The sequence below is a fragment of the Lissotriton helveticus genome, chromosome 12 (genome assembly GCF_964261635.1).
Source record: "Lissotriton helveticus chromosome 12, aLisHel1.1, whole genome shotgun sequence".
NCBI lineage: Eukaryota > Metazoa > Chordata > Amphibia > Caudata > Salamandridae > Lissotriton > Lissotriton helveticus.
In genome coordinates, this window is record NC_136073.1 from 271,254,319 (window position 1) to 271,542,676 (window position 288,358).

The 288,358-nt window shown below is 46.3% G+C and overlaps 1 protein-coding gene across 3 annotated transcripts; it reads right to left on the bottom strand.

Annotated features, from left to right (window-relative positions):
- Positions 1–54,919: 54,919 nt before the first annotated feature.
- DHODH (dihydroorotate dehydrogenase (quinone)) lies at positions 54,920–215,200 on the bottom strand. Of its 3 annotated transcripts, XM_078669254.1 has the most exons (9): positions 215,023–215,200; positions 202,830–203,042; positions 170,372–170,571; positions 157,377–157,459; positions 157,027–157,214; positions 156,580–156,693; positions 138,153–138,306; positions 108,517–108,676; positions 54,920–55,303 (listed from the first exon to the last, which is right to left on the bottom strand). In XM_078669254.1, exons 1-9 carry the CDS (start codon positions 215,059–215,061, stop codon positions 55,249–55,251), a joined length of 1,206 nt encoding a protein of 401 aa, XP_078525380.1. In that variant the 5' UTR covers positions 215,062–215,200; the 3' UTR covers positions 54,920–55,248. The 3 variants fall into 3 exon arrangements, with proteins under 3 accessions (XP_078525380.1, XP_078525382.1, XP_078525381.1); XM_078669255.1 differs by lacking the exon at positions 54,920–55,303 and having other exon boundaries at positions 108,513–108,676; positions 215,023–215,176; XM_078669256.1 differs by lacking the exons at positions 157,027–157,214; positions 157,377–157,459 and having other exon boundaries at positions 156,580–156,757; positions 215,023–215,176.
- Positions 215,201–288,358: the final 73,158 nt, after the last annotated feature.

The following is a 288,358-nucleotide window of genomic DNA, read 5'->3' on the forward strand; positions in this document are numbered from 1 at the left end:
AGACACTGAGCAATGGTACACTCCCGGCTGTAACCCATACTGGACGTCCGACATGATCTTATGCTCATCTGCCCAAGTTGATAGTCTCTTTAGGAGAATACGACCTATCACTTTAACCACAGAATCAATAAGCGAGATCGGTCTATAACAATGGGTACTATTTCTATTACCCTTCTTAAAAACAGGGACTATGGTTGAAGATGCCCAAGACTTCGGGCAACCACTCTTTGCTGCTGCATTAATAACTTTTTCCAGTATTGGTGCCCAGAATGGAGGGTCTGCCTTGAATAGGTCTGGGGGGATCCCGCCTGACCCAACTGAGTCAAAGTAACAACAGTAAACCAGGGGAAGAAGGGAAAACAGGGAAGGAAGAACGTGTCCCACGACGTTCCCCACTCTGGGACAGGACCAGACAGCCAGGAGAAAGCTCGGTCAAACAAAGACAGAAAGTGAAAGGAATGTTAACAATATGCAAAATCTACAAAGATAAAGGAAAGTATGTGTGACTCTAAGATACCTGAAAAGGGTCCCTTCTTCCACTTAATATTGACTGGTTGTCCGTGTGGGGTGTAAGTCTTTGTCTGTAGCATGTGAAAAGAAGGGTGTCAATAAGGAGTACCGTAAAGTAATGCAACAAAAAGAGAGCCCTCTAAAGCCCATCCAATCCATTCTTGTTTCAGTGTTGTCGAGGTTTTGATTGGTGCACTTCCACCCAAGCCATTGAAATGAGCTCTTGTACTTGGACTTCTGCAGCACAATTCTCCTGCAGAAATCTTACAATGGGGTGTGGGTATGGTGTCAAGGGCTCTGGCAACGCAGGCGAGGGGTCAGCAGGTGAGAAAGGGTCTGAAGATAGGGATGGAGTTAGTGAACGAGTAGCTGGCCTGGTAGATCTGATCATATTCTTTTGAGAAACAATGCAGTGATTGGTGCCCTCAGTCTGAGGGAAGCTGCTCTCACTCGATTTAAGGGTGAGCGAAGAGGGAGATGTTATTTGTACAAATTTCTAAGAAAACTGCCGGCTGGATCTTCCAGCTCGTCCTCAAGATTGGAGGAGTATTTCAAAGATGGTGCGCGGACATTTGCAGCTGTGTGGGCAGAGAGGAGTCAGTGTGAGAATGACTGCACAGCGGCAGGCATGCATGTGAGTCTCTACACGTACGTGGGCAGGCATGGCAGGACCGGAGTCTAAGAACCCAGAAAGACAGAGAGGGACCCCTTAAGAACTAAGGAATGGGGTTCAACTCACCAATTAAAAACAAAGCTACCTTTGGTTTACTGAATTCAATATAAGAATCGAAACAGACACCAAACCAATTATTCTCACACCAATTATACAGAAGGGAGTCTAGTTGTGTACCCAAGGCCAAAACACAAGAAATGGAAAATATGTTTTTTTTTTTTTTTAAAGTATACAAAATATATCAAAATCAATTACACATTAAAAACAACATCATAAGAAATTACATGAATTTCAAGTTCATATATCAATTAAACAGGATTTGGCTAGTTGTGGCTAAGGAGAAACAACAAATCTATCTATAAACAATTCATTAAGCTAATGACCCATACAACAATAAACATAGATTGTGTAATCAAGGATCTTGAGTACACAGGACAGCTTAGGAAAGCTGAGTGAAGGGTGATATTTGAGAATATCTGCATGTATAGGCACCTGTGGGTTAAAAAAAGGGAGCAATGTTTCAGGAATGTTTTATACAGTGAAAAACCACCAGGTCTTAGCTGTAGAAAGGTTCTTCCCGCACTCTTCGCGCACGTCTTCCGGGGTGAGCACTTCACTGTTTGTTTTTAGATTCCGCTGGCTGCTCAGCCTTGAATCATTCTTTCCTGTGTCGTGTTCTTAGTCCTGAGAGCTCTCCTGCATTAACAGATTCATTAGTGAATTGGCCTTTTATCTTCCTTTGTCTTCCAGAGAGACCAAAACAGTGCTAATCCTCTGGTGAAGCAATGACTCCGATGGAGCAGGGAGAGACAAAAAATGTGTGTACCCCCTGTGAAATTAATTTCGTATAACAATAACTGAATTAATAGTGTGATGCATGAAAATGAAATAACAAAACACACTTAGACATTTTATATTACACAGGGGAAACTAATTGCCATTTGCAAAATTAACCTACTAACAATTTTGAACGAATCATATTAATATAGTGCTATAATACGGAAAAAGCAGGCATGTTTTGCTTCATTAGAGAGTATGTATTTATCGTGGCAAGAGAAAAATAAATGCATTTGGTAAGTAAAATAAAGCTATATGTCACGCTTTTGCTAGGTAATTACTAATAAGGAATATTAGAATGATGGGAGGTTAACAGAAAAACTATAATTCTAAATCTAACGTCTATTGTGTTTGTTTTCGCACTAGTTCTCATTGAGGCCTATGTGGCCTGGTTGTTGAAAATGGCTGCTGACTGCGGCGTTGACATTGGCCTAAGAGAAAGAGCCTCTACGCATGCGCATAAATGAAAAGCAGAGTAAATAGAATGGCTGGTACACAGAGCAAAGTGATGTCAAGGTCAGCTTGGCCTAGGCCGAGGAAGTATGCCAAAGGATGTTTGCATCTAAGACTGTGGGAAAGGAACTATTGAATGGAAGAGAATTGCTAAACATGTAACAAAAAGTGAATGACAAGCATAAACGGAGATGACTACCATGAGAACCTGTTAAGGATGACTACACATTTTGGAAAACTGGTTTGGGCGAGGAAGGGATGAGGTGATCATAGCCACCCCTATAATGGACCAATCAGAATGAACTGTGGACCCTAAAAGTTTCAATTTTAAGTTACATAGTTAGAGAAAAAGGATATAAAAGAGCTTCTTCACAGGGTGAAAAAAGCTTGCTCCTTAGATTTATATTGCACCACGACATGCTGTCGGTTTGAACTATTTTATGGTTCTAGAGACTGAAATATTTTGGACTTTAATTTTTGGAGCAATGAAGATGATCGAAGGCAAAGATTTTGTTTTGGAAAAGAGGCGTTGAGGAGAATAGAGAGGCAGATTGAGACTCATGCAACTCTGTTATTTTCTTATAACAGACTTGGTAATATGATTTATAAATTTCATTTTCTTTTCACATATACTAAATAAAATGCTCAATTCGTGCTTGTCTAAATAAACTACAGCACCGTTTCCTTAAATGAAGTAGATAAATTCAAATTTTAAAATTTCAAACGAGTTGTGTTTTTATTTTATTAAAATGCTATGATACATTAAAATGCTAAAGTTACAGGATTACTATGATTAAGCTGGTCTTAGTCTCCATCAACTAACTTCTACTAGATGATTCGATTGACCAAATAGTGGAGTACCTTGGTGTAGGGTTATTCAAGTAACAGATTAGCATGAGTAATGAATCTCTATAAATGTATATATGAGCCTAGGTACCCCGCTAACCAGCAGCACGCCTTTTTTGTCACTGATTCGGGAGTAGAAGTATGTGTGTATGTGTGACAGTGTATGACTCGCAGTGTTATGGGCCCCACTGATGAGTAATAGTGATTGCTCCTGATTAAATGAGATGAGTATTGAGGGTTGTTGCAGAGCCGCACTGAATCAACTCATATAATTATGAAACCCTGAAGTAGAAATGAAGAGAGTTCGCCCTTGAGGCAGAAAAGTGGTCTCTGTATTACTGGTAACTGTGGGAGATTCAAAAGTCCTGCAATCTTTTGTCGTAGAGCACCAGTGTTTGCTTGGGTGTGGTTCAAGCAGATGCTTCAAGAGCCTTGTCAACGCAAGAGTTCCCAACTCTGGTGAGAGGTCGCCATCTTTGGAAATTAGGACATGTCAGCCTGTAGTCTAGGATGGCAATCCAGGCTGCATCCTTTATGGGGTCCAAACCCTGGAGTGTTCTTCCGGGTATAGTCTGGCCTCTTCGCTCTCTTGCTACTAAGCTCAGATGCCTGACAATGGATGCCTCCACCGATACCTTCTTTCTTCAGTACCTAAAACCTCATCGGTCCTTCTGAATGAGGCAACTAGTTATAGGGCAGCACAGCACTCAGAGGGAGGTAGGGCAGTTGTAGGACTGAAGGGCTGTACCATTAGGTAAACAGTGGCCCTCACTTGAGCAACTGTGGTACCCTGCATGATTTTATTATGGCAGGCTTCGGGGGTTTGTAATGTAATGGAGTTCCACTCCTCACTGATTGGATGCTCATTTGTTCTCTATTGGAATCCTATTGTTAGCTTGGGCCCCAGTGTCAGATGGCTCTGCCTGGGCTCCTTGGCTGTAGTTGACTTCTATCTGTGCACTGTTAAACTGCTATTTACAATCTAAAGATGCTTGTGTTGCCTGACTTTACATTTGTCAACGAGCTGTTGAAGGATTTTATGGACCTATAAGGATGGAAGTAAAGAAGGTAAAGTCCAGGTACTGCGTTTAAATATTTTGTTGCGGTAGAACCTTGGAAGTATATTCTAAAGGTGTTGTAGAAGCTCAGGAATCTGATTTATAGCTACTTTCAAAGAATAATCTTTGTTCTGTAATTGTGTGGAAAGGTCAGCTTCACTCCGGTCTCTTAAGACTTTACTGAGTGAGACACGAGTTGTTGTCCTTCAAGCATCTTGACTATGGCCCTTGTCTCACTCTCACACGCACCACAGACCTTGCGCTTGCACGCGCACATCATGGAAACTGCTGGGCCTCAATGAGAGGTGAGCTGGCCAACAAATAGGGAGAGCCGAGCAAGGGTCTGGCTGAACTATAGGAGCACATGCAGTAGACGAGTCCTGAAAAGGTTTGCCATGTAAACTGCAACACACACCATCCAAAAATTCACGAAAGAGCATTCCTTTAACATAACCACGTTTCAACTTAGAACATCAGATTATATCACTGCATTGAGTGAAGTGAGGCACTTGTTAAAAGTGACCGCTTTCAAATATGAACTTAAAAATATCCCTGTCCACCCACCCCCTGCCATGCCATTAGTGAATTAAGAGGCAAGGTACTTGTCATGTGCACACTGATGTAGCCTAGATTCATACATGGAACCATATTATAGTCAGTTTAAAGAGAGGTGATTGTATACATTCTGAACTCACTTATTTCAAAGTGCTCTCACATGCAATAAGGAGAAAGGAAGCATGCTGAAATAAAATATTTGCCTACAATCACCCAGTTTAGTCAAGCAGGGAAGCCGTGAAAATTCCTAGGTTTTCTGATTTCACATTGGGCCGTTCATCCATCAAATGGGCATCCGTTTCTCTCTCCTTTTTTACATCAAAGGTGTTAGACCTGTCTGCCTTTGGGAAGTCCCTCCAATTTATTATTTATTTTTATCCCCTTTCTGCCCCTCATACCTCTTAATTTTTATGTCCACTGGTTATTTTTGTGGTGATGGTCTGGGGGTTAGATGCTCTTTTTGCCCCCATAGTCTTTTACCAAAGGCCCAGGAGCCTGATCTGACTAAAATTTACCCAGACCTACAAAATGGAGGACAACAACTGCCATTCCTGAGACCTGACCCATAGGATAGAATAGGGCATTCCAGAACCTTCTGGTCCCTTCTGGACCTCTGAAGGGCAGCCTATAAAAGACAGAATACTGGGCAGCCATTTTGGAAGGTACCCGGTGATTTCACGGGGTGGGACTGGTGAGGAGAGAGGCAATTCTGAGGAGGAGGATAGTGCTTACTGGGAGTAGGATTGACCTGCGGGCCAGCCGGTCTCCTGTATTGACCCATCCCCACCTAGTGCTGACCGAACCCTGCCGTAAAAGTCCCCATCTGTAAACTCTTGAACAACCCCTGAGAACTCCTAAGGAAATGGGCCCAGGTGTTTGTGTCTGAGGAGTCCCTATTGTGGACAAGAAACCCCCAATTCGGCCGGACTATTCTTGGAGGCGGCGGAGCTCAAATCATCCTCACCGTTCTGTGAGAAGCTGACTGGTCACTCGTTGAAGTCTCCCTGTGCCGGGATCCAGTGAGCCCGTGAGCGCCTTGCTTGGTGCTGAGTTCCCCTGTGGGTAACAAAGGAAGGCGGAGCGACGTTAGAGGAAGCTGATCGGAGGAGGCGGGATCGTCGGCGAGTGTGGACAGCGAGGAGGGAGCCGCCTGGAGAAGAGCGCCCGGAGCAGTGTCTCCTCAACGTGCAGAATGCAGGCCCAGTAGCTGTGTGTGAGCGCCAGGAGCAGTGTCTCATCGACGGGGCGTGCGCAGGTTCGTTGGTGCTGATCTGAGAGGAGTGCATCGGACGGCGCCAAGCGGCCTTTGACCCCGTGGGAGCGCTGCGGAGAGAAGTGCGGGGTGTTCCCCGCATCGGCAGCTACTCTGTGGGCCCACCCCAGGTTAGAAAGCCCGTCAGAAGCGAAGTGCTGCGGTGAGTGTCTAGCGGAGCTTGGTGAGGGAGAGCCTGGCTCCATTCCAGCTTACAGCGCTGACCCCAGAAAGTATAGAGTGCTGAAGTGATCTGGAAAGGTGCCGGGGGGAGTAAACGGTTGGCAGTATTTTGGAGCTGGAAAGAGGAAGAGAAGTAGGGAACGAGATATCCCTATCAAAACAAGGGCACATCTGCCAGACACTAACTGGGCACTTGACTGAAACTAACAGGGTGAGCCTTGGGCAGAATTGAGCAGGCGTCCTGAAGGGGGAAATGTACAGGTGAAAACTAAACCTTCTCATGCCGAGTTTCTACTAAGAGAAGTGAATATATGGTTCAATCTGGATGACAGAGAGAATGATATTTGTTAGCTTCTAGGAATTTCAAGGTCGGTTTCATTTGTTTAAGGAAAAGGTGGTAGAGAACCTTTTCGTCAAGGTGAAAGTCTTTTGGAAAATTCCAGTAGCATAATATCTGCCATGAAGCCTGTCTAGTTGTACCTTCTTTTAGGCTTGGTAAAAGTATATGCTGAACTTTTATGTAAGTGATGAAGAAAGTATAGAATGACCTTGCAATGTGATCTCAAACCTTAAAAGTGGAAAGAAGTATAATGGTGTGAAAAGATAAAGTGAAACAATTCTATTTTTATAAACCAGTTCATATTTTTCCAAAACATTGGTGTAGTGTCATTTTTGTGTGGAAGTGCATTAAGTTACTGCATGGTGGTGTGCAACCTTTACACATGTGCTTCTGGAAATTGATTGTCTTACCCTAGGCCAGGCTACCCTAGGTGACCTGACCACTCTAGGTCCAACATATAGGTGTCTAGCGGTGGGATGAGAGCTGTGGTTGCGACTACTCTTCAGTAACTAAGTGTAATCCACTAACCTACACCTGGAGTTTTCTCCTGGCGGACTTCCTAATTTTTTTACTTTTGCTTTTTCCAAATTTATTCCTGGTGGTGGGGTGGAGGTAGCTTCAGGTTGCCCTTGAACTCTATTCTTTTTGTGTGCTTGACCTTGAATTGCCTTTAGCAAAATGGAATTTGCACTGGAAGAACTGGACACTTATTCTGTGGCCCAGCTAAAAGACTTCTGTCAACAAATGGGAGTGTTCTTTAAGCGTGGTGCCAAGAAGGGGGAACTCCAGACCAGTTTGAGGGCTTGGGTGGAAGCGCGCAGAGAAGGGAAGGAGGAGGATGAGGGGACGGACCGGGACACGGTCATAGAGGTAGAGGGATTATTCCACCCTGAGGTGGGAAACCTACTTCCAGGACCAATGACCTACTCAAGGGGGGGCAGTAGTGTCTCCGGAGGAAGCTTGACCGAAGCTGAACTAACAGACAGGAGGGAAAAAAGGAAGCTGAAGTGGGAGTTAGCCAGGTTAGAACAGGGGAGGACAGAGGATGACTCATGAGCTTAGACTAAAAGAGCTAGAACTCAAGGCTCTACAGTTAGGACTCGCCAACTCTCCAAATGGTGGCAGCGCAACCAAAGAACCAACCAGGGAGTCCAGACCCTACTTGCCTAAGGATATAGTTGCCAGCTATAGTCAGGGGAATGACATAGCCAAGTGGCTGGCTGCCTATGAGGTCTCCTTAAGAGCCCATGGGATCCAGGAAAAGCACTGGGGGGGTGGGTTGTATAAGTATATGCCTCCTACTGGTCGGGACACCTTGTTAGCCTTAGAACCGAAGGAGCAGACCAACTACCCCACCATGAAGTTAGCATTGATTAGAAAGTTTGGGCTAACCCCGGAAAAGTATCGCCAAAAGTTCAGGGGGAGCCACAAGTTAAGCACCCAGAACTGGGTGGATTTCCTGGATTATGCGAGGAAGGCATTGGAGGGCTGGGTATAGGGCAGTGAGGTGAAGGACTATGAGGGTTTGTATGACCTTTTTCTTAAAGAGCATCTACTCGAGAAATGTTTTCCCGAGCTGCGCCAGCACCTGGTGGACAGCAAGCTGACCAACCCCCTGAAGCTTGCAGAGGAGGCGGACATCTGGGCAAGTACCCGGGTGTCCTCAAAGGGGACTGGAGGGGATTCCCAAAAGGCCGGACAGGGCGCCCCTCAGAAGAAGGAGGGGGGAGATAAAAAGCGGGAGTTCTCTAAAGGTCCCCAAAACAGTTTCCAGGGAAAGGGAACAGGTTTCACCCCTAAGGCTAACCCGCCCAGAAACCCTCATCCTGGCCAAAGCCAGCAGCCAAGGGTTGTCCACTGCTTCGAGTGTGGTGGTGTTGGACATTATAAGGGAGATGTCAGATGTCCAAAGAGACCACCCCCTCCCACCGGAGAAAAAGCCCCGGGAGTAGCTAGTGTAGCGCTCGGGGAGGAGTTGCCCTTAGATAAGGGGGGTGAGTGGGCGGGTGTCACCTTAGTGTCCCTAGGAGAACGGGAGATGGTTCCTAAGATCCAGGTGCCCCCAAATACTACCAAGTATGGGCAATGGATCACCATCAATGGCCAGAGAGGGGAGGCTCTGAGAGATACAGGAGCCAGTATGACTATGGTGAGAAGTCAACTGGTGTCTCCAGAGCAGGTGATTCCCAATGTACTCCACCCCGCCGCGATGGCTGACGGCAGAATGGGCCACTACCCTGTGGCCGAGGTTCCCTTTGAGTGGGAAGGGGTTGCAGGTTCACTTCGTATTGCCGTAAGCCCTGCCGTGCCAGTTGATTGTCTGCTGGGGAATGACATGGAGCACAATGCTTGGAGAGAGGTAGAATACCGGACGCATTCAGAGATGCTGGGTACACCTGACTGGGCCTGTGTAAGCACAAGGTCTGCGACTGCCCGGAGAGGGAGTTCGCCTGGGTTGGAGCCTGGAACAATGGCCCAACCCGCTGCCAAAAAGGGACAGACCCGAAGACAGGAGAAGCCTGCTTTGGCTTCCACACCTCATGTGACAGATCGGCAACCTGCGGTGGTGGACCAGAAGTCCGTGGAGGGGGAAGTAGTTTCTATGGAGGACCTGCCCATCCCTGCTGAGTGGCATGTGGAGGGAGGGCCTACCAGGGAAGAGTTCTGTAAGGGCCAGAAGGAGTGCCCTACCCTTGAGGGACTGAGGCGACAGGCTGAAGCCCAGGCAGCAGGGGACGTTGCGGGACACTACCACATTTACTGGGAGGGTGGACTCCTCTACAGTGAACCCAAGGTACCCTTACCTGGTCCATCAAGGGCCTTGGTAGTCCCGCAACGGTACCGAGCCTTTCTGCTGGAATTGGCTCATGCAATACCCTTGGCAGGACACTTAGGCCAGGACAAGACCTTTGCTCGGCTTGTCCCCCACTTTTACTGGCCTCAAATGAAAGTGGCGTCTAACACCTACTGTCGGACATGTGTATCCTGCCAAGCCAGTGGGAAAACAGGGGTGAAGCTGAAAGCTCCCCTGGAACCACTTCCTGTCGTTAGCACCCCCTTTGAAAGGGTGGGCATCGACATTGTAGGGCCATTGGATCCACCAACAACAACTGGTCACAGGTTTATCCTGGTTCTGGTGGATCATGCCACACGGTACCCAGAGGCAATTCCTCTGAGGACTGTCACTGCACCTGTGGTGGCTAGGGCCCTAATGGGGATCTTTACCCGAGTGGGTTTCCCCAAAGAGGTTGTGTCCGACAGGGGGACCAACTTTATGTCAGCGTACATGCGGGCAATGTGGAAGGAGTGTGGAGTGACCTACCGGTTCACCACTCCCTATCACCCCCAGTCCAATGGACTGGTAGAAAGGTTCAACAAGATCTTGAAGGGTATGATCAGAAGTCTGCCTGAAAGCCTGCGGAGGAAGTGGGACGTCCTCCTACCCTGTTTGCTATTTTCCTACAGGGAAGTGCCACAGAAGGGAGTGGGCTTCAGCCCCTTTGAGCTTCTGTATGGGCACCCTGTACGCGGACCTCTCAGCCTGGTGAAGGATGGATGGGAAAAGTCTCCCAGGAAACCCCCCCAGGATGTGGTGAACTACATGCTGGCCTTCAGGAGCCAAATGGCGAAGTTGTGGAAGCAAGCTTCTGACAACTTGGAGGCCAGCCAGGCAGTAATGAAGGAGTGGTATGACCACAACGCTCACCCTGTGGAGTTGGAGCCTGGCCAGAAAGTGTGGGTGATGGAGCCTGGAGAGCTAAGTGCCCTCCAGGATCGCTGGACAGGACCCTTTGAGGTGTTGGAAAAGAAGGGTAAGGCCACATACCTGGTGGACCTTAAGACCCCTCGACAGCCCCTACGGGTGCTACATGCTAACCGACTCAAACCCCACCATGAGAGGCCCGAGGTCATCTTAATGATGGTGACTGATGGAGGAGAGAAAGCATAAAGCGAACCTCTCCCAGACTTGTTCTCGTCTCAGGAAAAGGATGGATCGGTGGAGGGAGTGATTCTCTCCCCAACCCTAACTCCTGAACAGCGGAAGGACTGCCGCCAGATACTGGAGCAGTACTCTACGTTGTTCTCCCTTGTCCCGGGAAGGACTCACCTGTGTACCCATGATGTGGACACAGGGGACAGCCCACCAGTGAAGTCAAAGACCTACCGGCTGTCCGACAAGGTGAAGGCTAGCATCCATGGTGAGGTTACCAAGATGCTGGAGCTAGGAGTTTTAGAACCTTCCAGCAGCCCCTGGTCCAGTCCGGTGGTTCTAGTGCCAAAAGCCGCTCCACCAGGCACCACTCCAGAACTGAGGTTCTGTGTGGATTACCGGGGACTGAACTCAGTTACCAAAACTGATGCTCATCCGATCCCTAGGGCGGATGAATTAATTGACCGGCTGGGAGCTGTCCAATATCTAAGTACCTTTGACCTCACTTCAGGGTACTGGCAGATCTCCCTGACAGATGGAGCGAAGGAAAGGTCAGCCTTCTCCACGCCTGAGGGACACTTCCAATTTTGTGTGATGCCCTTTGGGCTCAAAAATGCCCCTGCCACTTTTCAGCGGCTGGTGAATCAGGTCCTCTCCGGAATGGAGAGTTTCTCCGCTGCCTACCTGGATGACATTGCTGTCTTCAGCAGCAGTTGGGAGGACCATTTGCAACATTTGCAAGCAGTTCTCCAGGCCCTGAAACAAGCTGGCTTGACAATCAAGGCCAGCAAATGTCAGATTGGGCAGGGGTCGGTTGTGTACCTTGGCCACTTGGTGGGTAGGGGAACAGTGCAGCCCCTCCAGGCAAAGATTGAGGCAATCATGGCCTGGGAACCCCCCAAGAACCAGACTGAGGTCCGAGCTTTCCTGGGCCTCACAGGTTACTACCGTCGCTTTGTGAAGGGGTATGGCACTATTGTAGCGCCCCTCACAGAGCTTACCTCAAAGAAACAACCTCGACGGGTAGTTTGGACAGAGGCTTGTCAGCAAGCCTTTGAAAAGTTGAAGCAGGCAATGTGTGCAGCACCGGTCCTGAGGGCCCCAGACTTCTCCAAGGAGTTCATTGTCCAGACGCATGCATCAGAACATGGCATTGGGGCAGTGTTATCGCAACTAAATGAAGAGGGTCTGGATTAGCCTGTAGTTTTCCTATCCAGGAGACTGCTTCCCCGGGAACGGAAGTGGAGTGCAATTGAGAGGGAAGCTTTTGCAGTGGTGTGGGCTCTGAAGAAGTTGCGGCCATACCTGTTTGGCTCGCACTTCCTGGTTCAGACTGACCACCGACCCCTTCGTTGGCTGATGCAAATGGAGGGGGAAAATCCCAAGTTGTTGAGATGGTCCATCTCCCTACAGGGAATGGACTTCCGGGTGGAACATCGGCCTGGAGTGGACCACGCCAATGCAGACGGTCTCTCCCGGTATTTCCGCCTTAGTGATGAGGACTCCCAAGAGGTTGGGTAGCTCTCCCCACTTTCAGCTGGGGGGGGACGCGTGTTAGACCTGTCTGCCTTTGGGAAGTCCCTCCAATTTATTATTTATTTTTATCCCCTTTCTGCCCCTCATACCTCTTAATTTTTATGTCCACTGGTTATTTTTGTGGTGATGGTCTGGGGGTTAGATGCTCTTTTTGCCCCCATAGTCTTTTACCAAAGGCCCAGGAGCCTGATCTGACTAAAATTTACTCAGACCTACAAAATGGAGGACAACAACTGCCATTCCTGAGACCTGACCCATAGGATAGAATAGGGCATTCCAGAACCTTCTGGACCTCTGAAGGCAGCCTATAAAAGACAGAATACTGGGCAGCCATTTTGGAAGGTACCCAGTGATTTCACGGGGTGGGACTGGTGAGGAGAGAGGCAATTCTGAGGAGGAGGATAGTGCTTACTGGGAGTAGGATTGACCTGCGGGCCAGCCGGTCTCCTGTATTGACCCATCCCCACCTAGTGCTGACCGAACCCTGCCGTAAAAGTCCCCATCTGGAAACTCTTGAACAACCCCTGAGAAATCCTAAGGAAATGGGCCCAGGTGTTTGTGTCTGAGGAGTCGCTATTGTGGACAAGAAACCCCCAATTCGGCAGGACTATTCTTGGAGGCGGCGGAGCTCAAATCATCCTCACCGTTCTGTGAGAAGCTGACTGGTCACTCGTTGAAATCTCCCTGTGCCGGGATCCAGTGAGCCCGTGAGCGCCTTGCTTGGCGCTGAGTTCCCCTGTGGGTAACAAAGGAAGGAGGAGCGACGTCAGAGGAAGCTGATCGGAGGAGGCGGGATCGTCGGCGAGTGTGGACAGCGAGGAGGGAGCCGTCTGGAGAAGAGTGCCCGGAGCAGTGTCTCCTCAACGTGCAGAACGCAGGCCCAGTAGCTGTGTGTGAGCGCCAGGAGCAGAGTCTCATCGACGGGGCGTGCGCAGGTTCGTTGGTGCTGATCTGAGAGGAGTGCATCGGACGGCGCCGAGCGGCCTTTGACCCCGTGGGACCGCTGCGGAGAGAAGTGCGGGGTGTTCCCCGCATCGGCAGCTGCTCCGTGGGCCCACCCCAGGTTAGAAAGCCCGTCAGAAGCGAAGTGCTGCGGTGAGTGTCTAGCGGAGCTTGGTGAGGGAGAGCCTGGCTCCATTCCAGCTTACAGCGCTGACCCCAGAAAGTATAGAGTGCTGAAGTGATCTGGAAAGGCGCCGGGGGGAGTAAACGGTTGGCAGTATTTTGGAGCTGGAAAGAGGAAGAGAAGTAGGGAACGAGATATCCCTATCAAAACAAGGGCACATCTGCCAGACACTAACTGGGCACTTGACTGAAACTAACAGGGTGAGCCTTGGGCAGAATTGAGCAGGCGTCCTGAAGGGGGAAATGTACAGGTGAAAACTGAACCTTCTCATGCCGAGTTTCTACTAAGAGAAGTGAATATATGGTTCAATCTGGATGACAGAGAGAATGATATTTGTTAGCTTCTAGGAATTTCAAGGTCTGTTTCATTTGTTTAAGGAAAAGGTGGTAGAGAACCTTTTCGTCACTGTGAAAGTCTTTTGGAAAATTCCAGTAGCATATTATCTGCCATGAAGCCTGTCTAGTTGTACCTTCTTTTAGGCTTGGTAAAAGTATATGCTGAACTTTTATGTAAGTGATGAAGAAAGTATAGAATGACCTTGCAATGTGATCTCAAACCTTAAAAGTGGAAAGAAGTATAAGGAGAAATAATGGTGTGAAAAGATAAAGTGAAACAATTCTATTTTTATAAACCAGTCCATATTTTTCCAAAACATTGGTGTAGTGTCATTTTTGTGTGGAAGTGCATTAAGTTACTGCATGGTGGTGTGCAACCTTTACACATGTGCTTCTGGAAATTGATTGTCTTACCCTAGGCCAGGCTACCCTAGGTGACCTGACAACTCTAGGTCCAACAAAAGGTAAATGTTTTTTCTTTAATTCTTGGCGGGTTAGTTTAAAGCGTGGGTGGCAGGCAGATGCCATATTGAAGCTTGGCTCGTTCTGGGTTAGAGAGTCCCCAAGCTGAGCACCTGCATACATGCCAAAAGTCCGTGTGACAAGAACAATCTTCTCACTGAGGCGTGCGCTCATTTAACTGGAAACAGAAAACGTTTCTCCACAACAATGGTTGTTAATAATCACAATTTAGTCGAATTCTTATTCCATGGTAAGTAAAACTTTATTTTCAAGATGATCCTTCCATGTTTCAAATCATAAATCATTCGTAAACAACTTCATCAGTATTTAATCTTTGAATTACGATACCCAATGCATTTCGGTTCTAATGAAGTGACCCTTCTTCAGGGGTCTGTAAAAGGATATAATACAGGACCAGTCACTCATTAAAACTGTAGTCATAATCACAGGTACATGTTACATAACAAGAGAGTTAATGGAGTGTTCTGAAATCTGTCGTATAGTGTATTAGTAACGAGGGAAAAACAGTGTGGGGCTGATATGTACTGAAGTGAAAAATGTCGTGGTGTCTCCCTTAATACATACATGCCAACAGAACCAATTCAGGTGGGACACTACCGATTTTTAAGCCAAAAAGGGCTTTATTTTGGCTACCTCTCACCTGAAACTGCCTCTGCCCCAATGGAAATCAATGGGGGAAAGTACATTTCCTGATCTAAAATATTGGAATATATGCGGCTGTCCGAGGACCCGGCAGGGGGCCACTAAAGAGGGCAGCCTTCTAGTACCATCGGGGCCCCCACACCCCCTTAGGGGGATGGACTCAGGGAGGAGTTCCCCCCCCCCCAGCCTTATGGTGGCGCGCTCGGCGAGTGTCACTTCCTGGGCGCAAGGACTGGGGGAGGGGTATATAGTCCTCCCCCCCCCATCTTGTCATCCTATCTCGCGCGCCGGACACACCGTCTTTGAGCACACTTTCGATGTGCTCCTTTGGACACACTCTGATTAGCAAAAAAATATGTCATCTCGATCTTACTCATTACCTCATGAAATTCCAGAAAGATCAAGATTAAAAAATGTTTTGCTAATCAGAATGTTGACCCACCTTCGTTGTTTTCAACTAATCTACATCGACCCTCCCAGTTTTGTCCACCGAGTTTGTCAGTAGGACCATAGGTGCTGGTGTTTGAGAAGCGGGTGCTTGATAATATTACTACATTAGAACAATCAGAGAGACAACACGTTTTTAATAACATGAGCCATGATGATTGGCAGGCAATCAAAAATTTGCAGGATGAGGCCATACGATAAAAAGTGCAGATAAAGGTGGGGCAGTTGTGGTCATGAATACTAGTGACTATGAAACTGAGGTCTTGAGACTCCTGGGGGTGCGTGAGAACTATCAACCGCTCCCCTGAGATCCAGTTGGTCAGCTCCTACAGTTGATTAAAACTATGGTTGGGTAGGCGAAAGAAAGAAAATGGATTACTGCTAAGGCAGACTTTTTAATAGACATCAAACCCAGGACACCAGCGTTTTATATCTTGCTGAAAATTCACAAGGCTAAACGACTGGCGCCGCCCCCCCTCCCTCCCCCCTCCCCCCCTCACGGACACCCGATAGTGTCGACATACAGTCCGTCCTCGAGCCTTTGTCTCAATTTGCAGAATTTTTTCTGAGGGCGACAGTGTTAAGACAGCCTTCTTATGTTCAGGACACGACTGATGTTTTAAATATTCTTGATGGAATAGAATTTGACTCTACACAGCAGTTTCTTGTGACTATAGATATTGAGTCACTTTATACTAGCATACCCCAAGATGCCATGCTGGAGGCAGCAGTGCGTGCTCTTGGGATGCAGGAGTGGTTTTATGATACCCTTCAGTCATTTGTGTTGCAGTGTATAGAGTTGGCTTTGACACTGAACTATTTCAGCCATAAGACCAAGCTGTTCTTACAAGTATCTGGAAGATCCATGGGCGTAACGTTTGCACCCAGTCTGGCCTACATTTATGTGGGCCAGTTTGAGCAGAACTACATTCACCATCCATCAAACCCCTTCCAGAGGAATATCTGCCTCTGGAAGAGGTATATTGATGATGTGCTGTGTATATGGTCAGGATCAGAAAATTGTCTCCTTGAGTTCCTGAATTGGCTCAATGGCCTGCATGTATGTCTTAAATGTACTTGGACTATCAGTAATCAGCAAGGAGTAGTTTCTGTCCTGTAACTCCAGTTCTGTAGTAGGGGTATCTCTGTTATAGTAATAATCTAGTGAATAGTCCCGCCCACGCGCGTGGACCCCGGAGCATTCAAAAATAATCTCTTAAATCGTCAAAAAATGCAGACCTGCACAGACACTTAAGAGAGAATTTAAAGAAAGATAATGCAGCCTATATCCACAGGCTACACTGTCCAGTACTTCAACTAGAAATTCCACCAAACCCACAAACAGCACAGCCTGTCAAGTTTTCTCCACAGAGAAAAACTTTCTTTTACCATCAAAAGCCTCTGGAATGATAGAGAGGAAGGAGTGGACAGACAAGCCCCCATAGGCTGCCATTATGTGGCTCAAAACAGGATACTGTGCCTTTAAGAGAACTTTCCAGAACTCTCTCAGTATCCCAGAATGCACAGCAGGTCCCTTTTACTTTCAGTTCTTTTTGAAGGCGTAACACGCCAGACCTGTAGCATTCCTTACATGAATATCTTTCTCCACCGGGGAGGAGGGCGGGCGCTTATGACTATAACAGGCGGGCGCTTATGACTATAACAGAGATACCCCAACTACAGAACTGGAGTTACAGGACAGAAACTACTCCTTCTGTAGTAGGGGATCTCTGTGTATAGTCATAATCTAGTGAATAGAATGGCAAGCCCATCCCCACACCAAAGCGGCGGTGGAGAGAAGAAAAATATCACCACTAATGTGCGAACAGATTTCGCAGCGAAGCCTGCCCAACCTGAGCGTCTGTCCTGGCATCAGTGTCCAGACAGTAATGCTTAGCAAAGGTATGGACCGACTTCCAAGTGGCCGCCTTGCAGATTTCTGCAATTGGAACATTATGTAGCAAAGCAGTCGTGGCAGCTTTGCCCCTGGTGGAATGAGCCTAGGTTTACCCCCTAAGGTCTTATTAGCCTTCTGGTAACACAATTGTATACAGGACACAATCCACCTCGAGATGGCCTGTTTTGAGGTAGCAAGACCGGTCTTGACTGATCCATAATTGATAAACAATTGGTCTGACCTATGAATATCTTTGGTTTTATCCAGATAACATTTCAACACCCTCCTAACATCCAGGGAATGCAGAGACCTTTCCGCTGGAGATGAAGGATTCTGAAAAAACGTAGGTAAAGTTATGGTCTGGTTAACATGAAAATCAGATATAACCTTTGAAAGAAATTTAGGGTGAGTGTGCATAACAACCTTAGCAGCATGAAATACAGTATAAGGTTCTTGGCAACATAACGCCTGAATTTCACTCACCCTGTGGGCCGATGTAATGGCCACAAGGAACGCCGCCTTCCAGGACAGGTGCTGCAACGAAGCCTTATGAATAGGTTCAAAAGGCTCCTTCATCAATCTGGACAGCACCACATTCAATTCCCATGAAGGCGAAGGAAGCCGGACAGGAGGGAACACTTTCTTCAAGCCTTCCAAAAAGTCCTTGATCACAGGGATCTGGAAGAAGGAAGTCTGTGAAGGGCATTTCCTGTAGGCAGTCAGCGCAGCGAGATGAACCTTAATGGAATGGACATTAAGGCCAGACTGCGCCAAATGTAGAAGATACGGAAGGATGACATCTTCCTTACATGTCGTTGGGTCATAGTTCTTGGACTTGCACCAGATGCAAAATCTCTTCCACTTGTAAGCATAGGAAGTCCTAGTGGAAGGTCGCTTAGCCTCCTTCAGTATGTCCATACAATCTTCGGGTAGAATAAAATGGCCATATTGCACTATCTCAGGAGCCATGCCGCCAAACTCAAAGACGAGAGGTTGGGGTGCACCATCTGCCCCCCGAACTTCGTGAGAAGGTCCGGCCGGCACGGCAGCCATATGTGAGGAAGGAGAGACCGGTGAAGCAGGTCCGTGAACCACCTCTGCCTGGGCCATTCCAGGGCAATCAGGATCATCCGCGCCCTGGACTGGGACAGCTTGATGAGCACCGCTGGAATCAGGGGAATGGGTGGAAAAGCGTACAGAAAGCTGTTCGACCAGTTGATCTATAGCGCATTCCCCAGTGTCCCCTGCTGGTAGTACCTGGAGGCGAAGTCTCGGCATTTGCTGTTTTTGGCGGTGGCGAACAGATCTACGTCTGGAGTCCCCCGCCTTGCGAAGACTTCTCCTAGTACTTCGTCGTTTATGCCCCATTCATGGTATTCCTGAATCAGTCTGCTCAGTGCGTCCGCCTGAGCATTCTGCACACCTGGTAGATGGGTAGCCGTTATCGTTAGTCCTCTGGCTAGAAGCCAGCGCCAGATCGCCTGCGCCTCCTGTGACAGAGTGCGCGATCTCGAGCCCCCCTGCTTGTTGAGGTAATACATTGTGGTCGTATTGTCCGTCTGTACAAGCAGAGAGTTGGTCTGGAAGGGCGGATGAAAGGCCTTCAGTGCCAAGTGAACAGCTCTGAGTTCCAGGAAATTGATGTGATACGTGGACTTTGTCGGGGACCACGTGCCTTGTATCTGTAAGTCTCCGGAGTGCGCCCCCCAGCCGTGGAGAGACGCATCCGTCACGATAGTCTGTGTGGGAATGTCCTTGTGGAAGGGACCCCCTCGCAGGAGATTCTCCGCTGAACACCACCACTTCAGAGTGAAGAGCATGCAGAGACAGTCGTATCTTGTCGTCCCAAGACCCCTTCCTCTGATCCTCCAAGCACTCCTGCAATGGTCTCATGTGCAGCCGTGCGTGTGGCGTGAGGAAGATACAAGAGGCCATCGTCCCCAGTAGAGAAGACACCGTCCTCACTGTTGTAGATGGAGCGGTGATAAGAGCCTGAGCCTTTCGAAGGAGTGATAATCGTCTCACCTCCGAAGTTGACACACTTGCTGACAGCGTATTGATGGAGGTTCCCAAGTTCTGTATGAACTGGACCGGAGTCGGGACAGACTTGGACATGTTGATGTGCAACCCCAGCTTGTTCAAGAGAACGCACGCCTTCTGGAAGTGCGCTTGAGCTTCCGAGAAGGAGGATGCCTTGATCAACCAATCGTCCAGGTACGGGTAGACAAACACCTTGTTCTTCCTCAGGTGTGCAGCTACCACTGCCATGCACTTCGAGAATGTCCTGGGCTCAGACTTCAGCCCGAATGGCAGTACTGTGTACTGATATGATTGGCGCCGACTTGGAATCACAGGAACTTCCTGTGTTTGTGTGCAATGGGCACATGGAAGTACGCATCCTGTAGGTCTATAGCACATAGCCAGTCTCCCTGTTGCAGTTGAGGATAAATCTGATGCAACGACAGCATGCAAAATTTCTCTCTGCGAATCCTCTTGGTTGCTTGTCGCAAATCCAGAATGGGCCTGAACTCGTTCTTGTCCTTCTTGCGAACCAGAAAGAACCGTGAGTACAGACCTCTTCCCCTTTGAGACAGAGGTACGTCTTCTATCGCCCTTTTCCTTAACAGGATATCGGCCTCCGCCTGGAGCTCGCGCAGCTGAAACTACGAGCTGACCAGTGGAATTGCTGGAGGCGGGCTGGTGAACCAAAGACTGTATCCATTGCAAACAATATTCAGCACCCACTTGTCCTGAGTAATTTTTCTCCACTCTGCCAGAAAAAATTGAATGCTTCCCCCCACCGGAGTGGGTAACGGATGCAGGGGAAGTAACCGCTCAGGGCCTAGACCCAGCCGGGCCTTTGTTCGCCGCCGCGGACTGCTGCCCGCCTCTGCCCTTCTGGCGCTTCTGGAAGGGCCTCCGGAACTGCTGCTGCTGTTGTTGCTGCTGTCCCGAAGCCTGCCCTCGCCCCCTGCCTTGTGTCCCGAACCGTCTCTGGAACGGGCGGTAGGTCTTCTTCTCCTTGGGCTTCTCCAACCCGACAGCCGTCAGGGTCTCGGCCTCCGCTTTCATGCGGACCATCTCGTCGTCCGCATGCTTGCCAAACAGGGTTTCTCCCGAGAAAGGCAGGTTGGCCACCCGTTGTTGAGCCTCTGGCTTGAGGGATGTAAGGCGAAGCCAAGCGTGGCGCCGTTGGTTGACACCATGGCAGTACCCTGGCGCCGCCAGAAGAGACACATCAGCAGCCGCGCTGATGACTTGGTTCGACACCAACAGCCCCTCATTTAGAATCTCCTGAAAGTCCTTTTTCTTCTCTCGAGGAAGGAGCTCAGCGAATTGCTGGAGGTACTCCCACAGGGCTCGATCGGATCGCCCTAGCAAAGCAGCGGCACTTGCAGCCTTCATTGCAGTAGACGCCGTCCCACAGACCGTTCTACCAGCCGAGTCTAACCAGTGGCTCTCCTTATCAGGAGATACCGTGGACGATGGGGTGGTGGCATGCTGCTTCCTAGCGGCCGTCACTATGACCGAGTCCGGTGTCCATCCTGAGAAAGGCCGGGTCAGAATCCGGCGCCCGGTACTTCTTGAGGAGCCTGGAGGTAGCCGCCTTCATCACCGTCGGAGTGAGAAACAACTCCTTAGCGGGCTCTACCAATCCTGGTACCAGGGGTAGCAACGGCCGAGACAGGTTCTTTTTATGTAGCGTCTCGAAAATCACGGACGTCGTGGGCACCGTCACCGTGATGCCCAACTTCGCCGCACCCCTCAGCAGAACATCTTGGAATGAGACAATGTCGTCTACTGGCGACACCCTCGTCCCAGGGGATTCCAACAAAGTCGGCGAATAGTCCCTGGTCCCAGAAGAGTCCGTGCGGGATCTCTATCTGCGCTTCCTGTGGCGTCGTCTTGATCTTGTCGACGACCGCGACGACTCCGCGACCTCTCCCTCCGGCCGGGACGAGAGCGCGATCTCCTTGGCTTCGGACGCTCCGCAGGTCTCAAAGGAGCAGGACACTGCGGCCTGACCGGGACCCTCGGCTGAGGAGTCCCCTTAGGAGGCGTCGGGTACCGTATTAGCGAAGCCGTCCTCGGCGGAACTGGAGCCAGTCCATGAGGGGGTAGCAGAGGATGAGCATGAGGAGGAATCTGCGGTGGAAGCGGAGGCAGAGTGGGATTCCGTGGCGGAGGTTCCTTGGGTAAGGAGGAGTAGACGACCTTGGCTTGGAAGATGTATATACCTCGGAGTACACCGAGCCCGGTGACTCCTTAGGCGGAGGCGATGGAGCGGCAGTGTCTCCTATTGGAGAACGTCTCCGACGCGCCCCAGCGGACCCAGAGGGACTCCTGGCGCCAGAACTCCTCCTGCGCTCTTTGACTTCGAAGAACGCCGTCTCGACGTCGAGGAACGCCGTCTCGACCTCGACCGGCGAACTCGTCTCGACGTTGAGCCACGTCTGGATGGCGAACGTCTTCTCCTCGACGTCAATCGTCGTCCCCTCCTTGACGGCGAACGCCTTCTCAATGGCGAGCGCCATCTGGACGTCGAACGCCTGCGAGGCTTCGACGTCCTCCTCGACGTCGAGGATCCCCTTGACAAAGACTTTCTTCTCTTGCCGACGGCGAATGGCAGTGTCGCCTCGACGGCGAGCGCCTATGCCGGGCCGAACTCCCACGACGTCGATGACTTGTCGACGACGCCGATGACACCGTCGACGGCGATCTCGACGGCGGCCTAGTCAGTCCCCTTGACGTCGAATGTCGACACAGCTTCAACCCAGAGCCCTGGGGAGACGGGGAACAGACTGCTGTCATCCCTCTCGACACAGCCGTTGATGCTGTCGACGTCGGCGGAGAAATAGGACGTTTGCTGGTCTTCCTGCCTCTGGGGAGCCCCCCAGAGACCTCAGCATGGGCAGATGAACCATGCCCAGACCCACCTTGTGCCTGCAGCCTTCTATCTTCCAGGCCTTGGAGCCTGATCTTCATCCTCACTGTCAGGGCCCTGGTGGATAATGTCTGGCAGATGCCACACTCCTCTGGGACATGAGATGAGGGAAGGCAGACGATGCACACCTTATGTGGGTCCGACTTGGCCTTCTTCCTCGGACACTCTGGGCATTTGTTAAACAAAGCAGGCATTTTGACAAATAAGAGAGTGCACAAAGACACACAAGGAAGAAAACACCAAAGTACTTCAATAAAAGCACTCAAATACTTGAAAAAGTGAAAATCACCAAATACACCCTTGAAAGGGAGAGCTCAATGCTCCAGGGTCCTGCTTGCAGGAGCCGGAAAAAAGAACTGAAAGTAAAAGGGACCTGCTGTGCATTCTGGGATACTGAGAGAGTTCTGGAAAGTTTTCTTAAAGGGCACAGTATCCTGTTCTGAGCCACATAATGGCAGCCTATGGGGACTTGTCTGTCCACTCCTTCCTCTCTATCATTCCAGAGGCTTTTGCTGGTAAAGGAAAGTTTTTCTCTGTGGAGAAAACTGGACAGGCTGTGCTGTTTGTGGGTTTGGTGGAATTTCTAGTTGAAGTACTGGACAGTGTAGCCTGTGGAGATAGGCTGCATTATCTGTCTTTAAATTCTCTCTTAAGTGTCTGTGCAGGTCTGCATTTTTTGACGATTTAAGAGATTATTTTTGATTGCTCCGGGGTCCACGCACATGGGCGGGACTATTCACTAGATTATGACTATACACAGAGATCCCCTACTCCAGAAGCAGTATATCTCAGTTTGGATATTTCAGTGTGTGAAAAGAAACTTTATACCACTGTACATCAGAAGTACACAGATAAGAACTCGTTGCTCCATTATCAGTCTTTCCACCCTAGGGCTCTGCATGACAACCTTCCTGTGGGCCAGTTTTTATGCAGGAATTGCTAAATTACAAGTGCATATATGCATCAGTCTGAAGATTTAGCTCACAAACTGGTTCAGAGAACCTATCCTAAGAAGGTAGTCAAACAAGCTCGAAAACGAGCCTTAAATACACCTTGCAAGGCTCTACTTGAACGTAATGTAAAACAGCTTAGTGATTGCCTGCCAGTGGTCATGACTTTTGACCCCTTATCAACTAAAATAAGTCAAGCTATAAGGAGACATTGGTCATTATTGTCTACAGCTGAGTTTAAGATGCCACAACCTCGGTTCGAGTTTAAACGTGCATGTAACCTAAAGGATAAACTAGTATTTTTAATGTGCTTTACAGGCTGTGTATGTACATCTATTCCACCTGGAAACTACCCCTGTGGTACTCATGAGTGAAGTGGGAACTGCTGTTGTGGCATCAGTGGTGGTTGTGCCCTGGAGGTTCTGAAGATACTGATGATAATGGACTAACTCATAGTCCTCCCTGATTCACAAGCGGACCGTTTCATTAATATTTGAAGAAGCAGAGCTATATGTGTCAGTTCTCACACCGGTATGGACAACACTTTTTGATAAGTCGAGATGTCAGTCTGAAGATTGATAAGTGATAGTGAATAGCTAAAAAAATTGTAGTGAGTGATTAGAAAACACAAGTCAAGCACATGTTATGTTATGTTATGTTAAGGGATGCTTATAAAGCGCTCTGTCACCGTGGGTTTCCTGGCGCTAGTCTGATACTGACAGAAGGGAAAAGAAAATTAACCAGATTGTGGGAAAAGCCAAGTTTTTAAAGATTTACAGAATTGAATGAGCGAATCAGAGAATTTAAGTGAGGGAGGAAGAGAATTCCAGAATTTGGGGGCTAGGAGTGCAAATCTCCGGCCACCGATTCTGCAGAGTTTAAAAGAAGGAACAACCAGCAGACGGAGGTGAGAAGATCTGAGGTTGCGTGAGGGGCAGTAAGGGCTGATAAGGGATTTCAAGAAGGCAGGACAGGGGCCGGTAAGAGATTTAAAAGTGAGACAGCCGATCTTGAAGGCTGCCCTCGAAGATACAGAGAACTGATAACTAAAGTTTTAAAATAATGTGAATCAGCAAAGGAAGGCTGATGATGAATAAATGTGGGCACTGTCGTATGGAACACACATGACAATATCAAGTAGGGGATACTATGTGTGGAACATGATGAAGAACCAGTGTCCACTAGTAATTTCTGTATAAGAAATAGTTTCGATTATGCAGTATGATAAAAGTAGAGGCGTCTTTATTGCAATATCGTGATTAGCTGTTGAGAGAGAAACAGCATAACGGGTTCAATACCGTTACAAGATGATGCCCATGGTTTTTACACGCTGTACATGGTTGCATGGTAACAAGTGGAGAGACGATTTGAGTGGTTCCGGTACATGCATTTTAAAAAGAGGAGGCATTTTCGCCATAGCACGCCGTAACGAGACAAAGCTCAGGACGTAAATGTAAGCGGTAAGAGTAGGTGTGCGCGGTTGACGAGCAGGGAGTTATCATTGAAACTCCACTTGCTCGTGGATGTGGATGACAGTTTTCGTTAAAAATCTTTCCTAGATGGATGGTATTAGTCAGTGGGGCAGATTTACAAGCCTCTTGTGCCACTTTTGCGACACTTTTCCCATGTTAAAAGTGACGCTAAAGTGGCGCAAGGGGCTAGTAAATCTGCCCCAGTATATTTAAGCGAAGCGCGTAGGCTTGCAATGACTATATAATTGAGGGGTGAAATCTGAGTTTGACCCGCGCTATGAGATAGTGAGCTGGCAATATACTTATGACTTGAAGCAGCGAGAAGAAAAATGAATAAATAGTGGCAATATGTTTTTACAGGTACATTCATGGTAACAAATTGTGCTGTAGGGGAATGATGATATAAAAGATTAATATCCCTTGATACGGTGGGAAGCTGGTACAAGGGCCCTTGGCAACCACCTGGTAAATATAAATCACAGTGCATGATATTCAGGACAATATTTGATCTGGTTAATCAGTACTCACTATGTGGGATGTCTTAACTGGTTGGCGGTTTTAATTGATACAAGTTTATGTTTGTTTGTTTTTGTCATTCACTCTGTGTACAAACTCAGAAGTCCAGTGAGGTGACTCTTGACCTCGAGCACTGACGAAATCGCCACGAAATAGGGAAGGCGATGAAACATGTTGGCCCATCCTGAATTGGTCTGCAACATGCAGTTTGTTTTGAAGTTTGAGTGAACTCACAGATCTGAATAAAATTGCACCGTTATCTGTGAGAATTTGAACTCCGTTTTAATTGAAGATAAATCTTTTATCTTCTGCACATTACGGGGTCCTCTGTTGCTTTTATTTAGATACACAACACGATTTTCACCTCTATTCTTTTTACTGGACACTTCTTTTTCTTTTCTAATAGGTGAGAAATTTGCCAATGATGAAAAACATGGGCAAGATGGTGAGCACCTACCAGTAGCTCCTCCGGTGTAGCACACGGGAGGGACTTTCTCACCTTCAGTCATTTTTAGTGTTTTCTGTATGCACCTTTCTTAGTTGAGGGTATATTGGCTATGAGTTGACTGACAAACCAACATACTATAAAACTGCGGGCTTTGAGAAATGGATAAAGATTGGTAAAATGTATAGACCAGCTATTGGGTAGAGGTGGATAACCCCCAATACCAGTCCTATTATTAAAAGAGTGTATGATGTCCCGCACAATCAGGTCTGATGCTGCTGATAATAAGTCAGGTAAGAAGCACATTAAAAAGCACAAAAAATCAAAGCGTGCTTCGACTTCACCCCATCAGTCTCGCGACCAGACGGTGCGGCCTCAGTGTTCGAGGCCTCGCACCGTGGAGCGGGGGGTCTGCATTTCCCACCATTTCCGGGGTAGGGAGCGACCCCCGCCCAACTAAAATAATTTTAGGACGGCATGTGTGCCGCATTTGGGTGGCTCGACTCTGCCGGGGCGCCTTTGGGCCCCACAGGCGCGACTGAAGATCCAGTGGGTTCCACGCGTACAGCTTCGGCCAGATACCACGGCCTCCTACTGGATCCATTCCTGGATCCAGACCAGCATCAGTCGTAACCCTGCAGCCTTCCCCAGTACTGCGTACGATGTCACTACCAGATATTCAAAGTACCTACATAGGCACCACCCAGGCGGGTGACGACAGTTAATTTTCCAGACTTTCCATGTCAGAAGCGCAGAGCCATGAAGTTCACGGACTGGTGTGGAAAACTAGAGCCCTAAAAGGGGAAACTCCTGTCCCTCAAAATCCATTCGCAGAGCGGGGAGGATCGGTAAGAAATCTGAGGCTCAATAGATTCTCTACCAGATAAAGAGTTACCAAAGGTAAGTAACTTGTTCATCTGATAGAGACTAGCCCTAGAGTCCTTTCCATAGAATAGACACTCAAGCAGTACCTCACCGGAGGTGGGTCTGCGGACCAATTTCACAGGAGAAAGTCATGCAGGAAAGAACGGGCAAACTGCCCATACCACCAGACCAGACTGTCCAGACAGTAGTGTTTGGTAAACATGTGTAAGGAAACCGGCCTGGCAGATGTCTAGGACCGGAACTCCATGAGCTAAAGCAATGGCAGCAGTTTTAGCTCTGGTGAAATGAGCATGTAAACCCTCACGGGGTTGCTTCTTAGCCAATGTGTAGTAGATTTTGATACCAGGGTATGATCCATCATGACATGTTTCTCTTCTGGACTGCCTGTCTTTTTTTCATTCCGAAATATCCCACAAAGAGTTGATCGTCCACCCAGAACTCTTTCATGCGGTCTGGGTAGAATAACAATGCTTTTTTTGGGTTCAGACTGTGAAGTTGCTCCTCTTTCTTGGAGGTTCAGGCAGAGCATTAAAAGTAGGCAAAGTGATGGTTTGGCCTTTGTGAAATGAAGTGACCACTTTTGGAAGAAAGGAAGCTCTCGCACAAAGCACAGTGTTGGGTAGATGTTAAGATACGGAGGCTTGGAAGACAAAGCCCGAAGCTTACTGACCCCACCCTTCCCCCTAGGCAGATGTTATAGCCATGAGAAAGGAATTCTTGCTGGTAAGGAACCTGAGTGGACAACTGTGCATAGGCTCAAAGGGAGCGCTCATATGTGAAGTGAGGGCGAAACTGAGGTCCCACTGGGGCATAACGAAAGGAGTGGGAGGAAACATATGTTGCAAACCTTTCAAATACCTATGTACAATAGGGGATTGGAAAAGGGAAGGTTGGTCAGACAACTGAAGTAAAGCAGAGATTTCAAAAAGATATCCCTTAACAGGGCCCAGGTCAGAGCCCTGCTGGGCAAAGGAAAGAACAAACAGGAGAACCTGAGAAAGGGGGCAGAAAGGGGATCAATGTGTTTCTGTACACCATGCCACAAAGTTGGTCCAACTGCAGACGCAAACTGTCTTGGTAGAGGGACACCTGGCTGCCAAGATAACATTACAGACTTCGGGAGGAAGTACGAAAGCGGTCAACTGTTGCCGCTCAATCTCCACGCAAGAAGGCGTACGTTGACAGGTTTGGGTGGAGAACCCACACCTGCTGCTGCGACAGAAGAAATGAAGGAGCAGCCTGATTGGAGGACCGATGGCCATGCTCAACAGCTTGGGGCACCAGACACACTGTGCCCATTCAGGCACTACAAGGATGACTTGGGCCTGGTCAATCCTGATCTTCTTGAGAACTCTGTGCAAAAGTGGTACGAGCAGAAAGGCGTACAGGAGGCCTGAGCAGTACTCAATACAAAAAGCGTTTCCGAGACAGAGCCGCCTTGGAAACTCCAGCATACAAAACTGCTGACATAGTGCGTTCTCGTCCGCAGTGAACAGATCTAACCAAGGCTCCCCAACAGCTGAAAGAGATCTTGTACCACCTCTGGATGGAGACCGCATCGGTGACCTGCTAGGCAACTTTAACTAAGTTTTTCTGCTCTGATGTTCAGGAAACCTCCCAGATGTTGAACCACCTTAAGCCTGGGCATTGGTGGCGTAGTAGCGCAACCCGTAGCAAAGCGAAGTACACTTCGCACTATGCAAGCTGCGGGTAGCTACGCGAACTGCGTAGTGCGGTAGGGAAAATTCTGTTTGCACTGATTGCACAGCGCCGGATACATGTCCGCACGGTGCAATCATTGCAAACGGCATCTTGCACAGTGCAAGTGGTCGTTTTCTGCTGCTACAGTAGATTTGTACTCGAGCTGCAGGTTTCTCAACGCGGACTGGTGGTTTCTCAACGCGGACTGGTAGTTTCTCGCCGCGAGCATACGTGACCACTCGCAATGAGAAACCTGACCTCCCCGCGTTGAGAATCTCGGCGGGAGGTTTATTTTCCACGCTCACGATCGGCAACTTGATGTTGCTGATCGCGAAAGAAGAAAAAGTCTCGCCGGGCTGTTGATTTTGCTCGCTCGCGGTTGCCAACTTGACGTTGAGGACCACGAGCAAGCAAAAAATGCCCGCTACGTGTTTTTGCGCTGTGCTACGTGCTATTTGCTTAGTGCGTAGTAGCGCAAACTACGCACGCTCCGCGAGCCTAGCGTAGTACTACGCCCAGAGTTACCAGGGATATCCCCAGCTGCTTTTTCAGCCATGTCCAGAGATGCAGGCCTCTCGCTTGTTGCACTACCACATGTCAGTGGTATTGTCTGAACATCTGCACTAGCCTTCCCTGGATGGAGGGTTGAAAGGCTTTCAATGCCAATCAGAATGCTGAGCTCAGCGCTCCTACAGGTTAATTCCGCAGGAGAAGAGAGTCCAGAGTCCTTTGATCTCCACCTCTCCCAGATGGCCGCCCTATCCCAGGAGTGAAGTATCTATCACTACAGTCCAATCTGGTTGGGGAAGGGTGAGGGGTCTACCACTGACCGCATTGCAGTTCGTAAGCCACCATTGCAGGCTCTTTGCAGTACCCTCCGAGATCTGGACCATGTCTGAGAGATTCCCATCACGCTGCGCCAACTGAAACTTCAGGTCCCACTGCAGAGCCATGTGTCACAAGCAGGATACAGGAGGCCAAGAGACCCAGCAGCCAGTTTCACCGAAATCCAGGACAGAGACTAAAACATTGATATCATAGCCTGAATATCCTGGACTCGCCATTCGGGAGGATAGGCCTGAAACTACACCATGTCCAGAACAGCTCCAATGAAAAGAAGCATCTAGAGAGGGAGTGACTTCGGCATATTGATAATGATAGTGAACCCCCAGCAAATGCAGGAGGTCCGCTGTAGTCTGGAGGTGGTAAGATGACAGCCTGGACAAGCCAGCCTTCAACAGTTAGTCAGGGTGATAGGCGAAGACTGGCACCCCTGATCTCTGCAGATGAGCTGCAACCACCACCATCACCTTAGTGAACACCCGAGGGGCGCTGGCATGGCCAAAAGGGAGCACAGTGAACTGAAATTGCTCGTGGCTCACTGTGAACGGCAAGTAAATCCTGTGCTCAGGCTGGAAGGAAATGTAGAAATATGCATTCTGCAAGTCCAACGCTACCATCCAGTCTCCTGGATACAGGGCAGAGAGGACCCGAGCAAGAGCGAACATCTTGAATTTTTCCCTCTTGAGGAAGAAATTGAGAGAGCACATGTTGAGGACAGGATGATGGTCTCCTTCCTTCTTGTGCACCAGAAAGTAGCAGGAATATCAACCACGACCTACTTCTGACATTGGCACTCTCTCTTCTCTGCCAGGAAGTGACAGCTTTTTTGGCCAAATGAGACAGACAAGGTGGTGCTCCATCATCCTGTCATAGGGGAGGGAGTAGCCCCTTCAGAGAGTCTGCAAAACCCACCTGTCCGATATTATGGACTGCCAGTGAGACAGGTGACAGCGAATCCTGCCACCCACTGAATGCCCATGGTGGTAAACGGGCATAGGAGGGTTTGGAGGTGGCAGCTGCTGGGGAAATGGTGGACTGACCCGACCAATGGCCACCTGACCACGGGGCTGGTAGGCGCTGCCTCCACGGCAATGCAGTGGCTGGAAAGCTCCTGCGCTGCAGTGGCTGGGCGGGTAAGAACATGGCTGTATGTGGATGACAAGGGGCCATAGAAAGGCCTAAAGACCTAACTGTAGCCCAGTCCTTAGAGCACTCCAGCGCCAAATCCACCTCATTTTAGAAGAGAGGGGAGCCATACAAGGGCATGTCCATGAGTGAGGACTGGACATCTCCAGAAAAACCAGTAGTCCACAACCAGGCGTTGCATCATAGGGCCACTGTCAACGAAACAGCTCTGCCTAGTGAGTCAGTGGTGTCTAGTCCACTGCGAATGGTGAACTTCGCTGCATCCCTCCCATTGGCAACAACCTGAGAGAGCACGGCCTGGGCCGACTCCGGGTCCATTGGCAGCACCTGTGCAACCATATCCCACAGGGTGTGAACATAGCAGCCCAAAAGGCACAAGGTATTCATAGACTGTAGTGCCAGGCTGGCGAGAGAAAAAAAACATGTTTCCCAAACTGTCCAGTCTCTTGGATTCTCTATCCGGGGTATGGTAGGGAATGCACCAGAAATTACATGGGATGTTGAGGCTTGGACCACCAAGCTCTCCAGAGTGGGGAGAGGAAGTTTGGGTCCCTTGGAGTGGGGTGGTGGTAGCGGGTTATCATCCTATTCATAGAAGCCCCTATGTTGGGCTTGGACCAGGTCCCAAGTAGGATGACTGAGAGGACTTTGTTGAATTGAAGTAGTGGTTCAGAGAAAGACACTTCCAATTGTAGTACCCCAGTCAAGACATATGTCCAATGAGGGTGGACTAAGGACAAGGATGCTCCCTCATCCATAGCCGAGGTAAAGGGGGGAAGCATGTCAGTATCTGAAGAAATGTCCAGTCCACTGGCTTCACCCAGAGCCTCACACCAGTCCATATTTCCTTCTTCATAAGGCTGGTATTCCTCATGATCCAGTGATCCTTCCAATTCCTGGCCTGTAAGAATAGGGCCCAGGTACAGGCTCCTGTTGGCGCCCCTCCAGCTCCATGTCAGGGATGAGGATGGGGCAGACCGTGGCGCCAAGAGCGTTGGCCTCAGGACCAGCACCATAGAAGGTCGGGATGATACAACTAGTGCCGGTCCAGATCCATCAATGAAGTGACTTCAGAAAGGGTGCTTACCAATCCTGTGGATCACGAAGGCACGCCGGTGGCAATGGGCCACCCAAATATGAGGTGTTTGGCCTCATATAATTCTGAGTTGGCCAGGGGTCGCTTGGCTCCCAGAAACTCGGGGGGAGTGGAGCTGGCCCAGGCAAATTGTCAAAAAACCTAGTTAAAAAATGACTGAGAGTTAGTTCTTCCCGAATCTGCGCTGGCTGGCGTGGAAAGAAAAGACCTGAAGTCAGCAAATCTGGGTGCCGCCTATATAGGCACTGCGGACGTCACTTCCATTACGGATGACGTAAAGCAGAGCCGAACGACATATACTGGCAGGGGTACTACTCACAAAGAACATTCTGCATCCAGTCTAATGCCTGGAGATAATTCTAAGGTAAGGAATCTGCGGTTAGAAGTCTCTATCAGATATGTCTTCTTCTTACAAACTTGAAAGTTTGTCAAACATGTGTTATATGGGATGATTTATCTCTCTGCTCAGTCTTCTTTAATGGCTTGTGGGCAGCATTACTGACCTAAAATCCAAACCTTGGTGAAGATTGGGTGGGTAGTGTTAAATTACCTTCTGCAATGGAGTGGGGAAGGTATTATGGTTTGTAACCTCCACAAGCATTTCCCAAGGACAGAAACGACCCTATTCAAGGTAGCGACACAGGGGAGTGCACTAACATTGGCATTGGGCAGGACCTACTTCATTCTTTCAGCCACCTGCTAAAGCAAGGGTATATTTGTCATTATTCCTCCCACTAACACTGATCCAATTTAGGTCAGATGCCCTCTGTATGAGACAGGAGAAGGAGCTTGGCATGTTTATCTGGTGATCATGTATAATTACAGATATATATATATATATATATATGGAATATGTTACTTACCCTACTTGTAGTCTGTAGTGCTCTATATACAACTGCTTTGCATGATCAAGCCATATAGTGTTGGACTCAGACATTACACGTTGGTTTTTTTTTCAAAGAAGCTTTGAGGCAAAGAATGTTGTGGGATTCTCCCTGTAGTGCACAATGCGTATGGCCACCAACCGCACCGTCAATAGTTTTTTAGGATGAGCCTTAGCGCAGCACGCATGCGCTGCTCTAAGGAGAGGGCCTCTTGGAGCTGACCAGCACTTTTCTCAAGCTCATGCTTGTGGCTGTTTTTCCTGCAATATTTTGATTGGTGTTTGCGTGCGTCTTTCTTAAAGGCAGCACGCAATTGGGTAAAGGCGGGTGCATGTCCCACCTTTCCCAGCAAATTTAACCGCCTAGGGCTTGCAGTTACGCGCAGAGCGGCATCGGTTTCCAATTATCGCAATAGGAAACAGATGTCCTGCTGCTCGCTCTTGTGCACAACACTCGTTCTGTTTCTACTTTTCAAAGCTCCTGCAAGTGCTCCCTGGAGCAGGCTAGGGTCTGACCTAGGCCCAGAGGCATTGATGGTGCAGGAGAGATCGGGGAGGTATAGCTGGCCTCCCTGGAGTTTCTTTACGTGACTTTAATTTTTGCATATTCGGCTGATGTAAAATTCCTCCTAGGACAGGTATGATCACAGAGTCTTCTTTGCGGTGTGCTCGGCTGGTCGGTGCGTTGCCAGTGTCTTCGGTCCCCAATTGAGTTTAGGGGTCCCTTAACCTACCCACGTCAGTCTCCCCTATGCCAGTGCACAGCTCCCTCGGCTGGCAGCAGAGGCGGCGCTCTTACCCCTCCAGCATATCACAGGTTAATCCTGCCTCGGAGGGGTGTGTTCAGCACTGCCCCCTGCTCCTCTCGCAGTGCACAGTGTGGCACAGCGCGCTCAGGGCTGCTGAATGAGAGGTCCCAGCAGTGCCAGCAGCCCCAGACTTCAGCAGCCTACACGGGCATGGTAGAGGAAAAATGAAGGTGTCTGCGTACAACATGACCCTCTGCCCCCTCCTCAACACCCTCCGGGAGCTCCCGACCAGGGAAGCCACTGGCCCGGAGACAGCGCAAGGTATGCATCAGCCACTTAGAAACCGAGGTGTTTGACTTTGTGTGTGGATAGCGCTCCGTGGGGTGGAAGATGCTTTAAGGCACTTGTTTGTGTAAAAACAATGGCAAATCCAATAGCTCTGGCTAAACACTTATAAGGTCCAAAGGCAAGACCTATTGGCTATGCCAATGCTTGCTTGTTCAGAGGGTGAAAGATAAGAGTGCATTGTAGAGTCAAAGTAAATATGTGCACCCTGTGCGTTATTTAGTACTTAATAAAATAACAAAACGTGCTAGGACTGCTGGCTCTCAGGAAGGATGGTGGGTCTATGTGAATCTACAGCACTACATGCTTACAAGGTAACATTTTCCAATTGTGGCAGGTGTGGGTGTAAACATGCTTTGCACAGACTGTAAAGTTTTGTTCCAGCTGTGGTTAGCAGGCAGATGAATGAAACAAACCTCTTAATAGAGTATGGCCAACCATAGCTTGTTGACAAGCCAGTGTGTCCACACAGTAGTGCTTTGAAATGTGTGGTGTTGACAAAGTAGCTACTTTTCAGATACCAGGTAACAGGATGTTATCAAGGAAAGCCATAGGGGTCCATTTGTATGTATAGTGTGCGCCCTTGGAAGTGCGAAGAGTACACGTTTAACCTTGGTGAAGCAAGTCTGAAAGCATCTGACAATCCACCTTGCAATGGCTGCTTTAGAAATAGGGTGAACCTTACTAGCCTATTGTAATAAGCTATCTCTGGATATACTAGACCAAAATGAGGTATAGTGTGCACAAAGTCCAGGGAGTCGCCAGAGGTACAGCATAGGCTAAATTAAATAAGTACTAACAGCTCTCTTTGCAGCAGTGTGGGGGAGCAGTTAGGCTTATCCAGAGGGTTTTTATTAAGCATTTATTGTATTCAATTAAGGTCTGGTTACACACGCACTCAGACAGAATCCAGACCAATTAGGTAAGTATGAAAAAATTTATATTTATGTTTTATTTTAGAACCACACAGGAATTAGCACAGGTAAGTAAAATACTCTCAAATTCAAGACTGCTCAAGGGGGCGTGGCTTGACGCCGATTTAGGGAGCAGCGGACCTCGGAGCACCTCCGTGGCCTCCCTCCACCGCAATTACTCCTGATAAGCTGGGGTGGCCCCTGGCACCTTAACTTGTGGCAGAATACCTGGTGCCCCTCTGGGTACACTGCTGAGGCGCTGGGGAGCCGTAGTGCGGAGAAAACGGCGAGTTTCCTCCTTGCTCGCACTCCGGCTGGATTGCGGACAAAATGGCAGCCATGACTCGCACCAGAAACCCCCGCTGGTGAAGGAGGCCAGTGTGTTGGGTGCGCCTACTGACTGGCAGAGCGGTGGGCGGAGCTCAGCCAACGGCAGGAACCCACCCGCGAGACAGCTGAACGGTGTGAGTAGCAGCTAGGTGAGGCTTTAAGCGCACCCAGCAGAAGACGCCCGACTTTAAGATGGTGGCGCGAGGAGCTCCTGGTGGGACGCCGTACTGCTATCAACCGCGATCGGAAGAAGCGTTTGAGAAGAGCATGCTCCCCCTGAACAGATTGGCGCCTTAGGGACGGATCTCCCCTGTTAAAAGACAATCACCTCAAAATTAAGGAGAGAGCGACTGCCAATGAGAACACCATGAAGGACATTCCGGAAACGGCCGTCACCCTACAGCATGCCCTGAAGGCGGTGAAAACCAGGATCAAAGTGAGGGCTGAGGACAATGAGGGGCGCTCATGAAGAAATAATCTGCGCATAGTAGGGGTTACGGAACGTGAGGAGGGGGCAGATGCTGTCCAGTTCTTGGAGGCTTGGCTGAAAGCGGAGGTGGCCCCAGAGGGTCTCTCCCCCTTCTATGCCCGAGAACATGCCCATAGGGTCCCAGCCAGGCCACCTAAACCTGGTGCTCCGCCCCACTCGCTAGTGCTGTGGTTGTTACATTATCGGGATCAAGATTTCCTCCTACAGCGAGCCTGCAAGAAGCAATTTCTACAGATCGGAAACAGCAAGATGATGATCTTCCCGGACTACACTAGGGAGGTGCAACTGCAGAGATCTTCCTTCCTGGCTGTTAAGCGGAAGCTGCGCCAGCTTCATCTCCCCTATGCCATGCTGTTCCCGGCTCGCCTTAGAGTGACTGCGGATGCGGAGACACATTTCTATTGCGAGTAGCATTCTAAAAACGCGACCTGCAATGCACTGATGTGTACTCGTGTGTTGTGTGCTATTTACGAGCCACTTTGCTTGTTTTTACTGTGATTTTAAAAATTGCTTTTTTTCATACTGTGTTGCAGACAGCATTCTCTCAGCCTACCTGCACTCATTTTCGCCGCATTTGCACGGCTCTATCGGCCGTTTTGGGGCTTTTTAAGGGCTAGGAAGTTACTTTCACGGCGGCCATCTTTGTGAGGGCAAGAGCGGTGGGAGCGCTCTAGTGTCCCCATAAAAGGAGCCCTTTGACCGTGCTCGCGAGATTCTTGGCGAGTAGCATTCTAAAAACGCGACCTGCAATGCACTGATGTGTACTAGTGTGTTGTGTGCTATTTACGAGCCACTTTGCTCGTTTTTACTGTGATTTTAAAAATTGCTTTTTTTCATACTGTGTTGCAGACAGCATTCTCTCAGCCTACCTGCACTCATTTTCGCCGCATTTGCACGGCTCTATCGGCCGTTTTGGGGCTTTTTAAGGGCTAGGAAGTTACTTTCACGGCGGCCATCTTTGTGAGGGCAAGAGCGGTGGGAGCGCTCTAGTGTCCCCATAAAAGGAAACAGCAGTCTCCCGCGCTAGCGGTCGCGATTGCGGGAGCGCCGTCCCTAGCGCCGGAGTCTGGCCAGAGTCAGCCCGTCTGCGCCCGTCCGCGCTCAGGCCGCGCCAGGCGCCAGACCCCCTGCTAATTTGGGGCTGCAAATCTGCAAGGTAAGATGTGCTACTCTAAGCAAGAGTTATGGAATCTACATCATCAGACGTGCACCTGTACCAGGCGGAACCCTGCTCACATCTTGCACCCACTGCCCCACCCTTCCAAGTTATGTATATCTACTAAACCAAACTTAAAACCCCCTCATTCCACATATACTACCCTTAGGATGGGTCACCTCAATGTCAGATCGATGCAGAAGCATCATCTTGACATACATGACCTTTTAACGGATTATTCCCTTGACGCCTTGTTCATGACCGAGACATGGCTCCATGATGACATGGACTCGGTCATCAACCTGGCCACCCCTATTGGGTTCACTACATATACTGTTAATAGAAATTCTAGAGGGGGCGGACTTGCACTTATAGCTAAAGCGCACCTCGCCTGTCAATTAACCAAAGCCGACATTAGGGGCAGCGAAAGTGCTAGGTTCTCCATTAAAGCCAACCCTCAATTTTGCGCTACTGGCCTCTTGATCTATAGACCCCCTGGCGCGGATACTCCTTTCACCAACTCGCTCCTACATCACCTGGGCACTAACATCACTAAATCTTCCAATTTTACGATCATAGGTGACCTTAACCTACATTTCGACCGGGACACTGAACCTAAAATTTCCACCTTCTTGGCGGATCTTTCCGCCCTCCAGCTTAACCAACTCGTGAATGGCCCCACCCATAGAGCAGGACACCTCCTTGATCCCATTTTCTCTAACATTGAGAATGGGATCGTCGATGCACCTATCCCTATGGTGTGGACTGACCACCACTTGGTGATCATGACAGTCCCTTGTAAATCCGCCCCTGCATTGGCACGTACCCCGCAAGTCCAGAAGCGTCCGTGGAGAAAACTCCGCCTGGAGGAGCTTTATGAGCTCTTAAAGATTAATCCTCCTCCTCTTAGTGACGACAGTGACCTAGGATACGATCAGTTTTGCCAATGGATAATTCAAGCTCTGGACTCCTTGGTCCCTGCTAAGTGGGTTAAAGCCCGCGCCCACGGGGCTAACCCCTGGTATAACTCAGACTTAGCCACTCTGAAAAAGGAGTGTAAAAAGGCGGAAAGAGGATGGAGAAAAAATTACGATGCCAACCTCAAGCATGCCTATGCTCAATTGCTGAAAACTTATCATCGCCAGGTCTGTAGAACGAGGGCGGCTTATTACGCCACTGAAATCAATAACAGCACTAATGTCTCTAAAACTGTTTTCAAAATTGTAAAAGATCTTACTGCAAAGAAACCATTACTGCTGTCACCTCTCCAGACCTATGTAACAACATGGCCAATTTTTTTACGGACAAAATAAAGAAAATTTACGAGACCTTCCCCCATTCCCCTCAGCCTTCCGTTACGTTAGACCCTAGCAGACCTTGTCTGTCCTCCCTTCCCGCACTAGAACGTGTGAGTTTTGATAAAATCTGTAAAAAAATAAAATCTGGCTCCCCGGCCGATCCTTTAAAACCTGAGACCTTCTGTGTAGCCAATGAGCTTATCACGGAACCAATACGAAATATTATCAATCAGTCTTTTTCTATGGCCAAAATTCCTCCTAAATGGAAGCAGGCATGGGTATCTCCCATTTTGAAAAAGCCCACTCTGGATCCTACCCTTCCTGAAAATCTTCGGCCCATCTCCCTTCTTCCTTGGCCAGCTAAAATCATGGAAGCACATGTTAACACCATCCTCACCAACTTCCTCCTAACCAATAACATTCTGGATGACTCCCAACACGGGTTTAGGGCGGGTCACAGCACCGAGACAGCCTTGCTTAGTGTCACAGAGGACCTCCGTACCATTCTTGACACCGGCGGAACGGCAGCACTGATCCTGTTGGATCTCAGTGCTGCCTTCGATACGGTGTCACACGAGGTCCTCTTAATGAGATTGGAGGAAGTTGGAATCATAGGTACGGCCTTGGGATGGTTTAAAGACTTCCTTGCCAACAGATCCTTTAAAGTGTCTACCCCCCTTACATCTCAGAAGAACATAACATTGGACAGGGGGTGCCTCAGGGGTCATCTCTAAGCCCCACCCTGTTCAATGTTTACGTCCGACCACTGGCAGAAGTTGCCAAACAGAGTGGTCTGACGTTAGTATCGTACGCAGACGACACCCAGTTGGTGGTGGCTCTTAATGGTAACAACGGTCTGGAGGCCCATCACTTCAAGCAGACCCTTACTGACATCACCAACTGGATGACGGCGAATTTCCTCCAACTAAATGCTGGGAAGACGGAAATACTGCTCTTGGGGAAAAACACCGCAGCCTGGGGCGGTAACTGGTGGCCTGACAGTCTAGGCCAACCGCCTAAGCCTAAGGACTGTGTAAAAAATCTGGGAGTCTGGGTCGACTCTGCATTGAAATTTACTCATCATACAAAAAAAGTTGCAGCCATCTGCTTTGGCATCCTGCGCAACCTAAGACCTACACTGAAGTTCTTCAACTGTCACACCCACCAGGTTATTGTCCAAGCTATTATCCTCTCTAGGCTGGATTATGCCAGCTCCCTTTTACTGGGCGCTAATCAGGCGGAAGTTGTTAGACTTCAGAGAGTGCAGAATGCTGCTGCCAGAGCGTTGGTAGGTCTTCCCCGCCACTCTTCAGTGGCGGAAGTTCGGAAAAAACTGCACTGGCTCCCGGTAGGAAAAAGGATTCAGTTTAAGGCACTTTGTCTCGCCTTCAAAATCCTTAAAACCGCCTCCCCCCGATGTTGTGCCCCCTCCTGACTAAGTATATCCCTGGGAGGCGACTGCGTTCAGCAGGACAACATCTGGTGGTAATTCCCCGTATCAATCTAGCCAGAATGGGCGGTCGTTCCTTCAGCTCGCTCGCCGCCAAGCTCTGGAACAGCCTTCCGGAAAATATTCGTGGCATTCAGGATTTGTTGGCTTTTAGAAAAGCCATCAAAACCCATCTTTTTCAGTAACTGTATCTTTTCTCTTCTGGTATTCCCCTTCTGTTTTTAGTTCTGCTCGCAGCGCCGGGACGCCCCTTTGCTGGGGCAGCCGAGCGCTATATAAGTTCCCAATACAATACAATACAATATTACCCCGCATGAAGCTTGGGACTGGCTAGAAACTCGACGCAGCTATGGATCACGCTCTCCACACTTAGATTCACCCCGACGGCAATCAACCTCTTCTACACCTCCTCAGAGGGCCCGTTCGCCTGCTGGAAGGCGCCAAGAACGAGTTGGGACGGTGCAAGCAGTGGCAGAAATTAGTCATGGAGATGCAAGCCCAACCCGCAATACCACGGACCCTGAACGGGACAGATCTGGGAGCTCAAGATCAAGCAGTGTACATGGGCTCTCAGACACTAAACTCCCAGACTTTACACCACAAGTAGCAGATGGCGTGTTCGGCTGTCCGGACAACAGATCTTATGTGTAGAGGATTGCTTGTTGATGACCTTTGGTTCTAGAGGTTCAGGCTGAGAACTGCCGGAGGACAAACTTGCACTATTGGAGCTTACCGAGTGTTCTATGTCTGTGGGGGGAGGGAGGGGTCTGCGGGGGTTCTGGGTCCAATGGTATTGGAACACGTTCAGCCACCTCCATGATTCACTGTTTGAGTGCCTTAGTTTGGATGGGGACCCGTTTGTGTAAGCGTGTCCGGGGAACAGGAGTTGGGTTGTTTTTATTGTTGGGGGAAATTGGTTCGGGCCAGAAATGTTGCTGTGGGAGAGTTACACCGAGAGGGACTTGGGATTGTACTATGGGTTCCACCCTAGGTATCAAATGCATAACCTGGAATGTTAGGGGGATGCACGCCATGAGCCGAAGGCACAAAATCCATGCTTATCTGGTAAGGAGAGGGGTGCGAAATGCATTATTACAAGAAACCCACCTGACGCAGAAGGAAGGAACAGCACTACAGTGCTGCTGGAGGGGGCAGGTGCTTCACACCACATACTCAGCATTTGCTAGTGGGACCCTAATATGGGTGCGGGCGGGAGTCCCCTTTCAATGAGTCAGACAAATAATAGACCCAGAGGGCAGTTTTGTGGTGGTGTTGGGGTGCCTAGATGGCCGGATTATAGCTTTAGGGAGTATATACGTCCCTAACATTGATCAACCCGCATTCTTGGCCCAGCTTTCACAGACACTAGCGCAGGTTCTGACTGGATCAGTACTCTTGGGAGGGGATTTCAATAGCATTGTTGATGTCAATCTGAACCATTTACACCCACCACTCCCTGATGCTATTACACAGAGGGTTGCAGAATCCCCGCGGGATTGGCAACCGCATTGGGGGCTGACAGGCACTTGGAGAGCCAATCATTAGATGGAGAGGGACTACTCTTATTTTTTGGCTCTACATGAGCTACATGTTCGATTGGACTCCATTCTTTGCTCCCCGGACGTACATGTAGGGATAACTTTGAGTGAGTACTTAACTAGGACGATATCTGATCACAACCCCCTACTGGTATCCTTGAACTGGGTACGGACTAGGCCTACAATTTCTAGCTGGCGTCTCCGACAAGAGGGGTTAGAGGATCAGGTATTCCGGACCACAATAGGCACTGCTATAGAGGAGTATTTCCAGAATAATACTAACATGGCTACCAGCCCCCACATTGAATGGAATGCTTTCAAAGTAGTCTTATTTATTTATTTATTTATAGAGCGCGAACCAGACCCGTGAGTGTATCAGATCGCTTCACAGGATTAAGGGGGAGGAATACAAAGCATAAGGATGGGAGGGATCACATTAGGAAAGTTAGGGATACATTGTACGGGAGGAGCACGCAGTATATAGTTCAAGCTACATGTGGGAAATATTAGAACAAGTAGATAAAAAATACAAGGGGCTGCATTATACAGGAGGTGCGTGCCCTCAACGGTCCAAGCTACGTGTGGGATCAATATGAAAGTAGTTAAAAATTAAAGCAGGAAGGTATAATATACATGCAGTCTCAGCTCTTGAGGGGATGCCCCGGAGTGCAGGAAAAGGTTTAATCCGTGGAGGCCTTGGATAATGCCGAGGGGGAGGGTGGAACATATCGATGAGGAGATTGAAAGGTATTCATTAGATGAGGTATTATGCCATTAAGAACGTTTTGGTCTCCTTTTTAAAGTGTGCCAAGGACGGAAGTCTTCTAATGGAGGGTGGGAGAGAGCAGTGGGTGTATGGAAGGTCCTCCTAAGCGATGTACAGAAAGCGGAACAACGGCTCCGGGTTGTGGAAAGGGATAGACCGGAAAGAGTGGACAGGCAAGCAGATCTACTGGAAGCCTGTGAAACGCTAGCGGTACAGGTGGAACGGTTGAGATGCTTTGACCACAGGGCCTATGCGGACAGGGCCCACACAGAGAGACAAGTCTGGGGCGTTGCTGGCTTGGCTGGCCAATCCAGCGCGCAGAGGGACGGCAATCCTAGAGTTACAGGGAGGGATGGCATGATCCACTATGGACAACAGGATATCAATGCACAGTTTTTGGAATACTATACTACCCTGTACCAGATTCACCTAGACCCAATGGTGTTAGAAGGGGAGGGATTTTTAGATAAAATTGAACCTCCTCAAATTGATGCAGACGCAGCGGAAACCCTAGGCCGGGCTATAGAACTAGGCGAGATTAGGGGGGCCATAAAACCCATGGCCAGAAAGAAAAGCCCTGGTACAGACAGGCTCCCGGTCGAGTTCAACTCCACATATGTAGATGCCTTGGCTTCCCGCTTGATGGCGATTTTCAATAGATCGAAGCGAGATGGGTGTTTGCCCGTATCAACTAGGGAAGCGGTAATTATGCTGCTCCTAAAACCGGATAAACCAGCCTGGGATCGCACTGCGTACCGTCCCCTCGCTGTGCTCAGCCTGGACTATAAGATTTCAAGCTGCATCTTAGCTAGCCGCCTGATGACTCACATGACGGCGCTTGTTCACATGGATCAGGCGGGTTTTATTCCATCCCGGAACCCAGCCATGAATATACGACAACTACTCCATCTGTTGAACGCCACCCATGACAACGATGAGGTATGCATCTTATCAATTGACATTGAGAAGGCCTTCAACAGACCTGAATGGCCACATCTTTTTAGAGTTCTGAGGGCCTCTGGGCTAGGAGAGGAATTTGTGGCCTGGACAGCAAAACTATACAAGAGCTCCACTGCAAGAGTGCGCACGGGAGGTGTGATCTTAGAGGCCTGCGCTGTGGGCAGAGGAACGAGGCAGGGATGTCCACTGTCTCCCCTCCGGTTCACGCTGGCAGTGAAACCTCTGGCTGTTCATGCACGATCTTGGCGGTATTACCGGGGGCGAGGTGGGCCAATCCCAATTTATTGCATTATATGCAGATGATCTTCTAATGTTCCTCGCCAACTCTGCAGACGATCTGCAAGGTGCTAAGGACCTACTGGCCAGACTGGGAAGAGTGGCAGGCCTCAAGGTCAACTGGAACTAGACGTGCCCTTTCCCTGTTTTAAGTGGAAGGAATTACCCCCCGAATGCGTTAGATGTAGTATGGGAAAGTAGATGTCGGACCTATCTGGGAGTATGCATTTATCACACAGCCGCCAACTATTTGGAAGGTAATGTCGAACGAGAGATACGAGCCACCAAGAGTAACTTTTAACTCTGGGGAACTCTCCCGCTCTCAGTGGCAGGACGGGTGGCACTGCTAAAGATGGTCACACTATCGCGCTTGCTCTATTATTTTGGTTCGTTATCACTACGGATCCCGCGAAAACTCTTTACCCAACTTAACACCATGATTACAGGATTTTTATGGGGCTCTGGAAGACGCAGAGTAGCGCTCGCCACTATGATGAGACCTAGACAGGAGTGGGGCTTTGCAGTGCTTAATTTTGAGGGCTACAACCATGTAGCTCAAAACTGCGCCCATGTGCTGCTGCGGCTCCCCTTGAGCAAAAGAGAAGCTCCAGGGGACCTGTGAGCGATGCGCCAATGCTGTAACCGGACTAGTAAAAGAACCCAGCAGGGGCCCCCGTTGCGCCTGACATTATGCTGCTGGTTTGCGAGGCACTACGCCATGGGGGAGACTGGCAGGGACTACGGACATGGGAAGATGCAGGGATCTCCACTATTGGACACCTCTACAAGGACAATATCCTGCTAACCTTTAATGATTTATTAGAGCAGAGCGTTACGAGCTTCCCAGGAGGGACTTTCTCTTGCATGCCGCTCTGATGGCAGCCATCCGTAAGCATTGGAAGAAGGGGATGGTGGAACCGCCGATCTCTTTACCATGCCAGAATGTAGTATTGGCGGCCGGGACGATCAAGGCAGTCACTTGAATTTATAGGCGGCTCACCCAGGAGATAAGACGTCCCTTGGAGAGCCTACGTCTTAAATGGGAGACAGATCTCGGGATGGCTATAGATGAGAAGCCGTGGGAGGCACTAGTAGAACGAGCATGGAAAAGTTCCAGAAATGATTGATTCCAGAGAATCCATTTTTTTGTCCTCGCCAGAGCATCTCTCACCCCGCACAACATTAATGAGTATTTTGGGCCCGATCAGCCTGTCCGCGATGTAAACTAGAAAATGCAGAATTCTTACATATGCTCTGGGAGTGCCCATTACTAGAGGGGTTCTGGAGGGAGGTATCGACTAAACTAGGCGACATAACGGAAAGAGACAACACAATGACCCTGGGATATTGCCTACTACACTGGTTTCCTCACACTGCCTGGAATAAAGTTTCCAGCAAATTCATAGACCTGGGGTTAGTCCTGGCTAAACGAGAAATTACCAGTCACTGGAAGGTGACCAGTGCCCCTAGTGTCTTGAGGTGGCTGCAGGAATTTATAAAATTGGGCAGATTGTGAAGGGATTCTTAGACTGGAAATGGCCCAAAGAATAGGCAATGAAAAAAAGCTAGACACGGCGAGAGCAAGGGTGGCATTAGTAGAGCTGCTCAAACACCCGACTGATGATAACGAACACCCCTTGCGCGAGTAGAACTGTGTGTGAGGGTTGAAACATTGCCCTATCTGGGCACATAGTCTGGGAGATTGAAAGCATGTATTGCATAGCGACTTCCCCTTTTGGATCCCTTCCTACTGGAATTATAGTGCCTGATGCCTTACATGACTGGATACTATTCGCCAGAGACATAGATGATTGAGCGACATGCTTGGTGGGGGGTGGGGGGTGGGGAGGGTTTCATTGTTTTGTTTGTAGTGATTCTTGCGAGTTTGTACTGGAAAGGACTGCCGAGATGTCGATCTCCCACCACAGGGATGTAGAGCATAGCTCCCCTGAGAACTCTGATTTGACCGACAAATACTATTACCACTTTGCGAAAAGGACCACACATGATGAGAATCTGCAACTGGTACTGTGCAATAATCAGATATGATTATTTAGGATTATTCATAATTGTTGTCTAAAGCACGATGTAAACTCTAAAATCCCACTGTATTGCTCCTACATGACTGGATATTACTGAATAAAATGTTTTTAAAAAAAATGCAAGACTGCTCAAGGAAATGCAGTTGTGATTGAAGTTGCAAACGTTACAGGTTTGTATATGCTTTGGAAACATTTTTAATTACAAAGTAATTACTTTTAGATTACTTTTTTGTTACTTTTGGATTACTGGAGTGCTGGGGTTGCATGCCTGGATACCACAACTTAGGATCTCACAATACAAGGTAAGTAAGATTTTTCATACATTTACTGTTTTGTTCTCTCTTTCTCCATACAAACATCAGTTCAACATTTCAAACATTTTAGGCCAAAAATCTCTTAACATGGGTTCCTATGGGAGTAAAAGTGTTAGCTGTTTCTCAGGTAAGTATGCGACTTACGAGCAGGAGTTTAGAGGTTTAGGACTAAAGTTCCCCAAGGTCTAGATGGGCACTCAAGTTGCACAACCAACGGCACTGGGGAGGCCAGGTGCAGAGTGCAGGGGCCCAATGTTAGCCAATGAGGCTAAAGGGGCCTTCGGTTAGGGACTGCGGACAAGCAGGCCACTCGGTAGTGGAATCAAAGCACCTGAAGTTATGGTCCGCACTGCAGGGGCCAATGACCAGCACAGGAGCTGCACCACCAACGGCACTGGGGCAGCCAGGTGAAGGCTGCAAAAAGGACGTCGGGGACCCTGTGCGTTTGTAAGAAGACGCTGCAGGCTCGAGCAGGGAGACTTCCTGAAGGTGACCACTGGCTGGAGAGGTAAGTTGGGTTCTTGGTGGATTCCTGGGCATCATCAGTTGGGCCACCCAAGGCCGTGTGGCGTTGGTAGCAGGGGTGTAGGGGTGTCTTTTGGCATCAGGTTTTCTTACCAGCTCTGGTCATGGTCGATGGGCCACTTCAGCTAGAGGCTGCAGGCGTCCGCTTAAAGCTTGAGGGAGGTCCGAAATCACCAGATCGCAGGATCGGATCGCTGGGGAGACCTCCTTGTGGTGTTGGGACACTCAAACATGGGCCTTCGGCATCGGGTACAGAATGATGCAGGAACGCGGAGTTGCCGGAATCTGGATTCTGAGGGTGAGTCTTTGCTTGAGCAAATCCGGTGCTCACGGGAGACAGTCTATAAGAGGGTTGCAGGGCAGGTCCTAGGGCTCTGGGGGTTGCTGCCTGCTGGACTCTCTGGGGTTCTTGCTGTAGGCAGGTCATATATCAGGCTGGGGCCAAAGCAGTTGGTGTACTCTTTTTCCTGGGTCAGCACGGCTCTTCGGTCCTTCTTTCTTCCTCGAATCTGAGATGGCAAGGTTCAGTGTTGTCCGAAAATATTACATTTAGGGGCGTTAAAGGAGTATGCCGGTCAGGACCAATGGGTCCCTTCCTTGGGGTGGGAACACCCCCCATTATGCCACCCTCCAGTGGGAGTGGGCATGAGCCTCTTCCTAATTGGCAGAATTCCGCCATCTTCAAGATGTAGGGGACGGAGATGTGTGCTTCACCTTGCCTCCCCCACCTGAGTGATGGGGTTGGCAAAGGTGGGCGCACCTCTTCATAGTTTGGTTTTCCCACCGCTTCTCCCATCCAAAGTGGGGACCAGAACCGGTGGGAGCCAGTTGCTGGGGATAGCAAAAGGCAGGCACAGCTTCTCAAGGGAGTAAGCCTTTGAAGCTTCCCCTTTCGTGGACACAGCCCATCCTGGGGGAGGAGACATGACACCTATGCCCAGGATGGTGTTTGTTTCTGGACCCAGAGAGCAGAGGGTCTCTACCCAGGGATCCAGAAAACTCTCTAGTGGTGGCAAATGACGGCCAGTCATTCAGGAATCACACTAGGGCTGGCCAATTTTCATTTTATTTTTTATTTTACATCTCTAAGATGCCCTCCCAGTGCATTTTATATTAAATCCAACGCTGGCATCAGTGTGGGTTCAATGTGCTGAGAGGTTTTCTCCCAAACTTCCCAGTTTTTAGTAAAGCCATTATGAAGCTGTGGAGTTCTTAATGACCAACTCTTAGTCCATATACTCTTTATGGCTTTACTACACTTACAATGTCTAAGAAGGAGCTCAGGCACTGTAGAGGGGTGACAAACCTAGGCCTTAGGCAGTGGGTTGCAGGCATGGGACATAGGGATGTGTGCCATGTGGACTCCAATTTTCTCTGTACCAAAACACGCAGCCTGCAATGGCTGTGTGTGGGCGTACAGGGCCTCTGTGGGTGGAATAATAGGTGCTGCAGCCCTTAGAGGCCTTCCCTGGTCACATTGCCGTTGGGACCCATGGTACCTTTTACAAGGGGCTTACCTGTGGCCAGAGACGTGCCAATTGTGGATAAAAGGGTATAGTCTTGGGAAAGAACACAGGTCCTGGGAACCTGATTGGCAGGGACCCAGGGCACATCAAGTCAGGTTGCATCAGATGACGGGCAAAAAGTGGGGGGTAACCATGCAAAAAGGGGCACTTTCCTACACCTATCATTGCCAGTTTTATTGGCTTATGGTTCAGGTAATGTTTCACCCTTATAGGGTTAAGCAAAAGCAACAAAAACGGTGGTTAGTCTTACGAAAAGGCTTAGTCCTGTCAAAACGATATGTGAGCCATTTTTCATCAAAAGTGTTTAATGCCCTGTCCACTACAGAATCAGGTTGCAGAAAGACTATGAGCAGCTCAATAGGCTGGTTAAAGTGGATAGGTGAGACCACCTTATGTGAGAATTGGTTCTAAGAACTACTCTGTCCTTGTGTACCGTAATCAATTGTTCTTTTATAGTAAAAGCTTGTAACTCTCCAATGCGCCTAAGTGAATTTATAGCTAAAAGAAGGCCACCTTCCAGGCAAGGAACTCGAAGTTGCATGAATGGAGAAACTTAGAAGGTGGCCCCATTGAGCCTTTTGAGAACCACATTGGAGGTGTTCTTGGGGGTATCACCCTTTTGAAGCTCTTCATGAACAACCTGACAACAGGAATTCTGAAAAGGAATGAGCATTCCCTGTTGGATTTGGCTACAGCTACTAAATGGAGGTGTAGAAAGGCGCAAGCTAGACTTACCTTTTGAAGAAGTTAAAGGTAGGAAATGACGCCCTGCGCCTTAACCTCGAAGGGATACAATTGCTTGGATACAGTAGTAGTGGACACATCTTTTCCACTTCACTGCATAAATGCATGAGTTATAGGCCTACATGCCTCTTGGAGGATAATCATACACTCCGCTGAGAGGTGTAGGTATTCAAACACATAAAACGTCATGAGGCAGATCACTAGGTTGAAATGCTTAGGGACTGGGTAACTGATGTTGCCGTGTGAGATGGTCCTGTCTGATCAGAAGCTCCTTGTGTGGCTGATGGACGTTACTAGTGGTATTACTACCAGTGCTGTCTGGCCCACATTGGTGCCACTATTATAAGGTGTGGTGTACATCACTGACCAGTTCATCCACTGTTCAATGCCCATGGACTGTGGGTACCTGGAAGTGGAGGCTTGGGCATTTTGCCTTTTTGCTGGAGGCAAAAATGTTGATAGCTAGGCTCTCCCAGTGCTGAAAGTACCTTATGCGTACTTGTGAATTGAGGGTCTCTCTCATGGACTTGTTGAGGAGTCCTGCTTAATGGGCTGCAAAGTCATTGTCCACCCCTGGAAGGTGTTCTGCCAGGAGAGGACTGTTCCGGCAGCTTGGCCAGTGCCAGATTTGTTGTGCTCAGGCAGACAGCAGAGGGGTGGGGGGTGAGTGCTGCCAATTTTGGTATGCAATATATCGCTGTCTTGTTGTTGGTCTTTACAAGACACTTTGAGGGCTAAGAGAATAGCCATCATCTTTAAGTCAAGTAGTTGTTGTGCCTCCCCTGGTGAAGAGGGGTCCAGAAGCCTTCAACCGCCATGTTGCCAAAATGTGCATCCCATCAAATGAGCAATGCATCGGGGTAATGGTCAGATGCAGAAAAGGGTCCAAGAAAGTCCTACCAAGCAATAGGTTGTTGCTGTTTCACCACTGCAGATAGGGGCGAATGCTGGCCTTTATCAGAACTAGATCTTCATACTTACCCTCTGCTTCTGACCACTCGCCAGGGAGGCACTGATAGAGTGGGCGCATGTGTAATCTGGTGTACAATACAATTGCTATGAAAGAGGCCATCATAACCAGTAGCTTCATTACAGTTCTAACAATTAACATGAAAAAAGAAGCAGCAGCTATTGAAATGCCATCACCCTTTTCTGTTTGGGGTATGAAGCCCCCATGATAATGTTTAAGATGGAGCATAAGAATGTTGGATTTGTTGAGATTCGAGGTGGGCTTACTTTGTATTTATGTTAAACTCTAAGCTGTGAAAAAGGGTTATAGTCATCTGTGTGTTAGACATTGCTGCCTGCTGCTACTCTTGAGAAGCCAGTCATCAGTGTAAGAGAACATTTGGATGCAGCATAGATGAGACTCCACAACCACCAAGCCTTTAGTAAAGATCCTTGAAGATGTGGTGACTCCAAAGGATAGTACTCTGAAGGGGTAGGAATGACCACTTACCACAAATCAGAGGTACTGGTGATGGGAAATAGGAATCATGGAGGTCCAACATGATCATGAGGTACATTTATCAGAGCAGTGGGCTGATGATGTACTGCAAGACTGTCACAGGAAATACCAACTGAGCAGCCTGAGATTAAGGATGGGCCGGAGGGTACCACCTTTTTTGGGATTTTGAAGTAAGTATGTACATTGAGTAAAAGCCCTACCCCTGTTGGTGATGAGGCACTGGCTAAAAGGTGTCCTTTTAAAAGAGTGCTTTGACCTACTTTTTCAAGAGAGTAAGGTGATGATGACTGAAGGCACACTGGAGTGGTGGTATGTTGGGCAGGGTGGTGTGGAATTCTCAGTAGTAACCCTGTAGGACTACCGCTAGCGCCCACTGATTGGAGGCAATTTCCCTCCAACAAAAGCGAAAACCCCTTAGTCTTTCCCCAACAGGTGTTGTGTGACTGGTGAGGTAGCATGGGCGAGTCATTTAAAAAAAAAAATAATAATTTTAAGAGAAGAGCCTCCCTTCCCGGAACCACTGCTACCACTTCCATTGCCAATGTTGCCCCTGTAATTTCCTCTTGGGTACCATGATACTGGACTAGGAGTCATGAAACACCTGCTACTGCCTATAGTATGTTTGGGGCCGACTATCTTGTGCTCACTCCCCAGACAGTTGCCAATACGAATTGCCCCTTGAGGTGTTAGACTGGAAGGCATGCATAGACTTAGCAATTTTGGTGTCTTTTTTTAATCTTCTCCAATATTGCATTCACTTGGGGTTTAAAAAGATGATCCTCATCAAATCGGTTTTGAAGGTGTTGTTCATTGACCTCTGGTTTAAAGTCAGAGATGCGAAGTCATGCACATCTATGAAGGACATATTTATGCTGCAGAGGCGGTGCCCTCTGCGTCCATGGCACGTTGGATGTTTGCACTGGAGATTAATCAGAACCCCCCCCCCCTCCTCCCCCACCTCCCTGCAGCCAGCTCTGCACTCCTTTTCTATTTTCTAGAAGGCATCAGGGAGGGGTTGTATGAGTGCATCAATCTCCTCCCAGAGAAACCTGCCACTGCTCAAATGCAACCCCACCAAATTAACAATGTGTCATTGAGTAGTTGTCTTGGCTGCTACTAGCTTGCTTGTGGCGTTGAGACGTTTACTATCTTTGTCCGGGGATGGGGAGTCTCCTGTTGCTTATGCTGAGGCTCTCTTCATGTCAATATGTACAGGGGAATCTGGGGGGGAATCGGACATCTAATGTAGAGTGTAGTTGAGAGAAGCCTTATACTTCTCCACGCGTAGGGTGAGGACTCTGAATGGATCTATAAAATTACCTGGGTCGAACTGGAGCATAGGTAAGAATTGCACACCGCAATCTGCCCTAGAAAGAGTCTCCCCCGGGAAGTTTTCTTCGTCCTCTACAACGTGCATGGCCCCTTTATAGTGGTGAGTCTCTCTCTGAATGACAGTATGGTACACCTTATTATCATATATTAAAAAGATGATGAGACTTTTAGGATTGTGTGACATTTGGAGAATAAGGGTGGGAAGTTCTGTGGATATACATTTCACAATAAAAAGTATGGCCACTCATCTAGGATTGACTACTTTTAGTCGATCAGGCTTTATGTGGAGATATTAAGGAGATTAAGCATGTAACTGCACACCTATTTAATCATGCATGTTATTTTAGAAATGAAACTCGTTAACAGGCAAGAGTTAAGGATGTGGACCTTAGATCATACTCTTATGTTAGACCAGGAGACAGTTGACAGCTTGAAGTCAGAGGAGTCAATGGAATTACATGTCAGTTCAACTCCTTTAAATATAGTTTGGGATGCCTTTAAGGCGGTTATGATCGAGAAGCCAATTAGTATATCTTCTCAGTATTGTAAGGCATTTTGAGGGGAACTGAGGGATTAAGAGCTTGAGATGAATCACCTGGAAACGCAACAACTAGATCAGAGATTGTCAGCTAACAACAAAATATTTCAAGAGAGTGAGTAACAAGAGTGGAGTGATGGGCTTATTTCAATATATAAGAATAGAGTTAGGCCCAGGTGGGAGGAGAGCAAGATGGCTAATTTTGAATATGGCGAGTACTCCGGTAAGTTGCTGACATAGAAAACTAAAACAGAAAAAGCCTGGAACGTTGTGAGAGAGATAAAGTGTAAGGGGACGGAATTCTTACCTAACAAGTAGCCTCCGTGTTGAAAATACTTTTCTCAAATTTGTGGGAGATTTGTATACAGAAAACCTGGTAACCACAGAAGAGAAGGTTAATGAATGTTTATAGGCTGACCAATTAGACAAACTCTCAAATACTAAAAAGGAATGTTTAGATCAGGATAATGTGCAAAGTGAAGTTTGGCAGGCAGTTAGTTCCAGCAAGAGAGGGAAAGCAGCAGTCCCGGATGGCCTTCGCAATGAATTTTTGAAAATGTTGGGGGATTCAATTATACCTTTCTTGATTAGGTTGTTTGGGGAAATCTTTAGAGAAAAGGGCCCCTTTACCACACTCAGTGGGATTCTACGGCCACTCTAATCTTGAAACCAGATGAAGACCCCACCTACTGCGAGTCATATAGGCCTATATTATTTTTGAATAGTCATTCTAAAATCTTTGCTAATGGTCTAGCTAAGAGGTTGAGGAAGGTGCTGGGAGATCTAATACATAAGGATCAAAAAGGTCTCATGAGAGGTAGATACTTGCATGAGCCAACCCCTGAGTTACTAAATTTAACAGACCTAGCCACCAACTTTAAAGTTCCACTTGTCATCCTGAAGCAGGATGCTTGTAAAGCCTTCAATAGGGTCAACTGGTCGCACTTGAAGACAGTTTTAAAACCTTATAATTTAGGGGATACATTTCAGAAGGTGTAATTCAGTTGATCTGTAAGAACCTCTCAGCTAAAAAAAAATTAAATGGCAGGTTAACATCAGCGTTTCAAATAAGGGGCACGAGGCAGGGTTGCCCATTATCTCCTCTTGTTTAATTTATATATTTAACCTCTGGCACATAAGCTTAGAAAGGAGAGAGCAATAAGCTCCTTTAGATATAATGTTAGGCAAAAAAAGTCTCTCTATGCAGATTACTTGATGATCTATACTACAAACTTATGATCTGCTCTCTCTGTAATTGAGCGGCTGACTGCAGATTTCGGTGAAGTGTTGTGCTACGCAGCAAATCCCTCAAAAACCAAAATAATGGTGTGGAATGTCGAGTGGGAGAATAGACTAATAAAAAAGGAGATGAAATAGTTTAGAATTAAAATTACACAAGATTTAGACAGGATTGCAGAATCGAATTTCCAAAGCGTATTGAGGGAAACAAGCAAATTATTAACGAGTTGGTCTCATTAACAATATTTGAAGAACTAGCATGATAAAAATGACCGCCCAGCCAAAATGTACCTTTCTTTTTAACACAATGCCCTACACATTAAAAACAGTGTTTGGAGAAGCTGCAAGTGAAAGTCAACTACTTAATTTGGGAGTAAAAGGGAGCAAGGATCTCCTGGAAGAAACTTTATAGAAGACGAGACAAGGGAGGGGTTTCAGTGCTAGATTTCCAGCTTTACAGATAAAAAATTATAGGTGTTTACTTATTAATATAGAGGGTCCAGGAATCAGTTCCTAGCTCAAAGTCATGTTGAAGGGAGAAAGAAGGGGTGAATCCCATTTCCTGTAAAAGTTTGGGGGCATGACATTTTACAAGAAGATGAGGGGAAAAGTCTTGCAGCTCCCAGAGGAACATTTCCAGCTTCAAGTTTCTTCAACTAAAATAGTGGTCACAAACCTTTAGGCCTAATGATAGAAACACCAACAAGTTGGGAGAACAATTGTTGAAAATGCATCCAGGGAAGAAAGAGGTCTCACTATGTAACTTGCTGATGTTAGATATTATGGCCTACCATCCTGAGGAGTTATGGAGAGGATGCTTGCATAGGCTGCAGATCCAAGACTTATGGCAATTTTCAATGCATACACTTTATAGCATGGTAAAACCCGCCTATTGAGAAGGTACCATATTTTCTCCCTTCTCAGAGCATTCTGGACACACACAAAATTTCTGAAACTGGGGAAAACGGATTTGCCATACTGTATGAAGTGTGGTTTAGAAAATGATGACAACATTTACATGTTGGTGGAATGCCCCAGGGTTCAGGAATATTGGGATGCTGTGGGTAAGACTATAAGTAACATTCTCCAAGTAGACAGCAAGGTAAGCCTTGGATGGATTACTTTTGGAAGCATGGCTGACTCTGTGAAGCTCAGCAAGGACAACAGTAAAATTTTGCATCGGATATCTTTTGTCAAGAAGAGAAATCTGTAGAAAATGAATATCTAAGGTACCCCCTACTAAATCTGAGTGGTTGGATTCTGTAATGCATACTTTAAAAATGGATGCACATTTCACTTCTGCAAGAAGATCTAAGATATGGCTCACTTTGGTCGCATGGAATGGGGTAGAACACCAGAGAGAAACAACTAAGAGAATTATGACAAGGTTAAGGGCCACAATGGATTGATGTCTAATGTTCCCAAGATTACAGCTGACTGCATCTTGGAAACTCAGCTTGGTATTGGTTAGATCTGAAAGGGTCGCTATAATCTTCCCAGGTTTGGTAAACTTATGGCTAACCTAACGAGATAAGAGGATGGAACAATGGGACCAGAGGTTGGCAGCCAGTGGTGAACGAGTACTCCAAAAAAACAAAAAACACAACAACACCTGTACTACAGTCTATGCCACTCTACGAGACTCTACTCCAGTTTAGCCAAAGACACTCCATTGTACAACACTCTACGAGACTTTCCAACACTTCACATAACTGTGTTCTCAGAAAGTATGGGATTGGAGAAAATGTGCTGTGATAAATACAATGATGTCAGTTGGTATAAGTGATGTAATATGAAAGGGTATAAGCAGCGCATGATAGAGTGGAGAGTTCCAATTATTGTTGTGTGGTTAGTGAACTGGAAACACTTTATATGGCGGAGAGCTAGTTATATTTTAAAGGTGGTGCTTAAATTAATACATTTATGGTATGATGGTAACTTTTATATTTTTTATGTTTGTGTATTTTGACTTTGGTTTGTGTAGAAAAAACAAATGAAGTTATAGTAATTTAAATGTGGTGCATACATTAGAAATTTAAGGTACAACTAGAACTTTAGAATTTCTAATATTTGTGCAGTTGAAGTTTGGTTTCTATAGGAAGAATAAATTAAGTTTTCCTAACTAGAATTAACTTTTAACCTTTATTATATATATAATACACACGCACACACATATATAAAATTCACACACATCTAATCGGTACATGTACTCCTAATAGTCACATTTTCGCTTCTATCTCCAAAACAGCTGAAAAAGAATTAATTGCAACAAAAAGAGGCATTGGATGACGAAAAGGCTGCTGTGCCATTAAACTTTCGCGTATTTCTGTTCAATGGTTTCAGGGTTGAGTGTAGAGAATGTTTATTTTGGGAAAACCCATGTCAATTGCAAATTCCATACATTTTCGGACACCTCTCCTAACTTTTGATCCATCTGAACAATGTGCGCCAAATAATGTGATCATTGATTTCCTACTCAACAGTGCTTAACTGAGTTTGGTGCAAACTGCTAAAGAGACAAAATTATTAAGGGAGGGAATGTGATTTCTTATCATGTGAAGTGTCAACCATAACAGAAAAGGGGCAACTGTGCCTCTGTAATATAAACATACACCCAAACAGGGTGGCAGGAATCCGCAAAAACGAGGGGTCAGCATAGAAATCTAAATTATACATACAGAGAGGTGGGTTAGGTACAGAGGTAAGTAGCCAAAGAGGTGTGTCTGACTGAACCAGTACTGACAATGGAGGAGGTGGGGAGGGACATACAATAAAGAACCCTAAGTTATTGCACCTGTAGCTGGTAAAGGTGAGGAGTAAAAACTAGGTCATTCCTTTCATTAGGGTGCCGTGTACAAACTGTTAAGAGATGCCCTTGGCAAAGTTACAAAGTATTTCACCCCCATGTATAACAAAAAATACACCTTAATTCCTTTTCATAGATTTATGTATTAGTATATTTTTGGTCCATCATTAAAATGACAAGAAACCTGCTACTGACAATTTCATACAATCAATTCTCTGGAGCTCCACTTAAATGGACATGATTATTGCAATGCTCAGTTCCCAAGGCTTCGTCTTTGAGCCACTGCTTGGCCGGATGTGGTCACCGAGGTAGTAGTACAAGCAGCATTACCAAACCTGCTTGAAATGATGAGAAGAAAAAAAAAAGGAGGACGCGGAATAAGCAAAGGCTCCCACAGAACACACCACAACAAATGGCTGGTTGAACATGAAGGCTCTCCTCAGCAGAATAAAGTGGTCATCTTCGGTGATCTGCTCCAATGGCTTCAGTCACATTACTAAAGCCTTGCTCCCTGCAAACAGAGAAGGAGAGAATCTCAGCATTCAACTGCCAGCTCTTTCAAAGTCAAAATCACTCAACAATGACAAGAAAGCAGTCACAAAATATTTGTATCCAAGGTCAATCAACAAGATTGAGACATTGTATAAAAGATGTGTGTAGCCAGAGAAGTCTACATCATACTAGGTGAATTTTCTAGGGATCAGAACCTAAGCTGAACTTAAACTGAAATGCCCTTAAAACCTTGGGAAGAGAAAGGATAGAAATTGAACCTCAACATGACCTGGCCATTTATATTAACACCAAAAAAGAAGATATAGCATTTGATATACATCATTAGGAGCTTCACTGTCACAAGCAAAGTACAGATTAGACCCAAGTTAGTTGTATGGTAGTTGCATTTATATACACTTTATAACCCTGATGAAGTGCCAAAGTATGCTTGTAGATGGATATCAATCTACTGTGGGAAGTACGTATGTGTAAGAGAGTTTGTAAGGTGGTCTACGTAAGCGGTGTCACTGTTGGACATACAGATCAGAGTTGTGAAGTTATCATATTTTGTCAGTGCACCTTGTCGTGTAGGAAACAGGATACTTAAGCTTATAAACTGCTGGATTATGGATAAAGAAAATGGTGAGCAGTGCAGGGTATGTGGAAAGCATTTTGGTGTTGTGGGAGTAAGCAGACTAATAAATACAGTATCACTGTAAACATATACGTGTGCTTATGTATGGAGTGGAGCAAAGGAGAGAAAAATACCTAGGCATATGGTTAGACCTACCCTCCTTAGGGCTGTCTGTCCAATTTGTGTCAGGAATCATCCTCACCTCTGTAGTGTCCATTCCCTCCTACTGATGTCACTGTAGAATCATCTCGGAAAGAGCTAACTAAGTCTTCACTATCCAGGTCGTTTCAGATGTTTCTTTTTTTTTCAGGGAAAGAATCCCAACATTTTTTGGCTTGTATATAGAAAGAGATTACAAAGATCCATTTTTCTTGCAAGGAGGGATAGTCATGCAGAATGCTAGTCTAGAGAAGAGGTTTATTTATTAAGAACATCTTTGCAGCTTTCCTTGGATGAAGGATGAGCCTTTAAAATTGATGTCCTTGTGTGTGATCCAGTGTCTACCAAGCACTGGCAATGCCAACAGGTCTTGTGTCTCTAAACTTACTGATGAGGTTATGCCTGCTTTAAGTCATCATATGTTCACTCCATCACCCATTCCTGCACTCATACCTCCCTTCATCCAGCCACGGGCTCTTTCTTGCATTCACCCACTTACGCATCTACAATAAAACAAACAAAAACTCCTAACACCTTAGCTGCGATGGAACGTCCAGCTCCAGTGCTGGACCTTCCATTGCGCAGGTGCAGTTGGAACGTTCAACGGCCGACGGCAGCACTACGGAGGTAGTGGTGCTGTCGGCCGTTGGTCGTGCGCAGCACTTATGAGGTTAAAAGCATATGGAAGATAAATTAAAGAATACAAGTAGAAAAAAGAAAACGTGCTGCCACCTAAACTAAAGACGGGCATATGCATAAACATATTTGTGAGCAGCTGTTTTGCAGTGGTCTTGGTCATAGTGTATTCTTGCTTTAAAGTTCCAACCAAGCTGCTACGTTCAGAAGCAGCCATCTTGGAACAGTAATACAATAACACTATGGACCATACCATACTCAGATAGCCACCCAGTTTCGAATTAGTGGAAACGCAGGGTGCAGCAAACTACAGATGAAATGAGCCACAAGCGAAAGACCCAGTAGGAGTGTCATGGGAACTGCAGAACTCGCTCTCAAAAAAACAAAGAAATCAGAGTGGGCTTAAAAAACAAAAACATTGAAAACTAGAAGACTAGCCACCAGTCCAGACACTGAAACACACTCCTTTTAGGAATATGTGCACATGTGATTAGGTCAAATTCATGTCTTAAGCTGTTCAAGAAAGGGAGAATTGTTTTTTAAAAAGAGGCAGTCATAGAATTTAAGCTACTTATGTCTGCTTTCTTCATAACCTAATTTTGTCACAAGTAAAAGAGTTGATATTTATTATTTTAATACATTCCATGTCTCAGACAACAGAAATGTATTTTTATCAAGCACTCTAAATGCACAGAAAAGTACATCCGTGGATTTTCCTATTGTTTCCCTCAAGAAAGTCTCATTAACTAGGACTGCCTCACCTACCTTGATCCTGCTAAAAAAAATATCTAAATAATTTGCTATTTTTGTTGTTGATATTGAAGAGCTATTTACCGCATTATGCTTGGCTGGATCTGATGTCACTTGACAAGACTGCCTACTAAAACAATAAGGAAAATGCTACTAACCAGTATGCATCTGTTCTTGGCATATACAGCTGCAGAATTGTACACTATGCATAGATGGCCACCTAGTGTTGGGCCCGGATGTTTGCAGTTTGTTTTTCTTGTAGAAAGTCTTTGGAAGTCACGAGATAGGAGACTCCTCCGTTGGATGATACTGCGCATGGGCATCGGCTCCATCCCCAGATTGTTTTTCGCCATTAGGGAAGTGATGGAGCTAAGAGATTGTGATGACCACGTGTGTTTGTATCTAATGACGATAACACTGGAACAGATAAAGGTAGCCGGGCAGGCGGGTGCAATTCTGCAGCTGTGTATGCCAAGAACAGATGCATACTGGTAAGTAGCATTTTCCGTTCAAGGCATATGAGCTGCAGATTGCACACTATGCATATATTGTATAGCAATACCCACGTTAGCGGCGACCACCCGTATCTGTTGCAGTTGTTTGAAATAGTGTTTTAAGTACAGCTTGGCCTACAGTGGCTTGTTGCTTCGTTTGCACATCTACACAATAGTATTTTGTGAATGTGTGCGGTGTGGACCATGTAGCTGCTTTGCAGATGTCTTCTAAGGGAATGTTCCCTAAGAATGTCATGGAATTCCCTATTTTCCTTGTAGAATGGGCTTTTGGAGGAATTGTTAGTGTACGCTTAGCTTTATGATAACATATTTGGATACACTTAACGATCCACCTAGCAATACCAGATTTTGATATTGGGTGAAAAAGATACAAAAAGCGGTTTTGTTTTTCTAAAGCTTTGTGTTCTCTCTTTTGACATCTACGGTGTGCAGAGCTCTTTCTGCTACGGTTTGTGGCTGCGAGACGAAGACTGGCAGTTCCACAGATTGGTTTAGATGGAATGGCGAAATGACTTTTGGAAGGAATTTAGGGTTTGTACGAAGCACAACCTTACTGTGATGCATTTGCAGAAAAGGTTCTTGAATGGTAAATGCTTGCATTTCACTAACTCTTCTTAAAGAAGTAATGGCTACTAGGAAAGCCACTTTCCATGTGAGAAATTGCAATTCGCATTTATGTAAAGGTTCAAATGGAGGTCCCATTAGACGTGTGAGCACTATGTTTAAGTTCCACACAGGCGAAGGTGGTATTCTTGGAGGTATTATTCTTTTGAGACCCTCCATGAAAGCTTTAATGGCTGGTACTCACAAAATAGACAACATCTGTCTCTTTTTAAAGTAAGCTGCAATGGCAGCTAGGTGCAACCTGATAGATGTGTAGGCTAAATTACACTTTTAAAGGTGTAGTAAATGGCCTATAATGTGTTGGATGGACACATCTAGGGGATTTATGTTGTTGTTTTGACAGTATATTACAAAACGTTTCCACTTAGCAGCATCACATGCTCTAGTGGTGGGACGCCTTGCTTCCTTGATAACATTCATGCACTCTTGAGGGAGTTTGAGATAACCAAACTCTATGACTTCAGGAGCCAGTTCGCAAGGTTGAGCTGAGCTGGGTCCGGGTGCCTGATCTCTCCATGGTTCTGAGTTAGAAGATATGGAGATAGGTTTAGTTTTTGATGTGGTACCATAGATAGCTGTAGCAGTGTGGTGTACCACGGTTGTCTGGCCCACGTTGGAGCTACTAGTATAAGTGTTAGCGAGTGTTGTTGCATCTTGCGTACTAGTAAAGGAATCATTGGTAGAGGAGGAAAAGGGTACGCAAATAGTCCTGACCAGTTCATCCATATCGCATTGCCTTTGGCCAATGGGTGTGGGTATCTGGCGGCAAAGTGTGGGCATTTTGCGTTGTCGTGGGTGGCGAAGAGGTCTATCTGAGGTTGTCCCCACATTTGAAAGAACGGATGAAGAACTTGTGGATTAAGTTCCCACTCGTGCATCTACTGAGTCTGCCGACTTAGCAGATCTGCCATGGTGTTTTGAACCGATGGGACGTGTTGGGCTATTAAGAAGATGTTCTGAGGTATAGCCCACCTCCATATCTGCTGAGCTAGCTGTGAGCTGCAGAGAGTGTGTCCCTCCTTGTTGGTTTATGTAATACATGGCTGTCATATTGTCTGTGCGGACTAAGACAGTTTTGTTTGCAATTTGTTTTTGGAATGCTTTTAGAGCTAGAAACACAGCTAACAACTCCAGATGGTTGATGTGGAGTAGTTTTTGCATTGGTGTCCACCTTCCCTGCATGGTGTGATGCAGTAGGTGGGCTCCCCAGCCAGAGAGCCATGCGTCTGCTGTTAGTACTATTTGTGGAATAGGCTCTAGGAATAGTCGGCCTTTTGACAGGTTTTTTCTGTTCCACCATTGCAGAGAGCGATGAGTCCGACTGTCTACCAACATTAGGTCTGTTAACTGACCCTGATTCCATTGACGTGCTAGACATTCTTGAAGTGGACGCATTTGCAGTCTTGCGTGAGGTACTATGATTATGCAAGATGCCATCATCCCAATGAGTTGCATAAACACTCGAGCTGGAAGCGAGTGTTGTGATTTGAATTTTGTTAGGAGCGTTTGCACACTTGTTATCCTTGCTGGAGAGGGATAAGCTAGTGTTAGTTGAGTATTGATTGTAGCTCCTAGGTACTGTTGCGTGTGCGATGGTAGCAGATGTGACTTGGTGTAATTTACTGTGAATCACAAGTTGTGAAGTAACATTATTGTATTGTGAGTGTGTTGTACACACTGGCTGTACGACTGTGCTTTTATGAGCCAGTCGTCTAAATATGGGAAGACGTGGATGTGCGGTCTTCTTAAGTGTGCTGCTACCACTGCTAGATATTTGGTGAACACTCTTGGCGCTGTTGTTACTCCGAATGGGAGTACTTTGAATTGGTAGTGCTGTCCTTCTAGCACAAATCTTAGGTACTTTCTGTGCGCCTGGTGAATTGGGATGTGAAAGTAGGTGTCTGAGATCTAGTGTGACAAGAAAGTCGTTCTGCAACAGGAGTGGAAGGACTTGTTGAAGTGTGACCATATGGAAATGATCCGACTGTATGTAAGCGTTTAGAGGCCTGAGGTCTAGAATAGGTCTCAGAGATCCGTCCTTCTTTGGAATTAAGAAGTATAGGGAATATACTCCTTTGTTCCTTTGATGTTTTGGAACTATTTCTATTGCATTTTTCTGCAGGAGAGAAAGTACTTCTTGTCTGAGCAGCGTTAAATGATCTTGTGACATTGGACGCTGTTTGGGTGGTATATTTGGGAGGGGTAGATGTTCGTTCTAGACAGCAACCTGACTGAATTATTTGAAGCACCCACCTGTCTGATGTGATGTCTTCCCAGGCTGGTAGGTATTGCGGTGTCCTTCCCCCGACAGGAGTGGAATGGGGCGGGGGAAGGGGAGGGGAGTCATTGGGTAGGGGTGGAGGCAGAGCGTGAGTTGTTGTTCTTGCCTCTGCCTTTGTTGTTGTTACCGCGGTAACCTCCCCTTTGGTAGCCCTTACTGTAGGTAGACTGAGTGGGGCTTTTGTATGTTGTGGAAGGTGTGTCTGATGAGTACCCTCTTTTTGCACCTCTATATGTGGAGCGACTAAATGGACGTCTGGGAGCCTGCGACTGCAGGGCTCCTATAGATTTTGCTGTGTCGGTGTCTTTTTTCATTTTTTCGAGGGAGACATCCACCACGGGCCCAAATAGGTGTTGCTCATCGAATGGTTGATTGGTAGCGCGCTTTATAAGTGTCACTGATTGATTATAAGTGTCACTGATTGAGTATAGCGCTTTGGACCTCTGGCTTGAAGCCAGATATACATAGCCAAGCATGCCTGCGCAGCAGGACGCTAGTATTGACAGCTCTGGAGGCTGTGTCTGCTGCATCTAGTGCACAGCGGATAGATGTGTTAGTGATCATTTTTCCTTCTTGAATTAGCTCACTAGCTCTATCCTTAAATTGATCAGGGAGATGTTGCATTATGTTTTCGAGCTCATCATAATGTGCCCTATCGTAGCGTGCTAGTAAGGCTTGTGTGTTGGCAATGCGCCGCATGTTTGCTGCTTGTAAGGCAGTTCTTTTCCCGGACGCGTCAAGGAGTTTAGATTCCTTGTCTGGTGGGGGAGCTTCGCCTGATGTTTGAGAGTTAGCTCTTTTACGTGCGTTAGACACGACTAGAGAGTCTAGGGGAACTGGTCCCTTTATATTTGCTGGGTCAGATGGTGCAGCTTTATACTTTTTCTCAACTCTTGGATTTATGACCCGAGTCTTTAAAGACCTCAGAGGCATGTTTAACCACGCCTTTGAGCATTGGCAAAGTCGCTGACGACCTTTGTGCAGTGTCAAATGTATCTAGCAGGAAGTCCTCCTCTACTGCATCGGAGTGCATATCTACCCCGTGGTATTGTGCTGCTCTAATCAGTAACTGGTTAAACCCCATAGTGTCTTCTGGCGGTGAAGGCCTAGAGGGGTATATGTCATCTTGGGGTACATTTGGGACGTCTGGTGTATTATAGTTGTCCCATGGGTCTGGCGAGGTTGGGTGATAATATGGCTCCTCTGGGTTAGCCCCTGTATCTGATATGTCATCCCCATTATCATCATGTGTGCTAGATGGTGTAGGGGAGCGATGTGGTGAAATATGGGGGGAGGGATTGGGTGCAGGAGGCGGGGAAGGCACATGCATAGGTGAGGTAGCAATGTCTTTCTTCTTTGGAGCAGGAGCTGGGGCTGGTGCCTCTGATGGTAGTTTCTTTGATAATGTCAATCGACCAGTCTTAGGATCTTTTATGAGAGTCTTTTGCCTTGGGTCTGGAGTAAACAAGTCTTTCAGGAGTGTGACCTTTCGGCATGGAAGCTTGTTTTGGCGCCGTAGCGGCTTCTTTCGACCTTTTGTCTTTAATGAGGGAAACCGGGGTCTTTTTCGGTTCCGAAGTCTTTTTCGGTTCCAAGGGTTTTTCGAGTCCGATACTTTTTTCGGCTCCGACGTGTGCTTCGGCACCGATGTCTTCTTGGGGCCGGAAGCTTTGTGTGGCTCCGAAGTTGTTTTGGGTGCCGAAGGAACGGAGTGTTTCGGCGCCGATGGCTTTGGTGCAGTACTAGATGGTTTCTTCGGTGCCGGTGAGTGTGGGCTGGCACCGAGTGGGGTCGACTCGAGCCAGAGTCACTGGAAGGCTTTATTGACTTCTTGGCCGAGCCCGAAGGTGGGGCCGTCGAAGTAGTGTCTCGGTGTGCACCTGAGCCTGAGGGCGAGAGTGTGACCGTAGCCTTATTTGTGTGTGTCGAGGGAGGGTCGGGGTCGACGGTCTTACTTACGACCCGCTGCGCTGGAGTCACGTCCTCAACATCAGAATCTGCTGCCTCTGAGTTGCTGTCGACGTCGTGCTGTTCTGGGACATCGACGCCTTCCTGGAAGATGTCGTCCGGAATCGATGCTGAAGATCGAGCCATTGTTCTTCTGGCTCTCCGGTCCCGGATAGTCTTTTTGGAGCGGAAGGAGGCACAGGCTGAACAGTCCTTGGCCTCGTGCTCCGGAGAGAGGCAGAGGTTACAGACCTCGTGGAGGTCCGTGTGGGGAAACTTCGACCCACATTGAGGACACTTTTTAAATGGCGTCCTTTCAAAAAGCTGGAGTCGAGTCCTAGTTGGGCCCGAAGGTCGTAGTCGACGACCGGAATCAACGTTCTTGGTCTTGAAGAGTAGTGTCGACTGGAAAACGCTTTCGAGAGTAGTTTCTTGAAGCCGGTGAGGATTGCGCACCGACGCCCGAGCCCGGTGGCGGAAAAAAACAATCTGGGGATGGAGCCGATGCCCATGTGGAGTATAATCCAAAGGAGGAGACACCTATCTCGTGACTTCCAAAGACTTTCTACAAGAAAAACAAACTGCAAACATCCGGGCCCAACACTAGGTTGCCATCTATGCATAGTGTGCAATCTGCAGCTCATATGCCTCGAACTTATATTTTGAAAGCACACATGACATCCTTCTTAATAAGAACTGCCTTAACCACCTTGTGCCCCCAATACCAGAAAACTTAGAGATTGGCAACTAACTCCTGGTGTTACTCTGCAGCAATCTTGATTGTGCTCAACTGCCGGAGCACAGCCGACACTCGCATCACTCGACTGTTGTAATGGCCACCAGGCATCCCTTGTCAGGCATCAAAGAAGTGGTGCTGGAACAAATTTCAGAGTGGGGGTGCTGCCCTTAATGTTATATCCCATAAGTCATAGGGATTTTGAAAGATCCAAGAGTCATACAAAAAGCACAAGTGTAGAATATGTGATATGTCCATTCAGTAGGAGAGTGGCAAGGGTGTGGTATGTGTATGGTGGTCCATTTTGGATAGGGTGACTGACCGTCTTATATCTCACGGTCTGTGCGTGATTTGGCCCACACGTTCATTGTCTGTGACAATCCCTTTTACAGACGCCTTTTGTCCATCATTTTTGGCATTAGGGAACAGTGCTGTTCCCCTGCAAGAAACCTCAGCTTCCTGATGGGGCCGCCTTAGTATCTTCATCTAAGCACTGAAGAAGCGCCACCCGCCCATTGCCATTCTGTATGCAGCACATTGTCGCATACAGAATGACAATGGGCAAGTCTAGGCTGTGGTGGGCCTCCTCCCGCCTCAGTCTAGGGCAGGGCATTCTGTCAGATGGAAGAAATATACAAAACAGATGTACAAAAACGCCCATGCTGCTATGTGTCAGTTCATGAAAAGAAGCTGGTGAAAGAAGTTAAAAAGAAGAGGTGATAGCTCTTTCACAGTCTCATCATTTAAGAGCTGAAGCATTTTCACTATTATATACAACAAAGCCATAGTTGCTGATTTTTATGTTTCGCAGACCTAGCGCTGGAGCGCACATGCGCTCCTCGCTCTGCGAGGCTTATTGTCATCAGTACATTTTCAGAAGGGGACTTAAAGCCCCACCGATCTTTTTGATTCGCTGTCTTCATCCTCCAGGCTGAACACTGGCTCACGATTGAAAAGGAGGCTTCTTAGTCCCTCCTCATTACCGCCCGGTCTCCTTTTGGCCCCGCCCACCCGAACTGGATCTTTTACACGCGGCATTAGACGGCGTTTTTTAATTTCTGAGTGAGCACTTCTTTTTTGTTCATATGCGCAATGGCGTGGAGACAGCTTGTCTAGGTTGTGCCCGGGCCTAATTGTGATCCCACTCCGACCCTGAACAAGACCATTGAATGTGGAATAGGGTGCTGGCATTACCGCAACCGCTCCAGCATGCCGTCGAGTGGGCTGCATTAATGTTGGGCAGTAGATGGGGAGTTAGGTGCCACAGATACAAGATTTTATAGGCTTTTTTTCACTTCACATTTCCTAAATTCTCAAACAGTATTCATACCCTATCACACAGTCTGTAGCACAGGGCCCAAAAAATCCAGCGCGTAAAGTAAGGAGCTTTATCCTCAGCTCCAGAATCCCCCTAAACCCTAGACTACGCAGTCCAGCACTTTAGTGATTTGCCCAAAAAAAACAACTTCAGCCGCCACAATTGCTTGGACTGCATCACAAAATACTACACACAACCTAAAGCGTGACGTTTTATCACGTGATATTACGTCGTCGCTCATGTTTTTTCCTCTAATGCAATATAGTTACCATCTTCTAATGAAGCATGCTGATTTCCGCTGTGAATAGGACAGCGCGCATGCGCATTGCCTTGTACTCGAAGTTTGGGGAGATTGAGCTTCGACACGCCTATCGGGAGTAACATACATGGGTTTACGGTAAGGATTTGGATTGCCTGTATCCAGGTTGTTAAATGTGGGTGGATTTCAGGGAGTGGGGAAGTGGGAGCTTCCTGGAGCTTGAGGGTTTGCCTTTCAGGCAAAAGGCAGGTAGGGTGGGTCTAACTGCAGGCACAGCCATCCCTGCTGTCCTGCACACCAGATAGGGCATGTCTCTACCCTTAGGTTGATAAATTCATTGCTATGGTAACATCTGCGTGCACCATGACCCTTCTTGCTGCACACTGGGGAGAAACCAGGGTGCCGCTATGTAGGAAAAGGGATGCTTATTCACAGAAGGACTGGGTAGGACTGCATATTTCATCGTGCAGTGCAAGGCCAATTACCCCTGGTCTTCTCCCAAAATCTTAGGCAAGGGTTCGCCCTATACATAGCATAGGAAGTAGCCTGGGCAGGGAATGCCAGGCAGGGGCTGGCCGCGGTCACAGCCCTTCCTGCCGTCCAAGGAATAACCAGCACTGTCTTACAGATTTGAGATCATGGCACGCTGGTGTTAGATACCTGCCCTGCCTTTGCCACACCACTCAAGCAAGCGAAAGGTGAAAACAGGGAAACTTTCCCCCCCGGTTTTCTTTCAGGTCTCAGACTTTTACCACACTGGAATAGGACATTGTAAGATAAACATTCTTGAGTTTTGATAGTGGGCTGTGATGCAGACCGGATCTGCACCTCAGTGTAGCAGTAGTTGTCGCGGTTTAGATCCGACAGTGGTTGGAGTACAGAAAGCAAATACTCAATGTCCTTCGTCATGCAATTAATACCTACAGCGTTCTCAGCAGCAGATATTTGGGATTGTTGGTACCTGCATGATGCATTTTATTCCCTGCTCTTTCGTGCGCACTTTACAGCCCTGCTGATTTCGCCAACAGTACAGATGTGTGGGCTTTTAGCCCAGTGCAAATATTAGGCTGTACACAACACCCACAGACTGATATATACTGCTCTGTATTACCCACCGCAGATCGAGTACTTTCCCAGGAACACACAGCAGCAATATAACCTACCCTCAATACTTCCCTATATGCATTGGTTGAAATGTAACAATAAAACTGCAGGTACTTACTGTCCCTGGCTGTTATTGAGTACTGGCAGTGCTTAATTTGCGAACGGAAGAGTGCCGGTGCCCGAAACTGTGGTCACAAATAGGCGATCGATGCTCTTAAATGTCAATGCCTACGAAGGCCGTTAATCTTAAATATGCTACCAGATGTCCACTGCTCTCTTTCTCGCTCTTGTAGGTACCGGCTTTCAACCTAATAGTTTTGGATATGGATTGGCACACAGATGGAAGGACACAATCAATGGTGAAAGACTGAATGATGATGAAAGAATTAATGGATGACTGAATGTAAATGTGAAATTGTGGATATCCGGGGTTTGATGGAAGGATGTATGGCTAGATCCTTGGATAAGAGAGCTCTTCTGGGGAGGGTTTGATGACTTACTTTGCTTTCTTGGTGCCATAAGAGCTTAAGCTCAAAGTGGGAGGTATTTTAATTTTCTGGCTACTCCCTTGCCTATGTGTGACTATTCTGTATTTGCCTTGTGCTTATGTGTGGGATCTATACCTCATGCATGTGAGATTTTGAGTGACACCCAACTGCTACTTGAATGTTACACTAGTAAATTGTAAATGTGTGCATGTTTTAAGTTTAAGTTTTTAGGAAGAGCCTCATAGTGCCATGACCTGTGCTTGAGATGTATATTGTGTTTGTAACAATAGGCAAGGCGTGCATAAATGAACTATGTAATAGTGTATCGACAGTGCATTATTAAAGAAAACTGCAGGGTAAAGCACTTTTGTGACTTGGGTCAACTAGTGCAGCTCTGTGTGAAGCCCCATAAGAAAAGTCAGATCCCATACTTTAAGTTCCACTTGCTGAAACACCTATAAAGCGTTCCCTAGTGGGTTTGTCACAGCAATCCTCCCTTTAGTTCACCTAAGCGTACCGCCTTACATCTCACAATGGCACTCGTATCTGAATTTCTAGTATCAAAGTCTATCTAAGCAGATCTTCCGGACCACTTCTCTCAACAAGCATGCCTGCTCAGGACCACGAATTGTAGACAAAATATCAGAATAGACAACCCAGTGCAGCAACAATATAAATAGATTATCATATGAAATACCACAAAATGACCTGCACAGTTGCTCAAGGCTGCACGCATACCGAAAAACCATGAAGTGCACGATTGTCTCAACCCAATATAAACTTATTTTGACTTGTACTCAAGTGGTTGTCTATTTACTTACTTATATACTACCACGTAACCTCCTCTGATGTGTCTGTAAAACGTACCTTTTGTGCCAAAATTTTGTCCTGAATTTTTGTCCTGCATTTTGACCCTTTGTCCAGATTTTTTACACTTACCGCCCTAAATTTGCATTCATGCCAGTTGGTCACCCCAATTTTGGAGCACTGGTGACGTAGCACATTGTCATTTACAGATAGCAGATCTTCTGATATGGCCACTAAATATGAATAGCAAAACACACAAGATGATGGACGGAATGTTGCACAATGGCAAAACATTCACCCCCCTCACAGATCTGGGTTTAATCCATCGTTATTTTGCTCACCAAGCCACCCCAGTTCAGACATGGCCATAAGCAAATCAGTCTTGACCCTGTGCCTCATGGGAACAGTCCAGACCGAACTGCCAAGCCATGTCTTCCCTGGACCGGAATCAAGCATCCTAGGACCGGTTTCTGGCTATCAGCCGTCTTCAGCCAGGATAGCTTGACTCCAGTGGCGTAGTGAGCACGAGACCCACGTCTGGGCATACCCTTCCACATAGGGTGAACAGCAAAACACACAAGATGATGGACGGAATGTTGCACTAAATATGAATAGACATGCAGTTATACTGTCAAAAATATATAGCGGAAAAACAAATGTGCGGAAATCGGGTTTTAGTGAATATTTATCACTTGCGTATCACCAAGTAAAGTGTCTTTATTTCTTACTCCTAGTAAATCTTGTTTCCATCACACTTCTTAGTGACAATACGTGCTTAATTTGTGGTTTCTCAATTGCTGATGTAATTTGAAATATGTGTATTGTCCATGTTGAGGTACTTAAATGTGTGTTAGAAAAAACTGAAATACTATTTTCCGCAGGACTGTCGCCTATATCACTTTTACAAAATCCCCTTGCTTTGTAGTGAGAGAAATAACGTACACTCCAGTTTCTTAATAAGCAGCAATATTTTCTTTGAACGTGCAGTAAGTGTGACAGGTTATACCCAAAATTTAAAGGCATCTTTATTGCTCACTCACCTTCTGAACGCTTGCATGATTATTTTCCACCTGCACCCTTACTACGCATCAAAGATAGTGCAAGACAGATGAATCCCTCCCTTTCTTTCCATTTAGTCATCCAGTGCCTTTTATTGGGCAATCTGTCTCACATCCCAAATAAGGATTAATAATGTGTCTAAAACCATCGATAGACTATATTCCACTCTCATTATCACTCACAAATAAACCCTTCAGTCCCTCCCCACACATACTCAACACATCTAGCTAGCAAACACAATCTGACTCACAAGAAACAAGAGTTAAGGTATTGGGTTCAGTAGATGTCGCCCCACGATCAAGAGCTGGAGAAACTATATAACATGATCTATGTTATATCTGAGTTGCAAGGAAGTACCCTGGGACTCAGAAGGAATGTATCGATAAGCACATGTGTCTGTAGGCAGGGATTCTATGTCAGGACCGGAGGCTTCAGATTATGCTTTTCCTTCTTCGCTGTTTATTACAAATACAAAACACAGCAGCCCAGAAAAGCACTGAAGATTAGAAAAATGACTGTATAATCTCCAACACGGAGATTTAAGAACATGTATCAATCAAATCCAAGAAAAAACTACATTTCCCATCAAGTCCGTGAATAACCACACAACAATAGTCCTTTCACAGTGTCCATCGCACGAAGATAGGGCGTCTCTCTTGTGTCCCCTTCCTCTTTCTTCGCTGCTTCGCAGCCAGTTAAGTCCCTTGCTTTTTTCTCTTTCCTTGTAGCCTGGGTTAAGAGTTTAAATTGCATGTTTTGGGCTTATTCTATTGTACAACGCTTGCGTGGCTGTTTTGGGGGACTCTGTTATTGTACTTTTGCAATTTTTATCTCCACAGAGCCCCTGTTAACATCGCGGGGACGCTTTCGCCCCTCACGCGATGTTCCCGACTTGGACGCGGCACTGATTCGGCCGCTAGAGGGAGCCGTCGCGTCTCGTTCTCCCCGGCGCGGTTCCTCTCACGGAAGGGGGCCGCGCTGAGGAGAGGGAGCCGCGCCGGAGCCTCGCCTTTTGCCGCCTCAACCCAGACGCCCGTTTTCGGGCTGTATTTGCCACAGATTCCATTACTGACGCCCCAGACGGGGTCTGTATTGCGGGTTCCCGCTTTGAACGCCTGCGGGCTGTAATTACGGCACCATAGCGGTTTTCACTGCGTTAACGCTCAGCGTCCCCTAGTTAAGGGCCTGCTCTAGCGAGCCTTACTGCAAGCGCGCAGGGGGGGCGGCATAGACCCGGTCCTTGAGAGGGTCGGCGCGCTTAGAGGCGGGTGCTGCCTCGATAGGTCTGGTCCCCAGCCCACCTTACCTGCTAGCCTCTGGCTGCTCCACATCCGGGTACTGCGATTACCTGCGAGCCCCTAGCCCCTAGCCTATCACCCTTTGTCCTTTATCCTTGGCAGGGTGGGTAATCATGGCAGAAGGGTACTATGTAGAGGAGGAGGAATCTCATCAATATCTTAATGATGATGAGTTCTATGATGCTGTTGACAGCTCCATTTATAGGTGCGTGCAGGAGATAGTAGGTCCCATGGAGGACAGGCTCTCGGCGCGCATTGTGGAAGAGTGTGCGAAGCTAGGACAGGCGCACTTGGGGACCTCTGGAGGCAACACTGCGTCCTCGGAGGGGGTGCCCCCTGCTCCTAAAAAAGTTTGTAGGGAGGCTACTGGGGCCCCGCAGGGTGTGGATAGGGGTGCCTTTGAACGCCTGCGGGACGCTTTTCTAGCAAAGGCGACAGATCCTACCCCTACGCCGGCCCCGACTCCGGGTCCTTCAGGCCAGACTGAGACGGCCCCTTCCTCCCCGGGAGGGATCTCTCCGGTAGACACGGACGACGACGACGAGTCGGTGAGATCGTGGCGACCATCCGGCTCTGCGGCGGAGTTACCACAGGATAGCTCAGGCATGCTGGATCCAGATGAGATTGTTCATCCGCGATCAGCTGCTTAGGTGCCTGGGGACAAGGTCGCAAAGTTTGTGGCGGCGCGCCTACGCAAACCACTCGAGAAAGAGGCACGGAGTTGTCTGAGGGGTGAATGTCCCCGTCCTACCCTGGAAGGGAAGGTCGCCATGACACCAGAATTAGATGGCAAGATGGCCACATTCATGGCGAAATTTGTCAAAGACCCCCGTAAGGGAATAGACCGTTCCTGGCGTTCCTGTCAGGATAAACTGCTTGACGCCATAGGCCCCATTACAAAGATACTGGATATGGCCGAGGAGGCCAAGGTTTCTGGCACTCCCATTTCCCCAGATGTGCTATCGAGTTGGGCGCAGAGGGTGGTCATATTCCTGGGGAACGCCAACTGCGCCCTCTCGACGGAACGTCGCCGATCCCTACTGATTAAGCTTGACCCCAAGTTAGGAGACCTGGCCTCTTCAGAGGCGGGCGCGGTGGCGCAGGGTGGCTTGTTTGGGGACCCTTTTATCAAGGAGCTGGGCAAGTTCGTCAATACGTTTACCTCCCTGGACAGGGCCCAGTCCAGCATAAAGAGGGTGTTTCACCAGCGGTTTTCCCGAGGGGCCAGTCGCGGTAGGGGCCACGCGACCGGCCGTGGCGGCCAAAATTTACCCAACAAAGGGCAAGGCTCCGGCAGAGGCCAGTACAACACGTCGGCGAACTACACCAACTTTTACCCGACGAGAGGCCAGCGCTTCAGGGGGCGCGGAGGCGGTTTCCGGAACGACGCCGGTGGTAACAGTTCCCATGGTGAGTGTGATACCTGCGAGTCAGGTGCAAATTGGGGGACGCCTGGCGGGTTTTCTGGACGCTTGGGCAGCGATTACAGCAGATGCGTGGGTGCTGCGGACAGTGCAGGGTTTCCGCATAGAGTTCTACGATCAGCCCTATCAGCTAAGGGCGCCGCACCCTATCGTGTTTTCGCAGGCGGATGCAACCTTGATCGACGAGGAAGTCTCGGCGTTATTACGCAAAGGGGCCATCTGCCGTACAGTCCGGCATCCCTACGGTTTCCTCAGCAACGTCTTCCTAGTGGAAAAGACGGACGGAGGACAGAGACCTGTGATCAACCTCAGAGATTTCAACGGGTGGTTAGTATACCACCATTTCAAGATGGAGGGAATCCATCTGCTCCGGGACGTTCTGCTCCCGAACGACTGGATGGTCCGGTTGGACCTCAAAGATGCATATCTGGTCGTACCCATTCACCCTCCCCATCGGCGGTTCCTTCAATTTCTCTGGAGGGACAAAGTCTTCGAATTCAAAGCCCTTCCGTTCGGGCTTTCGTCGGCCCCTTGGTGCTTCACCAAGCTGCTGCACCCGGCGATAGAGACCCTGCGGTGTCAGGGGATCCGAATGGTATTCTATTTGGACGACATCCTGCTGATGGACCAGTGCCCAAACAAACTGCTTCTCCAGCTCAATCGAACAATTTCCTTGTTGCAAGGACTGGGGTTCGTCATCAACGAGGACAAGTCGGTTTTTTCACCTTCACAGACGATGACATTCTTAGGTTTCGTGGTGAACTCAGTACAGGCCTCGCTCAGCCTTCCCTCGCGGAAGATAGCCAAGATCCGTCATGTACTGAAGCAAACGATTTCAAAGTCTCACACCTCCCTGCGGCAGATTGCCAGAGTGGTAGGACTCCTGTCCTCCTTCATTCAGGCAATCTTCCCGGGACCCCTACCTTATCGTGCCCTTCAACGTCTCAAGGCGCACCATCTCAGGAAGGGTCTGTCCTACGACCAGCTGGTCCCGCTCTCACGAGAGGTAAAAGGAGAGATGGCTTGGTGGCTCTCCCATATGGAAGCATGGAACGGGCGAGCAATTTTTGGCTCCGTTCCGGATCTGGTCATCGAATCGGACGCCAGCAGATCCGGTTGGGGCGCCCGCTGTGGGGATTTCTCTACAGGCGGCGTTTGGTCGTCCGAGGAACAAGGGCTCCACATCAATTGTTTGGAGCTGCTGGCGGGATCCTTCACGATCCGCTGTTGGACCAGGGACATGGCGAAATCATGCGTCCTTTTGCGGATGGACAATGTCTCAGCGGTTCGTTATGTGAACCATCTGGGCGGTCCTCGGTCCCGAGCTCTAGCGGATCTAGCAACGGATTTTGGGGATTATTGTCTATCCCATCGAGTCTCGGTGACGGCGGAATACCTTCCGGGCCGGGACAATCAAGTAGCAGACTGGCACTCAAGGTATCTGCGGGATTCCAGTCTGTGGAAGTTGGACGCCACAGTTTTCCAATGGCTGAACAACCTGTGGGGTCCGCTCTCGGTGGACCCGTTTGCGTCCCGTCTGGATTTCCAGTTACAACGATTCTACAGTTGGAGGCCGGATCCGCTGGCGGAAGCCACGGATGCGTTCCTCCAGGATTGGAGTCGGGGGAAGCCATACGCGTTTCCCCCTTTCTCGATGGTACTGAGGGCGGCGGCTCAGCTCCGCCGCCAGAAAGCAGAGGTGATCTTGGTGACACTGTTTTGGAGGTCTCAAGTCTGGTTTCCGGTTCTTCTGGAACTTTCCTGGGATTCTCCAATCCTACTACCCCGTCTCCCTCATCTCCTTCTCAATCCGAACGGGGAGCCTCACCACCTCATACTGCGAGACTCTCTCCGCCTCATGGCATGGCGGCTTTCCGGAGACGTTGGTCGCTCCCGGGCCTTTCGGAATCGGCTCAGAACCTTTTGTCTAAAGCCTGGGCCGGGAGTACTGCAAAGAGGTACCGTTCCGCTTGGACCAGGTGGGTTTGTTGGTGTCTTCGACGAAACCTGGATCCCTTGGTCGCAGGAGTTGTTCCCATCTTGAATTTCTTGGCAGACCTAGCGGCGGAAGGTTTAGCATACCGCACCATTAATGCGATGCGGTCGGCAATTTCAGCGGCTCACGAGCCGGTAGACGGAGCTCCTGTGGGGGAGCATCCTTTTGTTTGTAAGCTCCTAAGAGGAGTGAGGCTGTCTCTGCCCCCGGAGCCGCGTTATTCGGTGCTGTGGGACGTGAACGTGGTTCTGAATCTTTTTCTTTCCTGGCAGCACAACAGGTATCTTTCCCTGAAGGAGTTGTCCGCAAAATTGGCTATGCTCCTGTGTTTGGTATCGTGCCGCAGAGTTTCGGATGTAAGGGCCCTAGACGTTTCCGGGAGAATTTTTTCACCGGAAGGGGTGACTTTTACAGTGGGTCGTCGTACAAAGTCTGCGACAAGATCGATTTCCTACCCAGCATTCGAGGATGTACCTAAACTCTGCGTGGTTCAATGCCTTAAGACATATGAGGATGTCACCCTTGAACTTCGTCCTCCGGGCGAAAGGCAGTTGCTCATAGCCCTGCGTAAGCCACACAAGGCAGTATCTTCCCCCACCATAGCCAGATGGGTGTGGTGGGTGTTGCAGGAAGCTGGCATTAACACTAAGATGTTTGGCGCTCATTCGGCTAGGGGGGCCATGGCCTCGAAGGCTTTCTCGTTGGGTGCGCGCTTGGAGGACTTGATGCGTGCTGCGGATTGGTCCTCGGATTCCACCTTTAAACGGTTTTATTTTAAGCCAGTGGTGGATGTTGCGCATTTGGTGGTCAGTAAGCTTTGAACGAGCATAATCTGAAGCCTCCGGTCCTGACATAGAATCGAAATTTGCCTAGCATTGTAACTGTAAGTTTCAATTCTATTAAGGACACAGAGGCGAGGATTATCCCTCCCAGTCCTTCGGAGGAGATCCCACCCGTATGGCTGTAAGTAAACACTTTATTATTTCATGGTATGAATGGTATTACTGCATTCTTTTGCGGGTACTTGACCATTGTTGTTGCTAATTGTCCTATTTGGCTTTGCAACGCTTACACTGGTGTTGTTGTTTACTCCGCTAGGTAATGAGGGTTCGAAGCAGGACCGTTGATGTGTCGGCGTGACTCGCGCGAAGGAAGGGGACACAAGAGAGACGCCCTATCTTCGTGCGATGGACACTGTGAAAGGACTATTGTTGTGTGGTTATTCACGGACTTGATGGGAAATGTAGTTTTTTCTTGGATTTGATTGATACATGTTCTTAAATCTCCGTGTTGGAGATTATACAGTCATTTTTCTAATCTTCAGTGCTTTTCTGGGCTGCTGTGTTTTGTATTTGTAATAAACAGCGAAGAAGGAAAAGCATAATCCTCGCCTCCGTGTCCTTAATAGAATTGAAACTTACCGTTACAATGCTAGGCAAATTTCGATTCACAGTGTCTCCTAACATTTAGGAGACAAAGGTTTTGAGAGTTCTGCTTAACCCCAAACACACACCATTGATGCAGCACATAGACCAAGACAACCAGGGACCTTATTTTTTTTTTTAAAAAGGTGTAACTTGCTCCTGGAAATTTAAGAGACAGGCGGAAGGAAGTCACACCTGGAACTGAAGAAAGGTTGAATCAGCCTATAGATTTACCGCTTAGCCTAGCTAATTTCTCTGTATTTTTCTGTTCTGAAATACCATGATATCTACTTCATCTCCAGCTCAGTCTTTGCTCTTAGATTAAGATCACTCTAGTTTGTCTGCCCTGTACAACAGGAAGCTGTACAATTAAGACCGATAGGAGCATTACTTGTTAAGGAATTAAATACTCTTCTACCCTTGCAAGAACAATTGAAGTTAATTTGGAAGAGATCTTATCCAAAGTTAAAAGTATGGCTGACAGATGGTCTCCTCTCTTCTTGTCATGGTGGGGCAGATTAGATACCATCAAAATGATGTTCCTCCCAGTTATACATTTTTACTTATCTATGCTACCTATTAAAATACCTTTGAAATTTTTTAAAAACCTCAATACCATTTTGAGTAAATTTCTTTAGAATGGCCAGAAAGCTTGCATCTCTTTGGCCCTCCTCTCTGCTCCCATAGATTGGGGAGGTGTTCAATTCCCTAACTTTCGACAATATCACTCTTCTTTCTTACTCCGCCAAATGCTACCTTATATATCAGCGGTTGAAGCACCTACCACTTCAATTTGGCACAGATTAGAGAACTCTCCGATTTCTCCTTTCCTCTTTTTCCTTCTAGCACGTTTCACTCATCCTCTTCGATCTTTTAATTGTCCAACGATCTCAAAATGTATTTCAACCTTTCATTCTATATATTGTAATTCCCAAAGTCCTTTACAGATATTTCTGGAGTCAGCTCTTTGGCATTACAAAAGAATGAAATTGTCTAATCGTACTATCTTTTGGAAGACATGGCCCGCCAAAGGGAACCTTTCAGGTTAAACAACTAATATGGGATTCTCGGTGTTTAACTTTACAAGAAGTTCAATCTACTTTCGGCTTATCTGCATCCTCTTTATTAAGTTATGAATCGCTACGTTTGTTCTTGACGGAACAGCTTTCCCTACTTTCTGATGCGTTTCCTCCCTCTCAAAATCCCCTGGGAGAACCTTTACCCACTTCTTATAATAAAGCGTCCCAAATTTACAAGTATTTACACTTTTACCGCCCTCCTCGTCCTAAAAGTAAAATTGAACTCATACGGGAATCTGAACTACAATGTACCCTCTCTGTTCATACTTGGAATTCCATCTGGGCACGCATACATCACACCTCATGCAATTCCAGTACCACTCAGACCCTTTATTATTTTTATCATAGATAATTTTTAACCCCTTTATCAATCTCCAAATATGACCCTAATTTATCCCCAAATTGTTGGGTATGCCCTTCTAGTCCCAGCTCCTTCATGCATTCCTTTTTCTTATGCCCCAATATTGCTCGATTTTGGATTAAGATTTGTGAATCAATTTCCTCTATTTGTAACACTAATTTTCCGTTTGATATATTTTCAAATTTTTGGGGAAGTAACTCTGTAGTTTGGTTTGAATCACGTAAGCTGGGCTTATTTGTGGACCTTTTAATAGCGATTGCTTTTCAGGTAATTACTTCTAATTGAAAAGACGCCTCCAAGGTTTCTTTTTCTGCCTGGTGGAACCTTATATGTTATCATCACAGACTGGATTGCGTTTCTGCCCAAACATCTCAGCAACCCTTCTGGTCTCCACTTACTAATCACTTATCGGCGTCGGCATTGCGTAACCAAGACACTTCCTTTGTCTTTCAACCACCATGAGTATCTTACTCCCTTATTCTTTTAATTTATTGTTTCGTATTTATTATTTGTATAGTCATAACTTTGTTTATTTGACGATTTATTTTGATATAAGTTATAAGATTATTATTGCACCTCCGATTTCTTCTCTCATTCTCTTTTTCTTTTCACTTTTCCTTTTTCTCTGTCTTCTATGTCTTTCCTACTCTTTCTCCTTCCGTTTTTTTTATTTCCCTTCTATTCTCTTTCATTTTTTCTTATCTTTTCCTTCCCTTAAAATAAAATTAAAACAAATGTAAAATGCTATTGAAATTTTAGATACATACTTTTCGTACTACGTTTCTACTTTTGGCGTATTTTTCATTCACTTTAGCTCTACTGTATTAGTTATTGGCCAAATTATATATTCAGTTCCCATTTATTACTTCTTGTTGTAGTTGCATGGATGTATATTGTACCTATCTCTTTAAATTCTTTAATAAAGCTCTTAAACTTAAAAAAAGACTGATCGGAGCTGCGTAAATTTGAATTCTGCATATTTTTGAAGATGGTGAGAGTGTAGTCAAATGTTTAGTGGGTAGCAAACGGGTGGACAACTCCAAGCTCCCACTAGCACCCTGTGCGATACAGTGCAAATTTATTTGGCTCTGTAGCTGGGTTTCACAAGGCCCTTCACACTAAGGATCCCTTAAAGATCTGCTGCCTAATCTAGACCTTTTTTATTTGTCCAGGTAAGGGACTGCCTGATCAAATGTTCCTGAACTCAGCACAAAAGACATCTGGTTATTTCACTTTATGAGCCATTAAATCGGAAGGCTGGAAAATATTCCTGCAAACGCCTGGGTTTTGGTAAGTGAAAACTGCAAGAAAGGACACCGAACTGTGTTTGCTTCTTTACTTTTCAGTTGTCTTGGACATACTTCAATTTCTGCTGGCTGATATGAATCAGTGGATCTCACATTAAAAGTGCTGAGATGGCCAAAGAGTCTTGATGTGTGTATGGTCAGACCTATCTGGCTACTTCCCAGACACAGCATGGGTGCAGTGATGCAATCATAACAGGGTGGCCTCCTGACAAGAGCCCATACTGCACAAAGGCTTGAAGTGTCTGCATTTGGCTGTGATCAAGAAAGACAAAAGATAGGTCCTCACCTAAAGATCGACTACATCTTGCATAAACAGACTCTGCAGTCCCACACTTCGCCCTATCAGCTACCAAAGGGTGGTGCTCCAGGAAGTTTATTCAGCAGCCCGTTGCCAACAGGGTCTTTATTTCTTTCTAAGGGGAGACCAGTCACCATCCTCCTCACCTCTGTGTCTAGATATCTACTCTCCAGCCACAGAAATAAAAGTAGTATACCTCCCCTGTCTAGGGATGTTTTCCTCGCCCTCCTATGCCATGCTACAACCAGGGGCATCCACTTTAGTTTTTATAATTAATACTGTGAGCCAAACGGGAGGATGGCATCCACCCCAGCAGCTACACTCTCCTTTACAATGTGAACATTAATCCATTTATTTTCTCACATTGCGATGATTTTGAATTTACTTCATTCTCCGAGCACAGCCTAAAACTCTTGATATTTCCCAGTTTATACGCTGAGCGATTACTTGTTGCTTCCAACCTATGAACTGATCAGCTGTCCTTGCTGGATTGGTGGTCTACTGGGAGCCTCGCAGCAGACAGGCTGTTCGCCTCATTTTAGCGCCTGTCAAATGTACCTAAATTAACACTAGGTCACAAGCAAACCTTGCTTCTTTCTACATTTTTGCATCCTCAAATTACATGCTATATCAAAAACTCTCTATATTTCTAAATCAAGCATGATAAACTGACCTTTATTTACAACTTCTGATGGTCGCTTCTTGTTTTGTTTCTTTCAAAATGACCCTTACCTTCCCTTCCATGTTCTGCATGCCTCCTCCCTTGGAGTACAAAAATCTCAAAGTCACATGCATGTTTGCCTTAATCTATAGGATTGAATTTCTGTAAATTGCCAAAAATTCATATTAAGGATCAGAACCTCTCCTTTGAAAGTTACACCTCTGCAACCTAACAATACCAAATCGCCTCAAGTTCATCTACTAACCCCACCAACCATCTGCATAAACTCACATACCCACAACCCTTCCATTACTGATTCACACCTATTACTTTAATCTACCAGAAAAAACTGCTGTAACTACATGGAATGGTTTGCTTGAGTACACAAGCCTATTCCTCATAGCCAACAATAACTATTAACACAAGACTACCCGCTAACTTTAGATTCTGGAGAAGCATGCTGCCTGGCGTACAGGGATTCAATGCCTTTGGGTAGTTCGTGCTATGTAAGGATTACGTTACTTACCCTGTAAACATATGTTTGTCACATGCAGTGCAGTAGATTCACATGCTCTGCATACTCTTGTCATCTAGTGTTGGGCTCTGAATGCTGAAATTTCTTCTTCTTAAAAGAAGTCTTTTGAGCCATGAGGTATAAGGGACTCCTCGTCTATTAGTGAACATGCATGGCACTTAATTTGTTTTAGATTGTTTTCTGCACAGCGGGTGATAGTAGGTAAAGAGTAGTGAGTAGGATAGTATAGGGACCATGTGTGTTATGTAAATATTTACATAAACTGAAGATATATGTAGCAAACACTGGCTTCAGAGGAGACGTGTGGGCCATGTGAATCTACAGAACTACATGCAACAATCAGATGCTTACAGCGTAAGTAACAATCTGTTCGTAGCCTGTGTGGCTGTAGATAAACATACTCTGGATCAACTGTAAAGCAGTACTCCCCTGAGTAGTGGCTAGCCAGCAGATGGTGCAAACGTTTAAAATAGAGTCCTCAGGCCAGTTTCACTAACTCTAGCCTGTTGCTTTGCAAGATCATCCACACAATGTTTTGTGGAGTTTTCCACGTGAAAGCTTTGCACATGTCAGCTATGGATAGGTTCCTAAGGAAAGCCTTAGTGGTGCCCTGTTTACAGGTAGAGTCAGGTCTGCGGGATGGGGGGCAGGTAGGGTTCTTTAGGTTTTAAGGTGGCATGTTTGGATGCATTTGACAGTCTACCTGGCTATACCAGGTATGGACTGACCTTTTTGAGGTTGTGTAACGGCAACAAAAAGTTGTGTTTTATGGAAGGACTTGGTCCTATCCATGTCATACATATGAGCATGTGAGATGCCAAGTGTATGTACTTCTCTCTCTCTCTGCTAAGGAATAAGGCTGGAGGAAGCAGAAGGGGAGCTCAAATGTTTGGTTAAGATGAAAACAGGACACAACCTTGGAAAGGAATTTGGGACTGGTCCTAAGGACAACTCTGTCATTGTGGACCTGGAAGAAAGGCTCTTGCAGTGCAAGGGCCATTAGTTCACTACTATGCCTAAAATATGTATGGCTACTAGGAATGCAACCTTTCAGAAGAGGAACAAGAGTGTAGTGGTTCTAAAGGAGGGCCCATCTGTTTAGGACAACACTGAGGTTCCAGATTGCGGGCAGGTGGCACCTGGGAGGGGAGGGGGAGGGGGAGGTGGCGGCAGCAGCATGCGTTTGAGGCTAAAAAGGAGTCATCAAATAGTCACTTTAAGGACTAGACTCTCCCAGTACCAAGGTCAGGCTGTCAAGGCTTACTTCAGGAGCTAATACATGCTTAGACATGGAGAAACCATGTAATATAATTGATAAAACTGAACAATGTGAATGGTCATTCAGTACTTGGCGTAGAAGAGAAGGGATTTTATTATATTCAAGTAAACAATAATACACTGAAAATATAATACACATCAGAAACCAAGTGTGTGCCTCCATCTGGGTCAGAGAACTAATGGTAAACATTATTATAGTTATCTCCCACTAGACGTTAGACAACAGATTAACACAGTGGTGGCTAGTATTATCCTGGTCAGATGGATTCCGGACTTCTTCAAAGCATTTCACTTCAGACAGTAAAAATAAGGGTTGATTGACAGGATGTGGGCAGGGATCCTAGTACTTTTACACAGACCCGGTCACCCCTAAAATAGTAAAGTAGTTAAAAGTCAGATACCTACATTAAAACTGGGGCGGGGGAGGGAGGAGAAAGGGGGGGTTGCTTTAGTGGCCTCTACCTACGAAAAATACGCGTACACATTTTTTTTAAAACTCTTGCCCCCAGAAACAAGAAGTCAAAGGTCCCCATCCACAGAAAAAGTCTCAAGGTGCTCCCACTTGTCACCGTGTTGGCTGAGTGGCACAATTCAGTTACTGCTGTCCATAGTCCAGTTGCTGAACGGAAACCTATGATGGGGACACTAGATGACTAGTGTGCCAGAGCATGCTTCGTGTCACCTTAGTGATGTTTTTGGTGTAGGACTTTTAGCTCAGTATTCATTGGTTGCAATCAAGATTCATCACTAGCAGGGGCACCTATTGGTCAAGGGTACCCACAATTGACACCACTGAAGGGTCCATTGGATGCTGCCTGGACAAAGGAGGTATTGCTTGGTGAAATCTCTGGAACCTTATCAGCTAGAAAGCCGATTCAAACAGTTTCAGAATTAAGCAACCTATTTCAGTCCACACAACTGGACTGCAAGCCAGGGATCGAAGATAAAGTGATTCAAAATTTCAAAGAGCAAGGGAAGCAGCGAGTAACGGCACCCCATGGACAGAGAGGGTAGTGGGTGATTCAGCCTCATTCCCCAGCCCTTGGTTGATGAAGGCAATGGAGCAACTGCCTGATTAAAACATCCAGGTGCTTTCCCCAGAGCCTACGTCAGTCATGTTCTCCCTATGCAGATCCTTTGTTGTCCTCTGCACATTCACCCAATTCTCCAAGCAGATGGAGTCCAACTTCTTTTCACAAGTATGTTGAGCATCAATGCCAGTCAACACAGTTCTTGATTGTTGGGCTAGTATGGCTTGAGAGAGAGAGTGAAATACTTCATCCTCAGAGTCCTCGGTCTTGAGATGTGTGCCCTGGATCTCCTCAGTGAGATGTATCTTTGAACAAATTACTGAAAGGCGAAACCATTAATTCTATTACTATAATGGCAAAATTGGATGCCCTAGCCTTGCCTTCAATTCTTGAGGCACAGATTACCTGTGCTGCTGTGTCGAGATTTCACAGCCTCCATGTCCGGGTGGCCATCCCGAGAGTAGTTTAGCTGTCTCATATGGTATGTAATTGCCTGTTTGAACAACCATTTCACAGAGAACATTAGTCACAAAAACAGAAAGGGGCAAAGGTGTTCCACCAAGGCAGGGGTTGGCTACTGCCCATTCCCACAAAACGTATACAGTTTCAGGAAGGGAGTTATGTAGGTTGGCCTGGCTTGTCTAAAGGCCAGTAACAGAGCTGCACAGTGAAGAACTCCATTGTACGCTGTACAGAGTCCAATGGACTTCAGAATTCACCTGTCCAGTTACACAAAAAACAGACAAATCTAAACGTCACTCACCAACCCTTCCTTTATGAATGTGGAGGGAGGCAAAAAGGCAGTCTTCCGTCCGCCTCACCAACAAAAAGTGCTGGTGAAAGGGACCATGCACCTAACTAAGTTAATATTGCCACAATTCAGTGGCTGTTAAATCTCTATTCACTGTTCGTTTTGTAATGATTGTCCATCTGCGCTCACTTTGGTTCTCCCTTAGTTTTGATACTTAGACATTTTAGGCTGCCTCTGCGTAGCCACATATAATACATTTGTTTTTGCGACATAATTCTAGGAACAAGCAGTACAAGTTGTTTGTTATTCAGGGACTCTTTGTGGGAGTTAGTCATAACATTTTGTACCAGCTTGCTTGGAATACATAAAAACATAGTGTACTGTTTTCTTTGCTCGTTCAGCTACAGCTTATAATATTTTAGACATAACATGGTAGCACATCTGCATCTTCAGCAGTGGTGGCTACACTGTTCTTCAGCAGTGGTGGCTACACTGCTAAGGCAGAGGAGCGTTGCCCCACTGTGCAGTGAAAGAAAGAACAAATTACAATGATAATAACTCGGGCTATTATCATTATATTTGTTCCTGCTGCAAAGCTTTGCGGGTGGGCAGATCTACTCTGCTCTCAAAGGAGAGGAGTGGTTTGCCCACTCCAAGTGCGCAATGACTGTTTGGCCAGCCCTCTGGGGCTGTCCAAATATGTCATGCGTACTTCGCATGATCTCCATGCGGGCTGCATTACAGCCTGCGAGGAAAACATGCTCAGGCCCCCAATCACTGGCTGAGCGCCGATCCATGGCATTCAGACCAATCACATTGCAGCATTGTGATTGGCTTAGGGAAGGGAGCCTGGCTGCTTCCTGTACCGACCTCGGAGAGGAAAGACTGAGCTGACGTGTGGAGAACGGCGAGAAGGTAAATGCTAATTACTTTGTTTAGTTGTTGATCGCAGCAAATTTTCTTAATAATAGACTACTATAGTTTCAATAAACTTATTGTAAACTTACTTCGCGTCTTTCTTCCGTGTACTGCAGGCATGCAAGGGCTGACAGGCACTGACGTAGAAAAGAGGCTCAGTCCCTACACTGTGACGTCCTGTCGTCCTAACATGGGATAAGATTAAAACCAGCTGGACGTTGTCCATCTCTTACCTGCTTTTTAAGAATCTAGATTGGGCTGCATGCAATACCAAGGAACATACATTTTGTACGCATGTTGTTAATGTTTTTGACTAAATCTTTAACATCTGTGTTCATAAGAGATATAAGTAAATAGGACCCACAATCTGTTTGGTCTATGTGGGGTTTTAGGATCACAATAGTTTCGGATTCCATTATGGTCTAAGTAACTTTCCCTGTTTGCCCCAAATTAGTTGAATAAGTGAATAGCTCAGATAAGAGATTTTTAAATGTTTTGTAGAAGAACGGTGAAAAGCTAACTAGAACAGGAGCCATAATATTTGGAAGTTTTGCAGAGCAAGTTAAGACCTTTCGGGGTGGTTGTTGGGTCCTCTAGAACCTCTGCACTTCAATCAGTATTTCCAGGACTCTAACATTGGCCACATAGTCTGTATGGATGGAGGTCTTGCTGCTGCATATAGGGTAGCATAATAATTGTCAATTTCTTGTGCTAGTCTGGTGATGAAGTAATCACTGTACAGTTGTTTCTAATAAGTTGGTTAATATAATTACAGTTTTATAATGGATTGGAACGGAGTGTTTCATCTAGCAAAATTTGATCCAGTTCTCCCTTGCCTTCAGTAGACTGCTGTATGTCACACAGTATGTTGCGCTTTTAGGGATGGTATGTGTCGCCCCAGCTTTATTTTATGGGCTTTGTCTCTATGTAAAAAAGTTGTGGGAAGCATCAATTCACTCCTATTAACTACTTTCGCTGCATTCCATCTAACAGCTAAGTTGGTTCAATTTTGATCATTTTCCCTGAAACAATTTTCAAGGATCTCTCTGTGTGCTTTACAAGTGGATTACGAAATGTTATTTCATTCAATTACTACTGTCCAATGAGGCAGGTTGCATCCTTTTCTAGCTCATAGTTTCTTCCTATTTTGGAGTGATCTGATAATAGAGTTCCTATGGTGCTATTAGTTATTACATTGATAGCTGGGCAATGCACCAGGAATAATATCTCACTTTCTGGTTTCAATTCAGCAGCAGAAAAAAAATATCAAAACAGAGCAAGGACAAAAGTAACTTTGCCCTCAGTAACATAAAACGGAAACCTCAGTGTGGACGACAAGTAGTATCGCTGGTGAAAAATTAGTTCTATTAAAGACCATAACACGTCATCTCCTTTTCTTTTTTGCTACTGTACAGCCAGAGAGAATTGCTATTTTCTTTTATTTCATAATGTTAAGCTGCTTGTGTTAAGGGTCCTTTGTTGTGCTTTTTAAAAAGAAATCTGAACTATATCCACACATCGTGCGCCTGTCAGCTATTTGCCGACTGCCGCTTAATTTTTTAGAATGCAACAGTTAGCGGGGGTTGCTGTAGTAATACTGCAGCTCTGAACCAAGCTCACCTTCACACTGTAAGAACCTCACAAAGCGGTCTCTCAGAACTCCTCAGGTTCACCCTTGTTCTTTTACGTATACTGACTTAGACACTGCCTGCTTTTCTGTGACACACGAGTCCCTCCTACTACAACATCTTTAGTTGTCAATTTTCTTCCTGGAAAGTCTGGGTTCTGTATTAAACCAGCAGAAATATTTCCTTCTCCTTGCTCAATTATTTGAGTTTGTAGGTTTCCAAGTCAATTCCCTTTCAGTCACTCTTGAATTATCAGTTAATGATGACTCAGAGGGAATCTCATTTCTCACCATTGTCCCACATTTTTTGGTTCAGAATTCTGGGTTTACTGGCGACTTCAGTCCAAGCCTTCTCCCAAGATTCCCTTCATTATAGAGTCTTGAAGGGGATAAACGTTTGTAATCTTACACATGGTCTTTCGTACAAAGACACCACAATTTGTTTGGACTTAGAAACAAAGCAAGAACCTTCATAGTGGCTGGAACGTCTCCATTACTGGAATGGCAGAGCCATCTTCAATGTTCCAGAGATCTCTCAAATTCTGATGATGCAAGTTTGTCTGGTTGGGGGGCATCTACGTGCATCAAGATACAGGAACCATCCAAGAGGCACTTGCTCAAAGGAACCATCTAAGAGGCACTTGCTCAAAGGTTTTATCAGAACTAGCAAAATAGAGCTGTCTCCAACACCACATTCCAGTCACAGCAGAGTACAATGTTCTGACATCATCGAAAAGACGCAAGTGAAAGGTAACTTCACACCCCTATTCTCCAGCCACTACAAGAGCTGTGGGATCCATTCTTACAGTTAGAGACCAAATTTAATGTCCTGGGAAACTTATGTGTTTTTTCATCTTTAGAATCAGTGTCTGCTTAAGCATTTTCTCCTTTCATAATGATCTACTTTTCCAACATAGGAAGGAATTGTTGTTACTGATCATCTTAGTAGCTTTCTGGCCTACTCAAATATGGTATCTGGATCTCCTCTAGATGTCCAGAGATACTCCTGTTCTTCTTATCCTCTTCAATCATCATCTTATTAGCCCAGAAGGCCAGCCTCTCAAACCAGTCCCGTCAGGCAGCCTCAGACTAGTAGCCTGGAAGTTCCCAGCCACTTTTTAATGGGCCCAGGTGTTTCACAGATTCCTTTAGATCCTTCAAGGGTTGCTGGGCACCTGGCACCAAGAGAGCCAACAAATCAGCAGGTGTTTCCTGGGACTACTGGTATATAGAATCACATATCAATGCCATTTTAACACGTCTCTGTTGTGCCAAGTTTCCTAAGATCAGCAGCAGCTGCAGGTAAGTGTTATAGGGCAGGAAACACTTAGATTGCCCCTTTTACTGCAACATAACTTGGCGGATGAAAGGACATTAGGTGAACATCCCTTACTTTGATGTGTATTAAAAGTATAAGGACAAGTATATCTCCTTTACCTTAATTTGAGGTTCCATGGGATGTCACATGGTTTCAGAGTATGTTTTGTACTTGACCAGAAAATGTGTCTCTTTCACTAAAATGTCTGTGTGCAAAGGTAATAATAATTTTGTGCTTATTTCTTACACAAGAGTGTCCAATGTGAAAGTTCTGTATTTACTTCCTCTGGGGTTCTTTTCTCCATTTCTAGAAGAACAACAAACTGATTTCTTCTACTATAAATTTAGCTTTTCCAGATCATCCAAAGCTTTGCGTTGTTCGCGGACTAAGATAGCATGCGGGTCATATGTCAACTCTCAGATCATTTGCCCCGCAGCTATTCATTTCCTTTAGACAGCTTAATTTATTAGTTTCTTCAGCAACTCCTGCTGGATGGGTCAAATGGAAAAGTGAAGCAAGCTAGTATTGATATGTCAGTGTTCGGGGGTCACCCTTCCAGAAGAAAGCTTTTCGCTTGGGTTTTAAATTGGAGAACATTCTGGGGGGGGCAGATGAGTCTTCGGTTTCAATATTCAAAACATTATATGCCTGTAGAAAAATGTATCTACTTAAGTAATAAGTATGCTTTCAACCAGCATAATTTGAGACTCTGGTCTTCTAATAAAATCTGGATTTTGCATTATGTTAATGTGGGAAAGCTCCAATTTTCCTAAAGTCATAAAATAAATACCAGTATTTGTAAAGAGTGCACAATTACCCCCAAGGGTGTCATGGCACTGGGGTCCATCGGGGAGATTAAGCGAGCTATTGCCCAGAGTCACATGGTGCTGGGCTAACCTGGCGCTAGGATCAAACTGTGAGCCCAGGTGTTCCGGAGTCAGCCGCCCTGGCCGCTGTGCCATACCGCTGAATATAAAACCCCAGATATGGTATTATATCGCAGAGTAATTCCATTACTTGAGTTTACTTATTTCCAGGCTCTACAGCTGCGGCTCTGCATTAAGAAAGAGGAGTACGGGGCGTGGCTAAGATGGAGGCTTGAGCATACGTGTTTTGCATGGCTCCCCGGCCCTAACCCCGTAAAACCCTAGTATTAGCTGCAAAACCCCCCTGAAATTGCCCCACACTGCTACGGCGGGGCTGTGCCACAAAGCGACGCACTCCTGATCGCGCTCTGCAGCGGCGGCGGGTGCCTTTACCTCGTGGAGGCCGAGACTTGCGGGACCGGTGCAATGGCGGCGCCGAACTGTCCAGCGGAGCCCGCGGCCTGACGACACATCGCCGACGTGGGATCCTGCCTTGCCGGAGACCTTGAGGGGCAGCTAGACCGCCGACACAGCGGAGAAGCCGAAATTGGACGATCGGCTGGTCAGTCGGGCCCGAGAGCCACCTGCGGCCGCGGCCGGCCTCCGCTACCTGAGGCCCCGGCGTTGGACCTAGCCTAGACACTTGCAGGACCTGGTCCTGGGGGGAGCGCCAAGCCGGAGCCCTCACACTGCACTCCAGGGCGGACGCGGTCCGCGGCCTGCCCCGGATCTTGGGCCCGTGCCCGGACACTGACGAAGAGGCCGAATCCGAAGGGCCGGATATCACACACCCGCTGCCGGCCCTCCCGACGAGGGGGCGCCAATTGAGACCCCGGCGCAGGGCCTGATCTGGCGGCGGGAGGCCACAGACGATCGGGCGGCCTCTGGCTGTACCTGAGTGCGCAGACGGGCCTGCACCTGAGAACTAGCGCTACACCACGGACGCCCACGACTGGCGGTGGCTCCCTGTCCGGCGAAGTTCGGGTGTGCTGTCGGGGGCCGGGCATGGTGAAGTCTGGCCCCAGCATCTGATGCCCCCCAGCTCAGGACGGCGTAGAAGCACCTTGGCGCGCCCCCGATAATGCTAGAAGCGCGGCTTTGGGAGCCTGCCCCTGGGCGGTCCGGAGAGGAGCGCATAGGGAGCGGCTGACCGGACACCAGAGATTCCGGCCCCGGGCCTACACAGCAGCAACCACAGAGATTGACTCTGGGCATCTGAGTGAGCTGCGCCTTGCCTGGTGTCCCGCCATTAGTGAACTGACCCTGCCGGGTCTGGCCCGGCTGTGCTGGTAACAAAGACTCGGCCCCGACACCTGGAGAGGCCAGCACCATAAGAGGGGGAGACGCACGAGTACCTGATACAACAGCCCCTCCAACTCCCGCCGCCTGCAGACACACGTAGCACCCTGAGACACACCGGACCTGGTGGAGAGTGGAGGCCGCCTCTGCTACTACCCCGCTGCTCAGCACCATCTTGAACTGGCTGAAATAGTCCCTCCCGGGCGTCGCTCCTGCACTCACTAGCTCCTGGCTTCTCTCGCTGGGACCCTGGGAAACGTTCTTCCTGAGGAGCCCTCCCGCCCCACCCCGGTGAACGGGGGTTATGGCAAACGCGGGCCGCAGGGCAGGCCGCACAATACCAGACATGCTGGCCAAGAGCGCCACGAAGGGAGATAAGGCCCGCACGCCCCCGTCGCCTACCACCCAGGCCACTACTGCACCGCAGGATGACGGGAATGCCCCAATCACAAAGGCGTTCCTGGAAACCCTATTCAATACCCTACGGGACGACTTCACGACCTTGAAACAGGATCTGGCTGGGGAACAACGAGAACTGCGCAGAGACGTGGATGGACTGGGTGAACGAGTGGCGGCAGTGGAGACCGCAGACTAGGCACCCAGCGAAGAGGTCGAATTCTTTCGGCAAGAGGTATTCCAGCTCCGGGAACAGCAGGTAGATCTTCAGGCGCACGCGGAGGACCTTGAAAACCGTTCCCGGAGGAACAACATCCACGTGCGGGGAGTTCCTTTAAAAGCCGAGGGGAACAGCGTGTCATACAACCTACAAGAGCTCTTCAGGGAGATCCTTGGGGAACCAGCCAACTTCGAGGTCCGCATAGACCGGGCGCACAGAGTGGGTCAGAACAGAAGGGCCCCTGCCCCTCCACCAGACATTCTGGCTTTTCTTCCCGATTTCCCGCTGAAAGAACGTATCCTGAGGGAGGCGCGTCAGAAGCAACATCTCATCTTCCGAGGCCATTCGGTGGCCTTATTTCAGGACCTCTCGGCCATCACGCTCCAGAAGCGGAAATCCTTCCGAACTGTCACGACCTTTCTCCACGAGAAAGGGATACCATATTCATGGGGCCACCCTTTTCGAATAATCTTCAAATGGCAGGGTGCCCTGCACCAGATGAGATCCTTCCGTGACACTTGCACCCTGCTGGGCATCGACACGGAGGAGGATGAGCCGCCTGGAGGACTGTCGCAGAGGCGGCGATACGAGGGTCCCTCCTCATCGCAAGCTGATGGATGGCAGCAAGTAAGGAGACTACGCCACCCCAAGAAAGGCCTCAAAATAGACCCTGATACAGTAGCCCTCGAACAGGCTGCGGCTATCCAGGAGGTGGTCAAAGACACGACGAGCTCGGACTGACAGAATGAGGTTTGGGGGTTGATTTAATGCATCAAAGTCGCAAAAGGGGGGGGGGTCGGGGGGCCATGGGGGCTACTGTTGCCGCGCTCCTCCACGTTGAACTTCCATGACTACGGGGAAAGTTATGAGGGACAGTTCTGGGGGGGATTGCGGGGTGGGTGAGAGAGTTGGTGGGGGTGTGGGGGGGAGGGTTTCTAGTTCGGGGGAAGAGGGAGGAGGGGAATCGGTGGTGGCAACCCACTTTCATCTGTGCGGGATGATCCACATGGGCAGAATGATGGGGGGAAGATGGACTGGCTGGGAAGTCGCAGAGCCTTTCACTGCAGCACGAGGGGTTGGACGGATATGGCACTGGATGGTTGGCCCCTGGGGAGAGGTGGGGAGAGTCACGACGTGAGAGGTGTGCCTGAGGGCCTGTGTACCCAATTCCACATAGATAACCTGGGTTCCTTGTTGCAATGCCTATTACAATAGGTACTTGGAATGTTAGGGGGCTCAACTCCCCCCAGAAGAGGCAGAAAGTCTGGAAGTACGTCACGGACCACCATATAGACATACTTGCACTTCAAGAAACTCACCTAATGAAAACTGAGGACTTCCGTCTGAAACATAAAATGTACCCGCTTATTTATAAGTCCTCCGCTCCTTCCAAGCACAAGGGGGTGGCACTCCTATTCCGATCTTCCACTCACTTTCAACCAATGGGCATACTTAATGACAAAGACGGTCGATGGCTGATGGTCAAGGGGCGGCTGAAGGGGAAGCTGTGCACCTTTGTTACGCTTTACGCACCCAACAGTGGCCAGAGAGACTTCTACACACTCTCTTGGGTAAAGTGACGGACTTTGCTGAGGGCCCTTTGTTTCTACTGGGGGATTTCAACTTGGTTTGGCACCCCTCCCTCGACAGCACGCACACTAACCGCTCTGGCCTGGGCTCCTTCCATCCTACACTCAGGGGCTCATTCACGACATGGGACTGCTGGACACCTGGCGCGCCCTCTACCCACACACCAAAGACTATTCCTTTTTCTACCACGTACAGCACTCCTACTCTAGGCTCGATTACATCTTCGCCAGCCAGTCTCTACAGGGCGGGCTAAGGGAGGCTAAGATATTCCCCATCTCCGTGTCCGACCACGGCTTGTACTCAATCTGCATGACCTGGCTTGGTAATGCTCCCTCACCGGCCCGGTGGTATTTCCCAGCATCCTTAGCGCGGGACAAGGAATCGTGTACCCTCCTTCGGGAGACTATAAGGGACTTTTATGAGCAAAATAACCCGGAAGACACCTCTGAATATAATAATTGGGACACCCTTAAAGCTGTACTCCGGGGCAAGTATATAGCGCTGAACTCCGCCCTAAACAAGCAGAGAGCAAAGGAAAGGGAACTGTTAGAGGAGGAACTGACATCTGTCGAACAGGCCCACAAACTTACACCCACCAGACAGACACTTTGCAGCCTCACAGCCGTCAGAGGCAAGCTGCGGGCTATTTATAATAACCGAGCTGAATTCACTCTCCTTAAACTAAGGAATCTAACCTACACTCAAGGCAATAAAATAGGGAAACACCTAGCGAGGCAACTGCGCGACAAACGAGAATGGGAGTACATGGGTGGTATCCGGGACCCCTCGGGGGCGCTATCCCACAAAGACGAAGACAAAGCTAATCTGTTTGGGGACTTTTATAAAGCACTGTACTCTGCAGACGTTTTAGACCCTGACGCTCAGCGAGACTGTCTTCGTCACCTGCCTATTCCACAGGTCTCCCAGGCCTGGAATGATGACTTAATGGCTCCGATCACAATAGAAGAGGTGCTTTCCGCTATCAAAGCTTTGAAACCCCACAAGGCACCGGGCACCGATGGATACACTGCACTTTTTTATAAAACTTTCGCAGCCGACCTTGGTCGCCACCTGGTCCGGCTGTTCAACCAAATGGCCTCCGATGGGGACACGGCGATATCTATGGCTGAAGCGGTGATATCGGTGATCCCTAAGGCGGGGAAAGACCTCACGCTCTGTGCCTCCTACAGGCCTATCGCTCTTTTAAACATTGACGCCAAGCTCGACTCTTCGATCCTAGCAACACAACTACACGACCTTATGCCGCTCATTATCCACCCAGACCAGTCAGGTTTTATAGCGGGACGGCAAACACACGACAACACACGGCGCATCATTCAACTCATTGAAAAAGCTAACAGATTTAAAATCCCTGCCATCCTTGTCGGGCTCGATGCGGAAAAAGCCTTCGATCGTGTTGATTGGAGGTTCCTTATGGCCACGCTCCGGGCGTTTGGCTTCTCCCCCACATTTATACAAATGCTCCAAGCCAATTATAAACTCCCGAGATCTAGAGTCTCAGTGAATGGCGTCCAGTCTACTCCCTTCTATCACTCCCGGGGCACTAGGCAAGGGTGTCCCCTATCCCCCTTGTTGTTTGCCCTTAGTATAGAGCCTTTGGCTATCGCCGTCAGGGAACACCCAGGAATTGAGGGCCTGCCATTCACAGGTGAATTTTTTCAATATAGGGAGTTAGGTCCTGGGACGTGCAGGTGGATGGACCATTATTGAATATTTAAACAAAGAGATACCATCTGCACATTACTTTAACGTCTCGAATTTGAGAACTACAAACCGGTATCACTGAGTTTGTAAGGTACGCTTTATTCATACCTATTTTATTTCCTTATTTTTCAGTTTTTTTTCATCTAAGAAAAACACTATACATATTTATTTACAATTTTACAAAACAACATATATATTCAACAACATTTAGCAATATATAGAGACAGTTTTCATCACATAGAAACAATTTCATCGAGAGACATCAATTATTATGAGGTGCCCTATCTTGACACCAAATAACAAAGCTACGTCACTTTTAACTAAATATTTAATCCATAACAAACTAATGCAGGGAAAAAAGTAAGAAATACTCAAAGCAACATCATTCTGAAAGACCACACATGAATTAATTAGTCTAGAGGACTTCCAAGTCAATTGCTTCTAAATAAGCCGACGCGTTTCGAACCCTGTCACGTCAATTCTCGGGTTCTCATCAGGGCTCTGTTTTTTACTTGTCTGTAAAATATACATAAAAAACAACATTGTTTTAGTTCACTATTCTTCCTAATAGTATCCCATGTATTTGCTTATCTCATTCTAATTTCACCTGTTATTCAGCCAAAACTCGTTCACAGATTCGCTTTATTTTCACAGAGGTAAAGGTGTCCTTCTACTCTGCTGCCTACAAAAGAAGTGTGAGATACCATCACTCTGTGTAGGGACTATCAGCTAAGTGTCCCTTGTGCCAAAGCTTTTTCTTGGACATACCTGCCTTTGATGTCTTTTGCACAGGCAGCCCTCTTAATGTGTGTGCTAGCACCTTCTGTTTTCTTTTTTCTGAAATTTTCTTCCTGAAAGTGCCAAATAATATATTGAGTGTCTTATCGGAATTTAACGTTCCTAGCACAGTCACGCTGGTCAAAGCATACCTGTTTATTCTTTACTCGGTGCTCAATGGTCCTTTCGTAGTTATTCAACCCGTTTAAATAATCATTTCAGCAATGGGCCGCTAGTTTTACCAACTCCTGGGTTAAAAACAAGGCGGAATAGTTTTTAGAGAAAATGGTCTTGTTTGTGGACAAATTACATTTTACTCTTACTTGTCTTGATCGCGGTGCTTACCAGGCGGTAAATTCACGGTAGCCGCAAAGTCTTCGTATTGTTCAGCGCGCGCTTGTCAGTGTCTTTTTCAGGGGGCCATTGTGACTACTGGGTCTCTGTTAAGAGGATATTCTATTTTAGATAAACGGGTCTACGCATCATGAGTTTTCAAAAAGATTTTTCATTTTAGAGTAAAGTCTGGCAGCAGCTTACCTATTTCTTCAGCTAACTGGGACTCTCTGAATCTTTCTCTGGGCACGGCGGCCATCTTTTAGTGTCTATTTATACTCACAGATTTACTATCATATGTGTCGGCCATCTTTAAACGTGGTCCATTAAACATGATTTATGCAAAAGGGAGGTTCAAACTGACACAGTCTACGCTTACAGTCGTGAAACTTCAGACAGGGCATTGAGGCCACTCATTGCGCTGTCGAACTTCAAGATTAAATACGCTTCTTTCTTCAAAAGTGTTTTTTCGACATCCGCAGAACTTTGTTGGTGGTTTATTGTGAACAATACTGTCCACTTAAACTCATTATCCCCAACGGGTCTACGCAATAGGTCAAACTTTGTTCCGAGCCAGAGCATTCCCAAACAGGTGTATGCCTTTGAACAAACAATGTTGTCGTCATTAAACAAACTAGAAAAGAGCAAAAAATATGTACAACAAAACATTAGTTCTGGGCAAAGAGCGGCGCTTAAAAATCTTAAAGAAGATTCCACAATTGTGGTCAAACAAGCCGACAAAGGCGGTGCGGTAGTGCTCTGGCCTAGGGACAAATACATGGCAGAAGCACTCTCTCAAGTTGAAAATCAAGTCTGGTATAGGAAACTAAAAGGAGATCCAGTTAAAGAAATACAAGGGATTATTGCAGAAATCATCAGTCAGGGGAGAGAAGAAGGATATGTGGGCCTCAAAGAAAGTGAGTTCTTGGTGAAAAAATTCCAGAGGACTCCTATTTTATATTTCCTCCCGAAAATCCATAAAAACTTAAGAGATCCCCCAGGACGGCCTATCGTCTCTGGGTGTGACTCTTGCATGGAGCCAATTGCTAAATATGTGGACTTTTTTCTAAAGCCACATATTAAGAATGTGAAATCGTTCCTGAGAGACACGACAGACTTTTTGATCAAAGTTGAGGGAACCAAGTTTGATCCTGAATGTCAAATTATGGTAACAATGGACGTTACGTCCTTATATACCCAGATACCTCAGGACGAAGCGATAGAGGTTATGGAGCTTTACCTAGAGGCAAGAGAAAGGCCCCATAGGGTCCCTACAACATTCATTCTTAAGCTAGCGGAGGTGGCATTAAAAAAGAACTACTTCAGATTTAACAAACAGTTTTTTATGCAAATAAAGGGCACCGCGATGGGATGCAATTATGCCCCGGAGATGGCAGTGCTGTTCATGGCAGAGTATGAAAAAATATTCATTGATAACAACAATCCATATGTAAACCATATAAAACAATGGTACTGATACATTGACGACGTGTGGCTCCTGTGGCAGGGGAGCCACACTGAACTAATGGAGTTCCACATGTGGCTTAATGCGACGCATTAAGATATCAAATTTTCTATCGAGTCTAGCTGTGTTAAAATGACATTTTTGGATGTCGAAGTAACTTGCAATGAAGGGGTTTTGAAATCTTCTCTGTTTAAGAAAACAACAGATAGAAATACAATCTTACACAATCGGAGCGCACACCCAAGGAGTTTAAAAGCTAACTTGCCGTTTGGCCAACTGCTCCGGATACGAAGAAACTGCACTGAAATGGCTGATTTTGAACAACATGCACAAAGATTTTGTGACGAAATGCAAGAGAGGTTATTCTAAAAGAACAAGTTACTTACCTTCGGTAACGATATATCTGTAAGAAACAGTAGTTAGTATTAGATTCCTTACCTTAGAATATCCCCAGGCGTCAGTCTGGATCCGGAAACTTTTGCGTAGCAGTACCCCTGCGCGTCGGTAGGCGTCGTCTGCAGGCGTCCCCTGCGGCTCCGCGTCGTCGGCGTCGTGCGCCGTGATGACGTCGCTGGAGTATATAGACGCCGCCTCCGCGCGCTGACGTCAGTTCTTTGCACACAGCTTTTCCGCGCCAGAACACGCAGAGCCATGCGAGAACTAACACTGGTGCCATTTGAAACTAGGGCCCTGAAAGGGATGTCCTTAACCCTAGGTATCAGTTCGCAGAACGGGGAGGATGGGCGGGGCGGTAAGGAATCTAATACTAACTACTGTTTCTTACAGATATATCGTTACCGAAGGTAAGTAACTTGTTCATCTGAAAGAAACAGGTTAGTATTAGATTCCTTACCTTAGAATAGATACCCCAGCAATACCAACCCCGGTGGTGGGTCTGCGAACCAATACAACCTACACCAGAAAGTCCTGGAGGACCGAACGGCCAAAGAAGCCATCCCTCCGGACTTGACTGTCCAGGCAGTAGTGCCTCGCAAAGGTGTGCAGCGAGGCCCACGTAGCCGCCTGGCAAATGTCCTGCAAAGGGACTCCCCGGCCCAGGGCAGTAGTAGCCGCCGTAGCCCGAGTGGAATGGGCCCTCAGCCCAACAGGAGGCTCCTTCCGAGCCAAAGAGTAACATGCTTTGATGCACAGGACGACCCACCGAGAGATGGTGCGCTTCTGTACCGCCCTTCCCTTCTTCTCACCCACGTAGCCAACAAACAGTTGGTCATCCACCCGGAACTGGCGTGTGCGATCCATGTAAAATGAAAGCGCACGTTTTGGGTCCAGACGATGGAGCCGCTCTTCATCCTTTGAAGGATGCGGAGGCGGGAAGAAGGAGGGCAAGGTGATGGACTGCCCAATGTGAAAAGCAGAGACTACCTTGGGCAGGAAAGAAGGTCTAGTCCGAAGAACCACCTTGTCAGGATGAACAGACAAGAAAGGAGGTTTAACAGAAAGGGCCTGGAGCTCACTCACTCTCCTGGCAGAGGTGATGGCAACCAGGAAGGCCGTCTTTAAAGTGAGAAGACGGAGAGGACAGGAATGAAGAGGCTCAAAGGGAGCACACATCAGGAAAGTCAGAACCAGGTTCAAGTCCCACTGAGGCATCACGAACGGAGCAGGTGGATACATGTGCGTGATGCCTTTCAAGAATCGTAAGACAATAGGGGACTTGAATAAAGATGGCTGATCAGGTAGCCTTAAGAAGGCGGAAAGGGCAGAAAGATAGCCCTTGACAGTGCCCAGAGCAGAGCCCTGCTGGGCAAGGGAAAGAAGGAAGAGGAGAACCTCAGACAGAGGGGCAGAAAGGGGGTCCACAGCCTTTGCTGTGCACCATGCCACAAATCTGTTCCACCGGCAGGCGTATACCGACTTTGTGGAGGGACGCCTGGCTGCCAGAATAACATCACAGACTTCAGGAGGCAAGTCAAATGGCCTCAACTGTCGCCGCTCAATCTCCACGCATGGAGGTGGAGACTGGACAGGTTCGGGTGGAGGACCGTCCCCTGCTGCTGCGACAGAAGGTCCTCCTGAAGGGGCAGGCGGATCGAGGGACCGACTGTCATGCTGAGTAGCTCGGGATACCAGTACCTTCGAGCCCAGTCCGGAGCCACAAGGATAACTTGGGCCCGGTCGCGCCTGATCTTCTTCAGCACTCTGGGCAGAAGTGGTATAGGCGGAAAGGCGTACAACAGACCGCAGCTCCACTCGCGCCGAAAGGCGTCGCCGAGCGAGTGCCGTCTTGGAAACTCCAACGCGCAGAACTGATGACATTGCGCGTTCTCTTCTGTGGCGAATAGATCTAACCAAGGCTCTCCCCATTGCTGAAAGAGGCCTCTCGCCACGTCCGAGTTCAGACGCCATTCGTGATCCACCGAGCACCGACGGCTGAGTTCGTCCGCCCTGGCGTTCAGAGAACCTGCCAGGTGTTGAACCGTCAGAGTCACGCCCTGACGTTCCAGCCATTGCCAGAGACGCAGAGCCTCCTGGCAAAGGGTCCACGACCCCACACCGCCCTGTTTGTTGCAGTACCACATGGCGGTGGTGTTGTCCGTGAACACCTGCACTACACTCCCGTTGACAAAGGGGAGGAATGCCTTCAGTGCTAGGCGAATCGCCCGTAGCTCCAACATGTTGATATGGAGCCGGGACTCCGCCGGAGACCAGATGCCTCTGATCTCCGCCTCTCCCAAGTGGCCACCCCAGCCCTGGAGGGACGCATCTGTCACAACCACGTGCTCCGGTTGGGGAAGGGAGAGGGATCTGCCTCTGACCCAATCGCGGTCCGTAAGCCACCACTGCAACTGTCTCGCAGTGCCCTCCGAGATCAGGACATGGTCGGATAGGTTGCCCTGATGCTGGGCCCACTGAAACTTCAGGTCCCACTGCAGAGCCCGCATCCGCCGCCTGGCGTGATGCACCAGTAGGATGCAGGAGGCCATCAGCCCCAGAAGCCGCAGCGTCAACCTGACCGAAACCCGGGATAACGGCTGAAAGATGGGAATCAGAGCCTGAATATCCCGGACCCGCCGTTCCGGGGGATAAACCCGAAACTGCGCCGAGTCGAGAACCGCTCCGATGAAAAGGAGCTTTTGAGAGGGACACAGGTGTGATTTCGGCACATTGATGGAAAACCCCAGCTTGTGCAGGAGGTCTGCCGTCATCTGAAGGTGGTGGACGACTGTCTGGGGCGAGCCCGCCTTCAACAACCAGTCGTCGAGGTAGGGGAAGACTGAAACCCCTAACCGGCGCAGATGAGCTGCGACCACCGCCATCACTTTCGTGAACACCCGTGGGGCGCTGGTAAGGCCGAATGGGAGCACGATAAACTGAAAGTGCTCGTGGCCTACCGTGAACCGCAGGTAACGCCGGTGGGCCGGCAGGACGGGGATGTGAAAATACGCATCCTGCAAGTCCAACGCTACCATCCAGTCTTGTGGGTCTAGAGCAGCCAAGACCTGAGCCAAAGTCAACATCTTGAACTTCTCCTTCCGGAGGAAGCCGTTGACGTTCCGTAGGTCCAAGATAGGACGCAGGCCTCCTTTGTCCTTCTTGGGCACCAGAAAGTAGTGGGAGTAGCAACCACACCCTACTTCTGGCCCAGGAACGCGCTCGATGGCCCCCTTGGCCAAGAGGGCCGTAACTTCCTCCTGCAGAAGTGTCAAGTGGTCCCCCGACACACGGTGGTTCTGCGGTGGCATGGCTGGAGGAGTGGACTCGAAGGGGAGGGCGTAGCCCCTCCGAACGAGCTGCAGCACCCACCTGTCCGATGTTATCTTGCGCCAGCGGGAGTGGTGATGGCGAACCCTGCCACCCACTGGCGTCACGTGAGCCCGAAAGCTCGGACTAGGAAGGCTTGGATGCAGCAGCGGGGGGAGGCGTGGACTGACCTCGCCGCTGGCCTCTACCGCCACCACGGCGGAAACCACGGCCGCCACCGCGCTGGGGAGCGTTCTGCGGCGCGTGGCTGGCAGCACGTGTGGGACCGCCCCTCCCTTGGCCACGAAAGGGGCGAAACGAACCCGTCTGCTGGCGCTGGGCCGAAAGACCCAAGGACTTGGCCGTGACCCTGGAGTCCTTGAAGCGCTCCAGCGCGTGGTCCGCTTTGTCACCAAACAGGCGACTGCCATCAAATGGCATGTCCATGAGTGTACTTTGGACGTCTGGCGAGAAGTTGGCAGATCTCAGCCAAGCATGGCGACGAATCGCCACCGTCGTGGACATGGCCCGTCCCAGGGAGTCGGTCGTGTCCAGACCACAACGGATCGAGTACCGCGCCGCATCCCGACCTTCAACTAAGGCCCGGGTAAGCTTGTCCCGCACTTCCTGGGGGCATTGCGGCAAACACTCTTCGACCGTGTCCCACAGGGAGTGGGTGTAGCGGCCCAAGAGGCACGCGGTATTACAAGACCGCAGTCCAGCGCTCAAAGAGGAAAAGACCTTTTTACCAAACTGGTCATACCGCTTTGATTCCCGATCGGGCGGAGCCGAAGGAAATGCGGACTGCGAAGTGGAGGCCTGGATCACCAGACTCTCCGGGGAGGGATGGGTGGATAAAAAGGCAGGGTCATCCGAGCATGGACGGTGACGCCTTGCCACATTCCGGTCACCCGGTGCACCGGAAGCGGGCCTGGACCAGGTGCCCAAAAGGACATCCGTCAGGGCCTCATTAAACGGCAGCAGAGGCTCCTGGGGGCATGACTGCGGTTTAAGCACTTCGGTCAGAATGTTCGGTTTGACCTTCGCGACAGGGAGCTCAAGGTGTAAGGCCTTGGCAGCCCTCATCAGGACCACTGAATAGGCAGCACCTGCCTCAGACGCCACAGGGGACGGGGAGACAAACCCAGGGTTGGGCGACTCGTCCAGGCCACTGGCATCACCCAGATCACCTACCCAGTCCACATCATACTGGCAGGCACGGGATAAAGGGTCCTCAGACCCCTCCCAACCCTCTCCATACTCATCCTCATCATACCCATATTCTGGGTCGACGATATAGACATCGGGGTCAACGGGCCCCATCGGCGTCGGATCCGGCGTCGGCCGACGCCGGTCCGACTCCGTGTCCGGAGTCGGGGAGGAAAGGGGGGTGGCGCCGCGCGGCGCCGGGGACCCGACGCCGGCCGGAGCCGACGGCGGAGTCGCCGCACCACGCGGGGGCGGTACCACGGGTTGGCCCAAAGGAACCGACGCCGGAGAGGCCGGGAGACCAGCCGGCGACGAACCTGAGGGACCCAGCGGCGCCGGGACCGGAGCCACCGGCGGCGTCGGGGCAGAAGCACCCGAACCGCTCGGGCCCCCAGACGGAACCGACGGCCCCGCAGGCGCCGAAGGCCCCGCCGGAGGAGACCTCCCCCTCATAGCAATGAGGAAGGCCTCGATCTCCTCACGCGACGCGCCTTCCCCAGGGACCGACGGGTATGTGGTAGACGGCGTCGGCGACCCACGCGGGCCCGCGGGGGTGGGATCACCCGAGCCCCCGGCCGCAGCACGCGGGCGTCGGGGGGAGTCGGGGGTGCGATGGCGACGCCCCGACTTCTTGTGCTTACCTGACGAACCGGAGGAATGGTGGCGACTCCCGGAGCACCCATGGCGGCTCCGCGATCGTTCCCTCGACCGCTCCCTCGACCTCCGACCGGACCGGGACCGCTCTCGACGCGGGGCCGACACTCGGAGCTCGAGAAGCTTGCGGGACCGCTCCCGCCTAGCTTTTCCAGTCAAGGCCCGACAGTCGACGCAGGACTCCACGTCGTGGTCCGCGCCCAGACACCGGAGGCAGAGTCGATGGTGGTCGGTGACCGACATCATGCGGTCGCACTCGTCGCAGCTCTTAAACCCAGGCATCCTACCGGCACCGAGAAAGAATAAGTTTTAACAAACACTTGGTCAAAAGACCGGAGTACTGCTCTTCGGATCTGCGCTAACTGGCGCGGAAAAAAGAAGAACTGACGTCAGCGCGCGGAGGCGGCGTCTATATACTCCAGCGACGTCATCACGGCGCACGACGCCGACGACGCGGAGCCGCAGGGGACGCCTGCAGACGACGCCTACCGACGCGCAGGGGTACTGCTACGCAAAAGTTTCCGGATCCAGACTGACGCCTGGGGATATTCTAAGGTAAGGAATCTAATACTAACCTGTTTCTTTCAGATAGTTGCTTAACCTCTTGAGCGCTCATGACAAGGTGAGCTCGTCATGAGGCACACTGGAGCTGTGCTCATGACAAGGTGAACTCGTCATGTATAATGGGGTTTTCAATAAATCAGCACAGGAGGGGAAAAGCCTTAGCAGCCAAGTGGTTAAGCACTCCTACAAGAGAGCACGCTATACACCGCGCGAGTGTTTACTAGAAACAAAGGGCAAGAAGCCATTAGACCGAATGGTATGTGTGACTACCTTCGGTCCAGACACCCATAAGCCGAGACAAATGGTCCTAAAAAACTGGCATCTTTTGGAGAATCTAGAATGCCCCTTTCCTCGTCCGCTATTTGCATATAAAAAGAACAAGAGTATTGGCCAAGAAGTGGTGCGAGCAGATATAGCCTTGCCCAAACCAAAAAGTGACTTATTGTCACAATGGGGCATGAAAGCGATTGAAGGGCACCATAAGTGCGGTAATTGCATCTCATGTGTGAATACAATTGAGGGCAAAGAATTTCAACGCAGAAATGTCAAATGGAAGCATATGGGTTTCACGAATTGTCGAACACGCAATGTTGTGTACGCAATCGTGTGCCCTTGTTTGAAACTATACATCGGCAAAACAAATCAGCAAGTGAATACACGTATTACCCAACATCGATCCCGCATTAAGAATAAAGTTACAACTGCCCCAATGGTGGACCATTTTCTGGAAAAACAGCATGGGGATAATGAGTTTAAGTGGACAGTATTGTTCACAATAAACCACCAACAAAGTTCTGCGGATGTCGAAAAAACACTTTTGAAGAAAGAAGCGTATTTAATCCTGAAGTTCGACAGCGCAATGAGTGGCCTCAATGCCCTGTCTGAAGTTTCACGACTGTAAGCGTAGACTGTGTCAGTTTGAACCTCCCTTTTGCATAAATCATGTTTAATGGACCACGTTTAAAGATGGCCGACACATATGATAGTAAATCTGTGAGTATAAATAGACACTAAAAGATGGCCGCCGTGCCCAGAGAAAGATTCAGAGAGTCCCAGTTAGCTGAAGAAATAGGTAAGCTGCTGCCAGACTTTACTCTAAAATGAAAAATCTATTTGAAAATTCATGATGCGTAGACCGGTTTATCTAAAAAAGAATATCCTCTTAACAGAGACCCAGTAGTCACAATGGCCCCCTGAAAAAGACGCTGACAAGCGCGCGCTGAACAATATGAAGACTTGGCGGCTACCATGAATTTACCACCTGGTAAGCACCGCGATCAAGACAAGTACGAGTAAAATGTAATTTGTCCACAAACAAGACCATTTTCTCTAAAAACTATTCCGCCTTGTTTTTAACCCAGGAGTTGGTAAAACTAGCGGCCCATTGCTGAAAAGATTATTTAAACGGGCTGAATAACTACGAAAGGACCATTGAGCACCGAGTAAAGAATACACAGGTATGCTTTGACCAGCGTGACCGTGCTAGGAACGTTAAATTCCGATAAGACACTCAATATATTATTTGGCACTTTCAGGAAGAAAATTTCAGAAAAAAGAAAACAGAAGGTGCTAGCACACGCATTAAGAGGGCTGCCTGTGCAAAAGACATCAAAGGCAGGTATGTCCAAGAAAAAGCTTTGGCACCTGGGACACTTAGCTGATAGTCCCTACACAGAGTGATGGTATCTCACACTTCTTTTGTAGGCAGCAGAGTAGAAGGACACCTTTACCTCTGTGAAAATAAAGCGAATCTGTGAACGAGTTTTGGCTGAATAACAGGTGAAATTAGAATGAGATAAGCAAATACATGGGATACTATTAGGAAGAATAGTGAACTAAAACAATGTCGTTTTTTATGTATATTTTACAGACAAGTAAAAAACAGAGCCCTGATGAGAACCCGAGAATTGACGTGACAGGGTTCGAAACGCGTCGGCTTATTTAGAAGCAATTGACTTGGAAGTCCTCTAGACTAATTAATTCATGTGTGGTCTTTCAGAATGATGTTGCTTTGAGTATTTCTTACTTTTTTTCCTGCATTAGTTTGTTATGGATGAAATATTTAGTTAAAAGTGACGTAGCTTTGTTATTTGGTGTCAAGATAGGGCACCTCATAATAATTGATGTCTGTCGATGAAATTGTTTCTATGTGATTAAACCTGTCTCTATATATTGCTAAATGTTGTTGAATATATATGTTGTTTTGTAAAATTGTAAATAAATATGTATAGTGTTTTTCTTAGATGAAAAAAACTGAAAAATAAGGAAATAAAATAGGTATGAATAAAGCGTACCTTACAAACTCAAAGTGATACTGGTTGTTAGTTCTCAAATTCGAGACGCTAAAGTAATGTGCAGATGGTATCTCTTTGTTTAAATACTCACAGGTGAATGCCATAAAATATCACTCTTCGCGGACGACGTCCTCTTGTCCCTATCCAATCCAAGAACGTCTCTCCCACACCTACGGACAGAACTGAGCCGTTTTGAAAAAGTGGCCGGCTTCAAAGTCAATCTGACTAAAACCTACATACTCAATATTACTCTCTCCCCGATGGAGGCCTGTCACCTCAAAACACTGTCACCCTTGGCGTGGGCGCCCTCTTCGCTACAATACCTGGGAGTGCAGCTTACGCCAAGGGTGGAGCAATTGTACGAGGCCAACTTCCCTCCGATTCTGACTCGCAGCCAAGCGGAGCTCAGGAGGTGGAGGCCACCTTTCCTCTCTTGGTTAGGGCGTATCCACGCCGTAAAGATGACCCTACTTCCCAGATTGTTATACTTATTCCAGTCACTTCCCATAGAGATGGACAGGGTATTCTTTGGTAAGGTGAAAACAATGATCCTGCGCTTTATTTGGTAGGGAGGGCGAGCTCGCCTCCCTTTCCACGTGCTTCGATGTCCTCAGAGGGAGGGGGGAGCTGGTCTTCCCGACATGCAGCTTTACTATAGGGCAGCCCAGCTTAGAATTCTCGTTGAATGGTCCCAGAAGGAATCCGAGAAGCACTGGCTCCATATGGACCGTAGTGTGGCGGGCAGAACGATCTGGGACCTTATCTGGCGTTCGAAGCAGGACAGGCCCAAGAACGCCTACCTTAGCACCCCGACTCGTACCACTTTGACAGTCTGGGACTCGGTGGCGACACTGGAAGGCTGGTCTTCCTTTCCTTCGCCCTTTACCCCTATCCATTTCAACCCGGTTTTCCCCCCTGCACTCCAAGAAGGGCCATTTGATACCTGGAGGGAGGGCGGTTGTCTGGCCTTCACCCACCTGTTTCACAATTATGATCCCCTCACATTTGACAATTGCAAGAGAGACTATGGGACAGGAGACTCCGAGCACTTCCACTACACTCAGATGCAACACTGGGCCCTAGGTCCCCAGATACGGGATGGGACGACTCGATCCCTCACCAAGTTTGAAGCCTTCCTGGTTAAATCTTCAAGCATGAAGGGTGCCATCTCCTTCCTATACAAGCTCCTGCTTTCCTCCATAGCGTCCCCGCGGCCGCGTTACATGACACAGTGGGAGGGGTTGGCCCAACGAGACATTACTGACGAAAAGTGGTCACATTTATAGTCCGATATTTTCAAATTTAATCAATCTGCTGATCTTCGGGAGGCACACTTAAAGACTATGACCGATTGGTACCTGTACCCCTCTAAATTGGCTCAAATCTTCCCAGGGACATCGGATAGGTGTTGGCGAGGGTGTGGACTCCTGGGCGACTTTCAACACATTTGGTGGGACTGCCCCTCTATTAGACCCTTTTGGGAAGAAATTCTAGCGCAGGTGAAGGACTTACTGGGCTACCCTATACCGACCTCCATGGCTGAGACTCTTTTAGGGGTCCGAGACCCTATGCTGGAAAATAAAACCAGGGCAGACAAGAGAATTATGTGGCTCTGTATAGGGGCTGCCAAAATCACTATCGCGGCGGCTTGGAAGAAAAAAGAAGCCCCGGCGATGTCCCTGTGGCATTCCCGCCTGGAAGCTACTCAGTATGGAGCGTATGTCGGACATCTTCCGAGAGGACTTCAAGAACTTTGAATTTAGGTGGGGTCACCTTCCTGTCCCGCGGGTTACCCTCAGCGGTCTGTCCCCCCACAGTTCGGGCTCTACATCTCTAAGTAATCTTACATCTACGACTCTAATCAGGGACACCACCACCACCGGGAGGGGGGGGGGGGGGGGGGGGAGAGAGGGGGGGGTAGTGGGGGGGGGTGGAGGGAGTTCAGTTTCTCTGTTTACCTCACGGTTGCTATTAGTGTTTCTTCTCTCATGTCTCCCTTTTGAGCCCCAAGGGGCGATCCCTATCCACTTAAGAGCAGTAGCCTCTATCCCACGATGGACCCATTTGCGCACAAATTCCTCACCAGGGCCGTAGGAGCTCAGTACTCTGCTACTGACGTTGATGCTGAGAGAGACTTAATGGCGCACCTGTTACTCTTTGAAGTTGTAACCTGTTAATGGATCTGTGCATTGGGAACGGGATAAGTGAACCTAGATCTTTGGGCTCTTTCTCAGCTCGCTTTGCCTGAAGGCTTTTGATCTGGTCACCCCTGTGTGGGAACATGGGCGGACTGTGCCGTGAGTTGTTTTAAAAAAATCAATAAAAATATCTTTGACAAAAAAAAGAAAGAGGAGTACCTAACACGCAATGGTCTTAAAAGGGACTAATTGTTCACCTGAGATATCACTTGTAGTCCACACGTAAAGGGCTCTGGAAACTGTTGTGTTTTATGTTACAGAGGACAAAGCTTTGTAGTTCTTTCTCTGTTTTAATATTTTTTCTCTTAAAACACTTTAAATAAAGCAAGAAAATGAAGCATAACACTCACCTGTGTGTCTTATAAAAAACTAGACTTCCTAGATTAACAACTTTTAAAATCTGGATTCTACAGTGGAAAGCTAGTTTAATTTTTATTGGGACCTACCGTCTATTCAACTACTGGTTCCCTGGGCCCTTTTAATTGGAAAAAAAGACAAATGTTCAACAGTTCAACCTCTGGGAAGGCTGCCGTCCCTAATGTGAATCTTCACAGACAAATGGTATTAAAATAAATGACAGGCCTGAGGAGAGATATACCGGTGCATTGATACATGTCATTCTCTAACAACTAAGCTTCTCATAGAGGGAAGAGCGGAGAAGTAAACAGACTGAATTGGGATTGAAGGGAAGGAACAGTGCTAGGCAAAGGAAGCAAGCGGAGGGAGCCCAGGTCCACTTTTGTCTATTTGTCTTTGGACACTAACTAGTTACAAACCTGGAACCTGTTTCTTGGTTGAAGACAGTTAAAGGAGTCACACCAGCTCGGGGAAAAAAACACCAGGCAAAGTCAAGTTTGAAATGCATATATGTAACTTGGGTTACTTTTTCTAGAAACTGTGATGAAATACTTTTAGTGCGATTTAAATACATTTTAGAGGAAAAAATAGTAAATACTGATATTTCATGCGAATACTTAATTTTACTGTAAATTTGTACTGTACAATTACTCAGCGAGTTACTCACTTGATTGCAGAAGACTAGAGCGGACATATTCCGGACTGCTGTATGGTTGTGTGTTATCACTGGGGCAAAATAGCAGAGCGTTGTTGTCATTTAATGGAATTTGCTTCATTGCTACTTTTTTTCTGAGATAATTTCAACTGATAATATCCATATTATTGGCTAGTTAACAACAATGGAAGCCCTAAGGTTTCTTCCTGAGTTTGCAAAGAACCTAGAGGCTCATGATGCAACACACTAAAATAAAAGGAATCTGATGTTTGTTGGAGAGGGATGAGCATTGAGAGACAAGTGGTTAAAAAATATAAGTGATAGACTATAAAGTTAGCAAGCCAATACATAGAGCATGGAGGCTTTAAGTATATGTAATGTATAATACATGCAAAACAAAAAGAACTGGAGGGATGCAACCTCAAAGTATAATATATTTGGCATGAGATCAGTATTGTGGATGTAATAGGTGTTAGTCTTTACGCGATTATTAATTCAATCAGGAAATAGACATGGTATCTAGACTACCACTAGTGTTGTATTATTATTACACAGAGAGAGTTTGGCTATATAAGAGGTAGATCAGTTGATTCTCTGAATTTAATTAGTCTAGGCCGGGACTATATTTTGTTGTAAATTGTGGAGTATTTTATCAAATATAAAATGAACAGTGCGTAGATATAACATTAATTCCTGTTTACCAAATTGTGTTTTTATACTTATTCAATTATGTGATAATTTTCATTAGGTGACCTCTAGGGTGGCTAAGATGGCTGCTGACTCAGATTGCTTCTGCCCAGACCGCTCTTATCCTGACCCGCCGTCTTATAATAAGGCATTTAACTATCTTTAACGTGGTTGCCTGCATTCCTCATGCTTTTAAGTTGGCTGATGTGTCCATTCTTGAGTTCATTTTGGCGGTGCAGCGGACACAGATTGCAAACAAAATCCAAAGTGTGGTGGTATATCAGTTGCTGCAATGCAGTCGTCTACTAATATTTTACAGCCTTTTTATGCACATTCAGGAAATAAAGACACCCAATAGGAATTTGGAATGGAAACCTATGATTACATCCATGAACAGAGACTCTTACACTGCTTGCTTTCTATGAAACAAAGCTGTGTAAGAAGGTGTTCCGGGGTCCACGAAACATGGCAGAGAATATTCTACTGTTTATGCCCATCAAATATCCTACAACGCAGAACTGACATTTAAAGAATATTATACCAAGCATGTTATTATTGGTATATATTTTAACCAATGACATATTTAAGAATTTGGAGACAAAGTAAATGAAGATTGAGAAAGGGTTCTCACGATGAGACCATGGATTATAAATAGAATGAACAACCTAATAAAAGGAGTAAAGTTCTAGATCATCTAAGCTGGCTCAAGGTTGATGTAGCTTTTGTACAGGAGACCCACTATTTAGATATATAAGCGAAAAAATTAAAAAGGTGGTTTGTGAAAGAAATATATACCTGCTTCACATCCAGTGTTCCAGAACTGAACATCTTTTTTTGAAGTTTTTAGAGATCCTGAAAGGAGGTTACAGGACTACTGAATTTGGTCTGAATGATGTGCATGTTTTGTTGGTCATATGTCATATAAGGGGAGGAGACCTAATTAAATTAATTTAAGACATGGGAATTGAAATTGAAAATGTTGGAAGGCCAGTGCTCTCAAACTAATACAACTAGTTCTGAAGCAATATAGAGGGCGCTAACCAAAGCAAACTTTGGCATACAGAAGTTTGTTAGGCAACTCCTAAAAGCAGATGACATGCTTATATTGATTTCACATGGAGAGAATCTGTGATAAATATCTTTGATATGATTCAACTCTTTGGAAAAATGTCTGGCTAATCAAATGGGCAATCTACCTGGGAATGGTTATATAAAAAAAAGACTACTACAAATCAACAACCCCCAATATCACTAGTGATGCAGAAACTGAACAATGGAAATGATTATGAATGAAAAAGAATCGGATAGAGATGTTTATTATACTATGCTTAAATTGTTCTTACACACGTGTATTGTTGGTGTACAGAAGGTACAATGGTGTTTTAGATTATGTTCTGTATAAATATATCCAACACTCATGTTATGGATACCACTACTGTGAGAGTTGATACTATTTGTACATATGAACTGTGATCTTGTTATATGTAATAAACAATTGTAAAGAGTTAAAATAAAAACAAAAATGAAATTGATGTAACTAATTTACCTCTATGGTAATTGGGACTGGCTATTTGTATGAATTCTCCCAATCAGAAATGTTATCCCATCTCACACTTACTTCAGCAAGTCCTCCAACTCCCGTTTTACTCTGCTCACAATGGGAGGACCCTCATATGTGAGGGCGGTGTATAACTGGACCAGTGATGCTCCAGCTCTTATCTTTTCTAAGGCATCCTGGCCACTGTGGACTCCACCAACGCCAATTATAGGCACCTTTCCTGAAAGCAATGCACAAACAACACAATGAAAGGAATGAATTCATCACGATTAAGCACTTATGAAAAATACTAAAATAAAACAATGACAAACGGTAAGCATTAAATTAGTTGGCTGTCTACATACCTGTATCCCTCACGTATTCAATAAGCATTGACAAAAGTCAATAGGTTTGACGTTTCCATGGTGAATATTCAACTAACATTGCAAGTGATAATACCCAGAAGGGCAGAGAACAGCAGCTTTGTCACTTTAATTCTCATTTTAACACCCTGATGCAAAGTTCGAGGGTTATGTAATGAATTTTTAAACATCGTTAGCTATTTCAGGCTTTTTGCTACTTAGGTGGATGGAAATCATAAGTACAGATCATGCGAAATACTCCCTATTGTTTGCAGGCAGATTACTTGCTAATCCAGAAAACGTCCTGCATTAAGAGCATCTGATTATGTAACCTCTCAACCCTCCAGTGACAAGCCTTGCATAGGGAGTTGAAAACACCCTATGCCAAGTGTAGGAGCGAAAAAAAAACTGATGGGGGGAAAAATAAATAATACCCTACATTACTATAAAATTGATTGTTTCTGCAATCAACATGCAGTACGCTTTGTACCATACTTATTACTTCCACAGAAAGTGCATTCAAGTCTCTTGTCTGACCTCGAAGGAATGATTGGAAGCTCTAGGGTGATATACTGGGCTAGGAAGAGTCAGGATTTTTACAAACCTGCCCATGTACTCATAGGTGAGGTCTGTCTGTTTGTGAACAAGGGAGCTAGGCAGGTCCCAATGCTGCCATAATCACACCGTCCTACAGGCTTACAGAAGGAGTACAGCATACTCTTTAAATGGCACCTTTGTCCTGCAAATTTCCTAATAATCTCACGTAATAGGTCAGCAACTTTAGAAGGAAGTGTATGCTGCTTTGCGAAATACAGAGCACATCTACAAGGCTTGAAAGACATTTTTAAAATTATTTTCAGTCCCTGTTCTGCCACTGTCCCGATATGCTGAGAAACCTGGAAGGCCTGCTAACACCTCTGTAGAGGAGAATCCCTAAAAGGCTGCAACTACCGAAGACTTGTGACCACTGCCAAAGCCAGCCTTGCTGTTCTTCCCCAGCGACAAGATCCAAGTTGGAGCTGCTTGCCTGCGATTACACGCCTATAAGTTGAGGTGCTGAATGTGTGATCACGAGGGGCACACCAACTATCTCTGGGCTGAACTGCATTTCAGCAAACAAATAACACAAGACCTGAAATAAAAGACTAAGACTGTGTTGTGGACTCAAAGATAATCCTGAGCATTAGGAAGATTAAAGGCTAGGATCTTTTTATTGCTACTAGTTCTTGGTGTAGATACTGTACAGCTAGGCTAGGATCTCACAGGTGTACACTGTAGCACGATGTGCCAATAATATGTGTAGGATTTTGTTCTGCTATGTGATTTTATTTCACTAATACGAGCATTGGGCTGGATACTGGGTTACTGTGTCTGATGGTGGACTGTTAACTTCTGCTTCTCAACATAACACACTACCCTCTCTAAGTAGCCCCTGCCTGCTAACCCTTTCTACCCTAACAGTCAAGTGTGCAAGAGATGTATTTGGCCCAGTTTCCAGAGCCACAGTAAAGAAAGAACCCTAGGACACCTGAGACAAATAACACAAACATCGACAGTTGATGCCTAATAGACCATGCCTGCCCTGTGTCCCTCTCGAATGTGGTCTGATAGTACCCCTCTGTTTCAGTTCAGCTATCAACTAAAATTAGGAACAATGAGAAGCAGGTTAACACCCTCCCAGTATTAAGGGCAAATTGTGATATAAATGGAGATGGACAGAAGAAACTGAGAGCCTGTGCCCTGTGCTGCACTATATAATGTTTTTGATAACAGTCTCTAAATTTGTTTAAAAAAAAATATTTTTATTTAACAAACATGAATCGACATTACATAGTATAATCAGATGGCAAGTTGCAATATTACAATCTATTTTGACAGTTATGTTATGTTTTTAATATTTCGCAGTTGATGACAGTATCACGGTGATAGTGGGTCAGCAGATGTTTGCGTGCTGGGGGGTGTACAGATATTTCCCCGAAATATATTCCGATCATTCCATATGCGGGACCACTTCTTGGGGGGGTGAAAATACACCAGTCCATGTACATTTTCCATGCTGCAACAGTCGGTGCCTGTGTTGCTCCCCACATCTGTGCGCAATTACGCTTTGCAATCATCAATCCAAACGTGACCCATGTGGTTTACTTGCTGCTCAAGCCAGTGGGTTCTCCCGCATTGAGGAGACATCTTTTGGCTTCTAGGTGAATTACAAGAGTGAGTACCTTACCGAGGGGGTCATGTATGCTCGCCCAGTATCGCTGGATGTGTGGGCACTCCCATAGTATGTGAAGGAAAGTTCCCTCCCCTCCACAGTTCCTCCTACATTTCCCATCATCTGTCTTTCCCATTTTCACTAGTACCGGCCCTGTAACGTAAATGTGGTGCAGTATCTTTAGTTGTACCAGACATAGCCTGGCTGAGATGCCTACTTCCCTTGGGGAGGCTACTGACACCACCCAGCCCTCATCGTCCAAGATTATGCCATCTCTTGGCATGAAGCAAGATTGGTCCGGGTGAACCAGCCCACCGATCACCTTGGCTAGCCTGGTGGCAAGGAGTTTAGCCAAGATCTTTGGTTCTGCATTCAGTAAAGATATTGGCCTACATGAGGCGCAGTCTGTCCGTGACTTGCCCTCCTTGTGTATGGTGACCAGAGTCACTATCCTCTGGTTCCGTGGCAGTTCCCCATTATCCCTGATTTCATCAAACATTCTCCGCAGATATGGGGCGAGTTTGTCAGATCTGAGCTTGTATAGCACAATCGGTAAACCGTTGGGGCCCAATGCTTTCCCGGATCTAACGCCTCTAATCGCTTTGGCTATCTCATCCGTTGTGAGATCTCCATCCAGAAATGCTAGTTCTTCAGCCAAAAAAAACGGTAGGGTAATGTCCCTGAGGAGACCTTTGGAATCATCCCCGTGTGTGACGACCGAGAATGATGCACTTCCCGGTAGTGAGCCGCAAATGTGTATAGCTATTCCCTGAGGGTCGGTGATCAGACACCCTGTCTCATCGGACAATTCAGGCACAAGTCTGCTTGTGAGCTCTTTTTTTTCCAGCCACGGGAGCAGATTCACGGCCTTATCTTCTCGATCATATACCCTACCCTGCGTCTCTCTTCCCAGTGCTTTAGCTCAATCTGTTACAAGTGCCTTATAGCTATCTCTCTTTAGTTACAAGACATGTAGCTGATCAGTCGTGTGCCCCTCCCCCATCTCCCCCTCCAGCCGAAGTATGTCTTCCTCTAGCATAGCCACCTCCTTCGTGGTCTCTTTCTTTACTCCTGCTATTTGAGAGAGTGCTTGTCCCCTTATCACCATTTTGAAAGTTTCCCACAATGTCTGGTGTGAGCGTACTGATCCGTCGTTGTCTTGGAAATACTGCTATATTGCTATATGTAGTGCTTTGCGAATCACCGGGTTTCGAAGGTGCCATGGGTTTATGGGGCCACCCTACTCACTCTAAGTTGCCAGACTACCAGGTGGACCCATCCCAGGGAGTGATCAGAGATACCCCTCGCCAAGTGTCGAACTTCCTGAATGTGTGCAAGTAGTGTCGGAGGGGTCAATAGGTAGTCGATCCGCGACTGACTGTTGTGGGCGCCTGAGTGGTAAGTATGGTTGATGGTGTTTGGGGGACAAACTCGCCAGACATCTATGATCCCTAGGGTATCCAAGAAGTCAAGAAGCCAGCTATTGGAGGGGTGAAGGTCTCCAGGGAGGGGGGGGTCTATCTAGGGTGCCGGAGACTACCGAATTGAGATCCCCTCCCACCATTAAGAGACTGTCAGGAACTGACAGGAGGATAGAGTCTAAATCCTTAAATGTGAGCCCCTGGAGGCCAGGCAGCACATACACCGACACAAGGGTCAGTTCATGTCCCTCCCATTGTCCGTGATGCCTATGTACCTTCCCCTTGCATCAACCTACGTGGACTTCACTGTCATTGGAAAGGAGTTTTGCAACAGTATCCCCGTACCCCCTTGAACCCGTAGTGAAGCCCGAATGTGCGACCAATTTATACCCCCACCTATTAAGCACCTTACACGTAGTCCCTCCCCAAGTGCGTTTCCTGGAGTAATGCCACATTGGGGGCATGTTGTCTGATTTACTGCAGCACTACACATCTCTTGATCTTATCCCCCAAACCATTAACGTTCCAACTCATCAGTTTGAGACTCTTGTCCCATTGCGGGCCATTAGGACTTACTTGTCACCACTGTACACAGTCCCGGATCAGTGATATTTTGTTGATTCAAAACAAACTACAATGCAGTAAACAAAGCCACCCCCTCTGGTGTAGCTGGGGGATAGATTCGATATAATGCCAGCATCCGAAACTTCTCTCGCCGAATCCATTTGATGGTTATTTTAAGGTCAAGAATGGGTCTGAATTCGTCCTGGTCTTTTATTCTTAATCAGAAAGTATTTTGAGTAGATGCCTGTGCGTCTGTGGTATGATGTTGACTTCCTCTGAAGTATATGCAGATGATGCTTGGATGGTTTTGGTGGAATGGTCGGAGGAGGTCTGGTGAATCTGAGAGCATAGCCATTTTGAATATTCAGAACCCCAGCGTTTTTTGTGCCAATCTGACAGAAAATGAGAGATGCTTCCCTCTCACTGAGTGAGGGGGAAGTGAAGATTCAGGGTTTGGCACCAATTTACCCCCTTGGCTGGGCTGCTGGGAAGAGTACCCCCGGGATTATGGTCACTGCTGTTGTTGATATGGCCGTTGTTGCTGTGGCTGGTCAGGTCTCCAATTGAGGGTTTGAACTCTCTGAGGAGAATACAGTTGCTTTGATCTTCAGGTCTTTCCAGGCTGACTGCTTTAAGGGACTCCATTTCAGCTTTCATTTAGGCCATCTCATCGTCAGTGTGGCTGCGGAAGAAGGTAGAACCCAAGAAAGGAAGATTTAAAATCATTTGATGTGACTCTGGTTTCAATTAGATGAGACGTAGTCAGGAATACAGTCTTAAGGTGATGCCATGGCAATACTTGTGGTGTTAAGAGAGAGGAGTCAGCTACGATGCCGATTACTTGATTAGAAACCATAAGACCTTCAGTCTTAATCTCTAGGAAATCTTATCTTTTGTCCATAGGAAGATAATCTGCAAACTGTTGGATAGAGTTCCAGGGCGCTCCATCATATCTACTCAGGAGGGCCGTAGCACTGGCTGCTTTCATAGAAGTGGAGGCAGTGTTACAAACCTTGCGGCCCATGGAGTAATCATGTTTTTTTGCTCTCCTCATCTGGAGGGCCTGAAGAAGCTGGCCTTGTAGCATGCGGTTTCTTGGTCACCAGAATGACCACGGAATGAGGTGGTGGATCAGATCTGAGGAAAGAGGATCCTGCTCCTGGGGTCTTTATTTTTTCAGTAGCCTCCGAAGGAGCTGGTTTAGTTAAGGCCAGGGTCAGAAAAAGTTCCATTTATGGCTCCAAAAGACCAGGGATGGAAGCAGAGGTCTTGAGATGGACTGCTGGTGTAGAGTTTAGAAGATAACAGATGTGATAGGTGTGGCAACAACATCTGTATGTAAAAAAAACTTTGCAGCCCTTCTAACCAGAATCTCTTGAAACGTGGTAATATCACCCACAGAGGAGATGCGAGGTGAAGGGGAATCAGAGAGTGAAGGAGAGTACTGTCCAATAGACAGACGAGGATCTTTATGTGCCTAGATCGATGTCTGGATGACGTCAGAGTTCTGAACCATGATCTATGGCTGCAATGGTGAGTGCGCCTAGATGAATGCCTTGAATGACGTCTATGATGATGTGACCTATGGTGCATTTTGGAGCACAATCTAGGCCTTGGCGGTGCAGCAGGTGGCACTGGCACTGAAAGAGGAGCTGGAGGTGGGAGGGGGGGGGGGGAGAAGGAGGCGGTGGCGGCAGCGTTGGAGGCGGTTAAGGAAGATATGAAGAATCTGGGAGTACTATCTAAGTGGAAGGAGAGTAGGCCCTCAAGCCCTCTGAATCTAGTAAGGAATAGATTTGCATTCTCTTTCTCTTTTCTCGAGTCCTCATGTCAAGATGGAGTTTGACTACTACTGCTGTCGACGACTCAACTTTCTCCTCGACGGTAATCTGTAAGTCGCTTCAACGTCAAAGAGATCCTTGATTTCGAGCTTGCAGAGCTCGTCAAAGGCACAAGTCCACCTTGCCTCGAAGTCGATCGGTCTCTCTTCCTCAACAGCGTTCCAGTCCTAGATGGCGTTCAAGTCTGTGCAAAACCTAGTCTCACCGTTACAGGAATCGTGCTGTTTTCTGGCTGCCACTCTCTTTTTGGATCTTGCATGGTCCGCAGAGGCAGATGTAAAAGCCCTGGTACAGGACTGACCCTCTCCTCCCTCTGAGGCCTCAACTTGAGACTGGACATGCTGCCTGTGCCGTTCTTCCATGCCTTGAAGGCACATTTTCTCTCTCTCTCAGGGAATGGCAAGAAAACTTCTTGAAATGTTGGTACTGCTCAGGAACATGTTTAGGTGGAAGGCAGAGAATGCAGACAATTTGAAGGTCGGATTTGGCCTTCTTCCTGCCACAGGCAGGGCACTTCTCAAACAGAGAAGGCATAATTCTTAAGGAAATGCCTCAAATTATGTCAGGAATAGGCTTAAAACCTTTGAGTATAATGAAAGACGTTCAGTGAAACAAAGAAAAAAAAATTCAAAAAGGCCGAGCTCAATGCTCCTGGATCCTGTCACCAGGTGCCGGAAAAAAGAACGGAGGCAACTGCCACCTGCTTAGCATGATGAAATACTGGTGGTCTCAGAGTCCTTGAAGAGCAGACACCATTTTAAAACTCACATAATAGCAGCCTATGGGGCTACACTGTCCTTCATCTTCTACCTTTACAAAAAAGAGTTTGTTAAAGATTGAAGCTGTTTATGACATTTTCACTTCAAAATTATTTATACTCCAGGGTATTTTAACCCTGAAATCTAAAGTATTTCTCCGATGTAGCCTGTTTTCTAGGCTGCACATTCTGCTCTTTAAGTGTTACCGCAGACTTTCCTGAAGAAAAATGTACGTCTGGACCCTCCGATCCAAATCTCTGAATCTTGCTTCCATTCCCAAAGTAAAAAAAAAACACAGAAGTGGTGGCCGTCAATTTTCTTTGCTCACTGCTAAACACTGGAACTCCCTCCCGCCCTACCTCCGCCCCGAACCCAACCATTTCTCCTTCCGTAGATCCCTTAAAACACTGCTGTTCCCTTAATGTTCTCTGACCATCTGCCTTTGCTAACTTTAAGCGCTGGGAGGCCTCCGGGTTGCCATGCGCTATACAAATACCACTCAATTTCAATTTCAATATGGACTCAAACCACATTTCACACAGCCGGTGGGGAGGCAAGCCCTACAAAGGATTCTTGCAGCCGGCTGCACGTGCTTCCTCTAAAACATCTGTATCCTTCAGTGAAAGTAAGACCAGCGATTACAGAGTGTCGCCTCCGCTATTACAAGCGTGAATCACTGGCCCACATCTTACTATGCTGTCCCGCCCTGTTGCCAGTCCGCAGAATCTACCTAAGGCCCATTCTCATCCAAACTGGGCATGCGGACGGCAAAGGAGGCTGTTCTTCAGTTATACTTGCTGGACACAGTGAAGCACATGGCCAATTTTGCTAAGTACATCTATCATGCCTGTCAAGCCTTAATGGACAGGTCAACCTTGGCACCGCATGGAAACCATCCGGAGGAAGGTCCTATGCAGTCCGGCTCCCACTGAAAGTTTGCCCGGTGCACCTAAAGGACTAATATTTATTGCATGTTAGAAAACAAGACACCAAATGGTGGTTTTAGGACTAAGCTGTGTATATATATATATCACTATAGTATTCAGTTTTAACTATCCATTTTATACAGATCTTTTTTGTATTGATTTTTACTAATCACACAAATAAAGTGTCATGGTCATGTGGACCCTATTCCATTCTGTGGCGATTCTTTTAGTTAGAGATTAAAGGGGAACAACTGGTGCACAAATAATGGAATGACTGACTCCGCAGACATTCAAGGACGTCAAATAGTTTTAAGAATGCTTCGATGCTCATCAGCTGGAAAGAAATACTTTAGACGCATGTAAACTACAGAAGTCTTAACCCTCCATCATCCTATTTTTGGACATTTTATGGCATCAAAAATAATTTCATAAGGGGGGGGAAGGTTAGGGGGGAGAATCAGCAAAATGTCTTCCGTCAACAACTCGCCTTAAATTAGCTTTCCTTTTGCTTGTTACCATTAGGTCACTTGTTTACATCGTCGCTGGTGTTGCATACAGGCACAAGTTACTTGCCTTCAGTAACTCCTTACTGGGGAGATATCTAGTCACAGATACCTTACCATAGAATATTCCCCAGGCTTCAGAGCATTTTTGAGCAATCTCCTTGTGACCCAGAAGATTGTGTCGCTCGGCTCTGTGTGGCGTAATCCAGTGACCTGCATGGTGCCTATATAGATGCCCCTCCAGCATGCTGACCTCCGTTCTGAACGGTTTTTCCACACCAAAAACAAGGAGCCAAAGTTAACTGAAATGACCAGTGTCTTAAGTAGAGATCTAAAGAATCTGCAATGAGAGATACACAGTTTGCAGAACAGGTGGAATCTGTAAGGAATCTGCAGCTAAAGAGAGTCTATCAAATGAACAAGATAGCTACCTTCAGTAACCCTTTATCTGATAGACTTCCAGCCTCAGGTTCCTTCTATTAGAATATACACCAAAGCAATCGCTCCCTGTAAGAGGGTCTGCGGACTGTCATACACTAAGAACTCCTGGAGAACCGATCAGGTGAAATGCCCATCAAGTCGGACTGGACTGTCTAGGCAGTAATGTTTGGCAATTGTGCAGCGATGCGCACATAGCTGCGTGACAGATTTCCAGAACTGGGACTTCTCTAGCTGGCGCAGTGGTTGCAGCTTTTGCTCTGGTAGAGTGAGCCCTCAAGACTTCAAGGAGCTGCTTCTTAGCCGCTGTGTTGCAGATTTTAATACAAATAACAATCCATCAGTAGATGGTCCTCATTTGACTGCTTTCCATTTCTTCACACCTGTAAAACCAACAGAATTAGTAGTCCACCTGAAAGACTATATGAATGATATAAAATAACATTGCTCTTTTTTGGGTACAGAAGGTGAAGTCTGTCCTCTTCCTTGGTAGGATTGGGGGTGTGTGTGTGTGAAGCAGGTAGGCAATGTGATAATCTGTCGGACATGAAAAGGTGTAAACACCTTTGGTAAGGAGGCACGGGTCCTACAGACATATGGGGAAGAAGGTTGTGCACGGGGATGGGGAACTAAAATTGCCTGCAATTCGCTAACCCTTCTGACATATGTTATAGCCACAAGGAAGACTGTAATAGTCAGCAGTTTCAGAGGGCAGCTGTGCATGGGCTCAAACAGCAAACACATTAAAAAGGTGAAGACTAAATTCAGGTACCATTCGGGCATAATGAAAGATGTAAGGGGAATATGTGATTTAAACCTTTCAGGAAAAGAGTCACAATAGGCGACTTGAACAAAGAGGGTTGATCCGGCAACAGCAAGAAGGCTCAGATGGCAGAAAGGTACCCTTTAACTGTGCCCAGAGCAAGGCCTTGCTGAGCAAGGCATAATGGAAACAAATGGACTTTAGAAAAGGGTGCAGAAAGAGAATCAACGGACATGGCAGTACACCATGTCACAAATGTGTCCCATAGGCAGGTGTAAATCGTTTTCGTGGTGGACGCCTAGCTTTCAGAATGACATCACACACATTTCAGAGGGAGGTAAAATATTCCCAGGGTCTGCTGTTAAGCCACCACTGCAGATCTTTTGCAGTTGCCTCCGATATCTAGACTAAGTCGGAGAGACTCCCTTGATACTGTGCCCACTGGGACTTCCATCCCACTGCAGATTATGCATATGCCAATGCACATGTTTTCATACAAGCCAACATTTTAGGGCAGGGGCGTGGAAGATTTATAATAAAAACAACAACAAAAATCGGGAGAATGAAAATTCCCCTTTGACTTCTAATATAGAAAATGCAATTAGGCGGGAGACAGCTAAAATAAAGCCATTTTTGGCATGAAAAATCGGTAGTTTCCCACCTGAATCGGGTCAATTGGCATGTATGTGTTTTACCAGCAGGGTGTCGGAGGCTTTGAGGCCCAGCACCTTCAGAGGAAGTCTCACTGAAATCCATCATAGAAGTTGAAACATCAGAATCATAGCCAGAATATCCTGGATTTGTTTTCCGGAGTAGGAGCCCGAAACTGAACTGTATACAGAACATCTCTGACGAAAGGGAGCATTTTGGATGCGAGTCAGGTGTGACTTTAGCACGTTGGTAGTGAACTCCAGTGAATGCAGGAGATCAGTCAGTCTGGGGATGGGAGACGACTGCCAGTCAAGGTTGGGGGAAGAATGGTACCACTGACATCCGCAGATCTTCTGCAACCTTCGCCATCACCTTGGTGAACACCAGAGGGGTGCTGGTAAGGCAAAAGGGGAGCATAGAAAACTGATAATGCTCTTGGCCTACTTTAGGAGGCTGGCTTAGTATATGGTGCACACTTATGTAAGTGAAGCACCCTGCACTAATCCAGACAGCCTTTATGGTGATTTTAGAGCATTTAGACAACCATAGACAACTTTCTAAGAGGTAGCTGTGGAGAGCAACTTCCGGGCTTAGCCCAGAAGGAGTGTTAAGCAGCTTGTTTTACCAGTAATAATCCTATAGTGTAGGTAAAGTGAAAAAGAACCACACAGTGTAGTTATAAAATATGTATTTATTAGAAATACTCACCAACGCCCTGCAATATCTCCTCCCAAGAGATATATTCACAATACACACAATACTTCAATAATAGAACACGTAAGTAGCACAAATACACAGTGGTTTCATGGGGAAGACCAAACCATATACTAATAAAGGGGAATGCAAACCACAACCTAGGTCGAGACTGGAACCAGAAGACTTGAAAGAGCTGGGGACCCAAGTAATCACCGATGGTAAGTACCCAGGAACCCCACAGAGGCAGTGTGCAGAGTGGGAACATGACTGCGTACTCAATACAAGTCAATAGGTAAGTCGTGGTTGCAGTTTCTAAGAAGACGGACCCTTCCCAGAGGAACCTGAAGAAACTTCCTGGAAGATGGAAGTTTGGAGAGTCACCCCACACGTGGATACTCCAGGAACCAGGATACCTACACCAGGGAAGCTGGGTGCGTAGGTGCAAAGTGGCGTCGGAAACCAATGGAGGACTTCAGTGAAGATGCAACTGGCAAAGAAGGCGAAAGAGTCCGATGGAACCCATTCAGGAAGAGAGGTACCTGCAAGCAGAGGAGACACAGCCTATGCCACGCAGGAGTGACCAGGAGGCATGGAAGACGAATGCGCACCAATGTCGAAAGGTGCAGGAGAGTTGATGGTGACCTTGGCGCTGCACCTGTGTAGACCAGATGACGCTGTGGAAGACCAGGAGCCGTTCACGAGCTGTCCCACGTAGGATTTCAAGAGCCAGGGGGTCGGTGTCTGGTGGAAGCACCAACAAGCCTTGGCAGCGGCAACAAACGTGGCACACGAAAAAGGTACAGTGTCTGGAACAGCAAAGTCTAAGGGACTAACCACAAGCAGGTAAATCAGAGTAGGCCCTGAGCAAACAGGGGAGCCCCACTGGTGGCAAAGACGACCCTCAAGAGGACCCACAGGCCGAAGCCACAGAAGTCGCAAGAGGGCCTCGAGCAGCTCACCAATGATGCAGGCCCACGGTGCAGAGGATGCGGTGAGGACGAAGGTCTTGGTAGCAAGAGATGCTGGAGGATGGAGCTTCATGGAGCCAAAAGATCTCTGGAGGAGACCGTCAACAAGCCTTGGCAATGGCAGGTCAACGTGGTGCACAGAGTTACTGCCCCAGCTGTTCCAACGAGGGATACTGGCTTCAAACTTACTGTGAAGACAGTGCAGGCCTCGATAACCGACTGGAACTTTATGTAAACTTCAATAAAGTTTGTTAAAAAAAATAAAAGACAGTGCAGGCCTCGAGGGAGTTGCAGAACCACCACCTGTGTTGCTGTACCTTTCAGAGTTTGTGAGAGCTCTGGAACTGCAGACCGGTCAGCTTTGTTGCGGTGCCTGCAGATGAAGGGGAGGGACTCCATTACTCCAAGGGAGATTCCTTTGGTGTCTTGGATGCCCACAGGTCTCGAGAACAACCTGTATGGAGCACAGGCGACGCATTAGAATGGCAGAATGGCGAGACCAGGAGACACAGGAGTCTTCCCAGATACAGTTTTGGTTCCCAAAGCGAAGTCCAAAGTGCTCAGATGGTTGAAGATGAAGTCGTTTTGGATCTGAATCTTGTTCCACGATGAATCTGAAGAGACACCCAGAGATAAGCCCTTAAGTACCCGAAGGAAAGGGTTGGGACGATTCAGGTGTCCCTCCCAGAGGAGGGGTTGGACAGTGGGGAGGATACTCCCATGTCCTTTGTCCAGTTTTGCGCCGGAGCCAACGGCTCCTTGAACTGGTTCCAGTTGGAGTATGCAAGGAGGGCAGCAAATGTGCCCTTCAAAGTAGTCTAGCGGCGCTGGCGAAAGCCCCCACCCCAGCCCAACACACTAAGTCCTGTCTGGGAGGTGGTCACCTCTCTGTGACAGGAAACCGATTGCCCTACTTTCCACTGCTTGAGCTTGGCTCAGCAGCAGGAGGGCAAAATAGAGTCTGTGGTGGGCAGCAGCTATAGCTTGCTGTCAGACTCTGGAAGACTGGTACCGGGAGCATGGAGGGCTCTTCGGAGTGGCGCCACAGTGCATGAAATCATACCTCCAACACCGCTGCTGGTGTTGAAGTATGGTTCCAACATGTTTGATATCAAACATGCCAGGGTTCGTTACAGCCAGTTTATGGTAAGCCATCGCGCAATGATGCATGACTACTCTATGTATTGTAATGGCTGACACACTTACAACGCCTGGAGCAGGGGAACCCACATACTTATAAGCAAGTACCCTGCCTTTGGGTTGAAACTCTGCCTTAGGAGTGACTTATAGGTTTTTAATGTAGTGACCTCAGATAAAAGAAAACATATATGTGTCGTAAGTGGTGCTAGCTCCAGCTTACACAGGCTGCAATGGCAGACTTGTAGACACAATTTGAGTGGTCTCCCATGGGTGGCATAATACATGCTTCAGCCCAAGGGGGAACCCTGGGGCACCTATGCCCTGAGTACCTTAGTACCATATACTAGGGACTAACAAGAGTACACAAGTAGCCAATCAGGGGGGTACCCAAGTACTCACCATGGTCTAGTGTAGGAAGGAAGCACAGAGGCTGGGGTCCCCATTAGCAGGACCCCAGTCAGACTAGCTAGAAAAAAATGACACCAGCAAAAAGTGGGGGTAACCATGAAAGCAGATCCTACTTTTCCACACCTACCATGAACCGCAGGTAATGGTAGGTGTAGATGTGGAAGTAGGCGTTTAGCAAGTCCAGTGCGAACACCTAGTCTTCAGGATGAAGGGCAGACGGAACCTGAACCAAAGTGAGCATCTTGAATTTTTCTTTGTTCAGGAAGTAGTTGACGGTGTAGGTCGATGACGGGGAGGAGGCATACATCCTTTTTTAGCACCAAAAAGTAGTGGGAATAGCAAGGACGACCCACTTCTGATGCTGGCACTCTCTCAATGGGTCCTCTAGCCAGAAGAGTTAGTACTTCCTGTTCTAAGAGCTAGAGGTGGTCCTCAGTCGCTGATCGTTGGGCAGTGGAAATGTAGGGCATAGCCCTGCTGGACAATCTGAAGGACCCATTTGTCAGAAGTGATTTCCAGCTACTTGGGCAGGTATTGCCGAATTCTGCCACCAACTGGATGCCCATAATGGTGAGAGGGCAAATTAAAGAGGCTTTGAGGCTGCAGCTGCCTGGAGGGTGGATTGGGTTGACCTCTGGCTCTGGTTCCCACAAGGCTTGTGGGAGCTACAGCCATAAATGTAATGTGATGGCCGCTGGCCCTGGTAGCTAGAGGTGAATGGACGCAGCTAATAGCCCCTACTGTAGCCAACTAAAGGGGCAGAAGGTGGAATGGGGTGGTTGAGGGGTGATGGTGAGCTCCAACAACATAGAAGTGGCCCTACTGTCTTGTGAAAGGCTCAAGTGCAGAATGTGCCTTGTTGTAAAAAAGGAGGGTCCCATCGAAGGGCATGTCCTTAAGAGATGCCTGGACATCCCTCACAAAGTCATTACTCCTTAGCCATGTATGACATCAGAGCACCACTATGGAAGCAATGGATCTGCTCAACGAGTTAGTCATATCCAATCTGCATCTTATGGTGAACTTTGTTGCATTTCTCCCATCAGCAACAGCCTGGGAGAGTATGGCCTGTGCACCTTCTGAGACCATAGGCAGCACTTGCAGAGCCATATCTCACACAGTGTGGGAATAACAGCCCAATGAGTATGTAGTGTTCACGGACCACAATGCCAGACTTCTGGAAGAGAAAATCCTCTTTCCAAAGATATCCAGCCTCTTGAAATCCCTATCCGGTGGTATGGTAGGGAATACACCAGGATTTATCCTGGAGGTGAGGCCTGGACCACCAGGCTCTCATGAGTGCGATGCTGAAAGAGAAAGGCAGTCCCCAGGAGTCTGGTGATGGCGGTGTAAGATAGTACTGTGCCCAGAAGGGCCTGTGCAGTGCTCGCCCCATGCCCTGAGCAGGACATCAGTGAAGACTACATTAAAGGGGAGTAGGGGTTCTGAAGAGGATACCCCAGGCTGAAGCGCCTTTGTCAAGACATTGGTCTTGACCTCAACCATGTGCAGTTGAAGGTCCAGGATATCAGTTACCCTTCAGACCACCATCGCGAATAATACCCCTTCCGCCGCAGCCACTGTGAGGAGAAAGAGGAAGCCAGCGACTGTGAGGAATCCAGAGAAGTGTTCCCTGTAAAGTGCCCATGTACCTCTGTGACCCCGAACGTGCAGTGTCCTGTGTGAAGCACACACACACAGTACATCTCTTGAGAGCGTTTGCGCTGCCGCTTTCAAAACATGAGGGGCGCAAAAAACGGTAATTTCCTGGTTGCGGGAAGCAGTAGAAAAGTGGAAGAGGAGAACACGAGGGAGCGGCATGTAAGTGTACTTTTGTACAGCAGCCTGTGCACGAGTTCAGCAGCAAGTGGTTCTTGCACTTGCGGCATTTATTTTCTTAATGGAGCGCGGCTGTAGGCTATTTGTGGGCCTTTGTGAAAATATTTATGCTAATTGCAGCGCATGACGGTGCTGCGATTAACAAGAATACTTTCACAAATGCACACAATCAGCCCGCAGCGCGCTCTATCAAGAAAAGAAATGCAGCAAGTCCAAAAGCCTAACATGCGCTTTACACGTAATGCTTCTGGACTTGGTGTAGGTGGCATCTGGCATGCTGCTGGTTTTATTATATATCTGAATGCAGACACAGAAAGAAGCATCAAAATACCAGCCCGGCTGCACTCTATCCAAGCAGAGATTTCTTAACTTAGGTGCTTTACACGTCGTGCTTTTGAACTTGTTGTATTTGTTTTAATTAACACACAAGCTATACTGACAAACGTCTCACTCACTTGGGACAGTCAATGTCATTTGCAGAGCAGAACGAAGCTTCTGGGGTGAGAGATGGTGTTTTCTGAATAGGCCTTAGAAAAAGATGCCATCATCTGAAAGTACATGTCGTGCTTCAACACTTACTACATGCCTTCTGTTAATAGGGGCACAGCTGTGGTGCAGATTGTGTGCCTTTTTTAAGAGTATTCATGTGCAGCGCCGTGTAGAAGCATGAAAGGCGCTGCGATTAACATATATACTTTAAAAAAAGGCACACAATCTGCCCCGCAGCCATGCTCCTATTACCAAAAGGGTTGCAGGCAGTCCAGAACCACGACGGGGGCCCTGGGCCAAATGAATTTCGGGGGCTCTGTTCGAAACAGCTTTGATTTTATGATCCAGTTACAGCTCTATCATGCCCTCTCTCAAATTCTAAATGGGTGCACATCTGATATACATCATATTTTTTGTATGTCAATTGCTGCATCATGTACATGTGGGATCTTTTGAAGGCTTGTATGCGGCTCAGTCCTTGTGAATTTCCTAGTTCAACCAATTCAACTACTTGCGCAGTTTGAATGCCAGGGAAACGCTGCATCACAGACGGTGTAACACACAATGCAGATTTATAAATCAGTTTCGTGTAATGGATGCTAATTATGCAGCACAGGGGCATGGGCCTGTTTGGCCGAAACTGGAATCCCAGGTAACTATTTGGTTTCTTTTCCTATTTGAGTCTCTGGAACAGTCACATGCATTGTTTCTAACTCTTAGAGCCTTTGCTAAAGATCTTGTCTTCAATTGCAGGTTTGCAGTCTGTAATGTATTTGGAGTTGAATAGTCAGGCGTGAGTACCTACAAAGACAAGGTCATTCGGTTTATGTTCCTGGCTGGATTCGGGGGTTGCTGGGAAAATAGATTCACAATCTGCACCCTTTTTCTTTTGCAAGTTTGTGAGACTGTATAACTGATACAACTGCACAGGCAGACGCGAGTACAGGCACAACAAACCAGTAAATGTTTGGTAGAGTTAAACTGTGGTGCATCTTGTACACTGTGGTATAACAGCATACTTGTGATTTCTTCTGTTTCAAGTTTTGCCGACAGTACCACTCGCACACTTGAACGGGCATACACGAGTACAAGCACAACAACAGGTAATTGTTTTAGTAGAGGTGCCTTGTGGTGCACATGGTATATTGCTATATTACAATGTGCCATAACAATCTTTCGTTCTATTGCAGGCTGTACGGACAGTGCTACATATAGGTTTAGAAGGGAAGAACAGAGAACAGAAAAATCAAGGTAATTACACTCTATGTAATACCAGCAATGCCTCACTACTGTGAGACAGATTGCATTCATGAGCATAGACACCAACTTTAGCCATGTTCCTTTTCTTTTGCAGGGTTTGTGGCATAGCAGGCTAAAATCAGTAGGCACAACAATGTTCAAACAAAAAACTAACTTCTGCAGAGTGCCGTGCTTCACCATAAAGGAAGAAATGTTGCCTTGTATTCAAGGAAGAATGTATAAAAGAAATGGTGGAGGCTGAGATACAGAATCACAAAGCAAGGTTTGCGTGCAACTCGGGGGAACTATTTCAATACAGTCCAGACGTGGGCTTGACTTGCAAAGCATATGCCAAAGCCAAGATTGTTTGGAACTTTTCTACAGGAAAGAAATAGAATGATGGCTGGAAACTGGATTACATGAAACGCCATCTAATTAGCAAAGTTTACAAGTCTGCTTTGGTGATACTGAGAAACAAATGTGCTGCTGCCAGGTTTGGTTATGGAGTGCGAGCAATGCTGACAAACTGCCACCGACAAAGCAAACAGAATAGAAGTGGTTGAATGAGAAATATCCCTGCCTGAGGAAATAAAAATTCTCATCAACATTGTGTAGCTGGCGGTGAAGTTGTATACTTCAATGTTGTCTGTCCAAGACATTTATGACCACTGAGCTTTGTATGTGAAGATATCAGACAGCTGGATGAGCCTATGCCTTTGAGTTCCTTGATGCCAAATAATAGTGTGATACACTGCGAAGCAATGGCAGAACTTAGAAACGCTCTGTGTCACTCAATTGACGAGAGCAGGGATATTTCTGTTACAAAAATGCCCATCCGGTACTTCAAGCTCCGAACTGTAACATCAACAGAGCACAAAACACTGTTTGGGGGCATAGTAAAGCTGACTAGTTGTAATGCTAAGGCTATCACTACTGCTGTGAAAGAATTCTACACTGCCAATGAACTGGACCTTAAGAAAATGCCCATGTTGACATCTGATGGTGCATCTGTGATGCTGGGCAAGAAGAATGGTGTTGCTACTTGACTTAAACAATTCATTCCTCATCTAGTTGAGCAGCATTGTATCGCCCATCGGGAATATTTAGGAGTGGATGATGCCTAAAAGAGGTTTCAGACGATTAAAGAGATGGAGGCATTATTGAGGACTGTCTATACCTTGTTCTCCAGGTCTCCTGCAAGGAAGTCCAAGTTGAATGAAATCGCATCGGTCACTGAATGTGAAGTGGTCACCTTTTGACCATTGAATGAAGTCCGGTGGCTTTCAAAGCATTTTGGAGTTGGTACACTAATTTCGAATTACGAGGCTGTTCTTAAGTACTTTGAGCATGAGAAATCTAGTTGCTAAATATGGTTACAAAAATCTATCAGACTCAAACTACCATATTTCCCTTGCAGTACTTAATGACATTCTGGGTGAATTTGCATCTTTGTACAAGGAAGGACAAGAGTTTGACAGTGGGCCTATTTTGTCTTTGGTTTCCCTTCTTTGTGAGCACATGCAAAAAAGGATCCCTGATGATGAACTGAAAGAATGGGCAAGTTTTGAAATCCAGACAATAGCAACACAATCGCATTTTGATTTTGGGACTGAGAATGCACAAAGACTTGTTGAAAAGTATAAAAATGTCTTTGTCATGGGTGATTGTGAAACACCGGAAGATGTTGTTCGACAACACAGAGAATATAAATATGTGGTTGTAGAACATGTAAAGGGTGGGTTATTTACCACCTTTCAAGACATGATGAATTTCACTGTAGGCAATGCTGCTCAGTATAGAGTGGTGTCTCAGCTTGATGTCTGCGCAACATTTCAAGCATCTAGTGCAGATTGTGAACAAGGATTCAGCCTCATGAACACTATCAAGAGTAAATTGAGAAATAAACCAGAGCAGAAGCATTTGGATATGCTGATGAGGACAAAGGCCTTCCTCCTGAATGGGAAAGTTGACCTCAATAGAGTTTATCAGCACTGGGAAATTGACAAGGATCAACGTGAGAAGCAACCATGTCATCCATCTAATGATGGCACTTGACTTGTGTGAACGGCCCTCTCTCACAGTCCATGTTTGCCTGTATATCACACATTTCACAAACTATCTGACGGGATAGCCTGACATTACTCAGTAGCTTGCACATCAAACTGTAAATAAGTTATGCATTTGTGTAACTTATGGTGTATATGTGATCTTGTGTAGGTTCCTAACATTTCCCCCACCCTACAAATAGTGCTACAGTTGAGAATCTTTAGTAAAATCTCATGATGGTACCACCGTTGGGAGTCTTGTGCTTTTCTAAACCTGAAGTGTACTTGCCTGTGTAACCAACTGCAAACCCGCCTTAAGACCCTTAACGTTGGGCTATATGTGTGGAAATGCACTGTCTTTTCACTTCTTTAAGTAAACGTTTGGGGTGATATTTGGAACTGCACACACAGATGTGCGGGCTGGTTCCTGGTGCACAAAGCAGTGGCTGCAGCGCACAGAGACCCTACACTGCCGCACACACAGGAAAAGAAATAGTGGGAACATTGATCCAGATCACTGGAGTCAGCCAGGTCAGCATACCAGAAATCGCCAGCCATGGATCAGGGGGTCTGAATAGCCATAGGGATCCTAAAATCCCCTCCATTCAAGTTCCTCAAAGGGCCCTTCAGGGAAATTGGCTGCAGCGCAGAGACCCTACACTGCAGCACACACGGGAAAAGAAATAGAGGGAACATTGATCCAGATCAGTGGAGTCAGCCAGGTCAGCATACCAGACATCGCCAGCCATGGATCAGGGGGTCTGAATAGCCATAGGGATCCTAAAATCCCCTCCATTCAAGTTCCTCAAAGGGTCCTTCAGGGAAATAGGTCTCCGCTTCCAATTCAAAACTTGTGGGTCTGCTTGATGCCGGTCCAGCTCTATATCCGAGTCAGGAATCATAATGTGGTCAGCAGTGCCAGAAACTGCACTACTGGATCAGTCCCCAGATGGATTGCGAAGCCACGGCTGGGGCCGATCCAGTTCCACAAACGGATCATGAGGGCCTGACTGGTATTGAGGGCAGACCTACTATTGGAGCCCCAGTCAGAATCCCTTCCAAATCCATGGGACCGAAGGCACTCGAGAAGGGTTCAAACGCCCAGAAATGAGGCTCATGGCCTCATAAAACTCACAGTTGGGTGGGGGCTGTTCCAGCAAACTCGGGGAAGCACAGAGCAGACCCAGTGTCAGACGCCAGCTCCACAGGAACAACCTGGTAGCAAGCCTGGATTTGTGGTGTCATTCCCTCGCGTCATCCGATGAATGCGATCGACACTGAGAACTCGACGAGTGCTTCGACTTCTTGTGGGACTTAGCGGAAAACGTCCGGGATTATGACGATGACCGGCGTGAGCGACTCTGGGAGCAGCCCAGAGGCCTCCCTCTTGAACAGAACCTGGCTTCAGCCCGGTTGTTATTTTTAAGGGGCATTTCCCAAAAAGTTAGAAAAAAGGCACACTAATCCAGTTTGACAAAAAGGTTGAGAAAATAGTCAAAATGTAACTCAAGGGAGCATGTCCAGATCCAGAAGGAACTGAGGTCCGGGAGCTGGGGATGCACCTTTTGTTAAAAAAAAATTAAAATTATTGGGTTTTTAAACAAACAAAACCATAAAGCACATGTAAAATTGACAAATAAACTGAGTGAGAGCTTAGCTCGTGCCTGAAGGAATAAACCTAAGAGATTCATCAGGTGAGTACAGCAAGGATCATATGGTTCATTACTTAGGTTTGCGAAATTGCAGGAGATAGTCCAGTGTAAACAAGAGGATGGATATATAACCTCGGAAAGTGCGGGGGGGGGGGAGGAAAAGGGTTCAGGGTATGGCGGTATGTAGCGAAGACACGGCATGGCTGGCCTAGTCAGTATGAATGGGCAATATAACATGTTGTAGATGAGCGGTACTCGATTAATAATTGACATGTGTTCATGTAATCCACAATGAAATGTTTATTTTTCTATCGATTATTGTGATGAATGTGCCTGAATACAAAACTCCAATAAATTTTTTTTCAAACAAAACATGTTGTAGATGAGCGGAGAGAAGAGGGGAAACAGCACGTGCTGCCTGACGCATGTCAGCCACTGCAAGGGGACGTTATTTCTAGAACAGAGCAAAATCACTCAGAGAAGGGTGGCCCAGTGAGAGGAAATGGGTTATTCGCGGAGACCTCGACCTCCTCATAGCGATGGGCGTCTTTCACTACTGTACCCCACTTGTGAACTGCGCAGTGCCAGACGTCTATACAGGGGGTCGCTGATAAACGCCAGTGCAAGGTTAGAGTTCGCTTGGTGAAGAGAAGCGAGCGCACACCCTATGGGACTTGTGATGCCTGAAGATGCAGAGTGAACACGACTCCCATGTGTGGAAATCGGCGAGTTCAAAGACTTGCTGCAATGTGTATTGCAGTTTTTTTCAAGAAGTAGTATAGAGCTGTGTAGGACCATATCATGTGCTCTAGGTCAGTGCCTGCAGCCTGAAAGCGCGGGCAATGGGCTTTTTTTTGCAGAAAGAAGCAATTTATTTGGGCTGGGGTGAAGTAGGCGCGGTGTAGCATGAAGAGATGCAGGTTTTTGAAACGCGAGTTACAGGATACTTTTGTGGAACCTAGAGGGCAATCTCCCACTCCTTATCGTGCAGTGTACGCCCAAACTCCTCCCCCCATTTGTGCAGCAGGATATCTAGGGAGTGAATCTTCAGCTCACGGATAGCTTTATACAGCCCAGTGATAAGGTGAAGGCCAGGACCAATCATGAGGATCATTTTCAGCACAAGGTGTGTTAACGATTCTGATTCTGTTGTCCTCTATAAGGTAAAGCATGTGTGATGAGTTGCCTGTGGATGAGGAATTGCCCTGGGGGCAGATCATAGTCTGCTACTAAGTGGTTGAATGTGAGGAGCAGCCATCAAGATACAGGTCCCAGATGTGAGGATTGAGTGTTCCGTCCAGGGGCTAAGTCACGTCAGGTGAAAGTCCCAGAAAATGTAGGGAGTCCAACTAGGGGCAGTGCAGGAGCATATACCGGGGTTTTCGGGGACAAAAGATGTACTCTAGTCATGCAAGCCCGTGCCACTGCCACCTGAAGGGGTGGTGGGGAAGGAGGAACTATGTTTGGATGGAGCCTGTGAATCCCTGGAGAAGGCAGGGTACCACCCACGCCACTGGTCTCTGCGATGTGCCCCTCAGAAGTCCAGCGCGACAACCATTGTAGTTGTGCGCAGGAGCGGCTTTTGCAGGTAAGAGTGGTGAGGCAGGGACTCGACAGATGCCAAGGGAAAATGTATTATTTATTTAACTTTGTTGTAGTCTGTTGAGTCTCCCCTAACTCCCCGCCCTTACCTGCAGGAGCCACTCCTGGTTGTGCGGTCAGATAAAATGCTTCAAATGATGATGATGATGGGGCGCTCATCCCACCCTGGTTCATCGGCAGCTGCAGTTGGGAAGGCACCTATATAGGTACTGTGCACGTCAATTCTAGAGCAGATGACACAGTGTGGAGCCAAACTACCCGCATGCAAAATTAAAAAATCTGGATCCAGTCTGACACTGGGGAATATTCTACAGCAAGTAATCTGAGTCTACAAGTCTAACAGATATTCAAGTACCCATAGACTCAAAGCCTAGAAAATTTGATCCTTGGAAGTACAACACTGATGTTTGTAGAGCTTCTTTCAAGGTTGATCATTGCCATCTCAGGGTATTAATTAGAATTGAAGGGTAGGGAGTTTATGAAAGTCAGCAATTTCATTTTGCATTTGCTGATATGAATCAGAAACTGAGAAAACACAAGGCCATCTGGGAGCTAGGTCTTCCGTCAGCTGCGCAGTGGTCAACTCTAAAACACTTCTTAGCAAGCCAAATCATTTGGCAGCATGCTAGCCTGCCTTCTCACACAAATGTTTAAGCCTATTTAATGTCACCTGACAGGAAGGTCCACGATCCAGAACGTACTGTGCTATGTCCCATAGCTGCCTGCGGCACCACATTACTGCCAGGCAGTTGATCGTGCTAAGACATCGGGCGTATATGGAACACAAAAGACAAATTAATTCCACCATATGTCCTCCCTATCCAAAGGTACTATACAATGCCCAGAAGCAAAGTCACTGACAAACATAGCGACTTGTAAATACCACCTAACAAAAAGTGCCAACTAAGCTGGCCTATACCCATCTCTGAAATAATAACGGAAATGTCTGATTAGTACAAACAGGAAAATCAGAGGCTGGCAGTTTATTCAGCTTCTCTAGATGAGGGCAACCTTTTAAATCAGAAGGAAGCGAAGACCACCCCAAGGGTTCCAAAATGGACCCTATTATAGAGACTGCTTCTAAACCAGAAGAATGCATATCAAGTGTCTGAAAACAGAAAATATCGATTTGCATAGTTTCTAATTCTCATTTCCCATAGCAGTTGCAAGAAGTATGAAAAAGGCACTGTGTTATCCAAGCACATGCTGTGGATGGAACAGGCGAAGATATTATTTTTAAATTAATAGAGTGATTCGGGGTTGCTCCCTTTTTCAGGATTAATACTACTCACCCTATATTTACCAGGTGAAAAATTAGCATAAAAAAGCATGGAAAGAACAGCTCAGCTTTTAGACATCAACCTTACATTTGCACCTAATTTTCCCAGCATCAAGATGCCTCTTAATGAAAAGAAAAATCAGTCTCCCTTTGGTAAGCCTCTATATGTTAGTTAAAATAAAAACATGAGTAGAGTAAGCACTGCACTCGGCTGCTTAAAATAAATTCCTGGAGTAACTGAAAGCCGGAGTACTTTTCTTGCATATTTCTTTTTTCTTTACACGTGCTTGAGGAATACTGGCTGGTTCTACTCCTTGAGGCAGAGGTCTAGAAGCCTCTAGAGAAAATATTTTTCCTTTACTTTCGTTTTTGTCAAGGAGTCTCTGGTGATTTTGAACATGTTAAAATTATTATGTTAAAATTATTTTCCATGCAGCATTGAAATAGAGGAGTTGAGGCAGCAGCTTGAAGGCATCTGATGCGGTACAAAAGGGGGGTGGTGATGGACGGAGCATCTCAATCAATCAAACACTCACACCCAGTCAAAAGATCTGGGTTTAATCCATCACCGTTCTTTAGCCCACTCTGCCACCCCAGTTCAGACATGGTTATATGCAAATCAGTCTGACCCTGTGCCTCATGGGAACAGTCCAGCTCGAACTGCCAAGCCATGCCTTCGCTGCACCGGAAACAAGCTTCCGAGGACCGGTTTCTGGCATTCCAGCCATCTTCAGTCCGGCTTGCTTGAATCCAGTGGCAAAGTGAGCAAGGGACTCACGTCTGAGCATACCCTGCCACACTTATGGCGGCCAAAAGCGGTACAAAAGGGGGTGGTGATGGACGGAGCATCTGAATCAATCAAACACTCACACCCAGTCAAAAGATCAGGGTTTAATCCATCACCGTTCTTTAGCCCACTCTGCCACCCCAGTTCAGACATGGCTATATACAAATCAGTCTGACCCTGTGCCTCATGGGAACAGTACAGCCCGAACTGCCAAGCCATGCCTTCCCTGGATCGGAAACAAGCTTCCGAGGACCGGTTTCTGGCATTCCAGCCATCTTCAGCCCGGCTTGCTTGAATCCAGTGGCAAAGTGAGCAAGGGACTCACGTCTGAGCATACCCTGCCACACTGATGGCGGCCAAAAGCGGTACAAAAGGGGGTGGTGATGGATGGAGCATCTGAATCAAACAAACACTCAAACCCAGTCAAAAGATCAGGGTTTAATCCATCACCGTTCTTTAGCCCACTCTTCCACCCCAGTTCAGACATGGCTATATACAAATCAGTCTGACCCTGTGCCTCATGGGAACAGTCCAGCTCGAACTGCCAAGCCATGTCTTCCCTGGACCGGAAACAAGCTTCCGAGGACCGGTTTCTGGCATTCCAGCCATCTTCAGCCCGGCTTGCTTGAATCCAGTGGCAAAGTGAGCAAAGGACTCACGTCTGAGCATACCCTGCCACACTTATGGCGGGCCAAAAGCGGTACAAAAGGGGGTGGTGATGGACGGAGCATCTGAATCAATCAAACACTCACACCCAGTCAAAAGATCTGGGTTTAATCCATCACCGTTCTTTATCCCACTCTGCCACCCCAGTTCAGACATGGCTATATACAAATCAGTCTGACCCTGTGCCTCATGGGAACAGTCCAGCCCGAACTGCCAAGCCATGTCTTCCCTGACGGGAAACAAGCTTCTGAGGACCGGTTTCTGGCATTCCAGTCATCTTCAGCCCGGCTTGCTTGAATCCAGTGGATCCATGCTCCGTCCATCACCACCCCCTTTTGTACCGCTTTGGCCGCCATAAGTGTGGCAGGGTATGCTCAGACGTGAGTCCCTTGCTCACTTTGCCACTGGATTCAAGCAAGCCGGGCTGAAGACGGCTTGCGCAGAGCGAGAGCAGCCTTGGAAACTCCAACGTGCAAAACCGCTGACATTGCACGTGGTCTTCAGAGCTGAACAGATCTAGCCAAGGCTCTCCCCACTGCAGAAAGAGTCCTTGTGCCACCTCTGGATGGAGACACCACTCATGATCCGCTAGGCACCGACAGCTGAGTATGTCCGTTCAGGGAACTGGCCAGATGTTGAACCATCAGAGAAATGTTCTGTTGCTCCAGCCAAGTCCAGAGGAACAGGGCGTCTTGACACAAGGTCCATGACCCAATCCCACACTGCTTGTTGCAGTACCACATGGCGGTTGTGTTGTCCGTGAACACCTGAACTAGCCTTCCCTTGATGGATGTTAAGAAGGCTTTTAGTGCCAACTGGATCGCCCGAGGCTCCAACAGGTTTATATGGAGCGGAACCTCCACTGGAGATCAGAGCCTCGGGTTTCCACCTCTCCCAGATGGTCGCCCCATCCCAGAAGGGAGGCTTCCATAACTACTGCGAGGTCTGGATGGGGAAGAGGGAGGAGTCTGCCCTTGATCCATTCACTGTTTGATAGCCACCACTGCAGGTCTCTGAGTGACCTCCGAGATCTGAACTAGGTCGGGGAGATTCCCCCGATGCTGCGTTCATTGGAACTTCAGATCACATAGCAGAGCCCGCGAGTGTCATCTGGCATGATCGACAAGTAGGATGCAGGAGGCCATGAGGACCACAGCCTCAGAGCCATTCTCACTCAAAACCAGGATAGAGACTGACACATCGGTATCAAAGCCTGAATATCCTGAACTCACCGCTCGGGAGGATAAGCCGAAAACTGCACATATCTAGAACTGCTCCAATGACGGGGAACATCAGAGTGGGAATCAGGTGCAACTGCTTGGGATGAGCCCGCCTTCAGCAACCAGTTGTCAACATAGGGGAAGACTGGAATCTCTAAACTCCGCAGATGAGCTGCAACTAGTGCCATCACCTTGGTGAACACCTGGGGGGCACTAGTGAGGCAAAAGGGGAGCAAGGCAAACTCAAGTGCTCTTGGCCCACTGTAAACTTCAGGTAGCAGCGATGGGCTAGCAGGAGAGGAATGTGGAAATAGGAGCCCTGCAAGTCCAACGCTACCATCCAGTCTACCGGGTCCAGAACAGACAGGACCTGTGCAAGGGAGAACATCTTGAATTTTTCCTTCCTGAGGTAGTAGATGAAGGCTCGGAAGTCGAGGATAGGACGGAGTCCTGCGTCTTTCTTTGGAGCCAGGAAAGAGCAACCACAGCCTATTTCTGGCCCAGGAACCCTCTCTATAGCTCACTTGGCCAAGAGAACCTTGACTTCCTTGCGGAGAAGCATGAGATGATCCTCCATCAGCCGATCGTGAATTGGAGGCATAGAGGGAGGAGTAGTCTTGAAGGGGAGGGAATATCTTCTTCGGACTATTTGCAATACCCACCTGTCCATGGTGGTGGAAGTGATGGCATATCCTGCTGCCCACTGGACGCTCGTGATCCCGGAGGACTGGACTAGGAGGGTTTTGCAGTTGAGGAGGGGATGGTGGCTTGGCTTCTGGCCTTTTGACCCATGAGGGCGGGGTGAACCGCGACCACGGCCCCACAGAGGTTAATGAACTTGCCGGCCCACTAGCTGGAGTAAGGTTGGCGCGGATGGATACCCCTTCCGTAAACATGAAAGGAGCGAAAAGCAGATGCAAGCCAGGGTGTGTAAATGAGGCCCAAATATTTGGCCATAACCCAGGAATCCTTAAAGCGCTCATGTGATGGGTCAGCCTCTTCTGCGAAGAGACGCGAGCCATCAAAGGGCATGTCCATGAGGTTTGCCTAGACATACCCTGAAAATTCAGACGTCCTTAGCTAGGCATGGCACCTGATGGCCACAGTCGAGGAAATCGCTGTGCCTAGCGGGTCATTCGTGTCAACGTCACAATGAATGGCAAACTTTGCTGCATCGTTCCCGTCCGATATTGCTTGGGAGAATATGATCTACTTGAACACTGGCCTTCAACTCCCTCTCTGCCGTAAACAGATCCATCCCGCCCTATCACTCCCACTCTATTATCTTCGATCTGTTGTTTAACCTTGTTCTTCCATGCTTCCATCATATTCCATCATATTGTTCCATTATATTTATGCTACACATGTGTAAATTGTTTATCTTATGATTTCAAATGTACCTATGCTATATTTCTACTGAATCTGTTATATGACTTGTAAAGCGCTCTGATAACCCTGGTTCCAGCCAGCGCTATATAAAAACCTTTAAAATAAATCAAATAAAAAAATTAAGTAATCACTTTAAACTAAGCTGTAACTCGAATACATTTATGGACCCTTTTTAAAACAGTTAAAATGACTGAATTTGGACTTGAATTGTACTGTTGCTTCTATTGTTTTTGTCCAATTTTTTTTGCATGTCCTTTAATTAATTTGAGAGTGTTTTGTACCATATATTGTGAGGGTTTTAATCAACCGCATGCAATAAAATTCACTTCAATGAACTTCCTTAGCCAAATGACTTTTGGGAGTTATAACACCAACTGTAAAAGGGAGGATAATTGGCGAATTCGAATCAATACAAAGGTAAACAACTACTTTTAAGGTGTCTAGCTACATTTTTTGACATCTTTGATTATCCAAAAAGAAAAATGTACTTACCTTTGTAAAGCACTTTCTTCATGATACTCTCCATCACCATCACCACTGTCATCCCAAAAAGCTGGTGGTCTCTGATCAGAATCTGAACCAAAAAGCTACAGGAGCACAGCTTGGCCTGGTGCATCTGTATGGCATCAAGACATAAACTCAGTCGGGCTGAGAAGGATTAAGCCCAGAGTCAGAGAGGACTATAAGAACAGAGGCCCATGCTGGCGCCAGTGCTGTTGGTGACAGTGTCAATGTTGTAGGGACTAGCGTGGATTTTGGTGCCAAGATGGAAGTCAGCTTCCGTGTTGAGTGGAGCCAGAGACAAGTTCTGGAGGCATAGACTGCACCGAGGGCAAAGCAACTAGCAGCATCCTGCCTGGGGGACCCCCTCAGATCCTTGGGACCCAAAGGTATGCCAAAAGGAGCATGAAGGGTGCCGGAAATTTGAAACACAGCCATCTGTTGAAATGTCTGATGAATCCGGAAACTCTCAGTGCATAGGAATCAGTTGTGGAACTGGCTCTTCGGCAGGAGACTTGGAGTTAGGCACCCAGAAGTCCGTGCACTTTTTTTTAGGATGAGAGTAGTGGAACTGGGGCAAAACGTGCTTGGTTTTCTTAAGCTTATGCTTTGATTTTTGACTTACCAAATTATTTGTAACTCAATGATGACCTGATGCAGGAACGCCCTCGGGAGTAGACATGAGTCTGCCCCCTCAACTTTGAGTGGGAGTGCCAATGTATCTTTCAGTTTTTGGCAATGTCCAGTTTCAGTTCCCGGATTGCTTTCAGTTTCTTAAAGGTGTGCCCTTTGCAGGACTTGGAACCCACAGACCAGGTGCAGACCTAGTGGGTACCTGTCATAGACATCTGTTTGTGACAGTCTATAGGGCTTAAACCCTGTAGTTTTAGGAGGGGGTGGGGGACAGTTCTCTACCACAATGGAAAAAATAATTTTAAAGAAAATGTCAACTGACAAGGTAAAAGTTGCGAGCTCCAGATCTGCATAAGAAGGCATGGAAAGAAAGTAACCAATGTCAGCACGGAGGGGTGGCTATTATATGCACCTCCATTCGTGACTTCCTGGGGAACAAAGTTTGCACAGAGCCACATAGAGCCAACTACTTGCGCATGACAGAAATGCTGTTTAAACTTTCCGATACAGCTGGATGCCAGGGAATATTCTAACAGTGAGGGTACGGTTAGAAGTAACCATCAGAAAAGTTACACACATGATCCCATGCTGGATAACAAATCATCTAGCTATTTACAGTACAGACAGCAGAGAGTAATAGCAATGCCATACTGTAAGGCTGCAATGACTGGCAGATTTGAACAGTCGCTTGTCTGAGCTTGCACCTATTCGGAGTAACGAGTTACCTTTGGTGAGTGAGTACATCTCCCTGACTGTCTGTGTAGCCATGTTCCTGAGTGGGACCCCACTGAGTCCTCCAATCTCTTCCCGATGGGCACTCTGTAGGCTTGGTGGCCGACTGATGGTAGTGTTTGTGATCACCATGCCGTCAATGCCTAACTGAGGAAGAGACATAGGAATTGGATTACGTCTGCATTGGCAAGCACATATGAATATGCAAGCAGAAAATTAAACCATTCATACAGTGCAAAATGCACATCAAATGCAGGCATGCTGTGCAGCACAAGGGTAGTTTGCAGAACAGGAGTGCAATCTACAGTTTGGTACATTAGGAATAGCAAATCCGGCACAAAAGATAAACTAGGTTAGATACTGCAAGCAAGAGCTCCAAACAAGATCTTTTTGAACAGTTGTGGTTAGCAACTCATTCATACACCATAGCAAAGGCAAATGAGTTGGATATGTCCTTTAATTCTGGTACTTTCTCTGGATATAGAAAGACTGCAAATGGCCAGGCCTCGTTTGCGTAGTATGCTGCAGGAGGGGTCAGTGTGTGAAGTGTTACTACACAGTGCCCTCCCCCTTCTGGACATTAGAGACGTGGTGATATCCCAAACGTTCTCTAAAGATGCATTTCTTACATCTGGTCCAATAAAGTTTGTTTGCTTTCTTCAACTTACAAAATGTCCTGTACACAATCGAGACTTGCTGTTATTGAAACTTGGCTGTTGGGAGTTACCTCAGCCCAATTACTTAAAGCATGTAAAGACCTTTATATTAACCATAAGCACTTTAGTTTCCACCTGGTCTAGATAGCATATAAACATTTTTATGGAATTTGGGTTTGGGAGAGAGCGCGTTGTTGAAACTGGCTGTGCATAATTTCGACCTCCTCTTACTGTGCCTTTCCTTCTTTGACAATGAGTAGGATGTGCGGCAGTGTACCATGCAAGACACAAGCATGGGACAAAAAGTACCAAAAAATAATAAAAACATTTGTGCTAAAATTGCTCAATGCATGGGAGTATAATTTTTTAACTATAAGCGGTAGAGAACATTTAGAAACTTCAGATAGGAGGTGTTGCTCTAGCAATCCCAAGGTGCTCTATCTAGGGTAGTGTGGTCGAGCAGTCTTAGGCTTATCAGAGAAGAGAGTTAGATACTTGGGTACACACAACGTGAATAAATGATGCACACACTCAAAAAGGAGATCCACACCAATTTAGAAAAAGAACAGGTATTTTATATATATTTTGAACTCAAGAACTTCATAATCAGGTAAATTCCCGCCTGGCGCCAAATGGGCCTATGGGCAGGTGGTGGCCTCTCCAAGGTCTGGGGGATGCTGGGGTTGCATACAAAAGGTGGCATGGCTTTGATGCCTCGGGCATTGATATGCTATTCTGTTTAGAGGAGGTGTAAACACCTGCCAGAGGAGGCATTGTTATCGACATCGGAGAGCGGGGCGCTCAACTTCAGGAGGTCAGAAATGCGTTTGTGGTGGCAGGATGGACTGGACCAATCAGCCAGCACACTAGTGGATGAGCAGGTTTCAGGGGGTACCTCTAAGATACCCTCTGGGTGCATGTATTAATAAATAAATCACTTGAATCAGTGTGGGTTCATTAATACGAGATGTTTGATACCAAGCATCTTTGGTTTCCCATCAAGAAGCTGGAGAACTCATTATCACTAGTGGCCAGTACATACACTCAAGATGGCTACCCTGTTTACTGGTAATGACCAAGAATCGACTTGGACATCACAGGGGCATATCTGTTCATGCAGATATGTCCTCACATGCAATATAATGCACTTTGCCTTAGGGCTATAAGGACTGCTGTTGTGGTAACTTACATATATTACATGCAGTATCTGCAGACCTTTGCAGACAGGTGCGCTATGTTGTGTCTTCACTTTTGTCTGCACCAGGTCACGCAGCCTGCAATGCAGTTTGCATGAGTGTGGTGAGGGGTTCCTTTAAGGTGGCACAATACAAGCTGCAACCCTTAGGGACCATCTTTAGTACCCATGCTCTAGGTACCAGATGTACCATTTACTAGGGACTTACAGGGGTGCGAAGGGTATTGCCAATTGGGGAAACAATTGCACAGTTTTAGAGAAAGAGATCTGGCACCAGGGAACTCGATAGCAGGATCCCACTGAAGTTCTATTGACATTGCATCATTACCAGGCAAAAAGTGGGTGTGAGCATGTCAAAAAGGGGCACTTTCCTACAGGAGGTATAACCAATCACAGAATATTATTACAGAGAAGGTTGTGCAGGCAACAGACACAGAACAAATGTGGCCTTTTATTATGCATGCCCTTCCCTGATGCCAAACAGTAGATGTGGAATAGGTGGGTATGGGGGTGTAACTGAACCGTTCCTAGCTTCTTGAAGTCTGGGGGAAAGAGCACAATGTGCCCTAGGAGTCCGAAGGTCACAAAAAAGAAGTATTCAGAAGTAAGAAACTGCCTGGAGATTAAAAGAGATGCTGCTGTTGGTGGCAAACATTGTGCTGAGCTAACAGAGACGAAAGGAAAACTCTGTTACCAGCTGTAAAGGACTGCTGACAAGTTCTTGCTTTCCAACCAGTCAAAATACCACCAAATAACCAATGAACCGGTCTGTTCTGCAAGGTTGGGGGAGGGGTGGTTCACTAAAAAACAGGGTAGCACAACAAATTCCCCCAGGCAACCATGTTTCAACCTCTCAATCTTCAGCGTTGGGCTCTAGAGTCCAAGGAATCAAATCAATGCATCATGCACTTCCCAGTCGGTCATCTATTGCCTATTGACCCAGGCTTTTGGAACCTAACATTTGCAGAATGCATATGTCTACTAGCGTGCTTTCCACTGTTACAAGGTAGAAGTTTTAGGACTATGGTAGCTTTCCTACGTAGAAGAACACATTGCATCGCTTAAATGTAGTAGGAAGCTCTATTTCTAACAATGGACCTCAAAATAGATTACAATTTATGGTGCTAGTGGTATGCTTAGGAATTGCTTTGTGGTTAGTTCCAGTACATTTACAAATTTGAGTTTCTGCACATGACAATGCAAGCAGACTCATTGCTTGTGATCATGAGTGAGGCTGCCATGACAACAACTTGGCGAGGAGACCAGGACAATGGCAAGCAACTTAACTGGGCACTTCAAGAAACAAAGATCCTGTCCTAGTAAGCCACCAGATTGCAGGTTCAACTTAAACAAAGAGACAGGGAATCGTACAACTTTATTAATTTGTATGGTTACATTAAACTTGAGAGAAAACATACTTGAGATCAAACATACTTTTGCAAATCCGTTCTTAGTTTCGTTGTTTCCACTTCCACTGCCTACTTTTTTGGTGAGTGGCATGCTGCTGAGGAACTCTTTATGCAATGGTGTGCTACGCAGACGGTACAGCATGTTGAAAGGGATGTTCAGGGTTTTATTTGATTCCACTGCCCTTCCCAGAGACTTCTCAAATGGCAAGCATACTTAACTGACTATTGGGCAAAGCAGCCATTTAATTGAAATGCTTCCTGGTGTTGGTAAACACTGTGACACTATAATAACCCTCAAGATCTTTTTTGTACTAAAATCAGCTTTTGATAATAAACACTTAAATAGGTCTCCACTTATTGCTTTTGCTTCAATGTGGCATGCTACCAGCTCAGCCACGCCGCTCCCCTGCCTGTGAATATCTGCAAGGTGGTGGAGCGGGGTCTAGAGACTATTCCAGTCGCTCATCGGGGGCCTCGCGAGGTACATCGGATCCAACCGTCGTCATTTGGCCCCGGGGCGAGAGAGCCAAATGACGACGAGAGGGGCGCCGCAAGGCGTCCGATGTCCGCCTGAAGTGCGCCTCATGGCTGGGCCGGTCTTTGGCTGCTCCTTGGACCCCAGCACTGGCTAAGGAGGTGCCCACTGCTGTTGGGGGTCTACTGGAGTGAGCGGTATTCCTGTGCCACCATTCCGGCCCCGAACCACGGGCTGGGCCGCAGGGCGTCCCCGAGCGGAGGTGCCAGCGAGACAGTGATTGGCAGTGGCCACCCAGAAGCATCGGGCGGTCGCGTTCTCCCCTGCTGTGGCTGAGTATCTGCAAAGACAAGGGGTCGCAAACGGGTGCAGCTCTTTGTGGCAGGCCGTGCTGGACCGAGGCACGCACACGATTGAGGCATGACGCGACTGACTGCCTTGTAACCCCCCCCCCCCCTTGCGGGGCCATTGCGGATCTTCCTGCTGGTGCCCTCTGGCCCTTGGGGTCCCCCGGTGACCAGACATGGATGCCTTGCTGATGCCCTGCTGGGAGGCGGCTGCTATGACGCACGAGAGCTAGCCCTCCCCGGGGTCATCGCTTCGGGGGCGTTCGGGTGCGGGGACGCCCACCCAGACTACCGCATTGTCTGCCTTGCCTGCCTGGTGATCACGAGGGTGCCTGACCCCTGTGGGGACCCTCGAGCGATCTGCCTGCCTGGGGACACCTGTGGAAACGATCCCAGAGTTCGGGAGTACTGCAGATGCCCTTCCTGGCACGTGAGGGAACCGAATAATCGCCCTGCAACCACTGGACTGGCTGCCATATTGAGGTGAGCGGCCCTGGGATCTCAGTTGGCCAGCCCTAACCTGGAACACGACGGGACTGAGATCCCCTGTTGCGCTAGGTGGGGACGGGGCCCTCTGGCCCCTGACCTGGTCCCCCACGTTCTTTGTGACACCTGCGGGAGGGACATGAACCTGGTGCCTGGAGCCCTATAAGGTGGGACTGAGTTTGGCGTTTTCAGCACTTGCGGTACCCCGGAGTGTCCCTCTGATGCCTGCATCCTGGGCAAGGACAAGCTGCCCGCGCCTCCAACCCCAACACCACCACACAGTATACCACACAACGCCTACTCACGCAACGAATCACTCGTCAGACGGGCCTGGAGGGAGAGGGCGACACCTCCAACGAGCCGTCTCGAGCAGAACTCCTAGAGGCGATACAGGGGTCCACATCGCCCTGGAAAAGCAAATAGAGACAGTCTCCATTGACATAAACCTACTGTGGGCGGATTTGCAGAAAGTGGCGGATAAGGTCTCCACGGCAGAAGGGGACATCGTCCAGCTGCAGGGAGAAGTGGCCTCCTTGAAGCAACAGGTCTCTCAGCTCACCAACACTCCTGGAGCGTCGAGAGGAGGAAGCGGAGGGAAGGGCCTGTCGAAGCAACATCAGAGTCCTGGGTATCACGGAGCGCTCGGAGCAGGGCAATGCAGAATGATTCCTGGAGAACTGGATACGCACTAAGCTATGCCTCACAGGTCTGTCGGAGGTCTTTGTGGTAGAGTTCCCCCAGGGCGCTGGTTAATACGCCAAGGGCGGGGGCTCCTTCTAGGGCCCTCATCACCAAGATCCTGAACTATCAAGACGGAGACTGTATTCTGAAAGCTGCGAGAAGCGACCGATCTCACTTTTGACAACGCCAAAGTATCCATCTATCCGGACTATATCCGCCAGGTTCAGGAACAAAGGAAAACTTTTCTTTGCATCAAGCAGAAGCTTCGTGAATTCCACCTACACCGCAAAACTTAAGGTGGTAAGGAAAGGCTCATTTCTTGGACTCTCCACAGGAGGTATGGGAGTGGCTCAAAATCAGGGGAGGCCCTCCCCCAGGATGAACAGAGGGGATCCTGTAGTACATGGGGGAACCAGACCTCCGAGGAATCGCAGGAGCAGGCATCGATCTGTAGGCGACGCCCAGGCTGAACAACAGTGGATTACGGTGGGGGACGACGGTGCCCTACGTGTGGAATCTTCAGACTTCGACAACTCTCCCCCACAGACTGTGACAGATACTCCTAAATTGGACTGGTACCAGAAACTCTCCCGCCAACCACCCATGTGGTTCCAGAAACTGTCATGGACCCACTTGCTTCAGGCACAGAAGGGAACCTGCCCTGTGTATTCTGAAAATAGGCCTCAAAGAGGTCCAACAATCTTTATATGAAACTCTGAACCACATAGAAACATCTCAGACACATCACAAAAATATGTTAAAACATTTTTATTGAAAAATTATTTTTTCTTTTTTCATTTATATATATATGATATACAAAATGTCATGATAAATAAACCAGGCTGTTAAAAATCGAAGTACATCAATAACTGAATCAACTCCTAGTTGTGGCCCACATTCCAGATAACACAAACATACCAACATACATACCACTCAACTCACAAGTCATACAACACTTCGCAAAGATGTCAGGAATAAGAGATGAACTGGGGACAGTTGGAATAATATCCCAGATGGTTCAGATGGTTCCCAATGAGAACAAACGCCAACACGCGTTTCGGTGTGAGGCCCCACCGGGGCTACACCTTCATCAGGGCAGAAGTGAGGAAAAGGGGGAGGGCCACAGGGAGGCCTATGTTTTCCAGGGCTCTGAGTCCTTTGCTTTGCAACGTGTAATACTGCGGGCAAAAACCAGGAATAACTATCGGGGGAAGTGAGTGATCCCGGGATTCCTGCCCTTGAGGTATTAATACCAAATTGAAAGTTAACCGCCAAATGGAAATAAAAGGGAAATAGATGGGGGACCACATTAGAATATGAATAAACTAATCAAAATCCTCTTCATGTTTTAGAAAATCCTTTTGAGAAATAAAGTTGAATAACCTGCAACAACTTTCCAAGCTGATTGAATAGAGTCAAACCAACAAATCAATTTAGGTAGGTTGATATACACTTGTTGATATATCAATTTTTTGGCAATAACCTAACTCGATTTTAGGGTAGCATAAAGAAGAGAATCCATGGATCAACAAATACTATAACGGTTGGGTCGATATAAGTGAATTTGTTGACAGACAGAAAATGTTAGGATAATGAATTATGTTAACATGAGTTAATATGACATTAGAGTACTATACTGTACACTTTGTTATTGTTAAAGAATGCTTAGATATAAACATATAAAAGTATAAATTCTGTGAAGATGATTCAAGCTTATGTGGGAATAAATGTGGCCGATTAAGTTGATACAAAGTTCGTCTTTTCAAAAATGCTCCAGGCAGTTGTAATAAAATAAAGATGATCAAGATGCAACAGATGCAAAAGAGATAAGGGCAGAAAGTGGGGAGTAGCAGAATAAAATGTTATTGAAAAATTAAAGGAGCCAATTTAGCTGTGGCTATAATATATGTTTTATATTCTTTTTTGATTTAGATTGTTTTTACCATGAAAATAGTGTTCTGAAGGAGACTATTTTATTCACCGAAACGCCGCCTCGACAACATTTTCTTCTTATATTATGAATTGTTTTAATATGTATTATGTTTTTTAATAAATATAATGATGTTTTTATGGATGTGATTCAAATGATAAAGAGAAAAACTGGATAAATAAAACAAGAGATAGAAATCTACTTTTCTGCTTTCCTGCCCTTATTGCACTTTAATGCACCCTGTTGAGAATGTGCTTAAGTTTAGATATTGTATAAATGTAAATTTGTTGATCTGCTGTCAGACTCTATGCTACACCTTATGGATACTAATATAGTATTCATTTAAGACTTGCTGAGACTTTCTCCTTATTAACCAAGGAAAAGGGATTCTTGTATTTGTCTATTTTCAGACTACACAGGGCAGGTTCCCTTCTGTGCCTGAATCTAGCCGCCTCCCCCTTCTTCATGGACCCACTTGCACCTACTACAAACCTGCCTGAAGACTATATATTTTTTTTCTTTACCCATACTGCTGTGTTAGAGGGGGCCGGATATTAGAGGCCTAGTAATTACGGACTTGCTGGGACTTTGGAGAAATGCTATGGGTGACCTTTTTTGAGGGATCTCTAGCAGGAATGTGTATTTATGTAGATGTCGTATGCATCTCGGGGGCGTTAAACACTCTGGCCCTATTGTTTCACATGTATAAACCGGGCAGTTCGAGACAGTAAAATATGCCATGAGGCGCCTGGTCTGAGTCGGGAGTTAGATCTGGGGCGGGGGGGGGTTCTTTTTTTTTATTTTGTAGGGTAGTTTTGGCACCTGTTGGGCGGTTGTGCACGTCCTGGCACCAGCGTGGGAAGGGCATTTCTGCATGTATAGTTGTCAGTATATTGCTCGTGGGAGGGGGGAGGGTGTTCTTAGGGGGTTGTTTTTGGTTTTTCTTAGGCATTGTATGTATAGCATGTGGGGCGCAAGGTCTATGAAGAAACACAGGGCAGGAAACACACAGTTTGGTTACCATGGGGGTTTACATTTTTAAGCTGGAATGTGAGGGGGCCGAGTATGTGCACCAAGAGATATAGGGTCCTGTCCTTTCTCCGCAGACACCAGGTCTCAATAGCATGCCTCCAAGATATTCACCTTACTGAGGAAGGGGCTCAGAAGTAGGCAAAGAAATAGGATGGACATGTTTTCCACTCTTCACTCTCCACCCATGCCAGGGGAGTCCTTGTGTGGATGGCCCCGGGACCCCATTTGCCCTCCAGTATGTAGAAGCTGACATCCAGGGGAGATATCTAATCCTTAGAGCTAAGCTAGATGGTAGGGATGCTGCAATAATGAATACTTATGCCCCAAACACAGATGGCCCAGACTTCTTTCAGTCCCTACAGGAGGTTCTGGTGTCGGAACTAGAAGTCCCAATGCTCTGGATGGGGGATTTGAATTGTGTCCTAGACCCAGACTTTGACAGGTTCACACCTCGCACTTGCACGGAACCAAGGATAACGATTAAACTCTGAGAGGTGATGGGGGATATAGGTGCCCAAGATATTTGGCGCTAGAGACACCCAACCCAGAAAGTGTATACTTGTTTTTCACCCACACATAATACGCAGTCGCTTAGACAGGTTCTTAGTCGCAAACCCAGACAAGGCTATGTCCTATGAGGTGACTCATCAAGCGCGGTTCCTATGGGATAACTCCCCTGTAGCATGTGCGGTTGACTGGGCGGCCCGTTTCGCTGCCCACAGACGTGGAGGTTACAGGCATAGGTACTCGAGGACCCAGTAGGGAAACATCACCTAGAAACTGCCCTAACTGACTATATTGATCTAAACTGGGACAGGCCAGACTTCTCAGGCCACAAAGTGGGAAGCCCTGAAAGCGGTGGTGAGAGGGGCCTGCATGAGTCCAACATGCGGGGTTCGGAAGCAGCTCCAATGAGAGCTATAGGAGGAGGAACGACACCTCCTGGAAGTACAGACTTGCAAAGCTCCTGATGCAGAAGGGAGGGACAGGGAACAAGGCATCCGGGAATGCATCCATGACATTTTGGACAGGTTTGACAAATACACCCTCACACATTACAGACAACGCCTTCATAGGGAAGGGGATAGATTGGTACGTCTTTTGCCCTGGATTCTTCGGCAGGAACACGCCCCTGCCGAGATTGTGGCTTTGAGGGAAACCATGGTAGGCCTGGTCCACTCCAAGGTGGGGCTACTGCAGGTCCTAAAGTCACATCTGCAGACAGTGTATGCCGCGGACCCCGCAATCAGAAAGGCAGCCTAATCTCCCTTACCTTCATGACCTGACCCTACAGTCTATCCCTAAATCGGCTCAGATGGAGCTCGACGAACCCCTAACACCGGGAGAGGTACAATCCGCTCTGCAGCACCTACCACAAGCCAAATCCCCGGGTAGTGATGGGTTCCCTCCTGAGTTCTATCAAGCATTCACGGGTACACTTTCCCACCTCCTGTTGCAGGTCTACCTCGAAGCATTTGAACGCGGAGTTCTCCCACCAAGCATGACACAGGGGGAAATATGTATGATTCTGAAACCGGGAGGGGATGCTCATGAGCCCTCATCATATCGACCGATTACTATGATTAATACTAGATGTTAAAATTGTATGCAAGCTTTTGGCTACTCGATTGGCGCCATACATGCCTCACTTGGTCCATGAGGACCAATGTGGGTTCATATCGGGACGAAACACGGCTATGAATCTGCGCCGGCTTAACCATGTCATGCATGAGGTACGCGATCGGGAGGAACAGATGGTCTTGGTATCCAATGACCTCGCCAAGGCGTTCGTTACAGTGGATTGGGGATACCTTCTCGAGGTCCTACGTGCTGTGGGGTTGGGTCCCAAATTTTGTCACTGGATTCGCATTTTGTATACAGAGGACTGGCAATTGGAAAGAGGTACTCGCCAGGGGTGTCCCTTTTCACCTTTACTGTTCACCCTGGCCATAGAGTCATTCGCGCTCCGGGTCAGGGCGGAAATGGAACGAGGGAGAATTTGAGTGGGTGACACGAGTCGTGTTATTTCCCTATATGCCCACGATGCCCATTTTTTTTTGCTTCTCCTCGGGACGCACTACCGGTAATGCTGCACCAATTGGATAGGTTTGGAGAGGTCTCTGGATTACGACTCAACTGTGGTAAGACCCTGATCTTTCTGTTGGCGGGACTGACCTCGGTACCCCTGGGTGATCTCCCGGACCGGAGGCTGCGCTGGGACAGGTGGGTTTCTGTTACCTAGGGATACAGGTGGCCCAGACGGACACACAGGGGCTGGCCCGGAATGTAGACCGCATAATCGCGTCTCTGCGGTAGTCGGTGAAATTTTGAAACACTATTCCACTGTCGTTAATGGGCAGCCTGGCCATCTCTAAGATGGTGATGCTTCCTAGGACACTCTGCCTTCCAGAACTCACTATGCTGGTTACCGTCGCGAGTCTTCAAAACCCTGAACATTCTACTCATGTCCCTGCTCTGGGCTGGTCGGCTCAGTAGGGTAGCTCTCAACACTATTATACGCAGCTATGGAGAGGGCGGACTGGAATCTCCACGCTTCGATTTATATTATTATGTGGCCCAATTACAGTCTGCGGCACGTTGGCTGACAGATGCGGACAATTGGGAGAAACGCCTTCTCTCCGGCAGGATGGACACTCAGACACTGCAAAAAGGACTGATGAAGGGCAGGGGGTCGGCGACATCTCTTCCCAACATAGTGCGTCATACAGCCGGTATATGGCAGCGATTTGTCGAGAAAGTCTTACGGAAAGCTCCTTTTCACAGGGAGCTTTCGATCTGGATATTGGCCCCCTTTATGGACATGGGAAGATACATGTCCTTTCAACCGTGGAGGGAGGGTGGATGGATGCTAAGTTCTTGCCAACCTTCTTCCCCAACGAGACCTTTATCACGTACGAACAGGCGGAAGAGAACTTTGGTCTCAGACAGGGCCAATTCCAACACTATCGGGGAATTCAGGATGGGGTGAAGATCACCTGGTCACAGTACCCAGACAGTCCACCTCTGACACAAACTCTAGATATCCTACTCACGTGTGGTACAGGTCGCAAATTAATTTCTCTCCTCTATAAAGCTATGAAACATGATTCCACCCCCCTCCCATGTCACCATCTCTGGCTGCCTGGGAGAAAGATCTCGCAGTCCAGCTGGATGAGAAACAATGGGCACACATAGGTTTCCTCACACGCACGGTCTCCTGTAATGCTAGATTTAAACTAACACACTTTAACTTCTTGCATCGCACAGACCTAACCCCGGTATCCCTGAAACATATTTCATGTGACGGGGGGATAGATGCCCAAGATGTACCACAGAGAAAGCGGGTTTTTTACACTTGGCCTGGGATTATCCAATGGTAAGGCAGTTTTGGGAGGAGGTGGTGGGCAGGATTGTTGCTGCCACGGGCCTTCAGGAGAAATTGGAACCCTTGAGTTGTTTACTTGCATCTATCTGGAAGCCCAAGAAAAAGAAACTCCCATATAAGATCCTACAATTAATGCTGGTGCTCGGTAGGCGCAGGGTAGCTATAACTTGGATGGGGCAGAGGGACCCGGAAGTGCCCATCTGGCTTAAAGATTTTGAGAGTGGTCCCTAGCAGAAGAAACTCATATGAAACTCACCCGAAGGGACGAGAAGCTACAAGCGGACCTAATGGTTTGACGTGAGATGTGTACTTCTGGGCTGGCAGAGGGGGAGCCCTCATCCCAGGATACAACTGACAGCGGGGAGAGTGGGTTAGATGCAGACGATGGGCCTAACCTTAATGAGGAGCGGGTGGATCGATCCCGGCAACATACATACTAGGAGTCAGTGGCATGCCCCATGCTCCTTCACTGTAATACGCTTATGAATGGATATGTTTCCCCATTGTGCCTTTCTTCCCCCGATTCTACCATCTGTACTACGTACCATTAATAATATCAAGGGTATGCCTCTATATGCTGTGTTGATGCCAATTTGCTTTTGTATTTGTAAAATGAAAAATAAAGTTTAAAAAAAAAAAAAGTTGTTTCTACCTGATCCTTCACAAGATTCAAAAGCGACCACCTTCAGACTGCCAAGTGCAATGACACAAGGTTCCTCGCAGTCTCCTTTTTTAATCAACCTCCATGTCCAACCTCTGATATGCATCATTTGTTCTTCCTGGAGTTGTGCATACTATTATGCAGATGACACTCATAGTGGAGTGATTGATTTACCTAATTTCACATCTAATCTCCAGGAATGCTTTGGGACAGTCCAGCAATGGATGAGGCACAACATGGATATAACAAAGCTCTTACTTCTTGTTGGAACAACTCTGTGGCCTGCTTGCATGGGGAAACACCTATTGAAATATAGGATGAAAAGTCTCATCTCCCAGGAGGTGATTGATTCGCCCCATATTATGTCTAAATTGGATTACTGTAATTCCTTTAGGCTTAGGTTTTCAACTAGCACAAATTCATAGGTTTCATTTTATTCAGATCTACACAGTGACACTGGTGTCTGCAAAATAAAGAGCAATCAAGTACCAGAGGCAAGAAAGAAGCTGCATTGGCCCTCTTTTGATCAAAGGATCATGTTTAAAATCATATACCTGATGCAGACTTTTTCAAAAAAATTCCTGCGAGGAGCAACTGAAGCATCGGAGGTCATAAGACCAACCTTTATTATTAAAAGAATAAAGAAATCACGATGCAAATGCATGAACTTCCACTTAACATAAAACAAACACGCAATCACCTAGCTTTTACAAAAGCAAACATTTGTTTAACTAAGGGCAGAAAAAACTATTTTATTAACCTTTTTCAGTCGGACCTCTGGAGTTTTTTTTTTGATTTGCGACTAGAAGCCCCTTCGGTGCTGTATGTTCACTGTGCAAATGAATATTCAAACAAAGCAATCTAAAACAGCACAGCACATTACTCATTTGCTAATTTCATTAAGCGCCTCATTAGAGATATGAAGTGCTATATAACTGCAATACAATATAACAAGTAACAACTAGAAATGTATGAGCGTACAGGCTGAGTAAAACATCAGCACAAACTAGAAGTAAAGGCCTGAAGGAAAAGAAACATGCCTTAAAGTAACTATCATTTAAAATAAACATTTATCAACAATTTATAGATTTACGAAAATATGAAAAAGATAGTTATATGGTATTGGTCCCTGATAACAATCCTCTAACTCGACCAATAAGACAGCACAGTAAAAGCCCATCAATTGACAAAACTGAATTTGGAATAAAACAAACCTGGCAATCAACAACAAACGAAAATCTTAATTCAATGAAATACATAATTTAATGAAGTGTACTGCTCTGCATAGCTGAAAAGAATTATAAGAATTAGTGCAGATGTTAATCTGCATACACCAGGAGACCAACCTAATAAATGCAACACATTGCGTTTCACTTTTCTGTTCTGAATAATTAATACATATGTTGATTTGTTGGCAAACAGGAGCACCTCAACCGGGTGCTGCTTGCTGCCACGTGTTCATGTCATACAAATAAAAAAGTTCAAAGACAAAAACCATGGGAAATTAATATAAAATGGAAAATAAATACTTACTATAACTCAGGTCATCAGTCTTCACCCCTTGTTGTAGTTCAATTTCTAAAGGCTTATCCTTTAATACATAGTACTTGAATGGGTGCCAATCGAAAAGGACTTGAAGGCTCAGCTAATGGAGAGGCACATTTTGAGCACCACGTGATACCCTGCTCCAAACAATATCACAGCTGTTTTAGAAAGGGCTTTTAATGTCTATACTATACTGTCTACTCTACCAACTCGTTTGAACGTTCAGGTGACAGTAGCTTAAATTGAAGGATTATGGGGATTTGGTATCTTAAATATAAATTTCATGAAGCCAAAATGGGAAGAATGTGCTCAAATAACCACCTCGAAAGAAACAATAAGGATCATTTGGACCTTAGAAAGTGGGCTGCAAATTCTCTAGGGGTGCGAAGGCCCACTAGTCAAGAGTACTGGCCCCTATATTTTACTTTCCGGCAGGAAATCTTTGCTTAAAGTGCTCTCTCCAGCAACAACTCGAACACTTTTGGCAAAAAAGCAAGCAGAGCAACTCCTGATACCACCACAGTCCATTTGTCATGTTCTATTCTAATTCAGGAATAAACTGTTTTTGGCTCAATCCTAACTTGATGGCAATCTACCATCAACTACCTATTGGTTTCTGGTGCTTACTACTTTGAGCAAACAATACTAAAATTCTATTCTGAAATAGAAAAAAGAATGCCTCCGACGTGCAGGGGGGTATTCTGCCTGCACACTTACTAGGATGCAGGTGTGCTTTTTTCCTGCCACACTCCTCCTTCACCTGCACAGCAAGCCTGGGCAAGAAAATTACATTTGGAAGACCTTAAATATAGCAGGCTGTCTCACATTCACGCACAAAAAGAAAATCATAATTTTGCACCTCCGAGTGCAGATTAAAAGATTTTGAGAACCTGTCCCAATAAATATATTTATATATCATCACTACTTCAGGAAAAGGTTTTCTGTTACTTTTCGCAGACATGTGCCATGTACCGCAAGCCTTCAGACGCAGTTTTCTTAGCCTGGTCCAAGCTATAAAAACTGTGTGAATCCGTAAAATACAGTACAAATCCATATAGTCTCAAAAATAACTGTGCATCATCACAGAAACATTCTGGGATCTTTATTATACATAATTGTGTTTTGTGCAGTTTTGCTTTGAATTTCTATAGAGGTTTTACCTACATCCACAAAATCTTACTTCCAGTGCATCGTTACAGATGCATCTTGATTAGTAATGCAAAAAACTAAAATTACATTCAAAGATGCACTTACTCCAGTTTTCAGAGCAACATACATAGATAGGGCTAGATTCACAAACTCAGAAATGCAAGAGAAAAGATGCCTAATCCAATCTCTTAATGTCAGCGGCTGTTACAAAGAGACTTTGTGGCCTCGTGTTGATGGTTTCTAACCATTTCAGAAATTTTTGGTACTTGTATACTTTTTTCTCCATTAATAGGTCCTGGAAGCCTACATTAGGTCTTAATTTTCTACGAGCAAGCCTGGTACACCTCTACTTTTCACAATTTACTGCCATGGAAAATCCACTTCAGATGGTTAGTAAAAAAGTGCACAGTGAATACATACTACAACCAACATTTGTTGTTTGTAATGACTGCATTTGGTCTGTGAAACGATCTGCTAAGCTTTTCTGAAAACTCACAGGCGATGCAGATGCTACAGGCATCCCATCTTTTTCCAAGGGGAGGGTGGATGCAGAGAGAAATGCAGCAGCTCGAAGTACGCAGAACACAGCTGTAAAGCTAGATACTGCTTAACCCCTAATGTCATGAGTTTCATACAGGGCCTATTGTAGCCTCATTGTCCACGACATAGGCCACATTAGCTTTGCACACATTACTCCATAATCACGTTGGCTTCTGTGCCACATTTATATTTTCACACAGAACCTGTAGTTGTTTTCTTGTTCTGTTCTTTTCTGGGATTTGGTCTGAACAGTAGACAAGGTCAAACAACAACATCCCTTGTTATTTTGTTATGTTCAGGCACTCGCACCTGGATACAACACAGAAATGCAGCTGTTGTTTACAAACATGTGAAACTGGTCATATAGGTATCCACATCGCTGTAAAACACAGAGACAGACCGATATTTCCTGAGAGAAGATCATGGCTGTATCTGAGATGTAATACATTCATTTGTGTATGCTAAGGTAGAAGGTTCGCTGATAAACCCAGAGATCTTTGCTGTATAATCAGTTTGCTTCTGTATAAGGGAAGGGGGGATAGGTTGATAGGTTATTCATAATATACGGTTTATTCACAATGATGGTGTTATTTTTGCTAAACAGTTTTCCAATGGTGGCACGTATACTGCATTTCAGAACACGATAGTTTAAATAAACATTTCAAACTTCCTTTGTGTCTCTTTCATATCTTATTGTGGACGAGTACAAGTGTATGAGCGAAAGGGAGTGTCCTGTCACCGCGATCCCAGAGAGGGTCAGGAGGGTTGTGCTCTGGGATGTCAATTTACTTGTTCCTCAGGTTAGAAGTAGGAGGGCAGGAGAGACACTATAGCTAGTCTGACTAGGGCTCATGGTACTGAGGTGGTATGGTGACTCAGCCCCTGACTACTGATGTTCTATGGTCCCAAGCCTAGTTCTGTTCCTGAGCAGAATCCCAGCAACACTAAGTGCTAATGTCTTCAGAATCAAGTGAAAACTGGCAAGGCACCAAGTTACACATTTCTAAAGCTATGGCAGGATGCAAAAAGAAATTTAATTCTGGAAGGACACCAACTATATCCTGTTTGCTTCAGTCATTAGGAAATCCTTAATTTCCTACGGTGGTGTTAACGCCATAAGTTGACTTGAAGCATGAAAGTGAAGTGGTAATCCGCAAAAAAATATAACTTGTAATACAGGAATGCACAGCCTACTTGCCAGGAAAACCCACCTGGTTGTCAGAAGATGCAACTCCAAAGGAATCTGGCTACTCGCATATACAAGAACAAAGGTTCTTTGGAGGTTTGGAGCAAGTTCATATTCAGCTTTATTTTGAAGCAAATGCGCTCACCATGACAGGGGGCATTTAGGCTTCATATTGCAGTTCTGTGCCTCCCCACGGAAGTAGGCGTCTTTAGGTCCACGGAGGTTAGAATTAGTTTAACTTCAAGGTCGGAGTGGGGGGAAATCGGAGACCACAATAGATGGAAAGAACAATATGTTGTTAAATTGGCCTCCCTGTGCAGGTTTAGTCATCTCTTTCACGTAGTTATGGAGACAAAGCAGTTAACATATTACTCTGTCTGATCCACCTGAAGTTCAGTTCTGGTACATAGATGAAGAGGTGGACAGGGTCATGGAAAAGCCCGAAAGACTGAAAACTAGATGAAGATAGTATGCAAAACTGCATACCAAAATGAACATGAGGGCGACGATTGTACAGATAACTGATTGAGTGAACGTAGGGCCTGGGGTATGAATGGGAAGATGTTCACATTGCTGGGAGGAGACATCACTGAGCAAGAGTTGTGTGTAGCAATAAAAAGACAATGCAAGTGGGTTTGTCCCATTAAGGGAAGTTCTGGAGGTCTTACAACCTGACGTTAGGTTTGATGTTAATTTAACTGCAGGTACCATTGCTTCATTTCCGCGATGACAGCCTGTAACATGGTACAGCAGTCCTGAAAATTGGTAAATATCGGACTAGAGGGAATATTCCACCTAGAACTGTTTTTAGAACTTTTGTTGAAGGATTTGCTCTTGTCCTCTCTCAATTATTGAGCAACAATAAGATAGTGATACAAGTACTTGCAAACAGGCTTGAGAATCCTCCACCACAAGCTGGGATGGCATTTTTCCCATAGGAAAATCATACTCAAACTCTTTGTGGCAATGGCTATAAAAGAAGGCGGTAGCTAAAAAAGGGAACCTTAAACAACTGGACATTACCAACTCAGAACCAAATCAGGAGGAAGCTTACTATGGTCCCCGTGACCACTCCACCACCCCTCCCCCTCAAAAACAAATATTAAGAAACAGCTGTGGGTATGCAAACTGTTCCCTTTTACTGAACCAGGATAGTGTGGGATTACCCACTCTATGGAGAAAAGAGGGAGCTAAAGAGGATTACCTCAGTTGGGGGGGGGGGCAACAGGAAATTACCTAGAACTAGTGCCGTTGCTCTGGACAAACAGTTGTCTTTTGAGGGGGATGGGACTGGCATGTCTGCAAGAATACTAGGAGACAGTGTGCCTGGATGAGCAGCATGGGGCAGGAACAAATAATTAAATAAACTCCACACTAGATGAGTTTTCTTTCTTGCAGGACTCAGAGCTCTAAGTGGAGCCATAGAGGAGACAATATTCCAAATATTAAAATGCTTCTTTTAATGTCTGAACATTTCCCTTCAACATCCTGATAAAGAGCCATAAATAGTGCTTTGGTGAGAAGACTCCAGAAAGCCCGGCTGCCTTGTGTCTTGCCTCTGAAGTACAACATAGCTCGGCCTATTAAACAGACCTAGATAAGCTGATCACTGCCAAACATACTGCATAACCTAACTAAGTACTCCAAGCAGGTCAGTCAGTTATGGAAAAGCCCTTTGTGGCGCACCAAGTTGATGACATGCTGTAGCAAAAACTCTATGGTTCATACTGAAGTTTCACTAACCTCGTTCACAACACTGGCGATATCCTGCTTATCTTGAGGTTTCAGATCTGGGGCAATCTTCACTAATAAGGCTGGTTTGGGCTCACACTTCAATGCATCTCTCTCCTTTTTCACCTGCAGCAAGAGACCCGGTTCATGAAGAAAGGTAAAGCACACGTTGGTGTAATTTCCGCCTATCCTGGAAATTTAGAGAGATACTGGTTTGTTGGAACAATTATTCACTTTCTTCAACTCATCGTCATTACCTCCAGCCATTCCTCACTCGGTCATCTCAGAATTCACCATTCCTTTCTCCTAAGCAACTCATCACATACCACTAACCTCTACCATTTCCTCCCATACCTCCAAAGTTTATTCATACGTCCTTCATGTGAATCCACTCACCACACCCCCTTGACACCAACACCTCTAAATGTGCCCACCTTGCAGATGAAATTAATGACAGACCTTCGCCAGCAGGTTGTGTAGTTCAGATTTCCCTTGGAGGTCTCGAAGTCCTGGCGTGTTGGGACTAGATACATTTACCACCAGATAATCTGCTAGCGGTCCCAAGGTCTTGATGCCCTCTGTGTAATCCACAATGGCATCTAGGGAGGTCTTGTTTTTCCCAAGATTTATTCCTAGAGGCATGCCATCTGAGAGTAAATGACATATGAGATTACAATACATTTCTGACCACCAAATTGTTGAAAGAATATATCCTTGCACATTGTCACGGTCAAAATTAAATTATTGAAAGAACTAGGGGTATCAAAGGATGCCAAATATTTCACAAACAAAGTTCTTTCAAGTGTTACCTTTCGTAAGATGGACTTGTGTTTCCTGTCTAGCTCGCAGCCTTTGTTCTACTGCTCTGTGGCCGTGACTGTTAAAGCCATACCTGGGACAAAACAAGATTTAAAAAAAGAAGAAAACTGCCTTATTTTTGTTGTAGCGGTCATGATACCTAAAAGTTTAGAACTAGAAGGCCTCCCCTTACTTAAATAGTTCAAGAAGTGAAATGTGTGCTGTGATACCCCGACAGGAGTGAATGTGCATAAGTAACTGGGTGGGGACCATAGAGCTATGCAACAGCACAGTGCACACAGTAAAGGCATGCTACTAAGAGGAAGCACATACTCAAATGCTTAAAATACATAGACAAATATACACAACTTCTTTATGTACAAAAAGATATGATATACAGCTAGCAGTACTGCTTACAAGTAGAGAAGTAAGGAGGACAGGGGAGAGTGGTAAAAAGCCTCTCGGGTAGTAGAGCAGTAACATGTTGTAATACCACTGCTACCTTCCCCCAGGTTGCGGAGCTAAACATTTGCATAGCAATACACCACGTCATCCTTCATGTATATTATTCCAGCTTCTCTTGTTTACCCGCCCAGAACTCATTTGCATTTTTTCCTCCCTAGCCCGGCTTCTTACAGAAAGATGTTTCATTCAGAGAACAACAAGCATCAGCTATAAATCAATGCATATCACTATTGAACATTTAATACAGAATCCAAAGATTCTGGAAGAGCATCCAGACTCCGAAACAAGGAAAGAGTCAAACTGATTTGGAACAGAGGCATTATGGGTGACCACAACACAGTTACTTGGGTCCTTTCTCTTTATTCACTCCCACCCAAGTCAAAACCACCTGCGGACTGCTTTAAGGCTCAGTTCCATGTTATCTTTTATGTGCCACTTACAAGAATCCCAGGTATTTACAATGTAGGATTTTACAGGTGCTCGGAGGAGGCACAAATGCATATTGAGCAGCAAATGGGATTTAGAAGTCCTCTGCACTCTGCGTATGCGAGCCAATCTAATGGTTGTGCATCAGGTATGCAAATGACAGTCTGGCTGTCATCACCTTCCATTCCCTTTGGCGCCCCTCTGATCTGGGCACGGTTATGCGTACTTCTGGTTTTCAAGGCTTCTTGTTTAATTTGAAGCTCATTAATCTGGTCTTCCAGGGTCAATACTTTTTTCCATAGAAGTGCTTGGTGTGCGTTGGCACTGCACTCTAAATCATCAATTGTGGCACCTCTTCTTTCCTCAATAAATGTTTTAGGGTTCATCTTAATGAAGCCAATCTCAGTTTCACTCACCAATGCCCTCCCGCCTGTCCTCTTCTGTGGGCCGCCCGTGACTAAGGTTGCTACCAAGTGCTCCATTTGGGAGTGGCCACAATTTTGGAGTCGTCAGTAGGGCTATAGCACGTGGTGAACCCCTCTCCATATCTTGGGCTCACAGGATCCACAGTATGAGCACCTTGGGGGAAAACCTTATTGACATTGAAATCAGTCTTTGGGGTACTTTTGAATCAAGGTGGGAGGGTTCTTACCCCTTACAGCGCATTCAAAGGGCCGACAATTCAGTGTGCTTTGATTGCCTGAGATGGTCTGTGCTGCTGTTAAGAGGATGTAGGTTGAGTGGGTAGCATGTGGAAGGTCATATAGGATAGGGAAATCCCTGACCCTGCCCCCACAACCTACACCTAAAGGTCTATCCTTGTGGCCCCAGATAACAAACAATGGGAAGTGGGCAGGACCTGGAATGGCCACATGGCACCTAAAGGGGGTGGGGGCACTTAGCTCACCTCTGACCCCTATGTGCTTCTGTAAGGTACAGGTGGGGGCTCCACAAGCAAATGACTGGACTTGGCAGGCAGGGTCTTCCTGTGTGATCCCTGGAGCCCATCCGGTCCTTCGTGCTCAATGGAGGTGGGTCCGTCCCTAGATGAGACATGGCCCAATGCCCCGCCCACCCCACCCCACCCCATAGATCTTAAGCTAGGGCCTGCACTTGAGTCTTCTATGCAGGGCCGGGGATGGGCAGTAGAGTTCCTCGGCCCAACCTTTATCTAAACCGTTGGAGCTCCAGGTGTTGGGTGTGTCTTCAGGGGGACACATATCCGGCAGTCCCCAGACTGGAGCATACTCCGTACATAGGCAATCACTCTGGGGCCAACCAGTCAATGACTTCTTTGCTGACAGGGAAGAGGGGGCTTCTCAAGCTCTTGGATGTGGCCTCCGGGGGCAGTAGAGTCCTCCTGCTCGGTCACCTAAACCTAGCAGGAGGACTCTGCTTTTTTTTGGTGAGTCTTTTAGGTTCCACTAAGGCAAACCCGGCCTCAATCCTCAATGCAGGCCTTCACTGGAGCCCACCAGGGAGGGAAGATGCCGCCCTGCCATCGAACCAGCACCACAAAACCGACCACTTGGTGTTCTAATGCCCAGCTATTAGTCCGATCATTGAAGTTCAAGATGTTGACCGCAAATGCAAGATATGTGGCATTCAGCGGTTCCCAATCTGGATCACACTCTGTATGCGAGTTATCGCCCTGGGGCTCCTTGGCACAAGGTCAGCAAATGTAGCATGAAAGAAAGGAGACAGCTGATGGAAATACAGGGATGGAACACAGCAAAGGCACCCTACAACCTACTCCATTCCCAGCTTACCAAGCCCCAGTTTCTACATTTTTAAAGTACTTAAGGTATGTAGGAACCTTAGCTTCAGCTATGGCAGAGGATCTCCTTGGATCAGGTCTTACTCGAACTATTGGTATAGGTTGAGCAGACTACAATCTTCAAGTATGCCTTGCTCCTGGATTACTTTGGTGAACGTGTGTAACAAATGATTGGATTAGGGGAATTGAGTTAAACTCATTTTCAAATTCAGCTTCTTGATTCTTCTTTAATCTTCGACCAGATTACCATGCTCTGCATAATGCCACTTCTGCTTTGGGTGAGAAAGCAATTGCCATGGACAAGAAAGTGAGAGGATCGGAGTCAAAATTTAAAATGAAGTTAGAACCCTGGTTTGCCGAGATGTCTAAGCTTGCAACTTTGGAATGGGAATCGTTCCAAACACATGTAATGGAGGATGCATTTAAGAAACCATAGATGTTTTTCCTTTCAATTGTATGATTAAAGACCTTTACGTTGGGTTGACTGCATTCTGTTGTAATAAAATGATCAACACTTCACTGAGTTCTTTTTTTGTATGATTAAGTTATTGGCTAAAACACAAAATGTAAATTGTAGAACACATAAAAAAAATTAAAGTACAACATTTATTTTATAAAATGGCAAAATAAAAATAATGTGGCATGTATTTATTGGTAAAAGAATGCAACAGAAACAAAATAGTGAATGGATACAATGTTGTGCACAATTATCGAGGGTTCCTATGAAGCAGGGTGAATAGGGGAAGTGAGAGAGATCTTTATCAATTTAAATGGCTGGTCGATAGGACGAATTGGAGCTGACATGACTAAGGCAACATCTTAAAACAAGCAGGCTGATAATATCTCAGTGACTTTTATAGAAAGAGAACAGCTCAGAATAAACAGTAGAGGAAAACTTGAATGTAATAGTTATCTCCTAGGACACACCTGCTGTAGGATAGTCAACGAATGGGATTGGTTGAAGGACATATAAAAATTAACGATGATAATACACTCACTTGATATGGCATTGGCAAAGACATATGGATGTCGAAACGCATCTGCCTGTGGCTTTGGACCAATACATTGGGAGCTTTGATGGTAGAGGTTATGACGTGCAGTCACTAGCACGTATGGATGCACCATCTTTGAAAAGTGCTCAGCTGCTATTTAGTGACATTGGATGGAACTAGATAGACAGACCGACAGACATATGCAAGTTGCAGAACAAGAAAGACTAGAATGCCACTATGAAATGAGGATACAGGCATACAAGGGAGACCTAGGAATGTGAAATAAGAAGATCACTTTATAAGGTGAAAGGTAAGCATTGATGATAGAACACTGAGTGATATCACTTGGAGATGTAAACTTAGATCAGTTCACACTTTACAGGAAGAGGAGCACATGAAAGTTAAAGACCCAAGTGGGCAACAAACATTGCAGATCGGAAGTGGTCAAAGATGCTATTTATGGCTACTTCTGGGCATGCTAGAAAAACAACGTGGACATGGTGGCTTTGGTGTGAAAAGAAAAGGTGGGTAAAAATAAAATATACAGGAAACAAACATGGATTCTCCTGGGTTGTGAGACAGTATGGGCACGGAAGTTCTCGACGAAAAAATTAGATAAAATATCCAGGTAGAATCCATGCACGTACACAGGTCCTACCCAGGCTGGAGGAAATAGCTGAAAGGATCTTAACTACCTGTTAATCTCGCGGAACCCGACAGGGCTGTTCATTGTCCCCCTTATTATTCATTCTGGCAAAGGATCCCCTGATACATCACTTTAAAGAACGGAACTTACATAGGGGCTTACAATTCAACACCAGCCCCATCCTGGTTTCACTATATGCAGACGACACACTACTACTCGTCTGACACCCCCAAGATAACCTAGACGAGTTGATCAGGGAAATTATTAGATTTGGTCGTTTCTCGGGACTAGGCATAAATTGGCACAAATCAGTCATATTCCCATTGACAGTCAGCACAAAGCCGTGGGACTGCGAATTCCCTCTAAAGTGATGCACAGATTCAGTTAAATACCTAGGAATCCATATTCATTTAGACACTGCCCAAATACTAAGTCTCAATTATGGGCGAGCCATAGACACTCTTACATCGCAAATAGAGAAATGGCTAAGGCTACCCATATCGCTCGCAGGTCGAGTATCAATTATAAAGATGGCAGTACTCCCTACATTTCTATACCTCTTTAACAACATACCTATTCCTCTCACCAATAACTTTTTTCATATGCTTCGTACTCTTCTGACCCGCCTGGTCTGGGGCGGGAGACAGGCGCGAGTCAGAGGGGCAGTCTTCATGGTGCCATATGAGAGAGGGGGATATAATGTTTCAGATTTCCAGCTATACTATCTAGTGGCCCAATGTAGCAATGCTTACTCCTGGTATCACCCAGACACCCGGATTCCATATCTGAGACCGGAAGCAGACCTCGTTCTTCTAGAACAGCTCTCGACTGTCCTACCTACGGGCTTCCCCAAAGACCCACAAGACATCCAAACAGTCTCCTCCACAAGCTGGGCAAGGGATAAACTACGCCTGATCACGGGAACGGATGTTCTATACTCTTCGGCACAACCCATTGTTAACCCCCGTCTGATTCCAATCACGGGTGAGCGATTGGTACATCACACTCTGACGAAATTTGAACTTTCGTGAATAGGTGATTTATACCCAGGGGGCCACATTTTTTCCTTGACAGAGGATACCTGTTTCCAATCTGGGAGCATTATGGACAGATTCGTCCTGGTCCGTATTCGCTCGGCCTTATGTTCCACTTTACCGTCTTTCATAGTTGAACCGGCTTCATTCCCCCCTCTCACAATGGTTATCGAGAACACAGATAACATACACTTAATTTCGAAGCTCTATAAGGCATGTGCTGCACTAAAACCCATAAATGACAGCAAGATCCGTAGAGCGTGGGAAGTCGACCTGGGAACGACAATCACAGATGAGCAATGGGCCAAATGCTGCTCAGTTACACAAGACGTCTCTCTAAATAGTAGGCACAAGCTCTTACACTTCAGATTTATGTGCCGTATATATTTCACTCCAACATTGGCACACAAGATAGACTCATCCAAGCCACACAACTGCCGTAAGTGCTCCGCAACTCAAGCCGATTTCGCACACCTCACCTGGACATGCCCGAAACTGCAACACTACTGGAAACGCATACATCACACACTAGGGCAAATGATCAATCTCCCTCCGACTCCCACCCCAGGAGTGGCCCTGTTGGGTTATACAGTCAACTTCCCCAAGAAGATCAGACGGTTGGGGGCGTGGCTACGCAGGCGAACGCAATGGCCGCCTGAAAGTAGAGCTCCGCCGGGCGGGCTGAGACAGACGACATTCCCAGGCGATCCGACGCTGCCCGGAGCCCGAAAATGCCTGCCTCCGTCCCCGGAGACCACAGTGTGACCATGGCTGCGGTCTGAGGCCGGGGGACGGCGTGGACGCCTGAGATTGCGGAGGGGCGGTGAGGCCCATCGGGACTCGCCGGACGTGTGCCCTGTTGCGCCGGAGCTCCTGGTGAGTCGTCTTTGGGGCCCCTGCGTCCCCCCCCTTGGCATTGGGGTCGCTATTGTGCCTTCCTTGGTCCGTTGCTTGTCCCGGGTGGGCTCCGTTGGTGGGGGTTTCGGCCCCCGGTGCTAATCCGACCCTTTGGGCCTGGTCCGGCCTCGGGAGCCGGGGCCTCGATTTTTGGACCTGCCTGGGCTGGGTGGTGGCGGGCTGGGGCGGCGGACGGCTGGCCCTGGGTGCTCGGGGGGACGGGGGTGCGCCGGGGGGGGGACTCTGGGGGTTCTTTTAGGCGGCCCCGCATCTCTGCGTCGGGTGGGGGCACCACATCCTCGCCCCCACCACTGCCTTATAGTCTTGGCGCACGCCTGTCCCCAGCATTGGTCGCAACGAGGGTGCCGACATCGATCCCTCGCCTCCACGGCCGGCTGCGTGCTCTATGGGCCTATCTTCCACCATGAAGCGGAGAGACACTGCGCAGAAGAAGCTCAGCTTTGACAAACCTCCCCCCCGCGCTACTGACGACTTGCCTATCCGGCCCACGACATCTGTTAGCCCCGCGCCAGCAGGAGATATGGCTGGTATGGTGGCTGAAATGCTGGGCGAGATGCGAGCGGGGTTCAAGGCCATCGTTTCCCGCTTTGACGCCCTTGATCAGAAAATGGCCGAGATGGGCGCGAAAATCCAAACGCACGATAGGCGCTTGGATGTGGTGGAATCACGAGTCTCCGACCTAGAGGATGGCGCTGCATCCACACTGAAAAGGCTGGAACGGGTGGAGAAGATCCTTAAGGATGTGGCTATCAAGAACGAGGATTTGGAAGCGCGCAGTCGGCGCAATAACATTCGCATAATTGGTGTGGCGGAGACGACGGCCACTGGCCGCTTTGACACGTTTGTGGAACAGCTCTTGATTGAATTATTCGGCAGGGACACTTTCACGGCTGGCTTCGTGGTGGAACGAGCACATAGATCCTTGGGGCCTCGACCCCCCCCGGGGTTACCGCCCCGACCCATCATTGCCAGACTCATGAACTTTAGGGACAGGGACGCTGCTCTGAAGGCTGCACGTGAGGCAGGCGAAGTGAAATGGCAGGGCGGGGTGTTATCTTTCTTTCCAGACTTCACGGTGATGGTGCAGGATGCCCGCCGTAAATACGCAGGTGTCAAGGCCTTGCTGCGTAAACTTGGGTTGCGCTACGGAATGCTGTACCCTGCCAGACTGAGAGTAGACGTTGATGGCAGGTTCCGCATCTTCGACTCCCCCACTGAGGCGCAAGAATTCTGCCACGCCTATAAAAACAAAGGGTCACCGCGGGCCTCGGGAAAATCGCAGCCGTCCCCACCGAACATGGACTCACAAGCTAGCGCCGACCTTTTCACTGAGAGCGGACAAGGCTGACTCGTGTCTCCCGCCCTCTGGCCCACTCACTTTAACATTGTGCAGCTGAAGACATGGGTCTCCTTGCAGTGTTTTTATAGTTGGTAATGATTGGAATGTCGACCTGGATGAGTCGTCCGCACGGCGGAGCGTTGCCTCCCCCCATGGCACGAGCCGCTTGGTGCCTTTTCCTCAGAGTACTTTTCTTATTCAGGAATAGCATTGGTCGATTGCTCTTGTTTGCTAATGTTGGTGTTGTTCTTGGGGTTGGGTGGGGCCTCCTGGGAGCTGACGAGAGGCTGGGTGGTGGGTGGGTGGGGGGGATTGTTTCATGCAACAGTTCTAATGTTCTTGTACTTGCACTGTTTTTCATTTTGAGAGATGCCTATTTTGCGGGAGGGCGGCGGCTGCACGCGCGATTGTTTACCTATGTTATATGCGGTTTTGGATGGCTGGGGTAGGTCAACGGTCTGGTCCTTCCAGACTGATTTGATGTCGTGGAATGTCCGGGGGCTAAATGACACTAGAAAGAGGAGACAGGTCCTGAATTATGCAGCGCGACACGGGGTTGATGTGTTGTTCCTCCAGGAGACACACCTGGGGCTAGCTGATTCCACTTCGTTTGCCAAGGGCTGGGGCGCGCATAGGTATTTCTCCAACTACAGTAGATATGCGCGAGGGGTGGCTGTTTTGGTGCATCGGCGGGTCCCCTTTGTGTTCTCGGACAGCGTACTTGATGAGGAGGGTAGATATGTGGTCATCACTGGGGCGCTTCTTGGCTTTAGGACTACATTTGTTGGGGTGTATGGCCCCAATGTAGATTCCCCCGCCTTGTTCCAGGGTCCCCATGACGTTTTACTGCGCATTGACACTGATATGTTGGTGGTGCGCGGAGATTTTAATTTATTGATGGACCCGGTACGGGACAGCACTTCGACATCCCCAGATTGCAAGCCCCGCTCTCGCGCAGTACTTGCAGAAATGTGCGCACACTACCCCCTTATTGATATCGAGGCTCGTCTTCACCCTCACTCGCCCGCTTACACACATCACTCTGGGTATCACAATACTAGCACCAGGATCGACTATTGGCTCCTTTCCCCGGGAGTGGCTGGTTGGGTGGATGCACATTCTACGCTCCCACGTACATTGTCAGACCACTCTCCTATACTTCTGACTCTGCTGGTCCCTAGGCTGGGTGGGTACGAGAGGCAGTGGCGCTTCCCTGGCAGGGCGTTAGCTGACCCAGTTTTTAAGGAGGACATTCGTACGGCGATCGAGGACTACTTTGAACTCAACACAGGCACGGTTGACACTTGGGCCACATTGTGGGAGGGTTTCAAGGCTACTATTCGGGGGGTGTGCATCACGAAATATGTCGGAGCCTTACGCGAGATCCGAGCCACTATGACACGTATTGAGAATGACATTGCCGTACTGGACGGTGGCGGGCTCCCTGACTCCGATGGCGCCTCAGAGGCGAAACGACTGGGATTGTTACAGGAATTCAGGGATGCCGCAGACAGGGAATTGAATTATTTGCACACGCAACACTCTGCCAGACAACACGGAGAGGGTGACAGACCCGGGAGGCTCCTAGCACAGCTGCTGCGCCCGCCCAGCTTCCTATATTACTGACTTAGTTGATGACTCTGGCGTCCGCCACCAGACCACCCCTGCCATTTGTGATGCCTTCCTATCTTATTATAAAACATTATACACCTCCTCCCTGGCCGACGATCGTCGTGACCCTGGCCCTTACATCAACGAGATAGCCATGGTTTACCTGGGGAAAGGCATGCAGGATTTCCTGGCTGATCCTATCACTCCCGAGTATGTTATTGAGGCCATTGACGCACTGAAGGGCTCTTCAGCTCCGGGGCTTGACGGCTTGTTGGCCGACTTCTATAAGGAATACAAAGACGAACTGGTGCCCCGCCTGATGGAGGTGTACGCGGAGGCACTGGAGACTGGGGTTTTGCCACCCACACTTCGAGAAGCGGTGATTGTGCTACTCCCCAAGCCTGGTCGTGATCCATCCCTCTGTGGCTCTTACAGGCCCCTTTCGCTACTCAATCTCGACTACAAGATTTTGGCCAAGGTCCTCGCAATCCGGTTATCGCTGCTAATGGAGGAGATTGTTTCTCCGGTCCAGTCCGGATTTGTCCCCCACCGCTCCACCTCCTTTAATCTCAGGACACTGTTTTCTGTCATACACAGAGTAGACCCAGACACCCCGGCGGCAGCAGTGTTTTTGGACGCCGAGAAGGCGTTTGACTCTTTAGAGTGGCCTTTCTTTCTGTCCGTCATGCGACGAATGGGCATGCCCGCCATGTTTGTCGCCACTGTAGAGCTTCTCTACTCCGCCCCTAGGGCGCGGCTGCACCTTAATGGCACTATCTCGGATAGCTTCCCGCTCTCGAGGGGCACCCGACAAGGATGCCCTCTTTCCCCACTGCTGTATATTCTAGCCATGGACCCACTGGTTCGCCACTTTCAGGAGAGTCATATGCACCGGGGCCTCCAGTTTCGTACTGGCCCGCTCCTGGTCTCTCTATATGCGGACGATACCATTCTATACGTCCGGTCCCCTGTGACCAATCTGGAACCTCTCCTTCTGGATATAGCCCGGTTTGGGGAATACTCGGGCCTTCGAATTAACTGGCGCAAGTCTTATATTTTCCCGCTTACGCCCTCCACAGTACCCTGGGACTGTCCATTCCCACTTGAATGGAATACTGACTCAGTGAAGTATCTAGGTACACACATACACTTGGACACGGTCTCTATGGTTCGTCTGAACTATGGCCGGGCATTGGACTTTCTGGAGGATAACCTCACCCATTGGCTTCGTCTACCACTTTCCATGGCTGGCCGCATCGCCATCATAAAGATGATAGTGCTTCCCCGTTTCCTATACTTGTTTAACAATATGCCGATCCCGCTCACTAAGGTCTTCTTCACCCAGCTGCGCTCGTTGTTGCTGCGGTTGGTGTGGGGGGACAAGAATCCGAGAGTTTCCTGGCGGACCCTGACTCTGCCCTATGACCGGGTGGCTTCGGTGTGCCGGATTTTTATCTTTACTACCTCGTCGCTCAGTGCGCTTACACACACCCCTGGTTCCACCCTGACGCTCGGATCCCTCATCTGAGACCGGAGGCGGACTTGGCATGGCCTGTTGCCCTCCGGGCGTTGCTGCCGAGAGGCCTACCCCGTGATCCTCAGGACATTCAGACCGCCTCCACCACGTCTTGGGCTTGGATGCAGCTGCGTAGACTGCTCCGACGGGACGTGCTATATTCACCAGCTCTCCCGCTGCCGAACCCCCACTGGCTCCCTATCACTGCTGAAAAGGTAGTTTGTAACACTCTATCCAAATACCAACTTACCACAATAGGGGATTTGTTCCCGGAAGGGCACGTTTTTTCGGTGACGGACGACCACCGATTTACCGATCAGACGTTCATGGACTCATTTGTTTTGACCCGGTTGAGATCCATGCTCAGGGCACAGTTCCCCTCTTTCCCGCTTCCACCGGACGAGATGGAGGCCCTGACTTTCTTGATACAGTCCCCAAATGGTGCGCATGCGGTCTCTAGGTTGTACAGAATCTGTGTGGCGGCTCTTCCTGCTTCGGACGCACGAGTTCGAGCAGCGTGGGAGGCTGACCTGGGCGGCCCTATCACTGATGACCAATGGTCCGCCTGCTGCCAGGCCACCAAAAGCGTCTCTGTCAACAGCAGACACAAACTGATACATTTCAAGTTCTTGCGGCGGCTGTATTTCACGCCGGCCTTGGCTCACAGGCTCGACCCATCGAGGCCACATTGCTGTCCCAAATGCAGGGCCCCACATGCCGACTTTGCACACCTTACCTGGACGTGTCCCAAACTACAGGACTACTGGCTGCAGGTGCACCGAGTGTTGGGTGACATTCTAGAGTGTGTCCTACGGAGTGTGTCCTACGTCCCATACCTGAGATTGCGCTGTTGGGATATGTTGTTGAGCTTCCCCGCACCACGCGGAAGCTTGCTGCCATTGGTTTTCTGCTCGCAAAGCGGGAAATTGCGATACTCTGGGGTTCCAGACGACCTCCCACCTCCAAAGCATGGCTCCGCAGCCTGGCCCAGTGTAATATTAACATCGTGGAGTACTCCGCACAGATCCCAACGGCCTCGCGCCCTGGCGATATCTGGGGCCCATACAGACAGTACATCAGCAAGTTAACACAAGCTGCGCAGTCTTCGGCTGCGAGCTCTATTGTTCCAGAGGGGGTGGGATAGATGCTGTTCGCCCGACATGGGTGCACTGTTTGCTGAGTCGGGGCTGTTTTGCAGTATTGCTGCGCTGCGGCAGGCATGTGGAGGGGTGCTACAGACACCATTGTTGGGGATGCCTGGCGACGAGATGTGTGGTCCCCTGTCTTGTTGGTCACTGGTTCCAGAGTGCCCAGACTGTTTCGCTTGTATTCCCTCATATGTTACACCGGTGTCCTATGATCGCCTATGCAACCGCTATTGCCACCTTGTCATGATTGATGTGTTGCTCGTCGCTCTCTCTCTTTCGTTGGCATCTTTCTTTTTGATGTGTTTTGAATTATGTTTATCTCTTTGCATCATCCTCCCATGTGTGCGTATCACTGACAGAACTAGAAAACGGAAAATGGAGTTTCTAGATTGCGTAACACTGTTCGTCATATTATTGGTCATGCCTTGCAGATGTTTATTTTGTATGCTTGCTAATGAAGTTTCTGATGTTATTTTCACGCCATGTGCTTGTAAGCTTCTGTGGACCAATCTGATGCAAATAAAGAGATTTAAAAAAAAAAAAGATCAGACGGTTCACATCTCTGTCTCAAATGCTAGCGAAGCGAGAAGTAGACATCCATTGGGGGCGCAAATCGGTTCCAACTGTCCAGAATTAGCTACATAGTATAGCCTATTGCAATGTAAATAGTGAAATATACGCAAGCTTGATGCCTAGTACGTCCAGTCCCAAGGACATATGGGGCCCCTACAGGTCATACATTGAGGCCATACGTCAAGATTCCGGCTCCCAGCTGGAACAGGGCATCGTCCCGGAAGAAGTGGGGTAACCTGGTCATTGCAAGTTCTTTTACTTCTATGGTAATACTGAAGACATGACTCGCCCAGATGTATGTCAATTTACTTACATACAAGGCACTTCTGCTGAGGTTTATGGAGGGATGGGGGGTTATTATAGAGGGACCATCTCACTCAAAATGTACTGTGAATGCTACAGCTTTCAACTACCTGGTAAATAACTCCAAGACTGCAAACTGTATCAGTAACGAGTACGGTTATGAAGTGACTATGTATGATTACGCACTGGTGAACAAATATACATGTATAATACTTTTATATTGTAGAAAACGGAAAATAAAGTTTAAAAAAAAGCTACCTGTTAATGACAGCTTGATCTTCTGTCAATCGAAAGACTCTAGGTTTGGGGTTTCCATCTTGAGGTTTTGGGGTGATACTGCCAATCTCTACAAAGCCAAATCCAACTTTGAATAGCCCATCCACTGCTTCTCCATGTTTATCAAACCCAGCAGCCATGCCCACTGGATTACGAAACTTCTTACCCAGGACCTGCACCTCCTAGAGAGAAATAGAAGATAAGTGATCGTAAGGATACTGGCATTAAAAATCTTTCTTCTATGTGTGCATTAAAACCAAATTAGGCCTTCACAAAGCCAATAGTTGGACCCCTGCAGCAGATAATTCTGGCTGCATTTTTTTACCTATATGATTTCTATTCACACCCAGGATAATCAAAATATGGACCCTACTGCTACCACCCTAACCAATGTACTAACACGCCTCAGAAAGGCTGTGACCTCTGGCACTTTATTAAGTCTCACATTCCTACAATGTAGACAGACAACACAGAAATCTGCAAACCAATATAAAACATTTCAAGAGCAAATGGCCACTGTCACAAAGTAATTGTTTTTTTGTTTCAACTTTTCTTTCCCATTTACCACTTACAATATAACAGGATACTGTACATGTTGGCATCCCAGAAAACAAATTAATACAATCGGGTACAGCCATCAGTTAAAATAGAACAAATGAAACAGTGGTCTACCAATTGGGTGGACACACAACCATGTGTGTTGGATTTATAACATAGGCCTTCACATATGTGTTGCGGTGCGAGTTTATGCTACCTAAGCAAATTAGAAAACAGTTAATGCATTAACCTCGGAGAACTCAAAGAAATTAAAAACACAAAGTACTAGTTGACTGAGATATCAAGGACTTTACTGACCCCACGACCAGCTGCCAGACACTACCTCCTCCTTTCTTCCTCAACTAAGTGAATAGTTAATGAAGGCCTCAGCCTCAGTACGTAGGCCATGTTTATTCCCTAAAAAGTTGAAGAAATACTTGCAAGAACACAGTGACCACAACATCATCCCATATCATTGATAAAAAATAAAGGACCTAACTTCCCTTTGTTCTGTTTTCCTTTGTCTCAGACAGACCCGGTCTCCTAGTAAGTGTCTTTAGATATAAAGTAGCAGATCTGAACCAAAAAAAAATCTTTTGTTTCAGACCCTGTCTCCTGATAAGTGTATTTAGATATAAAGTGGCAGTGCTGAACCAACATGTTTCTTTTGTTTTAATATTCTCATCATCATCATCAGAGTGCAGAGGTAGTGTGCTCTATTTATCTTCAACTCAGACAGCTTCAGCGCTGTATTAAAATATCTGTGACATATCGGGTAAATGTTTTTCTTTGCTGAACCAGCGCACCTTCTCTTCTTAAGTCCCCAATCGTTTTAAGAGGGTAAGCACAGTAGGGAATGACAGTACTTTTACTTAGCAATGCGCCGCATTACACAACCACTTTAGCATTGATTCAAATAAAAAAAATGTGATATGGAAAGAAGAAGAACAACAAAAGAAAAAAAGACATACCCTTATCAGTTATCCTCCCACAAAGCATTGGGGAGAAACTGCAGCATTCCAAGTCTTGCAGGCCTGTCAATCACTGCTCTTATTATTAGAGTTGTTGTAAGATTACCTCTAGCTCAAGACTTGGCTGACTGGAAACAGGGGAAGGAGTAGGTGCTCCCCTGTTGACATTGTCAAACAGATAGTGATGCTGGAAGGAAAGTTACTGCGAAGAAAAGACACCAGTGGAGGACCTTGAGGTGGAGAATATGGATCAGTGAGAATCCTCCTCAGTCTCTCATCCCACGCAACAGGAGTTACAGGTCAAAATCAACAAAATTGTGGCAGCAGTCTTAAAGAATCAAGAGCTTTCATATAAACAGGCCACCACTGGTGCAAATGGAAGATCTTTGGGATGATCATTATATTTAAGGACATGATTTAAAGAGATTATGATGCACATAAGACAAAATGTAAGTGTTCCAGACCCTTCTGCACAAAAGGAATACTTGTTCCCCCAATACCAGAGAAAGCATATACTTTCATTGCCTTTGCATGCTTCCATGAAGTCCTTAATAAATAAAGGAAAACCACTGGGAACCCCTCATTTTATCATTTTCCTTTAGAGATCTTTCAAGAGGGGTTTCCTTCCTCAGTAAGGGTTAATTCTCCTGTGGCTGGGTTGGCCTCACAAGGATCTATATTTCAAAAGCGCCACCCTCACAGTAGCAGTGGAGAGAGTTTATGCCCCTTCAAACGTTACTGTAAGACCTCTGCTTATGCCTCTTATGTAGTGCAGTCGCTACTGCGAGATTTTCAGAGCTTGGCAAAAGACAATCAAGAACGAACCAACTATTCGGCAAAACTATGGGCAATTGAGCAGCAGGTTAAATTATAGGATAACATATTTTTTACTGTCTTTGTGCATCAGCTTGCACCTCAGGGTGTACTATATCAGCTAGAAGGTACATATGGATGCGTTCGTGGAATGTGGACACAGCACAAAAACACATGCAGAGTCATGTGCCTTTTACAGGTGTAAAACTGCTTGGTGTTTAGTTTGTGGTGAAGAAGTCCAAGGACAATAGAAACTTGATGGCACTGGCCTTCACCTAGGGGCTGCTGGTTTAGAAAAAATATGTTTTTGTCCTCAGAAGTCAACAAAGGTGTTCTTCATCCCTTTTGTGGAAGGTGATAGGGCGCCAGTGTGCCCCTTTGACTGTCAATTCCTGGTCTTGGCCAGCAGAAGCAAGTCAGCTTTCCAACCCATGCAGAAGTTGGAACTTCCTGGGATAAATTCCTCTTGCTGCTTGTGTTGATATTTGTTGGGGTTGGTTGTATCTACTTTGGGAGGTCAACAGGCTGCTGTTAGAACCTTTAGAGAAAAGAATGCTCAAGATTTGGAATCCCTTGCTTTCAGACTTTTAAAGAGCTTTTCCAACAGAAAACTAGTCATCCATTCTGCATTTCTCTTATTGGATGGCTTCTTTCACTCCACAAAGCCTGGACATGTTCAACATCAAATGTCTGGATTTATGAAAGTCTATAAAATAGAATTCCAAACCAGGCCAGAAAATCCTTTGTAATGATCCCAACGCCAAGATAACCTTTGAAGAAAAGTGGAATTCTTAGGGCCAGGACATATTGCACAAGAACGCCATAGCTCCAGTTCCGCATTCTAAGTTGTGAAAAGAGGAAGACTTCAGGAGACAACAGGCCTATTCAAGATCTAAAGTACCTAAATCCATTCTTCCAATGCAACCCATTCAAGATGATGATGCTGCAGACAATCCTTCCTTTGATTTGTCATGGGGACTACCTCACATCTTTGAACTTACTAAATGCTTTTCTGCATTTACCCCATCAATGATCAATACCATAAATTTCTACTTCTACGCATCTGGGGAAAACCTGAGCAGTTCAGAGTCTTGCCATTTGGCCTCTCCCTAATGCAAGGAGTTTTCACTCAATTCTGCCACCACTAGTGTGTAGCCCGCATGATCAAAGTATAAATTTGTTTCCTTACCAACGCGGCCTATTAATTAGCCCACCTTCTTTTTCCAAGGCACAAGAAGATGTTCAGGCTGGAACCAGGTTTCTATAAATCATGGTTTCCTTTTGAACCTGAAGAAGTCCAGTCCTTAGACACCTTCGATATTGCTGTACAAAGGGGCATTTTTACAAATGGACATTTGTAAGATCTTACTTCCCAATCTGAGAATGCTGAAATGGAGGGAAAGATTACTGAAGCTCCTGGAGAAGGAAAGTGAAACAGCCTAAGAATGGTTGGTAGTCCAGGTGGAGTTAGTTTCTTATCTGTCATCATATAGCCTCATCTCCATCTTCATCACTTGGGCAACATCTTTTTTCTAATCATTGGAATTCCTGGTCACAGTGATGAAGCAAAGCTTCGCATATTTTGCGGCTTGCCGAAATCAAGAACCTCGTTTATGTATAACAAGGTAAAAAAATGTACGTCTTACTAACATTTATATTACATTTGAGTAAAGTTTAAGACGCTTGCCTATGTGTATTTCTAATGAAATTAATCCGTGTCCTTTAAATGGCCGTCGCTTGTATTTTAGTTACTGCGCATGCGTCAGCCACACTCACGTGTCCTGACGCGTCTGCAGAAGTGGAGGGAAAGTTATGCGCATGCGTAATTCATAGCTGTGCTTATCATGTGGTACAGCTCGTGCCACTGCTCTTGTGTCCGTGTCAATGTAGCTAACATTTAATGCAATTAAGTTTATTTCTTGATGATGAGTTAAAAGTACAAACCCTGTGATGTGTTTTCCTAATGACATTATTATGTATTAATTTGTTTTCGCTTACTTTTCATGTACCGCGGGAAATGGGGGTCTGAGTGAGAGGAGAGCCATATTGGAGGTCCCTTCTGCGCCTGTGCGACATTCGGCAGCACGAGGGACCTTGGCTGATGGAACATAGCCAGCTGGCAGTGATGGGCGGGATGCTCCTGAGAAAGTCACCTCTGCCCTGCGAGAACAGCGAATGTGGCTCCTTATGTGATACATTGTTATATTGCGCTACTGTTAGCTCATGGGAACCCCAAATCTGCTAGGCGGTACCCAAATATGTTAATGAAGGCTTCAATTCGCGTATTGTGATTGGTGTGTTACCCAAACCCTACCTTAGGACCAATTGAAATTGAGGGATTCTGACACTTTGCAACATTGGGGGGGTGGTACACTGTCCCCAAACTGTATATCTACCCTGGGTTCACCTAGTGAACCGTCCGACTTGTCTGGTTTAGCTGACCTGTCACTGACCCAACGCACTCAATAGGTGACTGAAGATACAGAGCGCTGCGGAGCACTCTGTCCGAATTTGACCATAGGCTAAGGTTCTACTGAACCTTAAAGTGCTGGCAAGGCACTTAGCTGGGAGTTCGCTGACCCAATCGGGGTCTTGATCGATAGCTGCAGAGCGGGTGGAGCGCAGGCGTTGCTTCCGAACTGTGGGTTCCGGTCCTGTCCTGAAGAGGGTCCTGTCCTGAGGGTTTGCTGTCCTGTCCTGAGGGTCCTGTCCTGATTCCTATTCCGAGGGTATCCTGTCCTATCCTGGGTGTCCATTCTGCACCTGCTGTCCTTTGAGGGGTATCCTTCCTTGAGGGTTTCCTGTCCTTAACTGACCCGTGGCCAGGGTTTGGTTTCCACACCTTTTCTAGGTAAATATTACTCTGAACCTCTTGAAATTCTTGCACCTTCTGAATTTCTAACTTTGCTTAAATAAAGTTCAACATTGCATATGTTATATTTTCCATGCCTTTCCGCAATTATTGAAAGTCATTTATAATTTTGCAAAGTTATTCCTATGCCTTCTCAATTGTTAGAAATTATATTTTGCATAGCAGTGTGTCATTTTCTGATATGGTCTAGAACTTCGTTGCCTAGATTGTTCAAAGGCCCCTTCACCTTAAGTGAAGCGTGTTATTCATTATAAGCTCTTCTATAGTCACACACACTTAGTCTATCCCTGTCTAGATAATACTGACTTATATAGTATTTTCTCGTTACATTTTATTTAGTACCTTGATGATTACTCTGTCATTATTTCTTTCTGCCTATGTGATTTACGTTATCTTGGTTATTGATTGCCTTATTTTACTGTACCTCATGCAAGAAAATATTGAATTTAGATAAACATTTTAAAACTTCCAGTTGTCCGTGGTCATTTAAACAGTATTTTGAATGTTATTGGTTGGGTTGGTATTTTGCTGCCTTTCCTTTACAGCTAGCTCCCTGATTCATTGTGGTCATTAGGCACCCGCATCGGTGGATGGTAAGTCGGGTGCACCGAAATTTGGTAGCAGGGAACACACACACACCAACTTGATAGAGCTCGTGAAGTCACCTGATCGATGTATATGGTGGTTTGAAAAGTATATGGGCCCTGAAACCGGAAACGGCGAAAACTGTTGGTCGGGTGGCCTCGCGCGCTCTATCAGTTTTCTGGTAGCTAGAGGATGGTTAGGGACTAGCTAAAGGTTAGGCAGGATTAGTTGGACTAGTTAAGTCGGAAGCTGCTATTATATTAATGCTGCTAAAAGAGCGGCTGTTCTAAGAGACCTGATCAATCTCTTGTGAATACGCTGCTGAAAATTCATGAATTACTGTATTGCCATTATTCTTGTTCTTATATTGTTATATGTACTAATCCATGCAATTGTCAATCGTTTAGTTAAGTGTTGTCCGAACTCCCCGGGGAATTGAAAGGGCAAGTGGTGAATAGAATCCATTGTCCTGAGGTCACAGGTTCGAGGAAAGTTAGGTGCAGGTTAGGATAACCGGGAAGCACTAACTAGGGTTTTCTGAATACATGTGTGAATAAATGACAGTAACGGGGTTCATTGGCAAAATTCCCATAGTGGCGTAACCTAGTAAGGGTCACATCGGAAGAGTAGCAGGTTCCTCGGAGCTAGCGTGAAAGCAGAGGGGTCCGCTGAGAAACCTTAAACTCGGAATATATCCCGGAAAGAAGTGGATGAGTTTAGGGGAATAACAGGTTCACCGATGCTAGAGTGAAGGGTAGGCGGAAGAGATCTGCCCGCAGCGAGTGAAAAGTAAATGGAAGTAGTTTACTTGCTGTAAAAGAATTCTTTCTCTGTCTAGACACTTGAGCACTGTGGCGAATGTGTATTTGTTGTAAAATAACCAAGCACTGAGCACTTTAAAAGAAAGAAAGTTTCCGTTACCTTGTGAAGGGAGGGAGTCAGTCGTGAAGCGCCTCTGACGTCACTCTGTGCCGCGCTAGGATTGGTAGACGCAGCGGGCGGGTAGCGGAGCTGAAATTGTAAAGGAGGGGTGAGCGCCGGAGCGTGGGAATTGTCTCACGAAGGGGCCGCGCACCCATTGGCGGAGCTTATTTTGTGTCGCGCACCCATTGGTTGCACGAATTTTCTGAAACGCGTTCTGATTGGAGGTAGTTTGTAAACAAAGTTAGCGCAGAAGTCGTATGTGGCACTCGCGGACTACAGAGACGCGACCTGATCCAAGGCATCTAGGGTTTGAAAGGGATCAGTGGAAGGCTAACAGATACGATATTATGTACGGAACCAAGAGAAAAATGTCCCTTGTAAATAAGGTGAAAAATTATTTTAAAACGGACAAACCGATTAAATCTAGGGAAGGTGTTCTTGTCCCAGCACCCAATACTCCTGCCTCATTCATGATGTTTGACCGAGGGTACAATACCTGTGTGTGGCTGGAGAATTGGGTGAAGTATACAAAGGATGACGGAGTATTGGCGTTTCCGTTAGATGGTACTTTCAATGGTAGGATCTTATTTAATTTAAGAACCCGAATGAATGAACTGCATCCCAGACCGAGACTAACGCAGTATGAGGCATTAGAGGAATGGGAGATTGAGGCTTTTGAAAGAGAAAGACCCCGAATGGACAAGGGTTTGACCAAGTGGTACCCCAGGCAGAAACAGGAATCCAGGGATAAAAGGATGAAACAGTGGAGGCAGAGCATGATTGTTGAGGGTCTGTTTCCCATGATGCCGGCATGTCATAACATTGGAGCGGGTGAGAAAAGTACTGAAAAATGTAAGCATTGGGGGGCCCTGGGGGATTCAGATGATGAACTAATAGATGACATCTGTACCAGAAGTCCGCCACCTTACAATGAGGGAACCCGACCTTCCAGTGTAGGAGATGTTCCCCGACGCCACTTCCTAAAGGAAGAAGACAGGTCCCTGGGACTGGGAGGGGGTGGTCAAGTATTACCCTATCCTGAGAAACCCGAACTGGCGGAAACAAGGGAGATATATCCCAAAGTGCCCGCAAGTCAGGAAGAAAAATATCCACGTACGAAAACTTTCTTCCCCAGACCCTTGTATGAAAGCGATGAGAAACCCTCGAATTCAGGACTGCCTTTTGTTCAGCCTCCATATGGGGAAGAGCGCAGGTCCTTTAATACTGGAACTTTATTCCCGAAACCAAATTATGGGGGAGGACCAAGTGAAACGCATCCTACTGCCCCGAGTTTTACTCCTCCATTGACCCCACAGATATTACATGACACAACTTTAAGAAGGGTACTAGTGGAAAAGGAACAAGAGGCTCTAGCTAGACAAAGGACAGAAATAATTCAGAAAATTTCTCAGATAAATACCAGTCCTGAGGCATTGACTATTCCAGTAACTATTGGACCGGTGGTTCCGTTATACGGAAATGGTCAGGGAAATCCGATTACTCCAGTTATGACCCCAGTCATGGCAACCCCGAGACAGGAACCAATCATCATAGATGATCAGTCCAGTGAATGCGAGTCTGAAGTTGCGTTTTTGGAATTGCCAAACAAACAGACTGTAAAGGGAACACAGCAGAGGTATAACCCTTTTAATACAAAAGAAATTAAATTAGAGACAGCAACCGGTACTAGGAATGTCTCTCTGGTAACTCCGGATGAAATTGAGAGTTGGAGTCGTGAATTAGAGAAACAGACTCCGCAAACAAAACCTTTAGACCTCTACAAGCTGAGGGTCGAAATAGAAGAATTAATGGCAGGAAATGTGGGGTTGGATCGATTAAATACCTACTCTGAGGAAGAATTGTCGTTCATATGTAAAAGCTTTACAAGGAATACCAGAGTGCTCCATGAAAAACTGACCGAAACAGCAGTTAGTATGGGGGTAGATATCTCAAAATCCAAGCCCTTACAGAAACCGTACAGAGCAGACTTCTCAGACAAAGATATAGAACACCTGAATGTGGCAGGGAAGAAGTTGCAGATTAAAGAATTAATGGGGGTACTGCAGAAATGGGGAGATGTGGAAAAATGGAGAAGCAGGTGGGCGAAAAAGAGGGAAGAGGTTCGCTCCCGACAAGTGACTCCCGAGTTTGCTTTAAGAGAGGTAGAAAAACCTGAGCAGTTATGCCCCATGCGCGAAGTTCCAGGAGGGAAATATGTGCATGTCCCCTGGTCTAGGCAGGATATTGTGTCCTTCACGAACGATTTTCCAAAATTACGAGAGAAACCAGTTGACTGGTACCGGCAAGTGGAGAGGTTCGTGAAGGTACAGAAATGTCTGTGGAAAGACCTGGATGGGTTTTTCGACATTGTGGTTCCAGTAGATTTATGGACCCAGTGTAAAATAGCCATAGATTGGCCCAGTGAAGAGTATCCCAGAAACAAGGAAACAGGGGAGCCATCAAAGGATGTCATGCGAAAATATGAGCAGGTAATTCAGCACTTGAAAGAAAAGGTGCCCGCAAAGGAAACTGATTGGACAAAAATAGATAGAACAACACAGGAAAGGGATGAGACAGTGCACTCCTTCTATGAGAGGTTATTGCAGGTATTTAAAACATACAGTGGTATTGACAACATCGACCTGAAGGATATGACGCACTTTATTTACAGGTTTGTAAATGGTTTAAGACCTGAAATTTGTCAGTGGATAAAAGACAATAAAATCTGTTGGCATACTAAGAAAATGGATGAGGTCCTGCGGTACGCTAAGTACTGCGAGGACGAGATGGCAGAAAAGAAAAAGGCCCTTAAGGAGAAGGTTATGTGGGCTCAGGTGAAGCTCGCAGAACAACAGGAAAAACAATTGAGTAACATGGTTAAAAATGCTGAGAACAAAAGTCCTGGGGGAGGGGGTGGAGGAAAGCCCCGGCCCAAATTTAGCAGGGAAGAGGCTATGAAAAAATTTCCCTGCCATCAGTGCGGCGAAATTGGACACTGGCGAAACGAGTGTCCCCAATTAGTCGATGTTAATGAGAAAACTCCTGATTTAATTCCACAGACGCAGAAAGAAAGACCAAGAAAGACTCAACCCCAGGTAAAAACAGTTCAGGTGCCTCGAGCACCCAAACAGGTATACAGGGGAAGACAGGCAGAAAATGAAGAGATAGAGGTTTGGGAAAGCGGGGAGAACAGAAATACAGCAACTTCGCAGTATCTGCTGAATGATACCTTCCTTTGTAATGATCAGGACTGACGGGGCCTGAGAGGGGAGGACGAGGAGTGCGTACTTGGCGCTTCCTTGCCGGTAGACCAGTCTGGACCATATATTGAAGGAAAAGTTGACGGAAATGATGTCACCTTTCTGTTGGACACTGGCGCTACCCGTTCTACTGTAAGAACAGTGGACGTTCCAAACCTACCCCTCTCGGGAGAAAATATCCAAGTAGTAGGTGTATCTAATCAATTGATTAGTACTCCTGTTACCGAACCAATGGAGATTTCAATTGGAAATTTTAAACAGATGCATAGATTTGTCGTCTGTGACACCAGTCCAGTGAATCTACTGGGACGTGATTTGCTGTGCAAAATGAACTGTACTATCTTTTGCACACCAAAAGGTGTTGAAATACAGACCCCAGATGAAGACGGCATTTATAAATTATTGTTGCTTAGACCTGACTCAGAAATTAAAAGATTGACCCTGCAGGACTTGCCCCAAGAACTACAGGAAGCCGTAAAGCCAGAGGTGTGGGATTTCACTGGAAAGGATGTGGGGTTGATGAAAGATGTGGACCCCATACAAATAGCCATCAAGGACAATGCAGTATATCCTAACACTAGGCCCTACCGAATGAATGCTGAAGTGAAAGCAGGTGTCACTCTGGAAATACAAAAATTATTGGAAGGAAACATCATACAGGAAGTGATGAGCAGCCCATGCAACTCACCGATTATGGGCATCAAAAAGCCTAGTGGCAAGTATAGGGTAGTGCAGGACCTGAGAAAGGTTAACAAAATTGTAGTTCCTTGCTGCCCTATTGTCCCGAACCCTGCAGTAATTCTGTACCAGATTCCTTGGGATGCTGAGTGGTTCACTGTGATTGATTTGTGTCATGCATTCTTTTCGATACCCCTGCACCCCGACAGCAAATTTCTTTTCTCATTTGCTTTCGAGGGTCACGTGTATTGTTGGAACCGGGTCCCTCAGGGGTATACAGAGAGCCCCTCTATCTTTAATCAGATCTTGAAGAAATGTCTAGAGACTTTGATCTTACCTGGGAACTCTGTGTTAGTGCAGTACATAGACGACCTTCTACTGGCGTCTAAAAGTCACAGGGACTGTGTAGTTGACACCATTGCCCTCCTAAATCATCTGTGTGAGAAAGGGCATAAAGTGGCCCCTGACAAACTACAGTTCTGTGCAAAATCAGTGAAATATCTAGGACACCAGATAGAAAAGGGTGTCAGAAAAGTCACTTCAGAAAGAGTGAGAATAATTCAAAAGATGCAGTTGCCCCGTACTCAAAAGGATGTCAGAATGTTCCTGGGGGTATTAGGGTACTGCAGGCAGTGGATTCTGGGATTTGCAGCCTTAGCCAGGCCCTTGATAAAAATGACCACGAGAGGAATGCCAGATGTTGTACAGTGGGACGATGAAAGTCTAATGGCTTTCACAAGATTGAAAAACTGTCTGTGTACAGCTCCTGCGTTGGGAATGCCAGATTATTCCAAAGAGTTTGCCCTTTTCTGTGACACTCGCGATAATTGCGCATTGTCTGTCCTGACTCAAGAACATGGCACGACCAGAAGGCCTGTGGCCTATTTCTCTGCCACACTGGACCCAGTAGCTGCTGGGTTACCAGGCTGTCTGAAAGCAGTAGCTGCTACCTGTGCAAGTTTGGAACAGAGTGAGTCCATTGTCATGGGACATCCTGTGACCGTGTATGTTTCACATGGAGTGGTAATTCTATTGACCAGAACTAAAACACAGTATCTCACCCCTAGTCGGCTGACTAAATACGAGAGGATTCTTGTGGGTGCAGCAAATGTGAGCATTGTTAGGTGCGGTATTCTGAACCCTGCCACCTTACTCCCCGACCCCTTGGAAATGGAAGGTGGGGATGATGATGAACATGATTGTATTGACCTGACAGAGTTCAGTACCAAGCCACGCCCTGACATAAAAGAAGTACCATTGCCTGAGCATGATAAAGAACTATTTGTGGATGGTTCCTGTCTAAGACATGAATTAGGAGGCTTGAGTGCTGCTTATGCAGTAGTGTCTTTCACAAAAATTGAACAAGCAGGTTACCTATATAACATCAAGTCTGCACAAGTAGCCGAATTGATAGCCATGATAATGGCTTGCAAAATTGGGAAGGACTTACGCATAACAGTGTATACTGACAGTCAGTACTGTTATGGCGTTGTGCATGACTTTGGCCAATTATGGCTGCAGAGGGAATTCATGACTTCCTCAGGTACTCCCATTCGGAATGCAAAAGTTGTTCATGACCTTTTAGAGGCCATCCAGTTACCCAAAGAACTGGCAGTGGTAAAATGTACTGCTCATCAAAGGAGCATGGACAGAGTATCTCTGGGAAACGATTATGCTGATCGAGTGGCTCAATGGTGTGCCAAAGATCGGTATATTGTAAATCCAAAACGAGGGGGGCCAGGAACCAGCTGCCAGCTTCAGGTGTTTGAGGAAGTGCCTACATGGGATGAGGTGAGAGAGTGGCAGGAGTCGGCTCCTTGGCAAGAAAGAGAGAAATGGAAGGAGGATGGATGTAGACCGAGACGTGTGGATGGTGTCATCATAGGTCCAACTGGTATGCCTGTGTTACCCCGACACTTGCTTGGCACAATGGCAAGATTAATACATGAAGGATCACACATTGGTAGGGATGCCATGATTCTGGTATTTCAACAGACTTGGTACAATAAAAAGTTCAGGAAGGTAGCAGAGTCCCTCTGCCAGAGGTGCCTGTCATGTCAACAAATGAACCCAGGCAAGAGGACAATGGTTGAACTGAGCAAGATTGGGAGGTCAGGGGGTCCCTTTATAAAGATACAGGTTGATTTCATCACCATGCCCCGTTGTGAAGGGAAACGATATGTCCTTGTCATTGTCTGCGTATTTTCCAAATGGGTAGAAGCTTACCCTACTCCTCAAAGTGATGCACTGACAGTAGCGAAGTGTTTACTAAAAGAACTGATACCTAGGTTCGGAATACCATGCATTATTGAATCAGATAAGGGTGGACATTTCCAGAATGACATACTGGCTGAACTCTGTAAGGCCTTTGGAATAAGGCAGAAACTCCATTGTGCATACCACCCAGAGGCTTCTGGAATAGTGGAACAAGTAAATGGAACTATCAAAAACAGACTAGCAAAACTGACAGATGCTACTGGCATGACCTGGGTGAAGGCCCTGCCCCTGGTCCTGATGGGACTGAGAAGTGTTCCAGACCGCAAGACAGGCCTAAGTCCCCATGAAATCATTATGGGAAGAGTGATGAGACAAGCATGGGTGCCAGGAAGCAAACTGTTGAGTATTACTGATGATTTGGTGCTTGAATACTGCAGAAGATTGGGTGACCAAGTGCGTTCTATCTCTCGCCAGATTGGAGACGACGGCATCCTTAATCCAACGACTCCTCTCCACAACTTGGTTCCAGGAGACTGGGTCAAAATAAAGAAGCACACTCGATCAAGCTGTCTGGCACCAAGGTGGGGAAAGAAACGCCAAGTAATCCTGGTGACAACCACTGCAGTAAAAGTCGCAGGTGTTCCCCAGTGGATCCACGCCGGACACACCCAGAAGGTATTGCCAGACAAAGGATTTGAAGAACCAGGGCAACCAGCAGAGGACCCTGAAGAAGCCAGACCAGTAGCAACTGACAACGAGCAGCCCAGCACCAGTCAGGTTGCAGGAACAGCAGACGTTGGCCCAGGAGTAGTTGACTGTGAACTGCCAAGAAACCAGCCTGCTGAAGAGGTCCAGGAAACTGAGCCAGGGGTAGCTGAAGACGAGCTGCCAAGCATATGGCCAGAAGAATGGATACCGATGATTGATCTGACCGAAGATCCTATCAGAACAAGAGAACGACTTAGTGAAGGTAGAGAGTGGACTAGTCAGGAAAAGCAAGGCACAGGCGAAGAACCTCAGAATCTTGAGATTCACATCAAAACTGAGGAAGGAGAAGGTCAGACAGGGACAGAGCACGTGATTGATACAGAACAAGTGAATAAGACTGAACAAGTGCCCGATACTGAACACGTGCAAGATACAGAACAAGTGTTTGATACTCCTCCATTAACTCCTGATGTGGATAAGGGACAGACTAGACATAGAGTAATAGTTCGAGCAGAAGAAAATCAAGAGATCGAAGTGCTTGAACAGGATCAGATAGAGTTAGAAAAACGGGTTCAGGAAACAGGAACAGAAACAGAGACAATTGAAAGCCAAAAACAAAATATTCCTGAACAAGGCCAGATTAGCAACCAGGTAGAAGATTTTGATGCTAGCCCTGGAACTAGTCAGATAAGGGAAGTAGGAGAAGAAAGTGGAGAAGAATTACCACAAGATAAAGAGAACAAGAGAATAAGAAAAGAAAGTGAAGTCAAAGTACCGACTAAGAGACTAAAGAAAAGAAACAACCTTGAGCCTAGGTTCGTAAAAAGACTGAGACTAAGGATAAAGACAGTGGAAGAAAAACGTGCAGAAGCAAGAAGAAGTGCTCGAATAGCAGAGCAAGAAGAAGACACTTCCAAAAGAAGGAGTGAGCGAATAAAAAGACAAAACAAAAAGTACAAATCTCCTGAATGGACACTGGTTTTGGAAGAACTTGAAGATCTTGATATAACTGACGTGAGCGACGGAGAACCTGTCCCAGAGTACTCAGCTGAAGAGGAAGACGAGCCACCGTGAATTTGCACAAAGTAAGCTAGTTGTGTAAAAAGTAAAAAAAAGAGGGGTGAGAACACTCCTACTGAGCCAAAATGTCTGATTCAACAATGAATGGTAGACCTAGTTGCAGCCGTTTTAAGACGTGTTGCAAGGTGTGTATATGTAGTGTAGTAGTACTGATAGTTATTTGGATAGGATTAACAATTTTCATTCCCTTTGCTGTAAGTAAAGATACTAACATTGTCCCTACTGAAGTTGTAAATACTGACAATGAGGAGCTGACAACACAGAGTGTAGAAAGACATGAGAGAGCATTGAGACAAACTAAACGAGACTTAGAAGCATCAGATGAGAAAGGACTACATTATCATGGAATGAAAAACAGGACACATTTGAATGTTTTCGCAAACTTGTTAATACATTATGTAGAGACTATGGAAATTGAAGATTGCTATGTCTGCATGAAGCTACCTACTTCGGTGGCTGAAGGCGTGACATACCATCATCTGCCATTAACATATGGAATTTCCTGTAGCATTTTAGCTAGTTTATTTTACAAAAGAGGACCGTTACAGTATTATTACTCTAACAATGACGTGATCTTTTCTGAACTGCCTATACGTGGGAACTTGAATCCTGTACATACCAAAACTGACACCATAAGATATATGGGAGACTACTTTCTGACTATAGGGAACATTGACATAGCAGACGCACACAGAGATAACTTGACTTGTTCTTTGCGTGAGCAGGAAAAGATGTTCCTGAACATGGCAGAGAAAAGGAGAATTAAAATTCAGAAGAAGGCTAATGACGAAAGTCAGAAAAAGCCAAAGTGGGCAGAAAACATGGAAGGCACCTCATCTGGTGGAGCGGGTCCTGCTCTGTTGCTGGATTTTGAAAAGAAAGGCAAGCTATGTCTTCACCGCGAGAAGACTAGCTATTATAATAATGTTTTCATTGGTTCCAGTGAATGCGAACATAATTACAAGGTAATTGGAGGTTGGGGTTTCAAAAATGGGTCAGAGCCTGTGTTTCCTGGAATTTATTATATTTGTGGGGACAAGGCTTATTTCAAATTGCCGGATCACTGGTATGGGAGCTGCTACTTTGGCATTGTTTTCCCGAAAATATACCATGTGAATGGAAAAGCTGGAAGCAATGAAGATACTAATGGCTTAGTGCGTAGTAAAAGAGAAAGTATAGGTGAAATTATGGGTAGTATTTTCAGTGCACTGATACCTGGAGTGGGAGTGGTTCTGAACACTCACAGAATTTGCAAATTGTCTACTATAGTAGATGTGCTGTCTACTGAAACAGCTCATGGATTTCTGCTGGTCAATACCGAAATGGTTGCGATCAGATCAATGGTTTTACAAAATCGACTTGCTCTTGACACCTTATTAGCGAAAGAGGGCGGAGTCTGCCGGATGTTGAAGGCGCAACATTGTTGCACTTATATTCCGGATAAAAGTGTACAGATCAAAAGATATGTGAAAAACATTACTAATTTGGCAAAGGAACTCAAACCACTCGAGGTTGATAGTGCCTGGAAGAGACTGGTAGATGGTCTCTCAAATGTAGGTCATTGGCTTGCTAGCATAGGTAAAAGCTTATTATTCAAAATTCTGATGCCAATTGGTATTATAGGTCTTATTATACTTTCCATTTTCTTATGTTGTAAATACCGCAAGCGCACCAAAAAGCACGAGGTAAATGCAAGAGGAGTGAAACGAAGTGTGGATGAGATTGAATTAGAAGAAGTGAATGATCAGATATACAAAAAGGTGAAAACTTCTCACCCTGCTAAAACTGAAAGAGAAAAGTTAGAGCGGTTGCTGGAAGAAATAGAACTTTATAAAGTGTGAAAGAAAGTTGGCATCTGGTTCCATTATAATTTGTGATGATAGTAAATATCATCAAAGAGGGGATTGATGAAGCAAAGCTTCGCATATTTTGCGGCTTGCCGAAATCAAGAACCTCGTTTATGTATAACAAGGTAAAAAAATGTACGTCTTACTAACATTTATATTACATTTGAGTAAAGTTTAAGACGCTTGCCTATGTGTATTTCTAATGAAATTAATCCGTGTCCTTTAAATGGCCGTCGCTTGTATTTTAGTTACTGCGCATGCGTCAGCCACACTCACGTGTCCTGACGCGTCTGCAGAAGTGGAGGGAAAGTTATGCGCATGCGTAATTCATAGCTGTGCTTATCATGTGGTACAGCTCGTGCCACTGCTCTTGTGTCCGTGTCAATGTAGCTAACATTTAATGCAATTAAGTTTATTTCTTGATGATGAGTTAAAAGTACAAACCCTGTGATGTGTTTTCCTAATGACATTATTATGTATTAATTTGTTTTCGCTTACTTTTCATGTACCGCGGGAAATGGGGGTCTGAGTGAGAGGAGAGCCATATTGGAGGTCCCTTCTGCGCCTGTGCGACATTCGGCAGCACGAGGGACCTTGGCTGATGGAACATAGCCAGCTGGCAGTGATGGGCGGGATGCTCCTGAGAAAGTCACCTCTGCCCTGCGAGAACAGCGAATGTGGCTCCTTATGTGATACATTGTTATATTGCGCTACTGTTAGCTCATGGGAACCCCAAATCTGCTAGGCGGTACCCAAATATGTTAATGAAGGCTTCAATTCGCGTATTGTGATTGGTGTGTTACCCAAACCCTACCTTAGGACCAATTGAAATTGAGGGATTCTGACACTTTGCAACATTGGGGGGGTGGTACACTGTCCCCAAACTGTATATCTACCCTGGGTTCACCTAGTGAACCGTCCGACTTGTCTGGTTTAGCTGACCTGTCACTGACCCAACGCACTCAATAGGTGACTGAAGATACAGAGCGCTGCGGAGCACTCTGTCCGAATTTGACCATAGGCTAAGGTTCTACTGAACCTTAAAGTGCTGGCAAGGCACTTAGCTGGGAGTTCGCTGACCCAATCGGGGTCTTGATCGATAGCTGCAGAGCGGGTGGAGCGCAGGCGTTGCTTCCGAACTGTGGGTTCCGGTCCTGTCCTGAAGAGGGTCCTGTCCTGAGGGTTTGCTGTCCTGTCCTGAGGGTCCTGTCCTGATTCCTATTCCGAGGGTATCCTGTCCTATCCTGGGTGTCCATTCTGCACCTGCTGTCCTTTGAGGGGTATCCTTCCTTGAGGGTTTCCTGTCCTTAACTGACCCGTGGCCAGGGTTTGGTTTCCACACCTTTTCTAGGTAAATATTACTCTGAACCTCTTGAAATTCTTGCACCTTCTGAATTTCTAACTTTGCTTAAATAAAGTTCAACATTGCATATGTTATATTTTCCATGCCTTTCCGCAATTATTGAAAGTCATTTATAATTTTGCAAAGTTATTCCTATGCCTTCTCAATTGTTAGAAATTATATTTTGCATAGCAGTGTGTCATTTTCTGATATGGTCTAGAACTTCGTTGCCTAGATTGTTCAAAGGCCCCTTCACCTTAAGTGAAGCGTGTTATTCATTATAAGCTCTTCTATAGTCACACACACTTAGTCTATCCCTGTCTAGATAATACTGACTTATATAGTATTTTCTCGTTACATTTTATTTAGTACCTTGATGATTACTCTGTCATTATTTCTTTCTGCCTATGTGATTTACGTTATCTTGGTTATTGATTGCCTTATTTTACTGTACCTCATGCAAGAAAATATTGAATTTAGATAAACATTTTAAAACTTCCAGTTGTCCGTGGTCATTTAAACAGTATTTTGAATGTTATTGGTTGGGTTGGTATTTTGCTGCCTTTCCTTTACAGCTAGCTCCCTGATTCATTGTGGTCATTAGGCACCCGCATCGGTGGATGGTAAGTCGGGTGCACCGAAATTTGGTAGCAGGGAACACACACACACCAACTTGATAGAGCTCGTGAAGTCACCTGATCGATGTATATGGTGGTTTGAAAAGTATATGGGCCCTGAAACCGGAAACGGCGAAAACTGTTGGTCGGGTGGCCTCGCGCGCTCTATCAACAGGACTGGGGGAAGAGTATTCCAGTGACATGGGTAATAAGCTAGAACTGAGCTAGTGGAAGAACAAAAACAACCTGGACGGGAGTATCTTTAAATTTTCCAGCCCCAAAAATTATAACTACTGACGCCAATCACAAGAGTTGGAAGCAGCAACTCTTTCCCATCCAGAATCTTTGGCATCAGACAGAAAAACAAAGCTCATCGAATTGGAGAGCGTTGGCAGAAATATTTACAGTTCTCCAAACCTTCCTTCCTTTTATACAGAATTAGGTTACAAGGACAAATAGACCGTCAAGCAGCTCAAGCGTATGCAACAACCAGAGGGTGATCAGTTTAGCGCTCCTAGCTCAGGAAGTGGATTCTTTTTTCATTGGAAGCAATTTCTTCTTCCTGGGAAGGAGAAACGGCAAGCAGACCAGTTTTGCGCAGTATTTTCCTTCCTCAAACTCAATGCATCTGAGCCATCTAGACATTCCGAAAATCCCCTAAAGGTTTGGTCAACCCAGTGTGGATCCGTTTGCCACAGAAAAGAAAGCTTTACTTCCAGCTTTTCATTCAGTGACACAAGAGAAGGCCCAAAGAGGTACAGGGTCAAGACTGCGGGCCACAGGAACAGGCACCTAACTGGGCGCAGGTCGACAAGAGCTGGACTGAGAGTGGGGGCGACGAGCCCAAAGGGCATCTGCATTGTGATATATCCTCTAACGAGTTTGTAGACTACACGGTTCTTCACTGCCAGAAGGAGCTGACCACTACCCAGGGTTTAGGAGAGTGGCAGCAACTCTAATCTCCTATGCATGACCCACCCAGTGGCTGCTATTTACGATCTCTTGAGAACTCACAGGAATGAATACAAAATGGGTTCAGACTTGCTAAAAATCTCATTTGAAGACTCAAGCTTCACTGCAGAGCTCATCAAAACAGCTGAGTCCAATGAATGCAAGAGTAACCGAAGCTGCACAAAGGATATCAGAGCTTGAGAAAAGGCCATGGTGGTGGAGGAGCATTTGGAACACCATAAGAATTTCATACTTCCAGCTGTTTATTCAATGATTCAGTCTCAAAAGGTACGATGTTAGGAAGCTTTGTCCATTTCGTGACCGGTTTATTAGCTCTATGCATTACCCTCCATCTCCTTCTGACCAGAATTCTCAAAAAGATAATTCAGGAGAAAGCTCAGGTTCTTTTGGTAACTCCTTGCTGGCCTCGGAAACCACACTATCCTGTACACCTCAGGTTAGCGGTTTCAGACCTCTGGATTTTTCCAACTGTCCCCTTTCCTCATCTAGAGCTCACCTAACAGAGTCTTCTCTTCTGAGACTCCGGATTGGGGGTGGAAATTGAGGAGACGATTAACAGAGTTGGGATTTTCTGAGGCATTGCCCTTATCAATCCATTCTAGAACAACAGCTATGTTGATTAAGCTATTCTAGACAATGGGAACATTTTGCGCTTTCGTGTGGATTAAATGGAGATATTCTTCTCCCGGTCCCCCATGTAGATTTTTGTTGGGGTTGGCTGTCTCTACTTTGGTAGGTCAACAAGCTGCTATTAGAACCTTTAGAGCGAAGAATGCTCACGATATGGAATCCCCTGCTTTCAGACTTTTAAAGAGCTTTTCCAACAGAGAACTAGTCATCCATTCTTAATTTTTCCCATTGGATCTTCCGAAAATACGGAGAGCTTTACAAAGCTCTCCTTTTAAACCTCTGGTCACAGTGACTCCTAAATTTCTAACCTTCAAAGTATTGTCCATGTTGCTATAACATCAAGCATGCATCTAGGGGGGACTTGCACTCTTCGATTCATGACCCTTTTTTGTATTTTGTTTTCCTGACAATACTATCTTCAGAACAGATCAAGCTATTTGTTTTAAACATAAAATACCTCTTTCTATGTAGCTGAGGACATTGCTTACTAGTTTTTCCCTCTTCAAGTTCAGATTATGAAGAACAATTGCATTTATTAGAGGTGTATAGAGTACTTTTAGTAACTTGAAATTTTAGGAAACTTACATTTGTGTGTGTCACTTGTGGTACGCTCATTAAGTGATTGGGACTTCTACGAGCAGGTGGATAAGACAGACGGTTTGCTTGTTCGCCCTAAATTGGGAGGGTATGCCCAGACCTGGATCTCTTGCTCACTTTGCCACTGGATTCAAGCTAGCTTGGCTGATTCCTGCTGATAGTCAGAAGCCGGTCCCAGGATGCTTATTTCCGGTCCAGGGAAGACATGGCTTGGCAGTTTGGGCTGGACTGTTCCCATGAGGCACAGGGTCAGACTGATATGCATATGGCCATGTCTGAACTGGGGTGGTGGAGTGAGCTAAAGAAAGATGATGGATTAAACCCAGATCAGTTGACTGGGGGTGAGTGTTTGATATGCTCCAACGCTCCGTTCTTCATACCCTTTGGTATGGCTTAGGAGTTAAGCAGATCTTTTTTGGGACAGGTCAGGGAATGTCAACTAAAGGTATTTTTTACTTTCGGGCAGCCTTCAAGGGTAGTCACAAAGACGTGTACAATGCTGCTTCCTATGCTTCTCCAAATATATTTGTGTCTCGTTTCAGAATACACAGACTAGGTTACAAAGTCAGACACTTTTGGTTCAGGGGTGCTTTTGCAGTAAGTGACTAAACTGCCTTGTTTGTGTCCCTTATATAATAAAGCACAGGGTGTAGCATTATTGATTTGTCTACGTTGTTCTTCCTTGTGGTCTTAAAAGGTCACCTTCATTTAGCAGGATAAAATAAGTGTAGCTTGGGTACATCAACATTATTTGAAAACTGGGACGAGGAAGACATAGGTGGAGGTAATCCTCAGATTAATTACCGTTAATATTCATTACTTTGTGTCACTGTCTTCCTAGTCACAGTCCTACACACTCAGCCTCCTTGCCAATCACAATTCTATACAGTTATTACATCAATTTACTTTATTTGGTTAACTAAAACCATAGAGATAAAAGGCATAAAAAACACAGACGGTGCAAGTAAAAACCTCTAGTAAAAGAGAGGGACCCAAAAAACCAAAGGGAATGGGTACCAGAAGACAAATGTCAGTAAATAAAGATCCCCTTGGGCACATAGGCTTGAGTAAAACTACTCACATATAATCACAGACTGCACATTTGCGAGCACATATGTAAAAGTCAGAAGGGAATATAATAATCATACAATAAGTAAATATACTACACAAATGTATTAAATAAAAACAAGTGCAAGAAAGACCAATATGGTCCAAAAAAAACACATTTAAAAAAAACAAATTTCAAAATTAAAATATATATCATAAAATTATACACAGTACATTGCAAAGGGACAGATTTAAAAGGAAAAAAGTAGATTCCTATTGGTAAAAAAGGAGACACAGAGATATGATGAGCACAATTTCAGCTTTTGCATCAGAATTGTTTTCTCTCCACGATTCTAAAGTAGGATTTCAAGGAGGGTGTGGGCTTCGGCAGGGATGAACACACCTTAGGCAGCTTTTGTTTCTTAACCTCGCCTGATCTTGCGGTTTTCCCCCTCCTCTCTCTCCTCTTCTCTTTGGGGGTAAGTGGAGTTACCTCTGCTCTGATAGAACTCAGACACCCAATCCCGGTCCCTGTCTTATGTAACTCTAGATTAGACCGAAGCTGGTATCTGTTCCTGGCCGGGGGTGCAGGGACTGCGTGTGGGAGAGCCTTAACCTTTGTCTTATCTCTAGGATTGTCTTTCTCCCCCGCTGAACTGCACCACGAGGCACCGATCGGAGAGACTATGTCAGCTTCTAGAGGGTGCAATAGCGCTGAGTCAAGAGTTGCACCTAAGTCCATCCCCTCACACTGCGCAAATTTCAGCTTGGGTGGGGCAAAGACTGGGGGACTCACACTGACACTGACCACTGCACCTCCCCTGAATATCCCTACCTTACCCGAAGAAACAACCTTTGCAGCATAACAACCCACCTCTCGTGTCTCATCCACTGTCCCATCCACTGACCATTTGGGGTAGAAAAAGTTGCGGTAGAGAGGCGAGCCGAGGCTGACTCTTGCCAACAGCTGCCTCAACCTCCGCCAGATACTCGCCCGGTCTTCTGTAGGTCTTCGGTGCTCTTCGATACACCACGCCTCTGCACTGGCGGTGTCAGCAAAACCTTTCGCCGATTTTCCTGCCTCCTGGTCCGCTACCCGGTCCGTTCGAGCCCTGGTACATGCTAATTCAAACAACAAGCTGCGTCGACTCCAACCCATAGTCCGGGTACTTTCTACCTCGGCTGCCGCAGGGTCCTATTGCTAGCCGGATGCCGGGACGCTCTAACGCGGTATGTCTGCAGTGGGTTCACCTTGCAGGGGAAACAGGAGTTTAAAAACAAAAAAAGGAATTAGAATAAAGTCGCTAGGAGGGGTGCGGTCTCATGTAGTATATCACCGTTCTAGCGCCACAAATACAGCGTTAATTCGGGGAAACCACCTCCCGGTCCGGTCCAGAGCTCTCACAGCAGACGTCAGCCTGCCAGTCGTAGATCTTAAGGAGGGGGCTCCTTCCATTTCAACCCTCGTAACCAATACAGGCGGTACAGCCAGCACTCCAAGCCCCCAGTCTGTACCTGGTTCTAACGTAAATGGTGTAACTGATGAGATTAATGAGCTTAATGAGCCTAGTATGTCCAGTATGTCCAGCGTGCATGGTGCGTCTCACGGTGTGTCTCCATCTGTCCCTATTGAGAATAGATTCACGGTTTCGACAGAAATTGTGGATACAGAGGATCTAGAGGACCAGCCGGAAAGAGAAGTTGAACCACTAAGCCAAAATTCCTTACGGGCTGATCAAGCTGATCCACCAAAGATAGCAGACAAAACTGTAGCTAAAACTGTAGCTGCATCTGGGACCGATAAGGCCGGCAAAACTCCACTAGTTGTCTCAGATGGAGGCATATCGCAGGTAGAGACGCTCCTTCTTAATCTTTGAGAAGATTTGGTGTAAAAACTGGATAAAAAGTTTGATACATCTGAAGCGAACCAGAAAAGCATTCATGAGCAGTGTTCTAACCTGGAAGCAAAGTTAGACGCAGTTTGTAAACGCACGGATGTCTTGGAGGAGGAAGTAAGCCTGCTCACAGGGGCCTCAAAAAGGCATGATAGAGACATTGAAACTCTCAGAGTACAAAACAGAGCCCTGCAGATGGATGTTGAAAGACTTGAAATTCATTCAAGGAGAAACAACCTGAGGTTCTTAAAGATTCCAGAGGGGGTTGAGAACGGTGATGTTAAGGGCCTTATTTGTAAGCTTCTGAGGGAGGGTGTTCTTAAGGAAAGCCCGGAGATCAATCTGGAGGCTGAGATCCAGAGAGCCCACAGAGACCCCTTTAGACAGCATACGGGGAGGACAGGTCCGAGAAAGATTTTGGTAAACGTTCATACCTTTACTGTAAAAGAATTGATTCTAAGCAGGGCACTGCAAGATAAAACTCTTCAAATTGGTTCTGCCCACTACCTTATACGCTCTGATGTGGGGAAAGTAACAGCGCAGCCGCAATGGGAATTTAGGTGACCGTAGAGGTATGATACATATGAAATTATAGTTATGTATACCACCTTAAATATTTGTGTATCTTCATGTATCTGTATATGTATATGTCTTGTGAGAATATGTATTAGTGACTAGGATTTATTATGAGTAAATGTGCGATGCATTATTTATGTCCTGTAGACCATATGGGGGAAAACGGTGTCTTTTTTAATTACAGATTTTATGGGATGGTTATATGTATTTTTCCTGAAGAAGGTGGCTATATCCCAAAGGTTCACCGACAGGCGTCGATGCCAAAGGAGAAACACAACACATTTTGAGAGAAAACAATTCTCGTGCAAAAGCTGAAATTGTGCTCATCATATCTTTGTGTCTCCTTTTTTACCAATAGGAATATACTTTTTTTTCCTTTTAAATCTGACCCTTTGCAATGTACTGTGTATAATTTTATGATATATATTTTAATTTTGAAATGTGGTTTTTTGGACCATATTGGTCTTTCTTGCGCTTGTTTTTATTTAATAAATTTGTGTAGTATATTTACTTATTGTATGATTATTATATTCCCTTCTGACTTTTACATATGTGCTCGCAAATGTGCAGTCTGTGATTATATGTGAGTAGTTTTACTCAAGCCTATGTGCCCAAGGGGATCTTTATTGAGTGCAAGTAAAAACAACATGACTTTACTAACAAATATTATATAGCCAAATTCTCTTAATCTAACCGCACCAATATTACTAAAATACTGAGGACTCCTTGGCTCCAACTGTAACTTCTAAAGAGGGAGTAGCGACATCTTAGAGAAAAGGAGTATTTACAGCCTTCCAGAAGGCACTACAGTCCATTAAAATGCTGGCAGCATGCAATTTGTTCCATGCCTTCTTCCTTAAGGTTTTTTCCCCATAAAGATAAATTATAATTAGGCCTACAGGCAAAAACCTCTTACACATTCAGGCGATCTTTTTTGAAGACTGCAGAACTTCACGATGGGCAACAATGCAAGAGGCATCACACCAGTGCTCAAATTTACACGGTTTCTTTGAAAATGGGATCCTTAGATTAATGCAGCCCACCTTCCTTAGAGAAAACGGGACAGTGGTTAAATAAGACAAGTTCCTTTTGTTTATGAGGAGGCAGGAGTCCTCGTGAACTTTTTTTTACGTTCACAAAGGAGGAGGATCCATTCCACTCGAAAATTGGTTACCACCCCCTCTGATGTGTTGGTAAAATATTGGATTTTGGTTGCAAAGCAGTGAGACATAGCATAGTGATTCAGTAATTGGAAGGGGCGCCTACAACAAGCCACTTCCAAATACCCAATCAATATCAATTTTCAAACACATTTAGTGATTCAGAAACACCTTTTTGAATCGCTAAAAGCATTCAGTCAATGGCAAAAAAAGTTTTAAGATTCGCAAACCATCTGGTTTATCGATTTCGAGGATTTGCAAATGCTAAAACCCTTTGTACATCCGGCTCTAGGTTGCCAAACACTGAACAGACATTTTACTCAGGTCAAGTCACAAGGCCACTTTCCCTCGGCCAGTAAAGGGAAAAAATCCTCACCTGATTTTAGAATTTAACACTGAAACAACTGTTAATCTAGAGCAATCCAGTGAGATGACAGTACTCATACTCACTATGGAAGGTAAGCTTGGTGCATTTGTACCTTTGCCATACGAGGGGCCAGGAACGCCGCCACCGCCCGAGAGTCACTTCGTGCATAACATCGCGCCGCCGCACCGGGACCACAACTCCCGGAAGCCTCAGCGGCGGCGCGCACCTCTGACCTCGCGCCAGCGCCCGGAGGCGGTTTAAATCGGTGCTGAGGTCCGCTCCGCGGGACCCTGGGCGAAGCCTGGGCCAAGGGTGGGCCCGTTTAAGCCCGTTAAAGAACGGAAAAGGACGGGACGGGCCACCCCTCGAACACCTGCCACTCTACAAACAAGGTTAGTGCCATATTGACTCTCCCTAAAATTTGTATTGACTTACATCAAAGGATGTCTACCCTACAAGATGGCGAACCTAGCTGTAGGAAATCTACTGGTGGTACACTATTGGGGACTCTTGACAACTTTTTAATAACGGTATCGTCTGCACTCGCCAAGGACATAGAACTTACGGAAAAAAGACTATCCTTGGATACGTCCTTTGATAAAAGGTAATCTCTGGGCCCTTTGGCATATGTTAGATCACCACTAATCCGGATTCAAATTTGCAGGGTTCGCTTCCTCCATCAGGGGTGGTAATTTCTTCTCCATCCCAATCGGCGAAAATGGTTATAAACGACAACTCTCCAAAACAAGGAGTGCCTAGCAGTGACTTAGTCAGAGAATTTTCTCCTAAAATTAAGACTCGATCCGCTGGCCAAGCGAAAGCTATCTCGATCCAACCAAAGGGGAGGGAGCAAACAAAAAGGAAACGCCCTGGTCCTCAAATTAACGCCGGTGGGAAAAAAGCCAGATCTTGCAAAAGTAATGTTCCACCTAATGATCCACCCGCTGACCCAATCGTGACGTCACAAGTCAGCCCCGTATTATTGGATGGGGTAGACAGAAATGGGCAGGGAGCCCATTTGGACAATGGGGATGAGGATCCATGTGTGGAGCTGGGTCCTTCTTTTTGGAGAAGACTAGAGGTCACCTTCAAGAAAATGTGTCATCCTCTGCATAATCGGCTGGACTCCATCGAAAACAGACTGGTGTGTCTTGAACTTTCATTGGCATCAGCCCAGAAACAGGCAGGCCCAAGCCGTAGTGCACACACTTCTAGAACAAAATCGAACGTAGCCAATGACTCCTCTACCGCCAAAAGTGCAACTGGTGCAGGTCAGATTGTAAGGCCTGTTCAGGCTGTTGAAAAGGGGCCAATTGTTAATCAACAATCCGCTCCCCAAAAAGGAGTGGGAAACACACACCAAACTAGTGTGATAACACAAGCTACCCTGTCAGGAGTAGTTCCTTCCCCGGTATCTAATCCCGTAGGGGCGGGTGTAAAGTCATTGAATAGAGAGAGAGCTGTGGGTGATGGAACCAAGTTGCAGGACAAACAGCCAAGTATACCTACCTTAAGTAGAGTGCATAGAGAGCCTCCCCTTCCTTACATCAACCTCCCTCCTCAAGCAGCACCCTTCGTGGTAGTTCTGGTGGGGGTGCCCCCACTAGCACATGGGAAACGTGAATCTTACCAAGATCTAAAGCACAAATCTATTTTCTGGCTAAATAAAAACCGCCCATTGCCAGTGAATATGCGTGCAAAAGTCATGGGTGTCAGGAGAGTTCATTGGATAGGCAGGGGATGTAAGACAGTGGCAGGAGATTGTATCGTTATTAACTTTAGAGACCAGACATGTGTCAATTTCATCTGTAACTGGTCACATAACGATATGACTACTGGGATACAAGCTCTACCCCTAGCCTATTTTTATGGTCCCCCTACCCCAGTTTCCTTTGAGAGGGATATGTTTTCTCAGAACTCTGTACCTAATTTCTGCCCCTTAGGGAATATCAGGTTGTTCAACAGATTCCAGACCCTGTCGGGATTAGGGGACTGTGATTGACAGTATGAACAAGAAAATTCCATATTGGTTAGTGGGGGTGGTGATGGTAGAGAAGGGTTTGAGAGTGTTAATGAGAATGTTCAGACACAGGGTAGTAATGGTGAAGGGCTGGCTGAGTTTGGGCAAGGTACCATATGCGACATCACCCTAAAAGCTCTAGAGGTAGATCAGTCCATAAATAGGCACCTTAATATACATCTTGATCTAGAGGGACAACCCGCTCGGGGTGAACCGGTTACTCTATCTGATGGCCCACTAAGTGGGACATCACTGGTTTCCTGGAATGTGGCAGGGCTGGGGTCAAAACTTAATTCGGAGGTTTGGGCAGACTTCATAGATCAATTTGATATCTGTCTATTTCAAGAAGTCTGGGCAGTTGACCCAATGTTTAGAGTTGGTTATCTGAACTTTTATGTCCCGGCTGTAAAAAAATCAAAAGGGCGACCCATGGGAGGGGCGACCCATGGGAGGGCTGGTTATTTGGGTCAAGCAGTCCCTAAAATGTAAAACCCAGCTGCTCCCAATTGAATGTGATGACATTCTTGGTGTCAGATTTACCTTTCATCCAAATGTGGAAATTAATATCTATAATGTTTACGCCAGGGGGCTCCAGGGTGGCAAGAAATCGGAAGTTGTAGCTAAACTAGATATATTACTACAGGCTTCCCCTAATAATACAAAGTCATTGATTGCTGGGGATTTTAACACCACTTTTGAACCCCTTGGTTTAAATGACATCCATTTGACTGAAGAGGAGGATGCTAGGTGGGGAGTTCCCCAACTTAGCACCAAACCTATAAAAAAGTGGACCGAGGCTGCTATTCAGCTTAAGGGTCTCTGTTTGGAGAACGAGCTGAGGGCCGCCAACGGGCGTACACTTTCTGATAAATTGGGGCAGGAAACCTTTGATAATGGTATAAGGGCAAGCAACATTGATTATCTATTAGTCTCTCTCAATCTGTGGTCTATTCTCCTGGATATGGAGGTTGTGACACGTATTGAAAGCGACCATAACCCCCTGTGCGCAAAGTTAAAGTTGGGCATTCATACGGGGGATGACGCTCACCAAGGGCATTCCCACCCGGACCTTGTTATGGCAAATGATGAACGACACCTTAAATGGTGCCAAGTGGCTGGGCATCAAGAAATAATTAGTTTTATTGATGCAGACCTGGAAGGGGCCTTAGAGGCAATGGAGGACGTCATACGGAAAGGATCTCCCCCCTATTCTTTGTTAGAGGCTCACAACAGGTTCTTTACTAAACTGAAATCATATTTCTGTAAACCCTGCTTAGGGAATAAAAGAGCTATAATTAAAAAACCAGAAAGCTGGTACAATAGCTCTTGTTACCAAGCTAGGAGGGATCTGGGTATAGCCCTAAAGTCTAAAGATATGGGAGCAATAAGACTGGCCAGGGCGAACTACAGGCGTGAGCAAATTGTTGCTAAAAAGGACTGGGAAGAGGGCCTGTGGCAGGATTTGAAAGTGGCATGTTCTGCATAGAATTCCAAACTTTTTTCGGAAATCTTTAAGTGGGACAGGGGAGGTTATGGAAAGAGTCCCCACAATAATGTTGACCGTAACTCTTGGGTCAACTATTTTAAGCCCCAATATGCTGCCCGTGCCAATAGTAAAAGTATAGGCGATCACCCACATATTGTGTATAAGGAACCTCCTTTTTCTTTAAATGAGGTGGATAGGGTGTTGGACCTAGTTACTGAGGGGCGTGCTACCGGCATGGATTGCGTCCCCGCAGATTTATTTCTGAACAATAGAAGGCGTTGGCGACTTTATATTCTTTATCTGGCAAACGCCATAGCTCAAGGGATGGAAGTGCCCATCTCATGGAAAGGGGCTGAAATCGTGCCGGTGTACAAAAAGGGGGACAAGTCACTTGCAGCCAATTATAGACCAATAAATCTAATTGACTGCTTACAAAAAATCATGGGTCGGTTGGTTTTGGGCGGAATTCAATCCTGGATGGATAATGACAATATTTTAAGTCACCTCCAGGCTGGGTTCCGCCCAAAAACAAGTACCATTGACCAGGTCTTTCGGTTCATCATGTTATATTGGCGCACCGTGGTCTTGGAAAAGGGCACTTTGTATGCCGTTTTTGTCGATCTAAAAGCGGCATTTGACCTGGTCCCTCGTAATATATTATGGAAAGTTCTAGCAGATCTGGGGATGGCACCTGAATTGTTGAGTTTGATGATCCGCCTGCATGAGGATACCTTCGCGCGGGTGAGGTGGGGATGCCAGGGGGAGGTCACCGAGCCCTTTCCGGTGGAGCGTGGAGTAAGGCAGGGTTGTGTCATGGCGCCCACCTTGTTCTCGCTCTTCGTGAATGGGGTTGCGGATTTCCTCTCCCTGGTCCCGACCGATGCCCCTGTGATGTCTGGTGAGCGGGTCCCGATCCTCATGTTCGCGGACGATACTCTCATCATTTCAAAGACTCCGAGTGGACTCCAGCAAGCACTGAAAAGGTTTGAAGATTTCTGTCTGGATAGGGGACTAGAAATAAATAGTGCAAAAACTAAGTATATGGTTTTGTCTGGTCGTAAAACGTGTGGGTCAAATAGACCTTTCAGAGGGCTGATCAATATGAATGGTTCCCCGTTGGAGCGTGTAGACGCTTTTACTTACCTGGGGGTCACCCTTCAGAAAGACCTGGGGTGGTCCAGTCAACTAGATATCGCGGTTTTAAAACTCCGCCAGCAGGCAGGTATCCTTTTAAAAAAATTCTCCACCTCAACAACTAAGCCCATCAGTCCCTTACTGGAAGTATATGGGATGAAGGTCCTAGGTTCGGCCTTATATGGAGCCGAATTATGGGGTTTTGAAGATCTTAGGAAATTAACGCTTGCTGAAAATGAATTTCTTCGAAAAGCCACTAGCGTCCCCATAAGTACCCCCTTAGTACCACTAATGTGGGGCCTTGGAAAAAAGGCGGTCCATGACTTAGCCTTCCTGCGTCCGGTTCTTTACTGGCGCCGGCTGTGGACGACAGAAGAACTACAGCATTATGCTCAAGGTCTGAAGGAGGTAATGGCTAAGGACACGTCCCAAAAAATTGATTGGCTTAAGAACATCAAGTCGATACTTTCCAGGTTAGGGATGAGTGACTTATGGGAGGACCCAGAAAATGCTCATTTTCCCTCTAAAAAATCATTAAAAGAAAAATATTGGGAAATGGTGATCTCTGAAGCAAGGTCAGAGGGTCTTTCCACGCACTTAACTAGTCGCTTCATGGACATTAAAACCCTGCCGAAACTAGAACAATACTGGGACATTATTGCTAAACAACAGGATCGTAAGCTCTATTTCCAGCTTAGAGTAGGATCACTCCCAGTAAGATCCTTTACGGTTAAATGGGCAGACAAAAGTGGAATTGATAGATGCCCCAATTGCGAGGAGGAACAAGAGTCAATCAGCCATTTTTTATTCTTTTGTCCCCTGTATAAAGCCCCCAGATCATTGTGGATCAAGCCTTTATGTAAATTACTAGGGCTTCAAAGTCACGCTGAGGCTCTGAGAATTTTAACTACAGACCCGATGCCTACAATTGGTGTTGTCGTGGCAAATTTTTTTTAATGGGCCTGGGTAATCGACACAAATTCATAGCGGTAAAAATATAAAAACCAAATTGTATTTGTCCTTGCACCTACGGGCCACCATTTGCAATCTTTGCACAATATCCACCTGTACTAATGTATCCTTATGCAATAGTTTTTATGTCTTTTTTAAACTGTAATTCGACATAGTCTATTCTAGTTTAATACTTTTTTAAAATAATTTATTGTATGGATTTTAATGTCTTTTATCTCTGTTTGTGTAAGATATGTATGTATACTTTTATGACTTAATTGTCGAATAAAGTTTGTGAAAAGAGCAGACATTTTACTCAGGTCAAGTCACAAGGCCACTTTCCCACCGCCAGTAAAGGGAAAAAATCCTCACCTGATTTTAGAATTTAACACTGAAACAACTGTTAATCTAGAGCAATCCAGTGAGATGACAGTACTCATACTCACTATGGAAGGTAAGCTTGGTGCACCCCTCCGGACCACAGAGCCTCACTATGGACAGCAACCCATTATGATAATGGACCTCAGTGCACATGCAAAATCTTGGTTCATGTCCAGGACAAAAAAAATGGTCAGAAATAGCAGAGATTTGCTTTGTGGGTAACTAAGAGCCATGGCAAATATTTGCAAAACCACACGCTTCACCTTCTAGTCCCAACCATTAACGCCCTCTTAATATAACCAGTAAAAACCAATATTTAATTAAAGAAAACAAGGAACCTCCTCCTCTGTATTTTAATCACCCAATAGTTTAGTCTGACAATTAAATAAAATAAGGAGTCCATATGCCTATGGTTGAATTTCATTTTTTTTTCTTTGCGTTCATATTTTGGGACTTTCTAAAGTTCCACTACTGTCATAACTCCCGATTTTCTCTAATGTTTTTCCCCCAAATAAAGTATGGCCAGTCTCTTGTTCCAAAGCATTTTAACCCTTTGGGAACCTGGTTGCTTTTCTGGGCCTGCCCACCAGCAAAACCACAAAGCCATCAATGTCAAATACAATGGTCAGTGCTTTTGAGCATCGTTTCATGAGTAATACACAAATAAGTTATAACACAACACTAGACGAGAACATCTTTAAGAAATTCACAGTTCTATATGTTTTAATGCAGATGGACCACTGATTAATAAGTCTTTCCATTCAGCTACATACCAGTGTACTGGAGTCCTTGTGTCTGGAGCGGGGAACTAATCCCCAGGAGATCATCTGCACTGAGAGTGTGTGTGCTAGCTCAGGATTCACTAGCTTCTGCAAGATGGGCATCAGGAGATTAGAGTAGAATTGTTCGTCCCCGACTGCCGTCAAGTAGGAAGTAAAGAGTAAGCTCCCTCCTCCAAGGATTATCAATGCATCTTTCAGTTGCTTCTGAAAAATAAATCAGCCCGTGAGGATTCTAAAACGTGTTTTCTGAAAATCCTGCAAAACAGTGTGGAGAAGAATCCTCATAATATAACAAGCATTTTCAATGCAATAGGTCTCGCATTTGTCAGAGAAATAGCTATTGGCGCTGTAAATGACAATGTCTTTCACCCATGTGTTTTGGTTTGGAGTGTAGTGGTTGTATGTAGTGTGGAGTGGAATTATGTGGGTTGGATTGCTATTGTTAGTTGTGGAATTGTGTGTGGTGGAATTGTGTGGAGTGGATTTGTGTTGTGGAATTATGTGGTATGGTGTGCAGTGGATTTTTGTGATAGAAATTATGTGGTATTGAGTGTCATGGAATGATGCAAAGTGGGATTGTGCATTATTGAATGCAATTATGTGGAATGGTATTATGTGTTATGGAGTGGTATGTAGTGGAGTTTAATTAAGTGGTGTGCTGTTAAATTTTGTGGCATGATGATAGATGTGTGGTATGGATTGGATGTATGTATGTGGTGTGTTATGTAATTGTGTTGTTGAGTTGAATTATGTGGTTTCTTGTCGAATTATGATGGAAATGTGAAGATTTGAATTGTGTGGTGTGGAAGTGTGTGGCGTTGAGTGAAATTATGCTGATTGTATAGGGAAGAGAAGGGGGTGAGCATGTAGATGTGAGGTTAATAAGTGATGAAGATGAGAGAGAAAAGAAAAGGGTGATGGTAGAGAAGTAGAAATGATGCCGATAGCAGAAGGAGGTGCAAAAAAAAGAATAAAGACAGAACTTGTAGGGGACTGGTAGAGCTAAAGGGGGAGAGAGTAGGAGAGATGAGGGTAACTAACAAAGGTGGGAGATGGCGGAGAGACCTTGCAGGACATGGATGTGGGACGGTGACCGGAGGAAGATGAGGAGGAAGCGAGGACAGTGGAGCTTGGAGACGGAGAAACACTAAAATAAAATGTATTTATTTTTCTTCCATTGACAAACAGCTGTACTATTTGGGGGCAGCAATCATTGAGTATTAGCCCGTTCGTCATTCTGCAGACACCAAATGTGACATCAAACACGATCACAAAGTGTATTAGCTCCGTGTTTGCACAGCACCGCGGCGCAGCTTTAAAAACATGCACCAGCATTGTGGAACTATCAGTTTGACACTCACACACGACAGCCTTAAGGATTCGAAATCAAAACCAAGGAAAGACTACAATAGCACCGCCTACATAAAGGGCAGGTTAGATACTGGCTGCAAGGATCTGTGATACAGAACACTGTGCGGTTCTGAACCACTGCATTTAATCTTGTCCTTGTAAATTCACGGCATCACAGGTCTAAACTGATATAACCCAGCATATAACTCAACTCATGTTTTTTAGAAAAGACCCTGACAAAAATAAAAAATAAAACAGAACTGTTTGTTTCCCCACCCCAAATGTGATTCGAACCCGTAACCCCAGGCTTAGGAGGCCAGTGCCATAGCCACTAGGCCAGACGGCAGCTATGGAAAGCACGTAACCATTGAGCTATAATCCTTTCATTGTGTGTGCGCACATGAACAAAAATGATACCGGGAAACAAAGCGCCCAAAGAGATCAACACTGTACAGCGGCACAATGAGATAAGTGAAATACTGTGGAATAACGGGTGGCAATGGTACTTAGTATAAATAAGATTGCAAAACTCAACGAGGATCGTTTGACAACACAATCCCTAGCAAAAACATGAAAGCGTGCGCCATGCTGAAATAAAGTGCAGTGCCCATGTACATCAAATGTTTGTGAGTGGCGGCCCGTGAAGCGCGCGCCATGGCAATTAAAAACCAGCTCCGAAAGCGAAACCTTCCTTGGGGCGGGACTTCCGTCTTCGGAAGCCCGCGCACGCGCCCACGGGAAAGCAGTGCTGGTGACGCGGGGCTCATGCCCGAGGGAGAGCCCCGCGGAGGCTGCAAGACCTTAGAATCACGGTAAGGGGAGGGCAGGAAAGCACACTACCCATATACCTCACACACCTAGGACTACCATTACAAATAGGTTTACTATTATTTCTTACAATTTGAATGGTCTCAATAATCCATTTAAACGGCGCTCTATCTTCCATAAACTGACTTTACTACATGCTTGTATCTGGCGTAATCAGGAAATCCACCTTTTGAAACTCGACCACTTCCGCCTGAAATTGAGGAACTTCCCTGGCCAAGATTTCTTGCTGTTGGGGAAGGGTGCACAAGAATGGGAATCCTGGTACACCACCAATGCCCGGTGGTAGTTGAAGAGGTCATTAGAGACCACAGTGGACACGGACTTCACTCTGTAACCCCAACCAGGGACAGGAGCTATTTCTATCAGATACGATTCACATGCTCACGGCTTGGTCAACTGCGCCATTGATGATCAGAGGTGACTTTAATTTGGCTTTAGACCAGACACTCGGCCGATATTTAAGTATTGTTGTATGTTCCCGCATCTTAGCTGACACGCAGTCTGAAATACCAGGGAACAGGGGGACACGGCAAATACAAGACACCTTTTTGAAAAACCCCATGACTATCAATAATATAAAGGGGGCATCAAGGGCTACATTGCAAATAACACTAGGAAGGGAAGTGCAACCACCCTTTGGTTCGCACTAAAAGCCAAAACTTCATGGTATCTTTATAACTGAGGCGGCAGTGAGTGCAGATCATAAAACCCAATTTCCCTTCTCAACATAGATGCCAAAATACTAGCAAAAATTGGTACTGTGCTGTTGCAGCCTTTGATGGGAGATCTAATACATCCGACTCAATCGAGCTTTATCCAAGAACGTCAAGCTGGTGGTAACACGAAGGAAGCCATACACCTTCTAGATATTGGCACCACAGAATCTAAAGCATCTAGCATGGTCACCCTTAATGCCGAAAAAGCATTCAACAGGGTGGACTTGATCGAGGTTCTGCAGACTGTTGGCTTTAAAGATGTTTTATATCCTGGTTCCTAGCTGGCTACCATGCTAGTAAAGCAGAGACCCGGTAGGAGGCAAAGCACACTACGACCACGCCAGGGGGGACTAGGAATTCCAGATCTTTCCTACTACGTTGCAGCTCACCTCTGCTTCCTGATATACTGGACCAGGAGGGAAACTGAAAAGGGGTGGTGTATGTATGGCCTGACCACATGATGGTGGTGGGACCGCGAAGTTAAGTACGATGGCAACATAAACCTGAGCGAACGAATACGCTCGACGTGTCCCCCGTCGTGAGGGCAACCTTGGATATTTGGGTCAAATGGGGCCTTATCTCCTTTCCATCCCAGTTTACATCCTTGTGGGCAATTGTGAGTTTACCCTCGACAGTGGGGGGTGGGTGGGGGGGGTCTATAAAACATCGAGAGACATGTTTGACCTGGGATCGATCAAGTCTCCCAAGCAGATGAAGGAGTATGCTATTTCAGAGAGCAAAAGGTACCACTACATGAGGCTGCACAACTGGCTTCTTGACTCTAGAAACAAATAAGAAGGTACTAGAGCCCCCACCGCTTTTGAAACATATGTCCTAAATTGCACAGGAGATAAACATGCAACGGCAATCATTAACAATATGCTCAAAGCCAAGCAGGAAAATGACAACCACATATCAGTGAACCTGGGAGAGGGAATTAGGCATCACATTAGATCATAACCAATGGGAGGAAATCACGAAATGGACTAACAACTTTGCATCCCACGCAAGGGGAAGAGAAACAGTGCTTAAGTTTCTCTACAGATGGCACTGTTGCTAACACATCTGGCCAAAATGAAGGTGGTGGGGGAAAGATTTCTTTGTCGGAGGGGGAGAACGGAGGAGTGGACACTGTCCCATATACTCTCATACCCCAGGTTCCGACCCTTTGTGGTCCTAGGTGCTGACCACTATCAACAAACCACCGGGTCAGAATTGGCTAGATGTCCTAAGGTGGTTTTACTTGCCCCAGCAAAAGATATTTACACACTCAGTGGAGCCCTTGGTAGGGCCTTTTCACACATGCTCTTGGTGACCAAGCACTATACTTGGGTTGTAGGGACAACAGTTGTCTCCTTCAACATAAGTGGCTCAAGCGACTGTGGTGGATCTTGGGCATGGAAAAAATTACACAACTGGCACAGTGTTAAGAAAAAGACTTCCCCACACAGTGGAATTGTCTCTTCGAATATTTTGGTAGAGATTTCAAGGACACATCCTTTCCTGAGCGGCTTTGATTACTAAAACTCTTAGGTACTTCCAAACTGGACGACTATTATACCAATATACGCAGAAAGCCCAACGACCTCCGGCTGGATCGGGGGAGAAGGCTGATTAAGAGGATAGGGTGTGATGCGCAACCGTACCATCAATGGATGGCACTGGAGGGTAAGACGGTTGGGGGAGGCCAAGGGAATGAACATAGTGCATTCTGTTTGCAGTTTGTTCTGGCTTCTATTAGATTTCTTCTTATTTGACTGTGGATTGTCGAGAACCTATTTCAAAATGTAGATAAAAAGATTTTTAACCTAATAAGGTATATATAAGCCTATTAGTAAAGAAAACAAACCTGGAACCTAAAACAGTTAAAGACCTATAGAAAATGTATCATTCCTAGGCTAGCTTACAGAAAGAGCTACTCTATTCCTACTGAAGAGGCATGGACTTAGTCTTAATTTTCATCTGGGAAAACCTTAAAAACACAGTAGTCCAGAATGGGGTAGCTGTGTTAATTTTTTAAGATTTCCCTACAAGGTCAAAACAACAATCTCTCCCCCTATTAAAACTAGATTACAATAATGGTCTCCATCACAGCCTACCTTTATCATGAGAAGATTAGAGAGAATTCAGAACTCAGCTGCCAGACTACTCATATCTTACCATACCATATCTCACCTAACTCGAAGGCCCGCCACTGGTTACCAGAAAGTCCTCCTTCAAGCTGCTTTATATCTCCCTCTAGGCAATAAATAGGAAAGGACCACTTTTCATCAGCATGAAAAAAAAAATCACAACATACTTCTAACATAGGAACCTACAATCTAGTCTGGCACCCCATCTAAGAATCCCATCATAAAAGAACAACAGGTTATGTTTCACACAAGAGGACAGATTTAATACACCTCCCGCTGTAAACTATGTACTGAATTAACAAAAGCCCAATTGTTTGAGCAGTGCATGAGCCTTGATGTATGTCAGTTCAGGCTGTCTTCAAAGCACCAGGCCAGTAGTGATCTGTTCACGTACTGTCAGCCTTTACTGTGTTGTTTTGCTGTAGCAAAAATAATTTGAGTTTAATACCCTGCCTCCATTTTAAATGAGGACTCATGATGTCTTACAGAAATGTGACTCCCTTCCCGCCCTTCTCAAATACTCTTCAATTTCTAAATATGGCCACGGTCAGGAATGAAGAGAGAGGGGAGAATGGCAGGCATAGGATGCAGCCTGGCGGGCAGGGCTGCTGATCTACGTAGGAATCCCTATGTCAGTGCAACACCTAATCTAACTATGCCTACAAAAATGAATGTTAACTTGCATAATGTAATTGGTGCTCAATCTAAATCGCACCAATGCTCCTGGGGCCTGTATTTTCACCATACAAACCACAGGGATGTGGAATTCCTATAACCGGACGCCCAGGACATATTGTCTGCGGTCAAGGACAACTAGTTTTCAAGTGTATTTTGTCCTTGGGATCAGTAGGCCCAACCCCCTGAAGCACAAACCCTTTGGCTGACATAATGTGGATCAGGGAAAGGCACTGTCTGCATTTAAGGTAATATTTTTCCCATATGTTAATACTGTTCAAACTTGTATTTATGTTTCATTAATTGAAAGCCTTTATTATTAGGGTGAGCGCTGTAAATAAATGTTGTAAGCTCCCACTGCACTACTGACAGTGGTTGCAGTATAGAAATGTGTACAAACGTTTTCAAATTGTATGCAAATATTTGCAGAAGCTTTAAAGCAATATTGATGATTCTTTGCTTTCAAAATAAAATGTTCATTAAAAAAAATGAAAGCAGGAAAAAAAAACATTTTGCTAAACTGTTGTAAAATTTCAGGTACCATTTCTTTGCAGGATCATTTAGTAACATGCATGGATGCATGCTAGTAATTCCCAAAAATATTCATAATGGAAAAATCAGTGTAACCAGTTTCAGTAATCAGCCCAAATTAGGGGCCCAGCTATTAAAGAAAGTCTAAATAAGTGAACACGTGGTACATGTCCTTGCATTAAGTGCAGCTATACGTTTGTCGTAAATTCCCAAGAATGACATAAGTAGGACAAGAAATAGTATTCCTAGAAAATATTTATGAACTGCATTTTAGCATGAGTAAATCTGCATGTGTAGATTTGCTTATGTAAAAATCTGAGTGTTTGCAAGTTCACTTTCCCTCCAACCACTTTTTTCCCCAACTCTGGAAGAAAGTTTACGTCTGCCATTGTCAGGAGTAAATTTCCAACATTTCTCAGTATGGGAAAAGATTAGAGAAGAGTTGTTGAAAACCCTTAAAAGATGCAAGTTAGTAGGTTTGCACAGACTCAAAAGGGCAACTTCTCATCAAGGCTCTACGAGAAAGGGAAGGAGCTGATGAGGTGGTCCTACACTGGTTCTCTTCCTTCTTACACAGAGGCTCACAAAGGATAAAATAAAAAACTTTACCTCCGACCTTCACCCTGTCAACAGGGGTGTCCCCCCAGGTTCAGTGCTCTCACCTCAACTGTTTAACATATACATAGAACCCCTTACCACCCCACTCAAAAATGCTAACATCCCTTCAAACCTCTATGCAGATGACACCCAAATCTATCTTGAAACCTCCTCCATTGATGACATTCACAGACTAAATGTCACTGTAAAAGAAATCCAACATTGGCTGGCACATAATCACTTAAAACTCAACCAAGACAACACCGAAATACTACTCATCTCCAACAAAGAGGAGAACCCTCACATCTCAGAATGGCTAAAACTTTGGATGCTCTTAACAGCAATCACACTCTGACCCACTCTGTTAAATCATTAGGAATAACCCTAGGCTCAAAACTCGACATGGACAATCACATCAAGAAGTCCGCAAAGAGTGCCTTCGGCAAGCTGAAGTTACTTAACAAAATAAAACCATTCATCCCAACCAATGACCTCAAACAAGCCACCCAATCACTGGTGCTATCTAGACTCGACTATGGGAATGCCACCCTCACTGGTACAACAAAATCTCACCTAGCCCCCTTCCAAACTACTCTCAACGCAGCAGCTAGAACGGTCACTGGAATCAGGAAATACGATCACATCTCACCAGCAGTCAGAGAACTAAAATGGCTCCCAATCGAACTGCGTGCCAGATACAGAACTGCTTGCCTCACACAAAGCCCTGCACACAGGAAAACCTGAGTATTTGGCTGCCAAACAAAAGGGCTGATCAGATAAGGAACTTCAGGAGCTCCAGTACTCTACTACCCATCCCCATGAAAAACACGCAAACAAAAAACTGCTGCACGGTCCTTCGCCGGAAACGCACCCAAAATCCGGAATCAGGACTATCCCGTCCATCACAAAATTAAAAAAACAACTTAAAGCCCTTTTCCTCAACCGCTCCCTCCCAAATGGATAGCCGGTATCAAAACGCTATCCCCTGCTCGTTGTCTATTCCTGACATTGTAGCTTTAAGACTAAACTCCTCCCTGCTACTCGACCCCAACTGTTCCTCCCCCCCTTAATTGGTTCAACCCCAAGACAACGTGCACTTTATGAGGTTATCCCAGGACTCACGGACTACCTCAACCCTGCTCAGCACACTTGGACTGCCGAACTTATATGTATAATACTGCTTATTGTTTGAATCTTGCTCAAAAACTGTTGTGAAGCGCTCCGATACCCTCGGGTCAGGCTAGCCCTATATAAAACTCCTTAGTAAATTAAGAAATAAAATAAAAATAAACATTCTAACCCTGGAACTATTGCTTACCACTCTCTTCAGCCCCAGTATGTAAAACTGCGGAAACGTGCCAACATAAGGGTATTGTAAGAAACACTACTATGGTATGAGCCCTGTCAAAATCAGAGATGTTATATCAGAGCTCTTATCTAATGAGATAGCTGCCATAATTTGTCGATGCACTACATGGCACCAAAGGGGCAAGTGGCTTTTGTTACAGGACAAGTAGATTTATGAAGCAACCTGCCCCATAGACAAGTAGATATTCTATTAAATTCCACACTCCTGGTAACTCCTGTGCATCAATATGGTATTAGGCTTTGTATAGGGATGAACCTGCAAATGTGCGTTTGAACATATGAAAATGTGAGGTCATGTCTAAGGAAAGAAGAATTATATATGTAGGAAAAACCCTGAAACAATTCAAAATGTGTTTGTGACTAGAATTGGATTTTTATGCAATGTGTGCGTGTTTCAGTATGTAGATAACAAACATAACTACATGGATACAGGTTTTTACTTGCCTGTGAGAAATGTATATATATATATATATATAAATACCATAGTATGTAAGTAGGTTTTATAGGGTAGGTACCTGTACATATAAATTGGTTTATAATTTTTGTAAGTTAACAATATAATTAGATATTAAAAAACAAAAAATAAAATTGTCACTGTATGTATTCAAATATTTCAAAAATGTGTATAGAAGGGTAACTAGAGGAGGTTGTCTACATACATGTGCTTCTGCTTTTACTTATAAGGATATACATGTACAGAAATTAAAAACTACAGAAGAGAATTTAACAGCTTGTGTATATTTGTGCACAATGTCTTGATCTGGCCATGTAAATTATACATATACCCACATATTTATATGTACACATGAACACCATGCACCAAAAATAAAGGACGCCAGCCAAGCGGAGTCCACTTACTCCAACTACACTGTATAATGTAAACTAACATAAATGGTGATACAGGTAATGAAGTATTGACTTTTAGAATTATTGTGCTGCTAGGGTGCAGTAGAGCAAGGTCTGATTCAATACTACCCAACATGGACACAAGAATGAATAAACAATGGCAAAGTGAATTGAGTAGACTTAATATAATATCAAATGTAGATCTCAAAGAAGAGATGCTGCAGATGAATTTGAGACAATAAGAAATGTATTGCTGTTGTGTACAAAATTAAGAACAGATTATTTCCTCATCCGCCAAAACTCATCATATGAACAGTTTTTAAAGTCGCACCGCAAAGTAGAAAAGTTTGAATCTGTGTACACGGCTCAAACTGAAGTATGCTTCCTATGCTTACTAAAAGTGCATTGCACATAGGTACTTTAAAAAGCTTTGGCAATATGGTGCTCCTTCAAGTGAGCAAGGCGGTGTATTGAAATTGAAATTACATTTATTGGTATAGACCTCAACTGAGATCCACAATATGATAAAATAGTATACATAAAATAGTATATACAGATTTCCAATTCCATAGTACCACAATATATCGCGAAATACCTTATAAAGAAAATAGATTATTCTTATGTTAAACATCTCTAAAATAGCGGGGAAAACGCTTTTAAAAAGTTATAAATGTTGTAAAAAACAACTTCATCAGGTATAAGCTCAAGCAGATCCAAAGTTACAAAAATATATTTTGTGCAAATCGGTTTTAAGAATCGAGAGCATGCATCAACCAAGCTACTATTTGGACCGACAAATAGGACATGTACCGAATCTTGGATTCCTCCACTATACAAATCACATAGGCCGGTTTTTATCAAAATTACCGCCCCAATTTTTTGTTATATCTTTTAGCGGTAATGTCCTCAGTCTTAGCATCAGGATACAATGCCAAACCTTATGGTCCAATGTAAAACTCAAATATTTATACTCCACCCTAGATAGTTCAAGCTTATAATGCGATAACTGTTGACAATAAAGTTTATCCATTTCATAGCTCAATCTTGGAGTAGATGTTTTCAGAAATAACTTCAGGAGTACTGGAGAGCAACTTTGTAAAAGGTTCTTGATGCATTGGAAACTCCAAAGCAATCTCTAAATTTCCTTTAAACGTATTTATTCCTGGATCAGCCTTAAAGGTTTCTTGACATAATTGCTCTCAATGTACCTTCAGGTGCATGCAGTATGTTATAAGCCCACCTGACAAGGTTTGCCAAAGCTCCTGTACATGTACTCACTACCCCCAATTCCAGTCGGGATGAATGAACGGGAGTGGCTTGACTTGTAGTAGTAAGCATAGGTAAGAGTCTTCCCTCCTTGAGATTTAAAAAACCCCCATCGATTTATATTCTAAACAATAAATTAAAATAGGGGTAATATTTGTTCGATAAATTGCCAGGAGGGCTGAAAAATGTCGCATCTCAGTAGATAAGTAAAACTTTTTATAGCACTAGCATGGGATACTTTTTTTATTCAGTCCATTGAAAATACGAAGCAGTTTCAATAGACTGGCAGAAAAATGTCCCTAAATATATTTAAGTGGCTGCTATATCTACTGGAGCTCCTCCTAATTTCCGGGTAAAAGGTATAGCTTTTATCCTGCCCCTAAATGGCACCATTTTTGTTTTTGAAATATTTATTCTTAAAAAATGTTTCTCTGTGTAATTAAAAAGAGCCTCCATATTGCGCTGCAACCCAATTGGGGTAAATCAAATATAACCACGTCATCAGCATATATTAAAAGGCAAGGACGTGTAAAGCAGCCAAAACGTGTCGTAGCAGACAAAGAATACAATCACTTTGAAATAACCCATAGACTGTCTGCACTCTTTCTTGCTAGACGAGCTGTTTGCGATTTTTTATATATCACAAACAGTTCGTCTAGCAAGAAAGAGTGCACACATAAAATGGGTTTATGCACTGAATAGAAATGACGATATGCGTTTAAGTGTACATATATGTATATATTGTAATTTGTGTGTATGTCTATATACATGTTTACAGTATTGTTTTTAAAAAAAAAATAAAAACACAAAAAAAATCCTTCCACCTTTCCCTTCACTCTTAACTCAACACAAAAAGGTCAACAATAATGGACTCCAAAAAATGCTTTCCAAACTCTTCTCTCGTCCCTTCTACATCTTCTAACAGGCACATGTCGACCACATCCAATAACATTAAATATTCAATCTTCTATTTACTAATCCACTTTGATTGATCTATCCCTATTCAAAACATTGGAGTAAATATATGAGATCTCAAGAGTACAAACTTAACAACTAATACTACAAGGAGAGGGAAACACTTATTGCTAAAGTATCACCCTTTTACTTTTAACTTTCGGCTCAAGAGTAGTGTGCTACACATAGCACAGTGCTTCAACGTAGTGTCCGGGGTAGTAAGCACTATATAAATACAATTATTAATTTACTTATTTTAATTTGGCCGTCGACAGTACAACCTCGCATTTGTTATATTTTAAATGTAATATAACTAATTGGTACGCTTTGATTACTTTCATTCTTTTTCCACTGGAAGATTTTTTTTGCTATAATGTTTGTACATTTTTAACTCGTTTTTGAAGCTTTTCTCACTGCATAGATGTTGTAAATAAATGTTTTAAGGACTATATTATACTAATTGTTGATCTCAGTAGAGGTCTTAATAAAATGAAATGTTCAAAAAATAAAAATCCATTTTACAATGACACTGTCCGAAGGGTGTCCAATAGTCCTACGGTCCAAGGTGAGAGAACAAACAGAGACAAATGGTGATCAGCTGTGGTAAGGGATAGCGGGGAATCAATACATAAAGGGGCAGCTGGGTGGGGAGTAGATGTAAAGGCAAGAAGCCGCAGGTGCAGAACGAGATTATCAGTAACAGTGGCAAGGAGAGCGTGGAAAAAGGCGAACAGCGCTGTGAGGAGATTGTAAAGGTCAGAGGCGGGGTGGGGGATGTTTTAAACAAGGGTGTGGTGGTTAAAGAGGCTAAATGCTCAAAGACAAGGGGTGAAGGAGTAGGAACGCATGTGCATTGGGCAGAAACTTAAAGTTTGTTTGGGCATAAGGCTTCGGGACGTCCCCTCCCTATTACTGCTTCACCTTCAGGCTCTTGCCGGCCCCCGCCATCCGCCCCTGCATTACGACTCCTCTGACTCGGCAATTGAAATCTTTCAAGAGATCTAGCTGTCAGCAGAACAGAGAACCACTTAAGAGCACTGCCGCCAGATCCCTTCCAATACCGGAACCACTGCTGTCGCCATGTTGGTATTCTGTCACTGTGCGCTTGAAGTTACCGGAAGTGCGAATACCGAGTAAAGTAGTCCCATACACGCTTGAATGTAGGGCTCCGCCGTGGGAAGCGACTTCGGGCTTTCTTGTTCGTAGTGCTCCCAAGAGTCGTTCCCCGTGTTTTAAGGATGTCTTTCGGACATGTAGGGCTTCACTGTGACTGCCGCTTATGGTCGCGATGGACTGGGCCCCAGGAATATCACAACCTTTGCCTTAGCCAGCCACGACCCGCCTATTGCTCGGGGCCCCTACCACGCACACAGGTTTTACCATCGTTATTTCCTCACGTAGCCTGACAGTCATTTAACAAAAATAGTAGTTTACTATTTATTTAATGTAATTTTATATAGCGCGAACATTACCCGAAAGTGTCAAAGCGCTTTACATAAGAACAAGTTGCGATGCATAAGGACGTAGGATTACATGAGTTACATAAAAGATACAAACAGAAAAAAATTGCAAATGTACAAGAGGTAAAGTCACACAAGGAAGAGATACAACCAGAAAAAATTGCAAATGTACAAGTTGTAGAGTCACACAAGGAAGAGATACAAAGAGAAAAAAAATTGCAACTGTACAAGTTGTAACGTCACTCAAGGAAGAGATACAAATGGATAAACTCTTAAGAGTCACATAGGAATGGTAGAGAGTGCAGGTCTACTACATATAGTAGTGGTTAGAGTTATCTCTATATACACGTATATTCAAATAGTAGAATTTCTCAGGTCAAGACCCAAAAAAAACCAGGAGAGCAGAGTTCCATTAAGGGGATCAGAGGGGGGACGTAGTCACAGCACCAAGGGAGGGTGGGAGGGATACAAGGGTATGGAGGAAAGGCAAATCAGAGGATCGTCAAGGGGGAAAAGAGGGAAAAGGGTAAAGGACAATGGAATGGACAAGATGACGGGTCAGGGTCCAGAGAAACGCGGACGAGAACAGCAGCAAAATGGCGGGCAGGACAAAAGCAGAGAAGTCCATGAGAGTGACCCAGTGAGTTCTTAAGCTGCAACGGAGTCAAGGGAAACCGCTGGGTCCTCGATGCCGTAGCAGTGGTCGGACCTTCCATTGTCCCCCCCCCTACTAGTCCAGCGGTTTATCCTGTTCCCAAGACCTTCGGGACACGACCCTGGATCGGACCCTGCACTGGCCTCCCTGCACGTTGGTCCGGCGGTCGATCTCGTACCCTGGACCTTCGGGACTCGACCCCTGGCTTCCCTGCATTGATGCTCCTGAAGCGCCCCTGAGACGGCCGGGTGTTATCATCATCGGAGCACTGTGGCGGGCTCTGGAGATGGTTGGAGGTGGAGATAAATTGCGATATTGCGGTGATGTGTTGGCGAGCCCCGAGCTCTGCGTCGCTGAAAATATCGCGCTGAGACTCGCTGAGTCCATCCCGTTTGAGTCTGCAGCGCCATCCAGGAGTTGCTGTTTCCGTTTCGGCAGGGATGCAGGGTCGAGGCATTGTCATACCTTGCGGTGACCCGGAACAAAGTCCCCTGGTTCTCGGAACGCAATCGCTAGGTCTCGCCTTTGGGACCTTATAAGTGTTTAGTTATCCAGCACAATATCCTTGATGCAACAACATCAAGTGTTGCATGGCTAAACACTTATAAGGTCCCAAAAGAGAGACTTATTGGCTATGCCAGGGCTTGTCTGACTATATGCTCTGCCAATTTTCTGCAGAGCGCCCATAGCGATAGTTACACATGACCCAGTTATAGTTGTTTTTGTAATAGAAAAGAGTGTAAAAAGTAGGTACAAAGATCTTGAAATATTTACAGCGACAAAGGAAAAGAAAATACAGTGTATAAGTGTGTGTGACTGCAAAGGGATGGGGAAGTGGAAGAGACGAAAACAAGTACATCCTAGGAAACGGTGAAAAGACAGTGATTGAGAGGAGTGAGAAAGTGTGATCTGTGCTGAAGGTGGGATCATCCTACCTAAAGCAGTGGCTTGAGTTGTCACAAGAATGTGCAATTGCATCTCCTATTAACCAGTGGCAACCTTTTTAAACTAGGTCTGTTATAAAAGCAGGGACATGTGGTGTACCTTTCACAGATCACACACACTGGAATTTCTCGGATCCTAAAAGGAACCTACATGCTGACATTAATGAACGGCGCACCGAGTCCCGGAAGAAATAACCAACTGTAAGGTTTAAAGGGCGCAATGAGAAAACCGCTTCCTTATCTCCCGCGCTGCATGCTCCGTTGGATAGCATTTGGTTGCCCCAGCAACGGCGTGGCTTCAACACATCACTGAGCTAGTATAAATTACTCAGCAACTGACCCAAGCGAGGAAATATAGCACACAGACGCTGGGAGACGGCGGTCGGGTACTGACTGCGAGGAGACTAGCGTAAAACTAACATGCCTCCCTTGCAAGACCAGGCTGTTACTGACAAGCGGATGTCTGTTCTAAGTGGGATTTTTTCAAATCGGAGGCTGTCCCTGCACAGACTGGATTGGATTGCATCCTAGCCAGACAGGAAGAGGGGCTTACATCACCACTCTTCCTCTTTGCAGCCCCTCTCTGAAGAATCCTGTGAATCCTGCCTCCTGTGAAGACCACAGAGCTACAGCTGCCTTCCTAGGTAAGGTGACATTTATGGTTTGAAAAGAATGTAAAGTGGATGCCTGAAAAACTTGTAAGCACCCACGCCCCACCACCCCCCATAAAGTCTTATAACCATACAGGGCAATTACTTCTCGTTTAAAATCAAACCTTTTGCTCGGGCGAATGTTGATGCTACAAGTGTTACGGAAATGTTTTTTTAAAAAATGTGTTTACACTGTGATGTTCAACATGCGTATTGTGCTAAAAACTAGGCAGGCTTGGAATATGGTTTGCAGTTGTAGGTCTGAGGCAGGAACGTAGCAGGCATGTGTGTGGGAGGTGGTGCGTGGAGAAATGCGAGTGAGATATCGAGGAGGAAAAAAACAAGACACAAAGAAATGGAAGCAAAAGTGATAAGTAAAATACAAAAAACAGATGCGGCAACGGAAACATGGATGGGGTCCGAGCGGCAGAAGGAGAGAGAGGGCAGAAAGGGAAGATAGACAAAATGCACGCTATGGAATGGAATGGGGACGAGAGAGGCAGGAACGGAGCAGGCATGAGTGTGCGTGTGGGCGGTGGTGAATGCGTGCCCACGCAGTCTGCTCTTTTTTAAAGCACATACTCGTGCTTGTGGCGGGCTGCTGCGTACTCCCGCAAGCTGTATACCGCCACAAGCACGAGTATGTGCTTCGAAAAAGAGCTGTACGATGGCTATAGATCTCCTATGCAGCGCACACGCGGTGCGTAGGCAAGACCTAAAAAAGAATGAGACTTTCACAAAACAAAGAAAATATAGAATTCTGGGACTTTAATGAACAACACGTGTTAGGCAACAATACACTTCAACAGTTGTCTTTTAGGTCTAGCCTAAAGATAGCTTTAGCTGTCACCCCCAACCTTATGTAATCAAATTAATCTTAAATATAGCATCCATATTGGGGCTTTGGGTCGGCTCTTTTTGTCCCTTGGACTGTTCAACTTGATTGCTGTAGGAAGTGTCAATAACAAATTAATGCATCAAAAGCAGGATTAAAGTTGGACGAGTTTAATGGCATCCTCTCGTCTAAAGACACAGGTTCATAATGCCCAACAGTTCTTACTTCATCCAACTCCCCACATTCCAGCTCTTTTGAAACATAACATAGCAACCCTTATAACACGAGCTTGTCATGAACTATAAACAACATAGCGCTCGTGACAGCTCACTGCAACTTATATACATCCCAACACACCTTCCCCCCCTTGAATTGAAAATAAAAAAAACAGCAAAAAAAAAACAATTCATTAATAATGTATCATAAAGTCATTATATCTAACAGGCAATTCATTAATGCATCACAAAATCATTATATCTAACAGGCATACGATGAGAACGTGCGGCTCGAGTGTTGCTTGGATTATGTTCATTATGTGCACAGTTTCCTTTATCATTTTCTCCCTCAACATCAAAAAAAACATTGCTATCACAGTCTTCCTCCGATTGGTAAGGACCATTAAACACAGAAACTCTGCTCAAATTCCACACTGAACCACCATCAACCCGCACAGCATTTCTAAAAACTTCAATCACTCTCCTAGGAGCTGACCACACAGGAAACCCATTATTTACACCTTCTTTCTTCTTGATGCGAACAAAATCACCCACTTCAACAGAACGACTGGACGCAGAGCCCAATCTCCTTACCAAATCATGTTTCATCCTATCTTTATATAACTGTACCCTGTGTTGAACAGCTTCAAAATCAACTTTCAAACAATTCTCAAAACCAGACAAGTTCTTTTTTAACCACCAAGGTACTAACTTTGTACTAGGCTTCCGACCCCTTAGGAGTTCAAAAGGAGTAACCAATGTTACCGAATTGGGTGATGTCCTGTAGGCCAATAACATGGATTGTAACGCAACCCTCCAATTCAATCCACCTTTGATAGAAAGTTGAATTGCTTCTTTGACCACACGGTTGAAGCGTTCAACCTGGCCATTCGCTTCAGGATGGAAAACAGCAATTCTCCTATGTGCAATGCCACACTTAGTTAAAAATAATTCCATTTCCTTGCTCACAAACTGTGGGCCATTGTCAGTAACAACTTCCTGAGGAATTCCTTCTCTACAAAAGATCTCATCCAAAAATTCTATTACATGATGAGAAGTAACTTCCTTAACCATCTTGACCTCTGGCCATTTGGAGTAATAATCTATGAGAACTATACCAAAAGCTTCTTGTTTAGGTAAACAACTAAACGGACCAATGATGTCCAATCCCAATTTCCGCCAGGGACCTGAAGGTAAAACAACAGGACAAGGTTCTGGACGTAATGCAACAGCTGTTTTATCACTGTTTGAACAGTAAGAACATGCACGTACAAAATGATCCACACAAGAATCAATCCCTGGCCACCAAAAGGACTCCTTTAAACGTCTTCTGGTGAAGGATATCCCCAAATGTCCTTCATGAGCAATTTCAAGAAGAGTATTCCTAATAGAAAAAGGTGGAACAATCTTGTCTCCACGAAGAAGTAATTCACCTTCCACAGCCAGTTCCTCTTGAACCTTAAAAAATCCCATCATATCTCCTGATAATTTCCTCTGTTCCGGCCAACCTTGTACAAGAAACTTTTTGACATTGGACAATTCCAAGTCATTGTTCACTGCTTCCAACCAAATATTCTCTTGCAAAGAAAATCGTTCACCGCACACTAAATTGACATCATGAAATGTAAAAGCAACTTCACACTCATCTTCAATAACAACTTCAGAACCGCTCATGTCAGAAATCAATCTCGACATGCAATCAGCATGTACATTCGCCTTACCCTGAACATACTCAACCTTGCATTGAAAAGATTGCAACCTTGAAGCTAACCTTGCAAGACGCGCCGACATAGATCTGCCTCCACCCGGGGCCATGAGATACACCAAAGGTTTATGGTCAGTTTTTATTAAAAATTTTGTACCCCATAGAAAAGGTCTAAAATGCTCAGCTCCCCAAACACAAGCCAACAACTCCCTTTCTATGACAGAATAATTCTTTTCAGCGTCTCTTAAAGCTCTCGATGCATAAGCAACAACCCATTCTCTTCCATTATCCCTCTGCAAAAGTACTCCACCCAAACCGGAAGAACTTGCGTCTACCATAATTATACACTGCTTACCTACAACAAAAGGTTTGAGACACGGAGCATTCACCACAAACGATTTTAAAGACTCAAAGGCATCTGTCATAACCTCAGTCCAAAGAAACTTAGCATTTCTTTTCAATAAACATCTAAGAGGATCAACCTTCGCAGAAAAATTAGGGATAAACTTAGCATAGAACTCTATAAGGCCTAAAAAGGCTACCAGTTGTTCCTTAGATGTAGGTATAGGAGCATTTATAATACTTTCTACATGTTTTTTCTTTGGTTTGATTCCCATCCCACTAATAGTGTGACCTAGGTACTCCACTTCTTTTTGCCTAAACCTGCATTTGTCCAAACGAAGGGTAAGCCCTTTTTCCGATAAAGCAGCAATCACACACTCTAAATTATTGTCATGTTCCTTGTCATCTTTTCCATATACTAAAATGTCGTCTTGAAACGCTATAGCACCACTCAACCCCTCCAATGTATCTCTCATAAGTCTCTGGAACACTGAGGCAGCGCTCGCCAAACCAAAGGGCATGCGGCAAAATCTATATAATCCCTCTGGTGTAATAAATGCAGTAATGTTTTTAGACTCATCAGCAAGTACCACCTGATGGTACGCACTGGCCAGGTCAATACATGAAAAAACTTGTGCACCAGCCAACGTTGAAACCATCTCATGGAGATTTGGTAACGGATGTGAATCTACCCAGATTGCGCAATTTACACTGCGGAGGTCAATGCATAGCCTAAGTTCACCAGAAGATTTAACTGAAATTACAACGGGAGAAACCCAGGGTGAAGATTCTATTGGTTCAATGATATTTTTATCACATAGATCTTTTAACATTTCTTTAAGTTTAATCCTATAAGATAGAGGAACATTTCTTACTCTATGTCTCACAGGTGTAGCATTCTCATTTAATTTGATGATATGTTCAAAACCCTTATAACAACCTAACGTTTCACTAAAAACACTAGGATAAGCTTTACGTAAGTTTTCTATTAGTAATAATTTACCCTCAGAAGTACTTGACTCTGTCAGTGGTTGTACGACATATACAGGGGGATCCGCTCTGGGATCAATTTTCATACCTAATTGGTGTTGGTGTGGCCAACTTAATAGTGATAATCCAGATCTTGACACATAAATTTTTCCAGATATGTGTTGGTCAGCAAATTGTATATTCGCAATAAAATATCCTACTAAATCAATCTTATGTCCTGTATAACCACCAGGAGATACATCTGATACAACTAACTTCTTATTGTGAAATTTCTCCTTAAAAACATTTAGGGAAATTATGGTATACCATGCACAAGAATCCACAAAAATTTCCAGCTCGATGCCATCAACAGTAATTACGCAAGATGGAAATTTTGTGCACTCCCCATCCTCACACACATTAATGACGGTGTTCACTTGAAAAGTCCCTTCGTCATCTGAAGAATAATTTCCATAACTTTCATGTATACAATTCATCTTCCCAGGTAGTGATCTGCAGTATCTTGTGAAATGTCCTTTCTTGTTGCATTTAGCACAAGTTTTCCCTATAGCTGGACAATTTTTATTATTAGCTAAGTGCCCATCGCTTCCACACCTAAAACATAGAAATTTAGAATCCCTCCTTTCAGGTTTTTGATTCCTGAATTTATTTTCATTTCTATATGAAAATTCGCTCCTGGGAGGATTTTCGTTCCTGGATGAAACATTTCTCCTTGACTTATCATGGTCTTTAGATATGTTAAAAACATCACTTTTGTCGTTCCCTCTAATCTCCTTGACAAACTTCTCTGAGTGTTCTATCGACTTAGCAATATCTATAGCATTGTTAAGGGACATGTCAGATGTTGTCCAAAGCCGTTCCTGCACTTTCTTGTTATTAGTCCTCATGAGAATCTGATCTCTCAAAACCTGTTCATAGGATATATGTTCAAAATCGCACGTAACAGCTAAAGATCTTAATGCAGATACAAAATCTTCTACGGGTTCATCTGTACGTTGTTTACGTGAATAAAAAATGAATCTCTCCATAACTATATTCTTTTTTTTACCATATCTTAAACTTAGTTGTTGTGAAGCGTACTCATACACATTTATGTTGCCTGGATTCACTAATACTGGTAATGTTTTGAATTCTTTTAAAGCTATGCCTCCCAAACAGTGTTTTAAAAGAGATAATTTCCTCTCTGGCTCACACTCACCCTCCTCCAACACATCTACATATGCTAAGAATACAGGTTCCCAAATTTCCCATGCTAGAGGTGGTTCACCAGGAGATGACAGAAATGATGGGGGAGGAACAATACCAGCCATAATAACTAATACGAGTAAAACTATACTGTACAGTAACTATGAAGAAATGTGCTTAGAACAACAAATTACTTATATGATGGAAAAAAAATTATTAATTTGTCAAAACGCGCAATGTAAGTGTCACTGAACCTTTCCAAGCGGAGACAATTCTTTACTCGTGTAAGAGCACTGACTGTTTAATTCAGGGAGTAGTCTTCACGTTGCGTGGAGAAATGAAGCTCCGAGATTGGTCTCACAAACTCTACTGCTCTTACGTGCAGAAAACGTAATGACATTGGGCTCCTGATGCTCAGCGCGTGATGACGCGAGGGAAAGAACGTTCCAGCGCGAGCTTCCAGTTGTCGGCTCCAACGTAGAGCGGATAGTTCACGAGTCTACTTTGAAAAATGTCACTTGGAAAAAAAAAGTAAGAAATATTACCAATCTTTTAGAAGAGAAATACGAGTTCTTCACTCCCAACTCTTTGGTTTAATTGCCGTTTTGGTTTCATGCGTTGTTTTGATTAAGCGCCGGTTCCGTTTGAAATTGCAGCGTGAAAGAAAGGTTCCTTCCAATGTGTCGGTTCCCCTTTCAAAGTATCGGTTTCAAAGCGGTTTTGTTGCGCAATGGAAAGATTTTACTTTTTCACTTCCCATTAAAATTAAAACAGCTCCTGAAGAATTCCTTTTTCTTCAATTTGCAGGTCACGAATCCCGCCCGTCGCCAGTGTAGGAAGTGTCAATAACAAATTAATGCATCAAAAGCAGGATTAAAGTTGGACGAGTTTAATGGCATCCTCTCGTCTAAAGACACAGGTTCATAATGCCCAACAGTTCTTACTTCATCCAACTCCCCACATTCCAGCTCTTTTGAAACATAACATAGCAACCCTTATAACACGAGCTTGTCATGAGCTATAAACAACATAGCGCTCGTGACAGCTCACTGCAACTTATATACATCCCAACAATTGCACCCTCCACAGCTTAGACTTAAAGCATGTAAAATGTGGTGAAACCACTGCAGCCATTCGCTCTACTGCATTTTGCCTAATCACATGAGCACATCGGCCTCAAACGATGTGCACTCCAAAACTAGGATGAGTACTTAGCCAATGCTTAGTTCCTTGCATTCTTTATCATGTCTGGGTTTTGGCAGAATGGCTGGCAAACAAACCTATTGCTTACAATATACATAAAGTGCTCTTTGGACCCGACCCTTTGAACCACTTGCTTTTTTCTACCAGCCTTTTTCGCCCATTGTCTTCAGACTTTCTTAAACTCTTCTTGGCTCACTCCAGTGGAGTATTCGTCTTTCACCTAATGCTTCTGGCTACTTGGATGTATCCTTCCACCTGCATTTGAGAGCTTGCATTAACCCCTTCCATGCTGGTGACGGAACCGTTCCGTCATCAGTCACGGCTGAGCTGTGCTGATGACGGAACGGTTCCGTCACGACCGCGCCCTGTTTGGAATGTCCAGCACAGGGCGTGGCAGCGGCGCCGTGGTCAAGGTGTTAAACTGCATGTGTAGGGCTACTTTAAAACAACAACCCTCTGTCCACTCCTGCCTGCTTTAATTTGCTTATGCTGCAAGCGTTAACACCTTAAACCCAGAGGCATTGGGTTGTCAATGCTAGTTATTTTGTGTCACCTTTGTATGCTTAAACTTTGTCTTTAGGTTACAGTAATTTAAAACCAATAGTACATTTTCTTTGTACTAACAAGAAACAGGTTTTCCTGTGGTATGCATTAAAACTAAAGAGTGTTACGGTGCCTTAGCATGCTCGGGAGAAACCCAAAGGGTTGCGTTAACATTATGCAGAATTTTTATTTTTTTAATATGTACAATCTTTATTACAAGTTAATACCCGGCATGTGTATGTGGCAGTGAAAAAGAAATAAAAGGGAAAAAATTTGCGCCAGCTTGTCAAAACCACACCTAATGGCTTTGCCAACTCTTGTTTCCAGATGTCATCACTTTTTGTGTAGGTGGAGCAGTTTTCAAAATGAGTCCTAAATATTTAACATTTAAGTGAAAATTGCATACTCTTCTGAAGAGAGAGAGCAGAAGCAAACAAGCAGTGGTAGAGCCATTCTTCGGGACCTATTGGCAGAGGAGAAAGAGAGAGAGAGCGTAAACACAGAGCATGCACAAGAAGCATAGATTTTGAGGGCAACGAAAAACACATATGGGAGAGAACCGGACAGCACGTGCACTCTGATCAAACACAACTAAAAAGAACAAGCATTGGTAATGCATTGGTTTCGTCTATGTAAGGAATAAAGAGCTGTTTTAATCAATCATCATCCGGGAGAAGGAAAGAACTCCCTGACAGATAACATGACGGTGGAGAGGATGTGGCGCAGCAGGCAGAGCTGCTGACTCGAGAGCAGAGGATCCCACTTCGAGTCTCAGCGGCGCCGCACAACATCCTTTGATTCTTTGCAAATCACGTAATCTCTTCGGGTGATAAACTGTTATATAAATATGCTGCAATAGTAAAAGGCAAAACTATGAAAATATAGTTCTACCAAAGCAGATGTTAACAGTATTTCAGCAGCTGGAAACTGATAAGAGTGGTAGACGAGGAACAAGCATTGGTAAATGCAGGAAAATATGCTACAGCCACCAAAAATGGAGGGAAGGTAAGTGGCACGCACAGGAACCAATGAAAAGCCAGGAAAGAGAGGTGGTGGGATGCTAGTCTCTTTTAAGTTTATATTAAAACAATAGATTTTTCAAGCACAGTGCAGGCGCTATGCAGGCAAAACCTACAAAAGTAGTTCCCTGAAAGTAAGCAATGGAAGGACACAAGTCAGCCAGTCATGAAAATGTAAAGAGTCAATCCTCCAGGGGAGAGATCAGAACAAGAGGGACCAAGAAAAACTTTATGCCCCTGGAAGATCTTCCTAAGCCCACAATAGGAATTTTGCAAATAGACAGCTTGACCTGTCTGGTAAGCTCAACCCGGCTAAATATAATTTATGCGCAAATCTTAAATATCTAAAAGTGCACAGGGGAGGAGCTCCTTTTTCCCTAAATGTCAACTGTACCCTGCAAAGTATGGACAATTTTAGGAGCACTTCCCCGCTGTGTTCCTATGCATAGGCATATCAGGATGAATGGGGCAGCATGTGGAATGAGGCACAGGACAAAAGCACATACAGCTACTGTTTGGTGTCTTATGTTTTTTCAATTCCCAAAAGGACACCAACTTGGTAGGGCCTTATGCGCTTTAGTGTGACAAATACAGACCAGATGTTTTCTTATATAACGCTGCATCAAGAAGCACAAAAAATGTGAAGATATTGAAAACAATTCTAAATGTTTTGGTCCATCTAGGTCTATGTTCATATTGATTTCCTGGCATGTGATGCCATAGTTTTAAATATTTACACAGGATAAACTAAGTGTGAACAGCAGAAGCCCACATCAACGTGGATATTAGCAGTGCTCAAATGCAACCAGTCTTTTGAGGAAAGCTGTTGACTCCGGGCAGGATTGGAGATGTAGCCCAGAGGAAAATGTTTGTGTTAAGAGGGGCCAAATTGTTTATATGGTGAGTTTCATATGGAAAAATGTAAGATTTGTAGTGACTCACAAATTATCTACCTAGAACTCTTGTACCAAGTGAGACACACTGCCACTTAAGAAGCCCACTGCCATTTTGAACCAATTTTTCTTCAGAAGCTGGTGAAACAAGCATTGACATAGCCAATAGGTCTCGCATTTGGGACCTTATAAGTGTTTAGCCATGCAACAGTTGGTGTTGTTGCACCAAGGATATTCTGCTGCATAACTAAATACTTATAGGGTCCAAAAAGCGAGACCTATTGGCTATGCCAGTGCTTGTTTGTTTTTTGTTGCTGTTTTCTTTAAGTTGCCAGATCTACAATAGCTGGACGTGGTTTTTGTTAACAGTTCTTTGCATGAACTTGTTTTCATTGCTCTGAATGTTGTTTCCATTCTGGTTGTAGGAAGCAGTCATTCGCGGGGGTGTGGAGGCTGCCCATGCGCCGAACTTTGCAAATGAGAAAAAGCCTGGTGCAGGTGCAATTTACAAGTGTGGAGTGAGTGAGCCCCAGGCAGCATGACTCACTCACACAGGAGTTCATGCACTGCACCTGCAAACTCAGCATGAAAATTCGACCCACTCCCTCCCAGGCATCGAACACATATTTACCAAGAAACTCTGAGAAGAGCCTGCCTGACGGCTGGTGGTGTGTGTGCATGGTGAAAGTGTGCACTCCCGGCTGGTGGTGTGAGTGCCCGGTGAAAGTGTGCACTGACGGCTGGTGGTGTGTGTGCCTGGTGGAAGCGTGCACTGACGACTGGGGGTGTGTGTGCCTGGTGGAAGCATGCACTGATGGCTGGTGGTGTGTGCGCCTTGTGGAATCGTGCACTGACAGCTGGTGGTGTGTGTGACTGGTGGAAGCGTGCACTGACGGCTGGTGGTGTGTGTGCCTGATGAAAGCGTGCACTGACGACTGATGGTGTGTGCGCCTGGTGGAAGCGTGCACTGATGGCTGGTGGTGTGTATGCCGGGTCTCGTGCCTGGTGGAAGCATGCACCGACGGCTGATGGTGTGTGTGCCTGATGAAAGCGTGCACTGACGACTGATGGTGTGTGTGCGCCTGGTGGAAGTGTGCACTGACGGCTGGTGGTGTGTATGCCTGGTGGAAGTGTGCCTGGTGGAAGCATGCACTGACGGCTGGTGGTGTGTGTGCCTGGTGAAAGCGTGCACTGATGACTGAGGTTGTGTGCGCCTGGTGGAAGCATGCACTGACGGCTGGTGGTGTGTGCGCCTGGTGGAAGCATGCACCGACGGCTGGTGGTGTGTGCGTCTGGTGGAAGCGTGCACTGACGACTGATGGTGTGTGTGCCAGGTGGAGTCGTGCAATGGCGGCTGGTGGTGTGTATGCCTGGTGGAAGGTGCCAGGTGGGAGCGTGCACTGACGGCTGGTGGTGTGTGCCTGGTGAAAGCGTGCATTGACGACTGATGGTGTGTGCGCCTGGTGGAAGCATGTATTGACGGCTGGTGGTATGTGTGCCTGGTGAAAGCGTGCACTAACGACTGATGGTGGGTGTGCCTGGTGGAAGCAGGAGCATTCACAGCAATAGAAGACACAAATGAAACTAACGAAGAGGGAGGGGGAGAAGGGAGGGGGGAGTGCGAGCAGAGGAGCCCGATTACAGCAATAAAATCACAGATGGCAGCTGTGCACGTGCTTTCGCTCGTGAACGCAAGCTGGAGGCCCGCAAAAGTCTTTGGAGGCACTTTTAAAAGCCACTTACTAAATGTCTCGAAGAGTCAGCATGCGCTGTCTCAGGCGATACCTAAAAATATATACATCAGGGTTATCCAGCAAAAATGGTCCCCGGGAGAAAATTGTTCTGCATTGCCCAACATTGTTTTTAATATTTGTACTAGTTTGCTGAAAAAGAGGAAACAATTACAGTGTGATTGCGTATCACAGCTAGGTGTGGGGTTGACAGCGCAAAAGAGGACATGGGGTAGCCATACTCAATAGTGAGACTTAATGTATAATATGATCATAGTGACAGTGAGGAGAGGGGAAAGGGCAAAGATTTGTGATGGCTGACTGGGAAAGAGGTAGCCAACCCGTTCCTTGGCTCTGGCTCAGCTGGAGGTCATGTTGGAACCTCGAGTCCATTGCGAGTCGGGCTCTCGTGGCTTCTGCTTGCCACCCTTGATTTTACATTGTGCACAAAGGTAACAACAAAGCATAAACACTCTTACAATTTGTAAAAGAGATTCTACAAAAGTGATAGTGATCACTGTATCCAAATTTCTCTTTGCGGCCTAGTCTATTAGACCTAGCTAATCCGCTTGACTACCAAAGATCACCGACTCGGGGATTGTTTTTGCACTTGCCTTAATGTAATTTCTATTTTTATTGGTGTTTTAAGTGTTCGGTATTTAATAACTGAAACTGCTGGATTTGTATATTTTTTTACTACTTCTACTGATTTGTTTTATTGTTAATTGTATATGTTTTAGTTATGTGTTGAAAATGTTGTTTGATCTCGCACCATAATTGTGCCCCCCACCGCTTGTAGAGCGGAGTTTATCGTCTTGTCTTGACGTCTTGTGGCGCCTGGCCGCCATATTGGGGGTGCTGCTCCTTTAGCGCGCCACCCGCCTGAGCGCTCTAGTGCTCCGCTGGAGAACAGGTGAGGCTCTATTTAAAGCTCACTTCGCTCGCGCAGCGGTGACGCACAGCGGTAGCGCCTGACTCTCGCCTGAGTCAAGCCAGAGTCTGCCCGTCTGCGCCCGTCAGCGCTAAGGAAGTGCGGGGTGCGGCAGACCTCCATCGTTTTTGTTCTAACGCCATGGCTCCTTCTACCATCAGGTACTGTAGTGTAGATTTATTAGCCTTGCGTGACTGTCTTCCCATGTGCCCCCTACCGCTAGTTGCGCCGTTAAGTGGCCCTTATCATTGTACATGCTGTTGTTGGCGATTGCCGGCACCTTCTCGCATCCGCCCCTTTGACGGATCATCTCGGCAGATTCACGTGTCTGGGATGAACACTATTACTATTTATAGTCTGAACGTCAGATCCTTGGTCAAACACCATGTGGATGTCTTTGATATGCTTACCAATGATTCTCCGGATGTGTTTATGACCGAGACGTGGCTACAGGATGCGGACACCGCGATATTAAATCTTGCTCTTCCACCTGAGTATACCGTAGCTACTCTTAATCGCGGGGCGCGAGGGGGTGGAATTGCAATGGCACTGAAACGCCGCTTCCCCTGTGAATGGAAAGAACTGAAAATTCCAGGATGCGAATGTGCCCGGTTCAGAATTTCCATCTCTCACTGTTTTAGCCTTACTGGACTCTTAATATATCGGCCTCCGGGCTGCGATGCCGCCTTTAGGGCCGCTCTCCCGGATGTCATCAGCTCCGAGGCCCTGGGCTGTGCTAATTTTAATGTGTTAGGTGATCTCAACCTGCACTTTGACTGCACACTTCAACCCGCTATTCGGAGCTGTCTAGCTGATTTGGAAGCCTTGCAGCTATCACAGAGAGTATCCTTCCCCACTCATCAGGGCGGGCATTTATTGGACCCGTTGTTCTCTAATTTAGAGGACGTAACTGTAGGTCCACCCACCCAGCTAAGTTTGACGGACCACATGTTGGTGAAGGCTGTTATTCCTATGTCGGACCCTCTTTTTGTGTCGCAGAACAAATTCACTTGTATGCGCCAGTGGAACAAATAAAGTTAGAAGATTTCTATCTTCTACTGGAAAAGTCACCTCTGCCTTCCTTCTCCGAGGTTAACTCGGGCTATGAATCATTCTGTAATTGGACTGCCTCGGCCCTGGACTTGCTAATTCCTCTGGTGCGATCGAACTGTCGGACCAAAAATCACAGTCCGTGATATGATGAGACTCTAGCGTCTCTTAAGAGAGACTGTAGGAAAGCAGAAAGGCGATGGAGGAAAACCTATGACTCCGCGCTTAAGACCTGCTACCTTACTCTAACCAAGGCATACCATAGAGCGATCTGTCGAGCCCGTGCTACATTTTACGCGGAGGAGTTTCGGAACAGCCCCAACCCCTCTAAATTGATTTTTAAGGTCCTAAAGGACCTCACGACGAAGAGGGCCTCCGCAGCTGAAATCTGCACTGATTCCCACTGCGAAAGTCTGGCTGCCTTTTTTATTCAAAAGGTACAGGCAATCTACCGCTCCTTTCCAACCATCTTGCAAAACTCTGCCTCAGACGGATGTCCGAGGGGTGATGCTGTGACTCTGGATCTGCTGGCCCCCCTCTCTGAGGAGGGATTTGATTTACTGAGCCAAAAAATCAAATCTGGCTCTCCAATGGACCCGCTTAAACCGGCCCAGTTTAAGAACATGCAGACTTTATGTCGACACCTTTGCTAGCTCTCATCAACTTGTCACTGTCCTCAGGGACCGTGCCCACTAGCTGGAAGCATGCGGTAGTAACACCCATCCTAAAAAAGCCCTCCCTAGATCCGGTCAAACCAGAGAACTATCGCCCTATCTCACTGCTGCCGTGGGCCGCCAAAGTCACCGAGGCCCACGTGAATGGGATCCTGGCTGACCATCTCGCCAAAGCTAACATCTTGGATCCCACCCAAAACGGATTTCGTGCAGGCCATAGCACGGAGACTGCCTTGTTGTTTATGACCGAACATCTGCGCTCCGTGCTGGACAGTGGACGAACAGCGGCACTCCTGTTATTAGATCTGAGTGCCGCGTTCGACACGGTGTCCCACGAGATCCTGTTGCGGCGGTTAGAGGAAGTGGGCGTTAGGGGATCTGCTCTTTGCTGGTTCCACTCCTTCCTCTCAGATAGATCATTCCAGGTTGCAATTCCTCCCGGTAAATCCACCTCCCACCCGCTCACACTGGGGGTCCCACAGGGATCATCGTTGAGCCCCACCTTATTTAATATATACGTTAGACCGCTGGCTGATGTAGCCAAACGCTGGGGCCTGACAATGGTCTCCTATGCGGATGACACACAGCTGGCGGTCACGTTAAGTGGGGACTCAGCTGTGGAGGCCCTCAAGTTTTGCGAGGGGCTTCGTGCGGTGGCCAATTGGATGAACCAGAACTGTCTCCAATTAAACACTAAGAAGACAGAGGTCATGGTGTTTGGCAAGCAACCTGGATGGTGGAATGATCACTGGTGGCCCCCCGAGCTAGGAATGATACCCTCTCCTGCCATGGAGATAAAAAACCTTGGAGTCTGGCTGGATCCCACCCTTAGTTTTACCTGCCATACTGAGAGGGTGGCAGCCTCTTGTTTCGGTGTCATTAGGGGCATCAGACCGGTATTGAAATTTTTTGATGCCCCCACCAGACAGCTTGTGGTTTAGGCCTCAATACTATCCAGGATAGATTATGCCAGTGCTCTGCTAGCAGGAACCAACCAGGCGGAACTTAAGCGGCTGCAGCGAGTACAGAACGCCGCTGCTGGAGCGGTGGTTGGACTGCCTAGGAGATGTTCGGTCTCAAGAACACTGCAGGAGCTCCACTGGCTTCCAGTAGCTAGAAGGATCGAGTTCAAGGTGCTCTGTCTGGCTTTTAAAATTTTAAAAGGCAAAGCCCCACCTATATTGATGAACCTACTGACCCCGTATGTTCCCTCTCGACCCCTGAGATCGATGGATCAGAATTTGTCTGTGGTCCCACGCTTCCTATTGAGTAGGTCCGGCGGCCGCTCCTTTCGAGTGGTAGCCGCTAAACTCTGGAACTCTCTTCCTGCGGAAATTCGAGCACTGGAAGACCTACTCCAGTTCAGACGTGCTATTAAAACTGTACTTTTTAATAAAAATTTCTGATTTGGCAGCTATTTTGCAATGTTGTGTTTACCTTTCTTGGCGCCAGGACGCCCCTTTGCTGGGGCAGCTGTGCGCGGTATAAAAGCAGTTAACATAACATAACATCTGTCAGTTCAGAAAACTTTATTCGGATAACTTGGTATCCATAAAAGCACAGCAACATAACAAATTAAATGACAAATGGAGAGTAAAAGTACATTAGCAGTAGACGATTTTAAAACTATATAAATTACCAGTTCATGCGTCAGTTTATACAAAGTGTTCATACATAAATATAAAAGCTCAGGGGTTAGACATCATCTTGCGTGCTCGAGTGGCAATTCTCAAAAACGTGCTTGTGCGGAAAACCAGCTCTTTGTTAGTGAGTAGCCACAAATAAGCATTATCCAGGCTAATAGGCCTTTTCTTTTTAAAAAATGGGTTTAAAGCCACCTAGTGAACGCTACATAGACTTTGGTACACTCCAGACAGCTAGGGGATATCCATCCCTTTCTCACACTTAACACAGTCGCTGATAATCTCTCTGGTTAAAGAAGCAGCCTGGTTTTTTCCAGACCGATAGCCAAAAGAGCGCCATCCCGGCTGAAAGTAAGCGGAACCAGCCAGCCAAGAAACCGCTGAACCCAGGGAACTGCCAATTGGGCCGTCCCACTTCTCGAGGATGCAGTTACTGCGGAGGTGAACGACGAGGCCTGTCGTGACGCCGCGCGGCGGTGTCCGCCAACGAGATGCGGGCGCCTGCAGCCAGACAGTGGCCACTGCTGAGACGGAGAGAACCCGAAGCGAAGGAACAGCGGCTTCCGTGCGGGACCCCCGAGACCGTGCACGTGGAAGCTGAGACACCTGGGGAAGCCCGTAATAGCCACAGCGTCTACCGTTGAGAGCGGTTGTGGCCCAGCGCCTTACTACACATTCACGGGCGCCTGTCCCTGAGGGTCGCGACCAGCTGCTTTTTCACTGAAAGTGCAGGCACCCTGCCACACAGGAAGACCACTGGCGCGGAGATTGCACGAGAAACACAATACGCGCCACCAGGACTAGACAACCACACGTGGAGTGCTCGCCAATAGGAGCCCAGTCAAGACACATACATTGAGAGGCTCCCACCCGAGAAGGTGTCAAGCTCCTACTCAGAGTCTCAGCCGAGGCATTATCATCCGCGTAACAGCCCACCTAGTGACTGACCGCGAATGCCCTCAGCGCAACAAATTTTAATGGGCCGGATGTGAACCAAGATGCAGCAGGGACCCACACATGCGGGTAGCCTAGACCCCACATGTAGGAGAGAGGAAGAGGAGATTGTTTTATAGCATTTTAGGACCCTAGTGTAATTTTCCCGATTCATGCCCTTATATAGGTATAAATCACCATATCCTTATATAGGCATAGAAATCATAACCATATTTAGACATAGCTCAATCAGTCCAAATACGGCAGAGCTACTTCCACCAGTTCCGAAAATCCACAACGATTTCTTGGAAAACTCGGCTTCAGCAGCTAGGGACTTCCCCTTTCTTGCATATTGATTTATCCAAGAAATCATGGAGTTTGCAAAGAACTGAGACTCTTTGATGATGTTATAATGTCCACCTTTAAGTCAAACTCTGCACCTTCAAGGTGTTAATATGCCCACACTTGCCATAGCAAACACACAGTGGTTTGGAGCAGTTCGACTATCTACTTGCCCGACGCATCCTGCTACAGCAAGTGCCGAAGGAAGCCGAACCTCCAGCAGACGCACTGAGAGAGACGCTGTCTTTTCTCTTGCAGAGAAATCCAGCTCCAGTGTTTCCAAGCTACCCTTGCGGGTTGTTGGGAAATCGAGTCCTGAGATTGACCGTCTTCATTCTAAGCGATACAAAAGGGGATGATGGACGGAGCGTGTGAGCAAATCAAACACTCACCCCAAGTCAACTGATCTGGGTTTAATCCATCACCATTCTTTAGCCCACTCAGCCACCCCATTTCAGACATGGCTATATGCAAATCAGTCTGACCCTGTGCCTCATGGGAACAGTCCAGCCCGAACTGCCAAGCCATGTCTTCCATGGACCGGAAACAAGCATCCTGGGATCGGTTTCGGATTCATAATCCTCATCAGCCAGGCTATCTTGAATCCAGTGGCCAAGTGAGCAAGGGACTCACGTCTGAGCATACCCTGCCACACTAAGGGCGAACAAAGCGATACAAAAGGGGATGATGGACGGAGCGTTTGAGCAAATCAAACACTCACCCCCAGTCAACTGATCTGGGTTTAATCCATCACCATTCTTTAGCCCACTCAGCCACCCCAGACATGGCTATATGCAAATCAGTCTGACCCTGTGCCTCATGGGAACAGTCCAGCCCGAACTGCCAAGCCATGTCTTCCATGGACCGGAAACAAGCATTCTGGGACCGGTTTCGGATTCATAATCCTCATCAGCCAGGCTATCTTGAATCCAGTGGCTAAGCGAGCAAGGGACTCACGTTGAGGTACTGGGTTTTTCAGAACCGGTACTGATCCGGTAACCCAGCGGTGCCAGGGTACACCCAAGGACCTCGAGTTCTCCTGATTCAGACCACAGAAACTCAGAGTCTTCTAGGTGAAGTCAAAGATCGGTTTATTAGCTGCAACCAAGGTAACAAGTGTCCTAGAAGTACATCACACGGAAGTATGTTCTCAGGAGACTGCTTCCAATCACGAAGTCAGGCTTCTCTTCTTATACAAAATAATAAGCTTCAGGCAAACATTCCTAGATTTTCAGGATACTATTAACATATTTCGACCACAAATAAGTAACAGAGTTATGATGACAAGCTCACATTTCGTTTGTCTAATACATAATAAATTACTCGGCAAGGTCCGGTATTTCAATCAGATATCGGTGTTTCCCCAATAAAATGAGCACGTCCTCATCATAAAACAAGTAGAAAAGAAGGAGCGGGGCCAGGTGTGGGCAAGAGTCGGCAGGGTGTGTGTGTGATGAAAGGGTTTTATGGCCGGGTGCGCCTAGATGCTATCTTGACCGGCCACTGGGAGAGGAACTGACCAAACGGGTTGGCCTGGGGCGATGGTTTCAACTTGCCCAGGTCACGAAAAAGTCAATCAAGGAGTGCTTGTCCTTATGATATTGGATTAAGCCTATGTGAAGGGCAACATACAAAATGGCTGCCGTATACAAAATGGAAGCCAAGGGTTCAGGGTACAAGTGACGATTTCGAGGTGAAAGCAACCTTCGAATGCGACGAAAATGCTTGTGCATAATGTACTCGCCATTCTCGGTCTTTTGATACTAAATTTGTCGTGATACAATGAAGTTTTATTCTTGTGTCTGAATGGTTACACGAGTTTGGATTTTCAGTACTACAAACCCTCCTTTTGCCCTTACATAGGCAACTTAACCTACTCTCATGCTAATCTGAGTCCAGGTCGATATTCCTAAAGTCATTGAGATGTTGCTGTAATATCATCCTAGTACTTAGCTCGTCTCTTGATACAGGTTTCCTTACACATGATGTGACGCAAAGGCCACATATTGCAGGAGCACACTGCACACACAGACAGAACAGGAAAAGGATGGCTAAGACCATCCCAATGACCATCAGGATTTTCCATCCCCAGCTGGATATCAGTTCCCAGAACCACCCCATTAATGACCAATCTCCTTTATCCACATGAATAGATTCGGAAATCTTATGCAGTTTAGAGATGGCTTGGTACACTGTTGGAGCGTTATCTGGGATAAAAACGCAGCAGCTAGATTGGATCAATCTGCATACCCCACCTCGGTCTGCAAGTATGACGTCTAAAGCAACCCTGTTCTGAAGGGTCATAAGACGATCCGACTGGAGCTCAGCAGTCAGGTTACTAAGGGCACCAGCAGTTTCAATCACGGTAGACTCAACTACCCTTGTCAATTGCCTTATGTTCCTGCTGTTTACCATGGGTCCCCAGAACGGCAGAAAACCTCTTGCAAAGTCCCCAAATTCTTGACCTGCAGTGTCTTCTTTACTCAAGACACCTCTAACTACCCTTGTCCTGTGGTAATCCGCCGCTGCTGTGTAGGTGGGAGGTAACAGGAACGAAACAAAACATGAGCCCGAGAAGTCAGGGGGCAACCATGTATAGGCTCTATCATGACAGATGAAATAAGTACCCTTAGCTGCTAAAAACGCAGGGGAAGTCTGAGACCCAAAAACATCTGTTTCTGTACAGACACTTCTCCCTAACTGAGCTCTGGGATTCCTGCCAATGCCTTGCAGACACAAGTTACCTTGATGGGGTACAATCCAGATCGGGGAAGATCTCTTCGCTTGCTGTTTCTCACTTAAAGTAGCTCCATATCCGGTCACGTTCCAACCTACATATGCAAGTATCTCGTCATTAGGGGTATTTTCATAAGAAGTTACTTCCTTAATCATGTCAACTATGCCTTTTACTAGGGCGCTAGTCTTGAGGTTGTCTTTTACAGAACGTAGGGGTTGGATTTCTCGTGCATATATGAACATCGTTCTGTATGCCCACACAGAGCCCTTATGACTGAAAGGTAGAACTAGATAAGGGATACCTTTATCCGTAGTGTGAGGCATAAGTCCACATACCCAACAGTTAGTTGTGTTCATTACTAACTGGTGCTGGTGCAGGAGCTGAATGAAGGAGTTATTAATGAACTCTAATCTTCTATGGGATTCATGGCCAGGAAGGGAGTGGAAAGAATGAGGGAAAACAGTAGTAGGAGGAGGTGTAGGGGATGCAGGTGGTGCGAATGTTACATGAAAAGAGAATAAGACACACCCAACCAAAAATATCGTCACACTGAATATCATGAGAACGCACATGGTTAAAAAACTTTTTCTTGTCATTACTGTGCATCTAGAGATGTTTGCTTGGCAGGCTTTTCCATATCAGAAAACTCCATCCTCTCTAGAGTGCTGCCCGCGGTGGGAGGTTGATTCTGCTAAAGGATGCTTCCGTCAGTCCAGGGCAACTCCCTTAGACCAACCAGAACTACCGACCTAACGTCGTTAGCTGCACCCAAAAGACTTTTTAGGCAACCGCAGCCCTAGCAGCGGAACCCGGATGGCGGTTCGAAAAACAAAAATGAGCAAGTTTTCTTCTGATGGAAGAGCTGCCTTTTCGAAAATAGTACTTGGAGGGAAAAAAAAATACTTTTTATTGGTCCATAGGTTTTTGCCTTAAAGTGGAAAAAGAAATCATTTTATTAGTTCGTATTTCTTGGTCTCAAATCGTATCTTTGTCTTCCCAGTACTGTGTTGTCCTGAAACAACAGTGCAGGCTCCGAAGTGTTCAATGGTTTCGACGGTGGCACACCTTCTTGAAGAATGTTCTCGTTTTCGCGCTTTCACTTGTGCATCACTGAAAGGTATGAACCGAGGTACCGTGTCCGTTTCTGAGTCGCCGACACCTTCCTGGACCCACTGGTCATATGGTAGAGGAAAAGGGATCCTCTTACAATGGACCCCGTGGATCCAGGCCTTTTTCCCTTCCACTCGAACCGCCGATCTGGTAGAGAGAAGGACGAGGTGAGGCCCTGTCCACCTGGGCTGGTCGTTTTTAGTCCTCTGGAAGTTCCGCACCAGCACCCAGGTTCCAGGATCAATGCTGTGTCCCGGAGTCTCAGAGACCGGGGGCAGGGTGTCGTTGACCTGTTGATGCAAAACACGCAATTTAGCCGTCAATTCATACAGATAGTCAAGTAGAACAGGGTGCTCAAGCTCGCTAAACTTTTTGGGCCTAGGCACTCCCCATATGTTGGCCGGGCGGCCGAAAATGATTTCATAGGGGCTGAGTTTCACTCGCGAATGCACAGTCATTCTGGTGGATAGGAGTGCTAAGGGTAGAGCGTCAGGCCATTTAAGACCTGTGCTCGCTTGAATTTTGGCCAATTTTAACTTAAGAGTGCCGTTGTAGCATTCTACTAATCCAGCTGATTGGGGGTGATTTGCAGCGTGGAACTTCTGTCTGATACCTAGTCCTTCACATACGTTCTTCATTACACGACCTATAAATTCACTCCCGTTGTCAGACCAGATCATTCTAGGCATTCCGAATCTAGGGAAGTACTCTTTCACAAGGGCTTTCGCTGTGGACAAGGCAGTATTGTCTTTTAGGGGGTATGCTTCTATCCATCTCGAGAAGGCACAAACAACAACGAGCACTTATTTTAAACTGTTGCACCTTTCCATGTGGATGAAATCTAGCTGCAAAACCTCGAACGGATACGTAGGAGGTGCAAAATGACCAGCTGGAGTTGGGGTTCCCCTACCAGGATTGTGTTGCAGACACACCATGCAATTCTTGACCACATTCTCTGCACACTTGGGAATCCCTGAATTCTGCCATACTGAAGCCAACAACTTGCAAATCCCTTTCACGCTGATATGAGCCATACCATGAGCCATTGTAACTACTGCAAGCACATACGCATCGGGTAACAACCATCTCTGATGCTCTGACAATTCAATCCAACAACCATTTGTATCCATCCTACCCGTACTTTCTCTCCATATGCTCAACTCTTTCTCTGTAGCCTCAGCTTGGATAGATTTCACACTCTCCATAGTGTCTTCACACATGCCTACATCACCAACCCATCTTGCAGGTCCTGCAACATACATTCGGCTCATCACATTCTTTGCAGTTTCTTTAGCGGTTTCATCAGCGAACGCATTTCCACGACCAACATCATCAGTCACCTTCTTGTGAGCACTACATTTCACAATCGCTACTTGTAAGGGTAGGGTCAGTGACTCAAGGAGTTCATTCACCAACTGACCATGCTGAATCTTAGCTCCATGCGAAGTCAGAAATCCACGTTCTTTCCACAATCGTCCAAAACTATGAGCCACACCGAACGCATACTGGCTGTCGGTGTAGACAGTCACTCTCATTCCTCTTGACAACACACATGCTCTCGTGAGTGCAAATAGTTCTGCTGCTGCTTGAGCTGAATTATGTGGGATACGTGCAGTTTCAACAATGGTTTGCAAAGTCGTGACAGCATATGCTGCAGTCGTATCACCATTCGGGAGCTTGAAACATGAACCATCTACCCATAATGTACCATCACATTCAGCAAGAGGAGTGTCGTAAAGATCGACTCTTCCTTTTGTCTCTTCTTCTGTTCTAAGAAAGCAATCATGTTGTTCCGAAGTGTCTGATTCTTCTACGATTGGCAATAATGTGGCTAGGTTTAAAGTACTGCACCTTTTGATGTGCACATGACTTGACAAGAGCGTTAACTCGTAACTTGATAGTCGAGCACTGGTTAAGTGCTGTGTCTTGGTTCTATTTAACAACGTGTCTACTGCATGTGGGACCATCACGATTAGTGTGTTATTCATTACTAGGCCAGCAGACTGTCGAATAGAAACAGCTGCTGCCGCTGTGGCTCTTAAACAACTAGGCAATGCTCTAGCCACTGGATCCAAAGTCGAGGAAAAGTAAGCACATGGACACTGTTTGTCCCCAAATAACTGAGTCAGGACTGACAATGCACAACCATCCTTCTCATGGACATACAATGTAAAAGGCTTACTGTAGTTGGGGGTACCCAACACAGGAGCCGAACATAAGGCTGTGCGTAATTCACAAAAACTGTTCTGACACTCTTCCGACCATGGAATAGGGTTAGGTGTACCTTTACATGTTAATGCCACCAAAGGTTTGGCTAATAACGAAAAATTTGGGATCCACTGTCTACAGTATGATGTAATGCCCAAGAAAGCACGCACTTCTCTCTGTGTTTGTGGTGCACTCAATTTCGCTATTGCCTGAATTCTTTCTGGGGTCAGTTTCCTACCCTCCTTCGATAAGAGGTGACCTAAGTAGGTCACTTCTTGTCGGCAATATTGAAGCTTGGAAAGTGACACCTTGTGATGCAAAGCACACAGATGACGCAACAATGTCAATGTGGCCTGTTTACAAATTTTCTCATTATCTGCAGCAATGAGCAAATCGTCAACGTACTGTACAAGAGTGGCACCTTCAGGCAAAACAATCGTATCAAGCTGTGTTTTCAGAGCTTGACTATATATTGATGGACTTTCACAGTAGCCCCGAGGAGCGCGATTGAAGCGGAAACTGCGACCTCCTAAACTGAAGGAAAAAATATCCCTGCTTTCCTCCGCAATCGGGATGCTGAAGAAAGCATTCTTCAGGTCAATCACCGAAAACCAGGTGGCAGAAGCTGGAATCATAGTCAGTAATGTAGTGATGTCGGGGACAACTGGAAATTGTGGCACGACTATTTTGTTGACCTCTCTAAGATCTATCACGAATCTGTACACGGGTGGCTGAGTGGGGTCAGTTCTTTTTAAAACAGGCAGAACAGGACTATTGCAAACATTTCCTCTCGTTTCTTCAATCACATCTTTTGCAATTAGCTCGTAAACGATCGCTAGCAAGGCTTTTTCACCCTCACTGGAAATTCGCTATTGCGGAATTCGTGGCATTTTAACATTGGCTTTCAATGTTACAACATATGGTGGTATTTCTAAGAGTCCCACATCATTGGGACCAGCTGCCCAAAGTATGTCTGGAGAAACCACTTTCTTCCCCAGGGTAAGTTGTACTCCTAATGGAGAACAGTACAAAGTCGCATACAATCTTTTTAGCAAATCTAATCCTAGCAAATTTTCGCCACAACCTGTTGTCAGAATAAGGGGTGCTTCGAATTCGCAAGGACCAACAGAAAGAGACAGAGGGTCAGAAATCGGGTTCCTAACCGGGGCGCCAGAAAAACCTACAGAAACGTTCGTTTCGCCAGACAAAGGTGCGCCAGGGAGTTTGGAGTGCATAATAGAACTCTTTGTAGCACCAGTATCCAAGAGAAAAGGTTCTGACACACCTGATGTGATCACCTCAACGTAAGGTCCACTCTGATCTACTGGAACTGAAACAACTCCCTCTTTGTCCATGGCTGTCCTAGCAATCATTACGGTTCCATTGCTCGCCTTCTGTATAGTAATCATCAGTATAGTACTGAGCTGTCCTACCAGATGCGTTATTCTGCTGATCGAACTTATTCATAGAATTCTGTGGTGGAAGAGACTGCGCGTTCTGGGGGACGTTTCCACGTCCTCTACCTCTAGGTGCTTGCTGAACGCCTCTACCTCTTACGTTCGAAACACCATTCGCACGTTGTAACAGGATAGGGCAACTATACTTAAAATGACCTTCCTCCTTGCAATATGAACACTGGTTGGGACCTATATTGACACGTGGCTGATTATACTCGACTCTTTGTGAGTTACCTTGATACTGTTGAGGCTGCTGATAGTTATTCTGATAGGTGTTCTGACCACCGTTATTCTGGCCATTACCACCACCACGTGGCGGATAGGCTTGCTGCAATAATACCTTAGTTTTTAATTCTTTCGTTTTCTTTTCTACTCTATCTTTCTCGTCTTTGTCTCTATTCTCGTAATATTGCGCAGTGGCTAATATCTGTGCTGAAGAGGAAACAGCCCAAGAACTCTCCGAATCTTTTAACTTTTTACACAATTCTGGAAGCAGATTGTGCACGAACTTATCGACAAATAATCGCTGACCACCTTCTGTGGTCATGTCTTGGCCACTGTGATCGACAAACGTTTCTTCGAACCTGGTGAAGAAATCTGAGACCGTCTCGTCTTTCTTCTGCTTACATGCAGATAACTTATCCCAATTCACACGTATTGCAGGCATTATCGTTTTCATGTAATCAACTATTTTACTAGGAAGTTCTGCTATTAAAGGCTCAGGTTTAGCACCACCAACTTGTCGGGCATCTACAGCAGCGATATTAGCCCATGAATCACCTAATTCCTGATCATGATCTGAATGACGAATCTTACTCCATAAAGGCTGTGGAACAACATTCCCAAATAGCATATCGATATCGGCTAAATTCATTATACATGACCCAGCAGTCTGTGACAACTCTTTGTAATACCCTGCAGGATTCTTACGCGGATCTGGTAATGTCTGTTTAAGTGCTAAAACTTCAGCTCTCTTCCATGGGACATGTACCCATACACGCTGAAAGTGTGGTGGAATAGGTGGGACAGCAGTCGTGTCACCCTCTCTCCATTGTGGGGGAACTTCTCTCATAGGGTATTGTCGCGCCTTTTTCCTACTAGATGTACCAGGCTCAGATGATGACCCAGAACTATTCCCTTTATTCCGATATGATAACACTGTCTCAACTGCTTTTTCGACATCGGGACCTACAATCATGCCCTCCCCGAACTTAAACCGTACCCGACATAGGTCTTGCGCGTTGCATTCCTGACCGTTGTCTTCCAAATCCTCACAAAGGAAAACACACATTTGTTCAAAAACATATCTTTGCGTCGATGCTTCCCATTGATGGTCTGCCCTGTTCCCATGATGCACTGGGCCAGGGACAGACTAATTTGCATATAGCCAGGTTCTGAGCTGGGATGGGGCAGTGAGATAAATAACGGTGATGGATCAAGCCCTGATCTTTGGACTGGGTAAGAGTGGTCTGCTTAATTCAGACACTCTGTTCATCACCACCCCCTTTTCTGTATCGTTTTTGGCCACTATAGGTGTGGCCGGGTATACTCAGACATGAGTCCCTTTCTCACTGCTCCATCAGGATTCAAGCAAGCCGGGCCGAAGAGGCTGAAATGCCAGAAACCGGTCCCCGGTAGCTTGTCTCCTTTCTGGTGAAGAATTGGCTTGGTAGTTTGGTCTGCCCTGTTCCCATGATGCACTGGGCCAGGGACAGACTAATTTGCATATAGCCAGGTTCTGAGCTGGGATGGGGCAGTGAGATAAATAACGGTGATGGATCAAGCCCTGATCTTTGGACTGGGTAAGAGTGGTCTGCTTAATTCAGACACTCTGTTCATCACCACCCCCCTTTCTGTATCGTTTTTGGCCACTATAGGTGTGGCAGGGTATACTCAGACATGAGTCCCTTTCTCACTGCTCCATCAGGATTCAAGCAAGCCGGGCCGAAGAGGCTGAAATGCCAGAAACCGGTCCCCGGTAGCTTGTCTCCTTTCTGGTGAAGAATTGGCTTGGTAGTTTGGTCTGCCCTGTTCCCATGATGCACTGGGCCAGGGACAGACTAATTTGTCTATAGCCAGGTTCTGAGCTGGGATGGGGCAGTGAGATAAATAACGGTGATGGATCAAGCCCTGATCTTTGGACTGGGTAAGAGTGGTCTGCTTAATTCAGACACTCTGTTCATCACCACCCCCTTTTTCTGTATCGTTTTTGGCCACTATAGGTGTGGCAGGGTATACTCAGACATGAGTCCCTTTCTCACTGCTCCATCAGGATTCAAGCAAGCCGGGCCGAAGAGGCTGAAATGCCAGAAACCGGTCCCCGGTAGCTTGTCTCCTTTCTGGTGAAGAATTGGCTTGGTAGTTTGGTCTGCCCTGTTCCCATGATGCACTGGGCCAGGGACAGACTAATTTGCATATAGCCAGGTTCTGAGCTGGGATGGGGCAGTGAGATAAATAACGGTGATGGATCAAGCCCTGATCTTTGGACTGGGTAAGAGTGGTCTGCTTAATTCAGACACTCTGTTCATCACCACCCCCTTTTCTGTATCGTTTTTGGCCACTATAGGTGTGGCAGGGTATACTCAGACATGAGTCCCTTTCTCACTGCTCCATCAGGATTCAAGCAAGCCGGGCCGAAGAGGCTGAAATGCCAGAAACCGGTCCCCGGTAGCTTGTCTCCTTTCTGGTGAAGAATTGGCTTGGTAGTTTGGTCTGCCCTGTTCCCATGATGCACTGGGCCAGGGACAGACTAATTTGCATATAGCCAGGTTCTGAGCTGGGATGGGGCAGTGAGATAAATAACGGTGATGGATCAAGCCCTGATCTTTGGACTGGGTAAGAGTGGTCTGCTTAATTCAGACACTCTGTTCATCACCACCCCCTTTTCTGTATCGTTTTTGGCCACTATAGATGTGGCAGGGTATACTCAGACATGAGTCCCTTTCGCACTGCTCCATCAGGATTCAAGCAAGCCGGGCCGAAGAGGCTGAAATGCCAGAAACCGGTCCCCGGTAGCTTGTCTCCTTTCTGGTGAAGAATTGGCTTGGTAGTTTGGTCTGCCCTGTTCCCATGATGCACTGGGCCAGGGACAGACTAATTTGCATATAGCCAGGTTCTGAGCTGGGATGGGGCAGTGAGATAAATAACGGTGATGGAGCAAGCCCTGATCTTTGGACTGGGTAAGAGTGGTCTGCTTAATTCAGACACTCTGTTCATCACCACCCCCTTTTCTGTATCGTTTTTGGCCACTATAGGTGTGGCAGGGTATACTCAGACATGAGTCCCTTTCTCACTGCTCCATCAGGATTCAAGCAAGCCGGGCCGAAGAGGCTGAAATGCCAGAAACCGGTCCCCGGTAGCTTGTCTCCTTTCTGGTGAAGAATTGGCTTGGTAGTTTGGTCTGCCTTGTTCCCATGATGCACTGGGCCAGGGACAGACTAATTTGCATATAGCCAGGTTCTGAGCTGGGATGGGGCAGTGAGATAAATAACGGTGATGGATCAAGCCCTGATCTTTGGACTGGGTAAGAGTGGTCTGCTTAATTCAGACACTCTGTTCATCACCACCCCCTTTTCTGTATCGTTTTTGGCCACTATAGGTGTGGCAGGGTATACTCAGACATGAGTCCCTTTCTCACTGCTCCATCAGGATTCAAGCAAGCCGGGCCGAAGAGGCTGAAATGCCAGAAACCGGTCCCCGGTAGCTTGTCTCCTTTCCGGTGAAGAATTGGCTTGGTAGTTTGGTCTGCCCTGTTCCCATGATGCACTGGGCCAGGGACAGACTAATTTGCATATAGCCAGGTTCTGAGCTGGGATGGGGCAGTGAGATAAATAACGGTGATGGATCAAGCCCTGATCTTTGGACTGGGTAAGAGTGGTCTGCTTAATTCAGACACTCTGTTCATCACCACCCCCTTTTCTGTATCGTTTTTGGCCACTATAGGTGTGGCAGGGTATACTCAGACATGAGTCCCTTTCTCACTGCTCCATCAGGATTCAAGCAAGCCGGGCCGAAGAGGCTGAAATGTCAGAAACCGGTCCCCGGTAGCTTGTCTCCTTTCTGGTGAAGAATTGGCTTGGTAGTTTGGTCTGCCCTGTTCCCATGATGCACTGGGCCAGGGACAGACTAATTTGCATATAGCCAGGTTCTGAGCTGGGATGGGGCAGTGAGATAAATAACGGTGATGGATCAAGCCCTGATCTTTGGACTGGGTAAGAGTGGTCTGCTTAATTCAGACACTCTGTTCATCACCACCCCCTTTTCTGTATCGTTTTTGGCCACTATAGGTGTGGCAGGGTATACTCAGACATGAGTCCCTTTCTCACTGCTCCATCAGGATTCAAGCAAGCCGGGCCGAAGAGGCTGAAATGCCAGAAACCGGTCCCCGGTAGCTTGTCTCCTTTCTGGTGAAGAATTGGCTTGGTAGTTTGGTCTGCCCTGTTCCCATGATGCACTGGGCCAGGGACAGACTAATTTGCATATAGCCAGGTTCTGAGCTGGGATGGGGCAGTGAGATAAATAACGGTGATGGATCAAGCCCTGATCTTTGGACTGGGTAAGAGTGGTCTGCTTAATTCAGACACTCTGTTCATCACCACCCCCTTTTCTGTATCGTTTTTGGCCACTATAGGTGTGGCAGGGTATACTCAGACATGAGTCCCTTTCTCACTGCTCCATCAGGATTCAAGCAAGCCGGGCCGAAGAGGCTGAAATGCCAGAAACCGGTCCCCGGTAGCTTGTCTCCTTTCTGGTGAAGAATTGGCTTGGTAGTTTGGTCTGCCCTGTTCCCATGATGCACTGGGCCAGGGACAGACTAATTTGCATATAGCCAGGTTCTGAGCTGGGATGGGGCAGTGAGATAAATAACGGTGATGGATCAAGCCCTGATCTTTGGACTGGGTAAGAGTGGTCTGCTTAATTCAGACACTCTGTTCATCACCACCCCCTTTTCTGTATCCCATTGATGGAAGACTTCCATGACAGACTCTACATCATATTTTACCGTGTCCATAACCCATTTCCGTGCTAAACTATTCAGTGAGTCTCTCTCTTGAAAGTCAGGCAGTCGACTTCGCAACTGTCTTCTTCCCATGTTAGGGGTCGTAGTAGGCGACCCCAAAAGAGGTAAAAGAAGGTTAGTAACAGTGCTGGCCATTTTCTGCCGAATGGAAGGTGAAACTGAAGGAAGAACGGGTGGAAAAACAGTGTGAGATAAGGCAGGGGCAGAGATAATAGCAGAAGAGGCATCAGGGGAAATAGAAGGAGCACTAGACAAAATCGTAGAGGGAGCATTAGAAGAAGTAGAAGGTACATTAGGCGAAATCGTAGAAAACACAGGTGACGCAGAGGTGGTCGGTGAGCCTGGAGGAGGCTGCACCAAAGGAGTAGGAGCCAGCTGAAGAACAGCTGGTGGGTGCTGTGGAGTAACAGGAGGCGTAGTTTGCACAACTAAAGGTTGCGGGGGTGCCGTGGCATTTTGTGCATAGGGAGGTGGCGAACTTAATAATTGCGACATTAATGGGTCTTTTTCACGCTCTTTTGCTGCCTCTTGCTGAAGAGACGGCAAAACTGGATAACATTTGTCCACTGCCATTTTACGTTGCCTGTGCAACTGCTCACTCATCTGCTCTTCTTCATTATCTTTAAACTGCATAGCAGCTTGCATTACTGAAAGTCCCTCTTCTCTTTTTATTTTTCTTAGCTAATTTGATTTCCTTTTGTTTGGCTTCTTTACGCCATAAGCGGAAAGAGTCAAACATCGCCGGCCGGGCTTTCTTTTTGAAAAGTTTGACCTCAAGATTATCTAAAATTTCGGTGTCAAAGCTACCGTATTGGGGCCATTTTAAAACACCATCGTTTTTGGTATATTTGATCCACACTTCATTGTATGTGATGGGGCCTACCCCATGTTTCACATATAACTCGTAAGTTGGAGTTCCAACCGGAGGAACCGGACATGAGTCCTCCAATCGGGAGTCCCTATTATTACCACCAAGACAAAACAAATTTCCAAGTCTAAGACTAGGCATCTTCGCTCTCAAGTCTAGTTCCAAACTTCAAAGGATTATCGATTACGATATTTCTCTTGAATACACGAGTCCTTCGGTTTTGGTGCTTGCAAGTACCAACACAAAACTTTTTCCAAAGGATACCCAAAACTAAGAACCACTAAGGACTGGGAGACGCTCCACTTATACTTAACTGAAATATCGATGACGTCACCAGAAGACTCGTCTTAGTGTTTCGCTCTACCAAACTTCAAGGGTCCAAATCAGGGCGATAGCCAGGGCAGCAGTCCTTCGTAGCCGTCGGGAAGCGGGGAACCTCGCAGCAAAGACCTTCGGACCACGTCGACATGCAGGGGTCGATGAAGTGGCGGCCTTCCTCCGGAATTTTCACACGAAGCTCCTCACGAACCTCTGGCTGGACCGGTACCGCTGGAATCGCCCCACGTTGGGCGCCAACTGAGGTACTGGGTTTTTCAGAACCGGTACTGATCCGGTAACCCAGCGGTGCCAGGGTACACCCAAGGACATCGAGTTCTCCTGATTCAGACCACAGAAACTCAGAGTCTTCTAGGTGAAGTCAAAGATCGGTTTATTGGCTGCAACCAAGGTAACAAGTGTCCTAGAAGTACATCACACGGAAGTATGTTCTCAGGAGACTGCTTCCAATCACGAAGTCAGGCTTCTCTTCTTATACAAAATAATAAGCTTCAGGCAAACATTCCTAGATTTTCAGGATACTATTAACATATTTCGACCACAAATAAGTAACAGAGTTATGATGACAACCTCACATTTCGTTTGTCTAATACATAATAAATTACTCGGCAAGGTCCGGTATTTCAATCAGATATCGGTGTTTCCCCAATAAAATGAGCACGTCCTCATCATAAAACAAGTAGAAAAGAAGGAGCGGAGCCAGGTGTGGGCAAGAGTCGGCAGGGTGTGTGTGTGATGAAAGGGTTTTATGGCCGGGTGCGCCTAGATGCTATCTTGACCGGCCACTGGGAGAGGAACTGACCAAACGGGTTGGCCTGGGGCGATGGTTTCAACCTGCCCAGGTCACGAAAAAGTCAATCAAGGAGTGCTTGTCCTTATGATATTGGATTAAGCCTATGTGAAGGGCAACATACAAAATGGCTGTCGTATACAAAATGGAAGCCAAGGGTTCAGGGTACAAGTGACGATTTCGAGGTGAAAGCAACCTTCAAATGCGACGAAAATGCTTGTGCATAATGTACTCGCCATTCTCGGTCTTTTGATACTAAATTTGTCGTGATACGATGAAGTTTTATTCTTGTGTCTGAATGGTTACACGAGTTTGGATTTTCAGTACTACAACGTCTGAGACATGGCTATATGCAAATCAGTCTAACCCTGTGCCTCATGGGAACAGTCCAGCCCGAACTGCCAAGCCATGTCTTCCATGGACCAGAAACAAGCATCCTGGGACCGGTTTCGGATTCATAATCCTCATCAGCCAGGCTATCTTGAATCCAGTGGCCAAGTGAGCAAGGGACTCACGTTTGAGCATACCCTGCCACACTTAGGGCGAACAAAGCGATACAAAAGGGGATGATGGACGGAGCGTTTGAGCAAATCAAACACTCACCCCCAGTCAACTGATCTGGGTTAGATCTGCTTTGATTTGCATATGGCCATGTCTGAACTGGGGTGGCAGAGTGGGCTAAAGAACGGAGATAGATTAAACCCAGATCTGTTGACTGGGTGTGAGTGTTTGATTGGGTCAGATGCTCCGTCTATCACCACCCGCTTTTGTACCGCTTTGTTCGCCATAAGTTGGCAGGGTATGCTCAGACGTGAGTCCCTTGCTCACTTTGCCACTGGATTCAAGCAAGCCTGGCTGAAGACAGCTGAAATGCCAGAAACCGGTCCTAGGAAGCTTGTTTCCGGTCCAGGGAAGGCATGGCTTTAATGCAGTTACACGCCGATCACCGCAAGCTGGACGACAAGGTCGCCGCTCAGGGTCAGACACTCAAGGAACTTCAACCGGTTACCTAAAACCACACAGTTGCGCTGCAATACATGATTGAACGTATACATGCCCTGGATGATAAAGCAGAAGATGCGGAAAGGGCGCTCCTGCCCCAACAACATCAGCGTGGTGGGCCTACTGGAGGGGGAGGAAGGAAGGGACCCCAAGCAATACCCAGAGCGCTGGCTGCGAGACCTCTTCCTCCAGGCAACACTGTCCATGCCATGCAGTTTGCAGTAGAAAGAGCGCACCGGGTACTGGCGCAGAAACTCCAACCAGGAGCCAGGTCGCGTCCATTCATTTTTAAACTGCTTAACTACAGTGACAGCGACGCAGTGCTGCGCGAAACTCGGAAAATGATGGACAGCCTCAAAGTGAGTGGAAGTCAGGTCATGCTTTTCCCAGATTACACCACCCTTGTGCAACGTTGCAGAAGCAACTACACAGCAGTGAAACGTCAGCTCAGGGACCTAGAGCTACCGTACTCACTGGTATTTCCTGCCAAGCTGAGAGTGGCAGTGAACGGAGGGACTCGCTTCTTTGACTTCCCCGCGCAGGCATGGGACTGGCTGAAAGAGTCAGGGCTGTGGACAGGTACAAGACCCTGAGACCCAGAAAGCGGTAACTCAATGGGCAGGAGACAGACGACGGGGGACAGCACGGGCTAAGAAGACCGGGACTGTGGCCCCTAGCCGGAGAAAATGAGAATGGAGAGTCAGGAGGCCCTGGAGGCGGTTACAAGCATGGGAGCTTCAAGCAATGAAGAACACCTGGAATCCTACATGTGGGGTGAAGTGGAGGCCAGCGGTTCATTGTCACCATCCACTGAAATATCCGATGACCTTTGTCTGCCAGTGGTAACCCCACAGACTGCTGATGATCTCATAGGATAAACTCTGGCAAATCGAACTCTGTCATGGATTGCTCACGCAAGTAAACTATTGCCTGTTAATTTAAATGTTCTTGTATTGTGCTACTAATGAGGGTGGGTCTGCTGAGCTTCTGAGGAAGCACACCATGTCAAGAGGCAACCACGAGGAAACCACACCCACGATTAGACACTCTAAGCGTAGCAGCGCGAGAAGCAGGTACACTTGAGGCGACACTTAACCCTGAACATTGCCGGATGCGCGCTCGAGCCTTGACGATTATTTCGATGGCGCACCGCACACACAGGAACTGGGGGGATGGTCATGGCAGAATATCGACTGTACGCGCACCCCATCAGGCAACAAATTGACCTAGTTTGCATTTATTAGTTGTTGCAGAGGCTTGGATGGACATTCCCGCAATGTTCACCCCAATTGTTAAGTTGTTCTTAGTTCACCGTTTGTTTTGGTTGCAGCTGACCGATGTACTCGGGCCTGCCGTGCCCCCTACACCTCAGGGCTTACCCCACCCTTGGCGTCCCAATCGACTAAGTCACCCAGGCCATGGCGCAAATTAATATAATTACATGGAATATACGCGGCATGCACACACCAACGCGGCGATATTCTATATTCGCTTACCTCCAGAGGCATTTGGTATGAATTGCCCTGTTGCAAGAAACTCACATGACCCAGCGGAACTGGACAAATTCCGCAGACGCTGGAGGGAGGGGACAGATACATGGCATGGTATATTCGGCACATGCGAGGGGCAGACTAATCTGGGTGAGAGCGGGTACTCCATTCGTCTGTGCAGATGTAGTGATAGACCCTTCAGGCAGGTACACCCTAGTGCGCGTGACACTCAACTGTCAGGCAACATTGTTGGGACTGGTTACTGGGTGGGGATTTTATCTCGGTGCTCGACATACACATGGACAGATCCTTCCCCCCTCTTTGGAAGACAACAGCAACATCAAATGCGTAGACACTTACGGACTTGCTCTCACACTGGCACTGTCAGATGTGTGGCGAGTCCTACACCCCAATGAACGTATATACTCCTACTATTCTGCAGTACATGATCTACACGTACGCCTGGATAGAGTGGTGAGCTCCTATTCCATAATTCCACTGATAGAGAGATCGGAATAGCTAGGGCGGACACACTCCGAAAACAATCCTCTGTGGCTCCGACTCAGTTGGGACGCTGGTTCCCCCCCCCCATACCCACATGGTGCCTTCAACCACCTGCCTTCGAAGACCCCAAATTTTGCTCCTCCTTGGGGATGTCTATCCTCACATACTTCGGACTCAATGAAGGGACCGCCAGCAGTGCGCTGGTGGAATGGAATGCCCTCAATCTAACGGTCAGAGGTCATTGTCTAGTAGCCACTTGGAATATGCGCAAACAGCTAGCGATATCACTGGCTCGTCTAGAATCCCAGCTGCTCCAATATGAACCTGAAGGGGAGGGAGGAGGCAGACACTCAGGAAGCCTGGAAAGCCTTCGGGGACGGCATGCGGAACTACTAGAGCAACAGCGGTGCCACAGTTACACGGCTCACATGGCCCGCACACATGCCACAGCAGATAGTGAGCCGCCTGCTCTCCTAGCTGCTGAAATAGGAGAACAATCGCACCCCAATCGGAGCCATGCAAACATCAGAGGTGACCCTAGTATACACACAATGCGAGGTCCATAAGGTGATGACAGCTCACTACCCACAACTATACCAATCTAGGGGACACTGCTCAAGCTGGGATCTGGAGAGATTTTTGGAATCTGTCCAGTTGCCCACAGTGACAGGAACCCACCAGGAGACACTCAATAGCCCCCTCACCTCGGAGGAAATCGGGGAAGCGATCGGATCCATGGCATTCGGGAAAACGCCGGGACCGGACGGCCTACCTGCTGAGTATTACAAGGCTTATCGAGAGCTCCTGGTACAGCACCTCCACACACACTACCATACAGCCCTGGAGGAATGCACACTACCCCCATCGATGCGAGAGGCCTACCTGGTGTCTCTGCTAAAACCGGATAGAGTCCCCGCAGCCCTAGGATCTTATAGACCCCTGACGCTCCTCAATACGGACTACAAGATATTCGCCTAAACACTAGCGGAACGGCTGGCGCTGGTAGTCCCTGAACTGGTCCACGGACACCAAAATGGATTTATGCCCAAGCAAAGCACGTCACTGAATCTGCGACGGTTTTTCATGGCGGAGGCGGACGGTGTGCGGATATGGCCCCGAGCGGGATGCTTGTGCTTGTGTTAGACCTGGAAAAGGCCTTTGGCTGTTTGAAATGGAGCTATCTCTCAGCGGTGCTACAGCGCTATGAACTCGGCCTGGGATTCTTGCAGATGGTTGATCTGTTATACAAGAATCCCACAGTTAGGATGCGGCTGGGACCATATATGTCTGACGCTGTACCGATATGCAGGGGCACCAGGCAGGGGTGTCCACTGTCACCCCTCCTGTTTGCACTGGGGATCGAACCCCTAGCAGCGTCGCTGCATGCAACACTGGGAGATGGAATAACCCTATGCGATGCATTACACCAGGTGTCGTTATACACAGACGACCTACTAGTCTACCTGAGAGACATAGACAACATACCACCCCAACTAGCGCGTATACTGAACGACTTTGCTGCCATATCAGGGCTCAGAGTGAATGCTAACAAGTCCTGTATTTATGCGCTCGGAGAGGGAAGCCGAGACACGGGCTATGTTCTGAACGGTACAAGGGTGCAATGGAGGGGGGACACCTTCAGATATCTGGTAATCCAGATAAACCGCCAACCAGTATACCTTTTTGATGGCAACCTAGGAAAGGCCTTAACAGCAATCAAATCACAGGTACACTTTTGGAACACACTCCCGTTTTCGGTCACCGGCAGGGTAGCACTATCCAAGATGGTGATACTCTCCCGTCTCCTGTACTACTTTGCAAACCTACCCCTAAATGTTCCGGCGTCCTTTTTTAAAACACTCACTAAATTGCTCAGGAACTTTACCTGGGAGAACGCTCGACATAGGCTAGCACTAACTAAGCTATATCCTCTACTGACCAGGGAGGTCCCGCTGCGCCTTGTTTCGAGCACTACTACCTGGCCACACAGCTACAGTGGATAGCCCGCTGGCTGGCGGACAAGTGCTGTGAAGACACTGCGACCATATTACCTCCTCAATCCCTGGAGCAAATTACCAAACTCTTCCACCCAGCCGCCAAAGCTAGAACTCCAACGCCGCTCCTTCTGGCAGTGGCATACTAGTGTTACCGCCGAACTCTATACCTAACTAGAAGACTAGTCCCCTACGCACCAGCGATACCACTGGAGGGTTCCCCAAGTGGGCACGGGGTACTCACATCCCATGCACTCATGGAATGGCACGAAGCCGACATACAGACATTGGGAGATCTGTACCAGGATAGCATTTGAGTCCCTAGTGGAAGGCATGGGACTACCACCGGGGCAGTTCCTGAGGCTCCGCTCACTGGTTGCAACACTCACTGCTAGATGGGGAGACATGACCACAGAGCTGAGCCAACAACTCACAGTACAATACATTCACGTCATGGGGTGAGGCAGACACTTGGTTCGTTGGTTTGCGGCGTCACTCCAAACACATGCAACCCTTAGTCTGGACCCCTTCGCCGCAAATGGGAAATGTATCTTGGGTGACAGTTAGTGGACAGGGAATGAGAAAAGATCATAAAGAGCCCAGTGCATATACCCAGAAACATGAGTTTTCGACAAATCCAACTGTTCATGGTTCACAGAGCATACCTTACACACGAGTTAATTAACAAGTACTTCCACCATGCGGATGCAGCATGTCCCCGTTGTGCCGAACCAGGGGCCGATCTGATACACATGCTGTGGAGCTGCTGTAGGCTATATGAATATTGGCGTGCAGTCAGTGAGCTGCTTCACAAATGCACCAGACATAACATACCCTTTGAATGGACCGTGTACTTATTACACCATTTCCGCAGGGCCCCAACTGCAAAGGTAGCATCTAGGTTCCTAGACTTGGGACTAGTGGTCGTCAAGCAGCTTCTGAACTAAGCAGTGGAAGGCACAAGATCTGCCGCATATACACGCATATACACGCATGGAGACATTCGCTCTTAGCATTGGCCAAAGCAGAGGGCATAGCCATCCTACGGGAAGAAACACTGGGGATACGGAAAGAGCCCATAGCAACCAGGTGGGAGGAACTACTTCAGACTTTACAGCAGACAGGGGAAAGCGATCTGGAGGGACCGCCCGAGAGGGAGAAACTCGGACCTGCAGTGAGTACGGAGGGACCCACCAGTAGATAACTGTAAACCCCTGGGTATGCACATACACCATCCGACGCCCTGGGATGGCATAGCTGCAGTCGGTGATTCAAGGCCATTGTCTGGTTGACGACGAGCTGTGGGATGGGGAGGAAGGGAGTGGGAAAATTAGTCACGTAAATACTGGTCTAAGCTGCTGTTACTGGTTTAAGTTTGTTTATTCTTGATCACAACATGTGTTCAGAAGCCAAAACTGAGTGATCTGAAGGGACTCTGTACAGCACACTAATAGAACCATGCAATTCTTGTAATGTAACCTCTACCCTTGGGGAAATGGACTGTACGTTGGGGGTAAACCTGTCCCTGAACAATTGGTGTCAGAGATATACACCTGATGGTAATGTTCCCTCAATGCTGGTAGATGGTCCAACGTATAGCTGGTTCTCACCGAAGCGTGTTGCCTTTCATGTATATGTAAAACCAAAATCAATAAATTTGAGGTAAAAGCGAGGGACAAATAGATACACTTTTTAGAGGCTGATTTGTCCAAAGTGAAACCAGAAAAGCTTCACTAATAGCAGTTTCCCCTCTTAACCAAATTATAATATATTTATTTGGTGATCCTCTTTTTTCTTCACTTACCTAGTATGTTAAGGTTCTTCAGTGGGTTCCACATCTAACACTGCCAGCAACAAGTGTACTACTGTTCACTAGTGTTTCAGTCTCGCATTTACGGGTTTCCTAGTTATGGTATGGTTACATCCCTTATGTTGATATTTATGTTCTCTCTTTGTTAAACTGAGACCTATAATAACATTTCTCTGGCAGGTCTAAAATGTATTTTACTTTTGTCACCTGCCAGAAGATAACAAACAGAGGGTAGAGCAAGGGTCTTTGCTTCACTTTTTCTTTTCTGTCAACATGTTTTGCGCTCAAATACTGCCTCTTTAGGGACACAGACTACCTCAGGACTACCAAGTATCTCACATCAAATATTGTAGAAAAGTCCTTGTTCATATGGCTTGCAATGCAAGTGCACTTTATGTATTTGTTCTTCTTCATAAGCAGCAAAAACACTTTGATTCATCAGTTGAAAGCCCCCTTCATGCAACAGGTACACCTTGGACAGAAAAAATGTAAGAGTTCCTCCTTCAGAGGACAGACATAGGTAAGACAGCAGAAAGGCAATCTTTCCCCATCATAGGACACAAGCAAAAATTGAGCAACAGCAGTGCAAGATTTGCTTTGTCACAGAAATGATACAAGATGGAAGAAGCAAAGCAAGACTCCCACACTCACAGAAGACAGCAAGTGCAGTCTTCCATTCCCATCAGAAGTTATCCAACAGGACAGACTGGCACACGTTTTCACCGCTTATAGAACATTATCTAGTAGGCCAGTGTTATTTGGAGCAGCCCATCCACAACCTAAGTAACTCTGCTCTATTCATGAAGACAGGGGGAAACCTCTTCAAAAAGGTTTTGAATGCACATGCAAACCAGGTGCTGGGCAATCAGCACCACAGTGCCGCACTTGTTCAAAATGGTGAGGGGCTACCAGCAACATAAATGTTTGTTATGTTAATTTGATAAAACGCAAACAGTTAACTGGAGGCGTCAAGGCGCTACTGAGTATCAGAGCGTGTGAGCAGAGTTAATAGGTGAAAAGCCATGTTTTCAGTGACTTACAGAAAGAAGTAAGTTTGTCTGAGAGTTATTATGCAGTGGCAGAGAGTTCCAAAGTTTAGAAGCCCCTGTCATAAAATATCTGCCGCCCCAGGAGGCGTGACTCAACTTAGGGAAATCTTTCTTGCTGCACTTGAGCAGAGGGGCCTCTGTGGTAGATATCATTTAAGCTTGTCCATAAGGAAATTTGGACCAAGATCATGCAAAGCTATAAAGGTGATGCATAGGGCTTTGAAATTGATTTTTTGTTTGACCGGGAGCCAATGAAGCACCCGTAAAGCTGGTTTAGCGGATTGGAATTTAGGGATGTCGAAGAAGATCCTAGCAGCAGAGTTCTGGAGAGACTGCAATTTATTTAGGTACTAAACTTGTAAGGTTAAATACAGCCCATTGCAGTAATCCAATTTAGACAATAGTAATGCTGTTACTACTGTTCTTTGTAGAGAAAGTGGAATATATGGACAAATCTTTTTGATTAACTTAAGAGTACAGAAAGTGGTACAAATAGTGGCATTGGCCCAGTCATCAAAGGTAAGTTTATTGTCCATGAGGACGCCCAGATTTCTAACCTTTTTGGCAGGAGCTGTTAACGCCCCTAGATTCAGAAGCCAGCAGGAGGGTGTCAAGCAGATGGTTTCTTTGCCAAAAAGGAGAGCCTCCGTCTAACTGGAATTCAGTTTAAGACAGTTTCTGCCCATCTAGTCTTCATACGGCCAATGTGCAATCATGGAGACTAAGTGTCGTTGTGTCCGAAGGATTGGAGAAGGATACCAATCTGGGTATCGTCGACATATGATACCAGGGGGGGGGGAAATTATCTTATCAGGTTTGCAAGGGGCGTGGCGTACAGATTAGATAGTCGGGCTCAATAAGGACCCTTGCAGTACTCTGCAGGGCAATGAGAAAGGCTTGGATTCGAACCCTTTTAAAGACACTGTGTTCACGATCACTCAGAAAAGATTCTAAAAGTGGGAGAGAGCAACTCCTCTGATTCCAATATGAGCCAAACAGGCAATCCGGAGAGCTTGGTTAACAGTGTCAAATGCTGAGGAAATATCTAATAATATTAGCACAGCATGTCCTCCATTGTTCATAATACATCTGATCTCTTCTGCGGCCGTTATAAGAGCAGTTTCAGTGCTATGACAGCTTCTAAACTCAACGTGGGTATGATCTAGAAGATCATGCTGTTGAATAAAACTAGTTAGTTGGATATTAAGGTTTTTTTGCCGGAAAGAGAAGTCTAGAGATGGGATGATAACTATTCAGATCTGTTGGATCCAGGCTGGGCTTCTTTAAGAGGGGTAGTTTCGATGCTTTCTTGTTCATAATACATCTGGGGCCATATGCATGAACCTAAAAAATGATTGCAAATGGGCAGATTCACAGAATCTGCTCCTTTGCGACCGGTATTTTTGTATTTGCTGCAGCTCTGGAGAGAGGGAGGAGTGGCGGCTACAGCCTCAGCCAGCGTCATGGCTTCTAGCAGCACAGCGTCACTGGGAGAGCGGGCTGCCAGCCCCCGACGCACCAAGGCCAGTGTTAGTACATAAGTGAGGATTACAAGGTGTAGGAGCTACGTGTCCTTCATAGCTTACTGTGCTATATTAAAAGGATTAACAATTTATAAACTGCAAATAACAAAAGGATCTCTGTATTAAAAGCAGTAACTCATTTACCCATTCACATAACATAAAAATCTGTCATTTGCTTGGTACATAATGTGCTTTGCGTAAAAATAGACAAAACACAGATCTCTCCTGCAAATAAGTTAACCTCCAGTCATTTTACCATTATTATTTCCTGAGATTTAGTTGGCACATAAAGATCTCTGCAGCAGGCACCTTAACCTTATAAGATATTTTAAAATACAGACTATGCAACCAATTAAGCAGAACAGATTTACTGCTGCAGTGCTCCTGGTTGTCGATTTCTTTGTCGTAGGGCTTTTAAAAAGTAAATGTTGAGGCCCAGATTTTGCGTTGCGGTTGTGCCACTTTTTGGTACAATCCCCCAACGCAAACAAATTCATTTGTTAAATATTGTAATGTGCTCAAATATACTCACGATAGAACTGCTAAACATATGTTTGAGGTTTTAAGATCTCATGTCACTTCTTGTGATGTCACTTACTGTGAGGTCATGGGTTGTGATGCCAAGTGCGATGTTATGCAATGTGATATAATGCACCATGACGTCACTTGCATACAGCCTTACATGGTCAGTGCCCCCACTTCTTTTTTTTTTTTTAGGACTTGTGCCCTGTTGAAAAGTAATAGTAAGTTGAAGGATGTTGTTTTAAGGGTATCCTTTCCTGCTGTGCCTCCTTTCTCTGCTGGAATCGAGCAGCATGGCTAGGGTCAATGTCAGAGCCTCTTGCAGCTGCTCTGTGTGATTCGGTGTTGACCCCACCTCTCCTGCTACATGCCTGAACCTTTCATGCTGGAAGTGATGGTGCTAGAAAACAAGAGGGAATCAGCCCCTGGACAAACAGAGCATTAGAATAATGGAAGTCAAGGTGGCACCTGGATGGGACAACCCTATTTATGTAAAGCGTTCACAACCCTGCATTTCCCCTTTTTGTCACGCTTTTCTATCTCCCTGTGCATCTAATATTGCCGAATCACAATTACGCTTGTAGTTTAGGCTGAGGCTGATGTGGAGCCATGAATATCTAACCCGCCAAATGTAACCATAAGAAAACAAGTTATTCATGGCATGAGCCGGGATTAGGGAAGTTTCAGACTGTATTGTAATTTGCGTGGGATGAAGGAGAGACTCTTCGGAGGGCATTCATTGTCAACATGTCATGTTTACTTATTTGTTGACTGGCACACCCACTGCTCATAGGCAGGTTTCTAAGTTTAAAGTGTATCAGGCTCCACCACCAGACACTTGCTTTCAACACACAGCACACTGATATACGTATGCTCTTTACAGTAATTGCACATGATGTTAAGTAAATATCAGAATTTATGGCATTACATGGCTGGCAGAGCTTCCCTGGGACCCCCCTTCCCCGGCTTCTGCATGCATGTTCAGGGACCATGCGTACTCGGTATCTGCTTTGGCCATTATTAGGATATAAATGTAAATCATGGCAACATCATGTGAGAACATGATGAATGAAAAAAATTGTATTTCTTAAACCTGGAGTAGCGTTTCTTTAAAAGGCTGCAATGATGCATCCATTTTCATTGCATAAGACATGACCTGGAGTCTGCCGTAAATTCCCCCTCACTTAGCTGCCCTTCCTGCCACTCTGTCATTCCCATTTCAATAGTAAGGTCATACCTAACTCAAAAAACACTCATAAATCGACTAAGATCTGCACAGCACTCATTAATGCTCGGTCCGTGGGAAAGCACAGACAGGAGATAGCAGACTTAATCTCAGATAGGAAACTAGATATCCTTTTAATCACAGAAACTTGGATGGACGATACGTCTGATCCGGACCTTGCGATTGCGGTTCCGCCAGGATATAAGGCTTACCGTCAAGATAGAAAGGGTAAAAGAGGGGGTGGGCTGGCCATAATCGCCAGGAACAGCTACATAGTAAGGACCTTTCCCATCCCTTTCTCATGTTGCGAGGCCTTACACTTTAATATCAAGCTAACCCCGTCTTTCAATTTTAAAGGAGTGTTACTATATCGACCTCCAGGAGCACGTGCAGGCTTCCTCTCGAATCTAGGTTCGATATTGCAGTCTTTGGTGACTGAAGATTCTTATACAGTCATGGGCGATTGGAATTTCCACTTAGATCAATGCGATGATAAAGACACCCTCTCCCTATTAACAGACATGGAAACGTTAGGGCTTCACCAACTGGTTACTTCCCCTACCCACGAGGCCGGCCATATATTGGACGGCGTTTTTTCAAACTTGGAGGGTCTGCGTATAACAGACATCCTCCCCTTGCCATGGTCCGACCACTATGCCATCTTAAGTAGAATCACTGTTACGGAGAGCCCCACTCATAGGGCTACCATCGCCAAACCAGATTCTTTTAAGGTCTGGAAAGATATAAATAAAGCAGACCTTAAAGAGCTATTGGATAGCACTCGCCCACCTTCTCCATCGACCCTAATACCGCCACTCTCCAATATCATGACTGACTAGGGCATGCTACACACTCACTAGTACCTATTAAAACTCTATCGAGAAATAGAGCCACTCCCTCGGCTCCATGGTTTACCGACGACTTAAGGAAACAGAAACAACTCTGTAGGAACAGGGAATGGCATTGGCGGAAATCCTACAGCTTAGAGAGTAAAACTGGTTACAAGGAAATGCTCGCAATCTATAAATCCATGATTGCAGAGGCAAAGAAGAAGTTCTTCACTGAACAAATAGAGAAGGCGAAAAACTCCAGTAAGCGACTTTTTGAGATTACAAAGCAGCTTGCTGGAAATGCTCCTGATTTAGCTCCAACACCTTCTCAATTATTTTGCGATGCGCTTGCACACTTCTTTTTTGCCAAAGTAAATGATACATATCTAGCTTTCTTCTCTAAAACAGATGTCACCTTAAATCCCACTTGTAATATTTCTCCTCAACCTCTACTAACGCAATTTACTGATCTAACGGACGATCATACAATGGATATTATCACATCCATTAAATCGGGTTCAGCCCTAGACCCCTGTCCTTTTAAAGTCCTGCCCACGGTAATGGACTCTCTTGTCACGGTTGTCACACAAGTATGTAATTCCATGTTTAGATCAGGGATTTACCCTGATATATTGAAAAAGACCCTTTTAAAACCACTGTTAAAAAACCCAAATCTGAACAAGGATGAGCTAAAAAACTATCGACCCATAGCTAGCCTCCCTTTCCTAGCAAAAGTAGCTGAAAAAGCCATGAACAAACAGCTTTCAGATTTTATTGAGAAACACCACCAGCTGGACAGTACCCAATTTGGATTTCGAAAATTCCATGGTATGGAAATTGCATTAATTAAGGCAGCTGACGACATCAGAGTCATCCGGGATCAGGGAGGAACAGCTGTCCTGGTGCTGCTTGATTTATCCGCAGCTTTCGACACGGTCGACCATAAGATCTTGGTTACCGTGTCGGAAAAATGGGCATTCAACTGGTGGCTAAAGACTTGTTGGCCTCATTCTTGGCAGGGAGGACTCAGGTGGTTACCCTGGGATCTTTCCAATCAGCTCAGTTGTCTCTGCCATGTGGGGTTCCTCAAGGCTCATCCCTAAGTCCGACACTGTTTAATATCTATGTGTCGGACCTAGCTAAACTCATCAAAGCCTATGGGATGAGCCTAACCTCCTACGCAGATGACACGCAGTTGGTTCTGGCCATAAATAGTGATGGAGACAAGGTGGCAGAACGTTTTCAAGGAGGTATGCTAGCAATTGGAGAGTGGATGGCCTCCAATTGTCTTAAGCTTAACTCCGAGAAAACGGAGGTGGTTATTTTCGGACCTCTCTCGCCAGGCTGGTCCTCTGTTTGGTGGCCCTCATCCTTCGGAGCTGCTCCCAAGTCGGTTTCCAGGGTGAGGAACCTGGGAGTGACATTTGATGAAGGCCTCAATTTTCTGGCCCATGCCAATAAAACAGCAGCCATTGCTTGTCAAAAACTTAAACTAGTAAGAAAAAGTACTCCTTTTTTACCTGATACAGCTGGAAAAACTCTAGTAAGCTCCCTAGTGCTATCTTCCCTAGATTACTGTAATGGTCTATTTGTAAATGCCCAGATCTGTGTGACCAACAAAATGCAAACCATACAGAATGCGGCTGCTAGACTCCTTTCTAGAACACCTAAATTCAAACCCATTTCAGATATAATAAGGAACTATCACTGGCTGCCGATCCGTAATCGAATCAAGTTCAAGACTTTATGTATAGTCTATAAAGTACTTCACAACCAAGGTCCGCAGTTTCTCAAGGACCAACTAATTCCCTATACTCCCTCCAGACAACTCCGTTCCACCACTCTGAATCAACTAGTGGTGCCACGTACAAAAACTGTTTCTTGGGGTGATCGTCGATTTTTGGTTTATGCTCCCAAGCTATGGAATACACTGCCACAGTCAATCAGGACAAGTCCTTCACTCCTGCTTTTTCGCAAACGGTTAAAGACTTGGCTTTTTAACCAATAATTTCATGGCGATACTTTCTGGAGATTTACGTAGTTAGTTTAGCGCCAAGACGCCTACGGGTATTCGTTCGCGCTTAATAAATAGCAATAATAAATAAATAAATAACCTCTTTAGTCTGTGCCATTCTTTGACTCCACGTCTGTACAGTTCCTGCCAATTGTTGAATAAAGGAGCGTAGCTTCCACTGGTGCAGCAGGTGCAGGGGGACTGGGGCCCGCTGGACCTTGATTATTATTGGATTTCACCGTTCAGATAGCAGCCTGGAGACCCATGTCTTTCGGTGCACTTAGGCCCATGACAGCTGACTGCCTACACCACTGTTGTTTTAAACATGGTAATTTGTGTCTCAGGCTGGGCTGGGCTGTGCACAGGTCTCAAATAACGTTTTACTATTTTACTATCCTTAGTTGAATGAATTTTTTTAAGCATACAATTCTATTTAGTTCTCGATTTAGGCCACAGCCCTTCAACAGGTTTACCACTCCCCCATAGAAAGCATTCTCCAACCCGCGAGTTCGTTCACCCAATTAAAGCCCCGACTATAGCTTATTTGATATATTTGACGCATGATTTGCATGCCGAATAGTTTCATGGTTCGGCTCGCACTCTCTTTGTTAGTTTGTTAGCGCACCTGTCTCAACATTTGCACTTCCATAAGCCACTCGCCCTCTCACTGTTCATTTGTTTAATTCTATCAGACATGTCCTCTCCCTAAATAAAAAACGCTCCTCTCGGTTGGTGCCTTCAACGGCAGGTGGATCCCGTGGGATCAGATGTAACTGAGATCTTAAACTTCCTTTTTTCAATGTGCAGAATCAGGCCTTGCTTACAGGTCAGTTAATACTTTCAGGTCCGCTATTTCAGCAGGTCATGATCATGTTGATTGTAAACCTGTAGGGATGCACCCTCTGGTATTTAAATTACTTAAAGGTGTTCGGGTGGCTAATCCACCTCGCCCCAGGTATTCGACTTTATGGAATGTCTCCAAGGTCCTTTCCCTTCTGGAATCCTGGCCAAATAACGCTGATTTGTCTCTAAAACAACTTTCTGCCAAACTTACCATGTTGCTCTGCCTCATTTCCTGCCGGGTCGAAGCAGGTATTGATATTTCTGTATATGGTGCCCATTCTGCAAGAGGAGCTATGGCCTGCAAGGCCTACATGTTGAGATCTCGTTTAGAAGACATTCCTAAGGCAGCTGACTGGTCTTCTGATTCTATGTTTAAAGTTTTCTATTATAAGCCTATTTCTCATGTTTCTGATGCTGTGATTGATGAGTTTTGAACCGGCATAATCAGAAGCCTCCGGTCCTGATATAGAGTACTACATTTTCCAGCTATCGCAACAAGAATTTTAGATTCTATTAAGGACACGGAGGCGAGGTTTCTTTCAACTGTTAAGTTGTTGAAGGTTATGTTTATAACAATGTTATGTGCCCACCCTATGTGAAGTGAAGTTGAGGGTTCCCTTTCTCAACCTTGTTTCTGTTTTAGGAAATGATTACTCCGGATGGAGATGCATCATCCTCGTGACAGAAGCGGATGACTTCGTGTGCTGTGGATTATATTCTCCGTTGAGAATTCATAAAGGAACTTTTCATCTCTCCGTTGAGAGTTTAAGACTTTGGTTTTTGGTTCGTACTTATGGACTGAGTGCGCGCAAAGAAAGAGGAAGCCAGTTTGGTTCCTCTCTACTTTGCATACTTTAAGATGCAGTGATTGGCTGTGATAAAGGAGGCGTAGTTCAAAGCTCCATTTGAGGGGGGCATGGCCAATGATCGTCGCTGTTGAAGTGAGTGGTTAAGCAGTTGGACAAAGGATAAAATAAACAGGGGTCCAGCAACCCAATTTACCGACCAGCAGGCTTCCCTGAGGACGATTAGCTACTGGCAAAATTAAAGGCAACTAAAAGAACAATGTGAAAGTAAACATATAAAAGCCATTAAAATGGATATAGAACCTGTTCCAAGATGTCACCCATGTTGCAGGAGCCAGGCACTCCCTGAGAAAAATGGCACAGCATGCCTACAAGGGCTTACGTAGGCTCCGCGACTCAGCTGCACAGATGTGCTGAGAGTGTTGGTGTAAGTAACCCCCCATTTGAGCATGGTGTGACCAGGGGGCGTAACCAATGATTGTCGCCGTAAAAAGCGAGTGGTTAAGCAGTTGGGCAAATGATAAAACAAACCGGGGTCCTATAACCTCACTTATCGACCAGCAGGTTACCGTGAGGATGATAAGGTACTGGCAAAATTAAAGGTAACTAAAATAACAATGTGAAAGTAAACACATGAAAGCAATTAAAATGGGTATAGAACCCGTTCCAAGATGTCGGCCAAAGTTGCAGGAGCCAGGCACCTCCTGAAAAAAAGGGCACAGCATGCCTACAAGGAAAGTAAATGTTTCTGGGCTTACACAGTAACAGTGACTCAGCTTCACGGATGTGAATGTTAAAGATGATTGGGAAACCTTGCAGCAGGATCCGGTGCTCTAATAATGACATAACAACTAGGTGATGACATTGAAGAACAGATAGTTGGATGAAATATTGCAGAAAATTACAGACAGGCAGTTACACACGGTTATTTCATGAATATATTGAATATGACCAACCTGATGATTATTTTCCATACATGGATTTAGAACTCCCCTTAACTTACCAGGAGCACATTAATTGGTTTAAAGGCACCCTATCCCATACAACAGAACACGTGAGATGCGTCCCAAGAAGCGACCTGGCCGGTCTTAGCTTCATACACACCCCATCCAGACGTTGATGCCTTAACATCAGTAATATTGCTCAAACTTCACAGAGATTGTAGTAAAAATGTACAGAAATCTAACACAATACGTAATGAGAACTTTAGCAGTCCAATCTGTGGTGGCTGCTCAGGCTACACAACCACACATGGCCAACAAACACTAATCGCCATTATGGGCGAGGTTCCCACCAGCTGGGAGCAAATTCCGTTCTGGATAGCACAAAAAGCAGCACAGCTTGAAGCAGTTTATCCTCAAACGGGTCCGCAGGAAAAACACAGAATACTGACGATTTGCTTGCCGCTGGGGATGGCTCCCCACTTAGAAGATTGTGCCACTTGGGGTACAATCTTTGCTGCCGTTAATACTAGAGCACTTGGTACCCCTTCAATAGAAGTCATACCAGATGTACTGGAAGAGATTCAGATAGAGTACGGGGCAGAGTCTGCCTTAGATCTGGGGATGAAACTGATGGGCAATTTTGCCCAGGTATCTACCGTTATGTTGAGCAATGTAAAAGAGGAGGCAGTAGCAGTGGCTCTACGCCAATGCCTGAGGGAATCACTCTCGCACAGAAGGAGCACAAATTGCCGAAGATTACTGAAGATACCTATGCCTCTTTAGGCAGAGATAATCTGAGAGCTAAACCAGGGAAACCAATAGTTAAGAGTAGTTCTGAAAGAGAAAACTCTAAGCAAGCACCGAAATGGGATAATAAAAAAAGAAACAAAACACAGTCACAGGGTGGGTCTCCTCAACAGGAACACACTGAACGAAAATACAATTCGCAAAACCGTGATAATATTAGAAAGCCTGGCAGGTATCAGGGTACTGATACACGATCATCTTTTTTCTTTCAGGAGACATCCAAAAAGCGTTTGGAGAGAGACAGGCTGTCAGAATACAGATCGGAAGAGCGAGTCAAGCCAAAAAGGGAGGCCCATCACACTTTGGACTACATCATTAAACAGGAAGACAATCGAAAGACTTCAAAACCTCATTTAAAAAAGAAAAAGGTAACTGGGATTAAAATGAGAAATGTTCCAGGCTACTGAGAACTCTGCTTCTGAACGGGGAATAGGCAGTGACAATGCTGGACAGCACGGCCTTAGTCTCCATAGCTCGCCAGAACCTGATGGACTTTCTGAGGGTAGTAGCACGGAGTGAACTTATCACGGTGGAAACACCTGATACAAGGGTAAGTGTCCCACATCATTTATATGAAATAACGCTTCAGATGGAGGGGGACATACCCAAGAAAGTAAAGGGTTTCCTTAGGAAGAACCTGACAGCTATGGTTACAACATTCTTTTGGCAGAAAAGGATTGGCCACCTTAGTTCGTAATGGATTGCCCAATGGGAGAAGAAGTTATTTTACCTGCCTTTTCCGACATAGTACCAGAATCAGTTAAAAAGTCATATGCACAAGAGTGCTCCTGACCTTTACCGCAATCATGTTGGGTAGGATGATGAGTCACCTCATCACGAAATCCCAATAAAATCAATTCCTCATCCACGAAGACAATACCCGATTAAACATGAAGTAAAGAAACACGTCTGGGAGATGCAACATCAACTTGAATATCAGGGTATGAATAAACCCTTATTTCCAGTAATGAAAATCGATAATTCATATTGTCTAGTATTAGATTATAGACATTTAAATGCATCCACATGCACAGTTTCAGTACAGAATGCACACAGTGCCGCACTAATGAAAAATATTGTGCAGACGAAGAACAAAACAGCACTGGACATCTCAAATGGATTTTTCTGCCAAAATATAGCGCCTTAAAGCAGATACTTGACGGCATTCTTGGTGCTAGGCTTTTAACGCCAATTCTGTTGACTACCCCAGTGGTATAAGAACAGCCATGGGTTGTTTTCAGCCAGGGTAACAGAGATACTTCAAAATTTTGATGAGGAAGCATTGACCTATGTAGATGGCATCTATCTGACGAACGATGGATTAATGGATCACTTGTCTAGGGTAAACAACATAATTCTTGGGTTCAATTTTGGTAGGACATCCATTTTGGATTATGCCGAAAGGGTGAAACCTTTGTACGACTTAATTAGACCTGATTTTTCAATACACCATTGGACACAGGAACATACTGAGATCCCACGTTTCGTACAAGCTGATATGATTGGTTGTAAACATTTACACCGACGTGTCAACACAACTAACCTGGTGATCCGCGTAGTCACTGGACCAACCGGTTACACCTACATCCCTTTAAATGAAGGTGCTACAGTCCCTATTACATACAAGTCACATTTGTACACAAACGCTGAAAACCGTTTTGCACCAACAGAAAAAATACTCACAGCAGTACAGACTGCTGTAGTCAGAGAGAGAGAACTAGCGCAGGGGAATCGCATCATTATCGTAATCCTAGTATCGACCCTAGAGGCCGTTACAAACGCAAGCATTCCGAATGCTAAAGCACTGCATCCACAATGGACTCAATGGGCTAACTCTCGCACTGCAACAGATGTAGATTACATATTTGATTCTACATTTGAAACACAGGCATTCCTGCAGTACGGACAAGTATATCCTCTACCAAAGGAAATAATGCCTCTAGATCGATATGTGTCATTTATACAGATGGATCTGCCCAGCCGGCCATAGGTATGATACAGCAATATTCCGCGGCATGCGCAATTGTAAAAGGGCACAAGCAGAACAAAAAGTTTCTTCCTGGAAAAACACACGTCTCTAGGAGACTGTACAGCACAGCTGGCTGAACTAAAAGCCCTGATACTGGCACTAGAAAATACGGTCATGAATTCCACACACTTCTAGTGTGTGATTAATTTTACTGTGTCCAGTCCAAAAATTTATATTTACTTTATTGGGGCCAGAATGGATTTAGGGATTCCAAAGGTTGCACAGTAAAGCATAAGATGCTCTGGGAACAAATTGCAAAGCAGAAAGAAGGCCTGCCACAGGTGCAAGTAATTCATACATTGAGTCATCAATGTGTTGGAGTTCAGGTTGAAGGGAATTCGATGGCAGGTGAAGCACTGCTGCAGTTGCTGCAATCACTCGCTCTAGCATGGGAATAGATGGAGCAACTATGCTAGCTGTCAATGCCACGCGCAACAGCTCAGCCTCGCTGTAATGCTTTCCACTCAAATAATCCTACAAATTAGATGCGCTAAATATTCCATATACTCAAATTACAGGAGTCGGGGATCGTGTATTACCGAACACTGATCGCAGATTAGGATTGATACTAGATGCACACGAGGGTCCGGATTCAGGACATGCAGGGATCTCTGCCACAGTTTCACTACTAGAGCAGCGCTATTGGTGGCCAGGTCTCACTAAGAAGACCAAGGACTTTGTCCTCAAATGCGACATCTGCCAACAGATGAAGGGCTCCACTGTAGCACGTCCACCACAAACACCTTTATTGATCTCAGACAAACCCCTTGCGTATGTATATTTGGATCACTGCGACCCCTTACACTCTGATGGGGTTTACAAGAACATCTTGGTGGCAGTAGATACCTGCTCTAGATTCCTGTTGGTATGGCCCCAGCGCTCGGCTGACACTTGAACTGTTATAAAATATTTGAAAGTCTTTAGCGGGACATACACAATTGGCACATTATATTCCAGCCAGGGCCCAGCGTTTAGTTCTCGGGCTTACAAAGAAGCCATGGGAAGTTTGGGTGTGGCCTTGCGGTACTCCACTCCCTAATATCCTGAAGGAAATTCGGTAGTCGAGAGAAAAAATTGTGACTTAAAGCAGACCTTAACAGCAAGGGTATTAGGCTCAGGTGGTAGGTGGGTCAATCACCTATATGGGGTCCAGAGGGCACTTAACAACATGCCCAAAAAATACCTTCGGGGTTGTACAACTTATGAGCTCCTCTTTGGGATGTGGGTACCCGACCTCGATAGTGCCAGCATGGTGGCGGCTGAAACCCTATTTGTCCTCAGTGATCGTTTGGATGTTTTACAGGACCTAAAAGAATACAGAGCTTTACAAAGCAATGTCCAAGTAAAACACACCACCACTGGGGAAGTGAAAACAGTAATGGCAAGACCTGCCTGGGTCCTGGACATTGGGGACCTGGTCAGAGAGAAAATTGTGGACAAGAAAGAATTTGGCCCATCTTACAGCGGGCGGGCCTGTACCTGTCCTAGCTGTTGAAGGCACCAGAACAGTCCTTCTTCAGCCTCTTGCCAGCCGCCGAGACAAAAGGTATGTATCAATTGATCTGATCGAACCACACCATGCGGCCAATTCTCAACAGTAGGCCTCGTGGGCTCCTGGGTAGCCGTCGCACTCCTCTTGCTACCATATAGGTAGTTCAGATGGTAGCTTTAATAATGACTGAAGACTCCACTTTCCAAAGAGAAGCTGTGAACGACAATGAAATGACGCTTCTCCCAATTGATACAATGATAATATAGATAGAGAGATGAACTCCTTTTCCTCTTTTAATTGTCCAACATTACTTTGTATTTCATTTTTAACTCTGTCGGTGTGTTCGCTCTCCGTGCTCCGCCCATTCGCACTGCAAATAAGTGAAAATACGTACAGAAGCCCCATTTCGGTCTCCGTCTAGCTGCACAACCTATTAGAATGAATTTAATTAATTAAATTCGTAATCCACATGTTTAATGTTCCAAAATTTTCAAGCTTATTCGTCCTCTTTTTTTTAATCAGTTTTCTCTTCAATCCATTATATCCATTTCTTAAATTGTTTGACTTTGCAATAAACACAGGCGAATCCTTGTTTCCTTGTGCCACATTTTATTTCCAGTCACCCAATGCATGCATCCCAAGGGATTTTTTTTCTTTTTTTCTCGAAATGCATTGGGTGACTGGAAATAAAATGTGGCACAAGGAAACAAGGATTCGCCTGCGTTTATTGCAAAGTCAAACAATTTAAGAAATGGATATAATGGATTGAAGAGAAAACTGATTAAAAAAGAGGACGAATAAGCTTGAGAATTTTGGAACATTAAACATGTGGATTACGAATTTAATTCATTAAATTCATTCTAATAGGTTGTGCAGCTAGACGGAGACGGAAATGGGGCTTCTGTACGTTTTTTCGCTTCTCCCAATTGAAACACCTACAACTGTACAGAAATTTCAATTTAAAAACCTGACAAAGTCTATGTTATCATGCCACAGATCGAGTCATCTCCCAGTTCTACAAAATCTGCTGAGCTGACAAGAATAGACCGGACGCCGCCTGTCTTCTTTGTGCATTATGACGACTTTTCATCAGATCCAAGTGAACCTGAGCTGCCGACACCTCCTCTCCCTTTCAAACTTCGAGTTTATGCTTTCTATTTTTGGCTAAAAGAGAGTTACTTTATTGTTTCCTGGATACACCTCTGGATTGGTATAGTAACTTTTTTTTTATACTTCTGAATCGATGCTTTCTCCCAGAACACTCTGCAGTACAACATGTGAACTTGGTTCTTAAGCCACATGCATCGTCACATCGTGAACTAAGAGACTTGTCTCTGGTGAACATCACAGCGCTTCCAGTTCCTGAAGGAATTGTATGGGGTAGGGTATCGTATAACGTATATAGTCCTCATGAACTTTTGAAATTCCTTATTTGTTCAAAATTTCTTTAAATGACATTATCACCTCTAGTACTTTCTCTGATGATTGGGACATTGAAACGGTGCATACTTTGCTTTCAGATTTAGAGCAATCGGCTGCATTTTCAAACGATGAATTATATGATGGTATAAGCCATTTTGGAGACATCTTCTGTTATCAGCATTATGGTCACCGTTTTTTACACCAAGCTGGTATCCCACGTGCTGTTTAAAATTACACACAATGGGAACACTGCCCAACACCGCCAAAAGGTAGTTCAATTACTTTTGTACAGAAGCTTGCTTATTTTTCAGGTTTTGAAACATCAGACCTAGCCTTGTATTACAATAGGTTCCACCTACACCTGGAAAGAAAATGCTGACAAACACCAAGCTGATATACTCGGCTTCCTTTATTTCCCAACTGTTTATACAGGGTTTCGACTTCTGGAAAGACACCATAGACACAAAATCTATTTGGGTGACAAAAGATTGGCAGGTTCAGGGGACGGAAGCCTTATTTAGAGCATGCCTCATACCACTTCAAATGATTTTCCTAAAAAAGACAGTGCAACAAACTTCATGTCTGGGTATAATAAAATTAAAGGATTTGAGCACGCCACATATTCCTGCGTTCTCTTATCCAAGGGGAAACCAAATCATATACTAAAATTATGGAATGAGAGCCACGACCTAAGTCCAGACAGGTCCCAGAAAACATCGAAGTATTGGGGGCCCAAGGAAAGTACCCAGGAAGCCAACTGAGGCTGTATGTAGGGCGTGAATAGTAAGTCGCGGTTGCAGTTTTAAAGGAAAAGAACCCTTCCCAGCGGACCCTGAAGAAACCCTGTGGAAGATGTAAGGTTGGAGAGTCACTCCACCTGATGATAATCTAGGACCAGGATACCTACACCAGGGAAGCTGGGTGAAAAGGTGTCAAGTGATGTCAAACATTGCTGTAGACCACAATGGAGGCCTTCAGGAAAGATGCCCTTGAGAAGAAGATAAAGGAGTCTGGTGGAACCCAAAGCTGGGTTTGAGGTGAGAAGAACCTGCAAGCAGAGAAGACAGAGTCTATGTCACTCAGGAGCGACCAAGACGCATGGAAGACAAATCCCCACCAATGTCTGTAGATGCAGGGGAGTTGAAGGTGCCCTTGAAGTTGCAGCTGTGTGGACCATGCGATGCTGTGGAAGACTAGGGACCGTTCACGAGCTATCCCACGTTGGATGTCAAGAGCCAAGGGGTCAGTATCCAGTAGGGGCACCAACAAGTCTTGGTAGCCGCAACCAACGTAATTGAAGAAAAAGATGCAGTGTCGGGACGAGAAAGGTCCAAGTGAAACCACGAGCAGGTAAGTCAGAGTAGGCCCCGAGCAAGCACAGGAGCTCACTGAAGCCAAAGAAGACCCTCAAGAGGACCCACAGGCCGGAGGCACAGGAGTAGCAAGAGGACCTCCAGCAGCTCACACACAGATGAAGGCCCGCAATGCAGAGGATGCAGTGCAGACAAAGATCTTAGCTGCAGGAGATGCTTGAGGCTGGAGCTTCTTGGAGCCTGAAGATCTCGGGAGGAGAGAGTCAATAAGCCTTGGCAATGGCAAGTCAATGCAGTGCACAAGGGTACTGCTCCAGCGGTTCCAACGAGGGATACTGGCCTCCAACTTGCTAGGAAGACAGTGCAGGCCTATAGGGAGTTGCAGAAGCACTACCCGAGTTGCTGAGCCTTTTGGAGTCTGTGGGAGCCCAGGATCAGCAGACCGATCATCTGTGTTGTGGTGCCTGCAGATGCAGGGGAGTGACTCCTTTACTACTCGGGAGATTCCTTCGGGTGTCTTGGATATCCACAGGCCTTGTGAAGAACCTGTATGGAGCACTGGCACAGACGTTGCAGAAGACTTGCAGGACAACAAGGCCAGGAGCAGCAGGAGTCTTCCTAGTTGCAGTCTCGGTTCCCAATGTGAAGTCCAGCGAGGTCCAGAGTGCCCAGACAGATAAAGTTGAAGTGGTATGTGATCTGAATCTTGTTCCACAACGAATCTAGGGTTCCACACACAGGTAAGCCCTTAAGTACCCTAAGGAAAGGGTTAGGATGATTTAGGGGTCCCTCCAAGAGGAGGGGCTGGACAGTGGGGAGGATACTCCCATGTCCTTGTCCAGTTTCACGCCAGAGTGGGAGCCAACATCTCCCTAAACTGGTTTGAACTGGAATATGCAAGGGGGCACCAAGTGTGCCCTTCAAGCAGTCACAGTGGCGCTGGCAAGCGCCCCTACCCTGTCCCAATACACTAATTCCTGGCTGGGAGGTCGTCACGCCTCCCTCTGACAGGATACCTATTGTCCTGCCTTCCTCTGCTCGAGCTTTGCTTAGCAGCAGGAGGACAGAAATGTGTCTCTGGTCGGCAGCAGCCATAGTTTGCTGTCCGGGTCTAGAAGACTGGTGCCCGGAGCACTGAGGGTCTCGCGAAGTATCTTTCGATTCCAACATGTATGATACCAAACATGACAGGGTTTGTTACAGCCAGTTTAGAGCTGGTCATCCGGAGGATGAAGGAGTGTCATGCTCATGCAGGGGCACCCTCACATTTAGACCTGAGCACCATGCCTCAGGATTGAAAGGCCAGCCTTAGGGGTGACTTATAGGTTTTAACTGTAGTGACCTCAGATATAAGGAAACGTATATCTGTTGTAAGTGGTGCTTGCACCAGCTAACACAGGCTGCAATGGCAGGCCAATCTGCAGTGTACCTAAGTATTCACCAGGTCCAATTTAGGGAAGAAGCACAGAGACCAGGGTCCTGATTAGCAGGATCACAGTCAGACTAGTCAGAAAACATAATGACAACAGAAAAGTGTGGGGGTGACCATGAAAGTAGATCCTACTTTCCTACACTTATTATTGGGGATAAAGAACAGATGAAAGTTGGGGACCCACTGGGCTTTAGAACCCCTGGCTGAATCTTGTTGACATTAGGGCAGGGTATCATTGAAAGGATCCCGCATTTTTTAGTTTTCAGTCTTACTGGGGACCCAGAAATGAAGGTTCCTTGGGATTTCCCTCTGTCATTTTAGGATAATTTGTTACAATTCCTTGCTATGATATCTAGCAACTCGCAGAAAATGGTGAGCCCAGACAGACAACATAAATCTCTGCCCCTGGGGAGGACCCACTGAAGAAGCATACCACAACAGCGGGTAAGGATTCTTTATCAAAAACTGCACTAATGACAGTTTAGTGTTCCATTGATTTACCTATTTAGGTCGAGCTTGATCGACCTTTTATATCTCTTCTGTGGGGTTTGGCACACCCATCAGTTGCCATTGGCTGTTATCTGGGTCATTTACAATTACTGGCTTGTTACTGGTGCATTTGCTTAAATGTCCCTCCTTTGTGGGCTTAGCTTCCCCGCTGGCGATTTTACTAAGAGATCGTTTTGTTTAGCCATCACACTGTACTGCGTGTGATGGCCCCTCCTCCCTTCATGTTTTCTATTTTACTTTCAGTTCTGGTTCAGAACAGATCTTCACACATTCAATTGTGGCTACTGCCCTGAGTTCCTTGTTTTAAAAGTTGACTCCCCTGGAGTATAGCCTGGGGAAGAGCAGCCACGCACACGCAATTCTATTGCAGGACCGGAGGCTTCAGATTATGCTTCTCAATCTTTATTGAAGCTCACAGCAGCCAATGAAAATGCTTGCTTTTCATTCTTAAACGTTAAACAACTACACATTCCATCATGAATAGCACATAGGCACGCCCCCTTAGTCCATAAGAGGCCTCTGCTTGCCGCCATCTTCCTCTTTCTTTGCTGCTCACAGCAAGAGTTAAGTGCACGTTGTTTCCTCCCTCTGCTGTTGGCAAACGTTATTTGTGAATTGCTTATGCTAAATGTTATTTTAGCTAAATTGTGCTGATTAGACAAAGATACGTACTGGCAAAGGTCTGTTCATCGTAATTACCTGTTGTGGGGTTAATCAGCATATCGGGGGAGTTGTGCTCGAGCGCTAGCGTCGCGGCGCCTAGCGACTTCATTTCATTCCTCTGTGGCATTGGAGCGCCTAGCGGCGCGAAGTAGCAGCGGTCGCTGACCGGGGGCATACGGGCACCGAGTGGTACACTGTGGGCCTTCTATTGTTGCCCCGGCTGTTCTCCATAGAGCGCGTCTCGCGCATGCGCATACGGCATCCCTTGTAGGCCGATGACGCGTGTTGGGTCCGGGTGGCTCTCGGCCGCGGCGTGCGCCTAAACGCGCTGAATTTGGGCTACCTTTTAGTAGGTTTTCAGTCGCGTTTGGGCTGCACGTCTCGGCGCGAATCCCTAACTGACAGTATAGCGTTTTTGGTGCATTAACATACCGGTGGTCCCTCTGCTCTTGTGAAACGCCTGAAAAGGTTGTAAAATATTGAGGCCGGTGTTTAGAGTGCGCACACGCTCTGTGTATCTGGATTTGGCCTGGGTCATTGACCCCTGTGACTACAGCTTTGCTGAGGGGGTTTGAACTTCGTTAAATTAAGTGTGCTAGCAGGGCTGACCCCCCCCTTGAACCTCCTTGTGGCTGGACAGTGTTCGTAGAGTACTTCATTGAGGTGCAGTTTAGGCCAACCACCCCTGCAATGTCTGAGTGGGGGCAATACAATGAAGAATATGCTGAGGAGGAGGTATATGATGGACGGCAGGAGGCTGTCCTTGAGGACAATTTAGTCAACGCTTTGGACGCATCTGTGCAGTCGTCCGTCAATAGGGCTATGGAAACTACAGTCCCACAGACAGTGCAGCAAGCCCTAGCTTCAGCCCTTCGCCCAATCAGAAAACAATTGGAGGGCTTTGCCAAGAGGCATGGCTATAGCAAACCACAAAAGAAAAAAGCGGAAGCATCCACTTCCAGTCAACCTTCAGTTGACACTGCCACATGGCCTCATGCACAGGCCCTTGCTACCCTACCAGACACGGCGGAACATTCCTATTCTGGCACCAAGGCCAAGTCAAAACGTAAGGTCCATGCAGATATGGACACTGACACGGACACTACCACAGGCACGGATACGGATACCTCGGAGGAGCAGCCTCCTCCGAACAAGGCGCAGGTAGAGATTGCTCAGGTGAATACTCCTTTTACCTTCGATCCGTCAGAAATCATGCACCCCAGGTCACAGGACTGGGTGCCACCTCCGGCGGTGGCAGCATATATACACGACAACCTTAGACGGAGCTTCCCCAGGGAAGTGAGGAACCGTCTTAAGTCTGAATGCCCCCGCCCGGACATCCCGGAGAAAGTAGCGGAGACTCCAGAAATCGACGCAAGTCTCTTGACCTTCCTGAGGAACTTCTCGAAGGACCCCAAACGAGCTTTGGATAGGGCATGGTCAGGATGTCAAGACAAAATGTTGGATGCAATTGGACCTTTGGCAAAGATTTTGGAGATGGCTCTAGCGGCCAAAGAGTTCCTCTTCTGTGGACCCGGACGTACTGGCTGGTTGGACCCAGCGAGCCATCTGCTTGCTGGGCAACGCGAATTGTGCCATTTCATCAGAGAGGAGGAAATCACTACTCATGAAAATGGATAGTAATTTGACCGAGCTAGCGGATGCTGAGCCGGGACCCCTAGCAGCGGGTCAATTATTTGGAGACAAGTTTGTCAAGGACGTCTCCAAATATGTGGGGACCTTTACGGCGCTGGACAAGGCACAGTCAGGCATTAAGAGAGCTCTCAGCCAGAGAGTTTTTAACAGGGCCGGACGAGGCGGGGGCCGCTCGTCGGGCCTTGGAGGTCCACAAGGTTCCCAAAGAGGCGACTTCGGCAGGGGCAGGAACAAGTACGACTCCACCCGTGGTGGAACCTTCTACCCCTCCCGCAGGAGGTTCGACAGGAGCCGTTATCAATCGAATAACAACAGGGGGACCTTCAAACACCAGCAGAACTCAGGTGAGAGTAGTAGAGGTTTATCTTCTTCCTTTGGGGGGACGGACTCAGCACTGCCTAGCGCAGTGGCGGGAGCTTACACAGGACGCATGGGTGCTACAAACAGTTCAAGGTTTTCACTTGGAGTTCTATTCTCGTCCTGTTCAATCGGGGCTTCCTACAGATCTCCATTTTTCCCAACAAGATCTCAGTTTTATAGACGAAGAGATCACCGAGTTGCTGCAGAAACACGCGATAGCACCGGTCCACCAAGGTCCTCGCGGATTCTGCAGCAATATCTTTGTTATACAGAAGAAGGGAGGCGGAAACAGATTGGTTCTGAACCTCAGGGATTTCAACCAGTTTCTAACATACAATCACTTCAAGATGGAGGATATCCATCTTTTGACAGATCTACTGCAGGTAGGAGACTGGATGGTCCGGCTGGACCTGAAAGACGCTTATCTTTCAGTACCAATATTTCCCCCGCATCGCAGATATCTCCAATTCCGGTGGAAAGACCTATGGTACGAATATTTGGTTCTGCCTTTCGCGCTCTCCTCGGCTCCTTGGTGCTTCACCAAGGTGATGAAACCAGTGGTGGCATACCTCAGAGAACGAGGTATACGCCTCATAATCTATCTGGACGACATCCTGATAGTGGATCAGTGTCAGCAGACACTCTTGCGACACCTCACTCTGACGACAACGTTGCTTCAAAACCTGGGCTTTGTAATCAACACCAGGAAATCAGTCATGGTACCCACTCAAGTGATAGACTTCCTGGGTTTCACGATCGACTCCATGACAGCGCAGCTAAGCCTCCCGAAGGACAAGCTGAAGGACCTGAAGAAGGAAATCAGGAGACTGTTGAACAGTCAGACAGTTTCACTCAGGGCAATTGCAAGAGTGGTAGGAGTATTGGCGTCATCAGTGCAAGCGATATTCCCGGGCCCTCTGCATTACAGGGATCTGCAACAGTTGAAGATCAGACACCTACAGAAGGGACTGTCGTATTCGGACAGCATACCTCTCACAGAAGAGGTGAGAACCGAACTGCAATGGTGGCTAGGTCATGTAGACGCCTGGAACGGTCGAGACGCCAGCCGTTGGGGCTGGGGAGCTCGTTGCGGAGACATCTCTACAGGTGGCAGATGGTCTCCGGAGGAGCTTTCGCTTCACATAAATTGTCTAGAACTGCTCGCGGGGTCGTTCGCGGTGCGGACGTTGTCCCCGAGACAGACATCTTGTTGTATCCTCCTGCGTTTGGACAATGTGTCAGGAGTGAGGTACATCAACAAGTTGGGCGGCACGAGGTCGTCAATGCTTGTGCAAATAGCCAAGGACTTTTGGCATTACTGTCTAGAGAATCAGATATCGATAATTGCGGAATATCTACCGGGTCAGTCCAACCAGGTGGCGGACTGGAACTCGAGATACCTCAGGGACTACAGCGACTGGAAGTTGCTCCCGAAGGTGTTCAAATGGCTGCAGAAAATTTGGGGTCCGTTCAGGACGGACTTATTTGCATCCAGACTAACGTATCAGGTACCCAGATTCTTCAGCTGGAGACCGGACCCGGTGGCGCAAGCAATGGATGCATTTCTCCAGAATTGGTCGGAGGGGACGCAGTATGCTTTCCCACCCTTCATGCTGATCCCTAGAGCGATGTCTCAAGTGATCAAGCAACGGGTAGAAGTAGGCATGGTGACCCCGTGGTGGACCTCACAATCATGGTTCCCCAAACTAATGCAGTGGAGTTGCGAACGGCCCAGGCTCCTCCCGGAATCGGAGACGCTATTGCTGGGCCCTCATCAGGAGCAGCATCCCTTGATAATGGAAGGCAGGCTCCAGCTGATGGCTTGGAGGCTTTCAGGGAACAGTGGCAGCTGCCAGGCGTTTCGAGCAGGACTTGCGATTTCATCAAGCAGGCCTGGGCACCATCCACTCGGAAGCGATACTCCTCGGCCTTGAAGAACTGGATGGATTGGTGCATGGAACGACATCTGGATCCCGTGGGGGCAGACTTACCCGACGTGCTGAATTTCTTATCGGATAAGGCGTCCGAAGGTTTGGCGTATAGATCAGTCAATAATTTTAGGTCAGCCATATCAGCAGGCCACGCTCAGCTGGATGGAAAACCAATAGGCATGCACCCAGTGGTGTGCAAATTACTTAAAGGAATTAGGGTGACTAACCCACCAAAGCCCAAATACACGGGGTTGTGGGATGTGTCTTTGGTATTAGATTTATTTAACAGATGGCCGGTAAACTCCCTTTTATCCAGAAAGCAGTTGTCAGCTAAGTCAGCCATGTTACTCTGCCTCTCGGCATGCAGGAGGTCGTCGGACGTGCGGGCGCTGGAGGTTACAGGTAGAGTATTTACTCCGGAAGGAGTTTCTTTTTCTATTTCAGGACGCACCAAGACATTATCTCGTCATATTTCATATAATGCTTTTCAAGAGAATGACAAGTTATGTGTTAAATGTTTGAAAACTTATGAGGAATGTACAGCGGCTAATAGACCGCAGGGCTGTTCTCAATTATTGATTGCCATGCTAAAACCTTTTAAGGCGGTGGCAGCTGCCACCATTGCCAGGTGGCTTCGTTATGTCATGAAAGAAGCTGGTGTTGACGTCACCATTTTTGGTGCTCATTCAGTCAGAGGAGCCATGGCGTCAAAGTCATTTATGTTAGGTTCCAGTATACAAGATATCATGCGTAGCGCAGATTTGTCGTCAGAATGGACCTTCAAAACGTATTATTATAAGCCGGTGGGGGATATTACCTCTGTTGTTTTTAATAAGCGTTAAACAAGCATAATCTGAAGCCTCCGGTCCTGCAATAGAATCACAAATTTGCTAGCATTCGCGACAAGAATTTGCAATTCTATTAAGGACACGGAGGCGAGGATTATCCCACCCGGCATGTTATGTATAAATGCTTGCCCACCCAGTGGTTATGGTGGTTACGGTCTCATATCCTTTATTGCAGGTTCAGATAAGAAAAACGACTGAACGTCGACGACTGCCAGGATATTACGCCTGAAAAGTTTATGTTCTTCCACGTTGGAGGAGTTACCAAGTTATTCAAGTTGTTGTTGGAGCTGTTCGCCTTAAAGAAAGAGGAAGATGGCGGAAAGCAGAGGCCTCTTATGGACTAAGGGGGCGTGCCTATGTGCTATTCATGATGGGATGTGTAGTTGTTTAACGTTTAAGAATGAAAAGCAAGCATTTTCATTGGCTGCTGTGAGCTTCAATAAAGATTGAGAAGCATAATCCTCGCCTCCGTGTCCTTAATAGAATTGCAAATTCTTGTCGCGAATGCTAGCAAATTTGTGATCCCTGCCTTTCCATTTCCAGCATGATGCATGTCTTCGACATTGCGCTCATGTAGTGTGATTTTTTTACAATGCCCCTGGGGCACAAGCAGGGACCGACTAGAGTGTTACTGTATCAGCACACACTATACGGTCCCCCCGGGGCACAAGCAGGCATCCACTCTAGTGACCTTTGTTGATGGGAAACCCATGTGCTGAGGGGTTTCCCAGAGACCAGTATGTTTTCCAAGGACTCACTCTCCAGGGATGGTGTGCGCTGAGTCCTCCAAGCCACCTTCTGACATCACTGCCGCATTCAGGAAAATATATATTTCTGTGCTTCCACATTGCACTCCTCGTTCTATGTTTTCAGCACAGTCATGCTACTTAAGTTTTGTGATCTGAAACGCTTCTTAAGTAGCATGTTTCTCATTTGCATTTGGGCTCTTGTTGGATAACTAATTCAGATTACATCGCATGATATTTGTAGTTTTTTCTTCCATTATCTTATATTTATTATTTACCTTTGACAGTAGCGACAATGATCTGCAAATGGCGAGTCATGCAATCCCACCAGGTTCGTACCGATTCCGTATGTTAATCCAATAGACTCATGTGACGTCCCCGTATTTGGATGATAGAGGGGTTGTGAATAGCGATGACAACACCATGGGCAACTTTGGATAATTTCCGTTTCAAGGCAAAAAAAGTTCAAAAGAATAGGGGTCATGTTTATGGTTGTCGTCCCACTCCACTGACGTTTAAGCAGAAAAGCGGCTGATTGTCGCTGACTAACACAAAGTGCATGGGTGGGAAATGATGGGACTCACACATTAAGGAAAGACAAGTTTGGAGCTCTAAAATAAATAGCTTAAAGTGTGCAAAAAAAGGATTTTTTTTCAGAAAGTGTGGCTGGAATAATTAACTGGTGTGCCGACTTAAACTCATTTACCTAATATATATACATACATTTAAAAGCTCTTTGCTTCTATAGACTTCTTTAGATCACCGTATTTTGAAAACTGCATTTTCTTCCAAAAGATGTTTTTCCCCCTTCTCATTCACGTTAATAGCCCACACATAACTCTAATTTGACAGTTGCTTTGTTTTTTATTATTTTTCCTCCGCAACCTGACCAGGTGAGTTATTGAATGCTGAGTATCAGATCAACTTCTGAGTCCAAATCAGTGATCTACTGGCTGAAAATTATACCTGGTACTATATTCTGAGACCCATTTAAATACGGAAGTCTGATTCATTTTTTGTCATGTCCAGGTCATCTGATTTCTCAGGATCTTTCCATATTAAAATGAAAATTGATTCTGAGTCTTCATCACAAATGATGTGCTGAGACCAACTGTTTCTGTTTTGGGTAGGGTCTTTACAACTCCTAGACTGCTGGAAATGTACCTCTATTTTTTAATTTAGCCTCAGACAAGTGTCTCTGAAAAAATGTTGTTAGTATCCCTTCAAACACATCCTGGACTTCTTCAAAACACCTATGTTGAGGCGTCATGCAATATCTAGATTCACGTTTAACCCCAGGGGTACCTCAATAAAGGTGGCATATACAAGCCCTTCATTTTCCTCCATGCACACTCATTAGATGGACTTTTTTTTAACCAAATTATTTTGATCGTTATTTCTTCATATATCGACCTGAGCACTAATTAATGTGAATTTAGCTGGTATTGTAACATCATTTTGACCTGCAGTAATTTAGTATAGTTTCTTGTGAGCTTAATTTTTGTGTTGATAAATGGAAAATTTTCTAGCTTTCGTAACGGAAAGTTTCAATTCTTTATTTATTTCAATATTTTTTTATTAAGAAAGTTTACAGATATAATACAATACAGTACAGTAATGATGCGGGGGCCCATACAGATGAGTTGCTTAATTCTCGTGGGTGACAGGTGGCTTATCGTTTGTTGCTAATGGTGGTATACGTCGTAACTGTAGGACCCAAGAGTGAAGAAGAGAGGAGAAGAGGAAAAGAGAGGGGGGTGGTGCATAACCTCTGTTGGGCGCTGCTACCCTCGTGTGTCAGTTATCGTGGTGTTCTGCCTGTTGTCTGCCTAGGGGGGTTTGTTCAATTCTAAGTGTTTGTCCAGGGCGCCCCACATCTCGCTTCTAGCTGTGTGGTTGGTTGAGTATCTTGCTGTTATATTATCCGCTCCTCTGAGAAAAGTCACCCAGTTTATCCATCTCTTAAAGGTGGCTTTACTGGTGCATTTCCAGTTCCCTAGTATTGTTTTGACCGCCGCTGTGTGTAGGTCTACCAGCTCTCTGTTTTCCTTACCGCCTAGGTCTGGTGCCATGAATGCGGTGGCTATTCCATCGAGACCCTGTCTTATGGTGCCTCCCACTACCGTGTTAATGAAGTTGTTGACTTTGACCCAAAAGAGCTTGACCATGGGGCATTCGTAGATGAGATGGGCTAGGTCTCCCCTTGCTTTGTGGCAGTTCCAGCAGGTATGATTCTCTGTGGCACCTACTGTTGCCAGCCGGGCCGGCGTCCAGAACATTCTGTGGAGTAGCCAGAACTTTGTTTGAGCTAGTTGGGGGAGTCTTTATTCTTGGAGGCTGAGACCCATAGCTTTGCTTTCTCATCTTCGCTAAGTTGTCTGCTATGTGCTGATTCCCAGAACGACATCGTTCTGGTATTCAGTGTGGATGTTTGTGGACGTATGAGTTTGTATAGGTGGGCTGTTTGGTGTCCTATCTTGTTTAGGTTGTGCAAGTACTCTATGATGGAGGGTTTCTCTTTGTTGAGGATCGCTTTAGTGATGGCTGCCCTAATCTTCAGGAATTCATAGAACTCATTGCTGGGTAGCTTGTGCACCTCTTTCAGTGTATCAAATGTGAGCGGTGTACCCTCCTTACCCAGCTGGGCCGGTGTTGTGATCCCTCTACTGTACCACTCCTTGTTTGCGAGTGTTCTACCTCTGCATGTTATTTTTGAGTTGAACCAGATGGACTCCCAGTTAGATCCCCTGATGCTGTGTTCCATTTTCTTGTCTACTTTCAGGAGCGCTGCCTTGGTGTTTTTGAGCACTGCGTTGGTTGCTTCCGGGTGTTTGTTGGCTGTGAGTATGGTTACAGGTTCGGCGCCACCCAGGATGTCTCTCTCCAGTTCGAGCCAAACTGGTTCATAATCCTTGCTTCGCTAAGCATGCTGTTTGGAAATTCTTAAAGTCCGTAATGTTTAGCCCACCCAGTTCTTTCCTCAGTCTCAATTTTTTCAGGCTAATCCTGGGTTTCTTCCCCTTCCATAAGAACTTGTTGATAGTCGCATCTAGCTTCTTGTGGAAGTCTGCAGTTTGTGTAAGAGGCAGCATGCTTTGCAGGTAGTTCATCATGGGTGCTATCATCATTTGATGGTCTCCACCCTACCCCACCAGCTGATGAATTTAGGAGACCAGGACTCTAGTTTGTCTTTGATTTTCTTTAGGGTTGCTTCCTCGTTGTGGTCTAGAGTTGTCCTTAGGTCTCTGCCAAAAAGGAGGCCAAGATATTTAAGGGGTTTATTTTGCCATGTTAGCCCTGACATCCCCAGGACTGCGCTGGTAGTGTGGCAGTTCATGGGTTTGCACTCTGATTTCTCTCTATTCCGTTTGTATCCTGAAACTAGGGCATATTCCTCTATGGTTTTCATTAGCGCCGCTATTGAGGTGGTCGGGTTTTTCGTTGTGATTAGTATGTCGTCTGCGTATGCAGCTAGTTTAACTGTGTTGTCCCTGACTTTGACGCCAGTTATGTTCTGGTTGTCTCTGATCATTGCCAGCAGTGGTTCTAGGGCTAACAGGAATAGTGCCGGGGATAGAGGGCATCCTTGTCTCGTTCCCCTTTCCAGGATAAAGCTTTCTGACTTCCCGCCGTTGACTGCGACTCGGGCTCTGGGGTTGTTGTATAGTGACATCACCATGTTCCGATATTTTGTTCCTAGGCCGAATTTCTCCATGCATAGATCTAAGAATGGCCATGAGACTCTGTCAAAGGCTTTCTCCGCATCCAGAGCGATCATTACTGCCTGTTCTTGACTGTTTGCAGTGAGTTGGATGAGGTGGCATAGGAGTCTGGTGTTGTCTTGGGACATCCTGTTTTGAGGTATCCTACCTGCGAGTTATGGATTAGATGGGGTAGGAGCCTATTTAGTCTTGACGCCATGATTTTTGCGTATATTTTGCAGTTGCGTTTATGAGGGAGATCAGGCGGTAGTTTTGCGGGTGCTGTGGGTCTTTGCTTTCTTTGGGGATTACTATGATATTGGCTTCCGCCATTGAGTCTGTCATTTAGCTGCTGTAGGAATTGTTTATAGAACGCAGCGGTGTATCCGTCCGGTCCTGGCGCTTTGTTTGTTTTGAGGGATGTTACTGCCTGTTCTACCTCTACCCCCGTGATGTTTCCCTCCAGAGATTCCCTTTGCTGCTCTGTTAGTCTAGGTAGGCTTAGTTTCTCCAGGAGGCTCGCTCCACCGGCAGGTGTCAGGCCCTTATCTGCTGTGTATAGTTCTTTGTAAAAGCTTTTGAACACCTCCAGGATTTTTTTGTTTTCAGTGTGTGTCTTGTTGGTGCTGTCTGTGATTGCTTCTATTGTATGTTGTCTTTGTTTTGCTTTCAGGTATGCAGCTAGTCTCTTCCCTGCTTTATTGGCTGAGCATAGGTTGATGGATGCATACTTGTTGATCCATGTACCTGCCCTTTCGCTCAGAATTTTATTGAGCTCATACTTCCGTTTGGTCAGGTCAGTCAGAGTGTTTTTGTCTGCCAGGTTTGCGCAGTGGCCTTTCTCTAGATCTTTGATCTGGATTTCTAGATCATTTATTTTCTTCGTCCTGACTTTATTCATCCTGGATTTGATGTTTAGGAGTTTACCTCTTATTGTGTTGTGGGCTTTAGGGCGTCCCAAAGGTTCCCCTTGTTGGTCTCCATGTTGTCATTGAAGGCCAGGTATTCACTGATTGCCACATCAATTTCTGCTATGTTGGCAGGGTTCTCCAGGATGTCGCTGTTTAGCCGCCAGCTTCGACTGGGCTTCTCGTTGTGTTTCCCACTGATCGTGAGGGTGATGTGTGCATGGTCCGAAATCGATATTGGCTTGATTTCTGTTTTGTCGATGAGATGTGTGTGTGTGTGGCTGACATGAGGATGTAGTCGATTCTGCTGTATGAGTTGTGTGGGTGTGAGTAGTAAGTGTATTCTCTTGCGTCTGGGTGCTGGAGTCTCCATGGGTCCCTTATCTCTAGTTTGGCGCATATGTTTTTGAGGGTGTTTTGTTCTTGTGAGCTGTGACTGGCTCTAAGTGGGTGTCTGTCTATGGCGTGATCTAGGGTCAGGTTCATGTCTCCAGCTAGGATCAGTAGCTCCCCCTGGGGAATATTGCTTAGTCTGGCCTCCACCTCCTCCCAGAATGTTCTGTCTACCGAGTTGGGCCCGTAGATGTTGGCAACATGTATACGCTACTCACCTCTTTTGAGGCTTGTGACTAGTACCCTGCCTTTGTTATCTGTCTGGTATCCGTGTACTGCGAGTTTGGCCTTTTTGCTTATAATTGTTACCACTCCTCCCTTTTTGTGTATGGCTGGTGAGCAGACTACTTCCCCTATCCATTTCGCTTTGAGGCGTTGTGCATCCTCCTCTGAGATTCTTGTCTCTTGTAGGACGTAAATGTCGCCTTTGAGTTTCGCTAGGTAATCAAGTATCTTCCGGCGTTTGACCGGGTGGTTGAGGCCTTTTACATTGAGGGATACTATTTTAATGTCAGGGAGTAGCTGGGTGTCGGTATGTGTAATCATGGTGGTTTGCCTCTTTCGCTAGACTTGATGGCTGGTGCTGCTCTGTTTCGCCATTCAAGAGGCGAGTATTGGTCTAGTGTCATGGTGGATTCCCCCCCTTGGGAGAGCGACAGAAAGGATAGTAGGGAAAGAAAGATAAAGATCGAACAGACATAGAGATAGTGAGACGCATCTAACTGTACCTTGGAGTACCTCATCCCTCCCCAGCCCCCCCCCAACCCCCTTCCCCCCTCCCTCCCGATATCGTACTATAGGCGTGCGACAGCAATGGTCCTCCCACCCTCCGTCTCTCCCCGAGCTTTTCCCATTGTAAGCATATTGCATCTGGGCATTAAAGGATATGCGGCTGGTACTGTCAACTCCCGAGAGATCTGGTGGTGACTTGGCTTCAGTGTTTTGTGGACCCTGGCTTCACTTATGAGGTAGTTCCATTGTCTGCAAAGTTCCAATACACAGTTCCTGCCCCAAAGGGGTTTGATCTCGTTTCTAGTCTGTTGTCTTGAGGTAGTCCATTGTGTTGAGGTAGATTCTTCCTATTTGGCATGTTCGTGTGGCCTCCGGCTTCTGCTATCTTCCTCCTTCTGCACCTCCTTTCGGATGTGTCTGATGAGGCTCTTCTCTTCGTTGTCCCTGGGCTTTGTGCCTCCATCTCCTCGGGGTCTGGACCTTGTATGTATCTCCGCAGCTCGTTGGGTTCATCAAAGACCATTGTGCCTCTCTTGTCCGTAATTCTCATTCTGGCCGGTCCCGCGAAGCTGAAAGTTATGTTTGCCTTCCGGAGTCTGTCTCTTAGTGCCAGGAACCCTTTCCTCGCCTCTACTGTTTGCTTGGAGAAGTCCTGTGTTAGGATGATCTTTTGACCTTTCCATTGTACGTTTTGGCCTTTCCTAGCGAAGAAGAAGATGGCTTCTGTGTGGTTTGCTCGCAGTGGTTTGCATATGATAGGCCTTGGGTCCTTCCCCTGCAGATTTTTTGTTGCTGGTACCCTGTATGCTTTGTCTACCTCAAATGGCCTGTCAGACCGTAAGCCTGTCAGTTTTGGTAGTAGATCTTCCAGTAGAGCTGCGCATGAGCCCGTTGCATCTTCCTCCCCTTCTGGTACCCCTAGGAGGCGGATTTTTCCTTTCCTGCTGCGGTCATCTTGCTCCGCCAGCATCTTTTGTAGGTTGTTGATCGATTTTGTCACGTAGCTCATGTCTCTGTTTGTCCTGGTTTTGTTGTCCTCCAGGTCGCTTATTCTCTTCTCTGCTACGTCAAGTCTGCAGTTTGTCTTGTTTTGGTCGGCTCTTATGGCTGCCAGTTCCAGTTGCATATTGTCTATAGTTTTTTTTGTGGCTTTTGCTAGGTCGTTCCCTTCATTTATCTTCTTGAGGAGCGTATCTAGTGTTGTTTCGTTTGCGTGGTTGTTCTTCAGCTTCGTTGGGGATTCGGTTAGGTCCTTCCTGACCTTCTTGGTATCATTGGTGGTTTTTTCATCCTTCCCCGACATTTTGTCGAAGCCTCTTCTCGCTAGGTAGGCGCACAGTCTGTCGTCTTTTTGCTGGGTGGCCGGGTGAGCTTTGTTGTTGCTTGAGTTTGCGGTGCCTTTGTTTTCGGGTGTGCTGTCCAATCTGAATCTACTCGGCCACCTTATTGTTCTTGTTCTGGTTTTGGCGCCCGCCAGCTCTTCCTTTGGTGGCTGCTGTACTTCTCTACTTGGTTGTTGTGTCTATGTTGTTCCTCCTAGGCTTGGTTTCACTTGTGTTGGGCGTTTCACCGCCTTGGCTGTTCCGTCTTAGCGAGACTCTGGTGTTATCTTACTTGAACTAGTTGTGCTACTAGTGCGGCTGCGTTCTGGCTGTTTTGCTGTCTCTTTGGTGTCTGTAGCTGGCGCTGTTGCTGATCTTGCTGTTGCGTGGTAGGTTGAGTTCTGTGGGGTGCTCTTTTCTTGGCTCCGCGCTCTTATTTGGCTTGTCGGGAGGTGAACCTGCTTGGTCAGCTCCGTTGATTTCCTCCGCACAGAGGCCGCACAGGTGTTGGCCTTCCTTAAAATGGCCACTGCCAGAGGTCTGCTTCTCGTTTCATTTCCTTACAGTGCCCTCGCTCGGGGTTAGGATAGTGACCCACTCTGAGCGCGTTGGCCTCTGCTCCCCTTTGCCATGTGATGTGTTTGTACGCCTCCTTCACTTCGAGCGCTACCGCTTCTGTGTGTGCCTTGCTCGGCGTTGCTCGGCTTCGCCTTAAAATGGCCGCTGGAGTCAGCTTTCGGTTTCGTTTGTCATTCGCCTAAGCTCGCTGTTCAAACTTTGTGGTTCTTTAGCGCGGGCTTGCCGGTGGGGCGCTCGGCTGGCCTCGTCTACCTGCTTCCGCCCACGCTTCACCTCTTCACCTTCCCTTAGCTTGGAGCGGTACCACTTCTGTGTGTGTTTGTGCAGCGTTGCTCCGCCTTAAGATGGCCGTTCTCGGAGTTAGCTGTCAGTTCCGTTTTGCTATGCGC

What these genes read in the sequence shown, in the direction of transcription:
- DHODH (XM_078669254.1), bottom strand. Translation starts at nt 215,061, where the DNA reads ATGCAGGGGCGGATGGCGGGGGCCGGCAAGAGCCTGAAG. An exon ending in ACAAGTCCATCTTACGAAAG is followed by an intron (nt 157,215 to 157,376) that starts GTAACACTTGAA and finishes ATTTACTCTCAG; the next exon opens with ATGGCATGCCTCTAGGAATA. An exon ending in TACACAACCTGCTGGCGAAG is followed by an intron (nt 156,694 to 157,026) that starts GTCTGTCATTAA and finishes CTCTTGCTGCAG; the next exon opens with GTGAAAAAGGAGAGAGATGC.